Here is a 288,358-nt window from a genome sequence, read left to right on the forward strand (position 1 = left end):
TAGTGCGTGATACTGGGGATAAGCCATACTGGGGCATGCCGCCTGCACACCCCTTCCCTCCCACACCCAACGCAACACTACATACACACAACCCCCACACACACTCCTCACCACACACATAACCTCCCTGTGCACACCCCTCACCACATACACACATGCATACAACCCCCCCTGCCCCAGTCCCCTCACCACACACACAACCTCCCTGTACACACTCCTCACAACACACACACAACCCCCCTGGGCAGACCCCTCACCACACACACAGAACCCGCCCCTGCCCCACACACAATCCTCACCACACACACAAACACATTAAGTTTAATGGCAATTGGACATCCAATTCCTCTATGTGATTTTTGAAAGTCTCAGCCAAGTTGCTGTGGTTGTCTGTGGCTGTTGTCTGAAAGGTTAGATATTGGGTTTCCAGTGCTGTTTTTTTTGGTGAAATTAGGTATTTGTTTAAATCAAATTTAAAAGATATATATTTTGGTTTTTACAGTTTAATTTTTTTTAAATCAATGTTCAAGACACTTTCCCTTTTTATCAGTTAAAAATGCTAGCTTACCAGGGGCTAAAGGGAGCAATTAAGTAAGATAAGGACTTAGCTTTTGAGCCATATGATGTTTTTGCATAACTCTTCATCACAGAAGGTATTGGAGACATATTCACGCCAGACCTGATCTTTTCTGGTAATAAGGGTGTGGTACATTCAGAGATTGACATGTAAGAAGAAATCATGCTGGAACAGACTGATAAATTAAAAAGCAGTAAGCCATCCAGCCCAGATGGTGCATATCCCAGAGTAGTGAAGGAACTGGGCTGAGCTGGTAGAATAAATATACAGTCTCTTATTAAATACCGCTCCTACAGTGGAGGGTTGGCGGGTAGAAAATGTTGCACCTCTATTTTAAAAAAGGCTTTAAGGGTGACCCAGGAAATTACAAACCAGTAAGCCTGACATCTGTGCCTGGTAAACTGGTCAAAACTATAATTAAAGAATAAAACATCTAGAAGTTCACAATATGACAGAGTCTAACTACCACTGTTTCTGCAAAGGAAAATTATGCCTCACTAATCTGTTAGAATTCTTTGAATGTATAAATAAAGTAAGGGATAAACAAGGTCAGGCTGACATGATTTTCAAAAGGATTTGGACAAGGTCCCTCATAAAAAGCTACTAAAACCTATGTATTTATGGGGTGAGAGGCAAAGAATAGTCACGTATGGAAAACCGGCTATGAGACAGAAAACAAAGAGTATGCATAAATGGGAGCTCAGTGAAGACCTTGGCACAATGTGCAGCTGCAGTCGAAAAAGCAAACAGCATGTGAGGCTGGATAAGGAATGGGATTGAGAATAACGCATAAAATATCATCATGCCATTATATAAATATATGGTTTGCCTTCATCTAGAATGATGAGTGCAGTCTTGGTTACCCTGTCTCAAAAAGGATATTACACAATTAGGCTTGGTCTACACTGGGCCGGGGCAAGCTAAATCGGTCTAAATTATGCAACTTCAGCTATGTAAATAGTGTTGCTGAAGTCAACGTACTTAGAACTACTTACCACAGTGTCTTCACTGTGGTAGGTCGACCGCTGGCGCTCCCCCAACTCTGCATACGCTCCTCGCTCCGGTGGAGTACAGGACTCAACGGTCGAGCGCTCGGTGGTTGATTTATCGCATCTTCACTAGACGTGATAAATCGACCCCCGCTGGATTGATTGCTCCGAGAGAGTTCATAAATGAATGATGAAAATGATTAGGAGCCTGGAAAAACTGTCTTATGAAAAGAGATTGAACTTGTTTACTTTACAGAAGAAATGCATAGGACGGTCACGATCAAAGAACACAAAATAATGAATAATATAGAGAAAGTGGATCTATTCTTCCTGCTTCACAACACAAGTGGAAGGGGACAGTCACTGATACAAGAGTAGCAATTTCAAAACTGATTATAGGAACTACATTTTCACACAGTGCAAATTTAGACTGTGGAACTCATTGCCACAGGGTGCCATTGAAGCCAAGGATTCAACAAGATTCAAAAAGGGATAGGAGATTTATGGAAATATTTAAGAGTTTTTGGAAAGGATATAAACCCCACTAATTCAGGGATTAAACCAATAGCTAACTATTGGGGTTAAGAGAAGACACCCAGAGGAGATGCAAATTATCCCACATCTGTCTACTTGCACCTTCCTTTGAAGCATTTGGTGCCAGCCACTGTCAGAGATATGATATTACACAAGATGGACGACAAGTCTGACCCAGTGTGACAATTCCTGTGTTCCTCTTTAAAAAATGTTTAGAGAATTAACTTCCAAAGTGTTTTCCTCCTTCCAAGGAACAATCTGCAATTCAGAGAACATTTTTCATTTAACGTTGGAAAAGCTATGAACTGCAAAACTGCACTTTTCAGCTTTTTTCATTGCTTGAGGTATTATTTAACATGTCAACAACATAGGTGGGAATATAATGCCCCAGAAAAGTTGACAAATGAAAAAAAATTGAAAGTTCAAACTATTTACAATCTGTCATTTTCTGTGTTCATTTAAAAATTAACCTTAAATATGGTCTTCATAAGTTCAAAGTTAAAACTGGAAACTCTTGTTACATGTAAAATAATCCTTCCTATCAGCACAGACAGCTCACAAATCCTGTATGTTTGACTTTTGAAATCTTTTTGTAGAGCTCCAACATTTAAAAACAAAATGTTTATTGAGAAGTTTTTATTTTGTAAAGGAATTCCTGCTGTATCCCTATCTATCAGCTTATCTCATGAGACTAATAAATTCTTGGAGAAGTTCTAGTAGTTAATAAGAATCTGACTACGTCAAGGTTCTCATTTGTATAAAATTTCCTTGTTTGAGTGGAATCTTCCACACAAATTGTTTATTACAATGACAGCTGCACAGCAATATCTTAACTTTGCCCACACTTCTCCTATATTCAGAACCAGTCATGCAGATGTGTGTGTGTATATTTGAACCTCCTTTAATTTTCAAGTGTGGCAACCTTGTGTTTGCATTCGTGTCTGCAATTCCTGGGTTTTGCCCATAAAAGCATGTCAGCATTTTTAAAACTTGATGACCGCAGACTATGAATTGACTCTCACAGACAAACAAAAACAAAAGGAACAATTGCAAAGATTTATTTAGCGCAGTCTGTGCTTGGCACTTAGAAACAGAGTTCCGTGCATAGGGCAAATCTTTATACACCTTTTATTCTTCATACATATTTTACATACACTTTTTATTGCCCTCTTTTATATTCATAATATTGAATCCCCCACTAGGCACATAAATACATTTATACAACACCTCAAAACAAATCTCAATAATATCTGTATTCTGTTACTTGGTATTTGCATTTTCACACAACTTAAATGCTTAGCTCGCACCAAGCTACAATTGTTTTCTTATTTTTAAAGGACTTGAAGAAAAAGGAGAAAAAAACAGAAAAGAAAGAAACTTCAAAAGGCAATGATCTATTTGGTAAAACAGAGATCTAATGGCAGGCTGGGTGGAGAACACCTGTCCTTATCATTACTTAAATGCTAAAGGTTTTCTATGGCAACTCTTGCATGCAAGATAGATGAAGTTGGCCATACTATATATCTCAGGTCTGCAGAAAAGCAGAGCTCTCTTTTCTTGCCACCATTCACCATGAGCTGAATCTGGAGCTTTTTCTCTTGTTGAGTTGAATGCTGTGGGGCATATACATTCCAAGCACAGATTTTCGTTTCTTTTTGGCTGTGCTACTCTGGGTGACATCCACAGGAGTTGCACAGCTGAGACACCTCTCCCCTTCGGTATCATTCTAAAAATGCCCCCCAGCATATGGCAAAGGTTCCACCTCTGCTGACTAGGGTGTTCAAAGAAACATTTAATTTATGAGTTAAAACTCCTCGCTCTGGGCTCTCTCTCTTTGTGCAGGCATGGCACCATTGTGAGCTAGACCCATGCAAAGAAAACTGCCTGCCAGGCACAGCCAGACTCAGAAAGTAAATATCTTTTGCGGGAGAGACGTTCCAGTTCAGCAATAATGTTCTGTTACTACAGCGGGGAGAGGGGACCACAGGACTTGTGTTAACTTCAGCAATATGCTAAACCACTCAGGCAGCAAGGAAAAGTCAGGAAAGGGTGAGGCCCTTAACGCAATGGCCTCTCATGGGCAGTGCAGCTCTGTAAGAGGAAGTCTTCAGTGACTTTTTTCCTTTGGTGTGGCGGAGATAGCACACGTACCAGACTCCCTCAACATCAAGAGTTCACGCTAATTGAGAGTAATGCATATACTGTATTTTCTCCGATTCACTCCAGCTTCTCTTAAGTGAGGCACTTCTCTTTAAAAAGTCCATTTGGCGCAGACGCTCCATTGCAGATGCTTAGGCCCCGGATTACAATGAGCAGCAGAGGCTGTCAGAGCAGGGCCTTTCCATTGGATTCTTTGGAGTGTAACTTAGATGGCTTGTGTTTCCATTGATAAGTAAACTACTAGTTCCATTATAAGTTTAAAGGCAAAAAGGTATTGAGACAGGATCGCCCATGGAGACCATGAGGGTCTTGCTGCCTTCAGTTCCAAGGAGACAAATCACTGGTTAAACCATGTGCACGGACATCTGTGAAGATGAGCCTGGAACAGCCCCATATTGTCTGTTGTCACAGGCATTGGCTGTTTGCTGGTTGCTGGATGGAGGACTGATCATGTGCATCCCATGATCCACCCCTGTTGAAAGGTATTGCCTCTCTCCAAAAGCCCCATTGGAAGGGGAAGAACAGAGTAAAGTGCTTTGAGGGGTGGTCAGTTTCTCTGGGCTTGCTGCCAGCCTAGGGGAAGCAGGGAAATTGTATCCGTACAGGTTGTAAGGGTTGTGAAGGGAGAAGGCATTGTAGGAGCTCTGCTGCATGTGGCCACCACCAAACATATGTGAAGAAGAAGAGGTGGAGGCAGGGTTGCCTGCTTGCATGACATATTGAAACTGAGAGGCTGGGAACGACCCCAGCTGGCCACCAAAGGCTTCCATCTTACCATTGTTAGGCAGAGAGGAAGGAGTAGGCATTCCTGAGATCAAGGATGGAGTCCTCTGAGGCATGAAGGTTTCTGAGGGCTGAGTGGCAGAAGCAGTGCCGCTTTGGAGTCGGTTGTACCCACTGTCACTTAGCCCTGGGTAGCTCTGTAAGGCAGCCATGTTGCTTCTGGCACATGGGGGATAATCGGACAGGTTGAGATTGCACAGCTGGCTCTCCCGGCAGCCAACATTGAAAGTGTTGGGGGCCAAGTGAAAGGTTGGAGGGGAACAGGATGGAGAGAGAAGATGAGAGGAGGCAGAGGGCGATGGGGTCCCGGTGCTGGAGGTTGTTGGGGAGGTGCCTGTGCTGCCCCCTGAAAAACAAAACACAAAAGAGGATTTTAAAAGGTCCACAGCACATATGCAAAACAAGATGGTCCCCTTACAAACCAACTTCTCTTAGTAAACAAACATGTAAGGCAAAATGGCCACCGTAAAAACTAGCCTCTACTAGCTTGCATCTTAGTTTCACAAGCAAAATTGCTTGCTCCTTCTTTTGTTATTATTTGATTTTTAAACAGGTTTTCTTCCCTTCTACAATAGGAGAGAGAAGCACCACACCTTACAGCAAATTCCAGATCAGTGAAAACAGCTGTGGGCAAACCCAGCTCCATCTGTCAAGAGATCTGCATTTTACAGGGATATTAATCTAGTGTGCTCTTATTTAAAGTCTTGTCTCACTCTCTACTAGTTTCCAGGAAGACCACCTATTCAGCAGTCTGTACTGCACTGCTGCACACGTGCTTTATCATCAGCACTGCGGGCCTGCAGCAGGAAGTGGCTGAGAGCATGTAGGATTTTTACAGCATTCCATGATTTTCTGTGATGGCTCATTGTGGAGTCAATAGTACTGATTTAAGCCACAGGATAAATTACACTAAAAATGGACAATGGTTACAAGCTACAGTGTGTTCTGCACAGCAGATGAATGGCATGTTTGAATAAGGTTCTTCCATCATCTGCTTTAAATTTAAAACGGTACTGGATTGCATGCCCTCATTTACTATTAATGATTATTATAATTTCTATTACAGTATTAACTATACTGCATAATAAGCATGTGCCTGGTGCCATACAAAGAAATAGAATACCTTTCCCCTTTGAGCTGATAATATGAAGAAGCTAAAAACACAATAATATGAGAAGAGAACATACCAGGAAGGGATGTGGGGAAATGGGTGAAGAACAACAGAGGCATGGCTTTGGGGGGTGCAATTTTCCACTGAGCACAGACTGTAGAAGATATTTTCTTTCAAATGCTTCTTTTTACATTTTACATATTTCTTTATTTGCGGGGCTTGCATGGAAGGGCTTTGCTGAAGAAGTATAGGGGAGCCGGAGGAGGAATATGGTTAGAGGTGTGATGAGACCAGAGCAGAGGGAGAGGAAGATGATTGTAGAAGCTGAATTTTGGTCAAGCTGGAAGGGACCAGAGAAGAGGCAGGGGCACTAGAGAACAGGAAGACACAGTAGTCAAGGTGAATAGGAGTACTTGTGGCACCTTAGAGACTAACCAATTTATTTGAGCATAAGCTTTCGTGAGCTACAGCTCACTTCATCGGATGCATACTGTGGAAACTGCAGAAGACATTATATACACAGAGACCATGAAACAATACCTCCTCCCACCCCACTCTCCTGCTGGTGGGAGAGTGGGGTGGGAGGAGGTATTGTTTCATGGTCTCTGTGTATATAATGTCTTCTGCAGTTTCCACAGTATGCATCCGATGAAGTGAGCTGTAGCTCACGAAAGCTTATGCTCAAATAAATTGGTTAGTCTCTAAGGTGCCACAAGTACTCCTTTTCTTTTTGCGAATACAGACTAACCCGGCTGTTACTCTGAAACTAGTCAAGGTGAGAGCTGACTAAGGTAAGGAGAAGGATTTTGGCAGTGAGTTTTAAAAGGAAAGGACAGATTCTGAGGTACTGTCATGGGAAAAAAATAAGAGGAGTTGGAGACTGCCTGGACATGGTATAAAAATGACAGAGGATTGAATACAGCCCTGAGGCTGGGCACCTGGATAATGGGGATAGTGTAGCTATTGTCAGTGATTGAAAGACAAGTTCTGTTTTCACCATGTTGCATCTGAGTGAGTGGTGGGACACTGATGATGCTACGTTAGAAAGTGATCGAATATTTGAGATGAAACTGAGTGGGGGAGGTCAGAAGGAGCCCTAGATTTGGAAGAAATTAATAAACTTGTTTCTGTTTTCACATCTATTTGGAATGAGAACTAGAAATGGTGAAATACAAGAAGAAAGGCTGGTCTTACGTATTTCCAGCCAAGACAGCAAAGGAGGTTATGGAAATATTGAAGTAAAACCTGTTCTCATGAGATCTGCAGCCTAATTCTGCAAACTCAGCCTGGATAGCTCTGATAAGCATCCAAACTCTTGGGTGATTATCAGAATTAAACTACAATTCTGAATCATTTTAATGTCCTCTTATCTGAAAATGTCTACCTCACTCTGAGTAAACTGCAGAAAAAAAGTGTCCTCAAATATTTATTCAAATGCAAAAGTAAATTTTGATTCAACAGCATTTAAGCACCTTCACTTTCCAAGAACATTCAAGTATTCAAGCTTTCCTAGCATGTATACTCATGAAAAGCACATCTGAGCTTGAATGTTCAAAGATTCACTGTAAGTGAATTCAGAATTTTGTATTTGGTTGTAAAATTTGCAGTTCTTTGTGTGTTTGTTAGTTAAACAAGTCACTCAGTTAGGGAACAGATAAAATACCATGTGATATGTAATGAACCAACACAACACAAATGGCAAAATGTGATGAGCTGAAATGAATTTTTTGTGAACAATCTGCAGGCCATTAATTATATGATGATAGCCTTTGGGAATAAATATGAACACAAATAATTTCTATGAATTTTGTGAGAATGTTGAGATCCATTTGTAGTAAAATTTGTTGAATAAATTATTCATTGTGACTAATCAGTGACCTCTTCTTCTTACACTACGATGAACCTGAGAAAATGGTGTAGGAAAGCAGCATAAACTACTGGCTGCAATATAGGCTAGGCTTGAAATGTTTGTTCAGGAAATTGGGATAGAATCTTAACCAGAGTAGACATTCTGCTTCCTCAGAGCAAGGATGTAAAGATCTATATAGTGGTATTACAAAATGTAATAATTATATTGTACACCTAACGTTGCACATAAACAGGAATTAAAGTGGTTCCACCCCAAGTCATCCCCATCCACTGACCAGCAGTGAAAATCCAGTAATTAAGACAAAGCCAACCTAAAAAGTTATTTTGCACTAGGCCCTAAAAATGGCCATGATCTGATGGACACAACAATGGAAGCAATTCCAGAGCTGCCAACCACTCACCTCAGGAGTTCAACCCTAAGCATGGAACTCAAGAGTTTTCTGGCAAGTCCCAACTGCTACAGAAGGCATGAGGCTGAAGTAGTCACTTGAGTAGTGAGGTGCCAAGTGCTTTATAAAGGATAACCATTGAATGCCATCTGAAGCAGGATGAAGGACAACGTAGGGCATGGAGTACAGGAGTTATGTATTCATATCAGCTTGCCCTGCTTAAAAGACAAGCAGCAGGATTCTGCACTAGCTGAAGTTTTTGAGCTGTCCTCTAGGGTAGAACTCAAGTTAACCCCTACCAGCCAGATACGGTTAGTATTTTCCTAGAGTTGACATTTGTAGTGTCTGGTTCTTGGAAAGATGGTTAATACCCACTTTAGAAAGCACTGAGTCCAGCAAGTGCACACCCATCAAACTAAGGCCTTGTCCATGCAGAGTTTTGCACCATTTTACTAAAGACATGAATTTAAGCCAATTTAGTTAAACTGGTGCAAAAGGCTGTGTGGACATTCTATTTCATTTTAAATGAGGCATAGTTTGGTTTAGCTTAAATCGATTAAAAATAGGTTTAAATTAAACCAAAATAAGTGATTTTTAAACTGAAATAAGAATGTCCACACAGGGATTTGCATCAGTTTAACTAAACTGGTGTACATTTGTGTATAGACAAGGCCTTACTCACACTTGACCTAAACCTTAAGATTTGGCAAGCCAATTCTTTTAACACATTTTCTCTTCTAACAACTCCTCCTCTCACTTTTCAGAAGTTCCTCATGCCAAGATACCTGGTTTGCACTGAAATACATGTTTAAACAATTTTTTGCACTGCTTTCACTGAACTGATTTCAAATGACACCTTCAGGGCATGTTTACATGGGCAGGTAATGCTTACTATTAAAGTACACTGATGTGTTGCACACTAATTGGTCCATGTAGACCCTGCTAGTGCAGACTGCAAATTCCCTACGGTGGTTTAAAGTATCACTGTTTGAAACAGCACTATGTTGAAGTGCACTTGGAAAATTTTAGTGCATACCAGCAGGGTCTACACGGACTAATTAATGCACAACATGTTAGTGTGCATTTCCCCACCATGTAGACAAGTCATTAGTCAAACTGGTGCAAATCTGCATGTAGATAACCCCTTCGGATACAATTTTCAAAGACACTTGAGTGACTTAGCAGCCTACTGCCCAGCTTCAAACGTGACACAGCTGTAGGAGCTAGGCAAAATAATGCATTTCTCTGGGCACTGACACTATTCGTGAATTCAGGTTGAATTCAAAATATAGTTTTGGCTGAAAAACATTCATTCTTTTTCCCTTGAAAAGTCAAAACAGTTCATTTCAACCATTTTGGAGTTCATTTCAAAATGGAGGGTTGTTTTTTTTTTCAAAATGTAGCTATATGCACTTTTTTTAAAAAAAAGGTGAACCTCCCTCCTGAAAATTCCACGAAGCCTCCCCCCCACACACCGAAATTCATTTCTGATCTAAAAACACCGTGAAAAAACAAAATTTAATTTTGTTTCTGGTGGGTTTTGATACAAAAAAAAGTTTTGGGGTTTTTGTTTTGGTTTTTCATTTTGGCAACAAAACAAAACAAAAAAGTCTGTTTTGGTTAGAAACAAACTGAATTTTTGTTTTTTTGTTTTGGGGTTTTTTTCAGATTTTTTGGTTCAGACCCTGAATCAGAAAAACAATTATTTGCTCAGCTTGACTTAGGAGCCTAAGTCCCATTGGCTTTCAGTGACACTTAGGCTCCTAGCTGCCTAAGTCCCTTTTGAAAATGGGTTTGGGGCCAGATTTTTAAAGGTATTTAGGCATTGAAAAATGCAGATATGAGCCTAATGGGATTTTAAAAAGTTCCTGTTAGCCTAAGTCCCATTGAAATCACACTAGATGCTTTTCAAAATTTTACCCTTTTAGTTGTGACAGTCATTAGATGACTGCATACATACAGGGAACGGATGTGTTGAGTAAGAGAACATAATTCCCTTCCCCCCTATAAACACATGTGCATACATGTGTGCACGCACACACACACACACACACTTTTGACTAAAAATGGCTCAAGAGCTCTTATTTCAACTTTCCAAAGCACTTTGCCTTTGCACAGAGAACAAGAATGAAAATGATAACCCAAAGGTGAACATTTCAGGAGGTTATGGGTAAGTGAGGGCTCATGCAGTCTTAGATAACTTTAACCATACTGGTCACTTCTGAGTGGTTGCTATTATCTACTTCTAAAAAGAGTACCATAGTTAATATTTATTCTGCATACCCTCCACTGTTCAGAAGCCTTGCTGACAAGTAAGATTTTTTGTTTTAGCCATCCATTTATGGAGTATAATCATGTATAATACTGGATTCCTGCATTAATCAAACCCCAGTGGAGGACCTGAAACTAGTAGTTTAATATATGACAGATTTTCACTTGCTGTAACCGAAACTCTATACTGTGCATAAAAGGTCCTGTCCTCCCTTTCTGTTGTCCTTCCAAACTTTGCATTACAAATATGACTGACAAGCAACAGATTTCTCCTTCTCTTGCCCTCTCTACACCTCTGTCTGCTTTTCCTAATTTTCAAGAACTCAATTGCACAGAAATCTAAAAATGGCAGAAAGCTGGGAAGAAGCGAGTCACCAGAGAGTTCTTCATCACATTACCCCTGCAACCTCTCAGATTAGTTTCATTTCTTCTTTACGCCTGCAATACCTCCCTGTCAGTGGAGATGTTCAGAAACTACATAGCTTTGATGCCTCTTTCAAGGCATCTCAGTCCCAGCAGGTGCAGTGCTATGTGACCTTCCAATGGAAAAGAAGTCCGGAGTGTTCACAAAAAAGCAATGCCCTGGGCTTAACCGTTCCATCAAGGCTGTCATTCCTGTGCTGATTATCCTCACAATGCTGAGTACTGAATTTGTGAGTAACTGGAATCCAGTCCCACATTTCCTGAAAAAGTCAATGGAATTTTCCACCCATGGTTATCAGCAAGCTAAGAATGGAAGCAATACAAATTGCTTCGAAGATGTGCAATGTGCTAGACTCCATCCTGTTTCTTTCTTGGTTCTGGGAACTATATCTTCCCCTTTCGTGGGGTGATGAGACGGATCTATTTCTCCATAAAGATTTGCTCCATAAGAACATAACTGCTTGTTTCCTCACTACAATTTTTAGGCAATCATTGAATTATCAATTCATGGCACAATCTTCAAAAGGATAGAGATGAGGCTGAAAGACTGTTTGCATAGTTGTTGCAACAGCCAGGATTTCTCAGAAGCTCTTTTCAGTCTCACGTATGAGTCTATTAAAAGGTCCACAGAAGAGCAACAAAGATGGTTACAGGGATGGATTTAGGAGGAGAAGGGACTTATTAGAGGACACACAAATACAAAGAATCAGACATTAGACATTCAGAGTTAGAAGGGTGTAATGAAAGCTGAGCTGTCACTTCTTTTAAGATGCCTCCAAGTCTGAGAATCTGTAGAAATATTAGTAAATTTAGAACCAGTTACAATAATACTTTCCATTTTTATAGCATTTCTGAAGCATCCCCCTATAGCTCACCTTGACCAACCGACATGTTAAAGCAACAACTTGCCCAGTTTACACCAGGATTTTAAACTGTGCTAGATGTTTAGACCAAGACCAAAAAGAGGATAAGAACCCACAGTGCCAGGCGCCCAGTCCTGCATGCTAATCCCTAGGCCATGCTTTCTTAAAGGAAAAGAGACAATAACACCCATACGGATAGTCTGTCACACAATGGCTTGTGTCCATCATGACAACCATAGGATTTTCCTGTACTGCATCTACACTCACTCAACCAGATGCTCATTGCACCAGATTGTCAGCCTTCGGCATGGCCAGCAGTAATGTAGTAAATAGATCTCTTTCCTGGACCATATATCACCTACAGAAATTAGTTTCCTACAACCTCAATTCAGATACAGGCGTATTAATCTGATTCATCTCTGTGGGCTGTTAGATCCAGTGAGCTTCCAGGACACCCTAGAGGAGAAACTGTCTAGCAGCAAGAATAGTTCACTGACCACTACAACAATCAGTTGGACACAACCGTTGATATACTGGCCTCAAAATGGCCACTGCCCCAATGAAGTATATCAAACAAAGACTGGTTGCAAATAATGAACATTTGTGGCACCCCTCTGCGTCTGATACTGAAATATGCAAGGAAATCCTGCAGTTTTGCTGCTAAGATTAATCAAATCTGAGATAGTCTCATCAGCACCAAAGAAACCAACCCGAGACAACGACCTGTGGCCCTTCCACCATTCTTGATAGAGGTCCAGTCCAGCAGAGGCCCTGGAAACTCTAGGCCAGTACATGCTAAGCAGATCCCTGCCTCCAGGCCTACTGCTAAGCAAGATTTTTGAATTGTGGGGAAAAAATATACTAGTACTATCCCAAGCCCAACACACAAACCAAGCTCCACTCATACTGAAATGAGATGCCATTCACAGTAGATTGTGCAATTCTTCATAATATGACTATCCCTTTTCTCTCTTGTGTGATTTGATTAGCAGTGAAACTGATAACATTTAAATTCTGTAATAAGGATTCAGAGTTAACACCAGCGGTTCACCTGGAGACTCTGGTCAACTCAGGGGGCTCGGGTAATTTTATAGAGCAGGATGTGGGTAAGGCCCACGGGATCCCTGCAGTGTGTAAGAATCTCTGGATCTGGCGGAAACCATTTCTGGGTTGCTCCTAGCCTTGGTGCTGGTCATCCACCAGACCACCCATTAGCAGTAATTACTCTTCTGGGGCACTGGGACCCTCTTCAGTTCAGGTTGATTCAGGGCCCCCCATGCCCTGGTCATCCTGGGAATGCTCTGGCTTGTTGCTTATGACCTCCCACAAACGGCAGCCTCCAATGGTCAGCTGTACCCTTGAGCTTTTTACTAGTGCAAGCTCACCCCAGTGGAGCAAAACTATGGCTCAAATCAGCCTTTGAGGAATGGCGGCATCTCCTGGAGGGTGACAGATTCCTATCCATGTCCTCACCGACCACAAGAACCTTGAATTTCTGAAGATGGTTCAGGAAGCACCTAAGTCGGCGCTGGTCCTGCTTCTTCACACAAATCGACTCCATGGTGACCTACCGCCCCGAGACCAGGAATGGGAGGGCAGATGCATTATCACAAAAGACTGACAAAGGTGGTGCATTTTATGCCACATTGCAGTCTCCCCACTGCCCAGGAAACAGTCCATTGTTTGAAGACAACGTCTTTCGCCTTCATGGATGCCCACAAGTGTAATATCTCACCAAGGGTTCCAGTTAGTTTCCTGCTTTTGCTGGGAATTTTTGCATCTACTTGGCACCGAACTTTGCACCTTGACAGCTTACCACCCTAGTATCAATGGCCAGGCAGAGAGAGTGAATCAGGTCCTGGAGTAACACCCATGCTGCTTCCTAAATTACCACCAGGACAATTGGCTGGCACTCATTCCCCAGGCAGAATTTGCCTACAAGTCCACGCATACCATCACCCACCAGACCCCTTTCTTCACAAATGCCCACTGTTGCTGACCTCACTGCACACATCCACTAAGAACATCAAGAACTCAGGCACTGGTTAGCACAGACTTACACAGCATACAAGTGCCGACTGACACTGTCAGCTAACCCTTAACTTCAAGGTACGGGATAAGCTTTGGCAATATGTCCAAAACCCTTGCTCCCACCTGTCTATCCGAAAATTGGACCACAAATACTTGGGGACCTTTTGCAATCATGGAACAACTTAACCTGGTAGCCTTTCAACGGCAGCTGTAAGAATCCCTCAAGGTCCACCTTGTGTTCTCTCTACTGAAACCTTTCACTGAGAATCCCTTCCCACAACGCACTACTCCTCCCCCTCTGCCGATAACCGAACAGGGCAAAGAGCAAAACGTGGGCCAGCAGATTCTAGAATCCCACCAAGCCTGGGGAAGACTCCAATATCTGATTGACTGGGAGGGATATGGCGTTCGTGGGAAACCATGGAACACATTCATGCCCCAGACCGCCTGAGCACCTTCCACCAGACCTACCCCAAGAAACCTGGCCCAAGGTCTCCTGGGAGGTGACCCCAGAAGGGAGAGGGGTGCTGTCAGGCACCAGACCAGCTAGGAGCAGCTGCTGGCCTTCTCCCTGACTAACTGCACTGCTAGGCAACGAATGAGCCCAGCTGCACCGCCTCAGAACTCTCCGAGGGGCCACAGCCCCTGATTGGCTGCTGGTGTAGCAGTCCTGCTTATAAGCCTGGCCCCCACAGCTGGTCAGTGACTGCTCAGCACACACCACACCTGCAGCTGTGCTTGCCCTTCCTCCAGCCCTTGTTCCAGTCTCTGCTCCAGCCCCTGCTCCCCTCTGGCTTTGACCCCCAGCTCTGCCTCTGGTTTATGACCCTGGATGACCCTCAGGTTCTGACATTCAGCTTCATCTCTCCAGTACTGATCCATGGCTCTGCCTCTAGCTTACAACTCTGGTTTACCCTCTCCAGCTCTGGCATTTGGCCTCTGCCCCTCCGGTACTGACCCTCAACTCATTTCCTGGACTCCACCCGCCCTGGACCCAGCAGGCCAAACTCTCACCTTCACCACTAGGCCTGATCGCCCACGGCCTGGTCAACAATAGTATTGCACTGCACTACACTGGTTACATTTAAGTCGCATATGGAACGTTATCTTAACTTTTAATTATGAAATTATAGATTCTGGAGCACCATACTGCAGCCTCCCCAAAAAGCAATAGTTTGTCAAGCTACCAGAAGGTGGCCCAGTTTGTCCTCATTTAAAGGAAGCAATGCTGGCCATATGAAGTATACAATAGTCTGACTTGCACTTGGGAAACCAGCACTTCATTAACAATAACTCTGCCAACAATTGCCCTGTTTCTAACATCTCTTTCTAGGGCAAACTAGTCAAGTTTGGAGACCAAACCCTAACATCTGACTGCTGCAATTATCCTAGACCACACACAATTGCTTTTCAGACCAAAGACAGCACCATGATAGCTGTTGTAACACTTGTTTAAAAGAATTATGACAATGGACAGGTGGTAAAATATCCAAGCTTAAACATCCATGGATCTTCCAGTTGCCTTTGACTTCATCAGCTAAGTTCTCATGGGAGAAACTCTTTTTGGGATCTCAGACAAATCCCAAAGAGACTTGACAGGCAATTGCTCCTCCCTCTTCCCCTCCCCAAGAGCTCTTGTATGTGGAGTCTTGCAGGGTTAAGTCTCATTTACTTTTTAGCACAAACACCCACACCCACATACACTTTCACTCACAACCTTTGTTTCAGCAAATGGGGTCACCGCATCGACTCAGGGTTACCAGGACCTGATAGAAATAAGCACATTCATAAACAGTATTGTAGGGGTTCTCAACATTTTTCTTTCTGAGGCCCCTCCAGCATACTATAAAAACTCCACGGCCCACATGTGCCACCATAACTGGTTTTCTGCATATAAAAGCCTGGGCTGGCATTAGGGGGTAGCAACCAAGGCAACTGCCTGGGGCCCCATGCCACAAGGGCCCCCATGAAGCTACAGTGCTCAGGCTTCGGCTTCAGCCCCATGTGTTGGGGCTCCGGCTTTCTACCCTGGGCCCCAACGAGTCAAATGCTGGCCCTGCTTAGCGGCCACCCTGAAACCTTCTTGCGGCCCCCTAGGGGGCCCTGGGGCCCTGGTTGAGAATCACAGCAGTATTGAATAGCAAGTGGCTCAAACTCAGCCTAAGTAAAATCAAGGTGAAGCCTATGAGAAGGGCGGATCACTTAGAGAAAACTAGCTAGAAAATCAGCATCACCCTCAATTCAGGGCTTCTCTCGATCAACTGTCAAGGATCTATGGAGCCTCAGGTCCCTTTTGGACTCATCTCTGTTTCTGGAACTACAGTCTTATTCCATTTTGCCAGTAAAATAGCCAGATTGTGTCTTCTTCTTGGCTGAGGACCACTTTGGTCCATGCCTTTGTCAGCTCTAAGTTACACTGCTACAATGCACTCTACCTTGGGCTGACTGTGAGGGCTACACTGAAACTCCAGTTTGCACAAGACCCAGCATCCTGCCTATGAACAAGAGAGCACAATGAAAGGACATCACATCAATGTTCCACACACTCCTTTGGCTCCCTGTTTAGTTCTAAATCTATTTCAAGCTCCCAGACCTAATCTTGAAGGCTATTAATGGGCTGTGGCATGGGAGAGAGATAGTCTCTCCACCTGTGACACAGAAGACAGCTGAGACCAATGGGGATGCTGCAGTTAACGGGGATCAGGAGCAGATGGTACAGTGTTCTCCACAGAGGCCCATTTCAGAGCAAAGATATTCCATTTGAAAGGAATGGTGCCTTAAAAATTCATTGTTTGGAATTAAAATTTTGAATTTTTATGGATTTTTAATGTGAAAATAGCTCTTTAGTGGACAAGTGAACTTTGAGGGGTACAACATAGTTGAAACACCATTTCACATGAATATTTTGCCAGCTTTGCAATTCTGCTCAGGAGGAAATCTCTCCCAGCAAGTAGAGTAATGCACAATTGGCTGGGTGCGTTAATTTTTACAAGATGCACATTTTGTTTGATTTCATATGAAGCATCAGGTACTTATCATTACCACAATGCTGGTGAGATATGGGATTTACTGGTCCAATCCAGTTTGTTTAATCCTATGTTCTTACAATTATTGTTAAAGATCGGCTCATCTTAGTGTTTTGTGGGGACCAGTCTAATATAGAGGAGCCAGCAACAGCTCTTTCAATGTTGAAAAGTGACATAATCCAGAGTTATTGGAACTCTTATTTTATTTATTATTTGTTTTATGTTCTTTGTTAGAGTCAAGAAACCAAGCCACGTATTTTTTAATAATGAGAATCTGGCTCAGGTTCAGTCTAAATTTCAAAAAATATATTCCTATTAAAGAGTTTAATAGATTCTTGGCTTTCCCCCCATCTCTTTGCCATATGCATTCAATAATCCCAAGTTTTTTTTCCCCTGGTAATAAGTAGATTTCAGTGATGGTAACATCATGCTTCAAAAGTTCAGCTGGATGGAGATCTGTTGTCATTGTGGCAAACTCCACTTACTGAAAAACTGGGACTCATTTGGACTCTCTGCTGCTCAGGAAACATTCTGTGCTCAGCCCTGAAAGACATACTGGTTCTTGGACAGAAGTAGCATGCCCCTCACTGGGAGGTCCATGTGGTGACCTCTAAAGCACCAATCCTGCACAGGCTTCAACATGCGCTTAGCTTTCCTAGTGAGTAGTCCCAGCGAAGTCAGTCAGACACATGTGTTTGCGGTATCATTTGTGTGATTTCAAATGCAAACAGAAACCTGTTATTTTTTTAAACTACAGTGTTGCTCAGTCCTTGAGTAGCATAATGGAATCCACTGCACTAGATGTTTGATTCTGGGCAATGTCACTGTGGGCTCTGCTCTCAAAAAAGCAAACAATGGTACGGTTTGGAATGGGATGGAGAATTGTATACAGTAAATATTATAATGCCTTTATATAAATTAATGGTGCGGCCCCATCCAAATACAGTCAGCAGTACTGGTCACCCCATCTCAAAAAAGTTATTGAAGAATTAGAAGCGATGGAGAGAAGTGCAATGAAAAGGATCCAAGGCCTGGAAAAATTTTCATATGAAGAGAGATTGAAAAGATTGGGATTGTATAATTTACAAAGGAGAAGACTAAGAGGGGAGACGATAAAAATTTATAAAATAATGAATGCTATAGAGGAGATAGATCAGCAGCTTCTGTTCTCCCTGTCTCATAACACAACAAGGAGACATTAAGCTAAAAGTGGCAAATTCAAAACAGATAAATGGAAACACTTTTTCACACAATGTATGATTAATCTGTGGACCTCACTGGCACATAAAGTTGTTGAGGATCTGCTAGGTTAAATAGCCCTGTAGTACTAAGTATTTTCTCCCCGTGAAGGAACCTCAGGAAGGTCTGTAATCAAGTCACCTCTCAATCTTCTTTATGATAAGCTAAGTCTCTCACTATAAGGTATTTTCTTCAGATCTCGGACCACTTTTGTGGTTCTTTCCTGAACACTTTCCAATTTGTCAACATTCTTTTTAAAATGTAGACACCGGAACTGGATGCAGTATTCCAGCATTGGTCTCACGAATGCCATATAGAGAGGTAAGATCACCTCCCTACTGTTACATGTGACTCCAAGGATCACATTATCCCTTTTTGCCACAGCACTGCACTGGGAGCTCATGTTCAGGTGTTTGTCCAGTACGACCCCTAAATCCTTTTCAGAGTCACTGCTTTCCAGGATATAGCCCTCCCCCACCCCTGGTATAGGTGTGGCCTACATTTGTTGTTCCTAGATGTATGACCTTGCAATTGGCTATATTAAAATACATTTTGTTTTAATAGGCCCATGGTACCAAGGGATCCAGATCGCTCTGTAGGACTTCCCTGTCCTCATCAGTATTTAGCCCTCTTTCAAACATTGTGTCATTTGCAAATTTTATCAGCAGTGATTTTATGTTTACTTCCAGGTCATTGATAAAAATGTTGACTAGCATCAGGCCTAGAACTGATCCCTGTAGCACCCTGTAAGAAACACGATGATTTCCCCATTGACTACTACTTTTTGGAGTCTGTCAGTTAGCCAGTCCTGAATCCATTTAACATGTGCTTTATTAATATTGTATAGGGTTAATTTTTTCATCAGAATGTCATACAAGTCAAAAGCCTTTCAAAAGTCTAAGTATATTACATCTACACAGCACTTTTTATACTTTATCAACCAAACTTTTAATCTCATCAAAGTATGAAACCAGATTTGTTTGACAAGATCTATTTTGGAAAGGGTCTCTGGCCTGGATCCACAACGGCTTCTAGAAAAATCACAGGAATAACACTGCAATCCCCAAAGCCTGAGATAGGATCATAGAATCATAGAATATCAGGGTTGGAAGGGACCCCAGAAGGTCATCTAGTCCAACCCCCTGCTCGAAGCAGGACCAATTCCCAGTTAAATCATCCCAGCCAGGGCTTTGTCAAGCCTGACCTTAAAAACCTCTAAGGAAGGAGATTCTACCACCTCCCTAGGTAACGCATTCCAGTGTTTCACCACCCTCTTAGTGAAAAAGTTTTTCCTAATATCCAATCTAAACCTCCCCCATTGCAACTTGAGACCATTACTCCTCGTTCTGTCATCTGCTACCATTGAGAACAGTCTAGAGCCATCCTCTTTGGAACCCCCTTTCAGGTAGTTGAAAGCAGCTATCAAATCCCCCCTCATTCTTCTCTTCTGCAGACTAAACAATCCCAGCTCCCTCAGCCTCTCCTCATAAGTCATGTGCTCTAGACCCCTAATCATTTTTGTTGCCCTTCGCTGGACTCTCTCCAATTTATCCACATCCTTCTTGTAGTGTGGGGCCCAAAACTGGACACAGTACTCCAGATGAGGCCTCACCAGTGTCCAATAGAGGGGAACGATCACGTCCCTCGATCTGCTCGCTATGCCCCTACTTATACATCCCAAAATGCCATTGGCCTTCTTGGCAACAAGGGCACACTGCTGACTCATATCCAGCTTCTCGTCCACTGTCACCCCTAGATCCTTTTCCGCAGAACTGCTGCCTAGCCATTCGGTCCCTAGTCTGTAGCGGTGCATTGGATTCTTCCATCCTAAGTGTAGGACCCTGCACTTATCCTTATTGAACCTCATCAGATTTCTTTTGGCCCAATCCTCCAATTTGTCTAGGTCCTTCTGTATCCTATCCCTCCCCTCCAGCGTATCTACCACTCCTCCCAGTTTAGTATCATCCGCAAATTTGCTGAGAGTGCAATCCACACCATCCTCCAGATCATTTATGAAGATATTGAACAAAACCGGCCCCAGGACCGACCCCTGGGGCACTCCACACTGCAGAACTATAAAATCCATTTTTTAAGAGGACAGGCAAGCAGTGATGTTCCAAATGCAGGTAGCGTCTCATATGCTAGTTTAGACCAACTGGGAATACTGTTTTTAAGGGGTTTTATGCTACCCTTAACATATCTGCTGATTTTGCCCCATCATTGTTGCTTTTCCTATGCTCTGGAAATCATGACTCTTAACTTTACTGAGCAGTAAGTGTGTGTTGCCCGGAAACCTTACATATTAAAATCCGCTATCAGAATAGATGGGCAGGGTTCTTGGTTAATAGAATTCTGTGGTTTGTATTGCGGCGTAATGGTGTAGAACAGCCATGGCACTTGGAGTAACAGGAAGACTCTGTGCCTGACCTTCATTCCTAACAGGAAGCAGATCCTGCAACAGCCACACTTTATTGCAATCACAGTTCTTACAACACTCCTTCCACCTTCCTGGGCATTGACAGCTCAGCATTCTTGACTTTACATGCCATAGCAGAAAGTGTACATTTCACTGGTGTCACAAAGGGCCCCATCCCAAAACAGGCACTTACATTGCATGCAAAACGTGCAGCTGTGGGAAGTAAATGGATTCCTGCAATTTGTCAGTCTCTCTCACAGATGCCATACAATCACCCATTTGAAGAGGCAACTGCACGCTCTGTGCACAATTTATGTGCACATTTATTAAAATAATGCCCTAAACTTTCCAAATCTTAGATCTCAAGGTGTATAACAGAACTGCATTCAGCCCAAAATTTTCACCCTTGGGGCCTAAAGTTAGGCACCTACATCCATATTTAGCCCCCTAAATTATCAGGCTGGCTGATCTTCAAAAGGGCTGAGCCCAAACAGCTCCTACTGAAATCAAGGATGCTAAACAGTGGACTTACCTGTCACAACATTTACAAAACCCAAGTGGTTAATAGCAAGGAAATAAATAGTTAAGGACATCATGTGGCTTGCTCAGCAGAAGTCCGAGAGGTGGCTTTAAGCCCTGGGTCCAGCAACTGGATCCTGCAGTCTGATCTATTTGTGCTAGCTGCCCATGGCCCTCTGGGTCTGTTCCAGCTGCTGGGGATCAAATGGATGCACAGATGCCACAGCCAGGCCCCCTATCCCACAGGCTAGGGAGAGAGGGGTGTAGAAACCTCGGAGGCTCTATGCCACCTGAGGATCCCCTTTGGTAAGGTGAATCTTTAGGTAGTGGGATTCACCAGCTTTTAGGATTGCTTTGTGTTGCCAGCATAGTGCAAAGCAGACCTAATGCTCCAGAGAATCAGGACCTAACACCTTTAACATTTTCAATTTTGTTCAGACTTGGCATGATTCTTCAAAGTCTTCATGAGAGCCCCAAACCGGTCAAGGCTGATGAACGTCAGTTATGTAGTTTTTAAGTTATTTAGATATAAGATTGGCAAATCAGGGGTCCCAAATGGGGACAACTTATTTAAAGCCATCCTGAACCTAGTGGGCTGTAGAGCAGCTAGTGGTGGGCTGCAGGGAGCTGGCCAGTCAAATGGTGCTGGCTCTCTTCCTGGTTTTTCAGCTGCCAAATTGCATTAAAAGAAGCTAAAAATATATTAAATACTTTCCTTTCCTAACATTACTTCACCATGTAAGCAACTGCTGTAGTTGCTACTAGGATGTTATTTGATAACCAGTGGGAGGGGAAGTGAACAGTGCAATCACAAATAGGAAGCAGGTAGTCCAGCCAATCGGCAGTGATGGGTGGGGTTGGGGGCAGGGAGGTTGCTTTAATGATCATGAGTAGAAGGGGAGGTGTCCATAAGGCAATCTTTTTATTAAAATGTGGTCCGTATAAAGAAAATGTTTTGGACTCCAGGCATTAAGCAGTCTTTAACTACATGTTCACAGGTTTTCTTAGACTTGGGTCTCTGAAGTTGTAGAAAACCCACTCTCTCTTATATTTGTACTATTTGAGAAATGGTTTGTGATCAGGAAATGAGCATGTATAAGGAGACTGACATTACTGCCAGATTCTGGCTCTGTGCCACTGGAAAGCTGGTGCAACAGGCTACCTGGGGATTACACAGGTGCAACAGGAATTCCCAGGTGATGCAGAGCCAGAGTAGCACCTCTGTGCCAATGCCTCTTCTGACCCGGCCCCAGCAGTGTGCATTCCCTGGAGAAAGGGTATATGGCATCACTGCACCCAGACAATCCCTACCTATTGGAACAGCCCCTTTAGGCCATAAATAGCAAAGCATAACTAACAGCAGGCTTCAAGATGCTCTAATTTATGCTGGGGCTAGGTCCGTTCCTGACCTAAGATCTTTGGACTCCCTTTTTGGTCTTGTGCCAAGCACAAATGAGACTAGAGAAAGTGGCCCTAAGATTGTGCATTCAATCTCACCATTTGCATTTCTTTCCTTTTGGTTGCTTAACTGCACAACCTTAACATGAAAAGACAGGGTTTTTTTTGTTTGTTTGTTTGTTTGTTTGTTTTGCATTTATATCTGAATATAAAGGACCAGTTTGTGATACCTTTACTCACAGTGAATGGTACCTTTTACCATGAGTAGTCCACTGAAGTCAATTGTAAGAAACTACTCAATGTGAGATGAGGTATCACAATCTGGCCCAAAGCAATGAGAAACTTACATCACCACTGTATTCATAATGGGGTTTTCACACTGCAGAAAACTTTTTTTAAGGGAGCAGTGATAAAGAAATGGCCATGGCTCCTTCTGTTCTGTATTTCTATTAGCTTGCAGGGAAATGAAGTCTCATTCCTGTACTTGTCATATCACAGTCTGTTGCATGACAGAAGCGTCTGAGTTTTAATCCCGTGTGTTGCTAGTATTATTATGCCACTGCAGAATCCAGTAAAGCCAGCCAGTAACAGCTATGTCTTCGCTGCACACAAAAACCGGTGTGTTTTCACACTGAGATAGCTAACTCAAGATAGCTATGTCAGTGCAAAATCTGAGTGGAGACAAGGCACAGGAAGTTTTTACCTTGATGTAGCTAGAGATGAAAGCCCCATTTAACACACCGAGAGATATGGCAAGCAGAAACTGTAGTAAGAAACAGTATGAAGAACCTGTGAAAAGGGTATGTCCGGTATACTGGACAATTTCCACAAGTACCACTTCAACACAAAGGATTTTCTTGAAAGTGAGACTGGGTTTCATATGAGAGGTGGTGTGATTCTATTGGCATGTACATGATGATACAGGTTCATGGAATGTTCTGGTTCAGAAAAGGTCCCCAGTGGATCACGCAGTCCAGCCTTCTCCTTCCTCCCACCACATCAGAGCATGACTCAAATGGTAAACATGTAACAATGCCCTTTTCTGTCACCTTCTCCTCAAGCAGGCGTGTCTCCACCACTTCCCTTCTGTACTCTCCTCACATATGCTAAACTAATGTATTTATCGGAGTAGTTCCCCATGTACCTGTGTTCCTCCTCATTCTAGCCCTTATATACCCCAGAGATCCAAGGGATACTCAAGTGGCTTCACCACATCTCCTAAATTATAAAACCTCCATATTTCTAGAGCTGGTTGCTTCTCTTTTCTGTTTTATATCTCTTCATGGCAGTCAACAAACTCTGTGACTCAGCTGGACAATATAACATGGCTTTTGCCTCCCTGCCACCATTTTTTGCCCTTTATACAATGGCTCACCTTGCTGTTTCTGCATGGTAGTGAAATCTTCAAAAGTGAGGGTGCGCACAGGGGGCCTCCAGAACGCATATGTTTCCATAATGGCCTCCAGGCCAGTTCTGTGGAATGAAAATAGAGCAAGGAAAGAAAATGTCAAACAGCTAGCAAGTATATCAGCTTCAATAAAGAAATAGTCCTAACCTCATTTGACAAACTGCCAATGGCCACTGTAAGGTCACCTTGACATCTGTGAATTCCTCAAGCAAGCCCTACTGCACAGGTGTTGTTCACAAGAATAAAACTGAATTTTCCCAGTCCAGGATAAGAATAGATTGTATCAGTATTCCAATTATTTTTCTTTTTAACCAGGACCCTAAAATCTCTGTACTTTTCGTGGGCAAAAGTTTTGATGTTTAGTTCTTTGCTGCTGACTTTTCCAAGCTGTGCAGCATGAAATCTGTGTGAGTGTGTCTCTCTCTCTCACTCACACACACACGCAAGATGGGATTCAGCCTAGTGAACCTGAAGAAGATGTGAGGAAGGAGGATTTTTTATGAAATTCTCCCTCGCCCTTTCCCCCATATTTTGGATACTTATCTGAACCATGTTCATTTCAAAATCAGTCTGGAACCCTAGCCTAAGGAGGGGCTCTCGGGAGATCCCCACTGCTTTCTAGTTTTGCCTGGGTCAGAAATGCAGTGAGAGGCCTTTTCTTGGTATGGCTGGCACCTCCACTTTGGGTTCCTAGCCCAAAACAAGTGCAGAAACAGACAGGAAAAAAAAGCGAGCTGAAATTTTCTTGGCTTCCTAAAGTGGTTGGGTTTCACCTTGAAGGTGTCAGGTGGGTTATTAGTTTACAGCTATCCTTAAATGCCTTGATTTTAAGTTACTAGTATACAGTTAGGGCTATGAAGAAGAGTTAGCAGGAAAAGAACTGTATGGTCTTTATGGAATCCTCCTCCCCAAATATGTTCTCCTTTCTAGAGTGAAATCTGCTCAACTCATCCCACGATTGCTTCATTTCTCTCTGTCTTTCAATGGCACGTTGGCTCCCCTGTACTGATTAAGCACAGCTAAGCGATGCTTCATTAAATGTGCAAATGTATCCCCTTTCAGCGCAAGTGGCTCTAACAGCCCCAGAGCCTCTCAGCCCACTGACTGCTGATACTGTAGCTGGCTTTTGCCTTTGAAAATGTCTTCCTGCACGTGCCTCCACTCACTTAGTTAACTTTTCATAGTTGCCCCGGAAGCTTGGATGCTTTAAATATATTGGAGTTGGCAAACCAAACTCTCTGTATTTTAAGAGGAGGTTTAGAGGAAAGATTGTTGCCTGGTGTTTATTAGCTGCTAAGCTGTTAGAAGTAGGAACAGAAGACATCTCCACATAGCAGGCTCGCACCAGCACTGAATATATTACAACACAACTATTTGGTTAATACGGAGGCCTTTGGCAGCTCATGGAGCTCAGAGACAACAAGACAAAATAACCCATGAACCGAAAAGCTAAGCCTAGAACTGTGTGTTGAAGCTGCATGTAAGCTGCTGGCATCCCCCGGACCTTACAAATGTCTTCTCTCCTTTGCTGAGAAATCAGCTCCCGTGTCACGCCAGTGTGTTAGCTCTTTCTGCTTCTCACACAGAAAAGTGAAGCTGTGGAGAGACAGGTACAGTTTCTTGGCCTCATGAAACCATCAAAAGCCCAAACCCTGAGGGAAGATTTCCTGTCACATGAAAACTAAAGGGAATAAAGGTTCCAGCACTGTTAATTTGGCTGTTTTGCATGTCCCATACCGAACAATAACACGTCAACCCACATTACTCACTAGAAAAGAGGATCTATGCACAGCTTGGCTGAGTTAATTGTGTTCTTAAACCCTTAGCCTTTTCATTCTCTGCGCCAGAACCTGACCTCCAGCGCCAGTGTGCCCATGTGGTCTCCAGTCAAGCTGTGGCTCAGAGGAGCAGAAATGCCCCTTCCCCATCCTGGGTCCTGCACCAAGCATGGCTCAGCTTGATCCCGGGCTGTAGCTCTCCGAGTCTAACTGTATAGCCCTTCATTGTAATTACACAGGTTTTGGTATTTCGAGGGAAAAAAGGGAATAATTTGGAACAAATGAAAAGCAAAACAGAACTAAAACGCAGAGCTCTTTGGTGAGTAGCGCTTTCAGTCTCAGAACTGACTAATCTAATCGCCTTTTATGATGAGATTACTGGTTCTGTGGATGAAGGGAAAGCAGTGGATGTATTGTTTCTTGACTTTAGCAAAGCTTTTGACACGGTCTCCCACAGTATTCTTGTCAGCAAGTTAAGGAAGTATGGCCTGGATGAATGCACTATAAGGTGGGTAGAAAGCTGGCTAGATTGTCGGGCTCAACGGGTAGTGATCAATGGCTCCATGTCTAGTTGGCAGCCGGTGTCAAGTGGAGTGCCCCAGGGGTCAGTCCTGGGGCCGGTTTTGTTCAATATCTTCATAAATGATCTGGAGGATGGTGTGGATTGCACTCTCAGCAAATTTGCGGATGATACTAAACTGGGAGGAGTGGTAGATACGCTGGAGGGGAGGGATAGGATACAGAAGGACCTAGACAAATTGGAGGATTGGGCCAAAAGAAATCTGATGAGGTTCAATAAGGATAAGTGCAGGGTCCTACACTTAGGATGGAAGAATCCAATGCACCGCTACAGACTAGGGACCGAATGGCTAGGCAGCAGTTCTGCGGAAAAGGACCTAGGGGTGACAGTGGACGAGAAGCTGGATATGAGTCAGCAGTGTGCCCTTGTTGCCAAGAAGGCCAATGGCATTTTGGGATGTATAAGTAGGGGCATAGCGAGCAGATCGAGGGACGTGATCGTTCCCCTCTATTGGACACTGGTGAGGCCTCATCTGGAGTACTGTGTCCAGTTTTGGGCCCCACACTACAAGAAGGATGTGGATAAATTGGAGAGAGTCCAGCGAAGGGCAACAAAAATGATTAGGGGTCTAGAGCACATGACTTATGAGGAGAGGCTGAGGGAGCTGGGATTGTTTAGTCTGCAGAAGAGAAGAATGAGGGGGGATTTGATAGCTGCTTTCAACTACCTGAAAGGGGGTTCCAAAGAGGATGGCTCTAGACTGTTCTCAATGGTAGCAGATGACAGAACAAGGAGTAATGGTCTCAAGTTGCAATGGGGGAGGTTTAGATTGGATATTAGGAAAAACTTTTTCACTAAGAGGGTGGTGAAACACTGGAATGCGTTACCTAGGGAGGTGGTAGAATCTCCTTCCTTAGAGGTTTTTAAGGTCAGGCTTGACAAAGCCCTGGTGAGATGATTTAACTGGGAATTGGTCCTGCTTCGAGCAGGGGGTTGGACTAGATGACCTTCTGGGGTCCCTTCCAACCCTGATATTCTATGATTCTATGATTCTATGAACTAAACTGTGCCCATTATGTACAGCTCAGAGTAAAGGACCGTGTGGAGCTGCACCATACTAGGGGCACCCTGGGAATACCCACCTGTAGGGGAAGTGAGCCCATTGATACACAAGGTCATCCCACTCTGTGTGCCAGTGCAGAGGGGTGGGCAAGGCCAGAGCCCTGCTTCCTCTCTGTCCCATTTAGTGTGCTCCAGTGGGAGTAGGAGTAGTTGCTTACGCAATGCATCTAACTATAAATGCTAAAGTCATGCAAGCAGTGTGTGGCAGAGATAGAAATGTAACCTAGTTCTCCTGTGTGCTAGTTTACTGCCTGCACCACAAGGCCATCCTTTCTCTTCCCGCGGTCCCTTGCCTCATTCACTGCATAACTACCAACAACTGCAACAAATGAGATAGGATTTCTCCACACAACAGCCACATTTACTAAACAACTCTGCCTTATTCACCTTCCATTCTTTTCACTGAATAAGGTGGGGGTCCTCTGGAAAAAGTAGTATGTGATCGTGTAATTAAAGAGTGTATCATGCATACGCACAAGGGGGCAGAATTAAGATTTCATGAGCTACTTTATTTCCTTCTTTCCCTAACTTTTGAGTCCTTGACTTTGCAACCTTAATAATATTGTTTTAGTGCAGTTTTTCTGTGTAGATTTTCCTATTTTTATTTTTTTAAGAAAACTGAAGAAAAAAATTCCATCATTAGCAACTCTAATGAACATCCCCCCCAAGAAAAGATGATCAACTTGGTTTGAACCCAGGATCTTCAGAGCCATAGCACTGACCTCTACCACTGGGGCTAAATCAGTTACTTCATTAGCTACTATCAGTACTAGGCTTTTATTTTGTATGTGCACTAGCCACTAGAGGGGGAAGCGATAGGCACTCTCTAAGCAGGTTACATAAATGTTTGCAAGAGGGCAGTGATAGGGGAGTGTTGTCTAGTGATTATAGCAGGGGAGCAAGAGTGCTATTTGTTAAGGATGCTTTTCTTTTACAAAGTGCTCTTTCACTGTTGGGTTGCAAAGCTCTTTGGCCTTGATTCAGCAAAGCACTTAATCATATACCCACATGTTATTAAAGTAAATGGGATTAAGACACACTTAAAATTAAACAGGTGCTTAAGTGCTTTTCTGAATTGGGATTACTCAACATGCTGAGCTCCTCTGAAATATCTAACCACTTATTTTGGTGCCTGAAGGGGAGCTGCTGTGCTCTTTTGAAAACCTGGCCCACAGAGCACTGGAGTAACTGCATAATCTCCATTTTCCTTTTCACAGGACCGCACTCAAAATTCCAACTCTCTGTCCAGCCACAAATCCTCCCCCTCTCACACCATCTTTATGAAGTGGGGGGGGAAATATCTGAAGAGGATTCATTGCCAGCTTTATTTTAATAAGGTTGGACCCTTTAATAGGTATCCAGAATTTGCTCTCTTTTTTTCACTTGATTTTTTGATTTTCAGTGCTATAAAGTTTTAATACTGGGCAATAAATGAAAGTTCCATTGTCTGAAAAATGAAAAAAGATGTCCCAGCTATCTGTGTGTGTGTCAATAATCTATTCCATATGGCTGGCCCGGCCATGCCTGCTGCACACAGAATTCATGTCACCATTTCATTGTTCACTCAGGAAGCCAATCCATAGGCTCCAAGTATCCTTCCTGCGTCTCCTTCCCTATCCAAAGACTCCGATTGCTCCTGGCAGAGCCTACCCTTGTTCATCTCAGCTGCCAGAGATCTAGGTAAAGGGAAGAGTCATTGCATACCCATGGCTTAGGGTTTTCTTTCCCTTTGTCCTCTCCCCCTACATTTGCAGATTGTTACTTTTTAACAGGTAAGCTGCCTCTTGCTGGTTGCAGGAAATACCGCATCCCAGAGGAATGAGGAGCCCATGCAAAAGGGATTCAAGCAGGCCTCCAAAATATGTCTTGCAATTTTGCATCTGTAGATTGGCTAGCTAAACATTCAGCTACCTGATCTGCATGTGCAATTCAGAAGCTATTTTAGAAAATTGTGGTTCCCACGCTCCTGCCACTTTTCAGGAAATCAACCAAACCATACCTGAGTCTAACTATTTATCTTAGGTATTTGTCTAGCCCCCATCACCCTGCTATCTGTTCACCTCACTTTTTTTCATTTATTTACCCTCACAACATACCTGTGAGGTAAGGCAGTATCTTATCTTATCACCATTTTACAGATGGGGAATTGAGGCACAGAGAGACTTGCCCAAGATCACACAGGCAGTGTGTGGCAAAGGAAGGAATTGAATCTAGGTTTCCTAAGTATTAGGTTATTCCCCTAATTGTCCTTTCAAAAAATAGTAAGATCACTAGCTACCATCAACTAATATTCTTTAAATGCTAAAATTTTTAAAGCCAAGCTCATCACACTGAGCTCTTGGGCACACCCTTTTTTCCTCCAAACTGTTTGTTCCTCTTCCTCCAAACACATTTCCTGGTAACCCAGGCAGTGAGCTGTACAGGGATCAGTCCTTTCATGCAAATGGCCTAGAACCTGAGGGAGACAGGCAATGAAGTGGAAAAGCAGGGAGCGAAGAACATTCCAGGCATACGGCCATGCTAACCCAAGTTTCACCCCATCCTCATTAGGTCTATGGTTGGCTTGTTGGTTCATGATTTATAATCTGCCTGTTGTCTCATTGTTTCTGAGCTCCACAAGCAGCCAGAGACCACCTTACAAACCACAGAGCTTTGCTGTAATGTATTCAGCATTAGGGCGGGGATTTTATGAGGCGAGATCTTCCTCAGATGGATTTGGATAGTCATACAATCATACAATTTCCCCAAGGCAGCAATTAATTCAGTCTTGCCTTGTACTATCAAGCCAGGTTCTGCCCAAATGGAGAGTTTGGGGGGAAAGTTATGAGCAAATGAATACCAAAGATTTATAATGGAGACCCATTTTGCAGTTTTAACGGCAATATCTAGTCCCTGTGGATGCTGCAGGAGGGAATAAAAATGAAAATGGAACAGTGTAAGAAACATTAAAAAAAAAAGTAAAGGGGCAGCTTCTATTTCACAGTCATGACCCCACCGCCAAGCAGAAAGGCAGTTTCTATGGGGAAAAGCTCAACAAAAAGAGGAGGCAGAATATTTTCCTCTTTTCATCTTGTGCTAGTTTTTCCTTTGCTTTATTTGTTCTGCATCACCTGTTGAAAAACTTTAGTGAAAGACATGATAGCAAGATTCAGTGATGCTGACACAGTTCCCATGAAGCTTGCAGAGAGGAGCGCAGCTTCACAAGTCATTCTGTAGCTCCCACTGGTGTTTGTTTATTAAAAGGGAAAGAGATTTTAATACGAAATCTCAATGAGAAGCTGTGTGCATTCCTCCTTCAGAAATGGGCCTTTCTCAAATTATGCCAGTTTATTTTTCAAAAAAAGACAGCTACATTTTAAGGGGAATGTTTTCCAGCTGCAACCCTGGATGCTGTAACTGACAAAAATGGTTGGGGGACAGAGGAGAAGGCACAGAATACCACATGATAGTTCTTCCTGTCAGCCCCCTCCAAGATGAGGCTGGAGCTGCGGGTTGAGGGAAGGAAGAAGACTTAGTTAGCATAGTTAAGAGTCCCACACACTCAAAGGATCCGTTCCACACTGTGTTCACTCCAGTTCTCTAGTTTTCGCACAGTTTGGATCTGAATCCCTTTTTCTCTTGTGTGTGTGGGGGGATGCATACATGTACATGTGTCTGGGTATGTGTGTGCAGGGAGCGGGTGTTTGTTTTTTGGAGAAACGTTCTAAGTGTTACAGAAAATTTCTCGACCTGGCTGAGAATTGCAGTAAAATCTTGGCAGGCCCAGCATTAGTAGGACAGATGCTTTCATGTTATATGTGCTCTCAGATACCTTCCCCTGCCTCTTCTTTAAAACTCCAGGCTACTCTCTTTGATGTGTAATACCTTAAAGATTTTAATTCCTCTTTACATCAGCAGACAGCGTTATGAGTTCTACCCACAGCTGCAGCCATGTTACAATTTCTTGACCTTCCTTAAGTCAATGAGCCACAAGATCCCAACCGTTTCAGCGCACTGTCCAAATTCACCAGACTAAGACCTCGTCACTGCCCTCAGTCTCCCATTCAGCTATGCACTGTGTCAGGCCTCATTCTTGCCACTGTGAGCAACTCAACCTCCACTAAGCGGAGACATGAAGCAAGATTGCAACAGGAAAAAGGATAAACACTCATCATTAAGAGAGGAGACCAGGAAAACAGTCGCTTTCCCGAAGTATCAGAACTGCTATGTGTGCCCTGACATGGGAATCTCTGATCTAAACAGGGATGGTGTTAGCTCACTTTCCCTAAACCTAATGTGAGATGAGAACACAGGAAATTACATATCAGATCAGACTAGTGATCCTCTTAGTCCAACAAGATGTTCTGTCTCCCCACAGTCACCAGCACAATGTTTACCCTATATATTATTATTAACTAAAATCTACATTCAAAGGATATTAAGGTTGCAAAGTCAAGCACTAAAAAGTTAGGAAATGCCAGAATTAAGATTGCCTGTACCATCGTAATTTGCCACCCTTGTGCATACGCATTATGATACAGTCTTTAATTACAAGATCACACACTGTTTTTTCCAAAAATGACACACACACACACACACCCCGTCGCCTCATTTAGGAAACTTGGGAACCAAAATTGTGTGAGCCAACTGGGGGCATTGAGAATGACTCATATCTTGTCCTGACAAATTTTCCATAAGACCCGAGGTAGAAGTGGCAAGAAAGGGAAGGCAAAGTTCAGATGGTCAGACCACAGAAGGAGGAAGGCATCACCCTGAGAGTGATGTCCTAGGGCTCCTGCGTAGCAGTATATTTTGCACTTCCTGTATGAGAAGTGAACAGATCCCTGGTGGGTGTTCCCCACTGAGCAAAAATACTGCTCACTGCTGAGTTATTTAAAACTCACTCTTGATAGTAAAGTGTCTGTTATGGGTGTCGATCAACATTTTTTGAGTCCCTGGAAGATAAACTGCTGATAGGGTGATTTGATTCCTGATGCACCAATTCCATAGGGTGACTGCTTCTGCACACAGAGGAATATATCTCACTGCTCCCTGTTTGTTGATGTCAAGGACAGTTGTCATATTGTCCAACATTATGGGTATCTGGTGATGTTATATGAATGGGAGAAAGGCTTTGCAAGCCTCTCAGACAGCCAGCAATTCCAAAATGTTGATGGGCACCCTGGCTTTTCAGGATATCCGAGTGCCCTGTGTCTGTCCATGTGGGCTCCCCAGCCCAGGAGGGAGGCATCTGTGATGATCGTCCTGTCTGGTGAGAGGGAAAGGAAGGGAATGCCCACATATGCTTGATGGGTATTTTTCTACCACAGTAGATATGATATGCTTTTGTATTGCAAACACTGTTTGAAGCCATGCCTGCAGGCATCCAAGATGGAGTCTGGCAAATGGCAAAATGTAAGAACATGAAGCTATATGTCCCAGGATTGAAAGACAAGTTCTGACTGGCGCTCGAGGGTTTTGCGTGACCTGATCTATGAAATCGTCCATCACTTGGAATCTGTCCATTGGTAGATAAGCTCTTGCAGAGACTGAATCTAGAGATTGATGAAGTGTATAGTCTGTGTTAGAGTGAGGACAGACTTTTCCAAGTTTACACTGACCCCTAGGGAAGACAGGAGCTGAAGCATTAACTTGTAGACTTGTAGACTTCTTGATGTGTTTTGGCAATGAGAAGCCAGTTGTTGAGACAGTGGAAGACAGCGCAGTCCCCCTCACATGAAATGGGCAGCTACTACCAAGAACCCGGGGGCAGTTGCAATGTCGAATGGGAGTACTCGTGAAACTGAGAAAATGTTGTGAGTGAGGAGAATGTTCACCTGAGAGTACGTGCCCTTCATATCGAGAGCTGTAAACAACATGTCCTTTTCCAGGGATGGGATTATAGATGCCAGTGTGACCATGCAAAATTTCAGCTTGCACATAAAGCAGACCTCATGGCAGAAGGTGCACTCTTTTCTGAGTTCGGCCAATGTACACGGAGGTCCCCTGATGTGGGTCCAACCATGGCCTCATGGCTTTGTCCATGAGATGATTTTTGAAACAAAGTTCCTGCCCCTCACAAGTTCAACTGGAGAAAGAGCAGATACTGCGCCTTGCTGCAACACGTACTTCCCTGAGGCAGTATAGGGATTGTTTTTGCTGACCAAGAAGGAGCATGGGCAAGAAGCAAAGATTTTGAACCTTGGGATTCTGGGCATAATTGAATACCCATAATGAGGTGGGAGTTCCCTGGGATGGGGAATCTATTTAACTATATAACTTAGCTAAAACTGTAGAGTAAAAAAATCTAAATTATTAGATGGATATAGATACGGATACAGATATATAGATGAAGGTCCAGATGCTGGAGGTTCCAATCCTGGCCATCAGGCAGTAAGAAGGAACTGGAGAGGCAGTCAGCCCACTCTGCTATTTATGTCCTCAGCTGGATGCATGAGGAGAGCAAAGATGCACACATGGACCAACAAACGCTACTTTAAAGAATTCTGACTCTGGGAACATTGAGGCTATGCATACCCACAGAAGAATACATATAGGGACCAGCACTCAAAGAAGAATCCCAAGTTCCATTACAGGAGCTGGAGAGCAGTGTGCTCTAGCGTTCAGAAACCCTTCTGCCTCTGCTTCCCTCTGAGCCTGACCTCTGCTGCCCCCTATTTCCTCCAGCCTGTTCCTGCCCCAGTCCTGTCTCTTCCCTTGTCCCCAGCTCTCAGTTCCATTCCCCTCTGACCCCCAGACTCATTGACTAAGTCTCCTTGCCCAGGCAGTCCCAGCCTCACATATTCCCCACCCTGGGCTCCTCATTCAGTCTCAGTCTTCCCCTCCAGAGTTCTGCTCCCTGCCACTTCCCCAGGAGACTGGAGTCTCCTCCCTAGATTCCTTGTCCCAGTCTCCTTGTCCAGTTTTTCCAGGCTTGGGTTCCTCATCTGATCTCAGTCTCCTTCATGATCAGGATCTAAATCCAAGTCCCCACCCTAAATTCCTTTGCCCATCCAGTCCCAGTCTCTTCTTACTGAATTCTCATCTAACCTCAGCCTCCTTTCCCCCTCACTGGCTCTTCCCCTTCCATCCCTGTTTTTCCCCCACACCTGGCTCCCAGTCCCAGTCTCCTTGCCCAGTCAATCCAAGACTTCCCACACACACTGCCTGGCTCCCACTCCCAGTCTCCCTCTCAGACTCCCTTTCTCAATCTACCCCCTCCACTGCCCCCCAGACCCCAAGTCCAGCTCTTGTCCCTTTTGCATTCAGATCAGGCTGTTTCCTCCCTCTTACTGTCTGGGTGTCAGCAGAAGGAGCTCTGAAAGCACCAGAGAGACAATCTCCCTGTTCTCAGTTCTACTACCCAGCTGCAAGGAGGCCTACAGGAGCTAGGAGCAGCAATTACAAGGAAAGCCCTGTTCAGCCCCTGAAGTCTTTGGCTAGAGCATACTCGGAGCAAATGGAATCTTCAAAGATTTTAGCTGCCAAACTCTAACAAGTCTCTACTCTTATAATGACGTGTGTTCAGCAACGTTAATTATAGGCAGTGTTGTCCGCACCATTTATAATAACTGTGGATGGAATCCTACTTAGTTCTTGGCCTGAGTAATAACTTGTAATAATGAATTTCACAGATAAATCATGCATTGTATAAAAAGTATTTCCTTTATAGGTTTTTAATTTACTGCCTTTCCATTTCATTGAACATCCCTTGTTATGTTTTAGTGCTGGTGAAATACTGTTCTGTCAAGCATTCTACAATTGAAAAATGCAATTTCATTGAAAATCAAAGTATTTCACAGGGATATTTTGATGAAGTTTTTAACTGGAAAAAGTCAAAACATTTTATTTTGACTCTCTTATTTTGTTTTGATAACACTGAAATATTTTGATAGGTAAAATGTTTTGTTTCAATTTTCCCATTTTGATTAATTTTGTTTTGATTTTATAGGAAAATATTAGTGTTAATATTTGTCTAAATTGTATAATTTTATACTATAGCTACTATTTTAATATAAGGGTCTAAACAAAATGAACTGACATTATTGAAATGAAATACTGCCGTGGTTCCAAATCAAAACCTTTTGGAATTTTTGTTCTGCAGGAAATTTTGAAGTTTTGGTTTGTCATTCCAATTCTGAACAGTTTCTTTCCCCCAGCATTTTGGAATTCCCCACTGAATGGAAATTCTGGTTTCTGACCAACTCTAAGTATGACAAAGAGGAGATAGAACCACTTAGTTTACTCTCTCTGTGATATTTATTATTTTGCATGCCTCCATCATGTCTCTTCTAATTTGTCTTTCTAAATTTACGGTCCCAAACTTTTTAGTGTGTCTTCATTTAAAAGTCTCTCCATGCCGCTAACAATTTTTATCATTTATTTTTAAAAAACTCAACAATATTGTTGCTATATCTTTATTAATTATGGAAGGCCCTATATATATTATGGTACTATGGAAGTAGTAAATAATAGTTATAAATGACTTAGAAGAGAGAGCAAAGACCACAGCAATTAAATCAGTAGATAATACTAAATTGAGAAAAGTGCAAACTTCAGAGAGAATAGAAAAATAATACAACAGTATCTAAAGAATTTGATACATGACTAGATAATAAAAAAAATAAGAATTAACTTGGAAAAACTCAGTGCTAATATAGGTCATAAAAATAATGTGAAACACATAAACAAAATGGAAGGAAGTGCTCTTGGAAGAAGTAGTGCTGAAAGACGCAATGAGATGATAGTGGACAGCAAAATTAGACATGAGTTTAAAATCTGATATATCAGCAAAATAAACAATTGCACTTTGGGGCATAATGTCATGAAGCAGGGAAATGATATCTATCTCTCTTTATAGGGATCTTGTGTAACAATGCCTAGAACACTGCATTGAGTTCTGGACACCAAGTTACCTGGAAAATACTGATAAACTGAAATACATTCACTGAAAAGCAACAAAATGGAAGAACTGACTTGTGAGGAGAAATGTTTAATCTGGTTATTGTGTTTTCTACTGATGCCAGCAGTACATAGTGGGTGTGTTTAAGCAAATTAAAACAGCCATTCCAAAGTTCTGTGGTAACTAGTTTACAGCAAGTATCAGAGGGGTAGCCGTGTTAGACTGTATCCCCAAAAACAGCGAGGAGTCTGGTGGCGCCTTAAAGACTAACAGATTTACAGCAACTTTCTTTTGCTGTAAAACTGAATTACCCAACAAAGCGCTTTCCTGGGACTTAAAAAGGATTTTAAAAAAGGGAGTGTAAGGGGTACAAGGAGAAAATGAGCTTAACAGAAGGAAAGATAAATGAGATCTTCTTACCTGTTCCTCCCAGAATCTCTGAATCCTTTAGCAAAAGGGTTTCGGTCAATTTTTAATCGAGTGATCTGTGAAGGAAGGAACTGAGAATTAGCAGTTGTTTGAAGATTTTTATTTTGAGAGCTACTAAACTACCCTTAATGCCCTAATATATGCTGCCTCTATTCATCCAACATGTTTTTTATTTTCTACTTACTAATTTCCCAAACAATGCTAAGGAGAAAAGGCAACAGCAAAGCACAGAGTACAGCCTCCAGACATTAGGCAGAACTGCAAAACCCAGGATGGTCCCAACCAGAAGGGGGCTATTGTTAGCTCTGCTTCCTGGTGGTTGGTGATTCATAACTACTCAAAGTTGGGTTAGCTAGTTTCCCTGGCCATTCTGATAGCAACAGTCCTGTTTGTGTTTGATAATTGTTTCAGGATAGAGATATCTTGGGGTTGCAGAGTATATACATATAATAAATCAACAGCACCCCAGAGCCAAACATGGCCACACTAGAATTACTGCTCCTGAATATGGCTCTTTGAGGCACAGTCAACCTTGTGTAACTCCATTCCACCAATTTCAATAACAGGGATGAAACTGACTCTTTCATTGTGCAAAATTAGGCTGTAAATCTCACAAGAATAGGCTGTGATTTCTGACACCCTCTCCTGAGGATCACTGCCTCCTGTACAGAATTTTGAGCATTTCCCATCTTGGCTGAAAATGAAAATGACAGAAACTTACCTGCACATTTCAGACCTTAGAAAAAGCTTTGGTGTGAGTTCAAGTGTCAGATGGTGAAGGTTCAAGGGGATGAGGTACAGCTGGTTTCTAAACCAGTTCTCTGGTCCCTACCTCAAAGCCATTAATCAGAATCTTTTAGAAATTATTCAAGTTTGTGTCCCACTTTAGGACATTACTGTTACTTATATACTGTTATAATGTACATGGCACTGTACAATAGATTGGAGGAGTCAAAGATCAGAGACCTAGCCCCCTAGGACTGAAAGCACCCCTGTATTCACACCCTATAATTCATGTAATAACCTTTGTGCAAAATATGCCTTGTGAAGCATCATTTAAAAACTAGGAACACACCGATAATCAATATTCTTGTGTAATGTATGTATGAAATGCATATTAAGAGTTATAAACATAAGCTGAAATTATTACTACAGTGTGTTTACCAGATAAGTCTGGGTAGTGGGTATGCCGGTTTCTCAAAGACAAAGAACAAGCTGATGCCTCTAGCCCGGTGTCATCAAAGGTGATTGTCAATCACCTGTCAAGTGGCCATTCCTTGGCAATGAAAGGGGGGAAGGAACAGATTGATGTGCATTTTAGCAATCAACAACATGGATCCTCTTTCACCACAAGACCCCATGTCTCCATCCTCACAGCTGGAGTGAGCTTTATCTAGGGGTAACCTCAGGAAAATGAATTTCAAAGGGTGACTGGACTACAAAAGTGAGGGGCAAAACACCCCAGCTCATCTCTCTCTTTCACCTAACAAGACAAAGGAACCAGCCTTTTGATTTTGGGGGGAGAGCCTGACCTGAGAATTTGGTCAACCATGTTGCTGGGAGCCTGTGGTAAGGATTTTACCTTGAACCAAGTGTAGCTTAAGTTTGAACTACAAGAAATGTTTTACCTTTATTTTTTTGTAACCATTTCTAACTTTAATACCTTATACTTGTACTCACATGAAACCTATCTCTTTGTAGTTAAATAAACTTGTTTTATTTTTAATCTGAACTAATCCAGTGCTGTGTTTAAACCGAACTGTTTGGTAACTCCAGTTAAAGTAGCAAATTCTTGAATATTGACCATTTATGGGAGCAATGGACCTTTAATATATGAACTGTCCAGCAGAGGGCTGGACACTGCAGAACATATGTTTTGGGGGGAAATCTAGGAATGGGAGTGTGTTGGGATCACCCAGCAAGTAGTAACCGAGGCTGGTGGAAGCCAGAGTGTGACTGGAGTGTTGCTGACAGGCTGCTGGATCAGGGCTGCAGCTATACACAGACACTCAGGGTGTGACCTGCATGCTGGTAGGCTGTTTGTCAGCAACCCTGATTGGGAGCTACAACAGCAAAGCACTGTGAGGCACCGCAGGTCTCAGGGCAAGAAGTGACAGACCCCTCACTGGACTGGATTGCACCCCACAATGTGACATACCCAAAAGGTTCAAAATCAAAAGTGGGTAAAATACGAAATAAAACAGTATATATCCTTAAATTGTAAGGCCAGAAGGACTCATTATGAGAATCTAATCTGACCTCCTGCATAGTACGGGGCATAGAACCTCACCCAGGAAAAAAGCCAAAGGTCCAACAATTATTAATTGTAGGGCTAGGGCCTGCCTGGGATTTGAATCAATGATCTCTCTCACCATAAGTGAGAAGCAGACCCATAAGCCACCAATGTACCCTAAAACTGGTTAGGAACTGAACCTATCACCTCCTACACCCCAAGGCACTATCTTAGGGTGACCATACATCCTGTTTTGGCTGGGAAAGTCCCCTTTTTAAGCCCTGTCCCTGACATCCCAACTTTTTTGGCTGAACGGGGTATTTTTGCCTTTTGCTCTTGCCAAAAAAGTGGTGTGTGCCCCGCTAAGAGGGTTCAGAGGAATATTCGGGCGGGGGGGAGGAGAGACAAGCGATGACACCAGCCCCTCATGGCGGGGTTTGGCCAAGCAGATCGGGCCAGCCCCACGCAGAGGTGGAGGGTCTCAGATGATCAGCTGGGATCAGCTCCTCGCTGCGTCCCATTTTCACTTTGAGAAATATGATCACCTTACACTATATTAACCCTACATTAACCAGTACACCTCTACTGACACTTACCATCTACACAGAGTGACTGTGGATATGGCATCAATCTGTCTAATCTATTCAGGATCCTACACCACACACATCACCTTGCAGCTGGAAGGCTTCAAAGAAGGAGTGGGATTTGAGGAGGGATTTGGGAATGAAAGGAAAATAGCCTATATTATAATGGGAAACCTCATATTCTGAAATTTTCTCCCGGCCTCCGCTTCCCTTTTTTAGATTTCCCAACATACACAATTTTCAGATGGAATGAAAACATGGCAAAAGGTTGTAAGTTCTTTGCAGAAGGGAGTGTGTCCCTGTGTTCTCTAAAGTCCTATGGTGCTGTATAAACATTTTGTAATAATGAATTAATTAAATGTGACACTCTTTTGAATTGTTTTGACATGATATTGTCACTTATTTCAATGTTGCTTACTTTAACATATAAATTTGACTATATTTCATTGAAAAGAGAAGTGATTCCTAAAGATTGAGGTTACAATGTTATTGTCTGCAAAATAGCTAAGATGAGAAATGTCTTTTCATTACCATTCTTGATTGAAGACAAATTCTTTCATCCCTGCAATCTGTAGCAGCAAACTGCAGACCATATTTTCCTTTCAAGTCAGGCTACATTATCAGATTTTTCCTTTCAAGCTAATTCATGTTGTCATTCTAGTTTATGATGCTTGTTTATGATATATAACTAGACCACCATGGTATTGGCACACTGCATAGGACTTTGTCTATTATGACATCTTACCTCACATGGCTGTGATAAATGCTGAGAATCTGCATTAACACTGACATTTTGATCCCGGCACAAATTATTGTTTTCATGCAAAGATGGTGAATGGAGGATCCTTTCAATGAGTTGAGGATCCAAATTAACACTTTCCTAAGAATGCGAAGTATAAGAAGTGCTCTCCAAAATCAAAGCATTTGAGAACCACTGTTCTACCGCCCCTGGTTCTGTGCCCAGCAAGTGCCCCCTCTCTGTGGCTTTCAGACTTCCCTGGACATTCAGGAACTGAGCTCACATTCAACTCATATTCAATTCTACCCAGCTTCCCAGAATCAGGACAACTGCTCCAAGCCCCTTTAAAGTTGTGTGACATAATATGTCCTCAGAACCAAAATGGTAGTGGCAGTTAATATCATTTTCATCTCCTTCCCTGCACCAGCTGACCCTCCTGCACCTTGGGAGTATTCACTCTGATGAGGGCAAGCATTAGCACTGACACCAGCTCTCCCTTGGGATTTCCACTTGGGAAGGGTAGCTTTAATTTACAGCTGGGACACCATAGGGATCAGCACATTACCCTGCTGACCTGACCTCACCTCCTCTCCTGACAGTAATCCCCGCTTTGGGGCTCGGTAAAGACTTGATTGAAACCACTCTCCACTTTCTGCCTTATGGGCCATGTGCTTGAGCTGCTGGTAGAAACTGCCGCTGAATCCATCCCTATGAAGGTAAAGTCTTTAGAAAGCAAAGTTGCCATCGGTATGGGATTTCTGAACCAGCTGTCTCTTCGTCCTTTTACCTCTGGACAATTGAGCTCTTCTCTTTAAGCACAACCCACAGCTCTCAGGCACTGATTCAGACCAGAGTTCTGTCGTTACAGAAAGAGGACCAATTTTTTCTACAAGCCATGGAAGGATGAAAGAGTGAACCAGACGTTCATCAGGGTATGTTTTAGGTAACACAGAACTGGCCATTCTACTCCAAAACTTCCTGTCTTGGTTAAAATCTCAACTGCTTGCATTGTCTTATTTTCCTTTCGGTCTCAAGAAATTCATAGCCTTTCAAAACATCTTTTTGAAGTCATTCCTAATTAGAACAGGTATGGAATCCTATATAAATAATTTATAATAATTTCCTTAGTGCATCTAGAATGCCCATTTACTCAGGTGAATAAATACAGCTCTCCATGGTAAGCTCTCTGGGGCAGGGACCGTCTGCTTCAGTATTGGTACAGCTCCTGGTTCGTGACTATTGTATGGCTACTGCAACACAAATAAATAATATGGGCTAAGATGCCATTTCTGGATGTTTAAAAGTCTGGATCAAGGAACACAGTTAGTCCATAATCAAATCATTATCTGGTCCAGGAATAACTAGTTCTCCAGATCGTAATTTCATCATAGCAATGCCTTTTTCTGAAGGTATACTGAGTTAATGTACGTACCTTCCTGTGGAAAGTGACCAGGTCCTGAAATACTTGTACTTGTAGTGTGCTTGTAAGTAAAGTATGAAGCCATTAAGAGCTGCTATGCATAGTGGCCCCTTTCTCTCATCTATGACTTTGTTTTCACTGCCAAAAACCGGTGTGTTTTACCATGGGATAGCTATGAGTATGTCTACACTGTAAAGAAAAACTCACAGCACTGAGTCTCAGACCCTGGGTGAATTGACTTGGGCTCATGCAGGGCTAAAAATAGCAGTGTAGATGTTCTGGCTCAAGCTGGAGTCCAGGATCTGAGACTCGGTGTGGGTGAGGGTCTAGCCTAAGCAGCAATGTCTACACTGCTATTTTTAAGCCACTCCGTGAGCCTGAGTCAATTGACTGTGCTCTGAGACTCTGTGCCATGCGTTTTTCTTTGCAGTGTAGACATACCCTAAGATGTGTTAGCTTTACCCACTGTAAAATCCTAGTGTTTTTTACTACGAGGTAGGCAGGTGAGGTCAACACCTTCCCCCTACCCACAATGATTGACCTCCCCTAGCTACCTCAGAGTAAAACTGCAATGCCCTGTGTCTACCTAGGATTTTGCAGCAGGATAGCTAGCCATCTTTTTTTGCAGTGACAACATAGTTTAACTGCCCATACAGTGCAGCTTCTCTGTTAGCTAGCTTTCTCAGAGATTTAATTCTCACAGAGACACAGAACATGCTACTATTTTTTATAAATACAGGGGAAAACACTGCAGGTGAAGGAGCTCATGGGTCTCAGGGACACACACTGCTTTACCTGCTGGTTTTGATAGGCTGTCACTGTGGTGAAGACAGTTTCAGGGAAGTTGAAAGTTTTCACTCCATCACCTGCAGGGACTGGTTTTGTAGGAGACAGATCACTGCTGAAGTCCTTGCGGATCACATGAACTCGAGGCTGGTACTTGTGCATTGAATGTAGAATTATCTTTAAATAAAGAAGAGAGGGGGAAATTATTTGCCTTCAAGTCTCCTATGCTCAGCCCATAACAACTACATGGGGATGGGGGCAGGCTAACAAATCCCAAGACTTAGCCTATTGTGATACAACTGCACAGTCTTTACACTTGTCTGATAACTGAGTGAGATTCAGCCAGTGATCCCTCCGTGGTGTGTGTATATGTGCAACCACCCCAACAAAACTGAGCTCCTATCCAAAGGGAGCCCTGGGACTGGGGGACAAGGGTTTATACATCGATGTGGTTAGGCAGTGTCCCAGAGTGCAAGCAATGGGGCTGGGCAAGAGGCCTTTCTAGCTTGTGTGTGGAATGGTTGCATCTCTGGGCTTGGAGCAGCAGAGCTGAGAAGTGTTATATCTCCCTGGGACACGGTGGGGCGGGGCTGAGGCAAGGGCATTGGGATTAGCTTCTGACTTACGTGGCCTTGATCATCAAGCTCATTGTTGGTCAGCTTGAGTTTGTCAAAACTGACAACCTGCCTCATCCAGGTGTCGCCAGAAGCCAACGAGTCGGGATGGATATACACCCTGGGAGGCACTGGGGAGTCAGCGTTGCCTGCCACCATCCACTTGGAGCTGTGATACACGTACCTGAGAGAGAGGGGTGAATCTTTACGGCTAAGGAACCCAAGAGCCAGTGAAGAAGGAACATTGCCAGAGCTCCCCTTCCCCACCACCCTGCCATACACGTGCCAAGGCCTCATGCACAGATAGGGGGAATGTGCTTTACTGCAACCTTTCACCTTGCAAATGCAAACCAGATAATTGAACTGAACACGTGGCCGAGGGATTCCTTATTAAAATCACCTTCCCAGTTCCTTTCAGCTATAAGCTCTGCCATATGTGCTGTCCCGGCTCCTTAACCCTCTCTGTGCTGGAATACAAGCCTGTGCAAATACTGCTGAGCACTTCATTATTACTAAAAGACAGACCTGTGGGGGTGGGACCTCTCACACTGGGTTGTTCAGCATGTATTTTCAGGGTGGATTGATTTGACTCAAAGTGATTTAAATCACTGATTTTAAACATGTTTTAAATCAGCAAGCAAGAATTCCTGATTTCAATCATCTATTTTAATCTCGTTTTGCAGTTATACTTTGTAGTTCTTTTCTTAAAGAGAAGGTGATTCTCACTGGTTGGTAACCATTAAAACATGTTGATATGCAACTAAATATAGCCTTCACCCTAAATTGGATAGGTCTTTTTGCTACCAGGGGATAAACTGTATCTACACACATTTATTAAGCAATCATATAGTGTCACATATGTTTATTCAGAGTCTTAATTTTTACATTTTTAGTTTATTATTTCTTATTTACTAGATGATGACAATTTTTTTTCTTTTGATTTGTGTCCACTCTGCTTGGATGGAAATTCAAATGCCTGAGAGAATCAGTGCCTGTGTCACCTGCTACTCCAGTGCTGCATCCAAAATATAGATCTGCAAATAGCTCAGTCCTGACCTGCAGCACTCCCTGCTATTTCAGTCACAGGTTGCCCATCCCATGGCTCTCTTGGTGAGTGATTGCTAATCCTGGTTAATTGTGAAATGCACACAGACCAATAGAGACTAGAAAGAGAAAAAATTATTATTACTTGAATCAGAAGGCAGGGTTTGAATCCTGGTCTCCAGAAATGCAAGGGAGGGAATGTATTAATCCCCTTTCTCAGTGAGACCCTCAGTACGACAGATCAGATACTCAGATAGTTTAAATCAGCATAGCACTACTGATGACAATGAAGCAATGCTGATTTACACCAGCTGGGGAATCTGACCCAATCTCTCTCTGATTGAAGCATGGACCTTTACACTTGGGTATAGTGGTAAATGTTTTTCCCAACCTCTCATTCTTTTGGTATTCTGAGTCTAGCTCTCATGGTGTTCCTCACTGTGCCGTTGAAAGTCTTACCTGTATCTCTTGTTATCCACAGGCACAATGTCCATGGCTATGTAATACTGCTGGTGAGGGTCTAAGCCTGTAATTTTCACTCTCATGGCTGGAAACATTCTCCTAGAAAAATAAAATTAGAAATGAAGAAGAAAATGGTGAATGCAGGAATTATTAGAAAAGCTTGAGAGGTTCGTTGGGATCTTGTTTGACAATAGGCAGCAACCATAAGAATATTGCCGAATGAAGGTCCTTTTGTAATGCAGGTCCTTCTTGTAGGACTGACTTATGGGTGGTTATATGACATCGGCTTGGTAAGGGTGCTATAGCTGTTACCTTGGTAGGTTGCCAGATACCTTCTTTTGTTCTAGTTTCCTAGTGCATAGTTCTTCCATAGCTACTTCAGGGTTAATTGTCTTTGACTCACCCATCTTGTTAGATATTGGCATTTAGATTTTTGTCCTTCTGCTCGTGAGTCTTTGAACTGGTAATGCTAATAAAGTATTGTGAGTCATGCTTCAATAGTCCAAAAATACTAAATCTGGATCCCTTGAATCCACCAAGGCTGTTTTTATCAAGTTATTTGCTATTTGTACTGACTTTTCTGTTGAGCCCCTACTATCCAGAGTTAAATGAGTTGACATGGTGTACTTGAACGTATTGCTGAAATGAGCCCCTCGTGAATTGTGAGCCATTACTAACTCAGCTAGAATCCCCCAGAAAGCAACTCTGATTTACAATGAGTTACTACATTGCTTTTCAATGTGCTGTGCAACAACTTACAAAAAATTAAATATTGGTCCACTGATAAGAGACAATCTTTCCTTTCTAATTCAAATAGCTTTGGCAATGAGGAATCTCCTGTGGTTTCAGGGATTGTTTTGCATTCTGTTCCCAATATGAGCTACGAATTTCTCACTTGGATACTTTACCTTCAATGACAACATTCATAGCTGGCCAGAAACAGACATCACAGACTCTCTTCTGACACTTTTCAGTACCCAGGTGGGCACTGTGGATTATGCTTAGCATTTTTTACTTCATGCTGTAGCATGTTGTGACACCAAGCCCTTGTAAAGAATCTGGTTATATGAAGCAATGTCAGCTGTATAGCCCCAGAAAGGTTTTTATGCTTGAAGCCGCCTGGGCTTTTTCTGGTGGCTGTTCATCTAGCACTACCCTTTCAAGCCATAGTAAAGTTGGGACTTTTTGTGTTTCTTCATTGAGCAGATCAATTTTAGTTCTGGGAACCGGGGTAGTGCTTAAGTCATATTTACCTCCAATTCCCCTTCCTGAAGCTCCTTTCCTTGCTGCTTATAGGCACTCTTAAAAGCACATCTCTCATATGAATTTGCTTTATTGGGCCTATATTTCACATTTAATGAGAACTTTTGCCATTTCATAATCATTCTCTGAAGTCTAGGCAGTGCTTTGCACATTAGTTTTTGTAATATAAATTCCAGTGACTTATGGACTGGTTCTGTCTTGATTGATTTCTACCCATAAACATACTCCTGAAAATGTTCAAACCCAAAAATCAGTTGTAAGCATTTTTGTTCAATCTGAGCATACTGGGCATAGCTCTGTTGTGATCAGGAAGCATAAGCCACAAGGCAAGCATATCTAGACCAATGCCCAACTCATCCCTCTCCAGAGTGTATTCTCCAGGGCTTTGTTTTACCTAGTTTTAATGTTTTAAGTAATGGGTCCTTTACTACATCCCTTGAGGGACTATTGCACAATCTGGTAGACCTTACGTACAAGATGATTTTTCTTCTTTTCAGCAGAGAAGAGTGACATGCTTGAGAAAAAAAATACTTACATCCTCCTCCCCCCTTTACTTATCCTTCAAACTGAATTTAACCTCATTAGAGGCATAGGATAAGTCTACACTGCAACCAGAGGTGTGACTGCAGCATGTGTAGACATACCCAAACTAGCTTTGATCTAGCTAGTTTAAACAACAACAGCAGTGAAGCTGAGGCAGGATGGGTGGCAGCACAGGCTAGCAAGTTGAGTACACATCCAGCATCCTGGGCAGGTTTCTACAGCTAGTGTTGCTGCCCATGCTGCTGCAACTCCACTACTATTGTTATGTCAGCTAGCTGGGGTACGTCTACAGGTGCTGCAGTCACACCACTGGTGGTGTAGACATACACACAGAAGTTGGGTCAAAGTACCAGGGAGGTTGTAACAGCAACACAGCACGTCCTCCTAGCAGATGCCCTGCCCCCCCCCTTCTCACTTCGTGGCAAATTATCCAGAACTGGGGCCTGAGCAGGGAGTTAGGAAGAAGGAGACAATGGAAGAATTTAACTGTAATTATTCAAACATTTTCAAAGGCTCTGTTGTAGGGGTGTGGGAGATGGGAGGGTATTTTATTCTTTCCCAACCAGTTCAAGCTTTCAAGCTGGACAGAGGGTGAGGAAGGAGGAAGTACCAGTTCATAATCTCTGATGTGCTACTGAGTCACTGCTCCACCTAGCCACAGCTCTTCCACTTTATTCCAAAACGAAGGAAAATGTAGATCGATTCATTATTGAATCTCACTTTACAAGGGGCATTCACAGGAGGAGAAAAGGAAAAACACGCTGTGGTCACTGGGGCCCAGCCAGCTAGAATGAGAGGTATAAAACTGTCAGAAGAATTCTGTGCAGGTGCCCCATAGTGAGCATGTGGATTTATGCACTGGATGGGGTTAGTTTCATAGCTGAACAACTAAATAAATTAAAAAGGAATGATGGACTACCCTAGAGCGGCATTACCTTGTTTCTACCACAATGGCTCGTTAAATCTGTCAAGTCACATGGGTACAGGATGTGGCATTTTACAGCCCAGCTCTTCTTAATTGGAAAGAGGAGGCTATGGAATGGTTTAAAAGATAAGTCATGTTTCAGCGGATTGATGAGGAATCCAGGATTAAATCTGAGGCTCCTTGGGTCTAAATCTGTGTGCCACATTGGGAAGATTGAATGCAGTGTATTCCAAGTGACTCTCTCCAAAGCTAAAACCTCAAGTGTAAGGTTGCAGAATAGCCAAAGGGGTTGGTTGTATATGAAATACCTTGTAAAAGATTACCACAGCCCATTCAACAGGCTTAAAGGGTAATCTCTGAGATCATTGGAAAAAAGTTTATGCATCCCCCCGCCTTCATAAAAATGCTACAGCTGAAAAAATTCAGTTTATTTGTAAAGTTTTGTAGAAAATTATTGTTTTCTTTCACCTTAGCTGTAAAAGCAGCTCAAAGTTCTTAGACATAAGGAACTACTACAGTGGGCATCCAGCAGGGATTGATGGATGAAAAGGAGGAAATAGAAGAGAATGGGCTAATGACTTCATTAATGTTCAAGTACCCTTCATCTAGAATGATACCAACGAGCTTCACAATTAATAATTATACTCACAATTGCTTTATGTACGTAAAGGGAATACATAAGTATCTGGTATGGTACAATATGGTGGTTTTATTTTAACATGAATTTGGGATGAACAAGTTACTTACTACTCAGCAGTAAAGTGGTCTTTAAATGTAAGCTTGTATAAAATCTTCAAAACACACAGATGCACCATATAGTCTCTCTATATACAAAAAGTCTGTGTGCGGGCATGGTAGCCTTCCAAATGAAATGTGCTTGAATTAAATCATCATCATTAGTTTAGGAATATTTGTGAGGGTTTTTTAAAAAGTATTATTGGCACAGCTGTTCATCTCATTCCTCCAACAATGCCAGGGCTGCCATAATACCATGAATTCAAATGTACAGGACTCTTGGGGCACAGAAAACTAAACTAATATTATTTTTAAAATCTCTAATAACTACTTAAAATAGCTTTTGCATATACAACAACACAGTGAGTGTGAGCAACATCTGAGGATCTTTCAGGGCTAGAAGGAAGTGCTAATTTGGGGCAGCCAGCACATTTTCTTGGTTTCAACGATTTTGTTTAATACAGAGACAAGGTTTCAGTTTTCCTTTGCGACAAGTGTTGACATACTGTGGTGACAGGGATCAGATACATATTCCAAAGTTGGGGACTTCCTCATTCCAATGGTTTAAAGCTCTGGTTTCTAACTTTGCTGAGTCATGAGATACTGGTCCGTTATTCTATCACAGGAGTGTGCCCATCTAGACTTTGGTCAAATTTGATTTTGAGGGAAACACCACATCAGAGGGAAAGAAGGAAACAGTTCTCTGGCAGGTTGTTTTAAAACACAGTGGTAGTTGCTTGAAGCTTTTCAGATGTTGGAAGACGTCCCAATGTAGGTGGATTAATGAGAAGAGGGAAGGCGAGGGGTTAAAAGTTAAATATAACTGCAATTAGAAAAAAAGCACAAAACAATCAACTTTGAAACACCAAGCTTCTCGGCTACTCACACTTGCTTCAGCACCAGGCTCATGTAGGGCCTCCAAAACCCAAACTTTATTGGCAAGGGCCTCCAAAACCCAAACTTTATTGCCTACATATCTTGCGCCCAGGGCATGCAGCAGAACTGCTCAGCTGAGCATGCTTAGAGCCAGGACATTGATTATAGGTAGGACCTCTCTTTTAAAGAAGTGAATAATAAGCAGTATGCTTCTGGTCCATATCCAAATCACTTTAACACTTTAACTTTGGTGGGATGGGAGTATATGTTGCTACTGAATGCTAGTTGCTAGTAGCCAGATTTCTATTAAGCAGAATCTTAATGTGTCACCTTGGTATTGCTCATATTGCACAAACTCACTTATGAACTTTGATGCCAAAATTCCTGTCAAAATTCTCAACACCAGATGGAGCTCTTGACTCCCCTCCCTTCCCAACTCATCTCCCCAGACCAGTGTGAATTGATCAAGCCAAGTGGCAGAGGAGGTAGGGTAAAGTGCTTTTGCTAATGGTGCCCAGATATGAATGCTGGTAGGCTAGGAAGAGAGACTACTTTGTGGAATTTGTTTCTCCTTTGGTCAGCCAGAGCATGTGCCTGTTGACCTTCAGTACATGTACAGTGAAGGGTTTCTCTCTTCTTTCAATGCTTTTGCATGAGTGGACATGATTTGAGGATAGGAAGAAGTCTATGGTTTTGCTCAATAAATTGTGTGTATGGGGGCGGGGGGGGTAATATATTTTGTACCATGCCCAGAGATTTTACACTTTGTTAGTGGAAAAATAAATTTAATCAAGGCTGGGATTTTCTAAGGCACCTGAAGTAGCTATCATTGGGATTGCTCAATGGGCTCATGGTACAAAACAGAGAAAGAAGTGTCCCCTTCCCTACTAGACCTTTAAAGACTTAATATTTCCCCAGTTTTGTTCCATATTAAAAATGATTTAAATGAATGCCGTATCATCCTACTTACAGTGAAGATGGTTTTAAGACTCTTAACTATTTTAACATTTGCTGCTAAATATCTCAGACAAGGTGTTTCAGTTCTAGAGATTGTTGAAAAATTTGGGGTGAGGGGAGGAGGATCCGTGGAAAATACTGACAAAAACAAAGATTTTCCACAGAACATTGACTTTTAAAGGAAAACCTGAAAACTGAAGACTTTCAGTCAAAAACTGAAAGCTCCCCTTGAGAAAATTGAAAAAAAGGTATTTCATTTTGGATCATCTTGACCAAATCAAAACATTTCAGGCTGGGGAAATGTCTTATTTCAGGACAGTTCAAAGTTAAAATTGGTCTACCTTTGCTGCTATGGCACTTCATGTTCAGGTGCCTCATGCCCCTATTCTTCCCTAGTGGCCAGGTTCCTCCGCTGGACTACTCTCCCATGATAAACCACAGCCTCCTCTCTTGCTGACCCATCACAGAGCATCAAGGGAATCCTGTGAGTGTGGTGCATCATGGGAGATGTAGTCCATCTGGGGAGCTCAGCCCACAGAGCAGAAGGGATGTATGAAACAACTGAACTACAACTTCCATGATATCCGTGGCAGCTCCAGGGATGTGGTTTAATGTCAAACCAAGTTGAAATGAAATGTTTCAATCCAGACATTTTGAAATATTTTGTTTCAATAAAAAAATCTCAAAACAAAATGTTTTCACAATTCCAAATTGCAAGAGTCTGTTTTCAGCCAAAAGTTTTTGGCTGAAAATTTTCATCAGAAATATCTTTTAGTAGAAAATGCAATTTCTGCACAAATTAAATTTTCCAAAATTTTTGGAGGAATGCAAAAATGAAATATTTTGTTTTGGATGAGTTTGACCCAAATCTAAATATTTCAGTTTGTTGAGCTGACCCAAAATATTTTGTTTCATTAAACTGTACCTTTCTATGCTGTCACATTGTATTCTGGGAGTTTTAGTTCAGGTGCCTCATGCCCCCCAGAGTCTCCTGTGGGCTGGGATCCCTGGCTGGACTACATCTCCCATGATGCAATGCAGTATCCCTCTGACTGACCCACTCGGTGCCTCATGGAAAGCACATGACTGCAGGCACATCTTGGGAAGCGTAGTCCAGCCATGCAGCTTCTTGTCCATAGAAAAGAGGGGGGGCATGAGGCAGTTTAACAGTCAGAAATGAAACATTTCAGTTGGGGGAATATCTACATGTTTTGTTTCATTCAAAAATGCCACACAACATTCTGCCATCAAAATTTGGTGGAACTTTTCAGTCCACGTAAAATTTCAGTATTTCAACTTTTATCCACATTTGGAATAAAAATAAATATTGCAATATCAGAAATTCCCATGGGACACGCCTGACAATGGCAGTGGAGACACACAGAGCTGACATCTCCTCATAGTAATCACTCATTCTAAGTATGGATCCCAGTATGCACAAACCTGAGGAACAAAACAGGATGTTAGCCCCTTGGTCCCAAAGCCGTTACCCACTCTTGTTTCTCAAGCTCAGTGGGAATGGGTCTTAATTTAAATTGTAGGAGATTAAGGAACTGCAATTCATCTTCCAAATTTTCTCAAGCTGGGAACTTCAGGACATTTGATGAATCCCAAAAGAGATTTCAGCTCACAAATACCTTTCTCTTGTGCATGCTAGTTAGGTGACTCCTGCAAACAACTGCAGAAGGAAATTGTGCCATAAGCCCAGCCACTGCAAGGTTTGAGATCTATAGATGGAAAATATTATATAAGAGCAAGTATTATTATTAAGTTATTTCTGTCACCCCTCCTCTTCTATTTGTGATAGGAGAACATGTACTGCAGTCTGAAAGAATAACAACACAAAGAGTATTGATGATCCTCTAATGATGAGGGGACCTCAAGTTAGTGATGAGAGAGCCTCAAGAGGTCCCAAAAGTCAGTTTGGTTCTGATAAGTTTTCAAAGGATGGATATTTCCAAACTTTTCCCAAGCTATCTGATCCTCCTGGAGCCACAAAACAATGGTGAACATCCCACAAGAATAGCCTAAAAGGACCAGACTAAGAAATATTTTAATCATTTTCCTCAAACCTTCAGAAAGGTTCTATTTGCGTTTTTGAAAAAGAGGCAGAGCAGTTCATATTTTAGCCAAACTGGCTCACTCATCTTTTATCATTTCTCTGTCCATGGTGCTGATTTGTTTTTAACACACTTAATTGGAATTAAAACACCAATAGTTTGAAACATACAGCATTAAACTAATGCACATAGAGTTGGAATTCTCCCTCCCCTCTTCAAATCTGAGAACTCTAGAAATGTTAAAGCTAATCTCAGCTTTCATTTTTGGCTAATATAAAATTTTAACTATTTCAGTGAGTGAAAATGTCTTCAGTTATGGCTGATGGTGTGACAGTATGAACTGCCTTTTTTTAAAAAAATCCCAAATTACTCCTGGTTCCTCCATACTCCCAACTGAAATGCAGCTACTTCTGGGGTGGAAGATGACAGCTGTGAGAAATTCTATGTATGTACCTGTTAGCAGAGGACGTCAAGAATGTACCCAGCCGGAGCTTAAGGAAGATGTTAGATTGGCACAAACCTGAGTTAATTCCACTAGAATTGGGATTAACAGAGCTAACCTCCTGGGGTGTTATGGGATCTTTAAAGAATATGAATGGCACAGGTTTCAATTGTATATCTCATCTGAAAGACAGCACTATGGCCATTTTTTCAGTATTTCCTCAGAAAGAAGACCATCATCAACCATATCTTGATCTTGCAGTGCATGAATTTCCTTTAGAGATCTCCTTTCTCAACAGTAACCTGGCTCAGCCCTGTTTAACCTGTGAGATCTGACAAGATCACAGCACAAGGAGGTATAGCTACATAACTTCCACAACTGTTTGCTTCTTCTAATTCATTCATGTATTCATTCTTCTTTAAAGAAAGAAAATTAGTTTAAAACCCAGCCATAACCATATTAAAAAGTGTATCCTCTTTCTGTTTGTTTTTACTGGGCAAGAAGCCAGGAGTATCTTACCTGCCTGCTTTAGTGATGATCATCTCTGTCCCAATGTCATGGAATCTTTTCCAGAGGTCAGCACACTGCAGCTCTACCTGGATCTCCTCCATGGATGATGGAGGAGGAGGCTGGGGACCTGAGCCACCAGATGTGAGGTCAGAGTGGGAGCCAAATGAGCAGGATGTTCTCTCAGTCAACACCTCTGTGTCTGACCCAGTGCTCTGCTCTGAATCTGAAAAGTAAATACACCACGTAAGACACTTCAGTTCTGCTGCACCAGTGGGGGAAGGAAGGAAAAGAACCAACAGTGAGAACCTCTGGAGATGGTGCAATGGCCTTTTATTGTTCTGATTTATGACCTGATTTCTGGATCTCTGTTTCCAACATGACATCTAGCATTTTAGTAAAGTTTTAGAAACAGCTGAATAAAATTGCCCACAACATAAAATATAGAACATCACCATGATGCCAAGAATGAAGCACAATGTATAGATTAAAAATAGAAAGGAAAAAAATAATTCAACCCACAGTTAGATGGGCTCACTGGAAAACTACATTCCATTTAATTGCACATCATCCCACTCTACTATTGCAGAGTTAGCTATTTTTAAACAAAGTACTTTTTTCCTTTTAATACCCTTGTCATCAAAAATAATGAAGGGGTTTTTGTTTTTGTTTTTTGGCAGCACAACTTTGGAAATGTATTTTATTTGTTCCTATACATAGGAGGCTAGTTATATGGGCCCGTGGTACCCGTGCTCTACCAATAATTCAGGAACGTGGGCCCAGTTCCACCAGTGTCGGGGCTTATATTTTCAGATCCATAGGACGGACCGGGGCTACCGTCCCGGGCCCTACGCTTTGGGGGGCCCTGCGCTTCAGGGGGACGCAAGGTCCAGAGCAGTCTGGGGGCTAGTGGGGGGCCTGGTGCTGGCAGCAGCTCTGCCCCACTTCTTCCTGCCCCTGCTCTACCCCTGCCCCATCCCCACTCCACTCCTTCTCCCACCCCACCTCTTCCCACCCCTGCTCCAACCCCACCTCTCCCCCATTCCACCCCTTCCCTCAAGCCCCCGCCCACCTCTTTCTGGTTTCAACACCCTCCCCCGAGCAACACCGGGAGCAGGAGGGTGGAGCAGAACGGGGTGGGCTGGGGCTGGGTCACTCACTGCTGCCAGCACCAGGCCCCCTGCTAAATCCCCAGGCCACCCTGGACCCTGCGTCCCCCAGAAGCGCGGAGCCCCACAAAGCGCGGGGCTCGGGGCAGTTGCCCCAGTCTGTTCAATGGACAGGACGGCTCTACTTGGACCTGTTCTGGGCACCAACAAAAATTATACAAACCTGGCACCCATGTTCCTATAATATAATTTTTGGAACAATGACATTTCCTGGGAAAACAACCATGCTGCTTTTGGTGAGGAAAATGCTATAGGTTACCAAAGGACAAGGAGGAAGGATGGTAAACATATGGAATCAGGGGAAAGCAATTGAAGCAAATGGCATAAAGGATTTCAAGAGACCCCAAGATCTCTTTGTGGAGAAGGAAGGGGATAAAGGGGGCTAGCTAAAGAAGAGAGCTGGGACTGAGATCAACCAAAAGAAAAGCTGGTATGTTGAGCCAGATGTCTATACTGAAAATATCTTTTGTACTAACAAGCAAAAGCACAATAATCAGTATAGTACAAGACTACTGGGGTAAATTAAAGTTATGTTTAACAGTGGTGATTCCTTGCACCAGTATTCACACCATCTTTACATCGAAAGAAATTCATAACGTTTTTAAAATAGAGATTGCCTTACAAGTTGGTTTTATGGCAAATTACTTACTAATATTAATATTAAATAATCAAGTGCAATTGATAAATAACAAGCATGCACAGAGACTTTCAGAGAAAAGGATTCCAAGGAGCTTTGCAAATTTAAAAAATTGATATACAAACTATATCCAGGGATGACCTCACCAATCACTCAAATACAGCCATGTCCATGGGAGAATAAGACAACTGTTTAATTGTGTACAAGAATATTACATACTGTTTAAGACAGGAAATACTGCCCAAAGGGGTCATATAGGGAGGGCTAGCACCAGGGCTAGCATCTCTTCCATTGCAAAAAGTGTGGTGGAATCTTTAATAATCACAAGGGGTCAGAGTCTCAGGACAGTTTGTCTGAAAGATATACCATCAGCAGCAGAGTACATCTGAAGGCAAAAAGCACTGGTTCAGTAAAGACTCAGAGAGAAAAGTGCCACCTACTGAACCACCCAACACCACTTCCTGAAGCACATAAGTGTTCTTGGAAACCTCCTAAAAGTAATAACATGGGCACAAACTGCTTAGCTCCTATTAGCTGATGAATTTACAGAATAAGGTGTAATTCACAAATCTTTTGCTTCTGTAACAATCCTGAGTGAACCTGGCTCTGAACCTCACTCTGAGCAATTTTCAGTATAAGTCATCCCTGAGATTTCTCATTGGACAATCTCTGGCTTTAAGCAGATGCCTTAGAGTCAACAGCATTTCAGTGAGTTGACTGGAACTGTGTGCTACCGAGATCTACAGATATTAGGCCTGATCCTCCTCTCTCCCGTTTTACATTGATGTAACTCCAGTAACTCCAGTAGAATTACTCCTGTTTGACAATGATATAAGTGAAAAAAGAATCAGATCCTTTTATTATAATTCACTGTCCAGGTGCAAACTGTTAGTCCATTAGGCCTTCAGTAGTGGCCAATATCTTATGTGTCAATAGCTGACCAACTGTGCAATGTGACACATGGGAAAATCAAATCCTTCCTTACCCCTACGACTATCACTTTTTTGTGCCCTGAAGCATGATCTGTGATTATTCCTATATTAGACTTCAGAACAGCAAATGCTATTGTTCAGAAAATTACCCTTTTGTTTTGTTTTGTTTTTCAATTTGGGAGATGGGTGAGGAGGGCTCACTGGCATTGCCAGTTCTTTGTTCTGTAAGCATTGGGACTTACTTAGCATTTTCCTTCATTTTTGCTGAGCCAAGTCCTCCAATCTGGAGTCAGCCTTAAACAAAGATTGATCCGGGGAAGTGCTGAGCACCTCCTTTGAGACCCAGAGTTCATTCCAGTCCTAATGAATTCAAAATCAGTTGCGGGTATTCAGCACCTCAAAGGCAGCTCCTGTGATTGATTTCCTACTCTGCATCCTGCAGTACTCCAAAACCATAGCATGCTATCTTTGATACGCACTGGGATACTGAGGATCAGGGACTTTGCTGTCCCCAAGTGAGTCTGAAAATGTCATCATACATAAAGAGGAATGGCCAGCTTGCCTTGCTCTTTTTAGTTTTATGTCCTAACAGAAAGAACCTGCTGCCTCCAGCCCCTATAGGGTTATTCATTGCAGAGACCAGCGGCTGGCAGCAGCATACATCATTTTGGCCCATCTACTTGTTTGTAATGGAATATAGCAGCAACACCGCCTGAGTCACTTCTGACACTTTGATCTTCTGGGCTTGGTTCTCTTCTCTTTGAATTCAACAGATTTACTTCTGGTTTACACCAGTGCAACTGTGGGGAGAATCAAGCCCTGTGATTCTGGCTATGGAAGGAGTGGTTCCTGATGCAGAAAAGTTTGTGGACACGCTCAGTGGTGAGCAATGGCAGGCACCAGTTACTGCTGCTGACTGAGATACTAACAAACAGGCTTCCAGGTGAGAGAAGCTTCATATGACTTCTTCTATCTCCCCCAGGGAAAGGCCTCGCCAGAGTCCCCTGGAAGAACTGCTTCATATAAAACACCAAGTGCCTAATCTGAGATCCAGAGGAGGTGCAGGACAAACAGGCAAGTGACTCCATGTGAAGGACGGAACACTATAGTGATTGGTATCATGTGAAGGCTGGCTACCTGCTGCCATACACAGCACTGATGGGGTGGGGGGTGGGAATTCATACTATTTGCTAAGTACATTTGGTTCTTAGTGGTTACAGACCTATTAGGTGGAGTCTCTCCTCCTTCCAGGACAGGATATAGTCCCTCAGAAAGGACACATCAAAACTGAGCTCTTCCATTGCTGACATTAGTAAGGGTGGGAATGGAGACAATTGAGGATTTTAATCCTTTCATATAGTATCCTTACCCTTTTCACTTAGGATGAGCTCAGTTCAGATCTGTCTTCCTTGTTTCTAACAGCCACCATGGACTTGCACCAGCTGACTTTATGGACTTTTCTCTAGGAACTCCCTCCAGTCAAACATCTACCTCCAGGATGTCCCTTCCCAAAATCCCATAGCTTCTTTATGGCTCCTGTTGACTGGAACAACTTCCTGTACCCCTGTGTTGTTGACTCTCCCACCATTCTCCAATATCTTCTAAAAACAACCCTTTTCTCTCTTGCCTGTACCTCATATATTCTCTTTCCCTCTGCTGTTCTCTGTTTAACTCAGCTGTGATATATGTAGTGATGTAACTGGAAGGAAACGTTGACATTCTGTTTTCTGTGCAGAGAAGTCCCTGCCTCCCACAGGAACATGCTGTCCCTTCAGCCAGCCCAGGCAATCTTCTCTCCCCAGAGAGACTAGAGAAGGAAAAGAGAATAAAGAGTCCACAACCTGCTACCCCACATCACAAAGTGCCTGTAGAACCAGTGAGCTCATCTCATTTCAGATGATGGAGACTGTGTCTGACCTGCATAAGAAGAGCTGGTGCTGTTTGTGAGGAACATCTTGCAACAATATTGACAGTTAGGTTCAGAAGATGCCCTGGGCTTTTTTTACATGCATAATAAACATCCCTAGACCTGAAGCAATGACCTTCTGTCTATTGGACTTGGTGTTTATAACAAGTTCTCCTCTTTCTGTTACCCTACTGTATGGATTTTTACTGTTATGAAAGGTCCTGAATAGCACATTGACCACATATCCAGCAGTCTGCTAGCATTGGGCCAGAAGGAAAAGGGAACTCCTGGAATGGTTAATAGTGCCTGTGCCTATCAGCAACACCATGAGGTCACTTTGTGAGTCCTCAGGGATGTTGGTGCTTGGGAAGGCTGGCTGGGACCGGGGGACAAGAGGGAACTATTATGGTTTGTTTGATGTTATGATTGTTGTTTTGTTAACTTTACCGATCATCCCTTTTTAGATCTCCTTTTCCTGTTCCCTCCAAACAAATTGAACCTCCTTATGGCTTTCACCATGGTTTTCAGCATATATGCCATTTTTTGTCTATGGGCTCTACAGAGCTTTGTGTGCACTACTGTGAACTGAAACTGTTCTCAGAGGCAGCGTGCAATGTGCACATTTCCCAAAAATGCTACAAACTGAGAGCCACCAGAACCTGTTGCCAATGAACTGATTATACAACAAAAAATGTTACTACCGTCCCAACCATAGAACTCATCTCATTTCAAAGGCAAGCATCTCCTAGTGGACCAATAGTGTTACATAGACACTTAATGGAGGTTAAGGGGCATGCCTACTGTAACAAATCACTTTTAAATGGGTGTTAAATATGACATTGTCCCTACTGTTTAGTTAAAAAAATTAAAGTCTATCTATCTGCCTTCTGAAACAACAACCCAGTATCTCCTATCCATTTTCCACTATACACAAGCCCAGTGTCTTCCCCACCCAGGGCTAAATTCTGCCCCAGTTTCACTGTGCAAATCTATTGATATTCCCATCCCTTCCATAGGTGTAAGCAAGAGCAGAATTTAACATAACATAAGAACATAAGCCCCTAAGAATGGTCATACTGGGTCAGACCAAAGGGCCATCTAGCCCTGTATCCTGTCTGCCGACAGTGGACAATGCCAGGTGCCCCAGAGGGAGTGAACCTAACAGGTAATGATCTAGTGATCTCTCTCCTGCCATCCAGCTCCACTCTCTGACAAACAGTGATCCCCTCTTTCCACAGCCCAACAACACAATGCCACCACCTGCATTATGTGGTGCACAACAGGGCAGCATCCCTGACCTGCTTTCTGCAGCATAGCCGCATATCCCTACTTGCCCTGGAGTCCCACTTTATACAACACAACAGCCTACTATCTTCAAGTGCTTTCTATAACCCAGTTGCCCAATGTCCCCCACACAGACAACCCACCTGTCCATAACAGCCAACTTGTGACCACACAGCAACCCAGTGCTGAAGATGAAGCCATATCAGAGCTATGAAAGGTGCTGACTTTTTTCACTAATTCTACACATTGTTTTTCAGCAGGACTTTATTTGTACTTGGAATACAATGGAAATATTGGGCCTTATAGTCAAGCATTAAGAAAAATGACCCGTGGTCATATAAGGCAAATCTTGCATTCAAGTAGTGCAACTCATGCACTCAAAAAATGCATTACTCTCAAGTACCCAAGCATAAACAAAGGAGTAGTGTGTAGGAGTAGGGGAGGTGATTTTACCTCTGTACATGGAATTGGTGAGACCAGTTCTGGAATACTGTGTCTAGTACTAATGTCCATGTTTTAAAAAGAATGTTGGAAAAAATTGGAGAGGGTGTAGGAAAGAGTCACAAAAATGGTTCATGGGCTGGAGAAAATGTCTTATAGTGAGAGACTTACAGAGCTCAGTCTGTTTAGTTTATCAAAAAGAAAATTGATAGGTGACTTGATTACAGAGTGTAAGTACCTTCAAGGGCAGAAAATACAATGAACTAAAGGGCTCTTTCATCTAGCGGGAAAAAGGCATATAAGACCCAAGAGATGGCAGCTGAAACCAGATAAATATAAATAAGAAAAAAGAAAAGGAGTACTTGTGGCACCTTAGAGACTAACCAATTTATTTGAGCATAAGCTTTCGTGAGCTACAGCTCACTTCATTGGATGCATACTGTGGAAACTGCAGAAGACATTATATACACAGAGACCATGAAACAATACCTCCTCCCACCCCACTCTCCTGCTGGTAATAGCTTATCTAAAGTGATCACTCTCCTTACAATGTGTATGATAATCAAGTTGGGCCATTTCCAGCACAAATCCAGGTTTTCTCACCCTCCACCCCCCCACACACAAACTCACTCTCCTGCTGGTAATAGCCCATCCAAAGTGACCACTCTCTTTACAATGTGTATGAAAATCAAGGTGGGCCATTTCCAGCACAAATCCAGGTTTTCTCACCCCACCCCCAAAACACACACACACAAACTCACTCTCCTGCTGGTAATAGCCTATCCAAAGTGACCACTCTCCCTACAATGTGCATGATAATCAAGGTGGGCCATTTCCAGCACAAATCCAGGTTTTCTCACCCCACCCCCCCCACACACACACAAACACACTCTCCTGTTGGCAATAGCTCATCCAAAGTGACCACTCTCCTTACAATGTGTATGATAATCAAGGTGGCCCATTTCCAGCATAAATCCAAGTTTAACCAGAACGTCTGGGGGGGGGGGGTAGGAAAAAACAAGGGGAAATAGGCTACCTTGCATAATGACTTAGCCACTCCCAGTCTCTATTTAAGCCTAAATTAATAGTATCCAATTTGCAAATGAATTCCAATTCAGCAGTTTCTCGCTGGAGTCTGGATTTGAAGTTTTTTTGTTGTAAGATACCGACCTTCATGTCTGTAATTGCGTGACCAGAGAGATAAGAAGAGATAAGATAAGATAAGAAGATAAGATAAGAAGAGATAAGAGATAAGAAGAGATAAGATAAATAAGAAATTAGCCATACATTTTAACAGTGAGAGCAATTAACCCTTGGAACAAACTCCAAAGGGAAGTGGTGGATTTTCCATCTCTTGATGTCTTCAGATCTTCTGGATGCCTTTCTGGAAGATATGTTTTAGCCACAACACAAGTTACTGGGCTCAATATAGGGGTAAGTGGGTGATGTGTAATGGATTATGATACACAGGAGGTCAGACTGGATGACCTAATGGCCCCTGCTGGACTTTAAACTCTATGAATCTATAAATCTTTGTTTTGGGAGTTGCACTTCTGTAACTCAGGGCAGAACTGGTCCACAATGACTGTCTTCAGATCTCCTAATGGGTTCTCCTATTGGTCACCTATTTTGGAGGCATTACTCATTATATTAGGCTTCAAAAATGCCTTACTGTAAAGAACCCAAGATACTAAACTACACAATATTAAAAATAAAGAGAAAAACCTTACATGTATATAATGCCACTTCTCCAGGAACACTTTACAACCCTTAACACACACTCTCTCTCTGTTTGTGTATTTCTATATACATAGTGTGGATTCCTTCCCACTCCACTGCAATGACGGTTTCTCTGGGCCAGAATGTGGCAGCTGTTAGGTTTTAGTTATTTATTTGCACAGCTTATTTCTGTTTGCAAGCTTTGTGAACATTTTGTACAACAGGTGGCCATTACTCTTCTTAAAGTACATTTGCTAACAATAAGAATCTATGCTCTAAATAGATCACGCAAAACCCTGCACACACGTAGATATGGCAAACTTGGGTGAGGTCACATATAGTCATATAGTGTCCCTTGTGGTAGAGACAGAACACAGCTGAAATGACTATAAAGGGAACACAGACAGACAGAGCCTGTGGTTCTCTCTAGATCTCTCACTTTCATATTAACTAATGTCAGCACAAGGGGCCTCCACAAAGTCAATCACATATAACAGACATGCATAAAAGGACCTTGTTATTGGGGTCATAAGTACAAAAGGTCACACGCCTAGGAAGGCTAAGTGCCTGGAGGATATAGCAACCACATAGTGGCAGCTCAACCACATAGACCTCCCCCTAAGTATCCTTCACAGTAGCCAAATGCCACATAAACATAAAATACAGCTGGAAGATAATTCTACAGCAGTCTGTCATGGTGTACCAGAGTGTCTTACCAGAAAAACTATTTTTCATTCATTCATTCTAATGTATTAACTGTGCTCTCTCAAACTTGAGGTACATTATAAAAAGCGTGCAGTCCCAATTGTAATACATTCATTATTATCAATCTGTATTATATGCACTACACTAGCACCTACAGCCCCCAGATAATATTGGGCCTATTGTGCTAGCCAATGTAAAGACACACAGGGTCTGGTTTTCATTTACGAATGCCCCTTTACACACTCTGGCAGCAGAAAGGGGCCTTAAAATAATTTCCTTCCAGTTTAAGACCTTTTACACAGCCAGAGCAGATCTCAACATAAATGAGAATTAGGTCCATAGGGACAGACTTTACAAGCTCAATAGAGGAGACAGACAAAAAGTGGGAGAAACGTAAGTATTATTATCATCCCATTTTACAGATGGGGACTGAAGCACAGGCAGATTAAATAGCTTGCCCGAAGTCACCCATGAAATCTATGACAGAGTCAGGATTTCAATCCAGAGCTCATGAGCCTTGGTCCAGTTTCTTAACCACAAGAATATCCTTTTTATCCTTCAATAAGTTTTAGAAGTGTGCTTAATGAGGGCTATACCCATCAGTAAGGATACTGAAATGCTCTAAAACTCATTGCTATGTTAATCAATAATAGAAAAAGAAGACTGAAAATATGCCCTAGAATGTTTGACAAATTGAGTGGTTACATATAGCCACATCAGAAATATTATTAAGAGAATCTAAAAGTGAAAACACAAAAAGTAAACAACAGTCACTCTAGTTCAAAATGTGGGTCTCACATCCACTGGACTTCTTATTGCCAGGCTCCATTACTTCCTCCTTGGTTTATTCCACACAAGACTCAGCAAAGGAACATGGGTCCGATCGAAGTTAAAAATATGTCCTGATTCACTGGTATGCTTCATCTGCTTGGCACTGCTCCAGCAATGCAAAGTTGCTGTACACCTATTTTAATCCACAAGTTGAATTGGATGTACTGCTCCTCTGAATTGGTAGAGCAGTGCAAAGCAGATGATGTTTACCAGTGTATTTGGCCCTATATGTTTGTCTCAGAAAGCTAACTCTTGCTTCATCCAGGAATATGGATATATATTCACAGTCTAAAACTTAATTAATTAGCCTCTTACAGTTTGTATGGCAACGTCCACCTTCTCTGTATGTATATACATATCTTCTTACTATATGTGCCATTCTATGCATCCGATGAAGAGGGCTGTAGCCCACGAAAGCTTATGCTCTAATAAATTTGTTAGTCTCTAAGGTGCCACAAGTACTCCTGTTCTTAAAACTTTAAACTGGCTCTTTATCTCCCAATCAGTCCTCTTCTTCAACAGTGTTGAGGTCCCACCTAGCGGTGTGGAGGTAAAGAAAGCTTTTACATTTTGAAGATTACAATTTGGGGCCAGATTTTCGAGAGAGCTCAGCTCCCATTTAGAGCTGCTCCAGTTGAGAATGGGAGCTACTGAATGCTGAGCTCTTTTGAAAACCTAGCCATTGGAATCTTCCTTGCAAAGCATATTACACAGGTGTGAAGCAGGGGACCAGGACTGTTGTATGTGAAGTTTCAGAACAGAATTTATTTGCAGGGTTTAGTCCCACGAACCAGGCAGTCTGGACCTTACCCAAGATTATCTGTCACAGTCAAGAAATTCGTCCATTCCATCAATCTGATGTTAAACAAGAGCCTATTATATCGACACTATCATCTCTGGATTTATGTATCTTTCTCTCTTTTATAGTCTCCTTTATAGGCATATCCTGGTGCTCCACAACTGCCCCCTCAGTATTAGCTTGCAGGGCAACTAATCCTGGTGATTTAAAATATTTCAATCCTTCCAGCTGCTGAGCACCCTCAACTTCCACTGAAGAAAATGGGGCGAGGATATTCAGTATCTCAATGGATGGACCACTAGTGAGCAAAGTGCAACTAAACTTCCAGAATGGAAGAAATCAGGAGAATCTTAAAAGTCACTGAGACATATTCGCAGCTCGTGTAAATTGGCATTGCTCCACTGACTCTGAAGGACAAGAAATTACCAAATTGGCTTATAAAGAGACTGTTCAAATATCTGAGGTTAAAAAAGCCTGTACCTGAAATGGAAAAGGAGGAGGGAACCAGACAAGAATATAACAAATCAGCTAACGCTGCACAAAAAAAGAAAAGGGCAACATCCACCACCAAATGCAGAGCAAAAGAGAGGCTATGGGTTTTTACAAATATAAAAAGTACTACGGAGAAAGTGGCCCATAAATAAAAGAGGAGGAGGGTATGCAATTAGTGATCTCTTTAACCTGACCGGGATACTCAGCTGTACAGACTACAAAGAAGTTGTGCTACCAACGTCCAAGAGTCTATGTAAAAATTAAAGAGTGGGAACACACCTGAAAGGTAAGGAAAACTAAAAAAAAAAAAAAAAAGATGAGGCAGGTGGATACATCCTGTGGTGTTGCTCTTACATAGGACGATTATATTTATAGATAAAATCACACCACAAACATTTAGAGATTGGTCTGAACCAAAATTTTGGATCTCACTAACTGCAAAGTGTGCAGCTTTAAACCACGTCCAAGCTTTATGGCTGACCCTTCCTAATCACAGCCTCTGTGGCAGTTTGTTTCTGGATTCTTCAGCTTGCACTTATCTCTACCAGCAAAAACAAAAATTGGTGAAGAAAGGAAAAACTATCATCTCACTGCCACAAACTGCCCATAGGAATAATGCTAGAAATGTGTGATACTCTCCCTGAGATTAAAGTTCTCGAAATTAGCCATAGCCAAACTGAACCTACAGTCCATCAAACAATTTCAACACAAACAAATCAAAGATTGTCATTTTAAATGTTTATGAATCCCAGTTCACAGAAATGTGGTGGTTTATGAACTCCAAACAAGGGGCATTACATATGTCTCCCTATACCATCACTTTTTGCTGTGGCTATAACCCAGAAGTATTAGAAGGGAGCCAGTCACTATAACGAAGAATGTCTAATCCTTTCTTGAGTCCTGCTAAGCTCTTGGCCTCGAAGACATCATGTGCCAGTGAGTTCCACAATGTAATTACACAATGGGGGAAAAAAGTATTTCCTTTTTTCTCTTTTAAATGTGTTTAAATGTTCCTTTTAGTTCAATTTGAATGTCCTCTTGTTCTTGTATTATGAGAATACATTAATATAAGCAACTGTTCCCTTCTCAGTATTCTTCATTATTTTAGATACCTCTACCATATCCCTTTTCTATGGGATAAATTCACCAATCCCAATAAGACCTGGCTTGAAATTTTCCATTTGAATGATTTTCTGGAAAAAAAAAAGTTTCCACAAAAATCAAAAGTTTGGGGGAGAAATTTTCCCCCCAAAATTCAATTTTTTTGTCAGGAAAGCTGAAATGAAATATTTTGTTTTGGGTTGATTCAACCTGAATTGGAATATTTTGTTTTGATGAACTGATCCCAAAATTTTAGTTTCAGATAAGTTCAGCAAAATATTAAACTGCATTTCCCTGTCAGCACACTGCCTTATGGAAATTGTAGTTTGGACTCCCATTTCTCCCTGTGCACTTGGATCCCATAATGCAGTGCTATCTTCTGACTAAGCCACATGGTGCATCATGGGAGATATAGTCTGGCCAGGGAGCCTGACTCATGCTCCTGAACTACAACTCCTATTAGGCAACGTGCCACAATGGGAAATGCAGTTTAATAACTAGTAACAAAAACAATGCAGGTCAGTTCAACAAACCAAAACAAAATGTTTCAATTTCAGAATGTCAAAATATTTCATTTCTCTCAAAATTGCAATATGTTTATTTTGGCATTTCTGAACTGGTTGGTTTTTTTTATTTCCATTCTGTGGAAATTTTCAAAATTTCAACTTTTCATCCAGATTTGGGATGCAAACATGTGGAAATGTCATAATTTCCCATGGGATGGAAATTCTGAATTTCTCTCACCTCCAGTTCCAGTCCTTTTAGTCTTTCTTCAGATGGAAGCTCTTCCATTCCTCGAATTATTTTTATCATCTGTCTCTGAACGCCTTTCATTTTAAAAAAATTGGGTTCCTGGAACTGTACTCAACATTCAAGATGAGTGTGTATCATTGATATATGTAGGGGAATTATATTTTCATTAGTATTTTCTATTCCATTTCCTTATGCAATTTACCTTTTTGTTTGTTTTTTAACCTCTTTTTTGCATAATGAGCAGAAATTTTAATTGAACTGTCTATAACCATCCTCAGGTATTTTTTCCTGAGTGCCAAATTTATTGCTTTCTTCAGAGACTTGTATAGATTAATGCCTTGTATCCAAACTGGATCATTTGTACTACTAGTGTCTGGCCATATAATAAGGTATCTATGGTTGAATGAGACAGCTGACCAGAAAACTTTGTATGAAATAGAGATTTCCTTTTTAACTTCTAGCCCCCAAGGACCACACAAAACTTTATTTGAAACAAAGCCTGCATTACTGTGTGAGACAGAACAGTGTCACAAACTAAAGGGGATAGTAATGAATATAAATCACAAGCTAGGAATTGTAAAAAATTGACAAAGGAAACAAAAGGATAAAAGGAAAAACATATGTCCAGTAGAGTTAAGGACAATAAAAGAGTTTTTAAAAGTATATTTTAAGAAAAAAAAGAAACCTAACATGGTACTGGTCAATTAATAGATGGAAATGGTAGAATTATCAATAATGCAGAAAAGGCAGAAGTGTTCAATAAATATATCTGTTCTATATTTGGGGAAAAGCCAGATGATGTAATCATATTATAGGACAATGATCATACTCTTTACATTCCAATAGTAACTCATGAGGCTGTGAAACAGCAGCTAATAAAGTTAGAAAGTTTTATATCAGCATCTCTGGATAACTTACATCCAAGAGTTTTAAAAGAGCTGATTGAGGTCACTGGAACATTAATGCTGATTTTCAATAGGTCTTGGAAGACTGGAGAAGTTCCAGAAGACAGGAAGAAAGCTAATGTTGTATCAATATTAAAAAAGAGCGAACAGGATGACCTGGATAATAATAAGCCTGTGAGGTTGACATTGACCCAAGGCAGAAAATGAAGCAGTTCACACGGGATTCATTTAATAAAGAATTAAAGGAGGGTAATGTAATTAATGTTAATCAACGGGAGCTTATGGAAAACAGATCCTGTCAATCTAACTCAATTTCATTATTTTATGAAATTACAAGTTTGATTGATAAACATAATAGTGTTGATGTAATAGACAGACTTCTGTAAGGCATTTGACTTGGTAAAGCACAACATTTGATCAAAAAACTAGCAAGATATCAAATTAACAAGGCACACATTACATCGATTAAAAGATGGCTAACTGATAGGTCTCAACGTGTAACTGTAAATGGAGAATCATCATCAAATGGGTGGAGCAAAGAGAGAGAGAAGGGAGAAGAGAGAAGGGAGAGAAGGAAGGCTGAACTGACAGCCTGCACTGACTGTGAGTTTGTCTTACTTTGTTTTGTTTGAATTAACCAAACACTGCCCTGGAAGAAGGACCTGAAAGACTCTGGGTGTGGCAGAGACTCGTTCCTGGGAAAGTTAGGTGTGTGTGGGCAATTGACAGGTCCCTGGAATTGAGCGGAAACAGAGGCAGTGGCTAATCTGAAGCCAGACCAGTAAGGCAGCTCTCCTATAGGGTGTAGGAAGCCAAGCCCCCTTGCTACCTTGAGCTGACTACCTTCACTCATGGTGCAGGAGGGGAAACAGGCTCTGTAGAGCCACTATGTTCCCCTTTAAGTGGGTGGAGAGGTAGGAATAGGTCGCTCCTTGGCTTCATCCCTGCTCCCTACATGCCAGGCAGCGTAGCTGAGCCAGCACCTCGACAGACATATACTGCACTGAGTCTATACCTATTTATTCCCTCCCCTGAGCAGCAGAGAGCCGGAAAGGAGTGCTTGACTCGGAATGTCACAACCTACCTCCTGGGTTACTCCAGGACAGCACAACAACACATTACCCCATGCTCAGAGCAGATTGTTAATTTACACTAGCCTATAGTAGGAACTGTCCTTCTCTAGTTAGGCCTGGAGAGAGGGGAGCTGGAATATTGTGTTCAGCTGGAGCACTTCAGTGGCCGAAAGATGTAGGAGTAACCTGGAAGGAGTTCAAACTAGAGGAAAAAATACTTAAAAAGCTAGATGGATTGATTTATGGGAAAAGATTTTAGAAGAACTATATATGTATAGTGATGCACAGGTGCACAAGATAACCATATATAGATATTTGAAGAGTATAAGCACTGAAGAGGGATGCGAAGGCCAAGACTCTTTTAAAAACGTGTGCTTAAAGGTAGGCTCCTAAATGCATGTTTAAACAATGAAATAAGTGGTCTGGTTTTCCAAAGTTCTAAGCACCCAAAGCCCCCTGTAGATTTCAATGGAGTAACACCATCACAGAGCTAATGTAACAGAGAGGTGAACCAGTCTTAGTGAGCATTTTCTTTTTCTTTAACAGAAAACCTCATGGTTGCACGGATGGTTATTTGTGGCTTGGCTTTCTCTCTCTTGCATTACAAGCTATTTTCGGTTCAAGTTTCCAAAGCAGCATCCTTACACAGTGTGCCAGTCACGATCCCAGACAGCCGTACACCCACATGCAATCACGCATAGATTCCATCAGCCAGATCCCTCAGCTGGTGTAATTCTGTTGATTTTGACTGAGCTACCCTGACTCACACCAGCTGAAGATTTGGCCCAAAGATAAACGCACATACAGTTGTCCCCTATCTGTATACATTACTAGTCAAACAGGAGGAGCACGCACATTCATACACACATTTTCAAACATCCTGGCAATCACAAGCTGAACCAAATGAACCTGCAAGTTCCTTTCATATTTATAGACTCACACATTCCAATCACACAGGCATTGAAGAGGTCCCAAACCTTTTCCCTTCATCAAAAGAAATCTTTGCTCTTGTCCTGATATTCAGTGTCACACACAAAGAAATCCATTCAAACACCTATGTTCTATTCTGCCCTGACACACTACCTCTATATCTATTCACAATTACCCACAGGTGATCAGACTTTGTCCATTCCTCTTCAGCCATAGCTGCAGTCTCATGTACATACTATAGACAGGCTATATACACCTCTGTGTGCTATATAGACTGATTTTCCACTTTGTTACACCAGCTCTGTGCCAGCAGAGCAATACTGGCATAAAAATGGTGCATCTAAATGGAGAATCAGGCCTAAATGTCCAAGTCCTATAGCATTAGAAATTGATTCAGGAAGTTTGTGCTTGCATAGCTTCACATCTATAGATGCTAGAAACGTCAAAAAACAGTTTTTATTTTATGGCTGTCATCCAATGCTAAACATCAAGGTATGTGTTAAGAAAAGAAGTGTCCTAATTTTAGAAGTTATGAATCTTTAAATCTGGCATATTCTCAAAGGTGCTTAATTCAGAAAGCTTGCATTCGCATAAATCCCAAATTACTGACATCAGAAATATCAAACCATCTCATTTGGTAGATCTCACCAAACCTTAAATTACAAGGTACATCTGAAAACAATGGGTCTGACGACACTACACAGCTTACCACGGCACAGCGGCACCAATGCTGCTGCACCGCTGTACCGCTGCTAATGCAGAAGTTCTAAACCGAAGGGAGAGCGCTCTCCTGTCGACTTAATTACACCAGCCCCCGTGAGCAGTGGTGGAAGCTCTCCTGCCGACATAGCGCTGTCCACACTGGCGTTTAGGTTGGTGTAACTTACATCGCTCAGGGGAGTGGCTTACTCACACCCCTGAGCGACATAACTTATACCAACCTAAACTGTAGCTTGTACATAGCCAATCAATCTGGCAATGTTAAAGTTATGAAAGTGGCACATTACTAAGGACCTAATCCCATAGCTGTTGAAGTCAGTGTATTACATGCTATTGATTTACGGGGGAGGGGGGAGTGGCGTAGGCACTTTTAGGATCCAAGCTATGTCACACACAGGGACGTACATTTTCTACATACATGCACAGCTGTCCACTTTCAAACATTCATAACTAGGCTATTTCACAACCCATTTTTTTAAACTTTGAAAAGCATGTGCTCCACATGGAGAACTATGCCCGTGACCGACTTCAATGTTCCAATTTAGCTGGTTTTGCACCCTCTTCACCCTGCCAAAAAAGTCATTTTATTTATGGCAATAGGAAAAGTGGTTTTGTTCCATTCTATCATAACTCAAAGACATAATAACGTTCAAACATTTCAAAAGAATTCCTTTTGGGATAGAGACCAAGCATGATAGTTTTCAGATAAAAAGGTAAACATGTAGGAATCATATGAGTATCTGAAAACAGGGTTATAACAGGAACTCTATATTTATGGTATGATGGGATAACATGATTTTGGCAATTAATTGATCTTTAAATATTCATGGTAAATAGGCCTAATGGCCTGTGATGGGATGTTAGATGGGTTGGGATCTGAGTTACCCAGGAAAGAATTTTCTGTAGTATCTGGCTGGTGAATCTTGCCCATGTGCTCAGGGGTTAGCTGATTGCCATATTTGGGGTTGGAAAGGAATTTTCCTCCAGGGCAGATTAGAAGAGGCCCTGGGGGTTTTTCGCCTTCCTCTGTAGCATGGGGCACGTGTCACTTGCTGGAGGATTCTCTGCTCTTTAAAGTCTTTAAACCACGATTTGAGGACTTCAATAGCACAGATATAGGTGTTTTTCGCAGGAGTGGGTGGGTGGGTGAGATTCTGTGGCCTGCGTTGTGCAGGAGGTCAGACTAGATGATCATAATGGTCCCTTCTGACCTTAATATCTATGAATCTATTAATCTATTTCAGCCTTAACTATAGCAAAGGAGCCAATTATTCCATGATTTCTTGCCACAGATACCAGTGAGGAATCTCCCTCACCATGAGTTTCTGCTTTAGTATCTAGGATTTAAGTTGCAAAAAAACCTTCAGAATGTGAACTGAGAAAACCAATGTAATGTTGACTTCCTGAGACTACAGACAGCCTGAAACATTAGTTCTGAGAGATATGAATTGCCCCACTTATCTCAGCAGGGAGGCAACTCTGCAATCTAAAGACAACAATTTCAGTGGCAACATAGTTAACCACTTCACTGTTGATCATTTTAGCAGGCACAGATCATATATTTATCTCACGATCCCTAAATGCCTTCCATATTTTCCTAGGTGTCAAAACCCCCATTTCCCCTCTACTCAGCTGCCAAAACCTACAGCTTACCCATTGACAAATTCTATGATTCATAGATTCCAAGGCCAGGAGGGACCACTGTGATAATCTGGTCTCACCTCCTGTATAACACAGGCCACACAACTTCCCCAAAATAATATTTTAGAGCAGATATTTTAGAAAAACATCCAATCTTGATTTTAAAATTGTCAGTGGTGGAGAATACACCACAATCCTTAGTAAATTGTTCCAATGGTTAATTACTCTCACAGTTAAAAATTTACAACTTATTTCTACAAAAATCTGTGGCATAATGAACACTGAAAATATAAGAAAGCGTAAAATAAATGGAATGTAATATTAAACTCATTCTCTCAGTGGCTACTGCACTCACTGAATTATTAATTTTTATATTTAAATAAATAAAAATCTCCACTTTTTAATTTAAGGGAAGGTGCCACAAAAATTTCCTGTCTGCCAAAGAAATCAGGAAGCCGTGTCACAGAGTTTAGATCCAGCTTGCTGCAAAGTACAATGTATTGACTATGGGTCTGATCCACAGCCCACAGACAGAAAGATTCCCATTGACATCAGTGGATTTTGGATCAGGTCATGTAACAGCACTACCTGTGCCAGTGATGATTTAGTACAGGAAATATACAATTTGTGGATACACAGATGTTCCACCTCATCCATCCCAGACACTGTAGCAGATTAATCTTTCTAGACAATCAGAATGCCTGACAAAACAGCAGGAAGGCAAAATATAGTCAAGTACTGGTGCATATCCCAGGGTTGTTGTGAGGAATGGGGCCAAAGGCCAAGTGCACCAATAGCCAACTAAGGCACCCCTTACTGGGACTTGGAATAAATTAAGGAGGCATGCTCAATCTAATAGTAATTAACTTAGTTCTTGAAACTGGATGTTTGGACCTCTTCTTCCTCTTCCCATCCTCCATTATCCCAGCTATCCTGTCAGCTACAATTTGTAGCTCAAAAGCCATTTCAGTCCTTCCTTTCTAATTGTGTAAAGTGGCCAGAGGTCTGCACTGATCTGATAGAAAAGCAGCCAGCCCTTACCTCACAGTGGTCAAAAAACAGGTTCAAAATGTCAGTGCCTCTCTTTTCTCCCTGTCTTTCCACTTTCCCTCTAACTACCCTCCTGCTACCCTTCCATTTCCTCTTGTACAGTCAGTCAGTCAGTTTGAAGTGAAAAGCATCCCAGCCATTTCTGTAGGGCAGCTGAGCCCCACAGCCAGGCTGCAGGGGGAGGCAGTAATTTCCCTTCGAAGTCCCATTGTGAACTTCCACAGTGATGCTTCAAAGGGAATCTGTTACTCCCCCTCTCAGCCCATCTGCAGAGCTCAGCAGGGTCTGAGAAGCAGCTGGATTGCTTTTCAGGGAAGCTTATTGTGGAAGACTGGGGGATGGGGAGGGACGGGGGGGGACAAAGAGAAGGAAGGGAAGAGAAGGGAGGAAAGCAAGAAGAAAGCAGAGGTTAAGTAAAGGTGCGGATGGGCTGAGAGAGGAGGGAGGCTAGGATTGTGTGAAGGGTTTACAGGCACAGGCTTCTTTTACTCCTAAAGGCTGTAATATTTACCCAGAAGACAGTCCCTTTAGCAAGAGCTATGTGTAGTCTGTGGCCCAAAGGAACCAAATTCTACTAAAACAGCCCCATAAATTTCACTATAACATTAATCCATCCCACTGCCATGCATTACCCTCCATTCCCATCTCACCACCACCACACAAAGCTATGGCATTTAATTGAAAATACTCGTTAACATGAAATGTGTTGATAAATAGATTTTTTAAATGAAGATTAATCTCGGGTACCTACATAGTAATGTGGGGGGCTCACAATCTGTAATGTGTTACCCTTACAGCACCCCTCTGAAGTAAGACAGTGCTATTACCCCAGGACAGTGCTGGTATCCCCATTTGACAGATGGGGATCTGGGGCAGTGAAAGCCTAAGGCCCAGATCTACAAAGAGACTTAGGTGCCTAAAACCCAGATTTAGGCACCACTGTGAGCCACAAAAATCATTGTTTAGCTGCCACCAAGCCCTGTAGGTGCCTAAACTCACTTGTCACCCATTTTTTTTCTGTAAAAGTCCCCTAGGTGCCTATGTTTCTGCCTCTGGGCATGCACATAGCTGCCTCAAGCAGGCTCCAGATGCCTAGCTCACACCTAAAACCCAGCGCAATCCACAAACCGGAGGAAGACGCGCATTTCCCCACTTATTTCATTTGCAGAGCCTGCTCCAGTAGGCATGCTCAGAGCATGCCCAGCAACTCTACACAAAACATCTGAGGGAGTAGATGGTCTCCCTTCCTACCTTTAGCCCAGTGCTTATGCTACTATGTGGGAAACTCTGCTTCAACTCCTGCCCTGCCACCCCCGCCTGTGAAAAGGGATCTGAACTGGAGTTTCCCACCTCTCACATGAGTGTCCCAACCTCTGGGCTACAGAGCCAGACTCACTCTGGCTCACTTAACATTTAATTATTTATTTAAAGTGGAACAGATTAAACAGGAGAGTGAGAAAGACCCACATCAGAATATCCCTGAGTCCGGTGGTTAGGGCTTGTCTTCAGTAGAGATTTTTTTACCTCAAGTTAACTGATTGCCAATTTACTCAAAGTAGTTAATACCACTGTAAAGGCCAAGACACAAGGAATCAGCCTAGAGCCAATAGGTGGACTGCAGGCCAAATCCAGAACACCAGACACTTTTGAACAGACCGTGAAATCTTTTTGATTTACTTATTATTATCATTATTGTTATTTTTTAAATTATTTTCTCTGGAGTCTGGACATTGACTATACCTTGGCCAAAAAATAACTGATGACCCCTGGCCTAGAGTAACCTACGAACACTTGTAGCTTTGAACAAATGGGTATCAACTTTCCAGACTTGCCTTTGCAAAAACGTTCGCTCTTCTGAGGTCAGAAATTGAAGTGAAGACAAGCTCTTGGAGCAGATATGCGTGCAAAAGAGTTACATGGTCAATGCACCATGCAGCGCTCCACTATTGCAAGTGACAACATGCAATGCACCGCCCACCTTCCTTCCCCACACAACATACCACTGCATTGCTCAGCACAACAAAGTGCCATGCAGGACTCCCCTCCCCTGCAGACAAAAGGTAGCACAGCACTCCATTTCCCCCATGGGGCAACATGCTGTAAAGCACTCCCCTCCCCCAGGAAGGAATATGACAACATTCCTCTCAGTCCTGCGAAAACAAAGCATTTCCTTCTTCCACATAACATGGTGCACTGTGCTCCTCCTCTCCCTACAGGATCATGTTGCTCCCATTATTCCATGCACCTAAACAAATTATATTACATTATACTGTCAGCTGAACATGGAAAAGGGAGAGTGTATGCCAGGCAATGCCATGAGGCAGCTGCTCCTGCCATTGAGCTCTGGCAGTGGTCCCCAACCTTTGTGTGGGAATAGCGTATTGCTATTCCCAGAAGACTGTGGCAGCATTTCAGCGGTGCAGTGTCCTGCGGCCTCACAAAAATGCCCCGGCGGGCGCCATGGCACCGCAGTGGGGACCACTGAGCTATGGGATTGTTTTGTTTGTAGTTTTTTCAGCCTCCTCTCTCGCCATGAAACTTCTACAAATCAGAATTTGAAACCATTATGCACCAAAACTGCATTAGGAGCTATTCCAGCCCAAGTTCACGCTCCCCCCCAAAGGTGAAAGTGCCACTGATCCTTGCATGGAGGAGTAAGGGAGAAAAGAGCTTTCGCCACCACTTCCTTATTTTCCCTCACACAACGACGTAGCACAATAGCGGTGCCAGTACTGAGGAGAGCACAGGGATGGCTTGCGCCTAATGTCCCATGGTTGCAAATCACCCCAAGTGGGGAGAGACAAGGCTATGGCCCCACTTTTTATCCACACCACACAGTAGAACTGCATGGGTATACCCGTGGGAGCTGGCTGCATCACCCTCCTTAGGGAAGGTGGAGTTTGTGCAGTCCCCATGTATGCCAGGAAGCTCAGGGAGAGATTAGACCTCTTGAGATAGATCACTCCTGGACCTCCTCTCAGGTAGTGTGACTCCACACTGCCCCCATGGAGGGCCTGTTGCAGATTGGCCCATGAGGAGTTGTGAGAAAATATTGCCAGGCTGAGAGTCAATATGTTGAAACTCATCTTCAGAACTAAAATACTCCTGCCTGGCTTTGACATAACTTGCATACTTCAGTCTCATGTAAGTGTCTTCAGTCCCTGGACTTTTACTGGACCAGATCTTATACCAGATGGTATAAATTGGCTCAGGTCAATTGAGCTATGCTGATTGAACCGGAAGTATGCAATCAGGCAGCACCAGAGACACACACACACACACACACACACACACACAAAAAAGCAAGTACAGTACAATACTGTGTTAAATGCAAACTACTAAAATAAATAAAGGGAAAGAAGCATTTTTCTTCTGCATAGTAAAGTTTGAAAGCTGCATTAAGTCAATATTCAGTTGTAAACTTTTGAAAGAACCACCCTAACATTTTGTTCAGAGTTACGAACATTTCAGAGCTACGAACAACCTCCATTCCTGAGGTAGTTCATAACTCTGAGGTTAGTTTGAACTGAAGCTAGACGACTTATCCTTAGAAAAATCACTTCTAAGTCACAAAGAGTGATAAGAACCGTCCGCAATGGTGGATGGAGAAAAACAACAGGGTCACAGAGCTGGGTTAAATGCAATAGTACCACCAACCCAAAGTTCAAACCTCATGGATCAGACCCTAGAAAATCATGTGATTGTCCTGAAAATCCTGATTTTTTTGAAAAAAGTTTTAATCACTTTTTGGTCTGTCTGCTGATTTATTAATTCCTCCTGCTCATCCCCAGTGTGTGGGTAACAACTGCAGTGATGACAGTTCCCACACATTTCTAGTGGGTATAGCAATTCTGGCCCCTGCTGCAGGAGCTCTAACTAGAGCATTTGCCTGGGATCAGGGGGTCATCAGGCTAGACTCAGAACAAACACACAGTCAGAGACGGTCCCTGCCCTGAGGAGACAACACTCTAATGCAAGGGACAGTGGTCAGTCTGTGATGTGGGACCTAGAACTGAGACCCATCTCAAATAGGGGCCACCAACCATCCACTAGATGTGAACAGCTGGCAATCCCTGCTGAGCAGGGCAGGATTCAGACTGTCACCTATTTGCAATAGACTCTGAGCTGATAAGCACTGCCATGCGGCATCCAATCCCCATAAATGCTAACAACCCCTTAGAGAAGGAGAATTGGTTTCTGTAAAGAAACTGATTAAATCAAGTTCTGACCTTTTTGGAGCTTTCACAGGTATGGGCTTCCAGGCTCTGGATGTAATATAGAGAACATCTCCCATACAGAGCTCACAATCTCAAACACTCTAAATCTGCCACTGCCTATCCCATTAACCAAATACAAATAATAAAAATGCAACAGTAAAACAATTAGCACAACATCCAAATTTACCTCTAAATACAATGTTTTACAATATAAAATGATTCTAACAATTACTGCAGGATCCCTACATGAATTTGTATACATATCTTTAGATCCACAGCCTAGACCTCCTCAGATATAGGAATACCTCATGGGTAAGAGCAGCAGGTGGAAAGCAGGCTGATACCTTCTATGCAGACCAGCCAATGCAAGGAAACACAACACACACGTTGCAGTGGGTTAGACAAGTATTTGTGAGACAACAATGGAAGATTTTTGGTTTCTATTCCTGGGTCTGGGAACAGATTGTGGTCTAGTAGTTACAGGCAACATAGCCAAATGTACCAACATCCCTATTCAGATTATCAGTTAGGACTGAACCAGGAATCTCTGGATGAATCTCTACTGCTTAACCTAGAGAATGAGCTCACGTAGCATGCCCACAGTAACAGACTTTAAAACCAGCATATGTGGACTACCTGCTAGAGGATGGCACAGAGCCCCTGTTAGTGGGTTACACAAGCACATAATCTGATGGCTGTTTTGCAGGACGGTGTGGCAAGGTAGGCGACTCAGCTCTGTTATGTTAGAGCCCTGGGTTTTCTTCCTAGCTCTGCTTGATGTAACTTTCTACAAACTACTAATTATCTTATCTATGAAATATGTGACTCATAGTGATACCCTGGGGTATGAGGCCATGGCCCATGAGGCCATGGCCCATAATAAGGGCTTATGAAAGGCACAGAAATGTTAATACTAGCCAGTGGATCTCAGGCACGCTGTGTGTGTAATTCACTACACCATCCACTACTCTAGAGAGCATTGTATCTCAAACATCACACGGAGGCTGCAGGTTTCCACATCATCATGACACTAGCTGCACAGGGGCCAAATTTGTGTGAATTGGCAATACTCATGTTTGACAACTGCAGTGTCCTCTTCTCTGACTTCGAGAAATGCATTCTTGCCCTGCTCATAGCCATTCAAACACTGCTCCAAAGATAAGCTTCCGGTCTTGTCACTTTGACCGTGTCACCCCTTTTTTTGCCTGCCATCATAACATCAAACAAAAGCTACTTGTCTTCTCTTTCAAGTCCCTTCCCACCTAGCCCCACCACACCTACTATCTCTCAATATGCTACTGAGAAGTCAGCTCCCACCTCCAACTGGCTAATGATGCCAGTCTTCAGCATCCGCTTGTTAAATTTTTGAACTAGAACTCTCATTCCATCCCTCATGCATGGGGAGTACCCCCATAAGCTTCCGTAAAGCTACCTCATTATCCACACTCAAAACCCTCCTTAAAACTCTCCTTTGCTGTGATGCCTACAAACAACTAGATAACTGTTAGGCTGCTGGTGTGCTGTGACTGCAGCCTACCATGCTGATCAGAATCATCTCAAGGCTTGTCTACATGGGGAAATTTACCAGCATAATTATACCCCTATAGTTATACCTGCATAACTCCCCATGTAGACACTCTTATTCCACACTGAGTGTCTTTTTTCAATTTAGCTTATACCACTTTGAAATAACAACAATTGCAAATAAAGAGCAGTACTTCATGTAAAGTTGTAAAAGTCATTTCACTTTGTACTAAGTGACAAATAATGTGCAGTGATTACAGATTATACTCTGATGCACAAACACAAGGGGGCAGAACTGAGATGGAGCTTGCAAACCTTTACCCTGCATTTCTTGATTTTTGCGCTTGACTTCCTTCCAACATTCGATTTATGATTTTTTTCATTAAATAAGACAATTTCTTTAAACACAAATTAATAACTATCTAGTTGCCCCCATTAACACTGAAGTTAACAGGCCCCCGGGATTCCCTTTGTGGGTCCCCCAACACTTCTGCACATAGCAGACCAAGCACAGCAAAGGCCTGAGCCCTGATTATGAGCTTAGCAATAACTCCAAACACAGAAGTATTCATGCTGAGAACATTAGTGCTGTCCCATCCATCACAAACGCACACACACAGAATTGTAAATAGCATACAGGCACTTTCCAAAAGGACCTTGTATGACCGTTTCACCCTCACAGCAACGGCGGCATAGTGCTCATCTGCCCAGGAACTAGTGCGTATATACCTCCATATGTAAAGGAAGCTTGCTTTATTGCTGCTTTGAGCCACTGGACCAGTGCAAAGCAGCTTCCATGGGGCTGAGGTTTTAGTTCACTATTTTTAAGGTTTTATTACATATCTTTGGCAGCGTCACTGCTATTTCGTATTTTATTGCCTTCACAAACCTCAAATTGTCCATGCACTCCTGGTGACTTACTGCATGTGTCTTCCTTATGTTTGCCTGTGTGCTGCTACATACTACACAGACTTTTGTTTCAAACGTGTGGGGAAGCGCTTCAAACTAAAACCCCAGAAATATGAAAAATTTGAGGCAAGAAACACAGTACAGCCCATAACCATACACATCAGTCAAAAGATCAACAAAGTTCACCATTGACCAAGAATCAAAAAGGCTTTCAGACTTTATAAAGCTGTATGGTCTAATTGGTAGCACAGGAGTCAAGAAAGCAGAAATCATGTGCTATCATCCCTGTCTATCACTCACTTGTAGTTAGAACTGGTCCAAAAATCCAGTTTTATTTCCACACAAAAATTCAACCCAAACAATTTTGTTCAAAAATTTTCACAGAAAATTTGAAATAAAATTGTATTTTTCAGTCAGCTATAGTTATTTCTTACCTATTAATATATTGCAGAAATAGCTCATGATTTGGGGGATTTGGGCAGGGGCTAAGTATGCACAAGTGCAAAGATACTCATATACATTATCTTCCATGGTATCTGTAAGTCACAGTGCACTCAAACAATTGCAAGTAGAACTTCCCAATGCCCCTACTGCATCATGCTAGAACTGGCCTGAATGGAACAGCCAAGCAACTCCTGGCTAAATCCAAACAGACCCATACTTGATGGAATTGCTCAAATCAAAATTATCCACTCCCAGGTGCTATGATGAACTTCATAGGTAGCAATACGTGAACCAAGATTAACCAAAAGGGCCAGATAGCTTTAGTATCTAGCCATGCAATACTATAGCAGAGGGCAAATTGAGGCATTCCAGGCCCTGAACAGTCTTTGCCCAAGCAATGTCAAATTACTTGCCCTACTCAACTGTGATTGACTGTTTTCTCCCTGTTTAAGCTCCTGAGAGGACATATGATTATGAAATTTACCAACTCATCCCAATTGGTAATTAACAGGAATGGACATTGAAAATAATTATCTGGCCTTGGAATCTATGAAAAACAAATAGACGTGAGAGAGAGCTCCAAACAAACTGTAAAACCCATCCAGCATAGACTGTATCAACCCACCTATGACAAATCTGTTACACTTGGGCAATACTTGTCTAGCTTGTCATGCCAGTAAGTATGATTGAACTGACTAACGTGTCACCAATGTGTGCTCAGAAGGCTGGTTTAAATCTCATCTATACACAAAATTGCACCAGATTAACTAAAGATGTGATGTCAGTAATAGTGGTACATGAAATCACTATAATTATAGTGATGTATATTATCACTAGAGTATCTGAATCCTTCACAAATATTAATTGATATATTTTCACAACCCTTTGAGGTGAGGGGGGTATTATTATCCCCATTTAAAAATGGGGACCCAAGGCACAAAGAGTTTAAGATCAAAAGTGTCCACTAATTTTGCATGTCCAATCTGACATGCCTCAGGCCTGCTTTTTCAGAATTCTTAGCATTATATAGCACTTCCTATGTTCCAAGCACAGCTCTCATTGACTTCAATTACAGCTGTGAATGCTCAGCATGTCTGCAAATTAGACCCAGAGTTTCATGTTGGGCACCCAGAAAATAAGGAACTTCGAGTTAGTGACCACCTATGAAAAGTCTGGCTTAAGTGACTTGCCCAGCATCACACAGAAACTATGGGGCAGAGGCAGGAATAGAATCCAATTCTCCAGAGCAGAATTCAGCTCCTTTGCCCATGAGACTGTCCTTTCTCTTTCTGTAATCTCCTGCCTCATTCCCTACACACTACACAACTTTCAAAGGAAAGGTTTCAAGAATTTTGTAACACGAGCAAAACAACGTATTTTTCACTCAGTTTGTTCTCAGAAACAGCTGAACTGTTTTGGCTGAAATTTTCCAGAATAATTCAGCCTGAGGCCTATAACATGTATTCTTAATAAAACAGCTGAACGCAAACACATACACAAGTTCAATAGCTTTACCTTCACATGTTTCCATGGGAGATGAGCTGCTTTCTCTGCACAGAGCTTATCCAGATGTGGAAGGATTAGCCTACACTGAAATTGGGAGGTAACCTGAGAGTCCAGTCTGGGAAACAAGCCCCCAAATGAAGTCTCCATCTTTCCAGAATGTTCCCCCTTGACACCCATTTTGCCCATTCTATTCCCCATTCTGTCTCTGCCAGTAAGGTCCTAAAGCATCTAGCTTCTGCTTCCTCCCCACTCCGGGAAGCTCCAGACTAGCTGAGCACCAGCAGGTTGAGGAATAGAGAGTCTCTCTACCCTGCTGCCAGCACTACTCTTAGAGCTAGGAAAAAAAATTCAGATGAAACTTTTTCAGCAAAAAAATGCAGACTCAGTGTCACTAAAAAGTTTAGTTTGTGTCAATTTTTTAGTGAATTGTTTAGGTATGAATTTTTTTTGAGGTACAGGAGAGAGAAGGACCCACAAAGAGTCAAACTGGGGAGAGGGAGGGATTGGCCTCATGTATGACGATAAAGATATGGGACTCTGGGTGGGTGGGGAAGGGAGGGCATTAAGGACAGACAAGGATGAGCAAAGTGAGTAGGGACAATGAGAGCAAAGAGGAGAGTGAAAGAGAAAACTGAGTAAAAGGAGCACAGAGGAAAGAGATGACTTGGGAGTGATGGAGGGAGATGTAAAAGGAAGAATATGCAGTGACTATGAAAGACAAATAATGAGAAGAAAGGAAAGGCTGTCTTTCAAATGAAGAAATAATAAAGGAGAGAGCATACTAAAAAGAAAAAAAATTGGCAACATGTGTACAAAACCTTTCGATGGATGGTGGCCTATTGACAAATAAACTAAATTCCTAGTTTATTTGGAGAACTATCCCTTGAAAACATTTTCAGACATTGGTTACTGTCCATTATTGTCAATGCAAGCAGATGGGAACCACTTCTTCTGCAGCAGAAAAGGCTACATCTGTTGATCAAGGATTTATTATAATTATAATTATTACTATTATTATTATTTAAAATGAATGTTTCAGTTTTAGGGCCCAAAAAGAATCACTAAGGTAACACTCCCAAAAAAATCTTATGGCCAGCCCTCAGTGATAGACTGGGGAAGGGAGAGAATAAAAATATTAAGGAAGGAAACTAGAACATGAAGAAAAAAGGAAAGAAAAATTAAGAGACAGGGAAGAGAGACCAGGATAAAAAGAGAATAAGTAATAAAAATGAAAATGGAGAAGACATACTAAAGATGTAATCCAGGAGGAAGAAGGAAAACTGCTGTAGAAGCAGCTGGTTTTCCCTATTAAGCAGATAAGTATGTTAGTGATGCATGAGATTCAGAACTTTCCAAGGATGCTGAACTGGGACAGCCTTGCTCTAAAGGACTGTGAAACACTTACAAATACTGTGTCTAAAAAAAAGGGAAGCTGTTTTCATTGTTACAGAGGAGGTAACGGGATTAAGGTTGGTAGTTTTCAGAGAGATACTAGGTCTGATTCACTGGAGAGGGTATGGGCCCCTTACCACCTCCAGTTCTTGGCTAGCCTTTCCCATTTTGACTTATCCAGCAAAGGGGAGGCTCCATTCACGTTCTATCACTTCATACTGTCATGGTGGACTTTCTGCAAGCATCTGTGTTACTAGACAAGAACATGGGCCCTGGAGTAAATCTGTCCCATTGTAGGTCACAGTTTCTACATTTATAAATTGGAGAGGGTTCAGAGAAGAACCATGAAAATGATAAAAGATTAGTAAACCTGCCTTCTAGCAATAGATTCAAGGAGCTCAATCTATTTAGTTTAACAAAGAGAAGCTTAAGGGATGCCTTGATCACAATCCATAAGTACCTACATGAAGAACAAATATTTAACAATTGACTCTTTAATCTAGCAGAGAACAATCCAATGATTCAATGGCTGGAATTTGAAACTAGAAAAATTCAGACTGGAAATAAGGCATAATTTTTAACAGAGTAATTAACCATTGGAACAATTTGCGAAGGGTCATGGTGGATCTCCATCACTCACAATTTTTAGATCAAGATTGGCTGTTTGTCTAAAAGATCTGCTCTAGGAACTATTATTTGGAGGAAGATCTATGGCCTGTGTTATACAGGAAGTCAGACAAGATTATCAAAATAGTCCCTTCTGGTTTTGGAATCTATGATTATGCAAAGTTTGGGGTTTTGTGAACTCCCATTCTAAATGTGTTTAAATACATTAAAGAAATAGAACCTTTGATGAAGGCAGTTTAAAGTATGTTAAGGTGAGTATTCCAGGCTTTCTCCTCAGAGCATATTCTGTGGTATCCGAGTGCTTCACCTCATGTACATCACATCATGGAATGGGCCCCCCAAATACCCTGAGAGAACATGCTTCAATACAGAAAGAAACCCACCAATTGCATTCCTCTAGTTGTCTCCTACCACCCCTGTCATAAATATAAAGGGAAGGATAAACACCTTTAAAATCCCTCCTGGCCAGAGGAAAAACCCTTTCACCTGTAAAGGGTTAAGAAGCTAGGATAACCTCGCTGGCACCTGACCACAATGACCAATGAGGAGACAAGATACTTTCAAAGCTGGAGGGGGGAGAAACAAAGGGTCTGGGTCTGTCTGTGTGATGCTTTTGCTGGGGACAGAACAGGAATGGAGTCTTAGAACTTAGTAAGTAATCTACCTAGATATGCGTTAGATTCTGTTTGTTTAAATGGCTGAGAAAATAAGCTGTGCTGAATGGAATGGATATTCCTGTTTTTGTGTCTTTTTGTAATTTAAGGTTTTGCCTAGAGGGATTCTCTGTGTTTTGAATCTAATTACCCTGTAAGGTATTTACCATCCTGATTTTACAGAGGTGATTCTTTTTTACTTTTTCTTCTATTAAAATTCTTCTTTTAAGAAACTGAATGCTTTTTTCATTGTTCTTAAGATCCAAGGGTTTGGGTCTGTGGTCACCTATGCAAATTGGTGAGGATTTTTATCAAACCTTCCCCAGAAAAAAGGGGGTAAGATTTGGGAGGATTTTGGAGGGAAAGACGTTTCCAAACGAACTCTTTCCTAATAATAACAATACCGGTGTTAGACGTTTGGTGGTGACAGTGAAAGTCCAAGGGCAAAGGGTAAAATAGTTTGTACCTTGGGGAAGTTTTAATCTAAGCTGGTAAAAGTAAGCTCAGGAGGTTTTCATGCAGGTCCCCACATCTGTACCCTAGCGTTCAGAGTGGGAAAGGAACCTTGACAACCCCACACTGGAACCCCTGTGGGGTATCATCAAACAATTATAACCCACACTTGATGGACTATTTCCTGAAATAAATCTTTCCAGAAACCCCCTTTTCTGGCCTTCAAACAAACCCCCAACCTCTCCAAGCTCATCATCAGGAGCAAGCTCCCCACAGACCAGGACACGCCAACTCAAAGAGGCACCAGACCCTGCCATAACAATAGAAGCAAAACATGCAGACATAGCTCCGCTACTCAAATGTCAACACCCCCCACAACACACCTTTCAAGATCCATGGGTCTTGAAAAGTGCCGATCATAACATGTGGTATACTCACCAAGTGCATCAAATGCTCCAACTGTGTGTTTTGTGAAACCAGACAATCACTACACTCTCATATTAACTCACACAGAAAAATCATAAGACCAAAAACTCCCGATTACCTGTGGGTGAACACTTTTCACAAAATGATCACTTCCTGTCTGACCTCTCAGTCCTCATCCTCAAAATAAACCTATACAGCTTCAAAAGATGAGCCAAGGCAGCTTAATTTCATAATTTTGCTATACACTAAAAAGCATGGTCTTAATAAAGACACTGGATTTATGGCTTATTGCAAAAATCTGTAATCCACTAACCCCCCTTTTTTGTTTTATGACTGGAGAGGTGTTAACAGGCCACTTTACCTTGAATGCTCTCTTAGTATAAGTACTAAATGCATATTCTAAACAATCTGTTCCACCTTATATTTTGTTGTGACATTCTGAAGAAGAGCTCGGGGAGCTCAAAAGCTTGTCTTTTTCAACAACAAAAGTTGGTCCAATAAAAGATATTACCTCACCCACCTCATCTCTCTATTATTCCTTCTGTTTGCCAGAAGCTGCGAATGGGAGACTGGGAATGGATCACTTGATGATTACCTGTTCTGTCCATTCCCTCTGAAGCACCTGACGCTGGCCACTGTCAGAAGACAGGATACTAGGCTAGATGGATCTGACCCAGTATAGCCATTCTTATATTCTTCTGGCATTTCCAGTTCCTCAATCGTCTCCCCACTGCCTGCTGAAGTACTTTGGTTGCTGCAGGGGCAAAAGGGAAAGGACAGCTCACTCCCGGGCCATGGAGCTGTTCTGTCGCTTTCACTCCAGCATAAAAACGTGTAACAGCTTTTTCACCTTACCTGATGGTGGGGAGAGAATGATCTGTAGTACATCCCATCTGCCCAGTTGTTATATGCATAGACCTTTTAAAGAGCTTTTCTATTGCACAAAGGGCTTGCTACTTTCTGGGCATATTTTTGCCCCAAAGTTTTCCTTTTGAATCTCTTTGCATTGACAATTAATGCCTGTAAACAGACATAGGGTAAAAATCATGCAGCTGTGGAGAAAAAAATATCCTTATACATGTTCCTTACACATTACCAATAGCACCTTAGATTAAGAAAAATGAAAAAAAAAATCTATTTGTCACCCTACTAACTGTTAACATTACTTGCTGCATTTCTATCAGCTTGGACAATGAAAATAAACTATTAGTTAGATCTTATTATCCCTATTTTACATACAGAAAATCTGAGGCACTTGTCAAAGGTCATGCAGTGATTCCATGGCAGAGCTTGGACTAGAACCCAGGAGTCTTGTACATAATGATCTAAATAACTGTATAATCTTATTGTAAGCCTCATTGTTCTTTTCCTCATTCCTCCACCTCCATTTTCAGGTTTAGGCCTCACGGTCCTCCTAACAGATAGTCTGAAAGATTTTTCCACACTGAATTATCCCAGTGTGTATTGGTCACATGTATCACATGTATTATTTCTGTAACTTCTAAGCACAAATGCAAGAAGTATGGGAAATGAGAAAGAACAACACGTAAAGGGGATGGCATCTGGCCTTCTGTCCCCTGCTGAAGACTCCCTGGCACTGGGCACTCCCCAGTGTGTTTAGAGACTGCATAGTTGACCCTTGTACCAAACTGCTCTCAGCCTCCAGGGCAGGGGATGTGTCAGAGGTGGGGAGAAGGCATGGCTAGACCATTCTGTGCTGCAGCTATCCTCAGATGATAGTCTCTTGAAGACCATAATGGAGATCAGCTAGATAGTCAAGGAGCTGGAATCAGAGAGCCATAACTGGCTGCCTGGTGGTCCTCTCCCCGCCCTCTATTGCACAAAGCAGAAACTCAGCACAGCAGAGAATCTGACCTGAAGAGCTTTTAAAAGATGGTGATCATTATTATTATATTGCAGGTGCCAGAAAAGCTCCTGAGATCTAATCACTGAGACCCATCATCAGGAAGTACATAATTATGAACTGTATTGGTCACACCTGCATAACACAGCCATCCATAGGGTACTGAATAAACTCCAAAAGTCCTGGCCTGGTCTGGTGTCAGTGTAAAACCTGAGATGGCTACTCTTGCAGCTGGTCTCTTCTTTGGCTTTTCCAAAGTCCTGCTCAAGTATTCTGTGGGAGTGAACAGCCTTTTCCTTGCCGTTCTCCTCCTAGCCCCCAGGATGGCTGTGAAGATAGGTCTGAAGGCAGCTGCCTAGCTACTCTCTGGTCCTTCTGCAGGCTCTGAACAGAGCTCTTGGCAGCAGGAAGCATCAGCAACTGGCTAGCTGTCTCAGTGCCCTACCTTCAGGAGACGGGAGGGGCAATGGAGTGAGACAGGGTGAGGTCAGAGACTAAAGTCAGTGGGATGGGACTGAAGAGACAGGGACAGACTATAGCTGGCAGAATGGGGGCAGCTAATGGGAAGAAGGGGTAGAATGGGGGGACTCTCCCAGTTGTCCCACTGCCTAACAATCGCCCTCTCACCTGGCCCCACCCCAGTTCACTCCAATAACCCCCAGGTTCCACCTTGCCCAAGCCCTCCCACCTCCAGTTTTGAGGGGTGCAGGGAATAAGCTCCTGCCATGCCCCCACCCCCTTCTTCCACTACTTGTCATCACTGATGAGAAACATCACAACGAGCTGCACAAAACTGGAGCCTGAATGAAGAATGTACTGAGAACAGGTGGGTAAAAGGAAGGCTGGGTACCAGGTACTAATGAATACATGGTCCAGTTTACCAGCACTTCATCTTGTCTCTTTTTTCCCTGCTATTCTGTGCCACTTAAGAAAGCAGCAACAAAATGAAACTGTCAATATTAGACCTGGTCAAAAAAATTGAGACGGAATAGTTTTCGGCCAGAAGATGCAGTTTTGTCAAAATCCAAACATTTCACACAAGTGTGTTGCTTTCAATTAAATTTTCAATGTGAAAAAGTCAAGATGAACCATTTGGGTTTTCTTGTTTCAATTTTGATAGCATCAAGACTTTTTTTACTTTATTGTTTCTATTCCTGTAGTTTCAACTATTTATATTATATTGTAATAATGTGTCAATATTATTGAAATGAAACAATCCAACGTTATCAAAATGAAACATTTAAATGGTTCTGAATCAAAAGTTTTAAGAATTTTTGTTCCTTGGGAAATTTCAGCTTTTTGTTCCCATTTGACATGAAAACAATGTTCAAAATGTCAGACTTTCCCATGGAGTGAGAATTCCAGTTTCTGACCAGCGATACTTAAGGTCTTTGAAGGGGCAAATATCTTGGCCCCACTTCTCCATTTCTCTCTTCCTGTGCCAAGCAGAGGAATGGAGGGAAAGCAAAGATGGCCTTAACTCACCTTCGTGTTCCTTTACCTTCAACTGTCCAAATACTGAAGGGGCCCTCAGAATAAGTCAAAGCAGCCTCAGTGCTTCTTATGCTCTGGCTACAATAGCCTCATATGAGCTGTCTGCCAGTTGAAAAAGAAGGTGCACAGTGCCCTCTGTCCATGCCCCCTCATGCTCCCTGACACACTGTCATCATGCCTCCTATGCCAGTGGCTGAGATAATGTTATTCTGGGAGCTTTACCCAGATCAGGAAAACCTCTTACTTATTTCCCACATGGTTTACTGCTCTCTTATGCAACTGGAGAGGCCTTTGGATGTGGTAGAGCAACTGAGAATTGGGCTTCTCATCAATTTTGCTTTGCTGCTCCACTAATACTTGGAATAGAGCTGTGAAGTGGGTACTGAGCTGAGCAGCAAGGTCAGAGATTGGAATGACTCATTGCAGTGCAAAGGAAAACTGAATAGCTCTTGCTCACTCTCCATTATGATGCTCATTTCTCATTTACAACTTTCATAAAATATGCTGCTGACAACATTCCATCCTTTTCCCTTGTTAAGGGATTTTATCTTTTGATGTTTGAGTAGTTACAAAAAAGGGAAATAATAGCTGGTTTGTACCCTGTTATGTTATACTCTCTGTTTGGATGGGGGAAGAAGGTGTGCTTGACCATTTTCCAGACACACATTGTAATATTTTTAGAAGTTTTGCTCTGAAGAACTGATTGTCAAAATGGCATACAGGTGTCTCATGTTCATTTTCCCTCTATCATTTCTGGATCAAATCTGCTCAATTTACAAGTAAACGGATGTGTTCAACTGCCAGCCTTGCAAATTTAGTCTGGGATCTGAGAGTCAAGCTGGGCTCTTTCTAAGACATGCATCCTCAACAATAAAGATTCTTCAATTGTAACTTAGGTAACAATTGTGTTGATGGAAACTCTCTTTTAATTGTGGCTCTCATTGACTTTAAAGGGAACAAGATTGGTCCCTTAAATTGTAAATTAAGACCACCTTAAACTTGATGCATAGAAATGGCAATATGGCTCAGGCCAGTGGCTTATATAGTCTAGTAGTGGCCAGTATGCGATGCTTCAGAGGACAGTATAAGAAATGCCTTAGAGTACAAAAAACCACAAAAAATGTATTATAATTAGTAAAAGAGACAGAAATTACCGGTACTCTGAAGAGAAGGAAGAGACTTTGAGTAATAATGTAACATAGTCATGTTTCAGATTAGAATGAAATTATAATCTGACACCATTTAAAGTTTTTTAACTTGTATAGGTATAACCTGTAAGCAGCAGCTATACTCTCTGTCTAAGAATCCTTCTTAACTTGTGTACATGCTATAACCACACAAGTGAACAAAATTGTAAATGGTGCGAAAACATTATAGCTTGGTTCTAATAGGGCATGCAGCGAGGCGGTGTGGCTCCCCGCCACCCCGGAGAGGGTCGAGCCCGTCCAGACACCAGAGTGGGCGGAGCCAGGAAGCTCTGAGCCCGCCCTTCAGAGGGACAGGCGGCGACCCGGAAGGAGAAAGGTGCGACCCGGAAGTAGAAAGTCGGGCCCTCAGAGCTCACTAGAGGACCAGCTGCTGGGGAGGCCAGACGCGGGCAGCCTAGCCTGCGACTGGGAAAACCCCGTGGCCCCAGGTCCCCGCCGGGACTGGCCTGACCTGCCCTGCACCCGCTCTCCAGGGGAGTTACTGGACCTGCCCTGCGCCCACTACATGGAGGATTTATCGGGCCTGCCGCTTGCCCACTGCCCCGAGGAGCCCATGGTGCTGGACCCCCCCGGGGAACACCGCCGTGACCCAGGCGCCAGAAGGAGGGGAGTTAGGAAGCAGCCTGGGGGCAGCCGACCCTAGTCTGGCTGTAACTCTGCCAGAGCCCATGTCAGTGTGTTGCGGTCAGGATCCCCACTGACCCAGCAGCGGGTCATTTGCTGCTGCGAGGGCCCTGGGCTGGGACGCAGTGGAGTGCGTGGGCCTGCGTCTCCCCTGCCACCCAACTCCTGGGTGGCAGTCTCCCCCTCTTCCAGGTCCTTGGAGGCCTGGGCTAATTCACACATGTTGTATTGCTCAGCCCCTGCCTGAGGGCCTGAGCTATTGACTGTTGCCCCACCCTGACCCAGGACCTGGGCCTGCCTAATCTTGAACTGTTTGTTCTGTCCCTGCCTGAGGGCCTGAGCTACTGACTGTTTGTTGCTCTGCCCTGACCCAGGGCCTGGACCTACGGTGCTCGTTCCAGTTACCGCAAGGGCTGCCGAGGGAGACTCTGGTGACCGGACAAATTCCCCAAAGTCAACTGTGTGTAGCGAGCCGGTGTGGCTCCCCGCCACCCCAGAGAGGGTCGAGCCCCGGCCTAGCCCCTTTACAGGAGAGAACAGACTTTACTGGCAAAATGTTCAGCTTCTAAAAAACTGTATTGCAGCTGACAATACGCATTATCCTAAGACAACCATGTAATACTGTCTGTAAAAGTGCCATTTGATTATTCCTTTTCACACAAGACAGAAAGAGAAGCAATTCATTGTGTACATGTCAAAATGCATCCCAAAATCTGGTGTTTCAATGCTATCTCTATACAAAGCTCCCAAAGCAATTAACTCAACTTGTTAATGCTCCTACTATGTAACAGGCAGGCATAAGCCAGCTGAAAGCCATGTTTGTAGTGATCTCCTGCCCTGCTGCCTTATTTCTGTTTGAGTTAATAATGTGTGTGTGTGTGGTGGTGGGGGGGGTTAACAAGAGATTTCAACAGAACTGAAAATATCTCATAGCGCTGACTTTGCAGCATGCTGTGCATAATTTAAAGCTGCCAAAACTATCTAAATCAACTCCCAGAAGGGATTCTTCTTTCTTCGAACCATGCACGTTAGAAAACAAAGATGGCCAGCTGCCATCCTCTTCCTCCTCAGAGCAGATTCCTGCAGCTGGAACATTTTCACTAGAGGCTACCCTTATGGATTCCAAACCAGCAGACACGCAAAATTTAAAAATGGTACACAAGCAACTAGACACAGCACAACAATGACTTCACTTTTTTTTTTATTACCAAAAACAGGAAGGGAACTCAGAAAACGTAAGAGGTACTCTGTGGTCTAAATTCTCAGAACTGTGTAGTTTGTTTACTCTCTGCAGTAATTTATATGTACAGTTGCCATGACTGCATGCACAGTCACAGGAGAACTGCAGATTAAATAAATATTTTAACTGGCCATTTGTGTGTGCAGCTATCATGACTGCTTGCAATTAAAATTAATGGGTTTTATATAAAAATTTTCATACAAAAAACTATGCACTTAATACAAATAAATTATGGACATGTATTTTTTGCCCATAATTGTAGGATCAGAGAAATGTAGGGCTGACCTCAAGAGGTCATCTAGTCCTTCTCCCTGTGCTGAGGTAAGACCAGAAAAACCTTTCCTACCCCTGACAGATATTTGTCCAACTTGCTCATAAAAACCTCCCAATAATGGGGATCCGCAACCTCCCTTGGAAGCCTATTCCAGAGCTTAACTACCCTTATAGTTAGAAAGTTTTTCTTAATATCTAACCTAAATCTTCCTTGCTGCAGATTAAGACCATTACTTCATGTCCTACCTTCAACAGACAGAGAGAACAATTTATCACAGTCCCCTTTATAACCCCCCATAACATATTTGAAGATTGACATGCTCCCACCCCCCAGGCTTCTTTTATCAATACTAAACATGCTCATTTTTTAACCTTTCTTCTTAAGTCATGTTTTCTAAGCCTTTTATCATTTCTGTTGCTCTCCTCTGGACTCTCTCCAATTTGTCCACATCTTTCGTACAGTATGGTGCCCAGACCTGGATACAGTACCCCAGATGAGGCCTCACCAGTGCTGAATAGAGCAGGACAGTTACTTCCCAGGTCTTACATACAACACTCCTGTTAGTATAACACAGAATGATATTAATCTTTTTCACAACTGTATCACATTGTTGACTCATCTTCAATTTGTGATCCACTATAACCCCACATCCTTTTCAGCAGTACGACCTCCTAGCCAGTTATTTCCCATTTTGTAGTTGTGCATTTGATTTTTCCTTCGTAAGTGAAGTGTTTTGAACTTATCTTTATTGAATTTCATCTTGTTGAATTTGACCAATTCTCCAATTTGCCAAGGTTGTTCTGAATTCTTATCCTGTCTTCCAAAGTGCTTGCAACCCCTCCCAGCTTTGTGTCATGTGCAGATTTCATAACCATATTCTCCTCTCCATTATCCAAGTCATTAATGAAAATATTGAATAGTACTGGAGCAAGGACTGACCCCTGCAGGACGCTACTACATATACTCTCCCAATCTGACAGCAAACCATTGATAACTACTCTTTGAATAACATCTTTCAACCAGTTGTGCACCCACCTTATAGTAATTTCACCTAGGCCGCATATTGCTAATTTGCTTGTGAGAGTGTCATGAAGGACTGTGTCAAAAGTCTGACTAAAATCAGGATATATCAGATCTACTGCTTCTTCCCATCCACTAGGCCTGTAACCCTGTCAAAGAAGGAAATTATGTTGGTTTGGCATTATGCACCATATAGTTCTGAAAAATGTGTGCCTAGTTTTACTGATTGAGCAAGTTGTTTCGAAGGAGACCTGTTGTGCTACTTTCCAAACTCTCAGCTTCCAGGGAGAAGCCCCAGGGCTGTTATTATGCAGGCTAGCACATACATTATGGGTGAAAGGTCACCATACATAAACTGAAGGAGAACTTCTGCATGAAAACCAGCAAAAGAGTCAAGGCCAATGTGTTGGACCAGTTCTTGGCCAATCAGAAGGCAGAGAAAAAAGCTCAAGGCTGACAAAATGCTGGCTGAGGGACATAGCCAATGTGAAAAAGAGAGCTGAAGGCAAAGGAGTAGGAAAAGATGTAGGAGGAACATCTCATGAAGGATCAAGAACTTTTAGTATTTTAGAAAAAAAATTCCAATTCCATAGAAGCCGTGGCTGAGTAATAAATGAAATGTGTTTTATGGCTTTAGGGCAAAAAAATAGCCCCCAGGTGCAGAGACACCCTAGACAGCAGAAATGGTATGATTCCTATGTGCAACTGGGGCTGGATGTGGAGCAGATGGGGGACCTACAAAGCTCAACTCAGCACAGGCCCCTAAACAGCAGCACACCAAGGGCAGAGGGGGTTGGGCATAAGTAGGCAAAGAGTACCAATACGGCTCTGTCATCCTCCTCGTTGAGGGGTAGGGATGGAGTGGAGGCCATGAGCTGAGGTAGGCTCTGTGGAGAGGCTTCAAAGCTGTGGCCTGGAGAGAGAATTCTTCCTGCCTGTCCTCCTCCAAACTCACCTAGCCTGGGCCAGGCCAGGTGCTAGAGTCTGGATTTGAACCTGTGTGCCCTTTGCTTGTTCACTGCACTTAGTCCACATTGCTCTTCCTGCTTCTGACAGTCAATAATAGTCACTCCGTTGAGGCTGACAAAAGTGCTCTGTTCTGAAATTCTGTAAGGGCAATAGGCTTTATAATGGGGCTATCAGTCATTGAGTTCCTGTTCCTCAGGGGATAAACTGGCTTGCCTGAGTTTGGCCTTGTGAGTGGCCTTTCCCTTGTGGTTTGTCTTTTTCCTTTTATTTGATGAGTTTGTATAATATATAATCCTATGCAGAACGATTCTATTCTAACACTTCACTTTATTGTTACAAGCCCTTAAGTAGTTATTCCTTCCACTTCTACATTGAAGTTAAATGTGATGCATCATTCACTGTCTGCATTTATCAGTCCCCAACAACAGACAGCTATAGTGGTCAAAATCTTGCTTGAAGACAAGGTGAACTGCAAAGCACAAATGTAAACTGAGTTTCCCTGATTTCTGTACTGAATGATTCCCACTAACCAGGCTCCAAGGGTGAGTCCACGCACAAATACAAACAACTAGCTTTTTAAATCTTGTTTTGCTTGTTATTTGTTGGTTAGCCAGCGGTATTCCAGAAAATATTGTTCTGTGGCATCACAATACCAGGGATTGTGTGGGTTGCAGTGCAACTTCAGGTCCTTAAGATTTCACACTCTGAGATCTTCAGTGTACCAGGCAAATGTCAAGGCTATTTAATAAAAGATGGGGGGGAAAGAACTAGCAAAATATTAGCTAAAACTTACTTCTGCTTTTAGTGGATCCTTCCATCTGGCTAGTATAGAAAACCATGTTTAGCTCAAAGTTCATTATTGCCGTTGTTATATGTGGAATGAATTTTGCTTTGAATGTGCTTTCCCTGTGTACTCCATGAGAGGAAGCAAATTATCTCTGCAATCGTCTCAGCATTTTGTGTTTTTAATTATTTTAATGAAAACACATTGCTGTTTGTGTTGGTTTTTCATGCATCATGCCATTTCCCACATGATTTTCATTTTCAGGTATTGTACTTTTTTATTAGCGCGCATCACAAAAAAACTAATGTGGGGTAGGGGGTTAATATTCCTATTTTCATCTCCCTTGCTCACTTCATTAGTCTCCAACAGGATGGTCTTCTGTTGAATCTCCCTTGGAGTCTCTCTTTCATCTTCCTCCCTCAGACTAGTTTCTGTTTCAAACCTCCAGAGCAATTCTCTTGCTTGCTATGCCATTCCTCCATAGATCACCTGAAGCATGACTGGATATCATCTGTGTTTTTAGGGTTGTCTGCACAAATTTGCATTGGTTTTGTTATAGTAGGTTAGTTTGTTAAACTGGGTTAGTTAAATTCTGCCTTTGGCTACAAAAACCCATTTTAAACTTAAACCAATCTACCTCCTTGAGCTAAGGAGAACTATCAAGTAATAACAGTAACAGATTTCTTTCAAGATGGTATCATCACAGGATTCCCTATTTTAGTCCCTGTGTTTCCATTGTGAGACCGAATGGAACTTCCCTCTCTCTGTGGTTTTTTAGTTTAGTGGCAATAGTAGCTGACACCTGAGACCCCTGGTCATTGACACTGGTCATTGACTTTGGCCAACACCCAGAACAAACTGCCATTGACTTTTCGGGAGCTCAGCCCTTCTGAAAACCAGGGCACTTATTTAGGTGCCCAAATGTGGATTTATGTTCCCAACTTTAGGCTTCCAAGTGTGAACACTTTCCATCTGTAACACTGTAAATCATTTAGCACAATGAGAACTCTATACAAATAATAAGGAATAACTTGCTATTTCTGCCATTCACTCAATGCCGCAGCCTGCTCCCTTCACAACTTTCATCTCCTCCATCTCTCACTCACTTTCCTATTTCCTTTCACTGCTTTAAGCAATAACACTTCACCATGCTCTTCTTCCTCTTCTTCTATCCTCTGAGTTCCCCATGCCTTCTTTATCCCTCTGGTTTGCAGTTCTCTCACTCCTTTATCCAGTCTCTTCTGTGTGTTTGCTATGTAACTAGACCTTCTTTTAGTCATACTAGCCCTCTTATTTCTCATCATTTTCTTAATGTAATGTCTATCTCTCATCTCTTTCTCTTGTAAAACTCTACCTACTCAACCCTGCTCAAAAAAGGATGCATTCTTGTGAGGTACTGGGAATCCGGATCAGCTCCAACTGATGTCAATGGGATTTGAGGAAATTAAGCTCCTCATAGGATCACATCCTAATTTCTTTATGTTCCTAAATGGGCTTGTGGCGGGGCCACTCACCTCACGTGCGTGCCCCTGCCAGCCAGGTGCGTCTGCACCTGCACTCACTCAGCTTTGCTCTGCTTGCATGACTCCGGTTGATCGTTAAACTTCTCGAGCAGGTTTTCAGTGACTCAGGCCTCTGGCTGAGTCACACATAGTCTGTAGGCATACAAACAAAACAGACCCCTTCCGCAGTACAAGTCCAACAGAGCTTCTCATGGTGCCCTCTGTAACCTCGGTCTGTACCCCTGTCTCCGGGCTCGATTCTCAGTCAGTCTAACAGGGCGTATCACAGTACCCTGATTAGCTTCAGTCCCTCCTGGGCTAGCTTCCAATGGTACCTGCTCTGTTGTGGAGCAGTGCCCAGACCCCTCCCTTGTGACTCTTCGCGCTGTAGCGAGCCTTTCTGACCCCAGCTCTCTAGCTGAGTCACTAGTTCAAAGTTTGATCTGCTTCTGGGGTTAACACAGTTCAGTTAAATTCTAACCAGAGCATAAGAATGGCCATACTGGGTCAGACCAAAGGTCCATCTAGCCCAGTATCCTGTCTTCTGCCAGTGGCCAATGCCAGGTGCCCCAGAGGGAATGAACAGACCAGGACCTAGGACCAGGCGAAGCTCCTGCCCTTTGTCTCCCATTGGAGACATCCCATATGTCTCAGTGCTGCAGCTGGCTGGGTAGCAGCTGTTCCTGTTACTCCAGCTTCCTGCACAGCCCACCTCACTAAACCTGGGAAAGAGTGGGGCAAGTGAAGATCCTCCCTGTGCTGAAAATGTAATGTTGGAGTCTCTTTGCCCCCCTCGCACTCTCATCTCCTTTTCTCTCCTTCTTTCTAGATGTGTGCAAATATATGCAAATTTATTTAAATGAATGTAAATTCATATAGATTTATGCAAACCTTCACTCCACTGGCTTTCACTGTGAGGATGGTGGCCAGTATCCTGGAACCAGGGAGTGGTAGGAGGAGCGCTCCTTCTGCTGTTTAGCAGAGGACAGGAAACTCCGCTCTCATCCCTGCTCCTCCTTACTTTAACTCTTGCCTTCCATAGGCTAAAGGGGCTATGGTAGTTGCTGCGACTGCTGCCTTTCCTGAGCTCCTCCAGCTCTGTGCCTGGGATCATGCTCAGGGAAGTTGTTATGCAGGGAACTCTGTAAGGCTGGCGCATGCTTAGTGCTCCTGGACTGTTCAGCGATTTTTAGCAATAAGCCCGTAATAAGCTTTTCTGAGCATGGCAACTTTCAGAGGCTTCTCACTGAGTCAAAAATGGGTGGATTTTCATGGGAACAAAAGCATCTTCCTGGCAAATTTCAGATTCCTGCTCTGAACCTTAGAGATGTTAGAGATCTGAATAGAAACCATTGCAGGGGGGGATTAATATAGGCAAAGCTGCTTATTTTTCCCTAAACTCATTCTCAGAAACAGCTGAGCCATTTTTGTTAAAAAAAATGTTTTTAAAGAAGGGGAAGGTGGGGAGAGAGGAATAGAGAGACAAATAAAGAAAAGAAAATCAGCCTTAGGCAATGAGCAATCATGGAAAGTTTCAGCTCAAACAGTAAAAGTTTGTCAAAGTTGTAAACAACTGAAAACAGGGTCTTGTAATGGAAAGTGTTAGGCAATCTTAAATATAGGGGTTGTTTCCAGCTCCACTTATAATTCCCAGTAGAGACCACGATGCTTCCTATTCAGATACCTATATAGCATGACATAACATGCAGCAGGGTGCCCGCAATTCAAACCACTCCAAATGGAAAGAAGCTATTTTCAAAGTTTTGGAAACAATATTCAAAATTCAACCCTTCAGACATTTTCTTTTCACTGCTGATGGCAAAGGACTCCTACACATACCCAGTGGCTATCTGTGATGATGATCCTGCAGCTGCTTGTGCACTCCCACACCTTCTGTGCACGTGCCTTCCTAGCCTCAAACCGCAGGAATGGTGGTGCAAGACACTTCATCCCTTTCCCCAGAGATTTGCTGGCGACCAGCTGGCCTCGGGCAAGTCACTTCACCTCTCTGGGGTTGTCTAGTAATGGTACCATTGTGGAAGCGCCTAGAGACTTCAGCCCAACTCTGCTTGGCATTATGGGCTTGTCATAAATATAAAGGGAAGGGTAAACACCTTTAAATCCCTTCTGGCCAGAGGAAAAACCCTTTCACCTGTAAAGGGTTAAGAAGCTAAGATAACCTCTCTGGCACCTGACCAAAATGACCAATGAGGAGACAAGATACTTTCAAAGCTGGAGGGAGGGTGGGGGACAAAGGGTCTTCTCTGTCTGTGTGATGCTTTTGCCGGGACCAGAGCAGGAATGCAGGCCAGACCTCCTGTAAAGAGTTAGTAAGCAATCTAGTTAGATATGCGTTAGATTCTGTTTTGTTTAAATGGCTGATAAAATAAGTTGTGCTGAATGGAATGTACATTCCTGTTTTTGTGCCTTTTTGTAACTTAAGGTTTTGCCTAGAGGGATTCTCTATTTTGAATCTGATTACCCTGTAAGGTATTTACCATCCTGAGTTTACAGAGGTGATTCTTTTACTTTTTCTTTAATTAAAATTCTTCTTTTAAGAACCTGATTGCTTTTTCATTGTTCTTAAGATCCAAGGGTTTGGGTCTGTGTTCACCTATGCAAATTGGTGAGGATTTTTATCAAGCCTTCCCCAGGAAAGGGGGTGTAGGGCTTGGGGGGATATTTGGGAGGGGGAGACGTTTCCAAGTGGGCACTTCCCCTGTTCTTTGTGTAACACTTTGGTGGTGGCAGCTTCTAAACTAAGCTGGTAAGAATAAGCTTAGGGGGTCTTTCATGCAGGTCCCCACATCTGTACCCTAGAGTTCAGAGTGGGGAAGGAACCTTGACAAGGGTTGTATGAAAGAGTATTTCACTTTACATTTGCTGTTTTTCAGTTTTGTTGGAAACCCCTTTGTTTTGTGTTATGAAACTGTAAATAGAAGCACCTGATTCATCTCCTCTATCCCATCCATTGTTCTGTATTCCCCTTCTCTCTAAATTGAACAGACCTAATGATTTCAGTCTCTCCTTGTATGGAGGCTTTTGCACATAGAATCATAGAATATCAGGATTGGAAGGGACCTCAGGAGGTCATCTAGGCCAACCCCCTGCTCAAAGCAGGACCAATCCCCAATTTTTGCCCCAGATCCCTAAATGGCCCCCTCAAGATTGAGCTGACAACCCTGGATTTAGCAGGCCAATTCTCAAACCACTGAGCTATCTCTTCCCCTCCCCTCCTCTAATCATTTATATGATTTGCTTCCATTTCTGCTGTATACTTTCTGAGATGGGGTGACCAGACCTGAATATTCATCCCCTAATTTTATGTGGCTGCAAGGAGAAATTCTCTCCCCTTTCTTCTAACTCTGTAACTGTGGAGTCACTTCAAGTCAGCGGCACTGCTATGGGTACCCGCATGGCCCCACAGTAAGCCAACATTTTTATGGCTGACTTAGAACAATGCTTCTGGACACTACAGTACAAATAAGTGATAGTCACATAAAACACCACCCTATACTGGAAACCTACTGACTGCTATACTTACCTACATGCCTCCAGCTTTCATCCAGACCACATCATACAATCCATTGTCTACAGCTAAGCCCTAAGATACAACCACATTTGCGCCAATCCCTCAGACAGAGACAAATACCTACAGGATCTCTATCAGGCGTTCTTAAAACTACAATACCCACCTGGGGAACTGAAGAAACAGATTGACAGAGCCAGAAAGGTACCCAGAAGTCACCTACTACAGGACAGGCCGAACAAAGAAAGTAACAGAACGCCACTAGCCATCACCTACAGCCCCCAACTAAAACCTCTCCAGCACAACATTAAAGATATTCAACCTGTCCTGAAGGACAATCCCTCACTCTCACAGACTTTGGGAGACAGGCCAGTCCTCATTTACAGACAGCCTCCAAATCTGAAGCAAATATTCACCAGCAACTACACACCACACAACAGAAACACTAACAAAGGAACCAACCCCTGCAACAAACCCCGTTGCCAACTCTGTCTGCATATCTATTCAAGGGATACCATCATAGGACCCAACCACATCAGCCACACCATAAAGGGCTCATTTACCTTCACATCTACCAGTGTGATATATGCCATTAAGTGCCAGCAATGCCCCTCTGCCCTGTACATTGGCCATACCAGACAGTCTCTACGTAAAAGAATAAATGGACACAAATCAGACATCAAGAATTATAACATTCAAAAACCAGTAGGAGGACACTTCAGTCTCCCTGCACACTCAATAACAGACTTAAAAGTGGCCATTGTTCAACAAAAAAACCCTTCAAAAACAGACTTCAATGAGAAACTGCAGAACTGGAATTAATTTGCACCATCAAATTAGGCCTGAATAAAGACTGGGAGTAGCTGGGTCACTACAAAAAATAATTTTCCCTCTGTTGATACTTACACCTTCTTGTCAACTGCTGGGAATGGGCCACATCCACCCTAATTGAATTGGCCTCGTTAGCACCGCTCCCCCCCACTTGGTAAGGCAACTCCCATCTTTTCGTGTGCTGTATATTTATACCTACTTAGTGTATTTTCCACTCCATGCATCTGATGAAGTGGGTTCTAGCCCATGAAAGCTTATGCCCAAATAAATTTGTTAGTCTCTAAGGTGCCACAAGGACTCTTCATTGTTTTTACTGATACAGACTAAAACAGCTACCCCTCTGATTCCTCTCCCCGTTCCTTCAAGTGTGTGTGGCTGTAGGGGGACAACCCTCTTTCCCAGCTGTGTTTGACTGTCCATCCCTTCTCCCGAAATAAAACAGCAACAAATAAATGCTTTCGCTAAGCAAAATTCAAACTCACAGGTGCAAAAGCCCCAGAAATCACCGTGACTTACCCAGTGTGTTACGCTGTAAACACCAACACTGTGGCACAGGTGCACAGGCAGAGGAGCTAAAAGTGACAGCCATGTACATGAGTGAATGATGGTGAGGCCAAGAGCTTACGCGCTGTCTTAGCAGCTGCAGTACTAGTGTTAAAGCTGACTATTAGCATGCACCAGAGTTTCCTGCTAGCAGGTGTGACTGCTGCTTCCATTAATATGGTCATTGTCGTAGATATGCTATATAGAAAAAAAAAGAACCACAAGAAAACAGTTGACAATTTAAGGGCCAACATCTGTCCTCACACCAGTGCCACTGATTGACTTCTTTGGGGTTGCACAGGTGTACCTGAGGCAGACATTGGTAAATTACATTCACATTAAATATGATTCAGTGACAAGTAATTCAGTCAACCTCCACAGTTCAGTTTGAGTTTGATGCAGAGAAAAAGGGGGAACCCATGGAGGGACCTAAAGACGGAGATGATATGATTGAAACAATGAGCTAGGAAGGTGATTTTGGCAGCAGCGTTTTGAATGGACTTGAGTGCACCAGAGATATATTAGTGAAAGCCAGACAGGGTGAGGTTGCATTAGTCAAGATTAAAGAGCACCTGGGAATTTACAAGCATTAGATCTTCCACCAAAAGGCAACAATATACATGCCTCATTGGTGCAAGAAACTCTGAACATTGCAAGTTTAAAAAATTACTACTAAAAACTTGACCTTTAAGAGCTAGATCCACAAAAGGGACTCAGTACTGCGCCACCTGATGTTAGGGACTAGATTCACAACTTCAGCCTGGTGACACTCAGCATCCCCAAGCCTAACTTTTAGGAGCCTAGAAAAATCACTGGGATTCACAAAGCTGAAGTTAGGCACCTAACAGCCCTATGCAGAGAATGGAGAAAGACAGGCACCTGAAAACAAGATTCACAAAAGCCAGCATGATAGCTGATTCCTTCTAAACTAGCCAATAGGAGCTGGCAAGGAGAGGGATGTGTCCTAAGCTCCACCCCTCAGGAAGTTAGGCATCTGGGCACCTCGTGTGGGAGCTGCACTGCGTGTGTGCAGAGGCAGAAAGATAGACGCCAAGGGAATTTTACTGCAAAAATTTACGTGCTGATTGAGTTTAGGCACCTACAGGGTTCCGTGGCAGCTGAGTGAGGTTTGGTGAATCTGGGATTTAGGCATCTAAAGTGACACTTAGGTGCTCAAGTCATTTTATGTCTCTAGCCCTCGGTGCTCTGCTGCCCAGTGGAATCCTGAGCCTGAGTTAGGCGCGTAGGGTCCCTATACAATGTATGGAGAGAATCAGGGGCCTAAACAGAATCACAGAAGCCAGCAAGCAGAACAGGAAGCTAGAGCCAGTAGGAAATGCCAGGGTCGGGAGCCCCATTCCCTCAAAGAGATTTATTTGCCTAACTCTGGGCTGGAGAGAGCATCAGGCACTCCGCCTGGGATTCACAGCTGCAAACCGTCTCCCAGAATTAGCTGCCTAAGCCAGGTCAGGCCCTTCCTCACAAAAAACAAAGAGGTGGTGCCCCAACCCCACTCACTCCTAATGGCCAATAACCCAGTGGTTTGAGCACTTATCTGGGAGATGGGAGGCCTGAACTGAAGTTCCCAGGCTAACTTGGGCACTTCAATTTGTATTTCCACTTTGTATGAAATACTTAAATATACAATGGAGCTGGAACCTGGATTTCCCAGGGGAGTGTGTGGGCTATAAAGCCATTTCACTTTGGGAGTTGATATGATTGAAACAATGAGCTCAGTTCAAGTATGAATCTATACGTAGAATGCCTAATTCATATTTGTATATAGCACCTTCAGGGGGAGAACATACCATGAACTAAAAGGCTCTTCAATCTAGCGGATAAAAGCATAACAAGAACCAACGGCTGGAAGCTGAAACCAGACAAATTCAAGTTAGAAATTAAGCATAAATTTATAACAGTGAAGGTGATTAACCACTGGAACCAACTGCCAAGAGAAGTGGTAGATTCTCCATTTCTTGATGTCTTTAATTCAAGACTGGATCCTCTCTGGAATAGATGTTTTAGTCAAATACAGTACAAGTTATTGGGCTCAATACAGTGGTAACTGGGTGAAATTTAATGTCTTGTGGTATCCAGGAGGTCAGACTAGATGATCTAATGACCCCTTCTGGACTTGTACTCTATGAATCTATAACTCTATGAACATGAGTTAAGAATGTAGATAAAACCTAATGGATTTATACCAGAGTAATTGAGAATAGTACCTGGCTGAAAGATTGTTCCCAGCCCATCCATTGATACCATAGGTCTACTCCATGGATACTATATATCATGACTTAATACTGTAATACTGCAGTTTCACTACTTGCTCCAATATTTTTTATTAAATGACGAATCTCTTTGGATTAAAAGTATTTAAACGAAAATGTTGGCACAATGTTTAAAATGCAACTCCAAAAAGAGGTAAACTTACTGGGCTTCCAGCTGCAATCAGTCATTTCAACACAGTTCTGCAAGTGCAAGGGAGGCAAAACATGACCTGTGATGTCAGGGTTTGCATTAGCTGCAATCATGAGAGTGTACATGAATTACCTTACCTATAGGAGGGCTTCTCTGCCGGGCCCTGAATGCAATGGGAATATAGCTCAGTACATTATTGGCTCTGGGCAGTCCCATTGATTTCAGTGGTGTTGCATGGTGAGTTAATCAAGACAAAATGTGGCCCACGAAAAATTAGAAGAAAATAATAATTTCTAAATTAAATATAAGAATTATGAAGCTCAAACATAACGTATCCCCGTCATTCTGAGTGGGACAAGCACAGAAACTGCTCGCGCCACCCATTATGCTGATTGAAATATAGAAACTGCTAGCACCACCTATTGATGGGAATAGAAAACTGTAAATTATACCCTGATCATTCGCATAACGCCACAGACAGGTAAACGGGGGGAAATAAGCCGTAGTTATTGCTCTGTCCTTGTGAATTATTTCTAATTGATACATATGAAATTCTGTCTTGGAAATGCTTTAATGTAAGCTGTTTCACATACATCTATTACCTTTCAGTTGCAGGTGGGCAGATGGGCTGGAGGAAATGACTGTAAAGGAAAGTTAAGCTGATTGGCAGAAGAGCTCCTGAAGAAATAGTCTGGGAATTTGTGAGCTTTCCGTTTGACTCCTTGGCTGAGCTGTTCATGCTGCCATTACGTACTTTAAATATAAGCTTTGAAGCAAAGAAGGTCCTGCTTTGGGATCAGAGAAATACCCTTGGAGGACTGTACAGGTGTTTGGTGATAATACCAAGATTTAGGCCAACACAGCATGTCTGCAAATCAGGCATCATTTACTATGCCCTGGAGCTTCTCCTCTGCAAGTGCACATTCCCAGTCTGCACAGAAGGTAGATACCACATCTCCATCACTCCCAGGAGCTGCCCACGTCTCTCCAATGGGACTCTCTGAAGAAGGGTCTCTGGGTCATTTGAGGCACAGAGCAAGGAACTGACCATGCTTCAGCTTCACCCACCCACTGCAGACCCAGCAGTATGCAGAGAAATCCAGAGGCAGCGAACACAACTCAGCTCTATCAGCTGTAACTGGGCCTCTTCCACAACTGCTACTGAGAAGCCACAAGCAGGAACAGGCCCCAGGAATTTTGCCATTTGGGGCAGAAAAACGTTTTGGTGACCCTCCGGAGCAGCCAAGCAAAAAACAAAAACAAACCAACAACAGCAAAAACGTCCGGCTGATCAGTAGAGCAAATAAATAAAGTGGCCAAGCAGCACAGCGGTATGGCAGCCCTTGGAAGATGGCTTCCAGAGCGAGTGCCTGGCTTGCCTGCCCCTAGAAGCAGCCCTGGCCCCCAGGGAGCCAAATTAACGGCAGCATGAATTCTTCTGGATCCCTGAGTGGGAAATGGGGCCACTGGAGCCAAACAGAGACAAATGGCTCCTGACTCCATGAAGCTAAGGGTGCCCTTCCCCAGGAGTCCCCCAAATCCTTGGATTTGGGAGGCCTTCTTCCCTCCCCATTCCATAGTCCCAAAAGAGAAAGGAGATGAAAGGGGACGAGACGGAAGGCAGAGAGCTCAGTTACACTGTCTAGAAAACTGAAATTGAAGAGAAGATAGCTTGAAAAAGGCAAAGGAAAGGGTGAGACTCATAGCAGAAGGCAGGAAAAAGGAAGAGTACAGGAAATGGAAAGAGAAAAGAACAAATACAAAGAAACCAAGTCAGATGTTTGGTTTTACGTACTAGAAAGTGTACCTGTAAAAGTCATTGATTGTAACATTTTGCAAAGCTTTTAAAAGGGGATTTTGTTCAGATGCACTGTGGGAGTTGGGCTAGAAATCTGCAGAGGGCCAACCCTGCCTCGCTAGCCACCCTTTCTCCCAATTTTGTCTTTTTTCGGTTGGATGACGTTTTCTATGGTCCCACCGATGAACAGCCAAAATGGATCAGCATCAGCCTTTCCCCCATTCTCTTTGGAATGTGCACAGGTCTGGGAGATAAGAGACCGTGAAGTCAAGACCTTTTCTACTGATAGATGCTCATAGTTCTGTGCCATTCATAAACCTTAATCCTGAGGAAGGCCACATGCCCCACTGAGAGATTACACACGCTGGGAACAGAACCCAGAAGCCAAGGAAACTTAGGAGTGGTGCCATTCAGCAGCACCATGCCTATCTTTTAGGGGCCTAGAAAATCACTGGAATTCACAGAGCCTGAATTAGGTGCCCAAGCTCCTATACAGTGAATGGGGAGAGATAAGCACCTTAGATGGAATTCACAAAAAGCCAGCTTGCTAGGCAACTCCTGCCCTAACTAGCCAATGGGAGATGCCAGGGAGAAGGGTGTGCACTAAGCCCCGCTTCTCTCCCTCTGAAATGGGCCTGACTCTGGGATGAAGGCACTGAAAGTGGCGGTTAGATGCCTACATCCTTTTGTGACTCTGAAATGTCTGTAACATGGAGAAACTCCTGCATTTGTAACCCACTGTGTTGTGCATCCTCCTGTAGTTGCTTGTCAACAGGGAATAATAACGTACTCCTGCTACCAGCTGACTTTAGCTCAAGTGGAAAGGTGTGTGCTGCAGTGCGAAAGGTCCCACGTCCTACTATTACACATATTTTTTTTTATTTTCTTCTTTAAAAAAAACTAGATTAAAGAACGTGTTTCAGGTTGCAAAGTCAAGCACCCAAAAGTCAAGGAAAAGCCCCAATTAAGGTTACCCAGACAACTGTAATTCAGCCCCATTGTGCATATGCATCATGATAGTCTTTAATGACATGATCACATACTGTTTTTCCCCCAGGACCCCTGCCTCATTCAGTGCACAGGATGGATGGTGTCCATGTTCAGGGGCCAGCTGTGCAACATTTCCTTTTATCCATATTCTTTTCACTGCACAGCATTAAAACCCTGCACTGAATTTGGAATTATTAACATCCTCAGGGGCTTTTTTAATGTTATCCCTACCTCACAGGTGGAAAACTTCCTAATATGAGACACCTAGGACCTAATTTTTCAGAGTATTTAGCATTTTATAGCACTTTACATGTTCCCAGAACTGCATAGACAGTAACTAATTAGCCCTCACAACACTCTAGTCACGAGCCAGATGGGCATTGGAGTCTCCATTTTACAGGTCTGGAATCCAGATAAAGTGACTTGCCCAAGGTCAAGCAGTGAAATCAGCAGCAGAGACGGCATCCAGATATTGTTGAAGAAATGGTTTTTCAGACTCGCGTAAATCAGGGATTTGAAGCTGGAATTCTGACATCCTAGGTAAGTGCCCTGCCCACTGGGCTATTGGGCATTCTTGGACTCACTTTGTTGCTTTTTTCATTTCCTGGGCTTGTTCTGGTATGAAATGGGAAAATCTTTGTTTTCCTGTCTCATGAACATTTTTGAGATTTCAGTTTGCCACCCATCTCTAGTCAGAATTTACGACTGCCTGGCTCCCAAACCTGTGCTCATTTCATCAGACCAAGTGGCCTCACTGCCAGAGGACGTACAGCTCCCATTAACTTTGGTTGCAGTTGTGAGCGCTCAGTACTTCTCAGAATCACGTGTCTGAAGCTGTGCACCCAGAAAATGAGAAACTCACAATTAGTGGCTATCTCAAATTAATTGGTTACATGACTTGCCCAGCATATCACAGAAAGTCTGTAGCAGAGCAAGGGACTGGGCCACCTTCTTCAGGATGGCATGCAACTGCCATAACTACAAAAGCCACCCCTTCTCTCTCTGACCTGCCTCCTCCCCTATATACCCTCCAGCTTCGGCTGCAAATGAGGCCAGGGTCCCAGACGTAGCCTCACTCACTACTAATCCCTGATTCACTCGGGAGCAGAGTTCTTTCAGGGCACTGAATAAGGCAGGGGTCCTGTGGACAAAATAGTATGGGATCCCGCAATGAAAGACTATCATAATACATATACACAAGTAAGATTGGGTGGGCACCTTTAATTCTGGCATTTCCTAACTGCTGAGTGCTTGATTTTGCAACCTTAAGAGCATTATTTTAACATAGTTTGTGAGAGTGTGTGTGTGTGTGTGTGCATATAACATATCTAAGTCTAACCCAGACTCTGCCTTTGCGAAGAGGGTCTCTACTTCTCAAATGGGTGTGCAGCACTTCAGGGGCCTGTGGGAAATTAGTTGGTGAGTCTCAGTCCAGTTCCTATTCCACAGGTTGCCCCATCACAGAACTAGCACTAAGTGGCCGTCTTGTTGTCAATCTCATCAAAGTAGCTCAGGACTGAATGAGACATGATGACTGAACTCTCCTCCTACTCTTAGAGCTGGTCCAGCCAGGGAGGTGCTAAGGCCACTGGTGGGACAGATCATAGAGAAGCTTAGTACCTGGTCTGGTGGGAAACAGAGGATTTCTGGTATTATTGGTATTGCGGTAGTGCCTAGAGGCCTGGGCCCCACTGCACTAGACCTGTAAAAATATATAGCAAAGAGACAGGCTCTTCCCCAAAGAGCTCAAAGTCTGTTCCAGGGCTTTCAAGCCAGCACCTTTTGCCAGCCTGAAATTCCCTTTGAATTCGCCATTTTTTTATTTAATTGGATTTAACTAAATGGGGAAAGGGAGCTCACAGGAAAGGCAGGTTTCTCAATGATCCGCTCTGTCAGTTATCTGCCCCCAAGTAGCTCAAAACCAGGGGCAGTTTGAATGGTAAAGACAAATCAACCCAACCAGAAATACAGCTGAAGAAAACGTCAGATGTAGAGCAAGCTCCCTTTTCCTTCTGAAGATGTAGGCCCAGATTCTGATCTTTTTTGCAGTGGTGTAGATCTGGAGTAACTCAATTGATTTACACCAGTGTAACTAAGATGATAATCTGGTCCCTTCAGTCTTGAAGATGGCTACTAACTCAATACACTTGCTGTAAAGCTTTACAATGCAAAGCGGTACAGGAGATTTTTGCTCTTGCATTAGGCCCTGTATTTGGCTGCTTTGTGATTTCTCTTTGCCCTCCAGAGTCCCTGCTGCTCTAGCTTGCACTGCAGGCTCTGCAGGCTCATATGGAATGAGCCAATTGAAGGGAGAAGGATATTTCTCCGCCTTTGCATTTGGCAGCCTTGCATCTTGCAATGTTTATGGCCCTGACGTGACTTTTCAAGTGTGGGCAAATTTGCCACATTCTCCCTCTTTCTCATTTCATCCAAACCATACCCCAGAAGCTCTGGTTTTAATATCCTCCTGCATGTTTTCAGTTGAATCACAGAAAAATCAATACACAAGAAAGCATCCCCCCTCTAGAAATATGTCGTTTCCTTGTTAAATTACCATCTTCAAACCCTCTTGATCATATCTGATTTCCTCTTTAAAACCTTTTAAATCTCTTCTAAGCCCTGGATGTCCTTGTCAAGTGTATCCTGCTTTCAAAAATGCTTTTGCAACTGCTCACGGCTTCAAGAGACTTAATAGTAAGCAGCATTTCCCCCGTCTGTGCACCAGAAATCAATCGTTCTCTAGCTAGGCAGGGTGCCTTCCTTGCCTTGACTTGCAAAGAGAGCTGATACTCTGGGAACACCCATAGTCTTTTTGCATTGTCAAACTACCAGGACCATGAGGGCCACCCCTCACTGGTATGACATTGAACTGATCACAGACACTCTCATCTTTAAGATGGGCATGCTGAGTCTCCGTTTGATCTGAGCATAGCGCCATTCAGATCCAGAGGGAGCATTTTAGGTGGGGACCTTTGAATTATCTGAACAGATCCTTCCTATGTGAGCTACATCTTGTTCATCCCGTGGACTATCCTACAGGGTAACGAGTGACGAGTTGCCTGGTCCTGCAGGACTTTTAGGAGAATGGCTCTTAACCACTTCAACTTCATCTGTACCAACCAGTGGCCACTGCCTCCAAATCAACTATGCCCACTCTAACTCGCAATAATGTCTGAACTGCAAACTGATTGGTTAGCAAGGATTTTAACATGGCTTAGAGCATGCACAATGGAATGGGATGGGGCAGCAGCAGTGCAATGGGGCCTAGCGTGGAAACTCACCATTAAAGTAAAAAGGGGAGCACAAAATACTCTTCAAAAGAGCCTGAAGTGTTGGTGTGTGGGCCAGTGGATGGAAAGCACTCTCTGGGATTTCTGTCATCACAGAGCATCTTGGTCCCTTCATAGTCTAGCTATGGGCCTATCCTTTGTAAATCAGGACCAGAACTCAGACATGGCTCCAGTAAAGAACAAAGCCTGTACAGGCTGCAGAATTATCATCTCTCTTTGTCTTCTGATTTACACTAATGTAAATAAGAGGAGAATCAGGCATATTATGGGATAGATTCTGCTCTGAATTACAATAACACAAAGCTAGAATAACTCCATGCAGTCTGTGGGCCAGATTCTGAACTGAGTTTCCTTGGTGTAAATCGGGAGTAATTCCATTGAATTCAATGCAGTTAGTCCAGATTTACCCTGGTGTGACACATAATTCACACTTAAAGAAGGACAAACTCCTTAGAAAGACTTTCTCAAGGGAGTGCACCAACGTCATTTATTTGATCTCATCAGCAAAACAATCTATTCTCCCCCTTCCCGCTCTTGCCTCTCCGTGTCCCCTGTTCCTTGTATTTCTTAACCCCTTTACCCCCATATCATTTTTATCTGTAGCAAAAATATGTGCTCCTCTGTGAACTCTTGGGCATCCTGCAGTCTCCTCTGACTGCAAGATTCGTCAGAATCAGCTGTTTCTCCTCCCTGTGCAGAAAGAAGGCTACAAACTCATAAAACTATCCGGAGGGAAAAGGCAAGTCTCATTCTCCTTCCTCTCTAGTTCATCACAGGCCATTTTGTCCTACTTTGCTGGATCTGTCCTGTATTTTGGTGTAGAGCCAGTATTGCAGACCTACCCACAGAGCTGACACTTGGTGCTGGACATTATTAAAATTCACAATCACATAGGGTACGGCTACACTGCAAAAAACAAACCTCTGCAGCAGCAAAGGTCAGAGCCCAGGGCTACAGATGTCGGCTCATGCTAGGGTGCTAACAATAGCAGTGTAGACATTTCCGTTTGAGGTGGCGCTCGGGCTCTGAGACCCACTCCCCTCTCTGGGTTTCAGAGTCTGAGATCCAACCTGAGTGTGAATGGCTACACTGCTACTTTTAGCACCATAGTATGAGCCCGAGACTGTAGACCCAGGCTCTGAGACTCACTGCTGTAGGAGTGGGTTTTTTGCAGTGTAGTCAAACCCATAGAATAACCACCAAACAAACTGACAAAGACAATGCCACCGGGCACTTATTTTCCTCTGAAACCAAATACAAGTAAAATATTGTTTTTCCTCCGCACGTTTCCTTCCACTTCCCGGTCAATGTAGCGCTTGTTTCAGGTGTCCCCAGCCTGTCTGCTTGCAAGGACATATCCACGGGGTGTGTCCAAAGTGGAAAGGACAATATTCTAATAACATTTCCAAATGCAGCAGGCCTCAAAAGGCGATATTTGCTCTGGCTAAAAAAACTAGCACCCACAGAGCATAAACAGAAGAAGCAACAATAAGTGGATTACACCCCAAATTACTTCCAAAAGGACGATGAAAAAATGCATGTGATTTATAGACTCAGACTGAAAATGGCTGAGGATAAAAGCAGGGGAGGCGCGCTAAGGACCCCTTGTTTATCCTCCTTTCCCCCCAGGTGGCCGTGGTTTCAGGAGAATGGATTGTGCCACTGCCTGAGTGAATTAGGGAACAGACTCGCCTTTGGCTTGTGTAATGGGAATGGAATTGTTCCCCGCTGCTTCCTTTTACTGTTCATGTAAACATGTCTGGGTTTGGATGAAACTTGCATCTGTAGCTGAAATGAGCTGTTTGCAGGGAGTGATGGTTACAGAAACTGGTCCCATTTAGTTCTGTCATCTCTCAGAGCTCAGTCTCCAGAGAGACTGCATGCTGACTGGCCCGGCAATTGGGAAACTGGGATTTTATACCTCTTTCTGCTACTAATTTTAGCTCTGATCCAGCACTCTGATGACCATGGATGGACCCCTGAATCCGTTCAGAGACTCAGGGCAGGTCTACTCTTAAAACACTGCAGCAATGCAGTTGTGCTGGTGTAGCACTTCAGTAAAGGTGCTACTATGCTGAGGGAGGAGCTTCTCCCATCAGGATAGTTAATCCACCTCCTCGAGGGTGGCAGTTATGTCAATGGGAGGAGCCCTCCTGTCAACATAGCACTATCTATGCTGTGGATTTGGTTGGAATAACTACATCGCTCAGGGGGATGGATTTTTCATGCCTCTGTGTAAAGTAGTTATCCTGATACAAGTTTGTAGTGTAGACCTGGCCTCACTGAAGTCAGCAGAATTTTCACAGGTCTGACTGTGTGGTACAAATTGCAGGAGTGGGGCATCCATGTGTGATCTTGGCCAAGTCATTTCTCCTTTCTGTGCCACAGGTTCCCACTCTGTAAAATACTCCTTTGTAAAGTGCATGGAAAGTGCCTGCTATTAGAGGGATTCAAATTTAAAATGAGACAAGCTGTTGAACGAGGGAAGGGGCCTAGGAGGGAGAGCTGACTGTCATGTGATTCTGCGTGCTCGAAAATGGAAGGCTGTTTCCATGCTGAGAGGGTTTTGAGGGACAGCATGCATGATCCACATTTTTGTTAGATTTTTAGGGATTTTTTTACATTGTAAAATAAAGTTCTTGTCCATTCAAATATGCCCTGAAAACACAAATAGAATAATACGTAAGACACAGACAAGATCAAGTGGGTGAACATATGACACCTGTAAATGACAGGCCTTTTTGTTTTGGTAACTTTCTTTTAAATCAGTCAGATCCTCAGCTGGTATAAATCACACTTGGCATAAATATAAATGCTATCCTACTATGTCTCTCTTTATTCTTATGACCGTTGTAAGACAGATTGGGTTTTGTCATCATTACCTTTGGATATATATACATTCTGTGTGCTTATTAATAATAATTAATTGGGCTATTATCTTTCAGAGCTCTTTAGAATCCCCATCTCTCTATCTCTCTCTTTTTCTCTCATTTCCAGCCATTCTTGTAAAGTATTTTGCTCGTCTGAATATAATTGAAGCCAATACAGCATGCTGTCGTGTTGAATGAAAAATCTTTTTTCTTCTCTCACAACAAAGAGCTTGCCTCTATCATTTGTTTACACCTGATATTGCACTTTATTAATGATATTTTATTAATAAAAATGATGTTATTCCTAACTGTCCCTGGCCTAGGTGCCTGCGGTAATGCAGAAAACAAACCCAAAGTATACAGGAAATAAGTCTTCATATGTAGCTGCTATTCCAATTACCATTCACTGTTAAAATGTTTACTCAATTTCCTTTTTCATGCTGCCACATTGTGTTGCTGTTTATTATTTGATTTTGTTTTATATGAATTATTTCATGATATTTTAATTGGGTGTTTTATTCATCTTGGCTATGAGTACTCCCAACAATTCAGTGGGTGGCCACTTCATAAATAACAATATTGGCATTATTGTAGTTATGAAATGACCAGATATTTATTGCTGTTAGTAATTTTAGTACAGAAAGGCCCATATCTTAAGAGTCCTAGACCTGCAAACTTACTTCGTTTGGATACTCATTGTAGCAAGTGCTACACCTGGTAGTGCTTGCAGGGCTGGACCAATCATTTTTCTGTGTCCTCATTCCTTGATATGACGCTAAAGAAATCTGGAAGCACTTTAAAGAGTGTAGCTGTTGATCCTCTAGCTCCTGCTACTTTAATGCTTACTAACAAGTAGCCCCTCTGGCACCATTTATGTGAGTAAGGCTTTTTTGGATCCGGCCCATAGATTTCGGGAGGTAGAGCAGTAAAGCCCAGAACCTTGGCATGCACCCGAAACTCCAGAGGCAGTTACACAAAATAGAGAGGAGTTTCCTGTACTGGGCAGCAAGGCTGCAGTTAGCGATGGTTTGTATAAAGTCTATTTGATCTCAGACCACCCCCACTATAGCAGCACAAAACTTACTGGATTTTCTGATGAAAGTTGGTGAAAGTGCCATTGATTTCATTGTTGTAAGTAGAGCAACAGAGAGGGGGAAAGAATTTTAGCTGGCACCAGCCGCTCTTTGACTCACTGTAACCAACCCCCAAAAGCAAAAGCTCCAAATTATTAGGAGATTTTTCCTTTTACTGGACAGACAATGGTTCCGTCCTGCAAACACTTAAACTGTAGTGCTTAAAATTGTGACCAGACCCACATGACTAAACATGAACACTCACAGCAGTGAAAGCTACCCTCAGCACTAAGGATTTGAAGCCACGTCCAAAGTCACCTTCAGTCTTGTACTTTTAGCCTTTTTATTTATTTGTTTTTACTGTGTTTACATCAATTCCCCACATCTACATAGCCGAGGTAGATAGAGCTACATGTAATTTTAAAAGCCTTTATTTTCTTTCTGTTTGCAAAGGTACCTTTTCCTGTAGTACAGAAAATATTGGCGCGGGGTGGGGGGGGGGGGAATTCAGAGCATAAACTGATGATTTTTCAAAAATCTCATCAAATACTCCAAAAAAACCACAACCCAGCTGAAAGTGTGTGGAAAATATCATTGCTACCCTATAGAATCTTAGAATATCAGGATTGGAAGAGACCTCAGGAGCTCATCTAGTCCAATCCCCTGCTCAAAGCAGGACCAACGCCAACTATCTAGGCATTTACGCTGCATTAATCACCTCAGTCTCATTGTCACGTCAGCATCATGCTGGCTCTGAAGATGTATTAATAAAATGCACTAAGATGCGCCAGGAGGCAGTGCTGGTGGATGCAATCATATGAATTCATCACACCACAGATGTGTTGAGACACTATACAGTACAAAGACCCAATCCTGCTTCCATCAATGGGCCACTGCTTACAGTGAGAGCAGGACTGAGCTCAAAGTCAGCACAACTGTATGAGTAATAAGTTGCTAAAAAATAATATTATTCATTGTTTTGGTTCCATTTACATTTTAATTCATCTCATGTATATGTCTTCGTTTTTGTTCTCTTGTATTTATTTCTATTATTCCATGGGCTTTGCAAGAGAGAGAATGGGAGAAAGTGAATACACATTTTGTCTATTAATACACAAACTAGAGCCAGATCCTGCATTCTTTGTACCCCCAAGACTCCCAGGGCATGCAGGGAACGCAGGGTCAGGCCTATACATATTACCTCATGCTTCTTTGTCCACTGTGTGGTGGTGGTGGTGCTGTTATTTTAATGGCACATCTTTGCTTCTGCTGTTATTTTAGCATCAGATTTTATTACTTCCAGCGACGTAGGTACAAGCCCCAAAGCTGGGTCAGGGACACAGAGGTGGTAGGCATATGGTGAGCCGAAGGAGCTTGGGCAATGCTGGGAGCCTGAAGTAGCTATCTGTACTCTGGGTAAAATTCATACCTGAAGCTCCACACAAGGGACCAAATTGAACCCTTCGTACAGGATGTAGATTGGTCTTATATGGTAAGCAGGATCTTATGTAAGGCCTTCACACCAGGGAGGATTTCACCTGGAGGCTGTAGCTATTTGCATCAAGCCAGTGGAAAGTTTTACAAAAAGCTAATTCTGTATTAATTTTATAAGAAAACTATTAACATGTGCCACACAAGCAGAGACCTTTCCTACTGTGTTACAAGAGGTTAGAAAATACCCAGGGTGGGAAAGCATGGTACTCAACGCTCAAAAAACGTTCAGTGAAGAGAAGATATTGTTACAGTTGAATATCTCACTTACATGTACAATGAGGCATATCTCATTCAAAATAATCATAGTGAAATAAATAAAACCACACATATTTTAACACTATTTTAATGGATTTTTTTATCTTAAAATATTTTTACTTTTAAAAGCTATGAATAATAATATTACTTTGTATTTATATAGTGCCTTTTATTTGAGGATCTCAAAACATTTTCTACAGGAGGGTGAATTTTGTATTATCTCCCATTTTACAGGTGGGAAAACTGAGGCACAAAGAACTTTGTGTAAAGTTTGGGCACCCAAACATTGAGTCACACAAAACTAGTAAACCCTTGAAAAGCTGGGGCTAAGTGACTTGCTTAATGTCACACAGCAAGTAAGTAGCAAAACCTGGAACAGAACTCAGGTCTCCTGAATCCAAGTCCCCTGTTCTAACCATTAGGAAGTGCTGTATCACTTAAAATAATGTTTCCCGAAGTGTACAGCATAAATTCCTGGATGGGGATTACAAAGGGCTAGCTAGGAAGCACAGATACGCTTCTCAATTGTTCTTCAACATCTCACTTCTCATTTAAAGAAAAAGTCAATCTCTAGCAGTTACGGTTGCAAAGAGAACCTTCAAAGTCTGACACAAGGGTAACCAAGGCAGAGACATCTGCCTGAGTTTGTAGAGAGCCTGAAAGAGTAGCTCTGAGTTGTGAATGGCACTGATCATTTCGGTGGGTGCTAACTCAGATGCTGATGATGATATTTTATATGTCCACATTAACTATTTCGCCGCTCATTGCATATTGTAAGAAAGGAGAGGAAGTGTGATATTATAAAGATCTACACCAGTGTTCCCTAAGATATGGAGGGCATCCTCCTGGGGGGAGGAGGGAGAGGAAGGACTAGCTGGGAGTGAGAGGGCACAGAAGGTATATAAATTAGCATGAGTAAGCCTTTAACAACACATTCCACGGCGGCAGGGGTATGTACAATTGGATTCATTTTCCTGGACTGGGGCTCAGCTTCCAAAAGTTTGGGAAATACTGCCTTAAATTATGAAGCAAATTATATGAAATTCAAAAGCCGTGTTAAAATAACCTTCACTAAAATGGAGCAGAAACTTCCCCAAGGCACGGTAGTGAGCTCATACTGAACCTCTATCATAAAAAAGGGTTGAGGCCCCTTTGAAAACTTGGGTGTAAAACTAGGGGAGTTTACCTCTCGGCGCCACAATTTCTCCAATTACCAAAGTCCGTCAGAGTCCGAGGAGTGGTAGGAATGCAACATGGAGACCTCGGAGTGTAAAATGTTGCTACAACCTTCCAAATGCACTACTCTCGAGTTGTTTTCCCCACATGTGTTAAAGATCAAACTGCTGACATCTCCCCCTGTGCTGTGCAAATGGCGCGCAGAATAAAAGAGCAGCCCGATTGTGCGGGAAACAAGGGCTGGGAGCTGGAAGCAATAATTGCTTGTCTCCGTTGCACATTCTCTGCAATCAAAATCCAAAAAGCAGGGGGACAGCAGACCCCTTCTCTTCCTTTTAGCCTGTATCTCAGATAGATACTTGGAAAGGAAACAAACTTTTCACCAAATCCTTTTCAATCCCAAAATTATTCTGACTTCATTATTTTGGGCCTGATCATGTTAACTTCAATTTCCTTGTCAATAGGATTTAAGGTGTGATGTCAGGGCCGGGGCTCCCTAAGCTTTAACTCAACCAGTTTAGCACGTGCCAAAAGCAATATGCCTTAGCTAGACTGGACTTTTAAAACATGTTAGTTAGCACACACCAACATAACCCTTTAAAGCTTGGCCTAGGCAGCGGATCAAATATTCAAAAACAGCTAAGTGACTTAGAAACCAAAGTCCCATTTTCAAAAGTGACATAGGCACTTAGGAGCATAAGTCTCTACTTATATAAATTTTAGCCAAGCCACTACCCAGTGACGTTAGTGGGACTAGTCATATGAATAAGAACTCAGAGGACTTGTGGCTTGATTTTATTTTCTATTGTGGCATCTGGTGTCACCATAATGGGAGCGCACTAACAACATCAATACCTCTGAATGAAACTGTCCCAAGCTCCGGAATCAGAAATGCTAAATGTACCAAGAGACATCGTAAGGCAGGTGAAATAAAACCAAGGCTTCTTCCTCACTAGATTCCAATGAAGAGCAACCAAACAGATCAACAGTTTTATATTAAAAAGAAAAGATTTTTTTTTAAAGAATCAGATTTTGTCCCCCGCCCGCTCAGTTCTAATACGAATCAAGCCAATTATCCCTTAATTACAATGAGCAGTTCTGTTTAAAAGGACATACTTGATGTGAAAAATCATATGCCTCTCTGAAATTTGGGTATCTGCTGGAGTTACTAATAATATCCAAGATTCCTGTGATCGGGGAATGGGAGGACAATATTTTACTCTGTGTTCTCCATGTCTTTAATTTGTGCCACTGGCAGCACTTTGTGCATGGGCAGTTTCAATTTCCCCTGTACAGCTGGCCCTGATCCTGCAACCGTTCTGAGTACGGTTACCTTTACTGCCACGAATGATTTCAGTGGGACTGCCCAGGGTTGCAAAGTTAAGCACAAGCATGAGGCCTTAGCTATCAAAATGGGGGAACTGACTAACTGAAATGACCTTGATAAGTATGAACAGAGAAGCAGAAAAGCTCTAATCAAAAATGTTTAAGGCATTTTTTAAAAAAATCAGCCCGTAATATAAGAAACTGGGTGATTTTGAAAATAGGCAGTATCAAAAAATTCATGTTGACAGCATCCCTTTTGGACTGATGGCAGGATACAACCCCAGATTGCTTTGTTTGGCTTTTACTAGACTATTATTGTCTTTTGCTAAAAGCACCAGCAGTTCAAAGTCCAGTTTTCTTCTCCTTACGTCTGTTTTGCAGTTGCTCCTGAGTTATTCAACATTAAAACTTCTTTCTATTCTGCTTGGCCCACGCCTTGCTCACTAGATGTAAATGCTTCAGGAATTTCTCCAGCTCTGCTTCAGTTTAGCAGAGTGACAATCTTAGGCAAATGTTTTCAATGTGTCTTTCAATGTGTTGTTGGTTTTGGGGGTGGGGGGGTTCTTGTTTTTTTAAAACCTTCTGTTTAACACTGGGGAGTTTTAGAATTACCCTTTTTGAGAGAAAATTTCACCCCGACGCTTGTCTTCTGGGAAGCCCTGGCTGTCACAGAAACAAATCTAAAGTATAAATGGGAGAGGTGAAGATGCAAAGTGGCTCTGATTAAAGACAGGGGAAAATTTCCTTCTGTTTCAAGATTTCTAAATAGCATCTTTTTAAAAAAGTTGTGAACTTCAAAGGACTAGTGAAGATTTAATCAGATAGATAGATAGATAGATTAGTTAGATAGATAGTACCAAAAAGACTATAAAAAATCATTAACATAGACACACACAATTAAAACACACACTGACCAAAACTGCAGTTATCACTGCTGAAATAACAAGAACAATGGGAGTTGCTTCTAGTCAAAAATCCCCACTTATTAAAGGAGTGATAAATCTAAAAAAATACAGAAAAATAAATTATATGCATTAGAAACAGGTGATGCAAGTGGCTCACTCCTGCAAGTTGCTGAGCTCTCTGACCTGATCCAGCAATGTTCTTAGTATGTGCTTAATTTTAGGTATGTGAGTACTCCCACTGAAGTTAATGGGACTATTCACATACTTAAAGTTAAGCATGTGCTTAAGTACTAATGAGTATCTAACCAAGTATGCAAAGGAAGCCATCATTATAAATGTTTTTCCAAGTTTCTTGCTTCTTTCTAATTAGTACGTTTTTCTTTTCTCTGCCACTACAACTTGGCATTTAATTGGAGGGAAAAAATAAGCTGTTATTGCTCTGATCTTTGTAAATTCCTCCCTTAAAAAACTAAACTCTGTCTTCTCTCTTCTACATCTTCCTTACTAAGATATTTGGATCCGATGATTCTGAAAGGTGACTCTTTGCTGTGTTTTAATCTGATTTAAAACTTTATCCTGATCATTGCAAAGTGGGCCAGAAACAGAAAGGTTTGACATGTCTCTGTTAACCAAGCCTTCTTACCTCAGCAGCGCTTGGCATGCAGAAAGACAAAAAGCCCTTTCTTTCAATCATTTTAATATGGGGAAAACTTTATTTTTAAAATTTCCTCTAGTATGCTAGGTAGGATAAGCAGAACTATTATGTCAGGAATCTTTTCTTTTTCATAAACTAATTTCACTATAAAATCTATGATGGTTTAATCTGTGATGAATCCTGAACTGAAACAATGTGGGACTTGCGTTCTATTTCACTGCAACTGTGATTTCCACTCTTTCCCCTTCCTCTCTAAGCAGGTTCCACTGTATTAAGGTGTTTGGGTCCCTGTGTTTTCTATTAGATCAATATCTACAACAATCCTCTATTACTGATCATGAAATGAGGCCACTCTGAGACCCCACTCACACACACTTAACAACTTTCTGCTTTAAGGACCTGTTCTCCTGCTCATAGCAAATGCCAAAGAAGGGGTAACAATTCTAAGATTGTCCAGCTGAAAAAACTGTGAAAATGTTATTAATAGAGGGTCACGATTTAATATGCCTTTAAAAACATCTGTTTCAACCCACCAATATGTAAATGGATGATGGGCTATACAAAATACTTTTTGGAAGGCATCTGATCAACACCACCTTCATATTATTATTTCTTATTGTATTATCGTAGCTTCTGGGAACCCTTACCATGGGCTAAGACCCCATTGTGCTGGGAATTGTACAAACAGAACAAAAAGACAGACGCTGCCTTGAAGAGCTTACAGTCTAAGTCACGGGTGGGCAAACTACTGCCCACAGGCCGGATCCAGCCTGTCAGGGCTTTGGATCGGGCCAGCGGGATTGCCACCCCTGTGGTGCCGCAGGCCCTGTGCCACTCCCGGAAGCGGCCAGCACCATGTCCCTGCGGCCCCGGGGGAGCAGGGGCAGAGGGCTCTGTGCGCTGCCCTCGCCTGCGGGTACCGCCCCAGAAGCTCCCATTGGTTGCGGTTCCCTGTTCCCGGCCAATGGGAGTTGTGGGGGGCGGTGCTTACAGGCGACGGCAGCACGCAGAGCCCTCTGCCCCTGCTCCCCCAGGGGCCACAGAGACATGGTGCTGGCCGCTTCCGGGAGTGGTGCGGGGCCAGGGCAGGCAGTCAGGGAGCCTGCCCTGGCCCCAGTGCGCACCGCTGCTATCCCGGCGCCACTCCAAGTAAGCAGCACCAGGCCAGAGCCCGCACCCTGAACCTCTCCTGCACCCCGCACCCCAACCCCTGCCCTGAGCCCCTGCTGCACCCCACACCCCTCCTGCGCCCCAACCCCCTGCCCTGAGCCCCCTGCCGCACCCCACACCCCTACTACACCCCAACCCCCTGCCCTGAGCTCCCTCCCACACTCCTCCCTGCACCCCTGACCTGAGCCCCCTCCCACACTCTGTACCCCCTCCCGTACCCCAACCTCCTTCCCTGAGCCCCCTCGTAGACCCCATACCCCTCCTCTGCCCCAACCCCTTGCCCTGAGCCCCTTCCTGCACACCGCACCCCGTCCTACACCCTGCCCTCCCTCCCACACCCCAACCCTACATTCGTGGCCCTGCATGCAATTTCCCCACCCAGATGTGGCCCTCCGGCCAAAAAGTTTGCCCGGCCCTGCTTTAGCGCATAATGAATATGGAATAATTCCCTTTCCAGGACAATTCTGGGCCGTGTAATCACTCAAGCTACAACTAGTGACAATTTGGGAATTCACAAACATTTTCAGGAATACCCAGCAGTTGTCCAAATACTCATAAATAACCAATAAAAAGGCCCCATCTGGGTGAATTCATGAACCAGGTTTTTCCACTATCCCGTGGTGGTCTGTGACAGTGTGATAAGGAAGCAGCCTTGTTCATAACATTTCAGATGAATCTGACTGGCCCTAGCCAGCATTCTTAGTCGATACTTTACCCATCTGTCTTGTACAATATATTGAACTGATTTCTAGTACCTGCATAAATGACATTGGACTGTAGTTAATAGGTTCTGTCTATTCCCTTCAAGAGCCAGGCTTGTCCCTATGTGCAAAAACCCACCTAGGGGAGGAAAAAACATCAAATTCCCATTCATGCATCACACAGTCTGGGGATGTGGTGTGCTCAGGCCCCTAACTCTCCCCTTCTCTTTCTTTCTCTCTGTAGTCCCTCTTCTCTCTCTCACCCATCAATCCCCCCATCTCTGTCTTGTTTCTTACTTTTGTGCTCCTATTAACTCCTCTGTTCCTGATTGCCCCATCACTCCACCCGGGTCATGATTTTATAGATCTATATAATCAAAACAAAAATTTAAAAATATACCTGATCGTTGATCACTTTACTTGTATGTTGCACCCTTGGCCTCCCCCCTTTGTCTATCATGCCTATCTCGATCGCAACCTCTTTAGAGCAGAAACTGTACCCCCAGGAAGCTTGACCCTAACTGAGGCTGATAGGCACTACAGCAGCAACAGCCGCAATAATAACTGATCATTCCTGTGGCTCTCAGGGTTCTCTTTGATCTATTTCCCCAGCGCAGCTTCTCAGCCTGGAGTAGCTCAGCTCCTACAGGAGCCCAATGGACCCCCAGTCCAGCTGCCATCTCCAAACTCCTCTTCAAGGGACGGGTTGATATGGTGGAAGGGGACCATTGGTGCCCAAAGCCTTCTTTTCGGTAGATTTGATTTGCTAAAGGTTATGATTGTATTGGATCATTTGCTATTGTGTCCTGTATGAATCTGATTGATCCTGTCTTCATTTTCATAAAAAAGTGACTAATTCCCCAAATTTTCCTGGAAAATCACACCCCCTCTCCCCCCCCCCCCCCCGCCCCAGCTTCTTACCGCTGATCAAACAACAAATCTGGACCCCCTCTGATGAGCCAGCACTTCAGCACACATTCCTTAATAAAGGAAATAGGTAAAGCCCTATCGTGTAAGTATAGCCTCACAAAGTCTATTCACCAACACCATTTTCTGCAATTTCGAAACAAATCACTACAAATCTCCACACCAATCCCAGCTCTTTGTGAGGGTTTTCTTGACTCCAGGAGCAAACAGAGCTCCTGTTTCAGGGCTAACCTGAGCAGTCGCTAAGAGGGCAACACAACCTTTCTGCCACCCAGCCAGAAAGTTACAAGATTTGCACAGCAGACCTGCCATGCTACAGTCTTGCATGGGTATCGGTAGCATTAAAGCCGGATAATATGCCTGCAGTGCTGGGGAACAGACAGAGCCTTTACCTGAGTTGTTTGATGGACGCTTTTTTATTTGCTCCAAGCAGCCTGGACAGGAAACCCCAAAATCCTAGAACAATAAATCTTTTGTTTATTTTTTAAATTTGAGAGTGAAATAAAAACGTTTAGGCAGCCAGGACTATGCGCTGTACTATATGTTTCCAAGCCTTCCCACACACCTTAAGCACACTGCTTTGAAGGGTAGATCCAACTTCTTACGTTAAAAGCACAGTCTCCGAGTGGTCTTGCGTTACGGGCTGTGAAGAAGTTACACAATAAAGAGGTCACATGCTAGAATGCCACAATGATGGGCACATTATAAAAAACCTAAACTGACAACCAGATAGAAAGCATGAGGAGCATTACCGCCTGATAACTTTACACTGGAGGCGGACTTGATTCCTTCCATTTGCAAAAAGCAGTCAGCCAGACCTAGAGCCACAAAGAGAAGTAAGCATTGCAACACCTAATTTTGGGCACCCTGCCACCCAGTGGAATCCTCAGCCTAGAATTCCTAGGCACCCCAAATAAAATGCATAAGGAGAGTTAGGTGCTTAAGAAAGGGATCCTCAGAAGACTGCAGACTGAGCAAGAAGCTGTCTAAGCTAACCAGTCGGAAATGACAAGGAGAGGGGTGGGGCCAAAGCCTCATTCATCAAAGGGAGTTAGGCACCAAACTCTGGGCTGGAGGGCCTTGAACTGGGATTTCTTATATCCCAGCAGAGGTACCTGACTACCAGGCTATTGGGAGTTCTTAGCAGGAGGAAGGCTTTCTTTATGGCCTCTCTCAAGCACTCATTGACGCTGTTCCACTGTGTAGAAATAATTTTTGGTGCAGGGTCTTGAACCCAGCTCTCCAACATCCAAGGGGAGTGCCCTAGCTCTGGCCTATTGGGTATTCTGTGGATATGTATGCATACATACATGCACAAGCCCCCAGAATTCCCCAGCTAATCACCCCTAACCATCTTTTGTGGGGGTTAGGCACACTTTGAACACACCTGCCAGGTTGGGCCATGCAGGTGAGGGAATACCTAGTTTGAAAATCCCACCAGGGCTTAGGTGTGAGCCAGGGTGCCAAGCAACTCAGCAGCATCAGGACTCAAGTCAGCTGTGCACATGCCCACCGATGGCAACTTCTTTCGGCGATGTGTAGAATATGTACTTGGACAGCCCCCCAGCACAGGTTTAAGTAGCAGTGTAGACGGTGAGGTGAGTAGGGCTGTGGGTATGAACCCGAGTACATTCCTAACATGGCTCTCTACTAGCCCAAGCCAGGCTTTCCCATCTACACTGCTATTTTTAGTACATATTTTAATACAATTTTTAATATTTTTAGAGGCTATCCTGCTGCTTCCCTGCTGCTAGAGCCTTTCCCCACTGCAGGGAAAGAGTCGGGCACCAGGGAAAGGCTCTGGCAGTGGGGATACAGTGGGGAAAACCTCCCTCCTGTCCTGCCAGAACTTTTCACTGACACGTGTAGCTACACACAGCAGTGGGGACACGGTGTGTTTTTCAGTATGGCGTGTAACTACGCAGCCCCTCCGTGCCACACAAAGTGGTGTGTAGTGTCGAGGTAGCCTTAGGCACCATCAGAATTTAGAGGCCTACAGCATTAGGCAGTGGCTGAGAGGGGGCTTTGGGGATCTGAGGGGCATAAAGTGCATCTCAGCTGCATTAAGTGGCAGTGAGGCACCTAAGTCCCTTTGTGGATCTAACTCTCTAGCTTTCCTCTAGCTTTCTCTATGATTGATCCAGCATCTCAGCACATCAGAGAGAGATGCCAGTATAAAAATCAGGAACACCTGGTGACTCCACAGATGGGGTGGATGGAGGGCAGTGGCTGGCGGTGAATGCCTGACTGGAGTAGCTGAGACCCTAGGTAACTGCCCAAGGAAGAGGTCATGATGATTTCAGTGGGAGTTTTGGATGATCAGCACCTCTGAAAATTAGGCCACAAAGGTTCAGACCTAAAAGGTCAGCACCATAAAGCCACTGTGCTTGGTGGGTGCTCAGCACTTTACAGGATCTGTCCCTAATACAGTAGCTAGCAGGTAAACAAGACTTCAGCGTAACTTTAGGTTTATCATCTTCCACAACATGATAAAGAATAGACACTTTGTTACTTCATTTCGTTTTTAAATGTTGTATGTCATAGTCAGAGTTTAAGGCCAAAAGGGACCACCAGACCATCCAGCCTGACCACCGGTATATCACAGGTCACCAGCATCACTAAGCCACCCACACAGTAAACCCAACAGTCAGAATTAGACCAAAGTATCACAGCCTTGTGTGTGTCTGGTAAATACATAAAAAGAGCAATTTCAGAAGCAATTGCTACATTTGCAAGAGGAAATGTTGCCTAAAGATTTATGATCACCCATCTCAATTATCTCACGGAGGTTTATTTAAGCTTAGGCAGCATTTAGTATAATGTATGGGCTAGACCTTGCTCCCACGGAAACCAGTGGGAGTGTTGCTGTTAGCTACTGTGAGAACATGAGCAGATCCTATTCATTTTATTTCCTGTACTTTTCTCACCCAGAAGCACAGGAGAGCTAATGGCAGAATAAAACCAGGCGAAATGTAATGCACACCCGAATGATTTCAGACGCACAGACTAAGATGTAGGGATAGCCGGACAGCACTGGGAAGATCTGGGAGCCAAGTTACACAAAATGTGATTTGTAAAGGTCATAAACAAGCCAAAACAGCTGGATATTTAAACTAATAACATCTTCGATCTTATAAAAGGATTTCTGAATGGGATTGAGGCTCATCAAAGCGCCAAGCTGGTTCCTAGTAACTGTGAGAAAATCACCTTCAATCTAATTTTCCTGAAAGAAGCAAATGGGATGAGGGAATGTACAGAACTTTCCTTCCTGAGCCCCACACTGGACATCGCTATCTAGAGCCCAGGAGAGTTGCACAAGGTAAATACACTTCGCAATGTGAAGTCCTCAGGAATTGCTGGTGCTGTGAAACTGATAGAAGAAACCAGAGCCACTCTGACATCTCCCGATTGTGAGCTTTGGGTTGGTGTGTGGCAGTCCAGATCAGTTCAATAGACAGTCTGATAATACTGATTATAAAGATTATTAATTATGGGGCTTGTGAGACCACAAAGAGGTTTATAAAATGTCACCCTGAGTTTGGAACTGTGATTCTTCCCTGCCGATGGAACTTGTGCCGCTGCACTTGTGAGATAATTATCCAGCCACTCTCTAACACTAGTTTTATTTTCTTAAAATAATGTATTGATTAACTGAAAATCATAACAGTGCTAGGTTCTAACAATACGGCCTTGAGGCATATAGTGTATGCAATTTGCTATGCAAACTTCCACAAATAGCTCTGCTGAAGCACCCTCAGTCCTGATCTGCATCCCTATTTCAATCCTGGGACATCTTCAGCAGCTCAGCTGTATAAATTATGTGGAGGTTTTGCAATGTGTGCAGATGTTTATTAGAGTTTTTGATGAGAGACCACCAAATTTATGTTCCCTTGTGACCTGGTCTAGAGTTGAATGCAGCTCTCCAAAGGTAAAGTGAGGTGCTGGTGCACTAATTCACTGAGCACCAAGGCCTCAATATTGGGACCACATCCACAGAAATGTGCTGATTATTAATATAACTTGTATCAGTTACTAACCAGTTTGTAAGCTACTTTTCAGAAACTGTAAATCCGTTATTTTAAGGCTGGTTGGCAGTAACTTCTTTCCAAGCTATGCCCGGCAGCTTCCTGCCTGCTGTGGATGTCACTGGTGATGTACATTTGACAACGCTCTAGGTGTTTCCTATGTGCCCATCATGGAAGGCAGAGCCCTTGTCAGTGTGGTGGGGAAACAGAGACAGATTAGATGTGAACATGGAAGTAAATCTTAGGAAGACAAACTGTTAGTGGCTGCGCTGAAGTATTTGCTGCCCTCACTCTGGCCTACATTACACTCATAATTTACATTTACCAATATAGATCTTAACATTTTAACAAACATTTTATATCTTACATTGTCTCTGGAGCAATCTTTGGGCAACTATTTTGCATCTGTCACTGGATCTTCTTCACACCATCTTCACAATATTGTCAGATCAATAGGGCTACTTAGAAAATGGCTCATGGAGATATTCATTTATCTAATCCTTTTGTCACTTCTCTGAATGATTTTGTAACTCATCATTTTCTAGTCTGCCAGTCTACTCAGTTAAAATATTGGTTTTGGTATGAATGCTGCTGACAGAGCTTTAACTGGACCTAGGTTTTCTGATCATGTTACAGTTGTAAAATGTCTTTACTGGCTTCCAGTAACATTTCAGTTTAATTTTACAATAATAACACTTCGCATTTTTCTAGCCACTGTCACTGTTGGGCCTTACAAATATTACCAGAAGAAGAAGAAGTATTTTCTACCCAAGGATCTCAAAGTGCTTTACCAATCAGTTAGGTTAATATTATTATCCGTATTTTACAGAGAGTGACACTGAGGCTCAAAGGCCTTGTCTAGACTGACATTTTTTTCTGAAAAATATCCCAGCGTTGCTAACAACGTGCAGTGCATCACTATTAGTGATACCAGTTGAGGAAGCTCTCGTGTAGATATGGTACCGGAGAATGCCAATATTTTTAACATTGTGTTGTGTAGACCAGCTCTAAGCAGGGTTAGATGACAAGGCGCTTTAAAAGACAAGGGCTACCTGGAGTCCTGTTTATACTATGCTTCCCATTGTTGCTGCGGCCAGCGGAGATGTACCATTTTTAGCAAAGATGGAAGTGTTTTTTCGTTCATTTGTTCATTTAAAAGGCTACTGTGGTTCAACCTAAAAGATTAAATGAAAGCTGGGAACACCATGCACCCTGACTAGCAAATTCTCATCATTTCACCTCTGCTTCTACTATTTAATATTAAATGCTTCCCTCTCCCCTGCTGCAAACCATACAATATCATTAAAAGTGTTTGCACAAGATGTTTGAGCACTAATATTTGGTCACAAACTAATAAAATTCCATCGCTAGGTACTGAGAAACCCAGCCCTTCTGGGAAACTATGATAATGTCAGAAGCCTTTTATATAGTATACTAATACTTAAAGGAAGTATTTTTTCACACAATGCAGTCAACCTGTGGAACTCCTTGCCGGAGGATGTTGTGAAGGCCAAGACTATAACAGGGTTCAAGAAAGAACTACATAAGTTCATGGAGGACAGGTCCAGCAATGGCTATTAGCCAGGATGGGCAGGGATGGTGTCCCGAGTCTCTGTTTGCCAGAAGCTGGGAATGAGCGACAGGGGATGGATCACTTGATGATTACCTGGTCTGTTCATTCCCTCTGGGGCACCTGGCATTGGCCACTGTCGGAAGGCAGGATGCTGGGCTAGATGGACCTTTGGTCTGACCCAGTATGACCATTCTTATGTTCTTATAGTAGAAAATTCCCACCAATGTAACTAAAAAATTGATTTAGTTACACCAGCATAAACCCCTGCTATAGATGCACTTAAACTGGTTTACATTGCACTTAAACTGATTTAGCTTAAAGCATAAATTGGTTGAAGTGCTTTTTGAACCAGTTTCAGTAAATGTACATTAGGGGTTTGCCCCTGTGTAATTGCATTGATTTAAATGGGTATTGTTACACCAGCACATTTTATAATATAGCCCAGGGCTCAGAGAGAGACAGAGAGAGAGATTTTAAAACCATGTTGGTCCTTGAGGGCCCAAGACTGCAAACCTTGTTTCATGCAAGAAATCCATTGACTTCAATAGGAATACTTGACTTGTGTGAGTAATTCTTACTCATGTGAAGAGGGGTTTGCAGGATCAGGCCCTACAGCAATAGAAACATTCTTCTCTGGAGGTACCAGACTTACAACTGTAGAATAATAGAAACGTAGGGCTCGAAGGAACCTCAAGAGATCATCTAATCCATCCCCTGCACTGAGCCAGGGTCTCACGATCTCGCTCTTGCTTTTCCATCTGAAAAAGGCATCAGTTTTCTGTAAAGACAGATATAGATAGACCAGGACACCTCTGCCTGAGGGAGACTAGCTAAGCTGATATTTGATATAAGAGCTCAGCCTGAAGTGGGAGGAAAGAGACGTGATGGATGGTTAGTAGGAAGTTACTTGACTTGTGCCTGTAATTGAAGCTCTTTGGATTTTCCCTGAGATCTCGTCACACACAAGAATGTCCTTTGAATTCCTGCCTTTTCCCAGTTCCTGCAGATGGAATAATTTTGGACAGTTTTGGATATTCAAAATAAGTAACAAAGAAAGCAAAACATTGTTCGATATGTTGTCTCCTTTCTAAGACTCTGCTGTCTTGGAAACAATTCCTGGATTTTTTTCATATTATTCCATTACCTGCAGTCTTAGTTCAGTGTGAGTAATTCACTTCCCTGCAGGAAGAGTTTAACAGGCATGACAGCGAAGCCCACCAATTCAATAAGATATAGATTACTATAGAGATAAACCCTTCTCATTCACTCGCTCTTTCCTCAAGAATGAAAGGTCAAGGTTGGATGAACTTGAGCAACACAAACCTAGCCTGCGCTCCCACACTGTACTCCTGGTTCCCATCTAGACAGCTGCATCTCCTTTTCTCTACCTTCTGACAGCAACAGCATCCACTCTATGGGCAAAGCGCAGGGGGAGCATACATGTCCTGGAGGTTACATTTTTATTATTTCCTCAAATTATCAAATACAGCACAGACTATCAGAGTCTCGGCCACTTCTGCTCAAATACACTTTTAGAGCTTTCTATCTAACACTTAATTCTAATACAGCATTTGGGATGTGCAGATCACAAAGGGGGAGTAGTTTTCATACACCCCATTTTACAGATGGGCAAGCTGAAGCACAGAACGGTGACTTAACCTATATAAGGGTCCACACCAAGTGAGTGGCAGAACTAAGAATGGAACTGAAGTTTCCCAACTCCTCTTCCTCTGCCCTGGTTGCCTCACCACGCTCTATCAGATAGGTCTTAACCAAAACTCAACTCTAAACAACCATAGCTGGAACCATATTTTGCAGCTTAGGCCCATGGGGGATATGTCCATCAATGGCTATTAGCCAAGATGGTCAGGGATGCAACCCCGTGCTTTGAGTGTCCCTAAGCATCTGACTGCCGGATGGTGGGACTGGACGACAAAGGATGGATCACTTGATAATTGCCTTGGTCTGTTCATTCCCTCCGATGTATCTGGCATTGGCCACTGTAGGAAGACAAGATACTGGGCTAGATGGACCATTGGTCTGACCCGGTATGGCTGTTCTTATGTTCTCATTTCTAAACTATATACAAGCATACATGTCTTGTGTATATTACATTATACATAGATTCACATACCTGAATAGGAAAGTATGTAAAAATGTATCTACATTAAAATAACAAATAAAATGGTGATTATATCTCTAGGATCAATTGTGAAAGCATGTGGTAAACTGTATTTATTGTTGCAGGAATTACCAGCCCTTTGACTCTCTTACCTGCTTTCTGCCCACTAATCCCTCTTGGCCAGGATTACTTCCCAGTTCTAAACCTCTGAGCAGATTTAGACAGCCGCTGTTTGTTGTAGTTATTTTAGACATCCTTGCTTTCTCCTCTCCTCAAAGTCTGGAATTTCTCCCACAAAATTACATGATGCTAAAGTGCAAGATGGTCAGTATTCAGTCCAGGGGCAGGTTTAAGATGAATAGCTCATGAACACTTAGGTCTAGGAAAGGCCAATGGAAAGGCCCTGGGAATTCCCCCCTTGCCAAGGGTGTAACGCTTTTGTCTCTAATCTTAGTAGGACACAAGTCATCACACCATAAGATTAGGACACTGTGGTGGAGCTTTTTTAGATCTTTCTAAAATATATTATTTTCTCTCCCTCTAAAGCCCCACAGTAACTAGGCTGTATGCCGTGACAGGAAGAAAGATATGAAATGCTGATCGAATTTGACAAAAAGTAAAACTCTCAAACATTTTCTTCTTTAAAATATGTGGCATAAACAATATCCTGGAGCACTGTGTAGCCTCAAGGTGTTACAGGCATTTGTTTAGGGAAATGTGCATATTTCACTGGTGGCTTCTCTGCTTGTAGTATGGCTATCTTAAACTCAAAGAATAAAAACTCTTACCACACCACTGTGATCCCGCTCGCTCGCTCTCTAATACAGATAATGGGCCGGCCTGCCTAGCTCTCTAAAGTACAACGTCGGCAACTGAGAGAAGAACTGTGCTTCAAAGGAGAATCCAGATTTCAGAGGTTATCAGTCACCATGAGAAACTTCAGTCACAAATTTCTGATGAGCAGATGAGCTCACTAAACTCTCCCCCCAGACTGCTAATTTCACTCCGTCACTGATGAAAGATACAGCTGTAAATGATGATGAATAAATTATACATAAAGGATTGAAAGATACAGTGATTAGGACACTGCGGACTTTAGCGCTGATCATACCTGGAAAATACTTGGAAACCCAGAGACACCAGGGATATGTGTTAATTGATTGACGGTCCAAAACCGTTACGGGGCTGGGCATTTCAGTGTCTGATTTAACCCACCAGCTAGTTTTCCCCATCTCTGAACTGCGGATAATATTCACCCACTTCCCAGAGGCATGGGACGCTCCGACTCATTCGTGTTTGCAGCGCGCGTTGAGATCCGCAGGTGACAGGCAGCAGCGCGGAGCCGAGCGTCATTACTGCTCGGGCGATAAGCCCCTGGGATGGGAGCAGCCTAGGCGAGGCCGTTCCGGGCAGGTCAAGGCCAGGCCCCTACAGCAGTTAATCTGCAGCACTAGGGACCAGAGTCATTGCTCCCCTCGGCCGCGAGCTCAGCTCCGGAGCCACTGCAAACCCCCGGCTAGGGAGGTCCGGCTGCTGGGGGCCGCAGCGGGAGCAAGAGAGAAGGAGGCTCGCAGGGGGTGGGAGGCTCGCGGATCCGGGTGCTGAGCTTCCCTCTGGCCGCCTGCAGCTGCTCGGCTCCCGGCAGGGTCTCACGCAGCGCCTGGCACCCACGTGTCAACCTGGCCGGCCCCCGCTCCGCCGCCCCCCGAGGGAAGCCCCCCGCCGGAGCCGTGCGGCGGCGCAGACAGAAGGGCCCTTTCACCCCAGGCGGTGCATGTGCCGCAGCCCTGGTCAAAGGAGATTTCAGCGCCTGCCTCCTGCCAGGCGTGGGCAGGCTGCGTCCTCCATTAGCTCCCAGCCCCGCGGCAGCTCCCCGTGCCACTCCCCTGCGCTCCACGCTGGCCCAGGGCTGCCGCGGGCTTTCCTTCATATTCGCCCCTCATCCTCGCCCAGCCGCACGCAGCGGGCCCTGCACATGCCCGGGCAGGGCTAGCCCAGGGGGGGCGGTATTCATAGACTATCAGGGTTGGAAGGGACCTCAGGAGGTCATCTAGTCCAACCCCCTGCTCAAAGCAGGACCAGTCCCCCATTTTTGCCCCAGATCCCAAATGGCCCCCTCAAGGATTGAACCCACAACCCTGGGTTTAGCAGGGCAATGCTCAAACCACTGAGCTATCCCTCCCCCCAAAAAGAAACCCGTAGTCAGCAGGATTCGAACCTGCTTGGGGAGACCCCAATGGATTTCTAGTCCATCGCCTTAACCACTCGCCCACCACTACACTGCTGCCCTGGGACCCAGCCTGCTTCCTGCGCCCGCACCCCTGGCGCTGCGGCCGCGTGGCAAGGCCAGTTCTGAGACCCAGCCGGCCTGCTGCTCCGGGCTCCCCCGGCAGCCGGCCTGCTCGGCCCAGCCACCCAGCGGGGCGGCGGGGATCTGGCCTTGCCACGCCGCCGCAGCGCCAGGGGTGCCGGCGCAGGAAGCAGGCTGGGTCCCGGGGCCGCAGTGTCACTGCCTGGAGCAAGGGCGCATTATTAAGGCTGTAGTGACACTTGTGGCGCGTTTTTCCTTTCTAGGACTCTGCGCTGATCACCTCATTACAGAATAAGCCAGCCCCGGGCGCCTCACCCCCCGCGCACCCATTCACGTAGGGCTCCGGCCCCGGCTCCTCAGGCAGGGAAAACCGGCACCGGCCGCCGGATCGCTCTGCGCGTCCCACACCCGCGCTTAGAAAGTCTCCAAAGAGCCCGGCCACGCCGTGTGCACATTGCCCAAGACCCCCGCTCACCCGCGAGGGGGGCGTCACCCCGAGTGCCTTTCCCCTAATGCTGTGATTCAACTCCAGCTTCAGAGCTGCCTCAGCCGAGCCTCCTAAACCTGCCCAGTCACTCTGCCGGCGGGAGTCATGGCTCAGGCATTAGTGACGCGCATCTACTGGAGAGAGCTTTGTAAACCCCGAAGCTTTCTCCAAGTCATTCTCCCCCGCCACAGAGCACATCCGGCCAGCAGGCAGTGCCCTTCACTTCGGGAGAAGCGGGGGCTCTGTCCGGCTTAGGCGCTCAAGTCTGGTAACTGTTGAAGACACCCTCACGCAAGGCCTTGGGCATGGCCGGGAAGTCCCAATACTCGGCGGTTTGTTTAACCGAAAGGGAGACCTGTGGACGTGCCGAGGTTTGCCCCCCCCCCCTCCCAGGTGCACGCGGTTTTGTGCGGAATGGCTCTGGCCCGATGCAGCGCGAGAGTCGCAAAAAGGGCGCTGCCAAACAAGACTGAAAAGGGGACGCAGCGGCCGGCAGCAACACCGGCATTAGCTTCGTTTCCTTAGGGAAGGGAGCAGGGGTCCCAGAACACGCAATTCCGACAGCATCCAGTCGTCCCGCTCGCTCGGGCAGGTCCCCGGGGAGAGGCGTTAACACCTCAGCTACCCCCTCCTAAACCCAAACCCCAGTCGCCTTGATAACAAAGAGAAAACTATGGAATTGAAGTAGCAAACGAGTCCCAGCTACGCCCGGCTTCCATTACATAGTAGTCTATACACACAGACGTCGCAATATAGTAGCATGAATTACTATTAATGATTGGTTATTAAGTATTGGTTACTTATTATGCATTGTTATTATTTAGAATATTTTATGCTCGGCCTAATTGTCATGATTCTAAAACCTCTCGGTATCCAATTTTGTTTCTTTAATTTCAATTTAATAAAATTAAAATTAAACCCTGGTAGGTAACGGAAAACTTTTAACAAAAATTGGCTTGAAAATATGGAATTGATGGGAAGTAATAAGAATAAATCCATTGTCGACGTACAACATTGTTGATTATTTGCTGTAATATTTGGTGCAAACACTTTGAATTTGGGCTATTATCTTTTTTTTTATCTTCTAATGCACCTTTTGAGATTTATTAAGATTTAAATACTTTAGCTTCAAAGTTTGCATTTAATTGGTAATTTTGTTGTTGTAAATAAGCATGGTATATGTTCTACATGTATATGTATATAGATGTTTGTATCTATAACAGCTAATCTGTTTTCACCTAGTAGCAAAGGAAAACTACAGTAGATTTGGACTGAATTGATTTAATGAAGTGATTGTGCAAATTGCACTCGCAGATTTTTTTTATATTGATACTAGCACCCTAAAAATGATTTTAAAATCTGGTCTTGATTTGCTGTGCTTTATGAAAACACTTTGCTTTCCAATATTTCAGACGTTAGCAGCCGTGTTTACCCGCTTTCCAAGTCTGGCGCTTTGGGGTGTCTCTCTTTATTCCAGATTCATGCAGAAATGGACAAGTTAAACAGTCTTATGTTTTGTGTGTAACCTCCAATAAAGGGTATTAATTAGAAATTAAAATAACAAAAAACGGGATAACACGCAGATCTGCCAGATTACTGAAGAAGGGATTTTATTGGTTGATTGATTGATTTTCTTGAGGAATAATTAGTAAACTAGATTTACTTCTCTCTCTTTCTTTTTATTCTTGTCTCCACTCTTTCTCATTGCTAGGGAGCATTTTCTTCACAGGGAATTCCCTAACCATAAAATTTTAGGCCGGTCTCTTTGGGTTACATAGGGAGAAGAAACTGAAGTTGTTGCATTTCAGATAACTATTATTAATCATAAAATTCCTTGAGAGCTGGAGGGAGGGGGAAAGGGTCTCGAGAATTTTCAATATTTTCCCACCTTCCTTTTTATAAAATCTTTTTTTACAATTGTAAACTTTTGACCAGTACCTTTCTGTCCGATTTTTATGCTGGATTTGAGAAAAGCGATCTTTATTTAGTCATTTAAAATAGTACAAAAAATTACGTATTTGCGTTCCAAAGTATCGTGGGTTCAAGTGAGTACAGGAGGCATTGATTTTTTCAGCGAGGAACCGAAAACTCTTCTTTCCCCAGACACAAAAAGTGATTTGGACATTATTTAGAATTCCCTTTCGCCACTAATCATAATAATAATGGTAATAATAATTGCTGTAATCGCATTTTAAGATATTGTGTAGCCGCAACGAGCCGAAGGCAACTAGCCTAGCAAGACGGTTGTTTATCGGGTGAAAAGGAATAGTTTTCATCCAGTGTCTGTTTTCTTTCCCCCCGTAGCTCTAGCCGTGGCATTGATCCGTACTTCTGTACTCCCTGAGAACATTTACAGACAGGGACTTCTGTGGAATACATTTGCTTTTTAAAATGGAAATTAGGCATGAGTAAAATCACCAAGGGACAATAGTTGAATTTTTCACTCAGGCAAATCTCTTAATTAAGTCAATATTTTAATTCTTTTTTAAAACAAGTAAAAACTGAGTGAGAGAATCCAGCCTGTTCTCCCAGACAATCCTCAACAGGAATCCGAGCTGCGGCCAACCGGCCTGTCTTTTACCTTTTGTGTTGTTACCCCCGGGGGTTGTTTTCCACATATTACCCAGTATCTGTCATTGAATGCACGTAAGCAGTATTGAACCTAGAACTGTAATTCAGCCGTCTTTTAATGCGTTTCATTTCGTTCCCTTTCCCTTTCTACCGGAAAGGCTGGAATCGAGGAGGGCCAGGCCCAGGGCGCAAGCGGGGAGATCACTACAATTACCAGGGGCCGCCTGGCCGGGAGCAGAGCTCCCCACCGAACGTAAGGGCGAGCCCGGCTCAAAGTGGGACAGGCCCGTATGGCCCGGGGCTGTCGGCCTGAGCCGTCAGCGGCTGCTGCGGGCCTGTCACTGCGGCGCTGGGACCTCTCTCCCCAGCACAGAGCGCTAGCTCGGCACGAGCGCCAGCTCCCTCCGGGGCCCGATCCTGCCGCCTCCACCCTCAATGGCACTTTGCCCGTCGGCCTCCCCGGGGTCAGGATCAGGCCCCAGCCCCCTGGGGCCGCTCAGGGCGGGCTTCGCTGCACAGGGCATTTTACCCACGCCCGCTGCTCCCTGCGTTTCTGTGCTGCTTTCACTGGCCAGCCCCAGCACGGGCGTTTCTCGCAATCGCCGCTCCGTCAGGCCGGCTGGAGCTTTCGCCTCCTGCCAACAGCTGTTCGCCCGGGACTGGGCGCTTTTGTTTTCATAGGAGCCAAGAGTCTGCAAAAGCCGGGCGAGGCAGCTCACAGAGCGTGCTTGGGAGTCCGGAACCGGGGGGAACCACCTCGCCCCCCAGTATAGACCCCCCCCGCACACACACACACACACACACACTCCAGTGCACTAGTGCTCAGAAATGGCACTAGCTGCTCGGCGCCCTGCAAAGCGGCGGCGCAAGGAAAGGCGGGTGCCCGAAGCCAGCCGGCAGCTAGCAATGCCCAGCGCGCTGGAGAGAGCGGGGGGGGGGAAGCAGCGGCGCCGTGCCCCGCCTGGGGGCTGTCAGAGCCAGAGAAAGGGAGTCTGGCCGGGCGGGAGACAGCCCCCTCTCCGCCAAGCAGGAGAGCGGGGGCTGGGCAAGGCCCGCGAAGGGGCCCGCGGCTGCTCCGGGCCGCGCAGGGGCGGCTGCGAGGGGCTCTTTGGGAAGCGCGGTGGGGATAGAAAAGGCGGGTCACTAACCGGGGTTGAGGTCCAGGCACTGGGTCGGGTCTTCGTTCTCCCCTAGCTGGCCATTGGGGCTGAGGCTCTCCATGGACAAATCCAACCCCTTGTCCTCCCAGTCTCGCAGTTTCCGCTTTTTATTTGTCCCAATCAAGGCTTCTACCGAGAAAGCGTGAGCCCGGGAGCTGAGGGCTACTGCAGATCTTCTCCGCTCACTCATCTTAGCCCCCAGCCGGAGCCGCGCCAGAGGAGCAACCGGGGGCTCGGACGGCAGAGCTTGGGGAGCAGAGGCAAAGCCCGTCGCCTCTCTCCCCACCAGCCCCTCCCCAGCTGCGCCTCCAGAAGAGCCCTGAGTCCTCTGTCGGCTCTACATGAGGCAGGGCCGGGCGAGAGTGGGCAGCCCAGGTCCTCAGCACTTGCTCAGAGGGGTTGCAGGCTGGATTGCATCTTTTTCCCCCCTCTCTCTCTCCTTCCCCTTCTGCCTCCCTCTGATTGATACAAACTTCTGGGAATTTTTTTTCCCAAAGAGTTAGGCAGGCTGCTTGCGCCTGTCAAAAAAAAAAAAAAAAAAGTCCCTGACCAATAGGAGGAAGGGAAGGAGAGAAACCCAAAAGCTGAAACCCAATGAGGAGGGGAGGGAGACTCAGGCTTGAGGGCTAAGAATTTGGCCTGGTGGGTCCTGGAACCCTGGAGGAGAATTAACCCTTTGAAGAATGGAGACGGGCAGGGGAAGAAAGCTAGCTATAAATGCAGCGCGGTGACAACGCCAACGCTTATCTAATCCCCTCCGCACCCAGAGTTTTTAGCGACTTCTGGCCACTAAAGCACCAGAGTATTTGGAAGGGCCTTAAAACGTGGGACTTAAAGATGAGGGACTGTTTGCAGGACGCCCTCAAACGCCGCGCTGTTGTCTTTGTTGCTGCTGCTGCTGCTGGTGGTTTCCCTTTCAAAAATAAGGGCTTTGTGTATGAGACCCGTTTTCCCTCAGAACGATGTCAGTTTTTTAAGTGATTTTGATAACCATCGGGCTGTGAAATCGGCGTTAAACTGACTGCGCCATTTTGCCCTAAGTTTTAAATATTTGCTGCCATTGGGACTACCTTGTATTTTGGCATTTGGATTTTTTCCATGTTCTTTTGCTAGTGTATAATTTTGTCCCGCCAGAGAAAATCCGGTCAAGGCCAACTCTGGCACAGGCAGTTGTCTGGATATTTATTTATTCAAAACCTTAATTATGGATTTTTCGCACAGCGCTGTTTGAGATGTATATACACATAAATAAATAATAGTATATATCTGTATAACCACCTGGGTAGTGAGTTGGTAGTAAACAGAAAAATAGCTCTATTTACCAAGAAAAAACCTCACGATATGTTTCCGCTAACGTTTTTCTTTCAGCAAGAAACATATTTTGAATGATTAGCTAGAAAGATAAACACAACGCTGAGCATTTAATGAAGTAAATAATAAATGAAACATGGAAAATATATCAACAAAATAGAAATTAGAAAAATAGAAGGCCGACAGACATAATAATTGGATCTTAAACATCTAATAAATTCGGAGGAAAATGTAATAGACACTTCAAATTCAGTAATGGATTGATTGATTGAGTGATTGATTATCGATTTATTTATTTGTTTGTTTGTTTTGATGGTTACAGAAGGGAAAAGAGAGAAATGGCTGACCTGGAGCTGTTTTCAAAGTAGGTAGAATGGCTGGACATGGTTAAGCTAATTTTAAATTAACCTTTGCGATGGATGCGCCATCCCAAAGACTTCTGGGCAGAAATCAAAACTTTGAGCATAAAAGTGCTGGAACTCTGAGCATAAGTGCATAAGTGCTGTAGCACCTCCTGGCTTGAAGTGGTTCCCATCATATACAGGCGTTACAGTTTGCTTCAGTAGCTCTCCGCACCCCCGTTGTACACATTGTTCCAGCGCCCCTGACTTTGGGGCAGCCATGGATCAGTTGCTGGGGCTGAACGCACACACATCCATGTCTAGGTGTGTGGTATCAAAGACGCTTTCACAGCTCTCTTTCCATCCCAGTACTCTGAAGTCCTCTGGTAAAGTTAAAGCAATAACCTTTTGCGAGGAAGAGGTTTTAAAGATAAAAGACCTGAAAGGTGTGATTTCAACGGCTGAGTAACACGGGGAAACTCGATGCAATTTTCCTGAGCGGGAAGTGGGAATTGGTTTTTTCAAAATATATCGCTTTCGACAGCTCACTTCCATAGACACCGGGCACATATTCAGCGACAAACTGGGGTGCACTGGGGTATTCTTGCCTTTCCCTGCATCGCAGGCCATTTGGGGCTTAGGGCGTTCTCAGCTAGCCCTGGTTACAAAGGGACCATTCGGAAGGGAGGTTTTGAGGAAGCTAGAATTATTATTATTTATTATTATTATTTACATTCTTAGGGAACTGGAAAGGTCAGACTTATTTAAATACGATTGTTTTCCAGGGGTTTTCGCTCTAAACCTAATAGAGAAGAAATTTCCTGGAAAATGATCCCCTCTTTTCTGCACTCCTGATAGCATTCTTCTGCGAGACAGACACAGCCAGGACGATTTTACAGGAGAGTCGCAAGTTAGGAGGTAGATTTGGAGTGGGGGGGGGAGACCAAGAAAACACAGAATCACTTATGAAGTTCAGCAAAAACGGAATTGTATTTGAAAAGCAGTATATTTAAATCCCATGTTGAGCTTATATTTCCTTCAGATACGTTTCTCAGGCTTTTTAAAAAGTGTTGGTTTAGTAGACAATAGTTTTTTTAATTATCTACCAATTTTCATTCTAATTGTTAAGATATATAGATTCCCCACCCCCCTCCCACCCCCCGCATGTGCTATACAACCTTTAGTTTCAAAGGTTCTGATACAGGAACAAGTTTTTTAATAAAATGTACAAAACCTCTAGCATATCTAGATTACATCCCATAATCATACAACCGATAATTATAGACTCAAAGACTCAACCGATAATTATAATTATCAGAGTTTGTCAATAATTGAGAAGAAGCAAGATTTTCAGATACTAATTTCCATTTGATAAAGTTGTTGGGGAATTTGGATGCCATCAGTATATATTACTATAGGGCTGTGTTTTACATTTATTATCTCGAAGACACAGAAAGAGGTCAAAATTCCCTAGTATCATTGTGACCTGTAGAATTTACGTGCCTAATGCAAATGAGTAGTTCTAATGAATGTTGAAAATTTGACCAAAGTTGTGACCAACAACACCCGACCTGTTAGCGGCTTCTCATTGACTTTAAACCAAGAGCAAAAACGCAAAGCAAAGAAATGCCTCTGTTTCTCTGAAATGCGGCCACCGTTACTGCACACGACAGAAAGCAGTTTAATAGGCTTGTTGTTGTTGTTGTTGTTGTTGTTATGGGAAAACAAAGGCTGCCCTCTTGCAAAGATTTCTTCTTGTGTGTTAAGAAGTGTTGCCTGTGCGAGTCCTCGCTAATCAGAAGCAAACATAAAATGGAATCTCCACTCAGTCTTAAAAGTCTAGGGCCAAATCCTGGTGCCTTATTCACACCACGAGGAAGTCAATAAGTCAAACTCAATGGAGTTGCCCCAGGGATTAATTTGGCCCATTGGAGTTCTGCTCGGGTGAACTAAAAGCGCAGTATTTGGGACCAGCATCTTGGTTACAGCTGTGTAACTCTGGAGTCACTCCACTGTAGTCAGTTTGGAGTTACTCCGGATTTACCCCAGAAACTGGTGTCAGAATTTAACCTTGCCTCATTAAAAATAATATATCTATCTCATAGGAAATTCCTGGTCCTTAATCCAGGAGCGAATAGCCCTGATTTGCAGGAGTAGCCCGCATTGTCAAGGAAACTGCTCCGCTGAATAAAGACCCAGGGTTGCAGGGTCCGGTCCGAGGGTGTATAAAGAAATCAGACTCCAGCTTTCCAGTCGTCGCAGTGCAAGCCTGGAGATATTCCTTTCTCTCTGGCAATATTAATGCAAGAAAGAAATGGGGGTGCCTGCTGCGGGGTGGGAGAGCTGTGCAGATGTTCTGCTCTCCGAGGCGGAAAGGAGCTGGTTTCAGACGTTCTGCTACACAAAACGAGAAACGTTAACTAGAATCCTGTAGCAGCCAGAGCTAGCCTGGGGATTTTTCGAGCTAGTAATTGAAAACAATGTTAAAGCTAGTCAGCGGGTGTGGGCTGAAGGCTGCCTTATAATGTGAGCGAATGATTTACGTGACTTTAATACAATTTAGATTGTCTTTAAAGCGGATTGGGGTATGTTTATACCGGCGCTTGTTTAAGAGGCGAGATTAATTTAGGCAGAATTGCAGTTTGCCAGTGGAATTTCAGGAGAGGTGAATTTCCTGTGCTGTGCAAGGTCATTTATTGTGACTGTAAAAAATATACCTACACTTTCTTTTTATGGCCTGCACAAACTGTATTGTTATTTATTATTAGCTAATTAATAACTATGCCCCCATTTTACACCCGACTCATTCAACCGCTTCTGCTGGGTCCAACGCAGGCTTTGAGTAGCGAAGCACCGCAAAATGTTTACAGTTCCAAGCGTTTTTAAGTGGGCTTTTGTTTGTTTTTTACAGAATAAAAATCTCTATTAGTATTTTAAACAAACACCATGCCAGCCTCTTAAACCTTCCAGATGTTTGCAATAAAATGTCAGGTTTTGCCTTTGGGACTCGAAATAAAATTTAACTACTTTCACCCTGTAATTATTCTCTTAGCTCTCCCTCCATAAATTTATCTGCTTTCTATCAGGAGAGAGAGAAAAAATCTGATTATACACTTGGACTATAAAACAAGCCACCAGCTCTCCTCCATTTTACCAGGACTTCAGCCGGTTGGCTTTGGGTTGTAGAGCCCCAAAGCCCGCCCATTGTTCCGGGCTTGGTTTCTGCCTTGCTTTTGTTTTCAGGGCGAAAGCTAAAGATCACCAAAGCAAGGACTAGGCAGGAAATTTCCTTCTCTAAAGCCAGCCAAGTGCCCGCGTGCCCCCGGCCCCAAGCCACCAGAAGGCGGCACCCCTCTGGAATGAAAACTGCCCCTGACCTTCCACCAGCTCCATGCGTCGCTTCTTCCCAGGCACTAATCAGACCTGACTGTTGTGAACTGCAGCGGCGGCGCAGCCGTGTCCGTCCTAGGATATGGGAGAGACAAGGTGGGTGAGGTAATATCCTTTATTGGACCCACTTCTGCTGGGGAGAGAGAGAAGCTCTGGAGCTTACTCAGAGCTCTGCGGAAGCTGCAAGGCTCCTCTCTCTCCCCAACAGAAGCTGGTCCAGGACACGAGTTCGCCTCACCCACCGTGTCTCTCTGACTGTTGTGAAGTATTCCCGGGGAGCTTTTTGGAAATAGTTACGGTGGATAATTCATACCCAATAAATTTCCCTTACTGATCAAGCCCAGAGTCCAAACGAGGCTTGCAAGGAAGCCTCTCTGCACACTATCTCCCAGCTCAACAAACAAAGGGCTGGCAGACCTTTATGTTGCATTTTCGACGTTAAATCTCCAAGCAACGCCGAGCAACGGGTGGGTCTATTTGTATTTTAAATCTAAAACTCACTGCGCCGTGCCCTCCTGCCCAGAGAATGTCTGCAGAGTTTTAAGCCTTTTGACATCGCGACGCCCACGGAGTCGCACATCCGCGTCCACACACTGATTTACACATTTTAGCACCTGGTGTTAGCACCCCAGTCGTAAACACACAGCTTCCACACAAACACACGTCGGTACACAAAATCCCCCCTCACACGGCTTTCGGGTGGAGTAACTCTCTTTTGAAGTTAGCTACCCGCTCTTGCTGAGGTCTCTGTTGACAGGTGGTCCCTGGTCCCAGGTCATTCGGGACAAAAGCGAGCTACCCGAAGGGCACCCGAAACACACGGGAATGCAGCCGAGCTCGCTGGTTCGAAAGCAGCGATTGCAAAACCAATAGGGTTACTTAAGGCTGGCCAGTGTTCTCGGCTTCTCTGAACCCGAGGGAAGGCCAAGGAGAAAGATAAGGGTCTAATCAGCTGTGCCAACGTGCCCCGTCCATAGCTCACCTTATTACCTTGCTGGCCATTGCATCTGCCCTGCAGGACAGAGCCGGCACGGAGGGTGCAGGCACACCGGAGCCCAGGCTGGAAAGGAAGAGAAGACTAGGCGTGTGCTTTGTTCCTCCCGTTGTTTTTATGTTTTCATGTGGGCTCCTACCTCAGCCGCTTTGCTCCTGGCTTGCAGGTGTATTTGTTTTTCCACGGAGAGGAAGGATTATAGAATGGGATCGTATATTTTAAAAGCCTCAACTGCCCGTTTCTACAAACACTTCAGAAGAAAAGGAAAGTGAGTGAAGAAAATGGGGAAGGTGGAACCCTGAAACGATTGGGATAAACTGAGAGCAGAGGCGAGACGGCAAGTGGGTTTACCTCTGACCGGCGCTTAACCCAGAGCGAGAGCTTAAGGCAGGTCCATTGTAACAGCAACAGCAGAAGTACATGAACATGTGTGTGTGTGCGTGTGAAGATTTATTTCTGCGATCGCTTTTCGTACTGGACATTATATATGTAATAACCAAGCCACAAAACGACAACCATCTCCCAGAGGTTAGAGGACAGGCTCAATTTTCTCTCTCCTGTGTATAAGGGGAAACACAGAATATTCTCATTAAGTAGCAGACAAAATAAAACAGTATCATGATGGTAGTGACGGTGTCACTCCTAAATGCTGATGATGTTAACATGGTTATCTGGTAATTGGGAATAAAAAGATTTTCACTAAAGCATTCCAAGTCTATTTGATAAAATATAACAACCATGGAACAATATCGTTGTTGGAAGCAAGAAGTTAAACAGCTTTTAATAGAAGCAGCCTGTATGCGGCTATAAAATGCAATAGTGTAAGAGTGTTACATTGTTTGCGCCAATGGGTAAACACTGTAGTCCAGGGAATCAGACCTAGGAGAATCAGAGAAGCCAAGGCAAATGGATAGTTTCTTTGCAAACTGATAACAGATGAACCTTCTTTGCTATGATTTTACTCCGCGTCAGACTCACGGAGAGTAACAAAAAAACAAAAAACAAAAACTGTCTGTTGCTTTATGGCTGGCAAACTAGATTTAAACGCCTAGACATATCGTTTGGTGATGTGACCCTATTTTAAAGTGTTCTGCCAAATTCTGAGATCCTTTGCTCAGTCCCTAGGCAAACTCCCACTGACCTCACTGGAAATCAGGTCTTCACGGTTTGACTTGCAATTAATAAAAAGGCAACTCTTCACAAAATTGTTGGCAAAGTCATACATTTGTTAGCTTCCCACCCGCTGCTTTTTAATTACTTGCGGCGTGAACGTGTCGGCGTGAGAAAGTCTGGGCAATAATAACGTGATCTGGAACAAACAGGGTTCGGTTTTTTTTGCACAGAACGTGTGTGATTCTTCCCCAAAAGCCTCGCTTCGCCCTGTAAGTCAGACCGATTTGCCGGCTCTGGAGAGCTGTAAGTCCATGGAGCCCATCCCTGGGACAAGCGCGCCACAGGGAAGCAACGGTGGGTTTGCTTTTGGGAGGCGAGTCTCCACAAGGGAAAGGTTAAAGCTGGCCCGGGAAACCGCCAGAAGGTGTCTGAGCAAATCTGCTTCTTTTCCTGATGCTGGCTGATGCCAGGCAGGACACACAGCCCAGCCTGGCGACCTAGAGGCCTTCTCCTGCCTAGCCCTATTCCTGCCAACGCTCCTTGCTCGCCTTAGGGAGCGTTGCAGGGTGCAAGTGCACTGCCATTGTCCCCCGTGACTCAAGAGTTGGGGTCTGCGGGGGCTTTGAAGGAGGAAGACCGGGTTTGACAGGGTCTGTCTCAAACCTGCGTGAAAATTCCCACGGCAGGGCCGGGAGAGCATGCGGAGTGCGCAAAGCCGGGGGCAGTCCAATGGGGCTCTGCAAGCCTAGGAGCGCCTTCCTGGGTTTATTCCTCCCCTATTGGGGAACGGAGCAGGCCGCTGACGACTCCCCTTCTATTGGCTAGAAGTGCGAACAAGCGCTCGGCCGGTTGTTTTCTGTTCAAGGGAATCAGGGCCATCTGGCTGGCGAGAGATCCCTTCCCACCCTGGATCCGAGAGGGGAAGGGATCTCTCCGGGCGCCCCGCAGCCCCCTGCCATCCCTACCCGGACTAGAACTAAGCAGAGAAAGCAACAATCTCCTTAGAGCGGGATTTCAGAAGCAGGAGAGGAAAAGTCCCCGGCCCAGACGGGCGGGTAACTAGCTTTAGGAAGATGGGTTTCAGAGTAGCGGCCGTGTTAGTCTGTATCCGCAAAAAGAAAAGGAGGACTTGTGGCACCTTAGAGACTAACCAATTTTATTTGAGCATAAGCTTTCAGCTGTAGCTCACGAAAGCTTATGCTCAAATAAATTGGTTAGTCTCTAAGGTGCCACAAGTCCTCCTTTTCTTTTTAGGAAGAAGAGAGCTATTAAGGCAAAGTGGAAAACAATGGAAACTGTGAGCCTCCAACGGGAGCTGACCCGCTTGCATCCCTCATTTGCCCCCTCTGTGCGTGGCCCGCCTTGCAAATTCAACTCTCCCACTTCTGCGCACTCAAAGCCGGCAGCTGCACGCTTTAAACGTGAATCGTTTCCCATAAAGTGCTGGGCTCACACACACACTGGCTCTCACATGACCTACTGCACCCGGACAGCCACCCCTTGTTACAGAAACAGGATCCAGGTTGGACTACAGAACTATATCCCCCCTTTTTCAGGGTATAAAGTCTAACTTTGCAGGGCATTTCCAACGTGCGTTCAGCCAAAACAATAAATACAAGAGCGTTTTGTTTGGGGAATGGGGGGGGGGGGCACAGCTCTTGTGAACCAAACATTGAGTCTGGAAAGGCCCTGTGCATTACCCATCCCCACACATGATGTATATTATGTTGTAAACATCCCACTTTAGGCCTGACCTTAAAGCATAGCAGACTTCACTGGGACTATTCAAATAGGGAAGGGTTGCAGGGTATAGCCAGTACAATAACTTTTTGTATAGCTACTGTAAATGCAAGGCATGCTTGTAAAAGTCGTCAAATGGGTATTATGCTTTTATGTATTCCAAATTATGTAAAACTCCTCCATTTAACCCAGATAAGTTATTGAACAAATATAAGTGAAGTTTGTGAGATAAATCAGACTCCCGCATTTACAAAATTGCCACGATTAATTTCGATCGGCCAGCCACGCAAAGCATATTATCGTATTACTACGTTTTTATTAATATATAGCTGTTGTCCTTTTTGTACCGAGCTGCTTAATTTATTAGTTGTCAGGAGTATTCATTGCACATTTAATCCCCTTTGCAGTTTCTAAGGCACCTCTCCCGACTTCTAGAAATATATTTGTTTATTTATAAAAATCGGCTGTTGATTTTTCTGCCTATTCGGACGACTCAATCCTTTTAAAGAAGAAAATACTGATTGATGGGTCACCAATGGCACACCCTCTGATACAGAATGTCAGGCCTTTCATGTATACTAAAATTTTCTAAAACTTCCTGCATTTCCAGGAATGTGAACATTCACAGCCCCACTCATCAGAGTAACCGGTTCTGGTCGCTTTTCTTCCTGACTCACTTCTTGTGTTATTTCGCCTGTTCTGCTCCAGAAGGAGACTTTGATCCCAAAGGTTTATCCTTAGGACTGAAGGAAGACAACTTCCCCACTAGGTCCTCAGCCTTAGTAGTGAAGATGCAGACTCAAGACCCAGGAAGCTGTGCGGGCCACGTAGAAGAGGGAATGATATGGCACCCAGCTGCTTGGTATCTGAGGGCCCCCCCTGCTCCGGGTGGATTTAGCCTTGCCCTCACGCTGTGAGACAGGGAGGTGTGTGAGATCAGAGATTAGCCCAGGGTCAGGCAGAAAGCTGGGGTTAGAGCTCAGAGCTGAGGGGGTCTCTGCAGTGGCAGCCTAGTACCGGAGCCGCAGAGCCGGCAGGGGAAGACTGCAGCGCAGAAAGCCTGCCACTGGCCTGGAAACAAGCGGCATGGCTTGGCCGCTGGGAAGGGAGGCAATGCTTAATTGCCCATCATTGTGAAGGGCTAGCAACCTAGGCTTGTCAATTGGTTCAGTGCCTGAGAGCCGAGAGCTCACACAGCTACAGAGGCAGGGCCTTGGCCAGAACTGGGAGATGCCACAGGCCCAGCCTGCGAGTCCGCGGCCACCTGGCCAGCTAGTGACAGCTGACATCCCCGAAGGGGAGCGAGCAAGCTCCCGGCCGGCTGGGTCCCGGGCCCATCAACGCGCTGCGTGGCTGACAGCTCTGCCCCCTCCTGGAAGCGTTTCCAGAGGGGATGGGAACGGCGGCCGGCTCTGTTCTCCTCCCAGGCGCCTGTCTGCAGCTCAGTTGCAAGGGACCTGCTGCCTCGGCAATGGGAAGGCTGGCAAGGGACCGCAGGCCAAAGGGGTCAGGCTCGCGCCGATTGCCATAGGCAGGGTGGTCAGACCCCGAGGGGAGCTCGTGCCGGCAGCACTGGGAAGAGGGAGAAAATTGCTGACGGCAAAAAGACCCAGCAGAGCCTGCGCCTCTGTAATAAAGCGCCTGGTAGCCCAGCTCGAGGCCGGGGAGGCATCCCGTGCAGGCAGCAAGCTAAGCAGCCCTGAGACAGGGAGCTCGGGTCTGGGCTCGCGGCAGAGGGTTGTTTTTGTGTGGTGGGCGGCGCACAGCTAAAGAGGGGTTTGTTTCGGGCTGTTCGTCCCTTTGCGATAACTAGACGCCGGCTGTGTGCCAGGCGGCAAGGGCTGATTGCAGAGCTACTGCCTTTGGGAAAGGCAAAGCCGGACACAGTGACAAGCAAACGGCGTTCAGCGGGGCTTGTTTGTCCGGGTGCTGACGGGCTCCCCATCAGAGCATAGACTTGTCCTTGCCTCTCGCCTTCCCAGTGTGCCGGGCACCCTGGGGCGGCGCTTTCCAGCGGCCCCCGGTGAACACCGGCTCCACACGGGCATCTCCGCGCAGAAGACCTCGCCGTCCCCTGAGACCTAAGCCTCAGCCCGCGGTGCACTCCGACCCCGGCCTGGGGGCGAGGGTCTTTAGTTTAATTGCAGGGTATGAATCATTTCTTAGAGTAAAAATCGAAGCTTTCTTCTGGACAGAGGCGTGGCCACAGATCACTCCATTTCTTACCAGCCTGATGTGCCCGAGCAATTCTGCCCTGCTGCAGCTAGTCCTTATCGGCTGGCGTGGTTTCTCCTCTGGCTCTTCGAGATAAAATCTCTCTTTTCTTCCCGGACTTTGGGGTTCAGGGGAAGGTTGGCAAAAACTCCTCCTCTGCTGCTTTCTTTCCCCTCTGATGGCACAGTCAGCGTCACGTGTGCACTTGCTCAAGGCAAACAGTACAGTAAAACGTATTCCGAGACATTTTGTTGTCGCTCTGCAATTCTTTGATGTGGTTTATAAGCACCAAATGTTGATGTCTCCCCATGACTCTTCCGCGTCCGCGTCAAACAATTTCTGTCGCTTTTTTTTTTCCTCTTCATTTTTCCTTTCGTCTTTTGACGGAGCCTGGTACATTTTTTCTTCTCTACAACTTAATTTTGCGATCAAGCTATTTGTCTCTTCCTCACACTCGCACTCAGCCAGACTCACGCGTCTCGAGCTGAATTCGGATGCTGTTTTATTTGTTAGCGAACGGAAATGTCCCTCGGGCTCGTCCATGAGGATTTGGTGAACGATGAGTGTGCTAAGTGATGCGGCTGCATGCCAGTGTGTGTGTGAAATGGGTCTCTGTGTGCGAGACATTCACATTTTGGGTCCATACAGGTGTGCTCTGTACGTGCACAGACAATAGTGTCTATTCCTGCCCCGAATCTGATTTTGGGGGGTTACATTTGGTTAATGTACTATACGTGGGCCCTATTCTGCAAAGCGTTAGGAAGGTGAGATGAAAAGTCCCTTTGAAATCATTAGTAAGGACTAGCTCCTAATAAGGAGTAAGGACTACTCATGTGAACAGGGGGCTTGCACGATCGGGTCTGCAATTGTATTAACCTGGCAATGCAATATATAAAACCAAGACATCCTGCGCCAAGCAGCAACCTTCACTTTTTGTTGTTCAATTAATATATCCTTTTTGTGGATGTTTTCGTCCTGTAATTTTTATTTAATCTCATTAACTAATTTGCTTTGCGGGACTATAAACAACTCTACCAATTTCGTTTCATTTATTTATTAGGTGCAGTAGAAATATAAACGTGAATATAATTATGTTCCGTGCATTGCGTCGGCGCTGGAGCCTTTCAAAAACACCCCAAAACACTCCATTACTGAAAAGGCTCTTAGCTACTCCGGATTAACTCCATGTGTGGACACTCCTATTCCGGAATAAGAGTGCCTCGTTCCATTTACATTTAATCCACTTCCACAGTGACAGTGACAACCTTCAGTTCCTAGGAAATCAGTAACCCTTGCTCCCGCGATCTCTGAGACGTCTAGTTCAGAGGAATAGATTACTCTTGTGTAGCATCCTGCTCCCAATAAAGCCAGTGGCAAAGAGAGCGGGCTAGGGTATAATGAAAGAAAGAGAATATGAAGAAAGTGTATTTAATAATTCAGACAGACTTTAAAAGTAATTATTGGATTACATCTTTGAAAGGCAAAGGGTTTTAATAATGAAATAAATAAAATACTAATAGATTAATAAAGTAAAACATTAATCCTAATAAATATCATAATAAATAACACAGCAACTATGTCCGCTCTAGCACCAGGAATCTGAATATTGTTAGTAGTGACGTGGAATTCACCGCAAGTTTTTTCTTTTATATTAAAAGAGCCCTAGGCACCGGACACTGCCTCTGGGATTCTCTTGTGTTTTACTTCTGGATTCGCTACCCTCTCCCAAAGAGCAGCGAGCGGATTTCCATCACGTCTTGTTTCCTGCTCCAGTATGTCAGGGCCAGACACAAGTCCGGAGCGGGTTGGCTGATGAAGCCCCTGAAATGATCAGAGGCTCTGGACAGGTGGGAGGGGCCATCGACCCGGCTCAGGACTTTAGGGGGGTGTTAATGGGGACTTTGAGCACGGCGCTTTAGGGGAAGCAGGGCCAGATCCCCTGATTGCCCAGCTACAGGCCCCTGAAGCAGGGCCAGATCTCCTGATTGCCCAGCTACAGGCCCCTGAAGCAGGGCCAGATCCCCTGATTGCCCAGCTACAGGCCCCTGAAGCGGCCCAGGGTCTCTGCCTTGCAGCACGCCCTCTATACGCCCCAGAGACATTCATTCACTGCAGCCTGAGGGCTGTGGCAAAAGTGTGTGACTTTGCTGGAGCCAGATCTGGAGCCTCAGGAAATGCAGGGCAACCAGAGCCTTTGCCCTCCTGGTGAGGGGTAGGAGGAATGCAGGCGGCCCCGGCTCTGGCTGACATGATCCTGCTCTTTCCCTAATCCCCAGCCGCTCTGGGATTATGAAACTAACTCCACGGACACAAAACTGCACGAGCCGTCTCGTTTCACTGAGCCCCTTGCTAGGGGAGCGAATCAGGACGGCTGGAACGGCTGTGCCCTATTCCAAAGCAAACGAAATCCCTTCTCCTGTCCTCTCTGGAAGGACGTGGGCCCCTTGCAAGAGGCTTTCCCGTATGTTTCAGAGTAACAGCCGTGTTAGTCTGTATTCGCAAAAAGAAAAGGAGTACCTGTGGCACCTTAGAGACTAACCAATTTATTTGAGCATGCTCGGGGGTCGCCTAAATGCCACAAGTACTCCTTTTCTTTTCCCGTATGTGTGGCTCCTGGCCCTGGCCCCCCAGCCCACTTCAGACTCCCGCGTTGTTTTTATACGAACGTTCCCGGTTTCAAAAGATCCCGGGCTGTTTATAATCCCCGGGTGTGAGCCATCTCCCAGGCACCCTGCCCCAGTTCTCGCAGCCCGCGAATGGACCCGTTTACACATAAAGGGGAGCGCATCGCATACGGCAGCTACGCCCATATGCGCTGGCGGAAACTTTTCTTCTGTGAACAAGAATGGCTGTAAAACGGGCCGGGAGCAGATGTTCCTGTGGAGCCCGTGGATAGAAAACCCGTCCCTGCATCTTCGTTCCCCAGCTCCATTAACTATCTGCCACCGCCCCGCCCCATGACCTCACTCCCGGCATGGTTGCCATCATGCTCTCAGCCACTCAGCCATTTTTTGAAAAATTAAAAAATATAAAACGTGGCTTTGTGAGATCAAAGTCAGCAGTTCTGGTGCATCTGGAGACTGGCGGGGGGAAAAGTGGAGCTGCAACAGTTGGACGACTTCAAAGCGTTTTCAACCATGATTTTGCTCCCTCCCCTCAGCCCCCAATCTTTCAAGCATCAGATAAAGACAATGGATTCGGTGGCTGGGCTCCAAAGAAATAACCTGCCTAAAGAGCTGCACAAAACCTCAAGACAGGAAACGCCTCGCGCAGCTTTCTTCTGTCCATAAAACGGGAGGGATACAAGACTGGTCTTTCTCTCTGCCTTGCGCCATCTCCACAGTTGTTTGGCGGAGTATGAAGGCTGCAGTTTAATAACACGCCGGAAAACGAGTTTCAGAGCCAGGCTGCGCCTTATGCTTTATTCTTTTATAGGAGGTTCTAAAAAGCCATCACATTCCTGCATGACACAACAGCCTAACGCAGCCCAGTAGCATGCGGTGCAATAATACAAGGTGGGGGGGCAGGTTTAGTCTGTTTTAATAAACCAGCTCCCAGCAGGTTATTCTCAGGTGTGGAGGACCGATGCAGTCAGGTCCTTAGTGGTGCCAGAGAGATGTTTATTTCCTTGTATACCAAGAAACGAAACGTACCCACCGGATAAGAATATCCATAACAGACAGGCCTCTAGAGTTAGTCAATAGATAGGCAGGTGTACCTGCGTTTAGCCACTCTCCTTGCTTGGCTTCCACTCCCACGGATGTCCTGGATTTCGTTGTAGCAATTTTCGCAGGATCCTGCCCGTGATCCGGGGGTGCCGGGACAAGTTGTAGAGCGAGGGTGCTGAAGGCCATTGAACCAAATTGAAAACCCTGTACGTGATGGGAACCACTTCAAGCTGCGGGCAGCGCCCCAGCCCCCCTAATTCCAGCACCTACGTCCAGATCTCTGCATCGACAATACACAGTTATACAATCAATGTAATTCTCGCCCCCTCTCGCAGTGCTGGTCTGTCAGAGGGTTTCCTGCAAAAGGGGAAAAGCCGGCTGGGGGGACTGTACCTCTGGTCGGTAGCCGAGCCCGACGGAGAGCTCTAGGAACAGACCCCTTTAGAAAGAGTGATTGCGACGTTTATAGAGCAGCACACACACTAGGAAGGGAGAAGGAATCGCCTGGCTGGGCTGCGGAGGAGAAATGACAGCGCTCAACTGGCTGTGGGATAACGAGCAGTTTACAGCCCTTCCTCCAAGCCATCAAAGGGGGACAGCAGAGAAGGCGGCCTGGGTCAGATTTCGGGGGAGAGGCCTGGGACCCCCGCCGCAGGTCCCTGTTGTGAACGTTCCTTATCTAAATAATTGTCTTCCCAGATTGTTCCTCGTTAATATCTGAACACCGCAAATATCAGACAGACTCTGGCTGCGATCTGGGCCTCTGTTCTCCCAGCCCCCAGGCAGGAAGAGGAGATGGGAGCAGAGGGAGAAGGGTCACCCCAGCCCGTGGGTTGGACTGCTGGCTTCATTCTGAGCTCTTGGCCCAGGCATGGGTCTTAAAGGGGTTTCGCTGCAAAATAAAGGCCCCAACCAGGCCTCTAGCCCCTCACTCCTGTGAGCAGGTGAGCCTACTTGATCGAGCAGATTTTGCAGGATTAACGCTGTGACCGGTACCTTGCGGGCTGGCGGAACAACTATCTGGCTGCGAAACAGAGACGACAAACGTGCCACGAATAATACGGATTCAATCCCCCTAAAGATAGTCTGGCGACTGCACTTTTGGGCAAGGGGGGGGAATCCTTGCTACTGCAAACAAACGCCTTGGCGCAGTTGTATGCCCTGGTCACCCTTCGTTGCTGCCTTGTGTGTATCCCGGGGGGCAGGTGTGTGGTCTCATAGTGCTCCTCCCGCAACCAGCCCCGGGTACAGAGAGCTAGAAGACTCACGGAGCGATCAAACCCATCGTCCTGCCCATCACCTCGCCTTTACTTCTGCCCTAGCTGGGCTGCTCGACTGACCCGCTTCGTTACACTAAAGAGAAGCGCAGAAGGGACACAACTGTTCTTCCACACAGCAATGCAGAACACGATGTCTGTCAAACCTGGCACCCGTCCTTTTCTTTCCCCTTTCTTCTGCATAAACATACGATTAGACATGCAGGCTGACACGCGCAAACCAGATTTTGCATATCCCTCTCTATGCCAGATTTGCGTTTTTCTTAGTTACTTCCTTACTGTAATTACCATATTTATTTCCCTTATTATTCTTTAAACACAAGACTCAGCACAGTACTGACCAGCTTATGCTACACGAGTCCTCCTTCTCTTCCACCGCAGGATTTTCGGGTTACCTGTACCAGCTTCAGATTTCATAATTGGTCCCCTGGGGACTGTGAATTTTCAGGGCTGCAAAAAAAAGCCTTGGTTAAAAAGTTTCTTTAATTTTTTGGGAGACCATTTAGCAAACTACTCCCCCCAAGAGATCACAAGAGAAATCGACCACAGGTGGTAGAAGTAGCCTGGGGGAGGATACCTGAACGATACAATATGGATCATGGGCAGTTGCTGCAAAATACTCTCCAAATGCAGCCATTCCGAATCCAAGACATTAAATCCGCTGGATTTTTTGTTTAAAGCCTTCGAAGGTCCGTATCCATAAATCTTGCAGTAACCGTCGGTTCAGCAGTTCCTCGGTCAGCTCTAGATCCTGCAGCCTCCCCACTCGGTGTGTCTATTGGCTCGAGTAGGGAATAATTTTGACTTTTTAGATAGCAAAAGTTGCAGGATCGGGACCTGTTTAGTTTCTAGATTCACAACGGTGTTCTGCTCATGTGTTCACTTTGGGGCTCACTTTTAATGATTTTTATAATTTTATTGCCATTTTCCAACGAATGCCCCCCTCTAGTAACAAAATTGGGTTGTAGCCATTATCTCTTCACATTTTAGTCGGAAGACAAGACTCCACCATTGCTGATTCCCTTGTTTTCTAAGGAAGAGCAGTTAAAAAAAATAGAAGGGTTGAAAATCTGAAAGGAAAATTATTAAGAAAATCAGAACTCGTTGGGTTTTTACATTTTAAAAATCATGTTTATGCTTGAAAAGTAGCAATAGACTGTGAGAGGACTTTGATGAGCGCTGAATTTTGTCTTTTTTCCTATACAGTTATTCCTGTTTTATGCATTGGCATAGTTTTGATGGCCTGAGAGTTTGTACGATTTTGCTATAGTCAAGTCAGATAAATACATTTCCGTCATAGAAATCTCGATCAGTCAAAGTCCCTTGCTTTTCTGGCTGGTGATGGTGGGGTTTTCTTTTATGTCTTGAATTGTTTTGTTTGTTTTTGTTTTTGTTTTTTAAATTCCTTGCACAAGAAACAGACCAGCCAAGGGAAACTGGATACTGAAGTGAGGGGCACATTATCATTTATATCGAACCTAACCTATTGTATCTAATGTATCTAATTTATAATGATAGGTAGATCTGCAAGTTAGAAAAGGGGCAAGAGTTCACCTTGGAAAGGAGAGGAGACTTTAAAAGAATAGGTGTGACTTTTATGTATTTATTTGGGTGGGAGGCTCAATTGTATGGATCTCTTGAAATCATCACTTCCCACAAAACACGTTTCACCAGCATCTTTCTGTTGCCTCCCTACAAGTTCAGGACAGGGAGGAGAGCTGAGAATAAAGCGTTGCTGAAAAGTTGAAGATAAAAAAAACCAAACCCCAGAGTAGAATGGTTTAGGAACGCAGATATTCCTCGATTCCAAGGCTAGCAGGACCTTTGTGATTCTCTAGTCTGACCCCCTGTATAACACAGGCCACAGAACATCCCCAAAGTAATTCCTCCAACATCTGTTAGAAAAAACATCCGAACTTGATGTAAAAATGGTCAGTGATGCAGAATCCACCGGGATCCTTGGTAAATTGTTCCAAAGGTTAATTACATTCACCCTTAAAAAATGTACCCCTTATTCCCAGTCTGAATTTGTCTAGCTTCAACATCCAGCCGTTGGATGGGGAATTGAAGCGGAGCTCCCTTATATTGGGAAGAGAATGTCAGAGCCATGGGGCTGCGCCATTAATACTCAGGGACTCCAGCCTGCCCACAGGAGGGTGTGAAAGCCAGAGAGAAATCAGAGATACCCTTCAAACTTACAGAGCATAAAGTTCACGGAAACACGCAGGCTAACACACAGGCATACACCAAACCACGCACAGAGCAAGTTGCTCCCCAGAGAGAGCATGAAGCCAGGGTGACTGCCACTGGATAGCATGTCCCAAGATATTGGACATCAAGAAAGGTGCGGCCCTCCAGGGTTTCAGAATATCTGCAGCGCCTGCACTCAAAGGGGTCCCTCCGCACCTGCGGTGGCTAAGGGGGTGTTTGAAAAGCACCTTCCTTTCCGAGAGGGGTTTGGAAGAAGTCTCCAAAATATTTTGCAACTAGTGAAAAGATCAATTTCGCGGGGCTTTCAACATTGCATTTCAAAACATTAAGGTTCTTACTTCATCGTGTGCACCCTGCTCGATAAGAGGAAGCGCCATGGGAGGAGAAGACCTGCACAAGACCCACGGCACCATGGCTCCAGAGCCTGAAATGGTATTTATTTCAGAGAGTAGACTCAATGAGTCAATCGAGTTACCGGGCTGAGAAATGACTGCTTTGGTGAGGTAGAGGTACCTAAGGGCAGGCAGTATTTACAGAGAGAAAGACAGCGCGTGTATGCGTGTCACTTTCTGACAATCAGATTGCATGTGTAGCTGTTTCCCACTGTGTTATTGTTCGCTTATGCTCTACACACTGAATCTCGTGTATGCAATCTGTCTCTTTGTACACCCATGCAAAATGTATATTCCCACGGACTATGCACCCACATGCTGAATTTTCTATGCAGAGTTCTATGCCTTAAATACAGAGTCTCCTCCCTGAAATCCTCTTTCACGTGTGTTTGAATAGGACTGTATCCAAATGGCTCTCCAAAGGCGCAATATACAGTGTATTGTGCTAGAATGTGGACACAGTCAGACACCTGTAAATACTCATTTCCTAATTCAAAGATGACCGGCTCTCAAGAATTAAAGGGGGGGGGGGGATCCTAAAGCACACGTGTACAAGACCAAACACTGCATTGCACTACAAGATAAAGAAATGCACAGCGAGTAAATAAAAAGGAATCTGTCCATATTTTGAAGAGAAATGTTTGTTCAGAAAAACCGGCAAGCAAGGGAATTTGCAATATTCTTTGAAAGAATTTGGGACCCAGGATTTTTTAAATTGAATCACGGATTTACTCGCTCCGAACCTCCCCCCCCATATAAAAAGGATACTTTATGAAATTGAATGCTGAAATCCCAGAAATGTGTGGGGCCAGAGAGCTCCTTGCCCAGACTTCATAACAACGGGAAGACAGGCGAGGGAGCTAACTAGAACTGTATCAGCGTTCAGTGTTCGCTGTTGTACAATGTTCGAGACGCTGAATTCTAGTGTTCAAATGAGAGTCTTTGGTGAAGTCCTCTTTTGCATGCATGGCTCTGTAAATCTTTACCGGGGGTGGAGGGAAGGGGGAGGGCATTAACAGAGAACTAAAGGAGTCTATGCAGGGAATTTTGTCAGGAGTTTGGGATTTAATTTCTTTAAGGAAATCAGGTCTGTAATTGTTTTGTGCTTTTATGTTTCTTTTAAACTTTTTTCCCTTCCTTGTGAAATCACTTTCATTCCCCCCTCTGAGACGCTTGAAAAACGAGGACCCTTGCACTTCAGGAAAAAGTGTTTCTGCCTGCCAGCTCCAACGCTTGGTGTGTTTCCCCGATGGGTTTTCATGTAAGGGTAAAGTTGACGTCGTGCTCAGCCAAAATGGTTCGAATGCGCCAGGGCTGGAAATGTTCCATTTTGGGGTAAGTCGCAGTTTGCAGGCTATTCTTTGTCTTCCGAAAACATACACACTTCGGTCGACCTCGGATCTGCCTGACGCAGACTCACTTAAGCCAATTCTCTCCTAAAAGCCACTGGAATAGGGATGCAATTAGGGTGGGTGCAACAATTCTGCATTTCCCACCTATCCAGTCCTGATCTAGATCTGCAGCCCCAGGAGGACTTTATAGATGAAGGGTTCCAGAAAATGCCTCCACCCCCAGCCCCCGAGGCTGCTCCCAGCCTCCGCCACCCTCATTCGCTCAATGGCAATTGTTTGGAGACGTGGTTACTAAACGCGTGGCAGTGATGCAGAGATGCAGAGCCCTTAGCAGCATTGAACAGGCAAGTGCAGAGAGGAAGAGCCCGCAGTTTGGGCGACTGCCTTTGCTACTCACTGAGGACCAGCAGTCTCTTAGGAAGGAGGAATATTTTTAGCCACCCTCTCATAATCACGGGTATAGATCAAGGCGGAGAACTGAATCAAAGACAAACAAAGAGCCGGGTAACGTACTTAAGTGACACATCCAAGTAGCGGTCCTTTATATATGGATGCATTCACTGGGCTTCCAGCAGTGGTTAGCAAGATGCATGGGGGAAATACCTTAACGGAATATTTAAAAGCTTCCAGTGAAATCGAGCGTGCGCCTCCCCCTACGTGCCTTAGACATTCAGGGAGGCCCTGCGGCCCAAGCTGATCCTTGGCCCCTCTCGCGTTGTGTGTGTGTTTAAGAAAAGCAGAGCGGTTGGGGCACCGTTTTAATCTCATCTGTGCCTCAGCGTCTCTGCTCCAAAGAGCAGCACGCGTCTCTCACCCTGTATTAAACTCACTTTTGCTTTCGGGCACAGGCTCGCTTGACCGCCTTAGGTTGCCTGATCCAAGTGTCAAACCTCCTCCGGCCAAGGGAGCGGGATTGTGCCCGAGACATCTCTGCTCTGAAATCTACAAGGTAAGGGGGCAGGCCACGGTGTGTAATATTTCAGTGCTGCAGGAAGGGACCCCCCCACCCTCACCCCCAACACCCGGATCCTAATGTGTTCCTCGGGCTCCAAGGAGCTGAAACTGGGCCCGATCCTGCACTCCTCGCTCCGGCGCTGGTCCCTCCGCGGCCATGGGGAGTTTCCTGCAACTTGATCTCAAGCGACACCTGCCTTTATCGATCCGTGACCTTCCCAGCGGCGGTGGGACCCCCGGGGGCCTCACAGAAAGCGGCGGAGGAGCCGGGTGGGGCTGGGGACCTGCTTTCTGGCTGGCCAGGGACCAGACCGCTTGAGAGCGGGCTTTGCCCCGGCACAGAACAGGGCTGGTGCCGCTGGGACCCCCCCCCCCCCCCGCCCCGGCCTCTGGCGCTAGGGCCACGCCGTGGGTCGGCGCTTTGGAGGGTTGCCCCCCAGCGCCGCGGGCCCCCAGGGAAGATCACCCACCACCGGCAAAGCCAGGCTGGGCTCCTCTGGGGAGCCGGAGCTGCGCCCTGGTCTCCAGCCCGGTTGGCTTTTCGCCTCGCACAGCGCAGCGGAGGAAGCAGCGCCGGGCTGGGGGGGATGCGTGGGGGACGGGAGCGATCTGTGCCGCGAGAAAGCGGACTCAGCAGTTCCCGGGCAGCGCTTTCTCCGCCCCATCCCTTTCTTCCCGTTCCCCTCCGGAGAGTAACCCGCCCCCCGCTGACCAGACTCACCGCAGCCCGAGCCGAGTCACCACGCTGCCCCCTGCTGACCGTCCCGAGCTACTACTCGTCCCCCGGCCCTTTCTCAGCCTTGGCGCTCCCGGCGTGTGCGGCTGCGGGGCTCTCCACTGGGGCGGTGGAATTCCCTGCAGAGAAGGGGAAGCCGCACTGGAGAAACTCCCTCCTGCCCACGGACTTTGAAGCATTCATTCAATTTGTCCTGCCAGGCCCACCGCTATTAACGTTTATGATACTTTTTAAATCAAACTTTTTTTTTGGGGGGGGGGGGGGTGGAAGGAAAGCTGCAACAATAGCCCAAACTGCAGCAGGCAGATGGATGATATAACTGTGCAGGCATCCACTAGGGCCCAGCTAGAAAGCGTTCAGGGGTTTTAAAGCTGTTTACTATTCAGGAAATTTGGTAATTATTCCCCCCCTCCATGAAGTGGCATTACCCTTTCCCTTTTGATATTAGATCCCCAGTGGAGGCCCTCCCTTTCAAGCTGCCAGGAGAGAGGAAAGATGAAGGGGCTGCAATAGTGCAGGGCCATGCACGTTTCTTTTAGGCCAGCTGAGCCCTTGGAGCAGAGAGCAAGAAAAGAAAGGTAGGAAGGCCCGGCCTGTAGGTTTCTGAAAGACACAAAGGCATAATGCTTTCATTGGTTTCCTTATTTATTATGCAGGACTGAAATGTCTGTCCCCTGGCATGTTTCATTGTTTGTCTATGCCATGCACTCCACTAGCAGAGTGTCAGGTTGAAATGCTACACCTCTAGGTTGATAGTTTACCTCTGGTTTCAGAGTAGCAGCCGTGTTAGTCAGTATTCGCAAAAAGAAAAGGAGTACTAGTGGCACCTTAGAGACTAACCAATTTAGGAAAGCTTATTAGCCTCATTTTACAGCTGAGGAAACTGAGGCACAGAGGGCTAAAGTAACTTGCCCAAGGTCACACAGGAAACATATGCAAAGCCAGGTCTTCAGACTCCTATTCCTGTGCTTTCACAAGATCAGACTTCCTCCCTCCAGAATACAATCCAATTCAAGGAGCAGGGAACCATGGCATGTAATAAAGAGCCATTATACACCATGGATAAAACTCTGCCCTTACACTAATGCAGTTGTTTTCTGTGCAGTTGCAGGAGTGTATCCTGAAGGGAGAATTTGCTCTTTATTTACTACAATTTATCAGACTTTTCTTTTGCTCCAGGCCCTATGGAGATTTTGTTAAAAAACACATCAAATGTCCCAGTATCCATAAAATCTCCCCAGTCCACTCAGAATCCTGAGTGGCAGCCCACACATCAGCCACTAAAACTTTCTCCTAAATCACAAAGACATTGCCACTTCAGCTAACCTCTTCCCTCAAAAGCAGCTTGAGAGTAGTTAGGTTTAGGAGCCAAAGCTCAGCTAGGTTAAAAATAAATAAAAAGGTGGTTCTTTGACCATCAAACTTGTCAGTGTGTGATACCAGCAAGATGTGTGACAAATGAGCACGTTGACTGCTATTGTATCTTGTGTGTTACGCTGTAACTGACAGATTGATTTTTTTTAACTATAAAGCCTATTTAAAGGATATTATTTCACTGTGTGAATTAAATTAATCATTAACAAACATACAAGCAAACAAACCAACCTACCCCAGAAAAACAAGCCTATCTTTTGTGAAACCACACCCCACACCCAACAACAGAATCCAAATCCTGGACCTCTAAATCCGCATCACAGATTGCTGAACTAGTTGAGCTACTGGGGAAATTGCTAGCCTTATGCCGACCAAATATTACAGGGAGATTTGACATACACTTTCCAGTGGGTTACACAACTCTTTGATGACAGCAGAAGCACACTGGAGATCAAGAATCCCAGGTTCTATCCTTAGTTGCGGGCAGGGAGCGTGGTGGAGTGGTTACAGATAGGATAACTACAGCACATAGATTTGGTTCATGCAGTATGAAAGGAAGCATGGATAACCTGATGAAGTTTAGCTCTGCTGTATTAGCAAGCAGCGGTTCAACTTTCAGTCGGTTTGAAATGACATCATACAATTTTGTTGCAAACCTATATGTAAAATAGAGAATGGACTAATATTTGACTGCCTTCTAGGGTTGGGGCATAAAGCTTTGTTCAGTGATAGGGGCTAGGAAGTATGCTGAAGCATAAACAGCAGTCACTAGAACTGAAACCACAACTCATGGCTCCTAGCTCAGTAAATGTTCCTTTATATATTACGGTAGTTTAATGAAAAGACTCTCTTACAACAAGCAGCCTGATAGTTCCACTGTGGAACATTCTGCACAATCTGGTACAGTCGAGCACTCTCTGTAGCATTCGCCAGCTTCGTCCATGGAAATGAATCCCATTCACAGTAGACTGGGCAAACATTCATAATAGGCTCTTCCTTTGTGTGTGTGTACTTTGGTCAGCAGTGAAATAGTAAATAATGTTGACAGTTAACATTAGGTTTCAGAGTAAACAAACCTATTGAGATAAATGGGACAGTTCATACTTCCTTCCTGGTTATTTTTTTAATCCATGTGTGGATTAAACTACATTGGTTATATATGCTGCACATCTGGCCTGTGCTAGGGTGGAAATCATACTTAATGATTTCTCTTCTGAACTTGGCATGTGTGAAATATAAAATACCTACCTCCAGCCCCCAAACAAACAAAAAAAAAACCCCAGATTTTTATCATACTTCTAGGTTGTCCCAAAGAAAATAAAATGATCAACATGTTCTATAAAAATGTGGTAAAGGTGTAAAATTTGTTTAAGGAAAGAAAAATAAAATAAAGAAATAAAAAGGAAAAACCAGTTCTCTTAAATGCAAACAAAAGAAAGAAGGAAATTTTCCGGAAACAGGGGTAAATCCTTACATTTAATAAAGCCAAATTACAGTAGCGAGAGACCTTCATCAGAACCACTCTCCCTGCTCCAAGCAAGTTTTTGGCTTCTCAGAAAAATCTCAGTGACACCTCTTGGAGACTGGTAGAGATGGTCTGTTCACAATCCACTCTTCCAACATGCCAGGAGTTTCTCTCTTTTGTCCCCGTCTCCTCCTTATTTTACTGGTAGGAAAGATTTCTATTTTAAGAGCACACTTGCTCCTGTTTCTTTGCTTGAAAGGGAGGAATGTTGAACCCCAAGCCCATATGGAGCTAAAGCAAAATAATTCAACAACATTCATAACACAATGCAGAGTGGCTGCAGTCTGCACATGCAGTGCTTGTGTGAATTTGTGCAGAATTTGTATGCTCTGATAGCTCAGAGCTCTGAAATCTCTCTTAAAAAACAAACAACCTAAAGATTAAAACACAAAACCAAACCCTAGGAATATCAAGATTTGTCTTGTCTTTCTTGATTTTGCTGGAGGTCCCCCTTTAAAAGAGGAAGAAATGGACTGGGAGCCTTTAATCTTATCTGATGTGGTACAGTATAGAATTTTTAACAAATATATTTTACCAAAGTGTTTGTTGGGCATTTGAATTAAACAGGTGTCAACAGAAATCAAGAGAGTGTTTTAAACAGGCTGAATAAAAATCCCTTCCCTTGCCAATTAATCAGGTTTATCTTCCTGGTACCTCTGACGTCATTTGTAACCATATGAGTTCTCCAGTCTTTCATGCTGTCCCGTAGGAAAAATACAGCAGATGAGAGCTGAATTTCTAATGTAAAAAACAAGCAGGGAAAAACATTTAAAAAATACCTGTGGGCCTTCTGCATACATCATTAAGAAACAAAAAGGATCCAACATTTTTGTTTTCTTTTATAGGTCATTTTAAGACTGGCCAGCTCAGTTTGAACAATTCAGAGCCAATAAGTTATTTTGTACCAGTGAGAAACATCTCCATATGTGACTGTATTCTATATCTGTGATAACTGAAGAACTGTAATGAGCCTAATCACAGTGTCTACTGATGGGCAGCTTGGTTAATCTAAGCTGCTTCAGTTAGTGGCAGGTCCAAGACCCTCCCAATGCTTTCCTGATAAAATTGGGTAGATTTGAACTGAATTGTTTCTGTGCAGAAACAGAAATAGATATAAACTGTGAGCTAATTGCTTCAGATAGTCCCAAACCAGAATTTTGTTGCACAGAATTCCCTTAGAAATACAGAAATTGCCATTCTGGATGAGGCTAGTTGTCCATCTAAGCACCAAATGCTTCAAGATGAAGGTACAAAAATCCTCACAATGAACAGATATGGAATAACGAGCCCACAGTATAAGTTTCTTCTTAAGCATAATCAGTCAGTTGCTTATAGTCCATGTCTAATACTTTGAAGCATATAGGTTTATATTCTTTATTCATATATGTGCAAGTTTTTCTGAATCCTGCTGAATACTTGCACTTTAATATCTTGTGTAAATGAGTTCCACAGGTTAGCCATACATTCTGTAAAACAATTTTAAAAAAATCAGTTTTTAAGTTTGTCGTCTTTTACATTTCATTGGACACTTCTTGTTCTGATATTATAAGACAATGTACGAATGTAATCCACCTTCTCTTTATAATGTTTATTATATATACCTCTATCATGGCTCCCTCTTCTTTTCCTTGTAAAGAAGACAGTCCTAATCTTTTCAATCTCTTTGTCTCTCATCTTTATTCCTCACCTTTTGACCATCTTCTATTTCTGCTATAACTTTTTTAACCTGGGGCATCCAGAAACGAATAGTATGTCTTTATCTTGAGTATTATCAATTTAGAGTGGTGTTACAATATTTTCAGTAGTACTTTCTATCCCAGGGATCGGCAACCTTTGGCCCGCGGCCCGCCAGGGTAAGCCTCCTGGTGGCCCGGGCCGGTTTGTTTACCTGCCGCGTCCACAGGTTCGGCCGATTGCAGCTCCCACTGGCCGCGGTTTGCCACTCCAGGCCAATGGGGGCTGCAGGAAGCGGCGTGGGCCGAGGGATGTGCTGGCTGCCACTTCCCGCAGCCCCCATTGGCCTGGAGCAGCAAACCGCAGCCAGTGGGAGCTGCGATCGGCCAAACCTGCGGATGCAGCAGGTAAACAAACTGGACTGGCCCGTTATGGGGCTTACCCTGGTGGGCTGCGTGCCAAAGGTTGCCGATCCCTGTTCTACCCTATTCTTCATGAAACCTAACAATTGCTTTCTGGTCCACTGCTGGCCATTGAGCAGAGATTTTCAATGAGCTGTCCATGACACCCATGTCTTTCCCCGTGTGTTAATTTAGAAACCAGCAATGTGTATGAATAGATGCAATTAATCCTTCCAATGTACATTACCTTGCACTTGTTTTCTAACTGACATCCTTGTGTCCATTCATATACCTTCTCTAGTCTTGACTAGCTTTAGTAACTGTCTTACCTGAAAATTCTCATCCCATTGTCCTCCTTCTACAGATCCTTTATATATAAACCCGGGTCTTAGCTTGGATGGTAGGGACATCCAATTATGAATTTCTTGCTTTGCAATATACAGGAGCTAAAGGATTCTGAGTCAGTGAACACTCACCATTTCACTCCAACCAGTAAACAAATTCATCAGCTTTTTATTGGTCTGTATTACACAGAAAAAAGATCAGTTCATGTTGATTCACGAGTATAAAGTTGCTCTAGTTTCTTGATATAACTTCCACCTTTCCCAACTCAGGAGAAAGAAACAGTGAAGACGTTTCAGACACTTTTAAATTTGCGTTTTCCTCTTTGCAGTACCTGCCATGGTTGTGATACTATAAACTTAAATTAAGTTTCAATACAGTGGTTTCAAATGTGAAGCATCAACACACTGATGCAGCAAAATTCTCCGCAATAGTACAATAATTGCTTTTGCATTGCTTTAAACACTTCTCTACCCTCTCCATTCCATTGCCTTTAGAATAGTTTATTCCTTTTTGCCAGTCTCTCCCTTTCCTTCTGCTCCTCAGCAGCAGCTCACTCATTCTAGGCTCTCTCACTGGGGCTTGGGAGGAATAAGATCTGTGGAGGCTGAGTGCAGCTCTCATTACTAGGCCTATTCATTTTGAGAAAAATGCTTTGATCATAACCATGGCTTTGTATTCAGCTAGTCACTTACACAAGCAGTTTTTGTTAATTTTACGGCCAGTTCTCTGGTTTCCCAGCCGAAAGTCATTTCCCTGCTGGACACAGATTCTAAAATGAATCCTGTAGTTGGTGCTGGACTGACAGTGCTGAAGCCTTTACTTCTCTACTGAATAGCTGCAAAATGGACAGCTGCAGAGCAAGCTTCTCAACACAGACAGTCCCCTGCCAATGTATCTTAGCCCTGACCTACTAAGATGACTTAGAAGTGAGAGGGGAGTTCAGGATAGAGGGTACAGGTTCCGTTCAGTCCATGAGTTCTTTACTGAGACTGCCAAAAAGAAGCCGAGTTTCAATGGTCATGGTGATTTCTGTAATATGGACATTTATATATCGGGAAATGGACTAAGAGCCCAACTCATTTCATACAGACTAGATGTCATTACCAAACTAGGCTGCATTTGAACTGGGGATTTAGAGGTGAAAGGCTCTCTTTCCTACTACCAATGTCCTGGGCATTCCAGGTCTCTGGTATGTATTTTTATTCTGGTTATCCAGAAGCACATTCTGCCATCACATTCAGCATAGTGTAACTGTCTTTCTCTGTGGGGCTGTGTGTGTAATAGGGGAGGATTTTATGAAGCTTGTGACTTCCTCTCCTTCTGGAGTAATCAGGAATGCAGCAACTCTGTCATCCCAATGATCGTGGCTTCTATTTCAACTTTTTATGTTGCTCTATGAAAACAGGCAATTCATTTGGTCAGCTTCACTGTTCTGGTTTTGTGAGTTTCTTTGGAAATTGTGTGTCCTTCCTTTGGCCATCCAGAATGGCTCCTATTAGATGGTATCATAATCACATGAAAAAATCACCTCTGATTGTTCTTGTCTGATATTCCAGGACAAAGAAAATTCTCTCTCAGACTCTGAGATGGGAGATGATGAACAAGAGCTATCGCAGGAAATAAGAAAATTCGCAACTATTCAGTAGGTTCTATTGAAACCCCACTAATCTCCTTATTTCTTGATACACAAGGGAAGCTAGTTCTTTGGCTTTTTCTGCTCCAGCCTGTAAAACCTTCTCCAAGTGGGATTTGTCCTCCTGGAGCCTCTTAATTTCGTTCCCAATTGGCGCAAATTTCTGAATAACTGCCTCTGCCACTATCCCTTTGTAGTGTGCAGTGTCAAGACCAATACACTGGTGCACCACTTCCTTTATGCTGAGTCCTGTTACTGCAGCATGAATGGTCACCAGATTGGAGACACCAGGACGAGAGTCTGGGTCATAGGTCACCTCGGAGGTGAAGTCAGTCACAGCCTTGCGGAATTTCAGAACTATCTCCTCTGGACTGTCTGTGATATTGAGTGTGCCTAACTTCTGAGGGTCTGACTTGGACATCTTGGCTGTTGGATCCCTGAGAGACTTTATCTTCTTCGTTGTACCTAAAAAGACAAACAGATCATGGTTTTCTATTCATGCTTATTTGGCACTTTTCTTAGGAGAATACTACAGCCTATAGCAGGTTGCCCTGGCTGCTTGCCTTGCTTTAACAATTACTTTCTCAAGCATTACAAAATACACTCATCCTTAATCTTCATTCTCTCCCACCAAAAGCACCCCAGCCACTCTCCTTTCTCCCCATAATCACCCAAAGGACCTGAACCTAGTTCCCCTTTCTCCCCAGTTACCTACTGCTTCTGGGATGATTCCAGCCTGCTATGGCTCTATGCTGATTTCCCTACCAATCCACCTCCTCCTCTAGGTACCTGGTATTGGCGAGGGGAGTAACCCAGGAAGCACAAACTAGAAGTGTGTGAGGGATCGCCTAACATTGGGGAGCTGGGTCAGATCACACTCCAGGGTCCCAAAATGACCAGCCTCCTCACCATGAGAAGCTGCCCCACACAAGAAGCCCCTGAAACTCTCCTAGAGCTCCTTAGAAATTGTTCCCTCCCAGGTGTTATCTACCCAAAAACTAGGCAGAGGGAAAACATTGCTTAGATTTTGGCAGGGTGATAGGTGCCTTAGAAATAACTGAGACACATGCACGCATGCGAGACAGGATACCAGTACGATAAAGCACGTGGCAACATTCATCTAGTTACACCACTCCATTAATTCACAGTCTCTTCCCATTGTTACTATTATACACAAAACGCAGTGTGAGCCATTGAGCTAATGACTAGAATCGCATAGCACAGAATCACTGTTGCATAGACATCACAGTATTGGTGCTCAAACTGCTCACAAGACACTGCACCAAGGTTTGTAACACCCTGTATTCTCATGGGTGACCTCTCATTTTTAACTGGGGCTTTAAAGTGGAAAGAGGGCTACTAATGATATCCTGGCAGTGTAATCTTTTCTAAGGGGAGAACTCCCTGCCCCTGGGGGCTGCACATTCCTCTAGATTATGAGCTAATGCAAAGATACCACACTTTTTCTGTACTCAGCTGCTCATGTTTCCCGCCACATGTGCCATTTGCTCTACAGAAAGATTCAGAAATTTTTCATGGCCTTGTAATGCGAAAAATGCTTGAACACATTTTCCTCAAAATCTCCTAAGCTTTAGGCTGTGACCAAGAATGGAAAGTTTAGCACCAATGAAGAGCCTTCTTGAAATTTACAAGCATATGTTAAAGCACCTAGTGAACTTTTGGGTGCTATGGTAATGAATGTAATAAAACAGAAACTGCTTTGCAACTTCAATTACAGCATTTACTACAAGCAAACACTATAGCGTTATGCTGGTTGGTGGTCTCTCATTCAACGCCCTAATGGGCATCACAAATTGCTCCTTAATTGGCACCATCAAACATGCTCTCTCCTCATGAGACACCCATGCCTGCAAGAACAGACAGGGGCTGCAACCAAGCAGGATTGAAAGGCAGTAGCAGAGCATTGTGGGGGGCCCCAGGACTGGAATAGCAGATACTGTACACATTCCTTTCTGGGGGTTTTCAAAGCCCCATATTCATTCTTTTCTATTCATCTACTTTGCCATCAGTTTGCCCCCTTTCCAGTTGTTCCCACATAGATTCACCCTACCTGTAAGTCAAACCTCAACACTTAATAACTCACTGCACTCTAGTATTTAACCACACCTCTCCCTACTCACTTAAAATGGCTTTGGGCACAGGAAAGAAGTTTCCATATTTCTTGTTAAAGTGCTGTGCTATATCTCGAGCCAGTTCCAGGTGCAGGACTTGATCTTCTCCAACAGGAACATGTGTTGACCTTTTAATAAAAGACAGATACAGGAAACTCAGCAAAATTCTCTAGTTCTATTGAAATGTTACCTGAGACTGTCACAGCTCCTGCCATAGTTGAGGGCCAGATGGAGCCAAATGTTCAATCACAGCTAACTCGCTCTCTTCTGGGTGAACAAGATTCCAGACGGATCCTGTCTAATACGGTTCTGCTGTGTCTGATGGGATGAAATGCAGATTCAGCAGCAAAAGAACAGCCTTTTACCAAAGTCTGAACGTAAATGGGAAATATACCAGAAAAAGTAACAATACTGGCACGTACACTAGTGTTCCGCAAGCATCTCCCACTTACCATAAGATTTCTACTACCCACTGTCTTCTATTCATTCATGGATTTTAAGGATAGAAGGGACCGTTAGATCATCTAGTCTGATTTCTTGTATAAGATAGGTCATGCAAATTTATCCAGTTACTACTGTGTTGAAGCCCAATAACTTGTGTTTGGCTAATGCATATCTTCCAGAATGGCATCCAGTCTTGATTTGAAGACTTTAAGGGATGGAAAATCCATCACTTTCCCTTGTGTTTTTTTCCAATGATTAATCTGATTAATGATTAATTTTCCAATGATTTATCTCACTGTTAATCTGTGATTTTTTAGGTGAGATATAGACTTGAAATCATGTCCTCTTTTGTTTATTAAAGCTTCCACTGCACTTTTAAAGAGTTGGTGTATGATAAACCAAGTCCTGGCCAAATTCTAATTTAATTCAAATTCTGCGTCTCTAAATACCCAGACAATTTCAATTCAATATGGTATTCTTTACTTATGATCCTAAATTACAGGGGGTCAATCTCTTCACCCCTGTACCCACCAAAGAGTAAGCAAGACAAGCTAAAAACTGTTACAGTAGCCCATAGGAAATCACAGTGTCTTACAACACAGAAAAAACAGTTACCTTAATCAATACACTTAAGCAGGCCAAAAGGAACATTTCCATGTGCCAAAATGGTACCAGAATCACAAAGTTATCCAACTAACCTGAAAACATATTGTGTTTCTATAAACGCCTCAGCATGACTCTTTCTTTCTTATGTTAGTTTTCTTGCTGTCTTTGCTCCTGCTTCTCACATGCTATTTATTTACCTTCTATTAATTAACTTTTTTTTCTTCTTCCTAATCCTCTTTTTTCTCCAAGGTCACTTCAGTTGGTTTTATTTCTCCCTCGCTTCCTTCTCCTAATTCATTAATTTTGTTTGTGGTATTTTATTTGCTGAATCTTTTCTGCCACTTTTATGTGTTCTTATTTCTGCAGTTAGTTTTGCTTTGTACCATTTCAGCGTCTGCTTTTCCTGCTCTTCCTTCTATGACTGCTGCTCCTTTCCTAATTATCCATTTTCTCTTGCCTCTTGTCCCATTTCCTATCCCTTTTAATATAAAAGAGCTCTCTTGTTAAATATATATCTTTTAATATATGTGCTCTCTCTCTCTCTCTGACACCTCCTTATTTTGTCATCTGTTTCCAGTCAGCCAGCACTTAATATGCAAAAGTTGAGCTAAAATGAGCTGGAAGTACAAATCAAAAGTACAGAATCTTATTACATAGAGATGGGAAAGATCCAGGTAGTTCAGTCCATCCCAGGGCCCAGTGCAGAATGGTTTCTGATAGTGAAGTTGCCAGTGTTTTGTTTATTAAAATTACTTTAATTGATGGGGCTTCTATTATTCCCCTTGGGGAACTATTCAACAATCAAACAGATCTCAGTTAAGAATTTTTTTTTAATATTCAAATTACATTTTCCCTCTACTTTTACCCCTATATTCCTAATTATGATACAAATAAACTAGCAATATCATCCCTAAGTCTTTTGACATGACTGTTTCCCCTCCCATTGACTCTATGCTTTGGATTATTTTACCCAAGATGTATTTTTCCAGGTAGAAGCCTTGTTATTCCTGCCTACTCTATATTCCCAAACCTTCCATGCCCTTTTGTATCATTTCGCTGTCTTCACAGAAGTTGATGAACCCACACAACTCAATATAATCTGCAAACATAATGTACTATTTACTCTGTCTTTGAGATTCATTAATTAAGATTTTACATATTATCCGACTTAACTATACTTCATTCACAGATGCAACCTTCCTCCACATTACCAGCTCTTGATCTCAGGCTCATCAGACAGCCTAGGAACTAATAAAGGGCTAATACGTCAGCCATGTATGGGGAGAACGGGAGTGTGGAGTGGAACCATCAAGCTGCTGGAGTGGAGTGGTATAAGCATGGAGTCAGGCTGCTAGCACTGGGTAGGTGGGCAGGGAGAAGAAGAGGGATTAGGTTTACAAGAGACGTGCGGGAAGAACCAGGAAAAAAAGAACGAGTAACTGAAAGAAGGATATTGTCTACATTTCTTCAGTATAGTAAATGTCCCCTCAGGGATGTAAAAAAGTTAAAATGTGGGGGAAAAAAAAAAGAGACTTCACAGTTTCCCAATTTGTAGAAGACTTCTTCAAACACTGTGCCATATGGCTACACGACATCCTGATGGTGCCAGTCATGACACCTCATGTCAAAGCTGGGACCTCTGTTAATCTTACATCAAAGATAATTGACTAGTATAGAACTATGCTTCTGTAATGGGTCTCAACTTTCTCATGGAGGCAACACATGAGGTTTGGCTACCCCTTTGTGCAGAAAACTCTTCACTCATCGACACAGCATAATCTACACCAGAACTTGAAAAAAAGGTAAACGAATTTAATAGTGGTGTAAAGTGCCCAACTGAAAGGTCTGGACACTAAATCTCCCTAGCTTCATAGCAGGTCCATCATTGGAAATAACAACATGATTCAGCCCTGACCTTGAGGATCCACAACTAGTTTAATCTCTCTGGCCCATTCAGTCAATCAATCCAATGCAACTGCTGAATGGGTCAATTGGTGTTAGTTTTATTGGTGATTTTAGGGACATGCACTAAATTGTTCTGAGGTGACCAACTCTTCTTAGACAATACCATCCAATGGTTTTCCAGTGGCCTGATATTTAATCACTATCAACCTGAGCAAGATTTTAATCAGTGACTGAAAGATGAAAGTGTGCCATCCATTCCCAATCCTCTCAGCTATTCAAGCCCCTTGATATTTAACATGTGGACCCAAAGAACTTTAGTCTTACAGCAGTTGAACAGACGTTGCCTGTGGGCTCACATTCTGTCTCTTACTTGTACAGCAGAATATCTGCAGCTTGAAGCACAGGGTATGTGAATAGACCAACGGTTCCTTCAGAATTCTGGATGGCATTCTTTACCTGTTTGCAAAAGAAAGACATACGGAAATCATCCATTTGGCTGATGTCAACATCTGATTTTGATTTTTTTTGTTGTAAGTTTTACTTACTGAGTCCGCTTCATTCACTGATTGTGTCATTCTAGCAAAGAAGCAAGCCTAATAGAATTCGTGCTTTTTCAATGCCCAGTGCTACTTACTGCTCATGGCTCAGTTATTTTCTAGAGATATTTATAGATCTTTTCTCATAATATTATTCTATTACTTTACTAGGGAGAGATATTAGATGTGTGGGACGGTAACTGCCAAACTCACTCCTTTTTTTGTTGTTTGTTAGAAGACTGATATGCAGCACTTGTTTTTATCCAAAGTCCTGATACCCTCCAGATTAACCCACCTTTTTGTAAATAATTATCAGAGGTTCAGAAGTTCAATACCTAATTCCTTTAACACCCTAGATGCATATCATCTGGACCAGCTGGTCTGTAGATGTTCAAGTATCTAGTTTCCTGCTTTTTGTTTTAACTGTAGCTACCTTTAAAAAAATCCTTAAAATCTGTCCAGACTTCTTTATATTTTCCTATATCTTTTTACTCTCCCCATCCTCCAGATCACACTCTCCTGTCTCCATCTCCAGGCTCTTAAATACGGGGGGCCTGATGCCAAGCACCTGCAGCTCCTATTTGTGGGTTTTAAAAGTCCAACCACTTATACTTAGATGTCTAAATATCGCTTTACAAGTCTAACTTGAGAAACACAGGTTTGAAAAGCTTGGCTTTAATCTAAGTTTTGCATTAACACTATTTGTTGCATTTAAATTTGAATGGGTTTATTTAATTAAGAAGAAAAAACAGGAAGGGAGAAAAAACACCCATAAACATCTGGAGGAATTTAGCCCTCTCCAGTTGTGAACTCCGCAAACCAAATTGCTCTGGATTTTTTTTCTTCTCATTGTTTGTCTCTCTTCTGACTCCTTGTAAAACTGTCGTTCGGGTTTGGGGCCCCTTGCCACACCCCAATACCACCACAGGGGCAGCCCAGTCCAGGCCCCAGCCTCTTAGCCCTTGCAGTGGACCCCACCACCCCATCCTTGTAGGCCTTCTTACTTTGTTTATGGGTGAGGAAAAGCAAAAGTTCAAACTCAACAGAGAAGCCCCTTCTGTCAGGTCAGTGACACCACCTAACTTCAGGGTTGCCCAGAAAGCAGGTTTACTGGAGTCCTTCCAGGCAGGTAGCCCAATCACTCTCTCCCTGCCAGGCTTGCCTCTGGGGCTCACTGGACTCTTCCCAGAGAGGTGGTGATATCTAAACAGTTAAGTAAGGCCTCTCTGACCCTCCTATAGTCCTGGGCTGTTGCCAAATCAAGTTCATGGCATTCAGCTTGAGCCGGTCCTGACAGATGGCACCAATAACATGGTCCAGTGCTCTGAGGACCACATCACGGAAGATGCCACCCGCTCAAAAGGAGTGAGAAATGCCTTGGGGTCACTGGTGGTGCCCATCTTAGACAGCTTCCCCAGGGATGGGTGTTGAGCTGGGAGGCCCAGGGTTAGTGGTCACCACAGCCCTAGGTGACCCTAGAGGTCGGAGAACTGACAGCATCTGTTGCTCCAGGTTCTGTTGTTGCTGTTGGCATGTGGCCAATTCCCTGTCAGCTACTGCTGCTGCTGCCCCAGCTGTTGCTGGATTGCAAGCTGTTGAAGCAGCTGCTGCTGTTTTTGTTGCAGGGTGGCCTGGTGCTGCTGGTTTTCTCTGACCCATTTTAACAGCCATTCCAGATCCATTACAAGGTTGTTTCTGTCAGGATTTTCTCAGCCTCAAACCTCTTTTCTCCTTTTCCCCACTCCCTGCTCTTTTCCTCTCCCTTTCAGGAGAGCTGACCAAGTGCCCGCATTCTCCACCACTTTTAAGAGATTCTTTCTGGGGCACTTCTCTAGCTCGGTCGGGGCCTCTTGCCATGCCCAGTTACCACCACAGGGTCAGCCCTGTCAAGACCACAGCCTCTTAGCCCTTGCAGTGGCCCCCACCCTTGTGGAGTTCAAAGTCAACAAAGAAGCCCTTCCAGGGGTCATAAAAAAAAAAAAAAAAAGGTCAGTGGCACCACCTTACTTCAGAGATGCCTGGGTAGCAGCTTTACTGGAGTCCTTTGGGCTAGATAGCCCAATCATGCTCTCCCTGCCAGACTTGTTTCTGGGGCTCACTGGACTCTTCCCAGAGCTGGGGGGTCTCTGGCATGGTGGAGGTTCCTTCTGCTGCTTCAGGAGACTCTCCAGCCGCTCCATTCTCAGGGCTTCCCCCTTGCTGATTGCAGCTTCCTCCTTTGAATGCCTTCCACCCTACCATGCATGGTTGGAAGGGCCAGAGAGGTGGGGCTACCTTAGCACTGAACCTCCCTAGCCCCTTCCCTGTCAGTGTGGGGTTTACACATCCCAGCACACTTCTGATTTCTCTTCTTGTTAAATAAATAAAATCCACGGAAATTAAATGCAAAAAACAGTGTTGATGTAATACTAAGAAATTAAGCACATATGTCATGAATGGCAAAAGGGAAGATTTTTCAAAACATCAACTCAGCCACAGTCATCTTTAGTAATGTTTATTTCTGTATCCCTTTTAAAATGTAAACCTTAATATATCCCATACCATACAACACACAGAATGGCCAACTAATGTTGCAGAAGACTTACTCATGGAATTTCCTTACTTGTGACTGCTTGATTTTTTAGCCTTAATGTTGTGCTGTAGTCATTGCATTTTATTATGTTATGAGGCTTGAAATAAGAACTTTAAGCATTTTGATAAATGATTAAAAATACCAGTCTATAATTGAAAAGCTTCTTTAACTGCCTCTGTATTCTCTGCTTATACAGGTATGCTACTTTGTAACCTCCCACAGCAGCCGCCTCACTGACTCACAATATACAGTTATGTCTCCTATAGTAATAGCATTGTATGGGGTTGTTTTCTTTCCTCTTCCTGAAGTGACTCCATCACCTTTTAGTAAGAATGACTGGCCCAGTGTTTATGGTCCACAGGCAACAGAAAGTTTTACAAGAAGGACAATACTGTTTTTATTAAATTCCCTTAAATCTCCTTTTAGTTTAATATACTGATCATATAAACCTTACCTTCCACTGGGGAAAGCTTTGTATACGTGGCATACTAGTTAAGCACCCAAGAATCCAACCAAGTTCTGCATGTTCAGGCACCTAAAAAAAAAAAAAAAAAAAAGCCATAAGAAATCGGAATAGGGTCAATGTATTTTCACCTGCACACATCATGTCTAGAGAAAGTGCAGCCAGTAACGGCTATCAAACCAGAGATTAGTAAGATTAGTTTATTTTTGGCTAACATTTTTTCAGTGAGTTTAGTGCTGGTGAGAAGTAACAGAGAGCCCTTGTGACTGAGGAACCTATATTGATCCATAGTACAAGTACAGGTCCTTCAACAGCAGTACAAGCTTCCTCACCCTACCTGGTCAGCCTGCCCTAACTGACCAAGAAAGAAAACTGCAGAGATGAGACGGGTGTTTAATTTTCATGTTCATTCAGATCTTGGCCTTTATGCTCAGAATGCCAAGTACCTTGAGGCAGTGGGCTAGGGGTTACAGCACAGGACTGTTAGTCAGATCCCCTTGCTTCTAGTCCTAGCTCCAACATTAATTTGCTGTGGGAGTCAAACACCTCTCTGTGCTTCAGTTGTCCTGTCTGTAAAATGGGGACACCTAGACCTCTTAAGTATTCTGGATTTTGTGGAATGTTCTACATTTTGGGTTAATCAGCCTGCCTGTTCTGCAGCACCAAAGGCAGGAGATGTTTTGCAAATGGAAGAGGAAGACTGATTCCAAATATCCATTGACTTAGGGAAGGATGCATGGGGCAGAGAGCCAGGATGCCAAATCTAATGTGGGAGACTGCAACCACCAAAATGCCTTCAGGAAATGAAATGATTAACACATTTTAGCATTTGTAAGATTAGATTAGATTATTTTTAAATATATTTTAGATTTTTTTTCTTTCCTAATGGTGTCATTCACTACAGGGCAGAGTTAAGGTTGTTTGGTGCCCTCATATTTCTAAACCTTAATATGTTAGGATTCCTGTTAAAGTTTAACTTTAATTCTGAATTTCCTGGGTTTATAATGCATGTTTTAGAAATAATTACAACATCGCTGTATTAAAAAAACCCACCATGAATCACTGATGTGTACTCTCAATCTTAACTCCATTTTAACTGTTTTTGTCTGGAGGTAATTTATGAGGTGTTCCACTTCTGGTCACTTGCCACACATTTCAGTTGCCTCTGTCACATGCTGGCAGGTATGGGTTCAGAGGTATGATAATACCTAGGACAGAGGGGTTGAGAAACTTAATGCTTGTGTTTCGATCTGAGAGCTCAGATAAAAAGCTTTAAAAAGTGCTTATTATCAACAAGTGGGACAATTACTAATATCATCTGCAGAAATCATTTTGGTGTTGTATGTAGACTTGGAAAAGGACCGATTCCACAAGTGACTAAATTTAATATAATTAAATAGCCCTAAGATTGTAATTACTTTTGGTCACTAATGATATGGTCCACAGCTGAACTGATGACCTGAGGTGAATAGCTCAGGAACTGATTACAGTGACATGAAGCCTCCCAGACCTTCTCTTTTTTGATTCCTTCATGTTCATTTGCCTGCCTGGCTTTACTACACAAGGCAAAGTGTGACAAGATGGTGCCAAATTTGTCCTCTATGCAATGTAAACCGAGCCGGATGGAACTGACTTAACCTATGCCTATTTCATTTAGGAGGAATCACCATCTGGTACAAAACAATTTATCGTTTCTTTCTTCTAGTCACAAACTAAGAGGGGATGTTGTTCTGCTGCATTGGTGTTGACAAGGCCTCTCTTTCAAAGCTACAGATTTCACGATATGCCTCTGTCATGCCTCCCTCCCACAACCAAGGCTGCATGTGCCCATTGTGCCAGTTGCTTTGACATCCCGTGTCTTACTGGAACACTGTGCTGTCAGCCATTCTGCACCCCTGGCTCTAAGCAGCGAGTTACATTCACTTCTAGCCCCCAAAGACAGATTCACATGAAGCATGGTCCATTATTAACAAAGTGATAAGAGCACATGCTAATGTAAAGAAAAGCTGCCAGGGAGGGAGCACAAAGAAGCATGGAAGAAACAAAGAAAAACAATCACACAGGGTAAAATAAATAAAAGGCTTGTTAACTCATTGCCCCAATGGAATTTAATTCATTTAAAATTCTGCAGGAAGTCCTTCTCTATGCTGCTAAACAAGGGACCGTGGAGTTAATTCATATAATAGAAAGAAATAGGCAAAAGTAAAAAAGACATGCCCCATCTCTCTATCACTCAATTAATTTTCAATAGCTTTGAATAAACTTTCGTAACATTTATCATGCTAGTATTAATGAAGAGCAAATCCTTTGAAAAACAAACAGCTCCTTCCACAAAGGGCAATAGCTTCAAAAAACTCTTTGATGAAGGTCCTGTTCTTTCTGAAAGAAGTAACTGAAATGCTGAGGATCCTATCTAAAAACCTGGGAAACTAATACACAAAAACACAGTGTTGTGTATCAGTTAAGGCTGTTCTATACATAACATGCACATAAAATCTAGGGCTGTCAAGCGATTAAAAAAATTAATCCTGATTAATCGCACTGCTAAACAATAATAGAATACCATCTATTTAAATATTTTTGGATGTTATCTACATTTTCAAATATATTGATTTCAATTACAACACAGATTGTACAGTGCTCACTTTATATTTATTTTTGATTACGAATATTTGCACTGTAAAAAACAAAAATAGTATTTTTCAATTCACTTAATAAAAGTACTGTAGTGCAATTGCTTTATCATGAAAGTTGAACTTACAAATGTAGAATTATGTACAAAAAAAAATTGCATTCAAAAATAAAACAATGTAAAACTTTAGAGCCTACAAGTCCACTCAGTCCTACTTCTTGTTCAGCTAATCGCTCAAACAAGTTTGTTTACATTTGCAGGAGACAATACTGCCCACTTCTTGTTTACAATGTCACTTGAAAGTGAGAACAAGCGTTCGCATGGCACTGTTGTAGCTGGCGCCTCAAGATATTTACTTGCCAGATGTGCTAAACATTCATATGTCCCTTCATACTTCAACCACCACTCCAGAGGACATGCGTCCATGCTGATGATGGGTTCTGCTCGATAACAATCCAAAGCAGTGCGGACCGATACATGTTCATTTTAATAATCTGAGTCAGATGCCACCAGCAGAAGGTCGATTTTCTTTTTTGGTGGTTCGGGTTCTGTAATTTCCGCAACAGAGTGTTGCTCTTTTAAGACTTCTGAAAGCATGCTCCACACCTCGTCCCTCTCAGATTTTGGAAGGCACTTCAGATTCTTAAACCTTGGGTCAAGTGCTGTAGCTATCTTTAGAAATCTCACATTGGTACCTTCTTTGCGTTTTGTCAAATCTGAAGTGAAAGTGTTCTTAAAACGAACAACAGGGTCATCATCCGAGACTGCTATAACATGAAATACATGGCAGAATGTGGGTAAAACAGAGCAGGACACATACAAATTCTCCCCTAAGGAGTTCAGTCACAAATTTAATTAACACATTTTTTTTTAATGAGCGTCATCAGCATGGAAGCATGTCCTCTGGAATGGTGGCCGAAGCATGAAGGGGTATACGAATGTTTAGCATATCTGGCACATAAATACCTTGCAATGTTGGCTGCAAAAGTGCCATGCGAAGGCCTGTTCTCACTTTCAGATGACATTGTAAACAAGAAGCGGGCAGCGTTATCTCCCGTAAATGTAAACAAACCTGTTTGTCTTAGCGATTGGCTGAACAAGAAGTAGGACTGAGTGGACTTGTAGGCTCTAAAGTTTTACATTGTTTTGTTTTTGAATGCAGTTATGTAACAAAAAATAATCTATATCTGTAAACTGCACTTTCACGATAAAGAGATTGCACTAAAATACTAGTATGACATGAATTGAAAACTACTATTTCTTTTATAATTTTTACAGTGCAAATATTTGTAATAAAAATAATAATATAAAGTAAGCATTGTCTACTTTGTATTCTGTCTTGTAATTGAAATCAAGATACTTGAAAATGTAGAAAAACATCCAAAAATATTTAATAAATTTCAATTGGAATTTTATTGTTTAACAGTGCGATTAAAACTACGTTTAACTGCAATTAATTTTTAAAATCATGATTAATTTTTTTCAGTTAATCGCATGAGTTAACTGCGATTAATCGACAACCCTAATAAAATAAAAAAATAAAATGACATGGAAAGTTAAGTCTATCATCTGCTTAAGAGAATGTACCACAACCGTAACTGTGCCCCAGCTTGGATGTCAGATTTCCAGCACTGCCTTCTGCAAACACTTGAGTGTATGCAACTTTACAGAACTGCAGAAAAAGGATGGTGTAGGGCCTGACAGAGTATGGCCTGTTTGTGGTGGAGATAAGATTGTGGAATTTGGGGAGGAGGTGCTGGAAGGTTGGCATCCCATTCTCTGTCACATCATCACCTGACCTGAGCTACTGACAAGACCCTATCTATAACTGTAACAGTTAGACAATTTTAATTACACTGTCCTTTCACTTTGCTCCTGTCCATTGGCTATCAATCTTGGCTCTACCTCCCAGTTCTGACTCTGTCAAGGTTCCTTCCCCACTCTGAACTCTAGGGTACAGATGTGGGGACCTGCATGAAAACTGCCTAAGCTTATTTTTACTAGCTTAGGTTAAAACTTCCCCAAGGTACAAACTATTTTACCTTTTGCCCTTTGGACTTTTTTGCTGCCACCACCAAGCGTCTAATATATATATATAACAGGGAAAGAGTCCGCTTGGAAACGTCTTTCCCCCCCAAATCCTCCCAAACCCTACACCCCCTTTCCTGGGGAAGGCCTGATAAAAATCCTCACCAATTTACATAGGTGAAGACAGACCCAAACCCTTGGATTTCAAGAACAATGAAAAAAGCAATCAGGTTCTTAAAAGAAGAATTTTAATTAAAGAAAAAGTAAAAGAATCACCTCTGTAAAATCAGGATGGTAAATATCTTACAGGGTAATCAGATTCAAAACACAGAGAATCCCTCCAGGCAAAACCTTAAGTTACAAAAAGACACAAAAACAGGAATATACATTCCATTCAGCACAACTTATTTTATCAGCCATTTAAACAAAACAGAATCTAATGCATATCTAGCTAGATTACTTACTAAGTTCTAAGACTCCATTCCTTTCTGTTCCCGGCAAAAGCATCACACAGACAGACAGAACCTTTGTTTCTCCCCCAGCTCCAGCTTTGAAAGTATCTTGTCTCCTCATTGGTCATTTTGGTCAGGTGCCAGTGAGGTTATGCTAGCTTCTTAACCCTTTACAGGTGAAAGGGTTTTTCCTCTGGCCAGGAGGGATTTTAAAGGTGTTTACCCTTCCCTTTATATTTATGACAGACTCAAACTCTGGCTCAATCCTTTGCTCTGGCATTTGGTATCTAACCCCAGCTCCAATCCTCAGCTTTGACTCCCGGTCCTGACTCTGGCTCAGCCCCCTGGCTCTGGTACTTAGCAGTTGACCCCAACTCTCCCACGCACTTCTGTTCTCTGACCTGGATACCTGCTCTGCCCACTAGACATGACTCCTGCTCTGACCACTAGGCCAGACTGCCCACGTCCTGGTTCCTGACATTTTACATACATGAAACTGACTGAAAAAGCATATGTCTCATCTGCCTCTAGGAGCCAGTCCACATAGAGGACAACAGCCTAATACTGCTACCAGTTATTCCATCAGTTCAAAGTGATATACATCTGTGCTGGTGATAGAGAGGTTCCTTACCAGTAACTGGCATTCTTCAAGTGTATTGCACCTGCATATTTGTTATGGAAACTTTCTAGAGAGTAGTGTGTATTGGGGTCAACTGTCTCTCTCTACCCTTCCCTTGTGGAGGATTCAGAAGTTATTAAAGGGGCAACCAAAGACCCTAACCACCTTTCAGCTCCTTCCCTAATTTTGGAATTATTTACCTTAGACTCTGAAGTGGTGAGGGTGGGGTGAAGAGTGAATATGCAGAGGCAGTGCATTCAAAGACCAACAGTTAGTTTTAAGTAGTCTCTTTCCTTAGGGTGGCTTCCACATATTCCCACCTGTGGGAGATTAGTGAGCAGTACCCTTCCCCCCACGACCCTGGAACAAGGACTCAGAATTGCCAAAGTGAGCATCAGCTCTGGATGGCAAGTCAAGAGATATCAGAAGGGACCACAGTTTTGTTCTCCCAGATCAGAATGCAAGGGACAACATTTTATTTAGTTTATTTTTTTGGTGCTTTAAGTACATATAGAGCTTCAAGTAACAGCTTTTCAAATTCTATGAAGACAGGAGCCTATGTGGATGTTTCTTTGGATTAGTTGAATACTTTTTGATATATCCAGGTGAATAAACATCTGACAAGTCTTAAGCATGGGTGTAAAAAAGATTGCAGAAATAGGCTGGTTAGCAGAAACGGAGAGGACTTGAGACTGGAAATGGGGATGAGAACACTGATCTTATCACACTTATCATATGGACTACTGTTTATAGAGGACTGGCCATTAGGCTGGTATCTCAAAGTCTAGCATGTAGCTACACCTATGAGGAACGTCCTCTTCCCTCCAGCAAACTCCAACAAAACAGACAAGAGCTTGGTGAAACAAGACTCTAACCCCAAATCAAAAGAAATATATGCACTAGAGAGAACACTCCCGGGGCGGCTAAGTGAGTATGGTTCCCTTGTGGTATTCACAGTACAAACAAATGTGCTGCTGTAAAATAAATCATGTAAAAAGATTCCTTGGACACAGGCGTGAAGGACAAAGCAATTATCTCCAGAAATCTTAGTGGTGCACAGTGCAGCCTTTCTGCAAAGTATGGTGTTGCAAGTGTGTGAGCACTACTAACCTAAGCATGTGAGGGTGGAAACTGAAATCATCACCCAGAAAGCTTGATAGAACTCAAAACACAGTTCTGAATTTTCAAAGTGTAATAAACAGCAATGTTAAAAGCAAGAGATTTGTTTGGTCAAAGATTGCTGCTTTTTGATAAGAACCATTAAACTTCCAACAAACTCTCTCATCAAGCCTGTTGGCAATCCAGAAGTCCAGATGTCAGTCTGAGAAGATGCAGGGGTAGAAGATCCAGTACATTGTAAAGTACTGCTAACAACAGATTGCAGATTTGTCTTAAAACATGCTACAAGACCTGGTTATGGCTACTAACAACATCTTGGTTCCATCCCAAATGATCTGCAGACAGATTTCCTGAACCAATGGAAATCAGAGGGAACGCACAGAATTCCTGATTCCAGTCAAAAAAAAAAAGAGACTCTGCCAATGACAATGGGTCTTGCTCGACTCTGAAGCAGAACTGGAGACAATAGATGTTCATCCTGGTAATAAAGAGACCTAGTTGGGTCTCCACTTGCATAACACATAATATCAGCCAGAGGTAAGACATTTATGCTGTTGTATGAAAACTGTTAAAAGAATTTGCCAGGGTATAGGTAAGTTCTGATCAAAAGCGAGAAAGATTCACTAGCTAAACAAACAGATTTCAACTCCAAACCCGTATGTGGAGCTTTTATCTCTTGCAGAATCCATAAATCTCAAAAGGGCTGAGAAACAAGGTGAACATCCCATCTAGAAATATTACGGCAGATTGTAAGAAAGGAGGGAAGGGAATTCCTTAATAAGCACGTTATCTTCACCTTCAGTCTTTTGAATGACTTGATACATAAATAGCTCAGGTGTAAGTATCAAGATTCCTTTTGTAATCAGTCTTATGGAGCTACAGGCATAGCCTGAGTAAATGTAGCACCCATTTACGCTGTTATGGAACCTGTCTGTGGACCCAAGTCTAGATGAGTGCCCTGTTGATTGAGAAAGATCAAGTCAAGATAGCAGGGTTCTCTCTCTCTCTCTCATTTATGTGCTGCTTAAAAGAAAAGCATTTAATAGATACTTTCAATGAGGTGGACTGGTATAGCAGGCTCTGGTGTTTGTCCTGTGAAGAGGTGATACAATGTCAATGTCACCTTATAAGTAGCAATTTTCATGTACTGTGTGTTCAAGGAATAGCACTAACAATTCTAAGCAAATTATGTTTCATAGATTCATAGATATTTAGGTCAGAAGGGACCATTATGATCATCTAGTCTGACCCCCTGCACAACACAGGCCACAGAATTTCACCCACCACTCCTGCAAAAAACCTCACCTATATCTGTGCTATTGAAGTCCTCAAATCGTAGTTTAAAGACTTCAAGAAGCAGAGAATCCTCCAGCAAGTGACCCGTGCCCCATGCTACAGAGGAATGCGAAAAACCTCCAGGGCCTCTTCCAATCTGCCCTGGAGGAAAATTCCTTCCCGACCCCAAATATGGCGATCTTAAACTCAGCTGAGAATCCCAGATTTACAAGTTAAATTCTTTCCCACTGGGCATGGTTACTTACATAAGCAGTCAGGTTCAGGTAAATTTAAAAGAATGTAAGAACATTTCTGAGGCACGTGCACCTGAAACAGATTGTTTGCTAAACCCAAACGGAGAATGTAAGTCCAAGCTCTTCCTGGCACTGCTGTAAGAATAGGTTCCAGAACAAAAGCACTGGAGATCTGGCACTGGAGGGCCCAATCTCATCATAAAGACCTTCTGTGCCAAAGCAGGAGGGGATGCCAAGATTTCCTTTAAAAAATTTCTTTAAAATTGTTATTCACTCAAAGACTTGGAAATGTCAATGCACACTTGCTTGTCAAGTTGGTCCAGTAAAAGATATTACCTCACCCACTTTCTCTAGTATCCGGGGACTGACATGGCTATAACAACACTGCATACATAAAAAAGACATGCAGATCCAGTAATCCAACATTAGTAGATAAGGAGTGGACTCCAGGAATCAGAAATAAAGCATTGATACAGGTGTTGGGAACCTAGATGTCTCCAGATAATCACAGCCTTGGATGTTTTCAAAGTCATTTTCAGAGCCCATACGTGGCACAGAATGGAGACTCAGGTACTGAAGCTACCTCAGCCCAGGCCTGGGAACAGGTTTCCAAGGTTTCAGTGCTGAGGGTGTCTTTGCATTCAAGGGCGCCTCAGATAGGGAACCCAGCTGAAGGGTTTAGGAGCCAATGAAGGCCATTTCAGGTTGTATGCAGAACCCCAGCATGGTACGTGAACAGTTCTTCTGGTTTCTCCTGGAAGGACTCCCACAAAAGAAATTCCTACAGTTTCAGCTGACTATTCTTGCAACAGGTCAAGACATCAAGACATCACCTATCAATAATGCCTACTTGAGACTAAGCATCTGGCTATGGAAAGGCTCTATGATAGTAGAGCCAGATTTAGGGGTGTCGATGAAGTAGGGCTCAAAGGATCAGGAGACTACAGTGCCACCTAGATAAACAGAGTCAATTTCACTCAGCACCAGACTCAGTCTACTGAGTTAAGTTTTGGGGCTTGTGAGCCACTTATACTAAATATAGAACATCACAGTATGTGATTCACTCTGAACTTGTGGTTCTGGAGCCTCACCACCGATCTGCTAAGCAGCACTGATGGAATAAAAAAAGGTGCGGGACCTTTGGCACCACACTCATCTGACCTTGACAAATCAGGAACCTTGGTAATACTGACATGCAATCTAATACTCTCCTAATAAATGTCACTTCAGAGACTTTCAGCATTGGACCCAGTTGACCTGAGCACCAGAGCCCTGAGTACTGCAGACATGGGACAAACAACAACTTTGACTGGTGGCTTATCCAAGCTAATGGTGCTGAATCTTTGCCAGCTATGTTGGTTCAGATGAATCCATGGATCCTACTGTCACCTGAGCTGGGTACAGAACCACTTCAACTAAGGTCGACCTTAGTGCCAGTTATAGTGACCCATAAATTGGAACCAGGCCACTTCATTAAGTAGGTCACCAGGTCATGATTTTAGATCCTAAGCACTGAACTCAGTCAGCCTGGATGGATCCAGGGAAGTCTACAGTGTGGGAACCTCAGGAACACATAAGGTCAACCTATAAGGATCCAAGGACCTTAGTGCTGGGAAGTCAGTGCCCAATTAGGTCAACACAGAGGGATCCAGGCAGCATGGCATTGCATTGATGGTGCCAGGCTCACCCAGATAAGACCAGGGAGGCAGACTGCTTAAGCTGGGCACAGTAACTTAGGCTAGCAACGTCCAGACGAAGTTGATACTGGATTTAGATACTGCAAGAATAAGTTGACTGGGCCTGAGAAACATGACATAGGTAGAGGAGAGGAAGCCCTCTTGTTCCTGGAGGTCATTCAGATGATACCTGTGCCCAAGGGGTACCATTTTCAATTTGTTCTTCTAATAAAAGAAAAACTGCACTAAGAAAAACAAAGAAACTGATGAGCAAAGTGTCACAGGCACTGCTCGATATCTGAGCTTGCTGTACCTTTGGTGGTTAAAAAAGGAAGTGAAGGGTAGTTAGGGGCACTCCCCCTTTAGAGCCTATGAATCCTCTTTGAACCAAGGGGGAGGAGAGGCAAAGTGGCCCCAATGGACACTGCTCTCTAGAAAGATTTCACAGCTCAACGCCAGGAGGTAATAATCCCAGAAGTGAGAACACACAGAAGCCACTCGGAGAACTAAAAGTTCCAACCTTGCTGATGATCCATGTGGGGCATCAGTATAATTCCACATGGTGAATTTTTGTCAGTTTTCTCTTCTAAAATGTGAAGTTACATTTACACACACACACACACACTCATTGGCAGTTATGTAAGAGGTAAATTAAGGTTGTAAAATCAAACACTCAAAGCTTAGGAAATGCTAGAATTAAGATTGCATACACAAAATGGGGCCAAATGAAGGCTACAGGCGCACCCTTACTTCTGTCATTTCCTATCCAGAAAATGAAGGAACATGCAATAAGTGACAACTTGTGAAAAGTCTGGTCTAAGTGACTTGCCCAGCATCACACAGGAACTCTGTGGCAGAGGTGGGGACAGAATCCAATTCTCCAAGGTGGCATTCAACTGCCTTAACCATGAAACCATCCTTTCTCTTCCTGGAATCCCCTGCCTCATTCATTACACACCTACTAACTTCTTCAACAGACGAAGTGGGGGTCCCATAAATGCTAGCTTTATTAACTACATAGTTCTGATTCATTCCCCAAGCACTATCCATCCTGTGCACAGAATGATGCAGGTGTGCTGCAGGCAAAATAGTAATTAAAAGACTATCATAATGCATATGCACAAAGGGGCTGAATTAATGTTGCACAGGCAACCTTAAAATTGGTATTTCCTAACTTCTGAGTGCTTAACTTTGCAATGTTAACTTTTTAAAATGTAGTTTTGTATGAAGTTTCTCAAGTTTTAAAAAAAGCAAACTTAAAAACAGAAACTCCATCATGTAGAACTATACTGACTCCCATGTCTATTGACTGGTAGTGTTGGAATCTTTAGGTAAAGTCAACACTTTGAGCTGGGAGTGTGAAGCCCAGCTCAAGGAGATATATTTGGGCTAGCTCAATCAGATCAAGCCTGCTAAAAACAGAGTAGTCTGGTGGGAGGGGCTAGCTGCCCTGAGTACATGCCTAAGGTCTTGAACAGGTACGTAGTCGGAGTGGTTAGTCTCTCTTGCCGGTCATACCACTGCAGCTACATTCTATTTTTAGCATACTAGCTGGATAAGAGCTAGTGCAAGTACGTTTCCTTGAGCTGGGCATCATACCCCCAGCTTGAAGTTTAGACATACCATCAGATTCACATCACAGACCTCTACCACTCAAGCTCATTCATAGAGTTTAAGGCTATAAGGGACAGTTACACCATCTAGTCTGACCCTCCTGTATATCACAGGCCAATAAACTTTACCTAGTTAGCCCAATAACTTTTATTTGATGAAAATATAACTTGTATTTGGCTAAAGCATATCTTTTAGAAAGGCATCCATCCAGTCTTGATGTGAAGGTATCAGGAGATGGAGAATCTACCACTTCCCTTGGTAGTTTCTTCCAGTGGCTAATCACTATCACAGTAAAAAATTATATTTAATTTTTCATTTGAATTTGTCTGGCTTCAGTTTCCAGCTATTGGTTCTTGTTATCTTGCCTTTTTCTGCTAGATTAGGAGCCATTTTGTATAACAAAGTAACTGATAGCAGTTGTAGGCTGTTAACCACTATGGGAACGAGCTAGTTTCACAGCTATTTGCTGGACAACAGAGGAAACACTGGGACTCTGTGTAGGAGCAGGATTTTATATTTGTACTATAAGAATTAATGTACGATTTGATCATCCTAACAGCCACCCTTTTTGAATAGCAGAAAAGAATGACCCCCTGAGACATTGGTAGAAACGCATCTGACAGATTGCCAGTGTCTGTACTGATGTTAAGGCAGGGACAGACCAGAACAATCCTTATGACTGATTATGATCGCCCTTTTGTTTTAGGATAAGTTATAATGTCTACTATGGTTTCCTATATGTATTATAAATTAGGCACTCTAGTTAAATATACATTTATTTGTTTTCAGGTTTAGTAAGTAAAAGACAGGATCTTGTATTGTGTCTATGTTAATAAGATTAGAGGAATGTTGAAGGCCCGGGCCACAATGTGAACTGTTTTGATTACAAGATTTAGTAAGGTTTAATTTACAGTGCCTTTCTTGCTCAACATAAAAACTGCTGTATATCTTTAAAGGTCTTTGTAAAAGACTGTGTGAATGAGGAATGTATGCATCAGGAAAAAATAAAGTGTGAAGGCCATTGTTATAGCCAGATGGTCAAGGAAGAAGGAGTGAAGAGACTTAAGGACACTGGAGAACCATCAACACGCATGCATGATTGAGGAAGGGCAGATTGATGACCCTAAGGTGAAGGCTGGCACCCCTAAAGACAAGACAATTGATTAAATCGAAACCAGGACAGGATGACCCTCTCGGAGGTGTTTTGAAATGTTAACATCAAAGGATAAGACCAATTAAGGAGTAACCATAGTAATTTGTAAACATAGACAGCAAAATCCATAGACTTCAACAGAGAAAAAAGACTATGAAAACAGGGTGCTTGGCCATGGGACTTTGGGTTCATCTCGCCACAACTCCAGGAACATCGGATGGTGACCGACAGAGCCCGGCTCCCCTCTGCGACCAATCTGGCTGGCCACTAGATTGATCCAGACTCTGGACTGGTAACTATAAACATCAACTGGCAGGACTGTGTGCATGGTGTGTGTGGGTGTGTGTGCGTGTGTGTGTGTGACTGAAAAGCATATGCTAACTGCTGTATTCTCAATCAATGCAGCGTATTGCCTTTTTTCCCTAAAAAAGATCCCGTGTGCTTCTTATAAGCATAACATCTGGAATTCTAAATTCTATTCCAGGTTGTGGAGAGGAATGTGCTTCAGTGATTCTATCCCGACAGCCTGCCTCTGTCACTCCTCTGAATTTGAATCAGGCTGCTTCCTCCTCCACTTTGCCTCAGCATCAGCATGGGAAGCCCTGATCACAAGCAAGACAATCTCCTTGCTCTTAGTTCCAGCACCAGGTACCACAGTGGGCCCCAGGAACCAAGAGGTACAACCATAGGGAAAGTTCTGCTCAGCCTCTACAGCAGTGGGCTGGAGCATGCTGAGTGCAGACAATCTTCAGGTAATTTAGATGCCAAACTAAACAAACCTCTATTGAGCATGTATAAATAGTGATTTTCAGAGACTTGTAATTTGGCCAGATATGGATGGATTTTCATGGGGATAGCAAAAAGGCACTTCTCTCACCCTAGGTGATAACACCCCTTTCCACCACCCCTCCGCCTCATACACACTCCAAATTTCAAGACTCTGCTCTGAAGCAGTAAGGAACTAGATCTTCTCAATTAATGCTTGCGAAATTTAACATTTGCAAAACAACCTATTTTTCCCAAATTGCATTATCAAGAATGACCGATGCTTAAATTAAAAATAAAAATCAGGCATCTGGAATGAAAAATTTCAACTCCAGTGATTAAAGTTGTGCAAAATTGCAAGCAACTGAAAACAGGCTCTTATAAGAGAAACTGTTTGGCAAAGTTAACTAGAGATGTAACTGTCAGCGCTGCTTATAGCAAAATTCATAAGAGATTACATATGCACAAGGTGATGTAAATTGATCAGAAATTATGGGAAGAGAATGGCGGTTCAAAGGGCATTCTTGCAAATTGCTAAATTTAATAGGAAAGAGTAAGAGTAAAATCTTCTCTAAGCTTTCCACAAGTTTTGCAGACTATTTTAACAAGCCAATATAACGAGAGTTCAAGCAACTGCATGAAGGAGCAGTCAGCAGATGTGTGTGCTGGATGGAGATAAAGAAAAACCAAAAAAAGTCCATACATGGAGCAAAGCAAATGAATATCTTCCAACTCCCAAAGCAGCGCTCAAGGATTTCTTCTGCAATGAGCAAAACCGCAATTTAGGAGATGTCACTGACTGCATGTCAAGTCAACCTACTAGAACATCACTATTAGAAACCCTAACTAGCAGCTATCTAATCTAATCCATTAAATCCTGCATGTCAGCTCCAGCTGCTTTTGTGTCCTGAAGGATATAAATATCAAAAAATACTTCCTGCAACTTGGCTCAAGATATTTTGAAGACTTACAAATCCCCTATTTATTGTTTCCCTTAGGAAACTAGCTCTCTCTCATTTAGTAGTTTTCACATCCACGATGAATCCCTCTATTTGGCCACTGAGATCACGCCTTTGCTAAACACATCAAGTTTGTGCTGTTGGTCTGTTCTGTATGTTTGTGTGCTCAAGTTCAAGTCTTCCTGTTTCTCTTCTCCCACTCCCACATCTTTCACAAGACAAAAAACTTCTTAACACCTCTCATCAGGTTGAGACTGTCGCCTCCCTACTCCTAACAGTGATGTAGAGGTTTCATGTCCCCGCATCTTCAATCTTCATTGCATCAAATCAGCACAGCAACACAAGAGTACTTCCTGCTGATCACTGATAAAAGTTATTTCCAGTGCAAACTATTGGAACTTTTTCCTGTGGGGCTCAAATTTGGTCTATGTTTAATCTGTTTTCAGACTTTTAAAAACTTCAGTGACATTTACAGCAAACATGGTTACATGTGGATGATCCAAGCACTTCCCTGGAACTCCAGCATATGTTTCCCTTCTTTCATCCAAAGGAAACTTGTGCTGGTTTGCTGCCCAGTTTGTCCCTCCATACAGACAAATGGCTTTTCAGTTGTCCACTCTTCTCTCTACACCTTAGGATTCTGTGATCATTTGCAATTCCCATGCTGCTCTAATAAAGTCACAGTACTATATAGGGCCAATTTCACCCTCTTTTTGACATTTGACTTTATTAATAAACTAACAAATTGAGACCCAAAGCTTGATTGTTCCTAGAGCTTCTCCTGTGCGACAACTTCTCTCCTAGACTCTAGCTCTCTTCTACCAGCTGACTGCTGCACTCCTCTGATCACTACCCTTGTAGTTTCAGTGGAATGTACGATTTTGTCAGTTAAACCTGGCCAGTTGGAAAATACCTGCCACCTGTGGTGTTGCAGAAGGGCCAATGTCTCCTGCTTTTGGGTGGGTTTCAAACCCTCCCATATATCAAGGCTCTCCAGAGGGATTTCTTTCTTACTCTCCCAAATCAATTAAAGGGGCACTTAACATTCCCTGATCAGCACAACAAATCATATTCACTCCCTTCTCCGGTAAGCCTTCATTCTAGCAACATGTGCTGTATGCACAGACTCCCCTGCCACGGGGGTTCCTTACATTGTAAATGACCTCATTCCCCCTATCAACTCAAAAGGTCCTTCCCAACAATCCTGCATTTTGTTCCTCCTCCCTAGAATCAACACCAATACCAAATCACCTATGTCAAAAGATCTCTCTTCAGCATGCCTGCCATATCAAGCTTTTTGAGTCACCTGATTTCTTTCAAGGTTTTGCTGCACTAAATCCATCATAGCCTTTAAATTCTCTTTAAAATGAATGACATACTCCCCTACAGGCTGTCTTGTCTCCTTTGTACTACCCTCCCAAGAGCCTCAAATCATCCCCTCACATGTGTTCCATAAAGAAGATCAAAGGGGGCAAAGCCAGTAGATTCTTGCGGTACACTTCCGTGTGCGAATAACACATAAGAGAGTAACACATCCCAGTCTTTCGCTTGCCTGATAACATACATCTTCAGTATAGCTTTCAAAGTCCCATTAACTCTTTCCATCAGACCATTAGTTTCTGGATGATGAGAGCAGCCTTTATAAGTCTCACTTCACACAATTTCCATAACTTAAAGTTTGCACTGTGGTCTGACAAAATATCCCTGGGAAAACTTACTCTGCTAAAATGCTGAATAGGATAGTGGCCATGGTCTCAGCTTCTATATTAGATAGAGCTGTGGCTTCAGGATACCTGGTGGCAGAATCCACCACAACAAGAATGTATTTCTTTCCAATCCTGGACGCTTTGGACACCGGCCACACAATATCCAGAGACACTGTGGCAAACACCACGTTAATGATGGGCAATGGCTGCAAAGGTGCCTTGCAAAGTCCTTTTAATTTCTCATGCTTCTAACACAAGTCACAGCTCTTACAGTAATTATTTATTGTCTCACACACGAGGCCAATAGAAATTCTGTTTAAGCCTGTCACCGGTTCCTTTTACTCCTTAATGTCCAGCTTAAAAAATCAGGGTTTAACTGCAGAAATTCTGTCCTGTATTTATCAGGTACAAGCACCTGCTTGCAAACCTCAACAGCATACCTCTTTTTTCCTATGGAATCCTTTTGGTACAACAAAACTCCTTAAAGAAAAAAATCTACCTTTTCCTTCTCCACCTGGCGGATTATTCTGAGCCGCAACCCTCTCCTGGTCCAGGGAAGGATCAGCCTGTTAAGCCTCAGTAAAGTCCTTTGGAGTCTCACTTACATTCACAGCAGACTCTGGCAAAGCAGTGGAATTTTCAGATTCCTCCTCTGAAGACAAATACTGCTGCTCTCAGCTGACAAAGGACTGAGGGCATTTCCCTCCTACTTGCAGCCCCTCCTGCTGTCCACAGACAAAGCAGGTGTGGTTGAGCTATACTCTTTCTGGCTGCGAGTTATATCATCAACCTGCTTAGACATGGCTAAAATGTTATTACCTATTAAAATATCAGCAGGGAGCAGATTTCTAATGCCCACAATATCATCACCCTTAAAATCCTCCCACTCAAGGTGGACCTTAGCCAGAGGCACAGCTACAGAGCATTCAGCCAAAGCTAATATATTTAAACTCTTACCAGTGTCTGTCTTTCTCCCTTACCAAACTTTCCTTGACCAAAGTGACTTGGGGTGCTGTGTTCCTTCAGCCCTTATGATCTATGCTATTTACCTTAGCATCCTTAATAAATCTTCACTGCCTTCCCAAGACTCAGTCCTTACATAGTTCTCTGGGTCCTGCACCTTCTCTACTACTGTCTCTGGTACCATTGTAGCGGCATCACAATGGGGGTTGTGGATCATAGGGTAACCTTGAGTTTTGGGCAAGTTGATTTTATATGGCCAGGAGCCCCACAAAGTGATGGCAGATTACCTGTCTTCCCTTAGGGTAGAGGGTTTCAAAAGCTGGGCTCCCCTGGGGTTTCTTATCAACACTGGGTTTAGGTTTACTTCCAATCCCCTCCTCCCTCTTAACTGGGGTGACAGGGAATTTCCCTTCCCCTGGGATTTGCATCCTCCATGGACCCTTGATTCAATATATTCATCAGAAATTTCTATAGTCTATGGAAGGTTTATTGTCACAGATGGCTACCTTTACCTCTTCTGCAACTACCCATAACAATTGTTCTTGGGCCATCAGATCAAACAGTTTTTCATAATCACCTTCAGCCCTTACCCCCATTATCCATTTTCTCATAAAATTAGACATTTTGTGTATATATTCAACATGAGTAATACTGTCAAACATTTTTAAGATTTCTATACTTCAGTCGATATGTCGCAGGAGTGATCTTTAATTTTTTCAATACACTTTAAATTTCTTACACACCATAGCATCCGCCTCCTCCATATAATTAAAAACTTGTCTCACTATCCCAGTTAATCTGGTGAAGAGGATAGGCATCCACTTATCCTTTGGGATCTTGTGGATTCCACACAGTCTCTCAGAGGTACACAGGAACTCTTCTAGAGCAACAAAGTAGGTCAGGTAATATCTTTTATTGGCCCAACTTCTGTGGGTGAGAGACACAAGCTTTTGAGCTACACAGAGCTGTTCTTCAGGTGTGGGGAAGGTACTCAGAGTGTCACAGCTAAATACAAGATCGAACAGATAGTTCAGCGTAAGTAGTTAACAATGGTCCCTTAGAACAGCGGTAGGCAACCTATGGCACACGTGCCAAAGGTGGCATGTGAGCTGATTTTCAGTAGCACTCACACTGCCTGGGTCCTGGCCACTGGTCCAGGGGAATCTACATTTTAATTTAATTTTAAATGAAGCTTCTTAAACATTTAAAAAACCTTATTTACTTTACATTCAACAATGGTTTAGTTATATATTATAGACTTATAGAAAGAGACCTTCTAAAAATGTTAAAATGTATTACTGGCATGCAAAACCTTAAATTAGAGTGAATAAATGAAGACTCGGCACACCACTTCTGAAAGGTTGCCGACCCCTGCCTTAGAATATGTGCTAACACCCCTGTAGTCATAGGACAAAAAGTGGGGACAGTGGGTTACAGATTGTTGTAATAAGCCATAAATCCAGTGTTTTAATTAAGTGCATGATTTTTAGTGTCTAGCAGTTATGAATTTAAGTTCCCAGGCTTGTCTTTTGAAAGTGTTGTGCGGACTACCTTTCCAGATGAGGACTGATTGTTGACATATAGAACGATCACTTTGTGAAAAGTGTTCTCCCACAGGTGATATGTTGTTTTTGTCTCATCATTTTCCTGTGAGTTCATTCAAGAGCATAGCGATTGTCTGGTTTCATGCACACAGCTGTTATTGGGGCACTTAGTGCAGTGGATGAGGTATACCAAATGTAGTGATAGGCAAATGTTGGATCCATAGCTCTTGAAAGGTGTGTTGTGTGTTGATCATTGCAGCAGTGGAGATATATCTGCAGGTTTTGCACCTGTTGTTCTGGCAGGATCTGGTGCCGCTTTGAGTTGATGTGTCCTGGTCTGTGGGGAGCTTGCTTCTGATGATAAGCCTGGAGAAGTCAGGGGTTGTCTGAAAGCCAGAAGTGCAGGTTCAGGGAAGATGTCTTTCAGGTTGGGGTCCCCAATAAGTATGAGTTGTAATTAACATAAGAACGACCATACTGGGTCAGACCAAAGGTCCATCTAGCCTAGTATCCTGTCTTCCAACAGTGGCCAATGCCAGGTGCTTCGGGGGGAATGAACAGAACAGGTAATCATCAAGTGATCCATCCCCTGTTGCTCACTCCCAGCTTCAGGCAAACAGAGGCTAGGGACACCATCGCTGCCCATCCTGGCTAATAGCCATTGATGGCTATCCTCCATGAATTTATTTGATGATACCCCATATGGATTCCAGTGTGGATGGCAGTGTGATAACTAGTGGTGTGTGGTCAGAGACTGTTTTATTTCTGTATTGAAGCAGATTTTCTTGGGGTATTTGGGTGGCCCATTCCAGGATGCGATCTACTTTTCTGGTGGAGTGTCACAGGAACTCTTCTATGCAATTAGTCTCTTTGCTACTGTGGAGGAGGGAGAGGGTGTAATCACTGGCTGAGGAAACTCCTTTTGCTGCTCTAGTACTTTGACCTGCAATGTGTGAACTTCCATCTGTTTCTGGTGTGCCCTCTCCTCAGCTTCTAGCTGTTCCACATGTCTTCAGTGGGCTTTCTCCTTGACCTGTTTGTTAGCTATGCATCATTGGTGGGCTCTCTCCTCAACCTTCTTACCGGCTTTGACTGATGCTTGGATTGCCTCAGTCTCCCTGATCCGCAGCTCTACCATCATTCTCTCGTGCTTACGTTCTTTCTGGGCTACCAAGTACTACAATCAGGCCAGTTCCCCAACCGTATCTGGAGCAGCAGGGTCCTTGGATGCCTGGTCAAAACTTATGAGCAAAGCTCTCAGTTCCAGATTTGGGACTTTCCTTTTAAAAGACATTCCCCTCTCCGTGCATGACTGTTCAAGGTCTTTTGTGACAAGACCATCATATAATGGTGGCCCACTTACTGTGTCTATTCTTTAATCCTTAAAACTCTCAATATCAAGCTTAAACTTTTAACAGCACTGGGTTATGATCTATAAATCCAACTGACCAGTGGCATGTGAATTGGGCAAAGATTACACCAATGTCACACTGTCTGGAGTAGCTCGTGAGCAAGAATACCAATCTCAGGGCAGATTGTGAAGAAGCAAGCACAACTCTCAAACTTGTTGTGTGTTCTATACATAGATTTCACCAACCAAGTAACAAGTGTAAACTCCTCAGGCACTACACAGCCGTAGCACGGTGTCAGAGTCCCCGTGGGCATTCCAATCTATCTTGCCACCCAGCGAAGCTTGACTCTGATAGATGGTCACTTAACATCAAAGATCACAAAATAAAATGGGTCTGTGTGGGCATTCTGGGATATTTAGGGGTTGGGGTTGTGTAACTGTAAAGGCACAAATAAAGGTGAGACTGTCCTAAGTTTCAAAAAAGGGAAAGATCTGAGGGTTTATACATATTTCAGGAGCACCTGCTAGTGCTCCCAATACTCTCAAAGAATTCAAGAGACCTCAAAGAGCGTTTTCCATTTTTAGGCTGAACTACAAAGAATGAAAGATTTAGAAGTTACCAGTTATGTTTCTGAAAATGATCAGCAGTGAAGTAATTTGTGTTATCATTTAAACTGTCATCTTTTGGCTTCAGAATTGAGACCACTTTGAGATGAATAGGTAAATTTCCACCTTCTGAGTTCTGCTTTAATTTACCTGCGGATTGCAAGAGTGCGTCCAGTTACATTCAAAGGTCTATCACAACCAGAAGGGCTAGAAACTTAATTCTCTTTAGAAACTGCAGATTTAATTCTGCAGAAACCGATGGAGCTCTCAGAGAAGTGGTGCTATGACACCAGTCAGTACCTGCTGAATCCAACCTTTCAATAAAAGTGTTGATTGCTCTTTAGACATCAACCCTGCATCCACTTTGACAGCTGGGTAGACTGATCTTTCAGTAGGATATCCTAAGATCTCCGAACAATATTTGGCTTGGGAACAAAGGCAGGATTAGTCCATAAAATCATGTTGTTTTTACTGTAAGTGCAACAATGGGACAATGTCTAGAGTCACTAGTTTTGAAATTCTTCTAACAAGTGATCACTGTGAAAAAAGGCTGCTTTAATGGAAAAAGAAAATAAGGAAATTGAGCTCAGGTGTCGAAATGATGAAAGGGTTAGGGCTCCAAGGGCAGAGTTAAGGCTCCAGACTTTGAACAAGTTATGGACTGCAGAGATGCTGCCTTTGATAATTTTCTTACAGGGGGAATAGAAAGATATGCCCTGGTCTGTCTCATTCAATTACATTGGCAATTACTGAGACAAAGCCCTTCAAGGAACTAGGTTTATCCCTAATAATCAATTTTGAATACATTATAAGAAGTGATTATATTAATATGATCTGCTCATTTGAACCCCAATGTATTAATTTTAGTAGTAATTTTAGTAGCCTGGAAAGTAATATATTGGTTGAGTCCTCTCTGGGTGCCACAGCCATTTCAAATGGCCATTTTGGAGTACCCTTGCTAGATCAGTCTTCCCCCTTTAAGATGTCAAGGTGCTAGACACGTCTTCCTGGCTCACGGAGAAAGATCAGATGCTGGATAAACGAGTCTGATCTTATTAAATTCCCATTAGTTCTGATCTTAGGACAATAAGGTTTGTAAAAACAGGGGCTCCTTGACTTGTGAGGTGCAGTGAGAAGTATATTGGCTTCCCCCTTGATTTTCCAGACTACCATGTTTTGACAAAGCTGAGACATAGCTTTCCCTGGACCACCCTGTCCAACCTTGTGATTGTTTCTTGGTGTAAAATGGTCCATCCATATAACAGGTTAATTGGGAATTCTGCATTTTAATGCAAACTAGGACAATGGCCATGAGTTCAAGGCAATTGACACTCATGATTCACTTGAGGGGCGATCATTGTCCTTGTGTAACTGGAGATGAAATGCAGACACAGCCCGGTCTGAGATGCTTGTTCCCATCCAAATAATTGGGAACAGTTTTGTTTTTCTGATTATCTGGGCCTCAAATTTCAGAGCTGAGCAACTACCTCAACTTTGTAAGTCAATAAAATAAGTCTGAACAAATGTCATGCTCATGATTACACCAGACTGGTTGAAAAATAGGTAGAAATTTTCATTAAAATTCTCAAAAAATTGTTTAATCAAAATTCAAAATTTTGATGAAAAATTTCATATAAATTGTGAATTCATAAGTATTTAACCAACTCTATGTGGCACTAAGGAGGGCTTTAGAGTGAGCAGTTGATCTCATATCCTATAGAACAGGAGTTCTCAAACTTTTTCATAGTGTGGACAACATTTTAATACAGAGATTGTGAATATGGGGAGAGGTGGTCTGCACAGCTACAAAAAAACCTTGGAGCAAGTGTTGATATGTGGAAGTATTTAATATATTTTTAGCTTCTTTAATGCAGTTTAGCAGCTGGAAATAAGGACCAGGCAGCACCACACAATCGGTCACCTTCCTGAGCAAGTGCTCTGTGGATCACAGTTTGGAAACCTGCACTACAGATTTGATCTGTAAAGGGGGGATTGGGAAAGTAATCTTCATTGGCACTAACTTTTCTTGTTCCCCAAAGACATATGAAGCCAGCTTAGCATTTTTGGAAGAATACCGGACTCTAAAGATTGTGGTAAAATGGCTGGCTGAAGAGCAAAAAAAAGTGATGGAGAGGGTTAGACAGGGCAGCACAAAGCTGCAGGAAGGAGACTGCAGTGGCAGCAACCTGCAGTGGCTGATGTCTTCCCTGAGCTCACCCAGACAGTCTGAATGCATTTCCTGGTGGGATTCAAAAGCCATCCAGAGGAAGACTCTCACCTGCACAGAGTCTTTCAGATTAGGCCAAAGAGAATAAGGGCCTGTGAAGAGTCCAGGCATAGCCTCTCACAACTGGTAAGGAATCCACACTCCAAGAGGCAGTGATGGATTCTGTCCCGGCTTATCAAGAAAGGACAAAACTGTCCCAGAACAGTCACATGCTTAGATAGGGATAAATGTGAAAACCTTCCTATCAAAATTTGGCAGCCACCTCCATGCAGACTTAGGGCTGAGTTGAGATTAAAGGGATAGGTCATCCTATCAGCAGGGAGTTACACCATGAACATGAGATTAGGTGCGTACTAGGGAGGGATCTAATGGTATGTAAAGATGACCTCAGGAACTGAACACAGGAAATCTACCTGCAAAGAAGTGCAGTTTTCTCGGCAGAATCATACTCTCTGAACAGCCTGGGCATCCGGTGTCAAAGTTTGAGTGGAACCTTTCCCAACAGTTTCCCAGACCAGGAAGCAATGGGTGCAGAAGTTGTCTGATGAATGAAAAAATGACCTGCTTATTAGTGATTGAGACACTTGCAGGTCTAAGAAGAAGGTCCGTCAGAGAAGAAGCTAAAACGGAGAGGGACAAGGATGGGAGCAGAATTCTATATTACAAAAGTCGCTTCTACCCTAGTAAATTGAGGAATTGATCTAGCTCTCTGCAAAGAAGTTATAATGGAGAAAGGAGGTGAGGAAAAAAGAGCAGAGACAGGGCTGATATTCTTCAAAGAGTATACGTCAATGGCCAAGGACTTATACTAGGAAAAAATGTTGACCTGAATGTTCCTGTCTGGACTGGGCTGCCCAAGATGGAGTCCATTCTCTAGAAGAGGAGACAAAGAGGAAAAGGAAGACATGGAAAAGCTCCTTCTGGAGAAGAATCAGGGCAGGATTTTACAGCTGATTCGGTTGTTATGAGAGAGGGTATTTCTAGGAGTTAGAATTGCTTTTCCCCTTAGACAGCTTCTCATCTTTATGAGGAGGGCAGAAATTTTTGTCCCACTAATGGTCTGGATATTCCAAAATCACAGCAAAAGTAGGAATGCCCCAAGGTGGAAGTGTCTATAGCCCTAGTCACCAAGAATGCCCATCACAACAAGGCACAGTGAAAGCAGGCTCCATCCTTACAAACCAAAGGAGAAACTAGTCCTACGAAGAGCAAAGTGACGGACAGCCTCTTACCTCCCAATTCCTGGTGACAGTCATCTTCTTCCACTTTTATTCTAATGAAGAAAGAGGGGACAGTTGTCTTTCATTTCACATATACCTCTCACTGGAAGTCCTAACGAAGTTACCAATGACAAAAAATCCATTTTCCACAATTATATTTAATTTAATCTTTCTTATAGCACTTCCATCGTATGTGGTATGCATCATTACTCCATTACATATCTTTTAGCATAACAGGAGAAGAATGTTACCGAAAGCATATTTTGAGATGATTTGGTTTTAGGGTAAAAAGCACATCACATATTGACACTAAAAGCACATACCAAGGACAACACCATCCTGATTTGGTTTTAGGGTAAACAGCACATCACATATTGACACTAAAAGCACATACCAAGGACAACACCATCCTATTCCGTATCTTAGAAAATGATTAATTGTAATTGAGAGAAGTCATCCAGCCATTAATTTACATCTAGACTCCATGTCAAGACTTATTAACTTGTGTAAATTCTGAAACAAGCACTTTTGTTTTACAGGAATTTTTATTACTCCTCTGTGACCTGTTATTTTCCTATTAAATTCTTTAACCTGGCCAGGCTATAATTAATAGTACTTGGTTTGTAAATAATGGTGGGACTTTTACTTCTTTCCTTCAGACTCCATTCTAGTGTCTAACAGATTTTACACTAGGAAGTTTTTCTAAATAGTCATCTTAAAAATTTTCTTTGCTTAATTTCAGTCTATCACAGCTAGTTATACCGAACCCCCTTGCCCCACCCTAAATAATTATTTGGGATCCTAGATAATTATACATTTCAAATACTTGTAGACTATCATTATGTCTCCTTTTAAGTCACTACTTAGTCAACCTACATAGATTTTGTTTTCATATAGCAATACCTATATTGGTATTAGCAAAAAGAAAAGGAGTACTTTGTGGCACCTTAGAGACTAACAAATTTATCTGAGCACATGCATAAAGCCTAATATTTAAGTGTCTCAACCCAGCCTCCATTTGTAGCCATGTAATTGACACACTATCACTTGCACATGCAAATGATAGAATCTCCATGCACAAAACCTGTTTTCACCAAACCTACCCTGGATTTTCATGTGCTAATGGACTGTAAGTGTGTGTTTATGTGCACAAATGAAGCCTAAATTTGTAGCCTTTAATTTCCTCAAATTAAGCAACATATTGACCTTAATTTCTTTAAAAATCAATCCGTTCACTGCTACTGCACTGACATATTTATTAATTTTATCCATCCTTGAATTTTATTTCTTCCTTGCTGAGTGAATTTAGTAGTGCAAATTATCAGATTGAGAACACTGGAATCTGCACAGGTACAGAACAGGGTGTAATGATGATCCTGTCAGTACTATGAATTCTCCTTGTCTTTTTTGTGACACACTTTTTTGTAGTACATCTCGAAACATACACAAAGGTATGACACTAGGTTTACATGACTGCCAAATGCCATTTGTTTTCAGCGAGTCTAAATATTGTTCCAGTTTAAACATGCCAATCTGGATAGCACAAACAACTCAAATACTCTTTCTCTTACTGTCCATCTGTGTTCCGATGGCATTTTAAAATCTCCCAGAATCCACTGCTTCTGAGAGCTGTGCTGGCAACTATGGACTAGGTACTTCTCAAAGAGCACTGCAATTGAAACAGTTTTGAACATCGGTAGCGTGGCCATGGGCAAAACTGCAATGATTCAGAATTTGAATCAGCACATCCAGATACAGCGAATTGTTTGTGCTTCAGCTGTTCTGTCCCTCTATTTCAGTTAGGAATTACTGAGATCACTAACACAGACAAGCCCTAGATAATAGTGGTAACTTTGAATGTTTTTCCATCAATGGATAATTGAAGCATATTAATAACACAGGTCAAAGGTACCAGAATCAATTTAATGTAGCCAGTCTACCCACTGCATAATGTGAAGAGTCACCGCTGGCAGTAACTTTATGTTTGAGAATGCTTCCTTGTTAATGTCAAATGTTTTTGAAATCCAGAGGTTCCTATTAAGATGCTGACTCTGTACCATGGCTCTGTAATAACAATTAGAATTTTCTTGAATTTGATACCCCAAAAACCGGGATGCACCGGGGGAGGGGTTTAAGCATTGGCCTGCTAAACCCAGGATTGTGAGTTCACTCCCTGAGGGGGCCATTTAGGGATATGGGGCAAAAATCTGTTGGATGATTTAATTGGGGATTGATCCTGCTTTAAGCACGGCGTTAGACTAGATGATCTCCTGAGGTCCCTTCCAACCCAGATATTCTATGATTCTATGATCATTTATAATTTGGCTTAATGATAAGTGAAATATAATGGATAGTTTGTAGTGTATAATCTCTATAGTTACTAAGAGAACACTAAATACTAAGGACCTGATCCTGCAAGGTACTGAGCATCCTAAACCCCTAAGGATGGCAAAGGGAGCTCAGGATATTCAGTGTCTCACAGATTGCACTAGGAAATTGCCTTCTCAAGGGACTTTGAAAGAATCAACTTCTGCATTGCTTATGTTGTGCAAGATGCATAAAGCCTTCCACCATCAGCTAGAGACTAGTAGCCTTATTCAGACACTCAGCTGAAGTCAAGAGAATCTTTCCATTGCATTCTAAGACTTGATTCAAGGCAGACTGGACCACATTAGCTCAGCTTTCAGACTTCTGTGATGTCATCAACCCAATCCTCAAGTTGCTGCCCAAGTCTTCTAATAAAAAGTTAGAAGACAGGACACAATATTCATTTTTTAATGCAAATAATACAAAAAACCCGTAAAACATTATGAAGTCATCTTTATTATAAAGGAAAAATATGATAAAAATATGTATTGGTTTAAATTTCACATTTATAGCTCTGTAGGTAACATTTTTACACCTGTTTCCAAATTGCAGAGATTCAAGTCAAAAATTCTTACAATAAAAATGTGAAGGGGAACTTTTTGCAAACATAATCCCAGTTGCTTTACATCTGAGATCAAGAGAACACTGAACCGGCTTCAAGTTTACACCTAAAGACTGAGAAAAAAGAATGTAAACTGGTGTAGCTTTACTGGCATAGGGTTATTTCTGGGTCACCTACTTATCTCAAGCCTCCTTTGGCTGGAGGCCTCCTATGGCTAAGTTGAAATCTTACAGGTCTTAGCCTGTAGGCCTTGCATTACAGCCTTACCTTGCTTATATACCTAATACACACTCATCACTCAAAAATACTTGTCAATAAACTGAATTGATAGTTGAATTCATAGTTCTGTGTTAAACCAGTGTCCCCAGTGAGTGAGTCTGGCTTCTGTGTTGCTACACTTTTAAAATCAACAGGGTGAAAATCGCCCTTAGCAATTCTCTTAAGTTGGGACACCCTAGGAGTACACGAAGAACGAATACAGTGACCACAAACACAGTTACAATTAAGAAATCTTGTTTGCATTATAAATTATAAAACAGCAGCAACACAGGAGCTGGAATCACTCACTAGGGACACTGGGGTTTAACACTGAACTATGAATTCAATTTAATTAGCGGCTACACTGGCTTCCCAAAAGAATTCAGCTATGATGCATACAATCACTTGGGCGAAATGAAGGCTCGTGACAGACTGGTTTCTGGTCTGTCAATAATTCAAATTTCCTATAAAGGAGAAATACTGGTAAAAAGGAATCATGGGCAAAACATAAAACCTGCCTCAAAAAAGACAATGAGATATCTCTTGATCAACACCTATGGTCAGGGACAGAAAACATCTGAAGCTATTTAGCATCCCAAACTTATTTTTGATAACAGTCATTCACCCAGGGTAGGTCTACACTGGAGGAAATTTTAAACTCGAGTTAATTGGCAAACATGTACGTACATACTAATGACATTCTACAAAACACTTGTCCAGCCTAGCATGTACAAATGTGTTAGCTAACATAAGCTAGTTAACAGTCCATTAACGGAAGTTAAAAAACGTGTGTAGACAAATTTCCAGAGGATGGTATGCTGTAAATGCGGGTTGAAAAGTTAACTAATAAAAAATAAACAAACCAGAAAGGAAAAAAGGAACCTCTGAACTGGTTTACCAAAAGAGGATAGCTAGAGCAGTGGTTCTCAACCAGAGTCCTGGAGGGCTGCAAGCAGGTTTCAGGGGGTCTGCCAAGCAGGGCCAGCCCCACTGCATGGGTCTGAAGCCTGAGCCCCTGAGCCCTGCCACCCAGGGCTGAAGCTGAAGCCTGAACAATGTAGCTTTGCAGGAACCCCTGTGGCATAGGGCTCCAGGCAATTGCCCTGCTTGCTACCCCCTAACACTGGCCCTGGCTTTTATGTGCAGAAAACAAGTTATTGTGGCATAGGTAGGCTGTGGAGTTTTTATAGCTTGTTGCGGGGGGGGGGGGGGCGCTCAGAATGAAAAAGGTTGAGAATCTCTGAACAAGAGAATGACTAACACACAATGGACATTTAATAGATAGACAACAATCTCTCTAGGAAGGTGGTTTTCTGCATAAATACCTTTATGAGGGATGCCAGATATTATAAACAGGCAGGCTAGCATGTTTAGGATCAAAAGGATCACAGTTTATCCACATCTATATTAGAAAAGTTTCATCACCAATTTAAATCAATCTAGTGAACTTGGTGCCAGCCCCACTGCACTTAAGCAAGGGTTCAGTCAGTTTAAACCATGAGATAATTTCTCAAATAGAAATAAACAGGTTTAGTCAAAAGTTGAACTGGTTTAAGTGCATCTACAATAGAAGTCTTCACTGGGTTAACTAGACGGATTTAAAATCCGTTTAGTTAAGCCAGTGGAATTTTCTAATGTAGAGCAGGCTTTAGTAGTCACAGCAGTACTAGCAAAGGAAGGCTATATGAAATCTATCCTACTTAAGAATCTCACTCAAAAGGTCAGGGAATTAAGAAGTCCTCTAAGGTTTGTCTTCTGCAGCACTTCTGTTTGGCAGATGCACAGGAAACTCCAGACAAACCATGGATAAGAACCAAGTTCAAGGAGAAAGATAATGAAAACTAGGACTTGTCTACAACTGGTAAAATTCAGACCCTCTATTCAGCACCTCTGTAGCTCCACTGGTGATTGCAGGAGTGGACTCTGCCCTTCTACACTACAAGCTTCCACTCTTGTTATCAAGGGTGGAGCTGTATTCAGGGTGAATTATGGAAGCAAATTTTCCCAGCATGGATGCAATCATAAAAAATTAACAGGACCAGACAGATGAACAAAGTTGTATTCTGAAGTTTCTGAGCACACAACAGAATAAATAGAAATAATTTAACAAGGATAGTTAAATAGTCCCCCAGGAGGTGGGCCAGATAGAACTTTGGAGTGGGAACAAATATTTCCTTTACAACTCATCAAGTCAAGTGGGCAATGGAAGTCTCCGAAAAGGGGGAGCTCTAGAAGGTGGGAAAGGTGAAAAAAATGGACGCACATATGGGAGAAAGGGAAACACCTGATCTCAGAGAAGACAGGAGAGACAGATGTCCAGGGCTGGACCTGTATGAGACTTGCCATGTTGACTGTCTGCAAAAGAAGCTGAGAAACTGGCAAATTTGGCAAAAAAAGTATTTGGTTGACAAATACTGACACCAAGAGATCAGAGTGCATTTTGTTTATGTAAGTTACACAAACTGAATTTATGCAGCTAAGCTTTTGTTAGTTTTACAGGAGACTTGCCTCTAATAAGACTCACTGTTTTCTAATAAGTTTGACTTAAGATCCACAAAGTCCTAGGCTGTTTGGGAAATATATGTATCCCAGGATGGACTTTGTGAACAAATCTTTGACCTTTGCAGAGAGTTAGTGAAGGCAGGAGCTTAGAATCGAACACTGCTGAGAATTTCTAGGACAGTCCGTACAAAAGAATAAAAGACTTGCACAGTGCTATGTGTGCTCAGCAAAGTGCAAGGGGAACACCAGATGGCCATGTCTGAGAATCAAGTTTTAAATAACTGGGACGCTGACCTGTGACTGCTGAAAAAGGAGGCACTTCTCTGGATTGATACCACAGGCGAGGAGAGTGGCAGTAGTATCCAGGATGCTTTGACGCAAGACTGCTGGCTCCTGTGGTATTGTGAGAGCGTGCAGATCTACAATGCTGTACAACACGGAGGTGTACTCTTCCTGAAGCCTCACCCAGTTCTGGATGGCTCCAAAGTAGTTGCCAAGGTGGAGCTTCCCAGTTGGTTGAATACCGGAGAAAATTCGATCCATACCGCTATTCTGTAATGAAAACATTTAATAATTTATACCACCATTGCTTTTTCACAGCTTCTTTCATCTGTGGTTGTCAGTGTTTTTCAGACATTGGTTACGCCTCACCTACGCCCCATTTCCTCCTACTCTTCATTTTGCAGTGTTTGCTGTCAAACTGGAAGAATGTATATGATGGAGATCTCCAGGGATCTGTCCTGTGTCTGGTATTATGAAATATTATCATCACTGACTTCAATAATGGAGTGGAGAGAACACTTACAAAATTTGCGGATAACACCTAGCTGGGAGGAGTTGCAAGCACTTTGGAGGACAGGATTAGAATTCAAAATGATCTTGACAAATTGGTTAATTGATCTGAAATCACTAAGATAAAATTCAATAAAGACAGTAAGGTACTATACTTAAGAAGGAAAAAAAAATCAAACGCACAAATACAGAATCGGAAAAAAGCAGTAGTACTGCTGAAAAGGATCGTTGTCGATCCCAAATTGAAGATAAGTCAACACTGTTATGCAACTGACAAAAGGACACATAATTCTGGAATGTAACAATAGGAACATCATACGTAAGACATGGGAGGTAACTGTTCTGCTGTAACTGGCATTAGTCCAGTTTCTGGCACCACACTTTAAGAAAGACATGGATAATAAGCACTGGAATAGTTTACCAAGGGAGGTTGTGGAATCCCCATCATTGTAGGTTTTTAAGAACAGGTTAAACAAACACCTGTCAGGGATGGCCTTGATATACTTGGTACTGCTCAGTGCAGGGGGCTAGAAGGAATAGATAAGGTCTTGAGGTCTATTTCCCACCTTAGATGTCTATGATTTCTTCCTGCAAGGTATGTATAATTGTTACATAAAATAAATTCTGGCTCGTGATTGCCCAGAAACAGTTATTGTGATCAGTCATTAAAACTTCCTATTGTTTACCTCAAATAAATATTGAAATCTAGAATAATTTTAACCAGTCAGATTACATGTAAAAACAAATGCACTGGCTGAAATTGAATTCTGTAAGGACTACTTTTCAACAGAGGCAAGGGAATTTTTCTTTTAGCATGTTAACCATACTGTACAGAAGCTCAGAATGACAGTGAAGGGAATTCCAGACATTTCTCCTGAAAATGTTCCAAGTATCAAAAGAAACTGACTTCTCATTCCAGTGAACATAAAAGGTTTATCCCTATTGATGGGAAAATATTGACAGCAGTGTTCTATTAGAAAGATTAAAAAGAGTTAATATATACAGTTTGGTTAAATGACAACTAACATTTTTGGAAAATTCATTTTCCTCTGTCCCAGCTCTCAGGCTGATCATTCTCTCAGGGTACATCTACACTGCAAAAAACTCCCAGTGGCAGCAAGTCTTAGAGCCCAGGTCTATATAGATGTTCCCACTCAGGCTGGAGCCCAGGCTCTGACACCCACCCCCATCACTGAGTTTCAGAGACTGAGTTCCAGCCCAAGCAGAAACATCCACAGTGCTATTTTTAGTGCTGTAAGGCAAGCTCAAATCTGTAGCCCTGGGCTCTGTAACTTGCTACCACATTTTTTTCCCTTTTGCACTGTAGATGTACCCTCAGAAACTTAAGCTGGCAGGGTTTGATCAATTACCTCCAAACTTAGCAGGAAAATTCCTGGGTACTTTGAAAATAATTAAACAATGTTATGTGAAAATACTTTTTGTAAAGTTAAGAGTGTGCAAGTGTAACCCTGCTTTCAATCTTAACTATGGAACCACTACAAAGATTATTCATAACATAGGAAGTTTACATGTTAAAAGGACATCAAATTAAAAGAAATCTTTCAAATAGAAGTGTGATTATCTACTACTGTTACAAGTAACATCTAAGATTCCTATAATTAAGAAAAAATTTCTCCCAGTTTTACTTTGAGGACTTGATGGCATTTTGTTTATAACAGTTTTCATTGTTTCCCCTTCATGACTAGTTAGATGGTCAGCTTCTCATTTGTGGGAGGTCTCTCCTACATGTGTGGACTTTTTTTTTTTTTTTAAATAGGAAAAAAATGTGATTGTAAAACCACAAAAAATAACGGGGATACTCTCGGGCAACTGTAAAACCTGAAATTAATTTTTTAATTTTTTAATTCACTAGCTTTCAAGTTGACTGTGTCCCTTTAATAACTAATCTAATCTAGATGGGTGTACTGAAATACAAAATTTTAGGTAAACATTTCAAATTGGTACTGGTTTTGTTTTTTTTTAAATGACCAGCAATTCAAAAGAACATTGTGATACGGTATAAAGGGGAAGGTGAATGTCTATAATACTAATACGGTCACCACTTTTACAAAATTGTGATAATTCCTATACAAAGTATGCTTTCTGAGGTATCACTGGAAAACTTATAATTTGCTGTGTATTGGTATCTCATTATTATGTGTGTATCAACACTGTGTATGTAGTTATGAAATTCTGGCTATGTGTTTTTAACTCAAACATGTGAGTCTAGGAAACGCCCACAGGTTAGCCCTTCAGGAATAACAAATGAGCTATCTACATGTCATTTCTAAAGACACCTTAAGCAGCATGTACCACGCAGAAAGTGGAAGCAAAATTTGCAATTCATATGAAGAACTGTTGGCCCAGTGGAGCTGTCTGATCCAGCACATAAACACTGGAGCCATCTGACTCCATGACACAGCCAGGATTTTTCCAGAAGAGGGGTCAAGATATATAGGCAAGAACAAAGGCTCCTGACCCCCCCTTTCCTACCACATCTCCGGACTGCTGAACTCTGACAAAGGCAATTTTGAACAAAGGACTGAGGTCCCCAGTGTTATTGGGTAAACCACAGACTTATAGAAAACTAGCAGATATAACATCCCTGCTAGAATTTTGGATTGACAAATTAATCCCTCGGTAATGTATTTTACCTGATTTAAACCTCTAAAATAACTCTCATTTCTTTTCTTAGCTAATAAAACTTTAGTTAATTTACTGAAGTAACTGGCCGGCGGCATTGTCTTGACCTGGTGGTAAGTGACTAGCTCTTTGGAGCCAGAACTTGATGTGTGGTGATTATTGGTTTTAATAACCTTTCATCACAGTAGTCTAGTTTGTCTGGATGGAGGCTTGAGAGCGAAGTGGACTGTCAGTGGCTTTATGATGAGTTAATAAAGGGAGGGCTGGTCTTCACTAACAGGGTAAGTCGACCTAAGTTATGCTTCTCCAGCTATGTGAATAACGTAGCTGGAGTTAATGTAGCTTAGGTTGACTTATCCCAGTGTCTTCACTGTGCTGCGTCGATGGGAGACACTCTCTCCCGTTGACTTACCTTACTCTTCTCAAGGAGTTGCAGTATCGGGGTTGACCAGAGAACACTGCAGTCGATTTAGCGGGTCTTCACTAGACCCACTAAATTGACCCCTGTTGCGTCAATTGCAGCAGCGTTGATCTCCCTGTAGTGAAGATCAGGCTTGACCCAGGAGCAGGCATATACTGCTGGCTTGGTTAAATCTAAATACAGAATATGCCACCTGTTTGGAAGTGTCTGCCAAGTTTTGCCAGTCTGACCTAATATTGGCACTCACAGTTGTGACCCACACTAGACACAAATGACAACCATAGCCAATTTTCTTCCTACTTTGGTAAAAAAATTATCCTTTGCCTTCAGAATAAACCAGCACTCTTCAGGTCAAGTCAATTTTCTTACTTAAAGTTAGAGCAAGCAAATACAGGACTTCTAATGGAGCCTTTTCTGCAATCTTTAACATCTGATCACAATTAAACTACTATATACTAGCAGAATCTGTCCCAATTACCATTAAACCAGTTTCCTGGGAGATGTGCGAATAAAACAATTATTCTGAGGTTACAGTACACTCTACCCAATTGCACCACTCTAATATTTTGTGTTTACACAACACATTTTGTGTCCAGTTTTTGGCCCCACACTACAGAAGGGATGCGGACAAACTGGAAAGAGTCCACAGGAGGGCAACGAAAATGATTAGGGGGCTGGGGCACATGACTTACAAGGAGAGGCTGAGGGAACTGGCGTTATTTAGTCTGCAGAAGAGAAGAGTGAGGGGGGGATTTGATAGCAGCCTTCAACTACCTGAAGGGGGGTTCCAAAGAGGATGAAGCTAGGCTGTTCTCAGTGGTAGCAGATGACAGAGCAAGAAGCAGTGGTCTCAAGTTGTAGTGGGGGAGGTCTAGGTTGGATATTAGGAAACACTATTTCAGTAGGAGGGTGGTGAAGCCTGGAATGGGTTACCTAGGGAGGTGTGGAATCTCCATCCTTAGAGGTTTTTAAGGTCCGGCTGGACAAAGCCTTGGCTGGGATGATTTAGTTGGTGTCGGTCCTGCTTTGAGCAGGGGGTTAGACTAGATGACCTCCTGAGGTCTCTTCCAACCCTAATATTCTATGATTTCATCCCAAGACACTTTACTAAAGCAAAAATAATGTATCAATGGCAAACAACTATGTTCATGCAGCGTTAATGGTGTGTGGTGGTAAGCAGTCCCCTTGAAGAATGCTGAGCTTAGCGCGGGCAACCTTAACTGAGGTCAGACTAGATAATCATAAGGGTCCCTTCTGGCCTTAGAATCTATGAACTCTGCATTTCCCGGTTTTCCGAAGTTTGAATTTTGCTCAACAAAATGATCTGCAAGGGGATGACATGTCACCAAGCAACCTTAACTCTGTGTTAACACTGAGGTTTTTTGGCATTGAATTTCCTAGATATATAGTTGTTAGGAGTTAGTAGTCATTTAGACAGTTGTACAGATCATGTCTAACAATTAGCATATTGAGTCAGCCTGTCCCCCCACCTCTCTGGCCCTATCAGCCATGCTTCTGCACCCTTCTCTAGCCATGCCCTTGACCCAGGCAATGTGTTCCCCCCTCTTACCCGGCCCCTCCCTGACTACTGTACCATGGCCTCCCCTGCGCAAGCAGGAACCACATCTTCCTGAAGTCTTCACTCCTAGTATACAAATGTTTATATTGCCCTTCCTTCCCTTCTCTTACAACCCAACTCACATGCAATACCTGGAGCAAAGGACAACTGTGTTACAGTGGAATTCCTGGTTGTGGCTATTTTTTCCAGGGCTTATATCTGTAGAACCCCACAATCAAATGACCTCAAATGGGGGTCATAAACATTATCTACTCTGCACCTTTGTGAAACACACCAAATTTCAAAGAAATCCAACTGAGCATATTGATTTTAGAGGACTTAGAAAAGTTGTCCCTTAAAATGATATCATGATGTACAACTATAATACGATGTTGTACCACTATAATAATGTATTAGTGCAACACTACTCAGGGGTACCCAGGATTGTGAAGTTTTGCTACTACCGATCCTTAGCGTGAGGAAACCTTTTTTGAGCCTCCTGTGGGTCAGCTCCCCACCACCACTAGCCTCTGGTAACACAAGCACTGTTTCCATTATGGCCCTGTTTTCAATCACTCAGAAGTTGGCACAATTTTTAGCTATTGGGCTGAAGTTTTCCAGGACTGATTTCTCTTCAAAGTTGAATTTTTTGGGGGGGAATTTTTGTCTTGTAGACACTTCTTCTCTTATCTGCCATCCCGCAGCTCACATCTCTTCTCCCATTATCAAATCATATGAAATCACTGGGGTAATGACCACAAAGGAACAGGCAGTCTTAACTCTCCCCATGTTTACTAGTTATATTTCTATGTGTTTGGATCATTAATGCAGCACTGTCGTGTCTTTCTAAGTCATACTGTACATAGTTCTGTACCTGGTTTTGTATTGTGTGCATAAGCGAGAGAGAGATGGTGTTAGGTTGAGAATGGTGTCCAAGAGACTTGTTTATCTATCATGTTTAGGAAAGCCTGCATGAACAGGACTGTTAAAACACACATTAGTAAGTGTCATAGTTTTTATACGTTAGATAAACATCCTGCCTCAGCGAGGGGAGATGGAGTAGATGACCTCTCAAGGTCCCTTCCAGTTGTAAATTTCTGTGATTCTATGATTTTCTCCTGCGAGGCAAGAATTCTTACGTGAAATACCAGCTTATGATTGTCCAGAAACGTATGTGATGGAGTCATTAAACAAAATCTGTATGTGTGCACACTGGCATAGCATGTTCACAGCTGGAGCTCCAGATGCACTTGATCTGTGGGCAGTGGAAGAGAGGTGGCTGAATCTGAAGTGGAGTCTAGAATGACTTAACTCTTAATTCCTTGGTTTTTGTGATTTGCACTGATAGATTATGTAGTCTTTACCCCAAAGTTAAAGCTGTGTAGGAATTTCCCAGCTTTTTACAAAAATAAATAGGTCAGTATCAACAGGTATTTATGTTTTCATGTACCCTGGATTATCACCAGCACCGTTGGTACAAATTAATCTTCAGAGATCTAAAGCTGATTTTTGAAGACTAGGAAAGCACCGCGGGAGTGGGGATGTTATTGGGGGAGGCCTGGATGGGTTAGCATGGATGCGCTAGGTAGAAGTAGTGGAGGGAGCATGAGAAAAAAGTGGGACTTGTGGGGTTGAAAAGTTGAGGGGATGGGAGAGAAGCTCTGCTCTGACAAGAAAAAGGAAAGCTGTTACTTGTAATTGGACTCTGCATATTCACACTCATGGGTTGTGCCAGCTGCTGGAGCTTAGAGCATGGAACCTCCTCCAAGCAGTACCTGTTACAGCATTTATGTCCCCACTCCTACTTCTCTGCTCCCAAACATCCTGGGGGCAAAGTTATAGAGAGGAGTGTGATGCCCTTCTCTGCCTCAGTTCCTTCCAATAGTTCATCAGAGAAAGTGTTCATTAGACCTCTGAGGAAGAGGGGAAGATTGGTGGGGAGTGTGACTATGCAGCATTCATTTCTAAGAACTCTGGTTACAAGTCAGTACCCTCCATTTCTTTCAAGAGTCTCCTGCATATTCCCGCTTATGGGATAGTTTGGCAAGTAACACTCCAACCAGGAGGAGGGTTAAAAAAGACTGATGTATGGCTCTAACAAACTGTGCATCAGTTTGAGCTGTCAGATCTGACATGTAATGTTTTGTGAAAATATGTAGAGTTCCAAGTGGCAGCTTTACATGACTCCTGATCAGACACATCTAAAACACGCTATGGCCATGCAATCTAATATCTAGAGGGGAGGAGAGTGCTGCTGTATATAACTTTTCTGAATACATTGTTCAATCCATCTGGAAATGGTTGGAGATGATACTGCCTGATTCTGAAGAGCGTCCACATATGAAATAAACAATTTACTGGATTTGTAAAATTCCTGAGTTCTATTAAGATAATAGGCGAGGGTTCTTTTAACATCCAAATCATGTAAAGTGGATTCCCTAGTGTCAGGAAGGAGTTAAAATTCAGCCAGCAGAAAAGACAGAAACTGCTGAGAAGCAAGGACATAGTTTCTGTCAATACCTGATACCTTAGCTCAGCTTATATGGTCAATGCCCGCCCAGTAACTCAGCTCTTAGAACAGTGCTAACCCTCCCTTCACAACCCACCAGATGTCTGTAAGCACTCATCCCTACCCTCCCTTCCACCCCGCCTCTTTCCCCCGCAAGGTAGCCATAGATGCTTGATACAACGGGATGACCTCTATACCTACGTACTGTTCCTATTTTTAATCTTTGTTTAGGGTTCTCCCTTGATTTGTAACAATGTCTGTCTCTGTATGTACAGATAAATGCAAATGAATTGATAAGAGAATGTATATAACTGGCCACTGTGGCACCATATTTTTGAAGCTGCTTGTCAGTCTTCCCGGTACCGTGAATAAAGCCCTTCAGTATTGTCTATGCTTGCCTGATTCTTGGGGAAAAGAATCTTTTTGCCTAACACAAGTTTGGGAAAGAAAATTGGTAGATTTATAGTTTGATTAACATGGAATAATGACATAATTTATGGTAACAATCTAGGGTATAGCCTGAGAACTACCTTGTTTCTATGAAAGATAGTGAAAGGAGGATGTGATAAGGACATGCAATCCACTAACTTGTCTAGCAGAAACTCTAGCAATAACAAAGGCAACCTTAACAGACAAATGAAACAATGAACACTCCACCAAAGGTTCAAGCTTTATCATTACAAGTTTATTAGGCCAGGTCTACACTACAGACCTATATCGGTATAACTATGTCACTCAGGATGTGAAAAATCCACACCCCTGAGTGATAGAATCATAGAATCATAGAATATCAGGGTTGGAAGGGACCCCAGAAGGTCATCTAGTCCAACCCCCTGCTCGAAGCAGGACCAATTCCCAGTTAAATCATCCCAGCCAGGGCTTTGTCAAGCCTGACCTTAAAAACCTCTAAGGAAGGAGATTCTACCACCTCCCTAGGTAACGCATTCCAGTGTTTCACCACCCTCTTAGTGAAAAAGTTTTTCCTAATATCCAATCTAAACCTCCCCCATTGCAACTTGAGACCATTACTCCTCGTTCTGTCATCTGCTACCATTGAGAACAGTCTAGAGCCATCCTCTTTGGAACCCCCTTTCAGGTAGTTGAAAGCAGCTATCAAATCCCCCCTCATTCTTCTCTTCTGCAGACTAAACAATCCCAGCTCCCTCAGCCTCTCCTCATAAGTCATGTGCTCTAGACCCCTAATCATTTTTGTTGCCCTTCGCTGGACTCTCTCCAATTTATCCACATCCTTCTTGTAGTGTGGGGCCCAAAACTGGACACAGTACTCCAGATGAGGCCTCACCAGTGTCGAATAGAGGGGAACGATCACATCCCTCGATCTGCTGGCTATGCCCCTACTTATACATCCCAAAATGCCATTGGCCTTCTTGGCAACAAGGGCACACTGTTGACTCATATCCAGCTTCTCGTCCACTGTCACCCCTAGGTCCTTTTCCGCAGAACTGCTGCCTAGCCATTCGGTCCCTAGTCTGTAGCGGTGCATTGGATTCTTCCATCCTAAGTGCAGGACCCTGCACTTATCCTTATTGAACCTCATCAGATTTCTTTTGGCCCAATCCTCCAATTTGTCTAGGTCCTTCTGTATCCTATCCCTCCCCTCCAGCGTATCTACCACTCCTCCCTGTTTAGTATCATCTGCAAATTTGCTGAGAGTGCAATCCACACCATCCTCCAGATCATTTATGAAGATATTGAACAAAACCGGCCCCAGGACCGACCCCTGGGGCACTCCACTTGACACCGGCTGCCAACTAGACATGGAGCCATTGATCACTACCCGTTGAGCCCGACAATCTAGCCAGCTTTCTACCCACCTTATAGTGCATTCATCCAGCCCATACTTCTTTAACTTGCTGACAAGAATACTGTGGGAGACTGTGTCAAAAGCTTTGCTAAAGTCAAGAAACAATACATCCACTGCTTTCCCTTCATCCACAGAACCAGTAATCTCATCATAAAAGGCGATTAGATTAGTCAGGCATGACCTTCCCTTGGTGAATCCATGCTGACTGTTCCTGATCACTTTCCTCTCATGTAAGTGCTTCAGGATTGATTCTTTGAGGACCTGCTCCATGATTTTTCCAGGGACTGAGGTGAGGCTGACCGGCCTGTAGTTCCCAGGATCCTCCTTCTTCCCTTTTTTAAAGATTGGCACTACATTAGCCTTTTTCCAGTCATCCGGGACTTCCCCCGTTCGCCACGAGTTTTCAAAGATAATGGCCAAGGGCTCTGCAATCACAGCCGCCAATTCCTTCAGCACTCTCGGATGTAACTCGTCCAGCCCCATGGACTTGTGCACGTCCAGCTTTTCTAAATAGTCCCTAACCACCTCTATCTCCACAGAGGGCTGGCCATCTCTTCCCCATTCTGTGATGCCCAGCGCAGCAGTCTGGGAGCTGACCTTGTTAGTGAAAACAGAGGCAAAAAAAGCATTGAGTACATTAGCTTTTTCCACATCCTCTGTCACTAGGTTGCCTCCCTCATTCAGTAAGGGGCCCACACTTTCCTTGGCTTTCTTCTTGTTGCCAACATACCTGAAGAAACCCTTCTTGTTACTCTTGACATCTCTTGCTAGCTGCAGCTCCAGGTGCGATTTGGCCCTCCTTATATCTTTCCTACATGCCCGAGCAATATTTTTATACTCTTCCCTGGTCATATGTCCAACCTTCCACTTCTTGTAAGCTTCTTTTTTATGTTTAAGATCCGCTAGGATTTCACCATTAAGCCAAGCTGGTCGCTTGCCATGTTTACTATTCTTTCGACTCATCGGGATGGTTTGTCCCTGTAACCTCAACAGGGATTCCTTGAAATACAGCCAGCTCTCCTGGACTCCCTTCCCCTTCATGATAGTCCCCCAGGGGATCCTACCCATCCGTTCCCTGAGGGAGTCGAAGTCTGCTTTCCTGAAGTCCAGGGTCCGTATCCTGCTGCTTACCTTTCTTCCCTGCGTCAGGATCCTGAACTCAACCAACTCATGGTCACTGCCTCCCAGATTCCCATCCACTTTTGCTTCCCCCACTAATTCTACCCGGTTTGTGAGCAGCAGGTCAAGAAAAGCGCCCCCCCTAGTTGGCTCCCCTAGCACTTGCGCCAGAAAATTGTCCCCTACGCTTTCCAAAAACTTCCTGGATTGTCTATGCACCGCTGTATTGCTCTCCCAGCAGATATCAGGAAAATTAAAGTCACCCATGAGAATCAGGGCATGCGATCTAGTAGCTTCCGTGAGTTGCCGGAAGAAAGCCTCATCCACCTCATCCCCCTGGTCCGGTGGTCTATAGCAGACTCCCACCACTACATCACTCTTGTTGCACACACTTCTAAACTTAATCCAGAGACACTCAGGTTTTTCCACAGTTTCGTACCGGAGCTCTGAGCAGTCATACTGCTCCCTTACATACAGTGCTACTCCCCCACCTTTTCTGCCCTGCCTGTCCTTCCTGAACAGTTTATAACCATCCATGACTGTACTCCAGTCATGTGAGTTATCCCACCAAGTCTCTGTTATTCCAATCACGTCAATCACGTGATGTAGTTATATTGACCTAACCACGCCCCCTCCCACCCCCGTGTAGACTGCGCTATGTAGACAGGGGAACTCTTCCTGTTGACATAACTGTCACCTCTCGGGGAGATGGATTCACTACACTGAAGGGAGAAGCTCTCTCACCAGCATAGTAGTGTCTTCATTGAAGTGCTACAGTGGCACAGCTGCACCGGTACAGCTGTGCTGCTGTAGCACTGTACCCCAGCACTAAACTGAGGTCCCAAACAGGTACAGGATCTTTCACTGGTAGATATAGATTTGCAAGTCCCTTCAGGAACCTTTTAACTGAACCATGTGTAAATACCAATTTATTATCCAATTATGGTCTGTCAATATAGCCACTAAGGGAACCTCTCTGAAGAATCTGAAAGGCCCTCAGAGGCTTCAAATGCAATAAATACTTTAAAATATATTGAAGAGAAGCCAGTTCTGAATGCTCTGGTTTGATGCGCATCCAAGTCATAAATCTCAACCATTTAAGCTGCTAACATCTACTGGCCAATTGTCTTTAAGGATGCTGGGCCAGAAGCCTTGCAGAGAAGGTGGGGACAAAGCTCCCCGTCACCCAACCATCTGGGGATGAACTGGAAGAAGGGGACCAGACCAAATACTGCCTCCTCCACCACAGCAGGGCAGAAACCAATAGAATGTTGCCCTACTGAACCTTCTCAGCCTGAGGATTAATTGAGGGAGAAGCTGGCTAAGGCCCTCCAGTGGATTAAATTACACCCCAGCTCCAAGGAGGAGAGCTTGGGGACTCCTGGCTTAAGGAGAAAAGTAATAACTGGCTGAATTATCCAGCTCCAGGAGGAGGGCTAGTGCTCCTGTTTAAGGAAAGACAAAGAGATTGAAAGGTAACCCAGGAGGGACTGGGAACAGGACCCAGAAGGCTGGCTTCAGAGAAGTCCTAAAGGCCAGAATAACCTTTTGTTTATTTTGGACTTTTGTTTGGACTTATTACACCGAAAATGAATTGAACTCAGAGTGATCCAGCTAGAGGGCCCAGGTGAACCAGAAAACCTTGGGGAAGAGGAAACTGAGGTAGGGAGTGCCTGGAGTGCCACATTCAGACACCAGGGCAGGCACACCCTGTGATACAATGGAAGGGGAGGAAAGCATAGAGTAGGTCTTTTCTCCAGTGCAGAAGAAACACATCCAATATGGAGTTTCAGATGCTTCCTGACCTGGAAAAGAAGAGTCTATACTTTGTGTTGTGACTTGTTGCAACCAGGTCTATATCTGGACAACCCCATATTCTGAAGATCTCATGTATCACTTCCTTCTCTATAGGCCAATCATGCAGCTGTACAGCCTCTCTGCTCAGTGGGTCCACTAGGTTGTTTTCCTCTCCTACAAGGTGCAGGGCTAACGGATAAATCTTATGCTAAATGGGATGTTAGATGGGGTGGGATCTGAGTTACTACACAGAATTCTTTCCTGGGTATCTGGCTGGTGAATCTTGCCCATATGCTCAGGGTTCAACTGATCGCCATATTTGGGGTTGGGAAGGAATTTTCCTCCAGGGCAGATTGGAAGAGGCCCTGGAGGTTTTTCGCCTTCCTCTGTAGCATGGGGCACATGTCACTTGCTGGAGGATTCTCTGCATCTTGAAGTCTTTAAACCATGATTTGAGGACTTCAATAGCTCAGACATAGGTGAGAGGTTTATTGCAGGAGTGGGTGGGTGAGATTCTGTGGCCTGCATTGTGCAGGACGTCAGACTAGATGATCATAATAGTCCCTTCTGACCTTAACATCTATGAATCTGTGAATCTATGAAAATGCACCAGTCCCGTAGCTTGATTGCATACTTGAGATGAGTGAGCCTCTCTCCCTGCTTGTTCACAAAGTACATGGCAGTTGTATTGTCAGTTACCACCAGAACCAGTTTTCCTTTGATAGAAGCCAGTTAAATTGCCCTCAGCTCCAGTAGATTTACAGGCAGTCTCTTCTCCTGATAGCTCCAATGTCCCTGAACTATCAGGGAATTTAAATAAGCTCCCTAACCATTGCTGGATGCATCCAAAGTGCTTGTCATTTATTAGGTTGCAGGACTGAATAAAATTTCTCTTAGAACATTTATTCAAGTTCACCATGTCAAGAACTTTAGTACATTCTGTGGTATCGCTGGAAATTTCTGTATGCTGTCTGAACTGGGTCAGTAGTTTAGAGATCGCCACTACTATAGAATCCTCATTATGAGACAAGCACATGGTGTGTGACACATATTCCCAATGCCTTTAGGCCGGTAAGTATTAGGACAAAACGACTGCCTTCTGAGAACACTGTCAAGGTTTAAGTCTGAGAAATCTGTCATCTGGCACAAAAGCGCTACCCTACAGAGAATTTAGGATTACGCCTATGATGGAGTCCTCTGTGTGGTGCATAACTGAGATTTCTTTATATTTATGAAGAGACCCAGGTTCTTTAGTAGAAACATGATATACTGAATTTCTCTGAGGAATCCCTCGCATGATGTTGACTTCAGAAGCCAGTTGTTTAGTTATGGGTAGACAAACAAGTCTTGTATTCTCAAGGGAGCTGCCACAGCAGACAGGCATTTCATAAAGACTGTGGGGGCCATAAACAACCCAAGAAGGAGGACGCTATATTGAAAGTGTCTTTGACCCACCATAAACCAGAGGTACTTGAGGTGAGTTGGTCTTATAGCTATGTGAAAATAAGCATCCTTGAGGTAGAGAGCTGCAAACCAATCTAGGAAATAAAAGGGATGTACACAGGTGTCAACAAATAGAAGCAAACATTTTTGATAAAGGTGTTGATCTTTCTTAAATCCAGAATAGGACAAAAGTTCACTTTCCTTCTTTGGTATGAGGAAGTAATTTGATTAAAAATCCAAGCCCCAGAATTCTTTTGGAAAACTCCTCTATAGCACCTGAGAGCAGTAGAGACTGTATGACCCATAACATCATATGCTTGTGAGAGGGGTCCCAGAACAAGGAAAGGGGATGAGGAGGCTGGATGGAGGCACAGTATTGAATTGAACTCCATACTCTTCCTCTATAATTTCCCATATCCTTTTGGCAAATGTTACTGACATCCATTTGTTGATAAAGCGAGACAGTCCATTTCTGAATAAGGAGTGGCAAAGAGAATGACAGGTAAAATTGACGGTGGTATCTAAGTGTAGACACAGACGGACTTAATCCCAGGGACCAAGCAGTAGATTTTGGATCTTCTAGTTTTTCTAGCAGCTCATTTGTTTTTCTAGCAGCTCGTTTGCTAATCGACCATCCCCTTCAAAGAGGGGATCATCTACTTATACCCTTGTTTCAGTAGGAAAAGTGGATGATTTTAACTAGGCAGGCCTTTCTATAATAATAATAGCCAAGGCTAGTGCTCTGGCTAACAAATCAGAAGCATAAAAAAACCTTGCACTTAGCATATGTTTAGCCATATTCTGTCCCTCTATCAAAATGGTATAAGCCAACTTAAGTTGGCCCTCAGGCAGTTCGAGGTGGCCACCAGGCCGCACTTAAATAAAGGTAACTATCTTTTCCCAGAAGTGAAATTGGTAACGAGATATTACTGCCTGATAGCTTATGAAATTGTTGCGCAGTCTCTGAGGGAAAGGAAGCTGAAGTTATTCCCATGTTTTTATCAAATCAATCTGCCTCTAATTCTATGTCAAGATGCTGAAAGTCCATCTGTGGGGCTAAGCATTCCTCCTCCTCAGAGTGTCTGGTACTACCATTGGGAATTGTTCCCTGAAGGCAGGGGAGGTAGACTGATCTTGGAAACTTGAAACTATTCCACAGTCTCCTCCTGGATCCTTATTAGAAGGGAGGTTCTTCTACCACACTTAGGTGATGGCATAAATTCCCTTGCTGAATGTCAAGAGGGCCCTGCAGCTCAAGGAGGCCAATCTTACCAATATCCCTCCATCCAGTACTATTTTACAACTAGGAAGGTAGGTAGGTCTAAAGGCATCATCTCCTGGATTATATTCCATTCCTGTAGAATAGAAGCTAGGCAGTGCCTCAGGTTGTTTAAGTCTTTCCTGCTTTTTTCCTCAATGTGGATGCAACCTTGGATTTGTAGCTGAGACAACTGGAGGCACTATCAAAACTGGAACATCCATATATTCAGAGGATCTGAGGGTGTCTTGGGAGGAGGTAGAGAAGACTTTGGATAAAAGCAAGATATTTCCTCCACTCTACCTCACTTATTAGAGGAACTGATCCCAACAGACATCTCTGAAGAAGCTTTTCTCTTCCTTTCCCTGAAGATACCTCTTGCAGATCAGTAAATCATTCCAGTTGGGGATCCATGTAGTACAGCAGTTCTCAAACTGTTGGTTGGGACTCCAAAGTGGGTCGCGACCCCATTTTAATGGGGTTTCCAGGGCTGGCTTAGACTTACTGGGGCCCGGGGCCACAGCCAAAGCCCAAGGACTTCAGCCCTGGACAGCAAGGCTAAGGTTGGGCTTCGGCTTTGGTCCCCCCACCTGAGGCAATGGGGCTCGGGCTTTGGCCCCCCCACCCAAGGTGGCAGGGCTTGAGTGGGCTCAGGCTTCGGTCCCCCCTCCTCGGGTCATGTATTAATTTTTATTGTCGGAAGGAGGTCACAGTGCAATGAAGTTTGAGAACCGCTGATGTAGTAAATTTCAGCTAACATCCTAGTACTATTCAGTTCCAAAGACAGCACTGTTATCTGTTCTGGTCATGCCTTTGCCATAACCTTCGGATCCATATGAATCACAGATTCCACTAACAGAATGTCTTGTTTAGTTTTCAGTCTGGGAACTGATACTAATGACCTGACTGATCTGAAGAGTCTCTCATCTGGGATCCGTCCCTGCTAACAGTGGCTGCTCTTTCCTTAGCCACCTTCCTTGGAATCAGACCACATGGATCTAATGGTCTTACACATGGCCCGTCCTTTGATGGATCCAAGGCAGGTGGTGATGGGACCTCAGGAGTTTTCAGTTTTAACAGATCCCACATCTTGTGTGCCATGCATACAGCAGGTTCTAGAGTTCGGTCCTATGCCATTTCCTGAGTCTTCATAATCCACGTAGTCTTAGAACTGAACCTGAAGCTAACAGCAGTCTCTTCTCTGTGTTCCATGCTCTGAGAGGAGTCAGACCCTATAGGCTGTACTGCCAAAGCCTCTTGAATCAAGGGTGCCTGTAGCCTATTTCATCTACACACTCTTAGAATAAATGTGTAGCAGATGGAACATCTGGATTGACAATATCCTTCACCAAGATACGAGAGGCACCTTAGATGAGAGTCTGATGCCAGGAACACTGCCAGACATGAGGCAGGTCTCTTGAAGCCTGCTCTTCTGTTCTTCTGATCCGCCATTACAGCTCTGATGGAACTAAAATTAAAATCACTTTTCTAACAGTAACTAAATTTACTAACATAGTACCCAATAATAACTAGCTTCTAATACATTTTACTACTAACCTAACTAACAGCACTACAGAAAAGCAAGGCTCCGGATCTAGGAGATCCAAAGAAGTTTGCTTCTGTCCCCAGGAGTCGTAGAGCACAGAGAAGCAGAAGTGGCAATAGTATAAGAAAAGCTCCAGTGCCAATGCCTTGGCATGAAGACACTAGGCTCACCTCCACAGACTCAGCACCTCAACCTACAAACCTCTTCACTCCCAGGCCTCCCACTCTTCCCTGCTAACCCCCACTCAATACTTCATGCCTCTCCATGCTAGGGTCACTTTGCCTGCTCCCTAGCTCCCCCACCCCCTCGAGCAATGCAGTTAAACCAACCTAACCCCCCTACACTGAAAAACTACAACGGTGCAGCTTCTGCGGCGTAGATGTACCACTAGAGCATTTTAAGTGTAGACATACCCTAAATTAAATAACTTAAGTATGCAATCAATGCAAATCAACCTAGACTTTACTACGGAGTCACTACTGACCCCTCCAAACCACAAATAAATGTGACAGGTCCTTGTGGTACAGATACTGGAAAATATTGAGATCTTAAAGGGTATATTCCCCATTCAAATACAGATCCTGTGCTATTTATTGATATAAATATTTGGAGTAAGATTACAGATGAGCTCAAAATTAAATATGGTCTTAATGTTCTATTACACAGTGTAGCAGTGGAATAGGCAGCATATTCTTCAAGGCAAAGCCCAAGCATAGCACAATACGGATTGTGGATAGAGTTAATGGATTCATGGCAAATGACAACACATCTGTGAATGGACAAGATATTGAAAATGGGCTAAAAGTTTTTTAAAAAAGTGTTTTTAATTTTGTTTGTATGTACAAATGGTAAATAGCTAATGATACAAGCTTTGCTTAGTACATGAACAATGGTGGAGTCAATGAGAGAATTAAATGGTAGCAACACTAAACTGGTTCTGAGTTCAGCAATTATCCAACATAAAATGGGGAAGTTGCAAAAAAGATGCCACAAAGCCAAGCAAGCAGAATAATAAGAATTAGACTAGACTGGAACTGGATACAGCACTAGAGAATACATTGCAAGGAACAATCTTCCGTTGGCTTCCAGCTGAGGGACCAGTTTACTAGAAACCTTTCATCTTTAACTCCTTGGATTCTATCCATTAAGAAAGAAATGTTTCACAAGTAGGGGAAGTATGAAATATTCCATTGTGTTAGCAAATGTCTGTATAAAAACCGTTAAATGCATCCCGGATTCATTGCTACTACTAAAAAATATACAGAAAACATTGCTGCTTTGGACACAGTTTATGTTTCTTGTCTGAACACCCTGTGAGGATTAGTAAGTAGCATAGCAGCATGGCAGGGGAGTCCTGCCAGGTAGTATAAAATCACGGGGCTGGAAAGTGCTTCAATGGAGTTGTGAGATCAGGGGATAGGAGTTGTGTATTCTAAAGTACAGAAGTGAGAAAATGACAAAACTGAAAGGAGTGAAGACTTCCCAATGGAGCAGAGTGAAAGCCACAAGACACGTGTCCTCAGCCCTCAGGCTCTCTCTCAGGCATCTGTAGTATGTGCAGTGTGAAAGTCTGTTATGTGTGTGTTTAAGTCTACATGGTGAGCATGTAAGTCCATAAGGGTTGTGTGTGGCAGACTAACCTATATACGAGTCTACAGTGTGTGTCAGAGGAAAGGGGAAGCTTTTCAGACACTTCATTTGCTTTATCACATTTTCCTTCAATAAGGCTTCTGCATTCGGTACTACTTATTACTCCCTGGCATTCCCAAAGGAAAAAATTCCAAACCTCAGACTTTGGAACTTGCTACTCAACCCACGTGTGGTGGTAGGTCTCGCCATTTAAATAAAACTGGCACAGAAATGTGACAAGGTTCAGCTCTTCCTTCACCAAATCCTATCTTTCATGAGAAGATGAAAAGCTACCCCTTCTGACAAATGCAAAAGCGTAGGCCACTGACTTCCATATCTCTTGCTCTTAAATGATCATAAGCAGGCTTGGTGCCATTTGATTTTTTCCCCCAATCTTGATAAAGAATAAAAAATAAAAATCAATATTAATTAACTATTTTTACAGTTGCAGGAATTTAAGGGAGGGTAGGAGTGCGGCAGTGCTGTCAGCAGTGCTGCAGGGGGTTCCCAGCATAGTGCAGGGGCTCAAGATCCCTGGGTGCAAGGTGTGGGGAAGGATATAGTCCTGGCCTACAGGAACAGCGGCCCTCATCCAGGCCTGCAAGAAGGAGAAGCCAGTGGTCATGGGGGAGGCCACCACACTGCTGAACAGTTCCTGCCTGGGGATGGTCTTCGCACTCCAGGCTGGTGAGTGAGAATGTGGGTCCGTGACATCGAAGCTGTAGAGGGCTCTCTGCATGACTGAGGGGCCAATAACACCCCATCCCTTCAAGGAGCCATTCAGCAGTGGAGTGGCCTCTCTCGTGGCCAGGGGGTTCATCTGCCTCCTGGCTGTGGGGTAGTCTGCCAGGACTGCAGGCTCCTCTGCAACTTGTGCCTGTAGGGATCAGGTGTCACCGACCATGTAGCTGGGCAGGGAGCCCTCTACAGCCCTGTTGTCACAGCCCTGCTCACTCACTCCCATGACAGCAGGGCTCCAGAGGGCTCCCTGCATGGCTGCAGGGTCGGTGACACCTGCAAGGTGTGAGGGGCAGGCTGCACTCGCCACAACTGTTACCAATGGGTTTTGTTGTTGATTTCAGTGCGTCATCTGAAAATGACATTTACTGACATCTACTGATTTAAATTGAATCCTGCCAAGACTAATCATAACTAAAACATCTGTGCTTACCTTATTGCTAGGGCCCAATCAAATTCACTGCCATGAAAAATGCGGCATGGACCGTGAAATCTGGTCTCCCCCGTGAAATCTGGTGTTTTGTGTGCTTTTACCCTATACTATACAGATTTCACAGGGGGAGACCAGTGTTTCTCAAATTGGGAGTCCTGACCAAAAAGGGAGTTGCAGGGAGGACACAAGATTATTTGAGGGGGCTTGCGATATTGCCACCCTTACTTCTGCACTGCCTTTAGAGCTGGGCGGCTTGAGAGCAGCAGCTGTTGGCTAGGCACCCAGCTCTGAAGGCAGCACCTCGCCAGCAGCACGAAGAAGTACCATACCCTGCCACCCTTACTTCTGTGCTGCTGCCTTCAGAGCTGGGTGGGCTGGAGAGAGGCAGCTGCTGACTGAGGGTCCAGCTCTGCAGGCAGCAGCGCAGAAGCAAGGGTGGCAATACCATCCCATGCCATCCTTCCTTCTGCGCTGTTGCTGGCAGTGCTCTGCCTTCAGAGCTGGGCTCCTGTCCAGCAGCTGCCACTCTGCTGCTGCCCAGCTCTGGAGGTAGCACAACCACCACCAGCAGCAATGCAGAAGTAACGGTAGCAGTACTGCAACCTCTTCCCCCCCCACAACTCCTTTTTGGGTCAGGACCCCTACAATTATAACACGGTGACATTTCAGATTTAAATAGTTGAAATCATGAAATTTACAATTTTTAAAATCCCCTGACTGCGAAACTGACCAAGATGGACCATGAATTTGGTAGGGCCCTACTTACTGCAGGACAACCAAGCATGGCCCACACCAAATTCTACCGTGTGACTCATTTTTAGAGTGTCCTTTAGAGAGCGCCAGCCACTGCATGCAATGTTGACTTCTTTTTGGCATCAAGATAGAGCACTGCATGCAGCCACCCAGCTTCTCAAAAGGCTACACCTCCATGTTAAAAATAAGGATGCATACAATATCTGGACCTCCTCCTCAGCCTCCAAACTTGGTTTCCATAAGAAATCCACCTGTTGAAACTGGAGAATGTAGTGTAATTGCTGGATATGAGGACAGAAAATCCGAGTGTTCCCCGCACTATTGTCATAAACTGCATTTTTCAAGCCACAATGGCACTAGCAGTTGGCTTATATTGCTTATTTCATAGAATAGAATCATAGACTATCAGGGTTGGAAGGGACCACAGGAAGTCATCTAGTCCAACCCTCTGCTCAAAGGAGGACCAATCCCCAATTTTTGCCCCAGATCCCTAAATGGCCCCCTCAAGGATTGAACTCACAACCCTGGGTTTAGCAGGCCAATGCTCAAACCACTGAGCTATCCCTCCCCCCGAAGGGTACACTTATATTTACTTCTGTTGGGAGTGTTTAGAAGGGTACACTTATATTTACTTCTATTGGGGGTGTAAAAACACACACACACACACACGGCATATAGATTCTTCATACCATTATCAGGCTGATTTTGAACACCCACTGCTCACCAGGCACTTCAAAGGTCCACTTAATTTGTCCAAACATTTGCAAACAGGGCCCTCTTCCAGAACAAAAATTTTCTGAAAAGGTTGAAGCAAATAAGACAAGACATTTCCAAGATTCAGGAGTGCCAAAAATGAATGGAGTGTTTGACTATGAAAAATTTCCTCATTTGTTTTTGTCCCTTCACAGATCAAAAGTGGTTTGACGTAGGAAAAATGGCCAGACCCCCCTGGTATGTTTTCCTGAGCTGTCCTTAGACATCAAGGAAGAGGGCCTTTTGCGATTTCCAAGGAGTCTGGAGATGGATTATCTATTATAGGGACTAAAACAAATACTTCAAGATAAGGCATAGTCCCCACGTGCCATTCATAATGTACATGAAGAAACTTCCAAGCTCTTGACCAGTGTGGCAGCCTGAAATCCTCATCTAAATGGCTATGCCATTCAAACTTTAGGATGCTGGCAGACATACGTGCTATGTTTTATGTTATCTCTAATGCTTCGTGCACCATTCAGAGTAGCGTGTCACATGTTCCATTAGACGTAAACAGCTGCAGCCAAAGTTTCACAATAAAGTTTCTCTATTGCATTCTGTGACTTGCAACTGACTCAAGTTTATTTCAGCAAACTGAAGAAGAGCCCTTTGTAAGCTTGAAAGCTTGTCTCTTTCACCAACAGAAGTTGGTTCAATAAAGAATATTACCTCACCCACCTTGTCTCTCTCATATCCTGGGACCAAAGAGGCTACAACAACACTGCAAACAAGTTTATTTTGTTAATGCCTCTCCAAACTGTTCAGATGTCCAAATTAGTAGACACAACTTTTAGACATCCCTAACAGATGTCCAAGTGACAGAAACGGCAATAAAATGCATTCAAAAATCTAAAAAAACTCTCAGGCAAAACTTTAATCTTTAGATAAATACCTATCTTGTAAGGAAAAGGCTTGACAACATTGTAGTTTTCTCAAATTACAGTAACATTATAAGTTTGGAACTTCCAAGGTCACGTTACATAACCCCCCCCCAAAAAGCAAACAGCCATGAAAACCTGACCATAGCTCTGACCTGTATCTCAACCCAGAGAACAACTGAAAGGCAGCAGATAATCCCATCTTCAAAAGCACATTTAATCATTGTGTCAGTGACTAAAGTTACTGTACTGTTGTTGATTAACTGAGCACTACTGCTGTAGCATATAAACCGAAGTACAACTGTCTTTACATCACTACAGCAAAATACTTCTGCCTTCTTTAAGGCCATAAGCAGTCAGTCACTGAAAAAAAAAATACAGATTTAAATCTCTTGACCAGAGGTGAACACTTTTTAGGAATTATCCTGAATGATATTCTATGTAATTTCAAATATGAGTGCTGTCATACTGCAAAAGTTAGTATAGGCACATGGACCAGAGATTTTCAAAGGTGACTATTGATTTGGGGTGCCTCAGTTTGTATGTGCTCATTAAGACACCTTTCAAGGATCTGATTTTCAGAAAGTGCTGTGGATACACCTTCTGACAAATATCAGGCCAATTAATGCACCTTCAATGAGCACCCACAAATTGAGGGACCCAAAAATCACTACTCACCTTTGCAAAATTTTGACCATGGCTACCATATCTAGGGTTATGAACTTCATAAAGGATGAACCCCAAATTAAGTAGTTTTACACATCGAGATTATAGCAGGATCACATATATCAAACATGTATTACTGTTCCTCTGCTCCTCAGACAACTTAAACTATGTACATAAAGTGGATTTAAAGCTCAGTTCCTATCAAAAATCCTCCAGAAGTCTATAAGAATATCACCATCATATACTCAAGGTGCAATAGAAGAGTGGAAGCAGATAAGAGCAGAGTTAGGGTTACCTGGATGCCCTTAAATGGGCATTTCCATTCTTTCCAAATATTTTGTTGTTTTTAGCAAAATCTTAGCTTTGAACAGACAGGCCAACAGCTGCTGAAGTTTTGTAAAAACTACTAACGTTCCTGTAAGAGCTTTCTTTTTAAATAATTAAGACGCATATTGCTTACAACCTTAACTCTACCAATGCCATAAACAATTTTTTTTTGCCTAGAAAGTTTATTTAATACAAGCTTGTAGCCCAGTGGGCCAGCTTACTTCTATTATATTCATGGCTTTGCATTATATTCTGCTTTTTATATTCAGTAGTAATACAAGGAACCTATAGGCTTGTATCTTGTAAATCACTGGCTTCAGCAGTTAGCATGAGGCTTGAGGCCTATGAACTTTGGCATAGATAAACTTAGGTAACTCATAAATTTTGGGGAACTGAAAGTAGAGTGCAGGGGGAAATTTTTGTCCATAAGGACATTAGCCAATCACAGCACATGAACTCACACCAGCTTCTGGAAGGTTTTGGACGGAACATCCGACCACAAGAGTGCCATAGTAATGAATTGACATATATGTTAATGCGGTGAAATCATAAATACACTAACCTGTGGAAGAAGGACACCTTAACATTGGTAAGGGGAGGAAATACACATAAGGAAGCGGGGGAAAACCCCTAATGAATATGCATTAGAAATGGTAACGTCAGTGTAACATATTATAAAAGTGGCATCCCAAGGCAGTAGTGGGGAGAGATGTAGCCCTTGGGAGGGGTCAGAATGATGGCCACTGGTGAAGATGAGGAGGGTGATGGTGATGAGGAAGATAATGGTTAACATTTCAGGTTGTCTTGCAAGGGATAGTGTGAGTGTGGATGTTCAGATGTACTTTCTGTATTATCTCTATCTACCTTACTGAGTTAGAGTGTGGGAGACTTTGCTAAATGTATTAATAAATTATTTATTTGTAAATATAAAAGAGTTCCTACAGTGTAAGTGTTGCACCTGTGCACATCGGGGTTCCCAACTATATAATAATTTTAAAAATAATGGGTCTGATCTTTGAACAAGAACCTGTCAACCCTCAAAGTGATAGCTGGGAATTTTATTCATAATCTAGATCAGGCTACAAGCTACACGACAGCGAGAATAAAGGTTTTACTTGGCCACATTATTCGACAGAGACAAACTGATGAGATTATGGAGTTGAACCTGGAGGCACCAATCTATTAGTAGCCAAAAGAGGAGGGGATGGGACTTCTAATTTTCAAAACACCCACTAGCGAGATGCAGATATCAAGACCAAGCCCAGGGTACAAAAGCTTTTTGATAAGAACCCTCCCAGTAGCTGAGCATAAAGACTGGGCTTTTAACCCAACTGTTGCCTATGGACTTACTTTGCAGGCTGTCTCCAACCCTCATCCATTCACCTGCTATATCTGCCTCTAGCTCAGCGGCAGGCAAACTTTTTGGCCTGAGGGCCATATCAGGTTTCCAAAATTGTATGGAGGGCTGGTTAGGGGAGGCTGTGCCTCCCCGAACAGCCAGGCATGGCCCATCCCGACCCCTATCTGACACCCCCCGTCTTCTCGCCCCCCCCCCCGGGACTCCTACCCCATCCAACCGCCCCCGGTTCCCCGTCCCCTGACAGTCCCCTTGGGACTCGTGCCCCATCCACCACCCCCTGCTCCCTGTCCCCTGACTGCCACGGGACTCCCCGCCCCTGACTGTCCCCCACCGCCCCATCCAATCCCTCCTCTCCTTCCTGACTGCCCTCCCGGGACCGCTGCCCCCTTCAACCCCGTTTCCCATTCTCTGACCACCCCGACCCCTATTCACACCCCCTACCCCTGACCACCCCCTCAAACTCCTCTGCCCCTTCTGCAGCACAGAGCACGGGGTCAGGCAGAGGCTTTGCAGCTGCGCTGCCCCAGGATCTTGCAGCCCTCCCGCCCAGAGCATTGTGCCGGCAGCGCAGTGAGTCGAGGCTGCACGGGAGGGGGAATAGCGGGGGAGGGGATGGGGGCTAGCCTCCCAGGAGCTCAGGGGCTGAGCCGGTGGGGCCCGCGGGCCGTAGTTTGCCCACCTCTGCTCTAGCTAGTTTAGTCCTCTCATGAGAAAGTGCATAATATATATTTCAACCTCTGCAGATAATAAATGGCTAACTAGAGTTTTGTAAAACTCTCAAAAGTTCATCACTGGGCTGAAGTGAAAGCAAGCAGAGTTTCAGCCGTAAGAATGAACGTTACACAAAATGGAGAGAGTCACAACAGATTATTATAAGAGAAATTATTTTACAATCCAAACTCAAGCAGTCACTCCTCACAAATGCTATAGCAGTATGACCACTTGCTATTTTCTCGGAGCAGATCAGGTAAGGACGAGAGTGAGATTAGTAGAATCAGAGCTAATTCTAAACACAGGTGGTGAGCAAGACAGAGAGAACAGGAAGTGGAGAGGGGAATCACTGTTGGCATGTGGTGACGGGAAAGATTGATGGCTTCCCTCTCTAGTTTTCCCCACTGTGTAGGCAGGCAGGGGGTGGGGGAAAGGGACTGAGGAGCTGCTGTGCTGGCGACATAACACACCACACAGCCTCCACAGCACTAGCACTGATTAATGGGGCTGGAATGACTCAGGAAACAGAGAAGAATCACTCTCAGACTTTTCTCCTTTTTATCGTTATTTTATCCAAGGCAGTTCACATTTCCAACCAAAACATCTTGAAATTTGTCAAAAGAAGAGAAACATGTAAGACTGAAAACAAGAGTGTCAGAAGGAAGAAAGAACAATATATAAGTGAATGCAGTCAAAAGAAAAGTGCCTGACATTGTAAGTGCCTGATCAAACATAAGTAAGATCTTCCCAAGGGGGTTGGAGAAGAAAACAAAACAAAACAAAAACTCGCCTCATCTTCAGGGACAGGAGAAATTCTCTGGCTATAAATATGAGCTCTTGCATCTTTAGGGTCTGCACATAATTTTTACTTCCCTTATTAATATTTTGCAATTAAAAAGCTTTTGTTTTCTAAATGATATGCTGGCCTGTCAACGTAGACTTACAAAAAAAAAAAGTCTGAAGCAGTAAGAAAGGTAGGAACTTACCCTAACTCATTAAACCCCCGCATTAAACTAAGGTATACATTTTAAAACCTAACTGGGGCCATTGAAGTGCTATCATCATCAGGTATAGGCATTTGTTTCACTTTCTTTTTAAAAGGAACAGGGAAACCAAGGGCTGGTTTAGACATCAATTTTTTTTGTGCTGATGTAACTAAATCAATTTAACTACATCAATGCACACTCCTAATGTAAGATGTACTTAAACTGGTTTAGCTTAATCTGGTAATCAAAATAAAATAAACTGGTATAAATGCAGTTTAAACTGATTTAAGTGTATTTAGAGTTAGGGGTTTGCACTGATGTAATTAAATTAAAGATTTATTCCGTGCAAGTTTTTGGATATAGACATGCACTAAGAAACTATATTAATGCACTGCCCAAAAACTTAGTTAATGTAGAGGTAAGGCTGTCCAGCAGTGCCTTGTACCCTTCCAAAATGCCAAATGTACCTATACTTGAAACTCTGAAAACCAGGAAAGATTTAAGATACACAACAGCCACGCCCCAAACCTGGATCTGGCAAGTACTGAATGTATGAAGTAAATGGGCCATTTTAAGTGATGTGCTGCGTCCCACAGAACTGCATTATCTTATTCATCTACAAACACTGCAACTTCACTTTACTTTGTTACAGACAGCAGTATTGATTAGTGCAGGGATTACCTGCAGCAGGTTGGCACAACTAACACTGCAGTAGCAGGAGAGAGACGTGCACCCAAAGGGATCACAGACCCCTCGTTTCTGTGCTGAGTTATGCGGGTTGTGCAAGCATAGGAGCATAAAATCTATTCTTGCCATGCGGATCTGTAGCAGTCTGGTAGCATACATAATAATGCAGACGTTGGTGCAAGTATGTTGCAGAGAGAGCCCTTAAGACAAGGGTCAAAGGATGGTAACATCTAGTAATTTTGGAATGGTTTGTGAAAAGCAGGTGAAAGAGTTGAGCAAAAGACAGATGTAGCCTGCTGGTGCCACTAAGCCTGCCCTAAACACAACTTTTCCCTTAGTGAGGACATGTTCTGACAATTCCTCCTATCACACTCCCGTGCTGTGTCCTCACAGATGTCTGTTGGAGGGGCCGCACTGGTATATCACACAGAGAACGCACAGTTATTGTTACAGGGCAGGGATGGTATGTTTCCTGGTTTTCAGAGGTTTAAATATAGGTTCATTTGACATTCTGGAGGGTTAAGATGCTCTGCTAGTCAAACTTAACTCTGCACTAAGTTTTTAGTCAGCAAATTCCTCTTGTGTTTTGAGGAAGTGGTGGCAATGAGGGGGATAGGAGGTGGCATCCTGGGGACACCTCACTGCCACTCAGCTACCGATTCTACCCTCCTCCGAGCCCCTCCACACTCCCAGCAGGGCTGCAGGGGCCATGAGGAAGAAGGTGGTAACCAATGGGCTTTGAGGAACACATCCACTAACTGAAGACAGAAAAGCGGAGTTGGGGGGAGCCATAGAACACTTCGAATACTACAGCAGGGGAATTTTTCCTTTTCCATATGGGAATAATTGTACTGATATAGAGCACTTTTACACTAGTATAACCATGTCCACACTATAGGGTTGTACTGTTTTAAACTACACCAGTCAATTTAAAACTGCAACTTTCCAGTGTAGATAAAGCCCCCTCCCAAAAAAAACCCATTGTTGTGCAAGAAATGACAACGAAGCTCAATGGATCATGTGATCTGACCCTGTCTTATTCTGACAAGTTTTGGGGAAGCGATTATAAAAACCCATTATAGGTAAGAATTGAACACTGACAATTTTGCAACCATTCTGTGTTCTACCTTGATAGAGATGTTCTGGAAACAAGGAAATGTGGCTTAGTATTTAGTACTTATAGCCTCGTGTGTACTATCATTCAGAAATAGAAGAAACCTCCATTTATTTGCACCAAATAAGACTGCTGGAAAGAAGTCTGACTTGTTTCCAAAAAGAAAAGTGATTTTAGAAATGAGGAGTAAGCAATACAGAGGCAAAACTTATTTTCAGACTATGAAAAGACAGTATGTAGTTATTACCTTTTAAGAATAAAGACAATTGGACATACAAAGGGCTAGTAGCTAATTTACTGAATGCCTCCTTTTTCTGATCTCTGAATTATGTAAACAATTATTTCATTTATTTGTAAAAAAGACTTCCCAGTTTCTCTTTAGGAGAGGGCAACCAAATTCCCAACTGCCTGCTTCCCTCTCAGTGAACTAGCTAGCTAAGTTTTTATATTGCAATCATCACAGTAGTATCTAAATCCCTTACAAACATACAATCTCAGTTTCTCCTTCTCTGACCTTCAGGTGAAGGGAACTTTTTATATTTTATTGCATTTTTGGTTCAAGTGTGTAGTTGTATGCTAGCAAGACTAGCCCAAAAAAACACAAACAAGGACAAACAGTATCAAGTCACATATAGAGTGGCTTTTTAAAAACATGTGTTTTGTGTTTTAATTATTCAATTGTTCATAATACATCTTAAAAACCAGAAGATATATTTTTCTATTGGTTATTTTGTTTGGCAATTGCCTCAAGGCTGGAAAGGTTAGCTACTTTGTATATGGCGCCAAAATTAACACACCTGTTTAAAAACTTTCACTTTGTGGTCTCTGGCTCAAATCTAGCTCAGGTAGAAATAAAAGTTTACACCATTTGATGGTACTGTGAAGTGTGTGTGAGTTAGGAGTCTCAGTGCATTTCCTAGTGGGCAAATGTGCACATGACAAAAAACACAACTGGCCCTTCTTGCCCATATTAGAAAAGTTATACCAATTTAAATGGATTTAAAATGGAACTAATTAAATCAGTTGTGAACCCCTCACATAGACATATTTAAACTGTTTTAACCTTTACTTAATCAACTTAGTTTGTGTTGCAACATTACTGAACTAAGATTTAAAAATCTTTTCTAAAGTTGACCAGGCCTAAATCTCAGACACACCAAAGACTGCATGAGCAACAGAAGTTGCATTCCCCCCTCAAGAAGCCCAATCTACGTTGGGGTTGAAGCTCCCTAGTGGAGATCGGGCAGATGGGAGGCTTTCACCATCATTTACTGTGTTGGACCTATTCTTCAGATAGACAACTCTTCAATCTCTACTTCTGTATATATCCAAGAATTTTCACCAATGCTGCATTCACTTAAAACTTTGTAAGAAACTACCAATTCAACCTAGCACCCTCTCACATCTAGAAACCTAATATATCAGCATATTTAACAGACACCAGCATAACTAACAGTTGTTTTTATGGCTGCTGCAAAAGTGGAAGCCATATTTTCTTTAATGTTACAATGACTAAGGGTAGACTTAAAAGAAAACTATTAGTTTACAGGTGAAAATGTGAATTCCACCCTTACCAAGTGCCAGGGTATTTAGCAGCGTGCCACTTAATAGAGTTCTAAGATATTTAAAATCCAGAGGACTCTTCCCATAAGGCCAGGATGGCTAAAGTGCATCTCATGAAAGTCACACTCTTATTTGTTATTTATCTTAAGCCAAGCAGCATCACATGATTGGGTCTGTAGTCTTCATGAGCCATTCCTCTGCAAGAAAGATGAAATGGCCATTTGTGATCTGCCATGTTTTATACAAGTCTGGTGTGGATGTGGTGGGCAACCTGCGGCCCGTCAGGGTAATCCACTGGTGGGCCACTAGACAGTTTGTTTACAATGCCCATCAGCAGGCACGACCGCCTGCAGCTTCCAGTGGCCACGGTTCACCATTCCTGGACAATGGGAGCTGTGGGAAGTGGTGGCCAGCACGTCCCAGCAGCCTACGCCGCTTCCTGCAGCTCCCATTGGCTGGGAACGGCGAACCGCAGCCACTGGGAGCTGTGGGCGGCCGTGCCTGGGGACGGTCAATGTAAACAAACTGTCCCGCAGCCCACCAGTGGATTATCCTGAAGGGCCACATGTGGCCCACAGGCTGCAAGTTGCCCACCACTGGACTATAGGTTCATTACAAATTACCAAAACAATTCTCAGTATGGTAAAGTTTGGGCATCCATCATTAGACTATACCGAGTTTAAGGCCCCAGAGATGTTCACAGCCTTCTGTTTAAATGCACAGTGCATTGCAGGAGTCAGGAGGTGGCAGAAGCAGGACAGGAGGGGGAGTGAGGGGAGGTACTAAGACTTGGCTGGCATGGAGGCAGGAAGGAGGGTCCCAGGCTGGGAAGGAGGGTCCCAGGGTTTCCTACCTGCTCCTGGGCACATTCTAGCCTCTCCATTTCCAGCTCCCTGGAATGAGCCCAGGTCCTAGAGCAGCTGGTCTCACTCTCACCTCTCCTCCCATCCCTTGCTGTACATGAGTTTACAAGGAGACAAAGCCCACTCCCGACCCCCATCCCTCCTGGTTCTGCTACCCAGGCAGGAGTGATCTCATTAGAGAGACAATGAGGTTTAATTCCAAGATACAATTGAATACATAAGTGAATATTTAGGGGTGGCAAAAGAGAAAAATCATAAATTTTGGCAACTCTGATCTCATTCTAGGATGTCTCATAACCATGTTTTTTTTAAAAAGTCAATCCCACAGCGTAGGCACCACTTCTGATCTAGCTCTTTGATGCCCAAGATATGTTATTTTCTGGATAGTATCCAGTAAGCCAATGCAAAAATATCATCCCTTCTACTGTATCCAGATGGTAAAAGACCAAATTCATCAGTTCAAGGTCTACACTTGACTGATGTGAAATGCTGGCTTCTCAGACAACTCTTGGGGTTGGACAACAAGCAAAATCCTTTGAACAAGTCAAGAAATCACTTGAAGCTTTTTTCTTCTTAACTTAACTGAACATTGTAATCAAGCTTGTTTAAATCAGTCCTCAGAGGGGATGCAAAACTGATAATCTGACCACTCTGGGTTATTAAAGATCCTATGGCACTTTTTGTAAGGCTCGGGCCATTAACAACAGCATCCTGGTGAAATCTCACCTCATATTACATCCTGCCTCACTAAATTCCCCCTGCAGTTTCAGCTGGATTCAAAATTCTGCTTCTCTTCCTGTCCTAAACGGTTGCACAGTTTTGCTGTGCATCAAAGAATTGATGCCCAATTACATCTGAAGCATGGCAATGATCTTTATGTAGAATAATTAAAGGAAGATGCTCAGGCACCACAGTGACAGACATACCTTTTCAAAAGCATCTTAAGGACTACAAGTCCCACTGAAAGTCAGTGGGACCATGGGCTGGTCTGCACAACTTTTGTCCAACTATAACAACGAGTTTAGAAAACAATAACCAAAGCAATGCAACCCCCTAGTGTGGACAGTTACACCAGTAGAAAGGTGCTTTAAGCTCCATTGTGTAGGCCAGCCCCTAGTTCCATTGATTTTCAGAGTTAGGTTCCTAAGTGACTAAGTCACTTTTGAAAATGGGACTTTGGCACGTTTGAAAATTTTAAGTCTAAGAATCTAAGCAGTACATTACAGTTTAAGGTCACAAGGTGCTTTTGGAATCCTTCAGGTTAAAAGGAGCTGTACAGAAATATAGGATATTACACAGGAAATCCTCATTTCCTGAATCCAGCCTCTCTAGCATGAATTGCTGTGTATATGCATGGTCTCTTCATTAAAACAGATGTCCCCTGAACTGCTGACTTTCCAGTAGTGCATCCTTGAGACAGACACTACTAGAGCGTGGCAAAGGTGTATCCCAAATGGCAGATGTAATTTTCTCTAACTTCCTGGAGGAAAAGACAATGCAACACAGCAATATGGTGGTATAATGGATACAGCTACTTTTGAGCATCTTCTCCTGGATACAAGAAAGCATCTTAAACCCTCCCCCAAATAATAAATGTTCCAAAATTTTCACTTTCTCCTGATTATTAATTATCTTATAGCCACACTTCTATCCTGAAGAATCCCAAAGTTATTTACAAGCTTAACATTATACACAAAATATACACAGGAATCACTATGATTCAGCAACCTCTAAGGTGGAACATGGCAGCTGTTTAACTGCTTGGGACAGTAAGTGAATACCAAATCCATATAAGAACCTAAGTTTTGTCTTACTTAGTAGATAACACCTCCAGCAGCACAATGTCCTTCCCCAGTACCGCTCCAGCATTGGCTCAATACTGACTCACAAAGTAAGATTGTACTTATCACAAACGCCATATCAGGCAGAACATGCATATTCTCTGGACTTCTCCAGTCCAAGTGCTGACCCATCCCAGCAAGACACATCTTGAAATATGTGACTGGATCATGGCTTGAGGTGGGGGTACACCTGCTTTTACAGAGTCACATGTTAAAAGGAGTTACAATGAACTGCGTTAGCTTTGGGACAGTCATACATCAGAAGTTGAAAGTACGAGTTTCCAGATCATTTGAACTGGAAAATGTGGCAGATTTTGGAGTCCAGACAGACAAGTGCACTAGCCTCTGGAGAGGAAAGTTCAAATCCTATTTTAGGCCTGGCGCTCTCACCTTAGCTCTTACTGGACAACGGTCCACATCACAAAAGACGCTACACTCTCAGAAACCTCCTAGTGCAAATCCTTATGTATGTCAGTACGCATTTGCTGTAACAAGAGGTGTGTACACGGGAAGGGTGCTGAGTATGACAATTATAGATATTAGTGTCAATTCTAAAATAGTGGGATCTCCGTTTTACGAGGCACACTAAAGTGCTACAACTGGACCAGATTAGGCTTGGCAAGCCAGTCAACTGACTGGCCAGTTGAGCACCTATTATTTGACTACAGCCAAATATTGTCAAATACTCCAGCAAGAATATCCTAATATAAGCAGTTGCCTCCCTTTTTGATTGCATCATTCTTTCATTTTTTATCTTAATTTCATTGTGTTATACATTTTTCTGCATTAAAATAACTCCGTTTCATATATGTTTTTTGTTATTAGGCATAAGTACATAAAGCTAAGCCTACTGGAGACCATAAAGTCTTACTCTTTTTTTGTTACTGTTATTATTGTTCTAATAAATTAATGCTTTAAAATATTTGACCATTTTTGACATTATTTGACAATACGTGACTAATATGTAATTGGTCAAATAACTAGCTATTTTCGGACTAGTCAAATGCCCAACCCTAGATAGTAGGAGACCCAGCTCTTCAGGGTGGCAGAAAAAGCCCAGTGTGAAGATTGCATAAAAAGCAAATCATTACCCTCAGGGCTTGAAAACTCCACTCCTACTAACTATAAGCTCTCGTTTAAAAAAAAAAAATGTGTATAGCCTTTATAGTCTAAACACAAAATGTTGTAACTGATGTGGTTCTACTTCTGCTGCTAATCACCAGGTGCATTATCATGAAAACTGACCAGAGTACTGCAAGCTGTCCCTGCTGCTATTCAAAGTCCTGCAGGAATCAGTGAAACTAATAAGAATCTGGTCCACTTCATTCTGCTGCTTAGAAAAGCTCAGAGAAACAGCAGCAAGAATGAACCACAGAAATAGAAGCTGGGGGCTAAGAGTAACAGAGACCTCCCCCACCCTTGTGGCAGCCAGTCGGAAATAGTGTGGGACTGGTCAAAGACAGAAAATATTCCTCCTTGCAGCAGAGATTTGGGAGCACTTTCAAGCTGGACACCTGTTTGTTCTGGCTAACAGGTATTAGGCAAATCTTTTAAACCCAACAGAAACAAGTGAGGCTCCTGAAGGCTGTTCATTGGCCTGTCTGAATAGAGGGGAAAGGTGTCAGCCCATTTCCTAGTGAACAGATGCTCAACTCACTAAAAACCACCATGATCAGCCCTCTTATATGCAACCTCAGCTGAGGTCAAGGGCTAAATGGTCCAAGGAGACTTAACTGACCTCAATCTTCAGGTTTGTCAGAACTTGAATTACAATAGGAGAACAAAGTCAATTCCACAAGTGTTTGTCCATCTAACCCTGGAGTCCAAGGGTAAACCAACAATTTTGGTGTCCTGTAACAAAGAGCTGTGGAGTGTCTCAACTTGCATTTATAATCATATTTTAATTAACTTGAGTTAACTAAATTGTCAATTAAATTCAGTTAATACAGGACTACACACTCTACTCTTGACATACCCCAAGAGGTGGTTCTCTGAGGGCAGGCCAGTTTGGAGGAAGTTTTCCACGGCCCCATTGTATTTGTCACAGGTCTGGCCAAGCTCCCCCTACGGCAGACTTGCCAGAAAGCTGTGAGGGAATCTAAACACTGAAGACACATAACATAGGCTCAGCCCCAGCAAGATGAGCTTAGGCACTGTCCCTGCCTCTGGACCTCTATGCATGCATTCCAGGTGCAGACCTTGCATCTGATGCCACTCTTGGCAATGAGGACCACACGGTCCAGTTGTTAAGTCCTGAAACTAGAGCCATCTTCCCCAAGGCTGCCCAACAGCTCTTGCACGTTCCCCAGAATACCTTGTGAGCCTTCTGGTTGTGGAAAGCAAATAGCAAAAGACAGTCTTTCTAACTCAGTCACTCTTTACTTAAGAGAAAGCACAATTCATTTAGAAAACAAGCATCCCGAATGCAACACCCCCTAGTCCAGCTCACCCAACCCTTAAGTGTCTGTCTGTTCAGACAGCCAGGTCTCCCCCTGCCTCATCAAGGCTCCTGCAGCAGCAGCTCTCTTCAGCTTTGGCTTGTGAAAATGGCTGGAGATGCAGAATAGAGCAGCTCCTGCCCTTTTATAACCTTCCAGTCTCCTGCTGTGTGATGACAGGTAGATACTGCAACACCAGGCAGTATCTCTGGGGACCAGTGTACTAAATGTATGCATGGTTTATGTATGACTACGTTCTACTTCATGGGAAGGGTTACCACAGGTCCTTCAGGAACTAAAAACAGTGCGTGTGTTTGGTGAGGGGGGTGATTAAGGTGAGTCACTGAGACTAAACTACTCTACAGCGGTATCACCCCCTGGAGAGGTTTGCACTGTGTTTTCCAGGGACTCAAACAAATAAAGCGCTTTTGGTATAAACAGGCTGAGTTTATACCAAAAGCCTGGGACACAGGGCCTTCTTTCTGACCCAGTAAACAGAAAGGACCCTCTGTCCAAGGAGGAGGATCCCCAATCCTTGCGGAAGGGTTGGAAGGACTGTGGCTTACTAGGATCCCATAAGATTAATGGGATAAACTTTTAGCATGCGTCTAGGAACTTCTATTGTTATTTTATATGTTTTCTCCAAAATAGTTTTATTCTAAAAATGAATGTATTTGGCTCTGTGAAGGCTGCTTGGTAACTGGTATACACTGCTGTAGCCCCTGGAGAAAGGTTAACCATAGGTGCTGGAACCCGGTCACACCTGCTGAGAAAACCACAGTGAGGTGCAGAGGGACTGCTAATCTAATCTCCCAGTTTGGAGGGAAAGAGACACAGGTCTCTACCCACGAGAGGTGACTACCGGGAGCCTGAAACTTAAATGGATGTCCTCAAGGATGACCGGGGGTTGAGAGGGCAGAAGGAGCAGTTAACCTTGAAATGGTGACAATTACAACCTGCTCTGGGGATATTTACAGAGAACTTCGGCATCTGGAACTGTCAGTTTAACATCAGGCTCAACGAAGAGATTCAATTACGGGCTAGAGCGGGAACGAGTGGTAGGACTCTAACCAAGCCCTGCCAAGACACCAGAATGAAGGCCACTGGGAGCTGCGGGCAACTCTGCAAATGTAAACAAACTGTCTGGTGGCCCGCCACCGGATTACCCTGATGGGCCACGTGCAGCCCACGGGCCACAGGTTGCCCACCACTGTCCTAAGGGATATCTGAAAGGGATATTCAATCCTTAGCGCCAATGGCTGTAAAGCTACCCAATTCGCTATATCAGAACAGAAGACTGGTAAGAGAGGCCTAGGAGCAAACCCAACACTAACAGTTCAAAGGCATAAAATTAGGAGAAGGATAATAGTAATATAAAAGAAAACTGAGGTAGAATATCATGTCTCAACTTGCATTTATAATCATAAATTATAAATTACAGAATATCATGTACCAGCTCTTCTGTGTACAGTCTTTTAAGGAAGCAATGGAAGCCACATCTGAAGTAATTTAAAACTGGACTAAAAAAAAAAAAAACCCATGAAAATTACACTGTACTAAACAATCCTGCACTGGCCCCCACGAGATGGTCTGGGATCAAACAGACCTTTGCCACTTCCAACTTCCACCTCACCCAGAAACACTGCATCATCCTCATGTCTCTGAACTCTCAAGAACAATGAGATAGGCCGCAGTGTAGTGTCCACTGCAAATCACAGCATCCAAACAATCTTAACTCCACCTTGTCACATTCTTCAAACTTTCCATATAATTAAAACTTAGTGCAGTCTTAGATATAGGCTACGTTTTGATTTTTATGATTAGTGGCCTTTTTTCTAACATTATTCCTCAGAGGTGAAAAATTTTTGTTCAGTAGGAACCACCCGCTAATGCAGGGGTGGGCAAACTTTTTCACCGGAGGGCCACACTGGGGTTGCAAAACAGTATGGAGGGCTGGGTAGGGAAGGCTGTGCCTCCCCAAAGAGCCTGGCCCCCACCCCCTCCCACTTCCCACCCCCTGACTGCCCCCCTCAGAACCCCCGACCCATCTAACCCCCCCCCGTTCCTTGTCCCCTGACCGCTCCCTCCCAGGACCCCCCGCCCCTAACCACCCCCCCCCGGGGACCCTGCACCCTATCCAACCCCCCCCCCCCGCTCCCTGTCCCCTGGGACCCCCATCCCTAACTGCCCCCCAGGACTCCGCCCCCTATCCAACCCTCTCTGCTCCCTATAGGAGCATCTTCGCTTAAGCCAGCATCCCCCAAACTTTTGAGGGTCACACCCCCCCTTACCCCTGTCTGCACTCCCCCACTCCTCCAGAGCCTGAAGCGGGGCTGCAGCTGGGGGGGGCAAGAACACAGTGGGGTGGGGGGCTGGGAGCAGGGCCGTGGCTGGGGGCAGGAGCAGAGCCAGACCCAGGCTGCGGTGGGGGCTGGAACCAGAGCAGACCTAGGTGGTTCCCCCCCCCCCACATTCCTCTCCCTGCTTTGGGGACCTCTCACTTAAGTGCTATAGCAATGCAGCTGCACTGATGCATTTTAAGTGTAGACCTTCCCTCAGAGCGTCACAGCTAAATACAAGATGTAACAGACTGTTTAGCATAAGTAGGGCTCCATGTTTGTCACAGAGGTTGCGGAAGTTACAGATTCCGTGACTTCTGCAGCAGCCAGTGTGGCTGATCCCAGGGTGGCCCGAGCAGCTGGCACTGGGGCCAGCTGCTCAGGCAACCCTGGAGACAGCTACACCGATTGCTCGAGCAGCGGCCCATACAGCTGGCCCCAGGGGCCTATTTCTTCATAACATTTGTGAGCTTTGTCTTGAAAAAGATTTCTTCTACAAGAGGAAGACTGGTAAAACCTTGTACTATTCGTAGAAAAAAAATCTTATTACACATACTTTTGGATAAACTGAATTATTCCCTTCCACCCTGATTCACATAACTTTGCTGTAAACAGTTTACCAGTTTTCCAACTATGCCACCTCTGGCTGAGAAGATGGTTGATAAATTTCAGCCCAAAGGGTTTGTTTTGAAAAATTCTAAAACGCACATATAAACACAGTAAACTATGGAAAAAAGGTATGAAAGTCAGGCTCTGGCTCCCCATCACCCTGAGAAAAACTATTACCAAATACTGTCTAGACTAGGATTTCATGGTGTGATGTTAGTGACTACCTTCTAAGAAGAAAAGGAGTACTTGTGGCACCTTAGAGACTAACCAATTTATCTGAGCATAAGCTTTGCATCCGATGAAGTGAGTTGTAGCTCACGAAAACTTATGCTCAAATAAATTGGTTAGTCTCTAAGGTGCCACAAGTACTCCTTTTCTTTTTGCAAATACAGACTAACACGGCTGTTACTCTGAAACCTACCTTTTAAGAGTCTCATTGAGACAAAGTAGCCTTCCTTTAACATGCTAAATTGGACTAGCTCTCCCTAGTCCAGACAAGGCCAAAGGCTTTGTCTGGACTAGGGACAGTGGATGAGTGTAAAGTAGGGTTTAGCTCACACATGTGCCAGCTAAGCCTAACTTAAATTTGATTTTTCTTCCTACAGTAAATACAAGGTAACATGACAGTACAGTCGTGCATTGTTGCAGCACAGCAGGAAGGTGGTGATCTGGTAGAGTGGTGCAGGCAGGAGATGCAGAGCAAGGATGCAGTGTAGAGGGCAGCGTAGAGATGTGGCACAATGCTGCAGAAGGGCAGGGCAATACAGAGGGGAGGTGCGCTGATGTGGTGCAGAGCAAACAGCATGGCGGTGATGTGGTGCAGAGGATGGGGCAGCGCAGGGTGGGAACGGGGGGCAGCCGGGCAGACGACAGCGTGGTGTAGGGCAGAGGCAGGGACAGGGATGTGGTGCAGAGAGCGGGGCGATGCGCTGCAGAGCTGGGCCGGGATGTGGTGCGAGGCAGAGGCTGGTGGGGCAGGGCACGGGGCGGCGTGGTGCAGGAGGCGGGCGCGGCGATGCGCTGCACAGAGGCACAGGAAGGGCCGGGGGCAGCGAAGTGATGCGGGGCGGCGAGGAGGCGGGGGCGGGGCCCGGGGCCAGACGAGGTGCGATGCGGGGCAGAGAGCGGCGGCGCAGGGCCGAGCCGCGCGGAGGGGCCGGGCCCTGGCCCGGGCCCTGGCCCACGCACCGGCTCCCCTGGCTCCGGCTCCCCGCTCGGGGCGGCTCCAGGGAGAGGCCGGGGCGCAGCGAGGGGCCGGTGCCCGGGTGGGGTGCCCAGGGCGGGGCGAGGAGGCGCGCGGGCCCCGCCCAGGAGGGTCAGGGGAGGGGCCCCGGCCCGTTACCTGGGTGAGGGTCCCGCGGTGCAGGGCCCGGATCACGCCGCGCGGCGCCGCCATGGCTGGGGGAGGGGAGAAGCGAGCCGGGGAGTCTGCGCCTGCGCACGTGGCCTGCCTGACTGACTGCTAGCGCCTGCGCGCCCGCCACCCACCTTCAAGGGGCGGAGCCAGAACATCATCGACCGCCCGGCCCAGGGGCGGGGCCGGCAGGTTCGTCAGAGTCCCCCGCCCCCACCTCCCAGTGATGCGGCCGCCGGCGCGTGTTGCCTCCTCTCCCGTTGCGTCATCCCAGCCTCCCCCAGCCTGGGCTTTCATGCCCCGCCCCTCCCGCGCAGCGGCCGAGCTCTCCCTACGCGCCCCCCCCCCGGCGCCTCTCCCGGGGCTCGTGCCCGCCCCGGCGCGTGCACAGCTCCCCTCTCCCAGCGCCTCCCCCGTCCCGCCCCACGCAGACTCCTGCACAGGGCCATGTCCCCGCACAGAGATGCGGGTGTCCAGCTCTCCTGCCTCCCGGCTCCAGCCCCAGCCCAAGGGTCAGACTTAACCTCCCCGCCCGGCCTTCCTCCGAGGCTGTCCCAGAACCACCCCAAAGTCTCGTCGCCGTCCCCCCAACACTCCAAACAGACCCCACCTACACAGAGCACCGCCAGCCCCATCCCTGCCAGAAATCGGCCACTTCTCCCCCAGGCCATCACCTCTCCCTAACCATCCGGCACGATCTTGCACCCCAGTCCCCTCGCGAGGCTCGGGATAACAGAACCAAGAGCAATACACATCACTGGGGTTATAAAGAACAGGTGATTTGTTCCCTGATAGCTTTGTGATCAGTTAGCTCAAGCTGAACCGAGATGGGCAGGCTCAGATCCAGGATTGGGAACCTGCGCGGTGCTAAAAGCAGGGGTGGATTATTGCGGGATTTGTGTAATTCAGGCCCAACAGTTAGGAAGAGCCAGATGCAGCAGTGGACCAATGGCAGAGCAGAAGATGACAGCGCGTAACACACAGGTGATTGCTTCCAGCTGCCTGTAAATTTTCGAGCAAGACAACCAGTCTACGGGGGAGGGGGTCTCCCACAGTTTTGGTGGCTCCAGCTACTGTTTAGCCATAATCCACTTCTGGCTGGAGGAAGTGAGTGGCATTACTAATTCAGGAGGGGGCACTCTTCTCTGAGTCAGTACTAACCCCAACGTCCTACTGCAGTACTGTGGGTAATATATTCCAGGCTTTACTAGTATGGGTGTCAATCCATAATATGCTCCTACAGATGCGCAACATGAGGCATTTCTGCCATTTGATGGAGTTTACAAAGAAACATTAGGTGGAAGCTCGGCTTTTATTTTCAACCTCAGGTCATCTGCACACATTATGTTTTAGTGCAGGTTAGATCAGATTAGTAGCCTGACGTTAGAACAGAGACATTCAACGCACATACAATACTGCTTAAAAGTTAATTTTCACAGAAATACTTTAATTTAGAGTCAGATTGTTGAAAAAATTAATCCTTATGCAGTCTATTTAATTAAAACGTTAATGTAATGAAGAGAAGAGGTCACTGACAGAGTCCTCTGGATCACTTGGTAAACTAGGCACAAGCAAATAATATGTATTTTAAAACAGCTAAATGTATACACCTAGGAACAAAGTATGTAGGTTGTATTTACTGGAGGGGGGACTCTATCCTGAGGAGCAGTGACTGAAGAAAATGTGGGGGCATTGGTGGGTAATCAACTGAATGTCAGCTCCCAGGGTGACTCTGTGGCCAGAATAGTTATTGCAATCCTTGAATGCATAGACTGGGAAATTTCAACTTGTAGAGAGGTTATTTTATTCTCTATTTGGCAGTGGTGCCACCGCTGCAAGGAATACTGTGTCCAGTTCTGGTGTCTACAGTTAAAAAAAAGTTGATAAATTGGAGAGAGTTCAAAGAAGAGCCACGACAATGATTAAAGGATTAGAAAACCTGCCTTCTAATGAAAGACTGGAGTTCCATCTATTTAGCTTAACAAACAAGGTTAAGGGGTGACTTGATTACATTCTATAAGTACCTAAGTGGGGAACAAATATTTAATAATGGGCTCTTCAATCTAGCTGAGAACAATATACCATGATCCAACAGCTTGAAGTTGAAGCTAAACAGCTTCAGGCTGGAAATAAGGTGTACATTTTTAAACAGTGACAATAATTAACCATTGGAACAATTTACCAAGGTTCATAGTGGATTCTCCATCAATGGCAATTTTTAAATTAAGACTGGATGTTTTTCCAAAAGATCTGCTCTAGCAATTATTTTGGGGAGGTCAAACTAGATGATCAAAGATCCCTTCTGGCCTTAGAATCTATGAATAGTTTTAGTCTTCTGAGGATTGTAATACCTTGGTCTAATTCCAGTTGTTGGGTTTAGTTGGAGATTTGCTTCGAATATATAATGTACTTTAAAAAACACTAAGTACTCTGAAAAATCAGGGCCTAAGGCTTGTATCTACAGAGAAACTTTGTGACAGTGAGTATCACAATGTCTAATTTATAGGCACCTAGAGAAAAAAAATCACTGGAACAACACTGATCCACAAAGCCTGAGTTTGGCTCCTAAACTTCCAATACAATAAACAGGGAAAGATAGGTGCCTTAGAGTGATTCACAAAGTCAGCATATGAGGCGGGGAGCTGCCTAAGATAGCCAATGGGAGATGCTGCTAAGCCCCTCCACTCTCTCAGAGTTCAGTGCCTAGGTCCAGGCTGCAGGAAAGTGCCTCTCTCTGCTAACAATCCATGAACTAGAGGAGGTAGGTGCTCCTCCACCGACCTCACATGTGGAGTCCAATCCAGTAGGTTTGCTTAGAGGCTGCCTCCATAAAACAGTTGGAGCCAGAGGAGGGGCTCTGATAAACTTTAGCCCAGTGGTTAGGGTATATTAGGGTATCTGCCTGATAAGAAGGGATTTGAATTAGGGATGTAAAATGTTAACTGGTAAGTAGTAGTCTTACTGGTTAACCCGACTTAACCATTAACCCTGGGCTGACCGGCTAGCCCTACTGGCCCCACACTGCCCAGCTGGAGTGGGGCCAGCTGTGCTGCCTGGCCAGAGCAGGGACCAGCCATGCCACCCAGCTGGAGCAGCCCCAGCCATGCCAGCTGGCTGGCAAGATCAGCCTCAACTGTTTAATTGGTTAATGGTTTAAAAGAAATATTTTAATAGTTTAAACAGTTAGGCATGTAAATACTGTTTTAAAAGTTAATTTGAATAGGGATCTGCCACCTCTGAAATGAGTGCTCTTACCACTGGGCCATAGAGTCACTCATTCTTTCTCTGCCCAAATTAATATTTAATTCATATAAAGTGGAACAACTTCAGTGGGAGATTGAGAGACAACCACATCAGCATAGGTGCTGACTCTGTGGGTTCACCAGTTATCAGTGGCTCACAGTCAAGCTGAAGGGCATATTGAGTCGGGTCCTGCAGGGATCAGTTCTGGGTCCGGTTCTGTTCAATATCTTCATCAATGATTTAGATAATGGCATAGAGAGTATGCTTATAAATTTTGTGAACGATACCAAGCTGGGAGGAGTTGCAAGTGCTTTGGAGAATAGGATTAAAATTCAAAATGATCTGGACAAACTGGAGAAATGGTCTGAAGTCCCAACTCTACATATAAAATGGCGGGGGTCTAAATTAGCTGTTGCTACTCAAGAAAGAGATCTTGGAGTCATTGTGGATAGTTCTATGAAAACATCCACTCAATGTGCAACAGCAGTCAAAAAAACTAACAGAATGTTTGGAATCATTAAGAAAGGGATAGATAAGACAGAAAATATCATATTGCCTCTATATAAATCTGTGGTACACCCACATCTTGACTACTGTGTGCAGATGTGGTCGTCCATCTCAAAAAAGATATTGGAATTGGAAAAGATTTATAAAAAGGCAACAAAAATGATTAGGGATATGGAACAGCTGCCATATGAGGAGAGATTAATAAGACTGGGACTTTTCAGCTTGGAAAAGAGATGACTAAGGGGGGATATGATAGAGGTCTATAAAATCATGACTGGTATGGAGAAAAAATAAATAAAGTAGTGTTATTTACTCCTCATAACACAAGAACTAGGGGTCACCAAATGAAATTAATAGGGAGCAGGTTTAAAACAAACAAAAGGAAGTATTTTTTTCATACAACCTACAGTCAACCTGTGGAACTCCTTGCCAGAGGATGTTGTGAAGGCCAAGACTATAGCAGGGTTCAAAAAAGAACGAGATAAATTCATGGAGGATAGGTCCAACAATGGCTATTGGCAGGGATGTTGTCCCTAACCTCTGTTTGCCAGAAGCTGGGAATGGGCAACGGAATGGATCACTTGATGATTACCTGTTCTGTTCATTCCCTCTGGGGCACCTGGCATTGACTATTGTCAGGAGACAGGATACTGGGCTAGATGGACCTTTGGTCTGACCCAGTATGGCCTTACTTATGTTCTTCTTAAGTAAATAGAATGAAATTCAGTAAGGACAAATGCACAGTACTTCTCTTAGGAAGGAACAATTAGTTGCACACATACAAAATGGGAAACGACTGCCTCGGGAGGAGTACTATGGAAAGGGATCTGGGGTTTATAGTAAATCACAAGCTAAACATGGAGTCAGCAGTGTAACACTGTTGCAAAAAAATGAACATCATTCTCAGATGTATCAGCAGGAGTGTTGAGAGCAAGACATGAGAAGTAATTGTTCTGCTCTACTCTGCGCTGATATGGCCTCAGCTGGAGCACTGTGTCCAGTACTGGGTGCCACATTTCAGGAAAGATGTGGACAAACTGGAGAAAGTCCAAAGGACAGTAACAAAAATGATTAAAGAAACATGACCTGTGAGGGAAGATTGAAAAAATTGGGTTTTTTGGGTCTGAAGAAGAGAAGACTGAGGGGGAGACATGATAACAGTTTTCAAGTACATAAAAGGTTGTTACAAGGAGGAGAATGAAAAATAGTTCTCATTAACCTCTGAGGATAGGACAAGAAGCAGTGCGCTTAATTGCAGCAAGGGAGATTTAGGTTAGACATTAGGAAAAACTTCCTGTCAGGATAGTTAAGCACTGGAATAAATTGCCTAGGAAGGTTGTGGAATCTCCATCATTGGAGGTTTTTAAGAATAGTTTAGACAAATACCTGTCAGGAATGGTCTAGTCTAGTTATTACTTGGTCTTGCTTTGAGTGCAGGGGTCTGGTCTAGATGACCTATTGAGGTCCCTTCCAGTCTACGCTTCTATGATCTTTGTACATGTGAATGTTTGAATATGTATTTGAGAAGTACATGTTGAAATGTCTTTGTGGGTACAAAAAGAAATGGAGTACCCACCTGCTGAAGTGAAGAAACAGATTGACAGAGTCAGAAGAGTACCCAGAAGTCACCTACTACAGGACAGGCCCAACAAAGAAAATAACAGAACACCACTAGCCATCACTTTCAGCCCCCAACTAAAACCTCTCCAATGTATCACCAAGGATCTACAACTTATCCTGAAGGATGACCCATCACTCACAGATCTTGGGAGACAGGCCAGTCCTTGCTTACAGAAGCAAATACTCACCAGCAACCATACACCACACAACAGAACCACTGACCCAGGAACCTATCCTTGCAACAAAGCCCGTTGCCAACTCTGTCCACATATCTATTCAGGGGACACCATCAAAGGGCCTAATCACATCAGCCACAATATCAGAGGCTTGTTCACCTGCACATCTACCAATCTGATATATGCCATCATGTGCCAACAATGCCCCTCTGCCATGTACATTGGTCAAACTGGACAGTCTCTACGTAAAAGAATAAATGGACACAAATCAGACCTCAAGAATTATAACATTCAAAAACCAGTTGGAGAACGCTTCAATCTCTCTGGTCACTTGATTACAGACCTAAAGGTGGCAATACATCAACAAAAAACTTCAAATATAGACTCCAACGAGAGACTGCTGAATTGGAATTAATTTGTAAACTGGATTACAATTAACTTAGGCTTGAATAGAGACTGGGAATGGATAGGTCATTACACAAAGTAAAACTATTTCCCCATGTTTATTCCCTGCCCCCCCGCCCGACTGTTCCTCAGACGTTCTTGTCAACTGCTGGAAATGGCCCACCTTGATTATCACTAAAAAAGGTCCCCCCCCCCCCCCCCCCGCCGCTCTCCTGCTGGTAATAGCTCACCTTAAGTGATCACTCTCTTTACAGTGTGTATGGTAACACCCATTGTTTCATGTTCTCTGTGTATATAAATCTCCCCACTGTATTTTCCACTGAATGCATCCGATGAAGTGAGCTGTAGCTCACGAAAGCTTATGCTCTAATAAATGTGTTAGTCTCTAAGGTGCCACAAGTACTCCTTTTCTTTTTGCGAATACAGACTAACACGGCTGCTACTCTGAAACCTGGATTTGTGGGTACAGAATTTGGGAGCAGGCCTGGCCTAAGGAGTTAGAGCAGGGCTGGAGACTGGCTGAGGGGCTAGGGAGTGGATCAAATAATCATATCTGTTCCATTAAAAACTTTATACACATAAGAAGAGGAAGCTTTAACAACTGATATTTCTGTTTTGTACTCAGAGCTTTTCACATGAAGCAGTTTAGCGGTTTGAAAAGAGCTGAGTATCTGGCAGAGACAGTAAATGTGTATTGTGCACAAAAACCAGAGATATTCGCACAGTACTATATGGCACAGTTTGGTAAGGAGTATTTTCTCTGAAGTACATGAAAAACATTTGCATTGATAACAAAGCAGAAATACATACACCTAAAATCTACTGGAATTTTCTTTCTCTACTATTTTGGGGGAAGGAGATCTTTCCTACAAGTTCTTTTGTATTATCACCCATTGTGGTGACTCTGTTCTTACATTCATTTTGAATCTGTGTTTCCTGTCATGGGTAGATTAAAAACAGAGGAGTGCAGGGTGAAAGTTTTCTATTGCAAACATCTGTGTCTGAAAAAGGATTGTGTTTCCACGTCCTGGAACATCAAGGGGAAAAGCTCTCCCTCCCCAGACACACACCTTTCGTTTGTAGCAATAAGGAGTTTCTAGACCAGGTTGCTTTACTATGGTAAATAAAAAAAGCAATTATTTCCAGTAGTTTGTCCAGTCTGAATGTCTGAAGACAGCTCCAATCATATTCAGGGCAGGGCCCTGTCTTATCTCATGTCCGTAAAGTGCCTGGCACATTTTTGGATGCCACAGAAATAATAATTAATAATTACATTTTCATTTTTCCTGCTTCCCAAATTCAGTTTGTAGCAGTGTTGCTGTTTAGATGCTGATAATATGAATTAGTAATAAGGGGGATAGTGGAAATATCTATCTACTTAAAATGACATGAATTCCCCAGGCTGAAAGAAAAGGATGCATCAATATCCAAATCAGACAACATGAAGAAAAGTTTTAGTGCTGATCTGGTACCTACTTTTATATGCTTTTCCAGAATACAAGAGAGGGATGGGAAGGGAAGAAGAGTGTGTGTATATGAGAGAGAACTATCAGGAGGGGGGGCAGATATATACAGTATTTCCTTATATATATATATATATATATATATATATATATATATATATATATATATATATATATATATACACAGTATCACCCTTCATATTATACAGCAGTCTTACAAGAACGTGACCCATAAGTGTATGGGGGTGTGGGGATTGAATGGCTGGGATGTCACCTCAGCTGCTCTCCCCCTCTCTCCCACACACTTCTTCCTTTTAAAACTTCCAGGTACCCATGTAGCTTAACAAATTAAAATATTATCCAAAGTAGTTTCCACCAGAGTCACAGACTCCTCCCTACACTGATCCACAGAGATCAAGCAGGCTTTAAAATAAATCAGTACAGTTCTGAAGCAAACATTTAAATTTCATCCTCTCCACTAGATCCCCGGTCATCATTCTCTTCTTGGGTGCTGAGAAGGTTCTGTCGTGGAATGGCAATCTCTTTCTATATGTGCAAAACATCTGCAATGGGCCCTATATTATTTTCTTGGATTAAATTAATATACTCTGCACCATCTGCTTAAATAACTATTCATGGAGTAGAGTTGAAGGATTTTACTCTGAAGAGAGTTAGTAGACCTTATCTCCTTTACTCTTATCTGTGGAACCTGTCTGCAGAGCATCCAAACTGACAGTGATATTCCCAAACAAAAAATATGCTAAAATAGTGCTAAGATTGTAATATATATTTATAACATAAGAGAAAAATATCTGTCTGAAGTAGTTAGATGAACCCACAGGTGCTGGAATTAGGGGTGCTGGGGGAGGCCTGCTGCACCCCCTGGCTTGACATGGTTTCCACCATATACAGGGTTTATTACAGTTTCGTTCAATGGCTTTCAGCACCCCCACTATAAAAATTGTTCCAGTGCCCCTGGGTGAACCTCCCTCTGAATATGAATGAATGAATTTACTCTCACAACACACCTGGGAGGTGGAGAAGTATTATCCTAATTTTACAGATGTGAGATTGAGGCACAGAGATATTAAGTGATTTACTCAGTGTCACACAGGAGTCTGTGATGGGCCCAAGAATTCAACCCAGACCTCTTTACTTCCAGTACAGTGCCCTTACCCCAGGGAGGACAGATGGCTGTGTGGTATGTTCCATCAATGTGATCATAGACTATTCTCAGATTCACCCTTCATTGACAAGACATCAACATCTCACCATATACACACCAACAACTTATCCAACACCCATCCTATCTTCCCCTCACACCAGCTATTGGACATTTTACAACCATTTTAACCTTTAGTCTGGCTCCCTAAAGCTGAGGACATCTTAAATCCTGTGTATGCTCATGGTTTGGCTATGTAGAGCCTACCATGAAACATACTGGGGATCTTGTTAAATACATCCACGTATGTGTGAACATGTAGTCCTAGATTTTAGCCCAGAAGTGACCATTATGATCCTCTAGACTGACACCTTACATAGCACAGATCACAGAATTCACCCAGTGATTCCTGCTAAAGCCCATAACTTTGGGCTGAGCTAGACGATATCTTTTAGAAAGATATTCAGTCTTGATTTAAATACTTCAAGTGATAGAGAATCCTCCCACCCCCTGCCCCAACCTCTTTGGCAAATTATTCTAGTTATTCTCACTGTTAAAAATTGTGCCTCGTTTCCAGTCTGAACTAATTTCACTCCAACTTCCAGCCATTGTATCTTATTATGCCTTTGTCCAATAAACTATAGAATCATAGAAGATTAGGGTTGGAAGAGACCTCAGGAGGTCATCTAGTCTAACCCCCTGCTCAAAGTAGGACCAACCCCAACTAAATCATCGCAGCAAGAGCCCTCTGTTCTCAGAAATCTTCTCTCCAAATAATCAAGTCAGTTCTTTATCTTGTCTTTGATAAACTAATAGATTTTTCTTATGTTTCTCACTCTAAATCAGGATTTTCAGCCCTCAGATCATTCTTGGAGCTCTTTTCTGATCACTTTCTAATTTTTCAACATCCTTTTTGAAGCAGGGACACCAGAACAGGGCAGAGTATTCCAATAACAGTCTCACTTAATTCAACCTGCTTACTCAATATTCCTCTGTTTATACATCCAAGTATAGCATTAGCCACCATGAAGCAGTGGGAGATCATGTTCAATTGCTTATTCACCATGATCTCCTAAATCATTTTCAGTCACTGCTTTCCAGGATACAGTGTTGCATCCTGTAAGTATGACCCACATTCTTTGTTCCTAGATGTATGACCTTGCACTTAGTTGTATTAAAAGACGTTGTTTGACTGAGTCTTTCTTACCAAGCAATCCTGATCACTTGGTATAACAGTCTGATCCTCAACATTATTTACTAATCCAACAACTTTAGTCATCTGCAAACTCTACCAGCAATAATTTTCTTCCAGATTGTTGAAAAAAAGACATTCAAGAGCATTAGAGCAAGATCAGATCTCTGCAGAAAACCCATAAAAACACCCTTATCTGATGATTCCCCAATCACAATTATTTTTGGAAATCTGTCAGTTTTTAAGCTATTTAATATGTGCTTCATTGATGTTTTATGTACAAAATACATTACAGGTGTCTTGTAATTATCTAAAAGCCAAGCATTATGGTCCCAGGAAATTCAGTTAAGATTAAATTTTAAAGAAATCCAAACCTGTTAAAGTAAGGAAATGCACAGTTAGAGCACCCAAATAACCTTAACTCAGTCCTATAGTAAACTAGAAGGAGAAAATAATGAAGAAGATCTAATGAGTTTTAAAAAATATTTTACTCTAATTTGGGACCACAAAAACTAAAATGCCGTAATTATAATAATAATAAATCATATGGTTTTGTCCTACATGGCAGAGTTAAGGTATTTGCAGATCAAGAAACTTTTAGCTATGAAGACTTGTGGGGGAAAATGACCATTAATTCTAAAGAAATATAGATTCAAATGTAGCCTATGCATAACATTTCACTGAGTTCTAACTATATGAGAAGTTTTGAAGAGTCTGTGACAAGGCAGATTTAAGATTGTTTCAGTGCCCTCGTTTGTGCCTCTCCATACCTTAACATGATTGAATTTCTTTTCATCTTAAACTTAACTGTGAATTTCCTCGGATTACAACAGTTTGGGGTTTTTTTTTGTTTATTTGATATATAATTACAACATGGATTTTACCCTAAATACTGAAATTTATTCTAACCTTTAAAACCATTTTGACAGAGTTATTGTCTGGGAATTTTCTTTTTTAAATGAAAATTTAATAGAACACTACTAAATAAGAAACTCAAAGAGAATGTTGCATTTGATATTTTCAATGATTTGAAGATATGCAGTATCAGCCTTAAATCTGTTTTTTAAATTTTAACTTTTATGACCAGATTCACTGATACATTCTGGCTGCTTTACCCCACTCTGGAGCAACACAAAGCAGCCAGAGTTTATGGGTCATATAACCTGGATTTATGGCTGCTTTGTTTCAGAGCCCTGCCTTCCATACTCCAAATTTCTCCTGCCTCTTGTACCTCCCAGCATTGTCCTGGCAAAAATTCCATTTCTCTCTTGCACCTCCCTATGTTCCACTATTCAGAACCCTCAGATTACCCCTGTTGTTCCACCTCCCAGCATTACCTTGTGTGCACACAAAATTCCCCTGCTTCTTACGCCTTCTTACATTACCCTGTGCTAGGCTTACCAATCCTCCAGGAATTAAAGATTAATCTTTAATTAAAGATTATGTCATGTGATGAAACCTCCAGGAATACATCCTACCAGAACTAGCAAACCTACCCTATGCACACACTCCAAATTTCCTCTTCCTCTGGCACCTGTCTACAAGACATGTCGGTGCAGGGTCAGTTTCTTCTTTCCTCCTGTAACCTCTTACATTCCCCTGCATGGACACACACATTCCAGTTTCCCCTTCTCTCATGGCCTACCTGATGCAATGACTGGCTTTTGAAAAGATATTTAGGATGAATGATCATATGTGCCATTCTTATTCATAACTGAAAGTTTATCTGTCATGAATTGGTTCCTTTCAAAATGCCCACCATCTCACAATGTTCTCAGTGGAACTGAAGTCTGACAGCTGCCCTCAGGGAAGATGGCGAGAGACTATATTGTGAAGAGTCGGAGAAATTCAGACCCATTGAGAACAATGAGAGAGACAGTGCACCTTCTCAGAATGGACACCAACAGGGGGCAACTGTGGCTTCAGTCCCACTGAGACCAATGGAAGATGGCAGACATCTGAAAGAGGGCAATTCTTTATGGAATTCTTTGTAGTAGGCTATTCTATCCTTCAGCCACTGCTGAAGGAAAAAAAAAATCAGTTATGAAGAAAAACTTGAAAAATGATCTAAACCAGGGGTGGGCAAACTACGGCCCACAAGCCAGATCTGGCCTACCAGCCATTTTAATCTGGCCCTCAAGCTCCCGTTGTGGAGCGGGGTCTAGGGCTTGTCCTGCTCCTGTGCTCCAGCTGGGGAGCAGTGTCGGGGGCCACTCTGTGTAGCTCCCAGAAGCAGCAGCATGGTCCCCCTCTGGCTCCTACACATAGGGAAGCCAGGTGGCTCAGCTCTGCATGCTGCCCCCACCCCAAGCACCACCCCCACGGCTCCCATTGGCCAGGAAACATGGCCAATGGGAGCTGCAGGGACAGCGCCTGCAGACAGGGCAGCACGTAGCAGAGCCACCCAGACGTCCCTCCTCATAGGAGCTGGAGGGGGGACATGTCTCTGCTTCTGGGAGCCACTTGAGGTAAGCACCGCCTGGAGCCTGCACCCCGAGCCACCCCTATGCCCCAACCCCAATTTTGTGAGCATTCATGGCCCGCCATACAATTTCTATACCCAGATGCCCTTGGTCCAAAAAGTTTGCCCACCCTGATAAACAGTGATTCTAAACAAAAACAAAACTGAATGTAGTCTATGCATAAGATTTCAGTGATTTTTAACTATGTGGGAAGTTTGAAGAGTCTGTTATTCTGCTACTGAGATTATTAGAGGCAAAAATGAGATATGTCAGTGGATGATATATTTCTTAAAGGACCTATTTTTCATTAATTTTTATTCCTAAACTAATTAACTAATGCATCACAAATACTCAGAAAATTCGTTCCACACTTAAAAAGTAAAGTGTTGCAATTTGGGGGAGGAAATTTTTTTTTTCCATACATGACAAAGAGGTTAAATCCCCTGCTTTAAGTGCAGAACTCAACTCAGTCTTAGCTATGGAATTACTAACAATGCCTCCATAGTCTATATTCCCAGACAAATATACTTCAAAATTAAGTTTAGACTGAGAGCTCACATCAACTGTAATTTAGGGTAAACTACATTTAAGGTAATTATCTTGAAATCAAGCATTACAAATCCAGGAAATTTACAGTTAAGTTAAAAGAAGCCCTAACATATGAAGGTATACAAATGCACAGTTAGGCTGCCAAACAACTTTAATTCAGCCCTGTCACGGACTTGTCAAACTTCCCATATAATTAAAACTCAGTGAACTTTCGTCCATAGGCTACACTTGAATATTTTTCTATGATTAACAGTAATTTTTCCCATTATTCTTCATAACTGAGGTTTTTTTTCCTTCAGCAAAATCCTTAATTCTGCCCTAGAATGACACCATCCAAAAACCACACAGTTATGATTAAGGCACTTTAGTGTTTGTGGACCCAAATTAGATTAAACTTTTGTTTAAAGACTCATTAGATTTTTCTCCTCATGGAGTCAGGGCAGGGCATGCCTCTTACTATGTTTGTACAGTGTCTAAAATAATAGAGCTGTATTCTCAATTGACGCTCTAGGCGCAACTGTAATACCAGTAATGGCAATAATACAACGGTGAGAAGGATATAGAAGTTACAGAAAAAAATAAATGGAAAAATTCAACAAGAAATTAAAATAGCAGAAAATGCATCTGAGGAAAAGTACAAGACAATGAAAAAGAATGAAGTAAAGACACATTCTTCAGCTTTGTCACTTGGGAGGTACTGGGGGCTCTGCAAAAGAACGATCCCAAAACGGAACCCATATATGCAGCTTTGACAAGAGAGAAACCCCCATACCTCTGGTACTATTGCCATTTGAGAAATGTAGCCCTTTTGTAACATGCAGCAAGGCACCAAGAAGGAGGGTTAAAATCCAAATGGGCGGCAGCTTCATGTAACACACTCCAGCCCTTTTCACATCTGCAGAACATTTAGCTGCTTGCATCTGGTTGTGTTTGTGCAAATATAATTCCATATTCACTAATAATTCCCGAGGCTAAAGGCCCCTCTTCTGTAACCTTGTTAATATTCTCACAAGGCCTGGTGTGAACGCCTCACAGCATTTGGATTAGAATTCAATCTTGTGGATTTTTTTCCTCCTGTCTCTTACACTTTCTTTCTTTCTCGTACTTTTCTGGCCTCCAATTTCCTGGCCACCCACATGAGGAGACACTTTCCCTCCGCTCTCTCTCCATTCTCAGTTTCAAGGAATTTCCTTTTGTCAAAGGCAAAGTGTGATTGACATATTTTCCCCTTCTTAAGTGCAGTCTTCTTAATATTTGATTTAACTATGTCCTTATGGGGCTCATATAATCATTACCTAGGTGAGAAAGACCCCCTGCTCACTCTCCACCATCAATCCCTGGGCTCCAAACTATCAATCGCTGGCTACTTAGCACTTTTAACATGTTTTTTATTCACTTTTTAAAGACATTTTTATTCATTTGATTCTCGTGAATGGTTTCAAATTGACAGCCTTAGAAACTGAAGTCCTTTACTTATCCACAAAACAGGTACAGCCTGGGCACAGCTACTGAGCTCCCTCACCAAAGCACATCACCCATGCCCTAGGCACACCCCCATCCCCCTTCTGAGGAGAAGGGAAGTCAGTTTCCATGGTCTAGACCCAGTCCTCGGGTTCTCTGCTGAGAATCTGAGACTGACAATGAGTACTGATTTTGATCACAAAATCATAAGAGACAGAGTTGGGACAAAGCAGAATTGTTCCCTGCAATGTATTATCTAGTGCTTTGTCCAGTCCAGTTTTAAAGATTACAAATACTGGGGCTTCTACCATTTCTCCAAGCAGAGAGTTCCAGCAGCTATTTGATCTTTACTATCAAGATATTTTCCCCGCATTTCCATCCCATTATTCCATGAACAACTTTAAACAATTCTTCATATTGCTTGGTGTTTACTTAGTTCAAATTGAAGACAATTATCAAGTTCCTCCTTAGTCAGCACTTAACTAGGGATGGATTTGGCCCATTTAGTTAATTTAAAAAATGATCAATTTTTCTTGCAAGTTTTGAAGTTCTCTCTTCTCATGTATTCATATGACTTACTATTGCCTCCCCTGCATTGTCAGACTATTAATGTGGCAATTTCTTAGCAACCTGATCATTGTTATTTTTATTTTTTCTGAACACTTACATTCTCATTCATTCTGTTTTGTAATTAGATGTAGTGTTTAGATGGCCTTTTGTATTTCATTGAAATGTTCCTTTAATGAGCCTTGGCACTTCACTAAGTCAACTAACTGCTTGGATGAGGTAGCCCCATTCCTCATGGTGGTCAAATGCCTTTTTGACATTGGAAGACAGTGATGCTGCCCACACAGTAATGGGCCCACTGACTTACTGTAGGAATAAAATTGAACAGTCTTCATCACACTATCTGAGCAAAACATTTTTATTAAATCTGATAAAAAGAGAGAAAGTAAAAATGGGTTTTTAACAATTGCTTGGCTAAACTTTTTGCAAGATTTTAGAACCAAGGTTAATACATACAATTGGCCTGTAATTGCTATAATTAAGAAGAACTCTGCTATGTTTAATCACCAAATTATTACTGAGTTGATTAAAATAATGTGCAGAGCAGATTTGTTTTTCACTTAATCAAAAATAATTTTAAGTTTTTATTAACTGAGATGAGTATTATAGGCAGAACAGATAGCTACACCTATAGTTAAGCTTGGCCAACGCTTTCCATTATAAGGCCCTGTTTTCAGTTAATTATAACTTTGCCAACTCTAACTATTTCGGCTGAAATTTCCTGTGCCAGATGTCTGCCTCAGGCTGAACAAAAAACAACAAAAAAAGAAAAGTCTGCAAAAATAGTTCTGCTATTTCTCAGAAGGAGGCTAAAAGGAAAATGGTTGTCTTGTTCATGTTAAAACAAAAAATCTTACAACTGTTTTGTTGAGAAAGTCTAATGTCTCCTTGCTTTGGACTTGAAATTTGGCAGGGTTCACATCCTGGTATCATGCCTTCTCCTACCCCATCAACATCCACCCAAATTTGGCTGCATTATGAACCTCTGAAAATCTCAGTTCACACATGCTCAATATAGACTTTTTATAGTTTTGCAGTTAAGTTTCCTGAAGATTCTGTCTGCACTGGGCATGCTCCAGCTCAGGACTGTAGGGGCTGATCAGGCCTCTCCCTGTAATTGATGCACTTGGCTACCTGAGGCCACGAATGGTTGCTCCACACGCAGGAACTGAGAGCAGAGAGGCTGTTTCACTACACTCTGACAATCAGGGCAGGTCTACACTACAGCCGTGATCGACGCTCTGAGATCAAACACACCAGCGGTCAATTTAGAGGGTCTAGTAAATTGTACTTTACCCCCGATGAGAAGAGTAAGTCGGCGGTAACTTGGCCTAAGGTACATCGACTCCAGCTACATTATTCACGTAGCTGGAGTTGCGTAGTGTAAGTCGACTTATTACGGTAGTATAGATATAGCCTCAGGTATCATGGAGAAGCAGGAGTAAGCTTCGTGATTGAAATGCATAGGGTTGAGGATCAGGTACTGTGAGTGGGAAGGCTGAAACAAAGAAGGGGCATGTGGAGTTAAGGGGACATGACAAATTGACAGGGAGGAAGGCCCAGGATGAGGAGTCAAGGCAGGGTGGGGGACAGGGACATGGAGCCAGAGAGTATGGAGGATTGGGATTGGGACATGGAACTGAGGGGGAGGAGTGCTAGAGTGGGCAGGGAGTCTGAGACAAGAAGCCAAGATGCGGTGGAGTGGTGACTGGGACTGGGACATGGGGGAATGGCTGGGATAGACGTGGCCAGGCTTGTGAGGGAGAGGGCAGAACAGGGTCTAACACCACTAGAGTCCACTCCCTCGAGAGCCTGGAATATAATCCAGGATTCCTGAGTCTCTAGATTCCCTTGTTGTCAGCAATACCTGTGAAGCCAACTGACAAAAAGTGTGCCTTATCTCCTTCTAGTGGTAGTCCACACAGAGGATGACAACCTACTACTGCTAGCAGTTATTCCATTTACCTCAAGTGGCAGAGATCTGTGCTATGGATTTAAAGATTCTAACCCTGCTGATGAACCATGTTGGAATTGAAATGATTCCATGCAATGGAATTTTGATTTTTTCAGTTTCCTTTTTTTTAAAAACCTAGAAAATTACACACAAAAACCTACAATAAAGGAACATTAACGTTGCAAAGTCAAGGACTCAAAAGTTAGGAAATTCCAGAATTAGGGTTGCCTGTGCAATGATCACCCAAAATTCGTGGGCACTTTTGACATCAACATCTCTATGCCTCATTTATCCATCTGTAAAATGGGAATAATAATATCACCTTTTCTCAGAGGGGTGTTGTGAAGATAAATTCATTGATGTTTGAGAAGCTCTTGGCCCTACTGTGATAAGTGCCATAAAAAATCCCATGAGAAAATTAATAAATCTGTCTTCAGATCAGGGATTGAATAGTGTGCAGTAAATAAAGCATGAGACCACACTCACTAACAGAACCCTTTGCTGATCTGGCTGAGGAAAACTAGGCACAGCCGTAACGTGATGTGAGTCAGAGTTCCCCTGGAACAAGGGAGAGTCTGGATGGTCTGATTTCAAGCCTGCAGGGATAATGGATCCGATGGGAGCAGTCCCAGCACCAAAGGAACGTTGAGTTACCAGTCAGCCTAAAGCCATAGACAATGGAAGTTATATTTGCATCTGACTCAGCAGGAAAAGCAAATTGAGAGAAGGGTGAGGAAGGCAGCATGGCATCAGCTCACTGGGGCACAAGCAGCAATGGAAGAGAACTTTATCTGGGGATACACTTCAAAAGAATGCATGTCAATGGTTTACTGGACTATAAGAAGAAGGTGAGAGAATGCCATAGCTATACATCACTGAGGAACTAAGAGGCCAGTGTTCTTTGTCGCTATGAATGGTGGATACCCAACTACACAGGTTGAAGTGGCTGTAGGGAGAAAAGCACCTTAGACAAGGATAATAACTTTCTGAGTTAAATTTTAGTCTCTAAGAAGCATGATTATACCATTGTTTTATTTCAGAGTAGCAGCCGTGTTAGTCTGTATCCGTAAAAAGAAAAGGAGTACTTGTGGCACCTTAGAGACTAACAAATTTATTAGCGCATAAGCTTTCGTGAGCTACAGCTCACTCAGAGCATAAGCTTTCATGAGCTACAGCTCACTTCATCCAATGCTCTAATAAATTTGTTAGTCTCTAAGGTGCCACAAGTACTCCTTTGCTTTTTTCATTGTTTTATTTGTAACCTTTTCTGTCCCTATTGTTATTGCTTAGTATTGGAACATCAAGGTGCAGACACACAGTTTAGCAGCAGCAAATCTCTCTCACTGAGAGAGAGGAATAACAAGGTGACTTACACGTCTGGATACCCTGAGAAAGCATCACATTGATCATGTAATTTAAGACTATCATAATGCATACACAAAAGGGGACTGAATTATGGTTGCATGGGCATTTCTTACTTTTGAGTACTTTCCAACCTTAATGTATAGTACATATATAGGGCCAGATCCTCAGCTGGTATAAGTTAATGTAGCTCCATGGACTTCAGTTGATTAATGAGTAGCTCATTGACTTCAATGGAGATACAATACTTTACACCAGCTAAGGATCTGAATCATAGGATTCAATAGGGCATCCTTCTATAAGCAGGGGCCCGTGTACTCCATGGTACAGTGGGGCCAAGTACTTCAGCAACAACCACTTCATTGTGTGGCAACAATTGATGTGACCGCTAGGAAATACCCTTTATTTCTGTCTCCCTATCTCCACACAAACGCACACATATCTGTGGCCTGTAGCTGAAAACTCAGCTGTAACATTTGTTGACTATTTTCAACAACTATTATTTCTGAGGAAGGTTCCTTTCACAATGCTTGCCAGGCAGCCCAGATCCATTCCCAGGGCCTCAAATCCAGCAATGTAGTCCAAGTAGCCCGGCTCAGAGCTTTCTTCCCCTCATGGGGCAGGGAAGGAGGGAACTTGTACCTGGCTTCAGAAGTGCATCTCCCTAGAATCATCCTGGGTCTTAGCTGCTATACTGTTCTTCAGGCTGCCTAGCTCACACCAGCTTCCCCATCTCCCTCTCTGCAAGCTGACTGAAATAAAAAATGTCAGGAGCCTGCTGCAGCAAAATGGTGAATGGTAAAAGTACTGAATTCAGTTGTATCGGGAGTGGGAGGGGGAATCCCATCTAAGCAGAGTCATGGAGTCCATGAGGCCCTGATTGAAATGAATGGAACAGCTCACATCTCTCAAGAGGTACTGTTTTTCGGTTTACTGTAGACTAAACAGACAAACATCACTGCATTTATTTACTCTTGGTTCATGTTCTCTGCAGCTCTAATGACTAGAAACATTATTTTAAGTGAAAGCTCAGATTTGGGAGCATGATTTTGCAGGAAGTGGTGAATTCCACAGTTATGGAATCGTGGGAAACATGGAGCCCTGATTACAAGATCTGATAAACATCTTAATGTGCTGCACTCAATATTCATTATGCACCATTCTGGCATCCTCAATGGCTGCTCTACTGCCCCATGCCTCAGAGGTCCCTGCCGTACCCTCTCTCCTGCTCCCTTGTCGTAGGTCTCTCTGAGATCATTGCTTCATCCTTGCATCTTGCGACACTGCTCATCCGCCCCAGGCCACTCTCTCACCCTTACACCAGCCTAACCTCAGACCTTTGGCATGAGATTCAGGCTTTTGGGAGATTCCTTGGGCCTGCAGGGCTTCCTTCAAAAAATCTCAGGACAGTTGGCGTAGATACAGCGTTCAGGTCCACAAGTGATATGAATGGAGCAGCCACAGCCACGAAGGTAGCCTCAAATAGATTAGAGGAATAGTGAGATAGATCCTGCCAAGACAGGCTGAAGAGAAAACAACTCTTGAATTCTTCAATCTCTCTGCTGTCAGAATTGACTCAATGTCTGTGACTATTCTTCTGATTTTAAAACAAACAAGCAAACATCCCAAATACACCTTCACAAATTAAAATGTTTACAAGTCATTAATTAAACCAGGATGTATGTAGGGGGAGTGTGTGTAGGGAGAGGGGATTTGGACAGGTAGCAGGAGGAAAATCTCAAGCCTTTTAATTTTCCATTGTAGGTAGGTGTGCTCATTCCCTGTATTTTGTGGAGCAGCCCTGGCCTTGCTCCCTATGTGCTGCAGGGCAACTTACCAGTGAACACATGCAGATAAATGTTGGTGACTGCAAAAGCTGACAAGGTTAAGAGAGGAGATACCTAATGCTCTTACACCTAATGAGAAGAGGGATAGCTCAGTGGTTTGAGCATTGGCCTGCTAAACCCAGGGTTGTGAGTTCAATCCTTGAGGGAGCCATTTAGGGTTCTGGGCCAAAAATTGGGGATTAGTCCTTATTTGAGTAGGGGGTTGGACTAGATGACCTCCTGAGATCTCTTCCAACCCTGATATTCTATCATCTACTATTTGTATGACAACCAAACTGTACTAGATGCTTTAGAGACAGGGTAAAAGAGGAACCTGCCTCAAAGTGCTTACAATCTAAATGGACAACATACAGAAAAAGGAATGTGGGATGGAAGCAAATAACAGGCAAGATGAGGAAGAAATATAGAGATGATCCTGTGTGTCTGCTTCAATGGCATCATGCACAGCAGGTTAGTTCCTTGATTTTATTTTAAATAATTACTTATTACAATTTATAGGGAATTAGAGAATCTTTGTTTGTGGGATTGTGGGAAAAGGTGGGTTTTGAGGAGGGATTTGCAGGAAGGTATTACACAGAACTAGAGATCACATTCCAGACATTGGGCAGCATGGGGAAATTGTGCAGAGGCACCTATAGAAGGGAACAAAAGTAACGAGGAAGAATTGTTAGATTGCATAGCCCAATCAGGAGAGTGGTGGGTGACCAGTGATAATTTGTAGGAATGGACAGATCCTTGATAATGAGGCCAAGGAGTTTGACACTGATGCAGAAGGAGATGTGAGCTAGTGAAGGGGCCCAGCAGAGGATATGATGCGGTCAGAGTGGCAGGTGAGGAAGATGAATTTGTTGGCAGAATTTGTTAAACTGGAAGAGAGAGTCAGGTGGGTATCAGGAAGGGCAGAGAGAAGCAGTCATTAGTGTTGGGAAGGTGATGGAAGCGATGCAAGTGAATAAGCTCTCCCACGGGAAAGGTGTAGAAGGAAAAGAGGTGGAAGCTAGGAAGAGGTCATTAGTGACTTTAATGAGAGCAGCCTGAGTGGAGTGATGCCAGAGTGCAAAGGGTCAATGAGTGAATTAGTAGGGAGCAAGAGTAAACTGCAAGGTCTAGGGGCTTGGACATGAAAGGGAGGATGGAGATGGTGCTGTAGTTGGGGAGTCAGAAAGGGTTGAGGGAATGTTTGTAGGGAAATAGGAGAAGCAGGTACTTTCTTGGAGGCTGAGGGAAAAGAGCCAGATGAAAAAAAATTGAGAATGAGTACAATGGAAGGGTCATGGAGTAGGGGGATTGAAGGGAGATCAGGAGATGTGAAAACTTGGGGTCAAGTATTGGATTATAAGAACAGCCATATTGTGTCAGACCAATGGTCCATCTAGTCTAGTATCCTGGCTTCCAACAGTGCTCAGAGGGAATGAACAGAATAGGGCAATTTATCAAGTGAGACATCCCCTGTCATCCAGTCCCAGATTCTAGCAGTCAGAGGTTTAGGGATAACCCAGCGCATGAGGCTGCATCCCTGATCTTCTTGGCTAATTGCCATTGTTGGACATATCCTCCAAGAACTTATCTAATTCGTTTTTAACCCAGTTATACTTTTGGCCTTCACAACAACCCCTGGCAATGAGTTCCACAAGTTGACTATGCATTGTGTGAAGTACTTCCTTATGTTTGCTTTAAGCCTACTGCCTATTAATTTCATTGGGTGACCCCTGGTTCCTGTGCTGTATGAAGGGTAAATAGTACTTCCTTATTCATTTACTCCACACCATTCATGATCTTATAGACCTCTAGAATATCCCCACTTGATCATCTGTTTTCTAAACTGAGAAATCCCAGTTTTTTCCATCTCTTCTCATATGGAAGATGTTCCATACCCCTAATCATTTTTGTTGCCTTTTCTATCTTTTTTCAATTCTAATATATCTTTTTTTGAGATGGGACAACCAGAACGGCATGCAATATTCAAGATGTGGGCATACCATGGATTCTATAGTGGCATTATGATATTTTCTTCCTAATGATTCTTATTATCTATCCCTTTCCTAATGATTCCTAACATTTTGTTAGTTTTTTTTGACTGCCGCTCCACATTGAGCAGATGTTTTCAGAAAACTATCCATGATGGCTTCAAAATTTATGTCTTGAGTGCTAACAGCTAATTTAGACCTCATAATTTTGTATGTATAGTTGGAATTATGTTTTTGAATGTGCATTACTTTGCACTCATGAGCACTGAATTTCATTTGCCATTTTGTTGCCCAGTCACCTGGTTTTGTGAGATCCCTTTGTAACTCTTTCCAGTCACTTTGGACTTAATTATCTTGAGTAATTTTGTATTATCTGCAAACTTTGTCACCTGTTTATCCCTTTTTCCAGCTCACTTATGAATATGTTAAATAGGACTCGGCCCAGTACAGATCCTTGGCGGGGGGACCTTTCTCCACTGTGAAAAATGACCATTTATTCCTACCCTTTGTTGCTATCTTTAAACCAGTTACTGATCCAGGAGAGGACCTTCCTTCTTATCCCATGACTACCTACTTTTCTGGAACCTTTGGTGAGGGACCTTGTCAGAGACTTTCGGAAAGTCCAAGTGAACTATATCAACTGAATCACCTTTGTCCATATGTTTGATGATCCTCTCAAAGAAAGCTAATAGATTGGTGAGGCATGGTTTCCCTTTACAAAAGCTGTGTTGGCTCTTACCTGACATGTGGAGTTAATCTATGTGTCTGATAATTGTTCTTTGCTATAGTTTCAACCAATTTGCCTGGTACTGAAGTTAGGTTTATCAGCCTGTAATTGCCAGGTTTGCCTCTGGAGCCTTTTAAAAAATAAAATAATTACATTAGCTATCTGCCTAATCAGCCTCTGTACCAGATGATGAAGTGATAGTTAGTTCTGCAGTTAGTTCTGCAATTTCACATCTGAGTTCCTTCAGTACTCAGTACCATCTGGTCCTGATGACTTATTACTGTTTAATTTATTAATATGTTCCAAAACCTCCTCTATTGACACCTGAATCTGGGACAGTTCTTCAGATATGTTACCTAAAAAGAATGGCTCACATATGGGAATCTCTCTCATATCTTCTGCAGTGAAGACTGATGCAAAGAATTTATTTAGCTTCTCCCCAACTGCCTTATCTTCCTTGAGTGCTCAGTTTGCACCTCAATTGTCCAGTGGTCATACTGATTGTTTGGCAGGCTTCCTGCTTCTTATGTACTTAAAAATATTTTTGCTGTTCATTTTTGAGTCTTTGCTAGATGCTCTTCCAATTCTTTTTTTGGCCTGCCTAATTGTACTTTTACACTTGAGTTGCCAGAGTTTATGTTACTTTCTATTTTTCCTCAGTAGGATTTGACTTCCAATTCTTAAAGGATGTCTTTTTGTCTCTAACTGCCTCTTTTATTCTGTTGTTTAGCCATAGTGGCATTTTTTTGATCCTCTTACTGTTTTTTTTTTTCTATTTGGGTATACATATATTCTGAGCCGCTCTTATGGTGTTTTAAAAAAGTTTCCATGCAGTTTGCAGACATTTCACTCTTCTGACTTTTCTTTTTAATTTCCATTTAACTAGCTTCCTCATTTTTGTGTCGGAACGACCTTTTTGAAGTTAAATGCTATGCGTGTTGGGTTTTTTGTATTTTACCCTCTACAAGGACGTTAAATTTAATTACATTATGGTCGCTATTATCAAGTGGTTCAGATATAGTCATGCCTTGAACCAGCTCCTGTGCGCCTCTCCCTTTGTGGTTTCCAGGCCTAGCTGTCCCGAGAAGTAGTCATTAATTGTATCTAGAAATTTTATCTCTGCATCCCATTCTGAGGTAACATGGGCCCAATCAATATGGGGATAATTGAAATCTTCCATTATTATTGGGTTTTCTGGTATTTTAGCCTCTCGAATCTCCCTGAACATTTCACAATCATTGCAACCATCCTGGTTGGGCGGTCTGTAGTATATTCTTTCTGTTATACTCATATTATTCAGGCATGCAGTTATATCAATATCCTCATTTAATAATAGGCGTCCAAGGTTAGCCATCTTAGTATTTTGACTTTCACTTGTATACAAGCACTTATAAAATTTGACAGTATTCAGTTGTCTGCCTTCATATGATGTAACAGAATGGGACTCTTGTTTGATTGTCTCTCTTTAGTTCCTACATATACTTTATCAACTTCTATCTTCTCCTCTTTGCTAGGATATAGAAAATCCAGGAGCAAATGGGATAAGGGGAGAAGAAGAGCTGGTGCCAGATGGTGTCAGTCCTTCAGGAAACTGGCAAGAGTGCAGGCCAAGAGGGAAGAGAGAGTTTGAGGACACAGTTGAAGGAGAAGAGGGAATGAAGTTTGTGAACATAGAGCAATTCAAGGAGAAGAAACAAAGCAAGATACATAGCAGAACTCAAACAAGACAAATTTATAGGTGGAAGTCAGCATGGTTGTTGGATTTTTTTCAAGATGCTTGGTAGTACAGGGGAAGGAACAGAGGGAGTAGATGCAGGGCACAGCCAAGGTTGAGGACTGGAAGGAAAGTTGGAAAGAGGTTGTGACAGAGAACACTCACCTCTTGAGTGCCTTCTATCAGCTGGGTGTGGTACTGTAGTTTTTTTTCTGCTCCTGGCACCCTGTGTAGGTTGCCAACCTCATTAGGTATATCTTCGGTGGTTCAGCCTTCTGGCCAAGTCACACAGTCACAAATGAACCCTTTCCTGGGTAGCAAAGAGTTCAACAAACTTTCTTCCCCCACCAGGGTCTTCAGCCCTGTCCCTGGATCCTTTCAAATCAGCCCTTCACTCAGGTTTCTAAAGGAGACTTGTCCCCTTCTCAGGGCTTAGGCCACTTTGGCAGAGGCCAGTGGAGGAACCCAGGCCCGCCTCATAAGAACATAAGAATGGCCATACTGGGTCAGACCAATGGCCCATCTAGTCCAGTATCCTGTCTTCTGACAGGGGCCAATTCCAAGTGCTTCAGAGGGAATGAACAATCATCAAGGCAATCATCAAGCAATCCATCCTCTGTCATCCACTTTCAGCTTCTGGCAAACAGAGACTAGGGACACCCAGACATGGTGTTGCATCCCTGCCCATCCTGGCTAATAGCCCTTGATTAACCTATCCTACAGAAACTTATCTATTTCTTTTTTGACCCCTATTATAGTTTTGACCTTCACAACATCCCCTGGCAAGGAGTTCCACAAGTTGACTGTGCATTGCATGAAGAAACACTTCCTTTTGTTTGTTTTAAACCTGCTGCCTATTAATTTTATTGGGTGACTGCTCATTCTTGTGTTATGTGAAGAAGTAAATAACATTTCTGTATTCACTTTCTCCACACCAGTCAAGATTTTATAGACCTCTATCATATCCTCCCATAGTCATCTCTTTTCCAAACTGAAAAGTCCCAGTCTTTTAAATCTCTCCTAATACAGAGGCTTTTCTGTATAAACAGCAGCTACACACTGCTCCCTTTAATTAGTTACTGCTACTTCCCAGAGCCTCTTCCCACCAGGTTTCCTTACCTCTCCCTGTGACCTTAAGGTTAGATCTCCCAGGTCCCCTTGCCCCAAGGATTGCAGCTCACCAAGCTCCATTGCCTAGAGCAGAGCCCCCTTCTCTGCCCCGCAGACTCCAGTCAGGAAGTGACCTGCTCAGCCCCTGCAGTTCCTGTTATCTGAGCCTGCTGGACTCTGATTGGCTGCTTCCATGAGGCCTCTCTAGTCAGGCCTGGAAGACCCACCTTAGCTGCTCCTTCCTGGGGTGTGGTGTAGTAGGGCTGCAGGGTCTCCAGCAAGGGGGGTGTCCCATCACAGAGGCACCATGGAGTTAAATATGGAGAGGAGGATGGAGATGTCAGTCAATGGGTGGAGATACGTAACTAACTCTGTACTACAATTTTACAGGGAACAATTAATTAGAATAATCACAATTGGTTGTGCAAAGATCTAGAATAAAAGACGTTCCTTTATCCTTAGGGGTAGTGTCCTGTCCCCTGCGTGACCTGAGACAGACTGTTTTGTTGTCAGGAAATAGCAAGTAGCCTATAAGTAGTAGTGTAGCTGTTTTTGAAAAGTGCCATGGGGCCCAAGTGGTCAAGGCCTCATTACCACATCCCATTGAAAGGAGGCACCTCCAGCAGCACTGGGTTCTCTAGCATTATGCTGGGGGGACATTGCGTTCAGTTCTGATTCAGAGGAAGAGTGCCACCTACAGAATCACTAAAACTTCTTGCCATGTTGGATGCTTGGGATGGAGAGTCGCAATGTGCTGGTAACTTCAGCTAACAGTGAGAGGATTTACTTGTTAGTTCAATCACCCAGCCCATCCTGACTCCTCGACATCTGTGAGAGAACGCTCCTTTGTTGGAATTGGAAACAGTAAAGAACCTTTCATTTTGTGGTGAAAGGATCATCTCATAATAACTGGGGAGTCCCTCCAAGTTCCTGGGACTACCAGACTAATGTTACCGAGTGCTTTTGGCTGAAAACTTCAAATACAAATACAATGGAAGCTCTGAAGAAGGCAGAACTGCTCAGCACCCAAGATCCCTGTTTATTTTCTCCAGAGACAGAGAGGGGACTGTGGGTCAGCAGGAATTGTGCATTTTGACTAGTATTTATTGACTCAGAACTCCATGCTGACAGATAGATAGGCAAGCAGACAAGGTTCCTGTTACAGTCATGCAATTCCCTTCCCTCTTTTGCCCCTGAGGCTCTGACACCTCTGACACTCTTTACACATAGCACTGGTTTCTCCAGCTGCTGCTGGGGCGAATGGCAGCTGCCTTTCACCTCACTGATGCTGGAAAATCATCTGCCATCATGGAATGCCACCACCAGACTTTACAATGACACGCAGAGAGGAAAATATTGCAGTGCATCTACCGATATGTTATAATAACACAGAGCTTCAGTGTTAGGCATTCCCACTGAGATCTGGTGAAGAATGGGTGGATGAGTCAGATACTGAACATTTCACACTGTAGAATCATTGATGGGGTTGGCAGCTAAAATCTGCCATGAAAGAGAACATAGTGCCCATCCCCATTTCTGTCTGTCTTCCTTTCTTGCCTAGCTGATAATCGTGTCTCAATCTAACACATTCTACTCTCTGTTATTAAGGAGATGCTATTTTCTTACATAACTGCAGTTGAGGCAGTTATTACAAGCCTGATTCTAACCCCACTTCTAATTTGGGCAAACCAAAGCTGACATTTCACAGGTAGGGTTGTAGGTTGGACTAGAACATTTCTGGAATGTTTAAGGCATAGTAGATGAGGTATTTTGGAGATATGTGGATTCACAAAAAGGAGGTTCTCACTTTTTGAACTTTAACCTTTTTATGAATGTCATAAAAAGTCAGGAGAGCGAATCACAGTAAATAATACATTAGATGATTTTATTTTAGCGATATTGCAAGATTGCAAATGGGAGGGTGGTTGTCCACAAACACAGTTTTATTAACATGTGGTCTATGCAAATGTATGAAAGCCCCTGTGTTAGATCGTTCAGTCCACCTCCTGCAGGCCAATGCAAGATTATTCCCTATAGTACATTTTCTTGTTTTTGTCTTGTGCTTCAGTTCTGCTATATACCTTGCTGTGGTGGCATCTTATAGGGGATGCCAGGAGAAGAAAAAAGATTGCAGACCTAGCTACTAGAAGGCACTTGAGGCACTCCCTCTTATCCCACAACTGCTTACTTTGCTTAAAAGCTTTTGGTGAGGGTGCATGTCAAAGGCTTTCTGAAAGTCCAAGTACACTATATCCAGCTGGATCACCCTTGTCCACATGTTTTTTGACCGTCTCAAAGAATTCTAATAGAGTGGTGAGGCATGATTTCCCTTTGCAAAAGCCATGTTGACTCTTCCCCAACATATTGTGTTCATCTATGTATCTGATAATTCTGTTCTTAACAATAGTTTCAGCAAATTTGCTGGTGCTGAAGTTAGGTTTACTGACCTGTAATTGCCAGGATCACCTCTGTAGCCTTTTTAAAAAAATTGGCATGGCATTAGCTATCCACCAGTCATTTGGTTCAGAGGCTGATTTAAGCACTAGGTTACATACCGCAGTTAGCAGTTCTGCAATTTCATATATGAATTTATTCAGAACTCTTGGATGAATACCATCTGGTCTTGGTTATTACTGTTTAATTTATCAATTTGTTCAAAAACCTTTTCTATTGATGCCTCATTCTGGGACAGTTCTTCAGATTTGTCACTTAAAAAAAGAATGGCTCAAGTGTGGGAATTTCCGTCACATCCTCTGCTGTGAAGATACTGACACGATAGAGAGCCATCTGTGGGGCCAAGCGCAGGGGAGACAGTGACACAAAATATTTAATCTACCCCTTACAAGGTCAGGGGCAGATGCAGACATAGAATATCCCCTCCAGCTGGAGTTTGGAGGGAAACAATCTGGGCTCTGGTTATTTTAGGTCATTAATAGTAGCTTGATTGACAGGGACCATTAGACATTGCACCTGTCAGCATGCAATTCTGTTTTGTTTACAATTTTATGTCTTCACATTTTTCCTATACCTAATCAAATAATTATTCCTCCCTTAGTACTAGCCATTTCCCATGTATTCGAAATCATTTTAGAATCAGCTGTCAGAATGTTCAGAGGGAAAGGGTCTGAATAATTTAAAGAGCATCACATTATTTTTCAATTCATCCATCTACCCACTTTCTTAACTTGAAAATGGTTGCATGGATTTTTAAAAAAATCTTTTCAACAAATAAGATCTATTCCCCTGTGGCTGAGACAAAAAGCTTTTCACTCAAGCTTTTTGAAGAAAGTAATTACATCTGAAAAGGAGGCATTTTAGTATGACTTGTCCTTTGCACTCTTGACTACAGAGTCATTACTGTAATGCTGTATGTTTTGGTTACAGGGCAGTGCTTTTCACCAGTCTGAGTCCCTCTCTATTGCACCTCTTTGGGGACAGGTTTCGCTACTCTTACCCTTCTCTGGGTAGAAGTCCTACCATAATTAGACTGAATCTCTGGACTGCAGCCCCCCTATTAACCAACTGAGTTAACCTGACAGGCCTAGCTGTGTTTGGCACCTGTAAACCCTTTTCCTCCAGGAGCCTGTGTCCCAAGGTTGCCATCTCTGAGGTAGAAATAAAGGGACATCCTGGATGAGCCTCAGCCCGTAAAACTAGACAGCTGGCAGAGTATGCTGAGCACCACTACAGATTTCCCAGGACTGCTACTTCAAAAAAGGGACGATCCTGGGAAAACCTGGACAGATGGCAACCCAACTGTGACCAAAACCAACTTATTGAAAATACGCATTTATTCATTCACCCATATGTATGTAGCAGTCAGAAACAAGAGTTAAAACAAAGGCCTGTATAGATATTTCCCCTTACCTAAATCTCAACTTTTCCTGGCTAGCTTTGGTAAGTGCATTCAGTGCAGTTACCATCTCAGGGCAGGGGAAGCAGACTGCCCTGCTGCATTGTCTTCCTCCTTCCAGGTGTCACTCTCAGCATCTCCCCCTGGCAGCTGCTGACCATCCACTCAACCCGACTCTCCTGCCTAGACCCAGGGTTCTTTAATGGTTGAATATCTCCTTTGATCCTAGACTTGGGCCTGGGAAGAGTAAACCTTGCTAGCCTGGTTGGAGCCAGGCAGGGGCATTCCTCAGTTAATAGTTCCCTCCATTGTTCCCTTAAGGAGCCTTAGCTCTGCCATTGTTTTGTTTCCTGCTTGTTTGCCCCCTAACAGCCTCCTTTGATTTAAATTTATGTAGGCAGGCAGGCAAATATCAAACAAGTAAGCTGAGGTGCATATGATATTAATAAAAATAATACACTTAACTCCCTTATTCTCCACACTGTAATACAGCCATGATTCACTGGGTTTATTACATTGTATACTTTCATACATACAGGATGTACTATACAGTATAAGGTTAAAGTGCAGTTCTACACTGGAAGGTAACTGTAAACATATCATTGTGGGACTTCAGGTTTATTGTCTTTCATGAGTCCAGAGCAAATTAGTTTAGACTACAAGTAAAATGCTGTTTTTTCTAACTGCTGCCTCCACAAACTTAACCTGGGACCAGAGACAGAAGCTGGCTTCTTTCTGGTTCAAGCATCACCAGCAAAGATTCTGGTCCTCATTCTCCATTCTGGGTGAGCTGAGATCAGTCCTGGAACTGCAGAAATAAGGACAAAAGTGACTTTATGCCACCTTTGCACTTCATGGATTCTGGGACTGCTCTAACTTTTCTCTCAGAGCCCAAAGTTTGCTCTAACTTAGACCATATCAACACTGTAAACTTTGGTCAATGCAAGCTGTCAGTGTATAGCCGCTGCAGTTTCTATATCATATGGGTGCATGCATGCTTGCCTGCTTGTGTCAGTGCTGCACATACTCACCAGGAGTACTTGTATCGATGTCAAGTGCAGTGCACCATGGGTAAGTATCCCAGTGTGATATGCACTGCCATCTAGCACAATGCCTTCTGAGATATTTTTGCGATGTTTTGTGGGAGAGTAATGACTTGCCCAGGGATCTCTGGGCACTATGGGTCAAGTTCCCAGCATGCAACTTTCTCCATCCTATGCCATCCATATCCCATAATTTTCACACCACTTGTAAAAAAATCCCACAAACCCATGCAGCACTTTTTGGTCTCTGTCATCTCTGACAGAAGCATGGAGCTTGCAGAGCTGTGCAGTATTCCAATGACCTTTGCAGATACAGGATGTATGCTTCTTCTTTATGTACAGACTTTCAGGAAGTACTGCAACAATGGGGGACATGAGGATTTCTTCCAGAGGAGTTTGCTGAGGGACATAGCAAAAAACAATTCCAGCATCTTGGTGGTGTACAGCAGTGGTTCTCAAAGTAGGGCCACCATTTGTTCAGGGAAAGCCCTTCGTGGGCCGGGCCAGTTTATTTACCTGCTGCGTCCGCAGGTTCGGCCGATCGCGGCTCCCACTGGCCACGGTTCGCTGCTCCAGGCCAATGGGGGCGGCGGGAAGCGGCGCGGGTCGAGGGATGTGCTGGCCGCCCTTCCCGCCGCCCCCATTGGCCTGGAGCGGCAAACCATGGCCAGTGGGAGCCGCGATCGGCCAAACCTGTGGACACAGCAGGTAAACAAACCAGCCTGGCCTGCCAGGGGCTTCCCCTGAACAAGTGGCGGCCCTAGTTTGAGAACCCCTGGTCTACAGGGAGCAACTGCAGATGGCGAAGAGCTGCTTCTAGGCCCAAGAAATGAGCGCTGACTGGTGGGATCGTATCCTAATGCAGGTTTGGGATGATGAGCAGCTGCTGCAGAACTTTATCTGTGTGCTGAGCTTGCCTCAGCCCTCCAGTGTATGGACACCAGAATGAGAGCTTCACCGACAGCTGAGAAATGAGCAGTGAACACACTCTGGAAAATTGCAACATGAGATTGCTACCAGTCAGTAGGAAATAATTTTGGAGTTGGAAAATCCTCAGTGGGGGGCTGTTGTCATGCAAGTTCGTAGGGCCATTAATCATCTCCTGCTGTGCAGGACTGTGACTCTTGGCAACGTGCAAGATATAGTGGATGGATTCACAGCAATGGAGTTCCCAAACTGCAGTTCCCAATTTTGGCACCAGCCCAACTTGCCACAGAGTACATCAACAGAAATGGCTACTTTTCCATGGTGATGCAAGCACTGGTTGGTCACTGGGAGTGCTTCACTGATATCAATGGGGGCTGGTCAGGGAAGGTGCATGATGCTCACTTCTTTAAGAACACAAAACTGGTCAGAAAACTGCCAGCAGGGATTTTCTTTCCAGACTCACAGATGACCACTGACCATATCGAAATGCCAGTAGTGATTCTGGGAGAACCAGCCTACCCCTTCTTCCCCTGACTCATGAAGCAGTACACTGGCCACCTCGATAGCACCAAGGAAAGATCTGACTACCCACACAGCAGATGCAGAAAGTCTGTTGAATGTGCTTTTAGTAGACTGAAGGGACACTGGTGATGTTTACCTTCTAGATGGGATCTCAGTGAGAAAAATATCCCAAATCATAGGCGCCGACTCCATGGGAGCTCCGGGACAGGAGCTCTGCACCCACTGGCAGCCAAGCTACCCTCCCCACCACCCTACCTCCTCCCCTGAGTGCACGCATCCCCACTCCTCCGCCTGCACCCCAGCGTTTCCCGCCCAGCCGCTGCCAAACAGCTGTTTGGCTGCTCCGGGAGGGAGGGGGAGGAGCAGGAACATGGCGCACTCAAGGGAGGAGGCAGGGAAGAGGCAGGGCCAGGGCGGAGATTTGGGGAAGGAGTCAGAATAGGGGCAGGGAGGGGGCGGAGTTGGGGCAGGGACTTTGGGGAAGGGATTGGAATGGGGGTGGGGAAGGGGCGGGGCCTCATGGAAGGGGTGGAGTAGGGGCGGGGCCAGGGGCAGAGGCTGGTTGAGCACCCATCGGCAGAAGCAGAAGTCGGTGCCTTTGTCCCAAATGGTTATAGCTGCCTGTTGGGTCCAGCATAATATCTGTGAGGCAAAAGGGGGAAAAGCTGCCACCATGGTGAAGGTGGAGCGGCTGTCTGCTGCCTTTGAATACCCAGACACGGAGGCTATTACAAGAACCAAATGTGGATCTTTGTGGTTGAGGGAGGCTTTGAAAGAGCACTTTAATGGTCAGTCACAGTAATGTTCTGCGCTGGACTGTTCTGTGAGCCTGGAGCTTTGAGTTCTGCTAAGAACTGTGCAGTGTTGGCTATATATTTATAACAAAGGCTGTGTGTTGCCCCGAAGCTATGAATTGTATGGTGCTTGGTGTGCACTTCCAAGTACTGTTTGCTTGACTACTGCTATTCATTCTGCAATATTCATTGTGTACTAATAAAGATAATTGGATTCTCCAGAAATAGAACTTGAAATCTGCTCTGTTAGATAGGAATGATAAATGTAGACGCAGGTTCCTGTTTTATGATTTTGTTTTGTTTTGTAACCATTTGTTTCCACCACTCTCTCTTGTTTCCAGTTAAATCTCTATTCTTTCTTAAATAAACCTACTTTTGTTGTATTAAAAGTGCTGTGTGGTTTATAGGAATGGTGATTTAAGAGAAAACTGGCAAACTGGGGTACACTGCTCCTTTGCGGGGGCAGGGGATCTGGGATTTCTGTGAGTAGGCAGCATCAGGGGCTGGATATCACAGGGGGACACTTCAAGGGGGTTTGGAGACTGGTGTGCCCCTAATGTTAATATGCAAGGCGATGTTATGGCTATCAGATCCCAGAGGGGAATGCTTGAATGGCTGATGGTGTCAGGGAGCTGACACCCAGCCATCACAGGCAAGGCCATATCTTGCCACTCATGGTCTTGAGTGCTCCATGAACCATCACACTCTCCCAGGCCTCCCTGCCTAGAGAGCTTTTGCTTAGTTCCGGTCCCCTCAGAGCTCCCCTCCTCCGCAGCTTCCTTTCTCCTCAGGAACTTTTTTCTTCAAGTGTGCTCTCCTAAGCCTTTTATTAGGCCCAGGTGGTCCTTCCTAAATTAACTGCCTTCCAGCAACTTAGGCAGTTAACTATCCCCAGGTGGGCCTGCATTGGCTCATTCCCTAATCCCTTCAGTAGAGACTGTCATAGGCAGGCTAGGCATCTGACTCCTTTAAAGGGCCAGCCCTGTGACATAGGGTCTCCAGCATTTGGGTTTGCTGCCTCAGAAGACCAGATATGTCCTGGTGCATTTCCCCATTCTTGTTCTTCTGGGATTCCTGGGCTTTTTCCCCATCCTCTTTGCCTTTCTCCATGCTGTCAGTCATACTGGCTTGTCAAGCCTTTTGTTCATGTTCCAATGCTGTACTAGCTTGCTGCATCTCATAGAATATGTCCTCTTTTTAATCCTCCTCAGGGTCAGGGGTTCTGCGGGCCTGGAGGGTCAACCCATCAAGGCCACAACAGAAGCAGCTGCAAATAAAACAGAGAGATGTACCACTGGATTTACAGTCATACAGGAAGGTTTCAAAACTCCCTTCCCTTATTTCCCATACATACTTTTAATAAGAAATATTTATTAACATTTCACCTTTGGAGTGTCACAGGACAGCATCACTGTCCAGCCCCAGCCATGGTGAGCATGGCCCACCAGGGGTGGGAGGAGGAAAGATTTTCTGTTGCACAAAGCTGTAAAATTTCCATCCCTATTCCATGGGTACAACAAATATAGGGCAATGGCACAGAATATTGGCACTATTTTCCATAGTCAGTGGTGATTTTAGCTGGTATCTCATTCCTAAGGGCCACAAAAGGCACAGATAACACAGCTACTGGCACCCAGAGCTGCCCAGGCCTGTATGCAACTAGCCTATGTACTGCAATGGTACCGGCAGAACTCATTGCAGAGTGGCATGGGAAAGTGTCTACTGCCCAGGAAAAAATAAACCTGCCATCCCTAGAAACCTTCAAGAGAGGATTGCAGAGTGTCTCCATGAAAGTTTCATCAAGATCTCTCAGAAGGATAAAAGGGACATCGCTATTCACTTAGACAAAGTCTTCCATATGCGCCCCCCGCCCCCAACCCAACAGGAGAATGAAAAGCAGATGCCAACTCTACCTCTGTTTGTTGTACCTCTAACATTTCTGTATGAGTAAAACAGTAAAACGTCGTTACCTTTGTCTTGCTAACTGGGGGGATGGGCCAGGTTCCTTCTTTAAAATTAAACACTGTAAGGAAAAATGCATGAACACGCTGCCTTTAGTTCCTTTCCCCTTCATTAGGCTCATCTGCACTTGCCAGGCAGAACTGCCTAGACTCTGGCAGAATCTCTGGTTACTGGTTTGCGGCACCATGGGTGGGGGCTGGAACCATAGGTGCCGACTCCATGGGTGCTCTGGGGCTGGAGCACCCAGGGGGAAAAAATTGGTGGGTGCTCTCTGCACCCACCGGCAGTTTCCCGTCCCACCCCAGCTCACCTCTGCCTCCACTCTCCCTTCGCCTCCTCCCCTGAGCACGCCTTCCCCGCTTCTCCCCTTAGCTCCCAGCGCTTCCTGCTGTGAAACAGCTGTTTCGTAGCGGCAAGCGCTGGGAGGGAGGGGGGAGGAGGGGGAACACAGCGCTCTCGGGGAAGAGGCGGGGCCAGGGTGGGTATTTGGGGAAGGAGTCCAGTAGGGGCAGGGAGGGGGCGGAGTTGGGGTGAGGACTTTTGGGGAAGGGGTTGGAATGGGAGAGAGTGGGGGTGGAGTCAGGGTGGGACCGGGGGGTGGGTCGAGTACCCACCAGCACCAGGAAAAGTTGGCACCTATGGCTAGAACCGCGCTTTGGGGAGGCTGGCCTCCGGCACTGCCCCTTCCTCCCCCCACTCGCAGCCGGAGCCCCAAGACCCTCTGCCCCTCCCGCCCTCGGCCAGAGCAGCCCCAGGCTGGCCAGAGGCCTGAGCGCCCTCAGCCAGAGCCCCGAGCCCCCCCCTGCAGCCGAAGTGCCGAGACCCCTGACCCACATGGCCAGAGCCACGAGCCCTTCCCCTCCCCCAGAGGAGCCCCTGGCCAGCCAAAGCCCCTAGGCCCCCCATCCCACCTGTCTGGAGGAGCCACGGGCCATCCGCAGCTGCACTGCGCCTCCCCTCCCCAGACCCTAAGCAGCCCTGGAGAAAAGCTCTCAATCTCGCGAAAAAGATTTTGCTATTGCCCCATGCAGGTTGGGGGAGTGGGGGTGAGGAGGCAGTACTTAGCTACTCAGCTTCCTGGGTTTCTCAGTAATCTCTCTGGAGTCCAGGGAGATTACTGATCAACCCAGGAAGCTGAATAGCACATCCTGCCTCCTCAGACACCCCAGGACCTGCATGGGGCATAATAAAGCAAAAACTTGCCCCCAAAACTCCATAACCAGGGGTCCAGAGGCTGCAGCAGTACCAGGGGAGGGCCTCCCCTGGCCTATTATACTCGCCGCCCATGGTAGCATGGCTGGAGTCCCCTGTGGCAGCTCTACCCTTCTCCTCCTCACTGTTCATAGGAGGGGTATCTGTCTTGGGCTCCTCTCAGGTGTCCACAGTGGTCTGCAGTGTGCTGATGGGGTCTCTGCCAAGCATGGCATTCAACTTGTTGTAAAAGTGGCAGGTCAGTGGCTGCGCTATTGCTGTGCTCCCTGGTCTTGGGGTGTCCCTGTTGAAGTCCTTTGCTTTCATGCAGCACTGCTGCTGATCCCTGTTGCACCCCTTTGCCTGCATCCCCTGTGCAATCTGCTCGTAGATGTCCACCTTCCTGGAGCTGGTCTGTAGCTGAGCTTGCACAGTCTTATCTCCCACAGGCCCAGGAGGTCCAAAACTTCCTGTCTGTCCAGGCAGGACCACATTTAATGTCTCTCTGTGTGCATGAAGCTGACATGGCCAGTTGGGCAGTTGCACAGTACAAAGATGAGCTAGGTGTGCTCACAAACATAGGCAATTAGAAAAAGGCATTTCAAAAACACATGGAGGGTTTTAAGGAGGCTTCCTGTCTCTGTGACCCCTGGGAAGATGAGTTTAAAATTGTGACCAGAGTGGTCACTGTCACAAGGAATGGGGCATTGTGGGACAGCTGCTCGAGAACTGTTAGGGTTGACACAGTTCACACACTGTCCACACTCGCACTGCGTTGACCTCAGTAGGTTAATTGCAGGTCAACGCTGTCTGGGGAGGTGATTTTACTGCTGTAACAGGCTGCTTCTTTTGACAGGAGATTAATTTTAATACACAAATAGGTTAATTCAAGGCAATTTATGTTGATCTAACTTGATAGCATAGACCAGGCCTTAAGCTCTTCTGAGCTTTATGAGCCACTGTAGCAGACTAGAAGAGTCAGCATGCCCTGCACTCCTGCCCCCTCTTTGTCCCTCCTGCAACACGTTTTACCACTCCTTGCCAGGCACTGTTAGGGAACAGCATAAAGCCAACACTACTGTGGAATTCCCTTTATGCCATGGAGATTCCCAAGTAGCTGGTTCTAGTGTAGTGTAGACCAGACCTACGTTACAAGCTTTCAGAGCTCCACAGAGCTCTTCTTCATGTCTGGGAAAGGTAATCAGAGTGTCACTTCTAAATACAAGGTGGAGCAGATTGTTAAGCAGATGGAGTTAACACATGTTTCAAGAGACCATTCAAGATGAAGTGGGCTAACGCCTCTGCAATCATAGGACAAAGGAGGGTTAGTGGGTTAAGGATTTTCAAAAGTGCTCAGCTGAGTGCCCAACGCTTTAGAAAATCAGCATTTATTTAGCTGTCCAAATATGGATTTTGGAATCTAACTACAGGCACCTATTTTTAAAACTCTTGGCCATTATGCAAGGGATTTGTATCTCTGCAGGACATTCTACTGTGCATGAACAAAACTTCTATCCTTAATTTTAGACATACGGAACCAATTGTCTTTCACCATGGCTTATTTCTTAGCACTCAATAAGATCTAAGGACAAGTCATGTCTGAACAAGAGCAATCCTGCAATTTTTGAGCTATTTGTGTGCAGAATTCCTGATGGGGAATTTATAATTGCTGGTAACTGGACCCCCCAAAGCCCTGCCCCTACCCCACCTCTTCCCCCAAGACCCCGCCCTTTTCAGCCTCTTCATTCAAGGCCCTGCCTTCTCTGCCTCTTCCCTTGAGGTCCTGCCCCTTCTCTACCTCCTCTGCCAGGCCCTGCCCCCTTTTCCAACTCTCTCCACTAAGGCCCCACCTCTGTACCGCCTCTTCACCCCCAAGGCCCTGCTTCCATCACTCGCTCCTTTTCCCCATTCCCCATGTTGCTCACTGGGTTATCTCCACCTCTCTCTCCCCCAGCTGGGTTCCGTCTGCTCCAGAGATGGGGGGATGTGAGCTACTGCAGCTTGACAAGGAGTCTGCCTGCATGTAGGAGGCTGCCCTGGCTGAGCAGGGGCTCTCCTTGATTAATGACCCAGTTCCTCTCCCTGCCCTGCGGTAACCAGGCTTTTGGTGTTCGGTCAGTACATCTGACTGAACACTGCAAGGTCCCTTTTCCAACCAGACTTTCCAGTCGAAAACCGGGTACCTGGCAAACCTAAATGGTACTGGTACACAGAAGCAAAAAAACCGGACTGTCTGGGTAAAACCCAGATGGGTGGCAACCCTAGGAAGGAGTGTATGCATGTGGTGGTGATTGTTTGGTGTGGGGGCTTTTTACTCAAAACTTCAAAATTGTGGAACCTTATTTATACTTAAAAGAAAAAAATCATCTCTGGGTGAGATCAAATATGACAATTTTTAGACCAAATAGAAGTATATTTTAGACATTAGCAACAAAGAGATTAAAATGAAAGCTGGACTCAATCTGCATCAATAGCATGCACTATCCTCACACATTATAGTAAAGTGCTTTGAGATTTTTAAAGGAAAGGCACTATAGAAGTGCAAAGAATTAATAATAAGTGCATATTTTGAAAGTCATATAGAGAGATAAGGTGTGTGTGGTAATGATGTAATATCTTTAATTGGACCAACTTCTATATCCAAGACTATAACAGGGTTAAAAAAAGAACTAGATAAATTCATGGAGGATAGGTTCATCAATGGCTATCCGCCAGGATGGGCAGGGATGGTGACCCTAGCCTCTGTTTGCCAGAAGCTAGGAATGGGCAACAGGGGATGGATCACTTGATGATTACCTGTTCTGTTCATTCCCTCTGGGGCACCTGGCATTGGCCACTGTCAGAAGACAGGATACTGGTCTAGATGGACCTTTGGACTGACCTAATATGGTCGTTCTTATGTTATGTTCTGTTGGTGAAAGACAAGCTTTCGAGCCACACAGAGCTCTTCTTCAGGTCTGGAAGAGGTACTCAGAATACCACAGCTAAATACAAGATGGAACAAATAAGGAGTTAACACATTGCAAGGTGAAGTGGGCAGTTAACATCTCTACAGTCACAGGACAAAGGAGGGTTAGTGGGTTACAAATTGTTGCAATGAGCCATAAATCTAGTGTCTTTATTGAGGCCATGAGTTTTTATATCGAGCAGAGTTATGAATTTAAGGACCTAGGTTTATCTTTTGAAGATGTCATTCAAGTTTCCTTTGAGGACAAGGACTGAGAAGTCAGATATAGAGTGATTGTTTTGTGAAAAGTGTTCATCCAGGGGTATTATGGGTTTGTTGTCTTTTATCATTTTTTTTCTGTGAGTTCATTTGAGAGCAAAGTGCTTGTCTGGTTTCACTCAGATAATTATTACTGGGGCATTTAATGTACCGGATGAGATATGCTACATGTTGTGATAGGCATGTGTAGGACCTATGGACCTTGAAAGATGTGTTGTGGGGGGTATAGATCGTCAGAGCAGTGGAGAAATGTCTATAGGTTTTGCATCTATCATAGCTGCCATATCTGTCATATTTGCCATAACAACAAATGCAAAACCTGCAAACATATCTCCAGGGTTACAATAATCAGTACTGTGGGTGAACACTTTTCATAGAATGATCACTCCATATCTGACCTCTCAGTCCTCGTCCTCAAAGGAAACATGCACAACACCTTCAAAAATTCATCACTTGGCTAGACACCAAAAATCATGGACTTAATAAACACACTGGATTTATGGCTCATTACAACAATCTGGAACCTGCAAACCTTCCTTTGTCCTATGACTGTAGAAGTGTTAACTGCCCACTTCGCCTTGCATGGTCTCTTGCAACATCTCTTTCACCTTGTATTTAGCTGTTGTGCTCTGAGTGCCTTTCCCCGACCTGAAGAAGAACTCTGTGTAAGCTATAAAGCTTGTTTCTTTCACCAGCAGAAGTTGGCCCAGTAAAAGCTATTACCTCACCCACCTTGTCTCTCTAATATCCTGGAACAAACATGGCTACAACAACATTCTCAATGAAAGTCATATAGTTGCTTTCAGCAAACTGTGCATGTTGCGACATGATTTCTCTCTTAAGTTTCCTTCCTCCTCCATGCTGCGCTCCCCTGCTGTGCATGTGATCATTGCTCAGCACTATTCAAAACAAGTAGAATTTGTCCTTTACTCATCATAGAGCTGGCCAAAAATGCCAATTGCTTTTTTGTGGCAAATTTTTAAATTATTTTTTTTTCAAAATTTCCCAATGAAACATTTCAGTGAAAAACTGAAACCAAATAATTAAAAAAAAATTGAGTTTTTAAAAACTGAAAATATTATGGTTTTAATTTTTTCATTAAAAACCCCCAGAAAATGTCAAATGAAATTAAAAAGGCCCTTTTCTGTTGAAAAAAAATGACAAATTTTACTTTTCCAAAACAATTTGCAACAGACTGGCTAGTGTGTCCCTCACTGCCCCCTTGTGGCTAGAGGCCTCAGAAAATAAGAGCTAGCTGATTTCAGGGAGGGCTATGCTTTTGAAGCCAGATGTCCTGGGTTCTATTTTCAATGTTACATGTGTGCTAGTTGAGTGGATGCCGCATGATATTTGCATGTTTGCAGCTATTGATGTGCTACGTCCTGTCCTAGCTAAGGCCATCTGTCCTTGAAGATTCCCAGTTCCAAACAGGAAGCGTCTGCAAGTCCGTGTAGGCACGGAACACGCAAACATCTGCTGCACACATTTTATTTATTTATTTATTGGCTTGGCTCTGTGAGCCATGCAGTATATCTAACACATTTTCTCAATCTGTACCCCAACCAGGTAGGATTGACAGCTGTAGAAAACTATATATTCCAAGTGCTAAATAGGTTATCTACCCTCCCTAGGAAAGAAAAGCTTTGAGCTTTACAATTGTGCCTCCAAGCCATGGCCCCTGTTTTTGACTTTGCCACTGGTGAGGCTGAGTGTCTGACCTCTGCTAACGGGCGGTACCTTTAATAGTCAGAGAGGGAAGTAATTTTATACTCAGCGTGTGAGTGATTCATGTTCTCAAAGGGGATAAAAATGTTATTAGAAAATTCTCCTGCCAAATGTGTGGCAAACGAAACCAATTTATTAATGCTGTGAAGCCAATGTGTGAAATTGGGCTAAGAGGTGAGGTGCAGTTTTACTCACTTGCTTCCTGCAGCAGACTGTGGTGTAGCACAAAGGGCTCTTGTCTCCAGAAAGTGAACGTTGCTGCTATAATCGCAAATGCCAGCAGCAAACAAACATTTTCTTCCACTTGGGATGAGCTTCAAAGGGCTGAGAGATAAATGCTGAGTTGGAGACGAAAGGCCTCGATTCAAAAGGCCATCCAACTACTGCGTGAAATCTGTAAAACACATTGTCAGGATACTTTTGAAAATGAGACTGGTTTTGTTCTTTCCACAGTCAGTGTTTCCTTGCAATTTAGAATGATTATTTATTTTATTATTTGTTAAGCACCATCAGTGTGCTCTGTGTTGTACAAGACAAAACAGTCCTGGCCCCAGAAAACATCCAGTTTAAACAAAGCACACAGAGATTAGGCATAGAGCTTTGGAGCCTTGTCAGTTTAAGGGGCCTATACTTCACCCATACTTTATACTAGTGCATAGGGCACAGGGCTTTGGGGCTATGGCAGCCATGTAGGGTGACCAGATGTCCCAATTTTATAGGGACAGTCCAATATTTGGGGCTTTTTTTTATATGGGCTCCTATTACCTCCCACCCCCATCCTGATTTTTCACTCTTGCTATCTGGTCACAGTATAGCCATGTCTTCATAATATGCCATACAAAAAACAAATGCACATGCTGTATAGACAGAGCAGGTCTGAACAAGAAAGCACTGAAATCATTCTGATCCCAAAAAGCCATGATGGGGAGCTGCTCCTCTGCCTCTCACCTATGGAGTTCTACAAGTCTCACTGCTCTTCCCTGCCCCATTCAACATTTGAAGTTATAGACCAAGATTGTAAGGCAGCATGGGTTCCGGTGTAAGCAGCATGCGCATGACACATAACTCCACATCTCTTTCACCTGCTATGCAACCAGCACCAGTTCCAGTGCCTGGGAGACATCAGCACCTGGACAAAGAACAGCCAGCCAGTGCTGAACCCTGGCAAGACGGGGGGGATTTTAGGAGCAAGGGGGAAATCCTTTTAAAAACTCATCATCATCAGAACAGAATATATTCCTCCAACCAGGGTATCTGCTTTCTTACCATCAGGTCAGTCTACAGCCTCACTTCTTCAGGGCCCTTCACGCTACTGAATACCCAAAAAACTAGACATGCTAATAATGCCATCTCCCATCTGCAGCTGGCAAGAAAACTGGGACCCATCCTATGAGATTCAGATTTGGCTTTGGCAGTCCATGGCTTCATAACCGCCAGGTTTATTGCAACTCATTATCCTTAGAAATGATGCTGATGACTCGGATAAAGCTTCAGTTGGCTCAGAACACAGTAACTCACTTACCAACCCAGGTCACCAAGAGTGACTGGCTGGCTCCCCTGAATAATTGGAGGTTTGGGCTTGATATTCAAAGCCCTCTATGGGGCTGGCCCAAGCTGCTAAGCGACCCCTTTTCTCTCCACAGATTACCCACAGAGACAGCTACATTCACAGGAACAATTTCCATATTTCAAAAAACGCTGCCCCTAGAAACTCCAGATTAGTATCCTCACCATTAACTAACAACTCTGAGTCATTTCCCAAAAACGAGTAAAGTACAAAGTGCTTATCTCTTTCCTCCTTTATTCTGAGTCAAGGAGAGATTGGGATAAGTGGGAATGTTCTGATGTTGGAGCTGAAATGCTGCTACTTATTGTGGAGAAGAAAGGATACATGACTGGCAGGTAATGAACTGAGTGGAGATGGTTCACTGTGAAACCCGACATGTAAGTGTACCTCACTCTTCTCAACAAACTACAAAAGCAAAGGCTTAAGCAAGCCCAGCCTTTCTGTTCACCTCTCACGCAAGAAAGCATTTGTAATATTATCCCTGGGCTCGGGCTGTGGAGGCAGGAGCCTTTGCTTGAACAGAAGAGGGGAATTTATTCAAGATTTCTCTGATCAAGCAGAGGTGTGAAAACTGCCTATTGTCCTTTTAGGGGTCAGGGATGGGGAAATGCACAGGAGTTTGGTGACTGGGAGTGAGACCACTATTTAAGTGCAGCAACTAGGCACACACTGCACAGGGCACCTGGAATATGTAATGTGCAGCTTGGATGTGTAAACAGGGAAATATTGAGCATGGAGATGACATTATCTCCACGTTTGGCATTGCTATGACCACTACTAGAGTACAGTGTCCTGTTCTGGGATCCACAGTTCAAGAAGCATTTTGATAAATTGGAGAGGGGATGTTGATAAAGCAGAGAAGAGCCGCAAGCATGATTATTATAAGCATCATGCCTTATATTGATAGAATAGAGCCAAGGAACTCAATCTATTTAGTTTAACAAAGAGAAAGTTAAAGGTGACTTGATTACAGTATATAAATACATACCGGGGGAACAAATATTTAATAATGGGCTTTTCAATCTAGCAGACAAGGTATAACAAGATCCAATGGCCTGTGATCCAGAGATGGGATTGCTGACGAGATCATTGGGACTGATGCTAAATGACAATACCTGGTTTATATCTAGAAGAAGGTCTCGCCACTTCATTTAGCCTCCTGTTATGACAGGCTTGCAGAGCCAATACCCCTCCTGGTGCTCCACATCCCCAATCTGCAGCAGCACCATTGAGCTCTCTTAGCTTGGGTCTACACTACAAACTTACGTCAGTATAACTACATCGCTCAGCGGTGTGGAAAAGCCACACCCCTGAGCGACACAGTTATATCGATCTAACCCCCAGTGTAGGCAGCACTATGTTGACAGGAGGGCTTCTCTCATCGACATAGTCACCGCCTCTCGTGGAAGTGGAAAACCTACGCCAAGGGGAGAATCTCTGCCGTCGGCATAAGTAGCGTCTTCACTAAGCGCTACAGTGGCGCAGCTCCAGCGCTGTAAGTGTAGACAAACTCTTAGTCATTATACAGTATCCACTGAATGAGCACTGTGCCATAGCTAAATTCCAGGGCAAGAAGTTCCAGGGTAGAATGTAATGCCATGCCATCAATATAAAAAAACCAACTGTAAATAATTCCCTGCCTTCAAAAAAATTAGGCAAGCAGAGGCCAAATCCCAGCAACCCTGCATGCCCCAAACAGGACTCCCAAATTTGTATACAGGGTTATGTTCCATTCTCTTTCCCTCCATCACTCTCAGCCCAACCCCCATGGAGCTCTCGCTCAGCAGGACTGGCTTCTTGTTGAACATTCCTAGCCCCCACATCACAGAGGCTAAGGTAGTAAGCTAGAGGCCTGAGATGGGAAAGCAAAGAAGAAAACTCCCTCTCCCAAAATGTTCCTTTCTACTTAAGCCAAACAGAAACTCTACCCACTGCCCAATAGTCTACTAACACCCCCCTAACTCCCACCATTTCCTTCTCCCTTCTTGTCAAACAGCATCAGTGCACTGTCTAACTCTCATTGCAGCAAAAAACAAAATACCACTTCATTCCACCCATCCATAGAAGTGGTAGAAAAGACTCTGCTAGTGCAGGCAGAGACACCCTCTGAATGGGGTACATGTTCAAAGCATTGTGTTAAAGTTGATGGGAGTTAACAGCTTACAGTCCAGTGACAGTTTTGAAAATGTACCCCAAATCAGACTGCTTTTATCTCTTAGCCCCAATTTACAGAGGTATCATCCCCATTAGCAAAGACCCTATCAAAGTCTGCAACAGGTCACTGATTATTCAAGGTTATAGTCTGGTTGTCTGATTGAGCCAATAGAAAAAGTTTCAATTAACTTACTTTAAACATCCATAACGCACAGTCAACCTGTGGAACTCCTTGCCAGACCATGTTGTGAAGGCCAAGACCATAACAGGGTTCAAAAAAGAACTAGATAAATTCATGGAGGATAGGTCCAACAATGGCTATTAGCCAGGATGGGCAGGGATGGTGTCCCTAGCCTCTGTTTGCCAGAAGCTGGGAATGAGCAACAGGGGATGGATCACTTGATGATTACCTGTTCTGTTCATTCCCTCTGGAGCACCTGGCACTGGCCATTGTCGGAGGGCAGGATACTGGGCTAGATGGACCTTTGATCTGACACAGTAGGGCCGTTCTTATGTTCAAAAATTATCAGATTTTTTTCCTCCATATTTGGCTTATTTTGTAGATCTTGTAGAAACTTAAGAATCAAGACAACTCTAAAGGCTGTGGGCCACTTTCTGATGTCAATTGCACTGCTGTAAATCCTCAGTCACTCTGTTGAAGTCAATGAAGTTACTCCAGATTTACACTGGTGTAAATAAGATAACACCAGAATCTGGCCCCATTTATATTGTAACTTGTATTTAGGGATGTATAAGAAATTCAATTTTGTGTTATAATAATTAACAAATCATTTATAATGATAAAAGACCATATTTTAAGGCATAAGCACAAGATGGGAGAGTTAAGGCTGAGCTTTCACCCAACTTTGCATTTCCTGAATCCTTGGATTTCCCAGAGTCAGTCTTTGTCTACATTGGCTTTTAGCCACTAGTGTAGCTACTTTGATGTGGCTATGCTGGGGAAACCCCCTAGTGTAGACATGGAAACAGTGATTTACAGTGCCGCAGCTTACTGCTTGTATTTGTTGTGTCTCTAGCTATGTAACTGGCAGTCTGTTTTCAGAGTGGCAGAGTGTGGTGTAGTCTCATATAATAACATTTCCAATACAGTGTTGCATGGATCTGACTTCATTTGCTTCTAATGTCCACATAAGTGTCTGCATGAAGCATTCTGCTAACCCATTTGAAGCTGACTCTTGGTTTGTTGCTGGGCTGAAGTAGCAGATTTAGCATTTGTTACCGAATTCCTCAGAAACAAATTGAGAATGATTATCTGACACTTTCCCTTCAAGTACTCTTATGCAGCAAGCATATACCTCAATGCTTTAATCAGCAGAAGTTCATTATGTGTACTACTTCTGTCCACCTGGAATAAGCATCAACCACAAGTACATTTTCTTATTATTATCTGTAAATTAGCTGAAAACCCATTTCCTTCAGTCACAAATAACTATAATGATAAGCAGATATCTTTATAATTAACACTGACCTGCAGGCAAACCAGTAGTTTATGTCTCACTGATTACAATTTTCCAAACTATGTTGGTTTATTTGTTTTCCATTAGGACATTTTAGTTTGTACATCTCTTCAGAAATCACAGAGCCACAGCCCCTGAATCAATTCCTATTCTCACCTATGCTGCCCCTCATGCTTGGGAGTAATACAAATAATGAATAAGAATAATAGCCTTTACCAATGTGGTGTATTGGAGCTCTCTGCATTCTGCACTATAGAAGTTATGAGAAATGGCATAACTTAGAAGCTGCTTTATCATAAAGAGCCCTTATTCAAACAGACTACTCCCAACAGTTCTTGGCAACCACACCTGTAGTCCTCCTCTGTTGTCCAGCAAGGTCACCCAGTCTAGGCACACAACTCCTCTGCCACCACCTCTCTTGGGTGGTAGAGCTCACCCCAGCTCTAATAAGGGATCTGGTAGGAGCCAGTTCTTCAAATCCCACAAAGAGTTTTTTCTATAGTTACAAGTTCATAACAGCTTTGATCTTCAGATAACATAATGCCACTATATAAATCCTTGGTTTGACCACACCTTGAATACTGCATGTAGTTCTGGTCACTTCATCTCAGAAAAGACATTAGAATTGGAAAAGGTATGGAGAAGAGCAACAAAAACTATTAGGAGTATGGAACAGCTTCCATATTGGGAGAGATTAAAAAGACTTGGCCTATTCAGCTTGTAAAAGAGATGACTAAGGGGGTACATGATAGAGGTCTAAAAATCATGAATGGTGTGAAAATAGTAAATAAGGAAGTGTTGTTTAGCCTTTCACATAACAAAAGAACCAGGGGTCACCCAATGAAATTAATAGGCATCACGTTTAAAACAAACATAAAGAAGTACTTCTTCATACAATGCATAGTCAACCTGTGTAACTCGTTGTGAGGGCAGGTTGACTATGCATTGTATGAAGAAATAATTCTTTATGCTT

The 288,358-nt window shown here is 43.5% G+C and overlaps 2 protein-coding genes and 1 non-coding gene across 3 annotated transcripts; all 3 read right to left on the minus strand.

Moving 5' to 3' along the window:
- Positions 1 to 3,306: 3,306 nt before the first annotated feature.
- TBX15 (T-box transcription factor 15) lies at positions 3,307 to 135,720 on the minus strand. Its single transcript, XM_074947617.1, has 8 exons — positions 135,336 to 135,720; positions 52,939 to 53,152; positions 44,616 to 44,717; positions 43,125 to 43,296; positions 42,508 to 42,675; positions 36,728 to 36,792; positions 23,974 to 24,071; positions 3,307 to 5,389 (listed from the first exon to the last, which is right to left on the minus strand). Exons 1-8 carry the CDS (start codon positions 135,535 to 135,537, stop codon positions 4,605 to 4,607), a joined length of 1,806 nt encoding a protein of 601 aa, XP_074803718.1. The 5' UTR covers positions 135,538 to 135,720; the 3' UTR covers positions 3,307 to 4,604.
- TRNAS-AGA (transfer RNA serine (anticodon AGA)) lies at positions 131,016 to 131,097 on the minus strand. Its single transcript has one exon. It is a non-coding gene; the product is annotated as a tRNA-Ser (tRNA).
- A 26,818-nt stretch (positions 135,721 to 162,538) lies between the features above and the next one.
- On the minus strand, positions 162,539 to 241,548 carry WARS2 (tryptophanyl tRNA synthetase 2, mitochondrial). The gene is made up of 6 exons (XM_074947626.1): positions 241,444 to 241,548; positions 202,797 to 203,054; positions 172,642 to 172,722; positions 169,450 to 169,535; positions 166,134 to 166,252; positions 162,539 to 164,457 (listed from the first exon to the last, which is right to left on the minus strand). Exons 1-6 carry the CDS (start codon positions 241,495 to 241,497, stop codon positions 164,009 to 164,011), a joined length of 1,047 nt encoding a protein of 348 aa, XP_074803727.1. The 5' UTR covers positions 241,498 to 241,548; the 3' UTR covers positions 162,539 to 164,008.
- Positions 241,549 to 288,358: the final 46,810 nt, after the last annotated feature.

This window comes from Natator depressus, chromosome 1, assembly GCF_965152275.1.
Source record: "Natator depressus isolate rNatDep1 chromosome 1, rNatDep2.hap1, whole genome shotgun sequence".
Lineage (NCBI taxonomy): Eukaryota > Metazoa > Chordata > Testudines > Cheloniidae > Natator > Natator depressus.

What these genes read in the sequence shown, in the direction of transcription:
- WARS2 (XM_074947626.1), bottom strand. Translation starts at nt 241,497, where the DNA reads ATGGCGGCGCCGCGCGGCGTGATCCGGGCCCTGCACCGCGGGACCCTC. An exon ending in TCCTTTTTCAGCAGTCACAG is followed by an intron (nt 172,723 to 202,796) that starts GTCAGCGTCCCA and finishes TTTTTTTTTTAG; the next exon opens with GTGCCTGAACATGCAGAACT. An exon ending in GCAGATATTCTGCTGTACAA is followed by an intron (nt 166,253 to 169,449) that starts GTAAGAGACAGA and finishes TTTTATTAAAAG; the next exon opens with GTCAACACATGTTCCTGTTG.
- TBX15 (XM_074947617.1), bottom strand. Translation starts at nt 135,537, where the DNA reads ATGAGTGAGCGGAGAAGATCTGCAGTAGCCCTCAGCTCCCGGGCTCAC. An exon ending in GTGGATAACAAGAGATACAG is followed by an intron (nt 43,297 to 44,615) that starts GTAAGACTTTCA and finishes CCTCTCTCTCAG; the next exon opens with GTACGTGTATCACAGCTCCA. An exon ending in TACCATGCAGAAACAGCAAG is followed by an intron (nt 5,390 to 23,973) that starts GTGAGCCATTGT and finishes TTTGTTTTTCAG; the next exon opens with GGGGCAGCACAGGCACCTCC.